This window comes from Narcine bancroftii, chromosome 1, assembly GCF_036971445.1.
Source record: "Narcine bancroftii isolate sNarBan1 chromosome 1, sNarBan1.hap1, whole genome shotgun sequence".
NCBI classification, from domain to species: Eukaryota; Metazoa; Chordata; class Chondrichthyes; order Torpediniformes; family Narcinidae; genus Narcine; species Narcine bancroftii.
Window position 1 is genome coordinate 438,304,829 of NC_091469.1, and position 238,949 is coordinate 438,543,777.

General features: G+C 40.8%; 2 protein-coding genes and 2 long non-coding RNA genes across 9 annotated transcripts; 2 read left to right on the forward strand and 2 right to left on the reverse strand.

Moving 5' to 3' along the window:
• Nucleotides 1-3,833: 3,833 nt before the first annotated feature.
• Nucleotides 3,834-35,439, reverse strand: LOC138751706 (uncharacterized). The gene is made up of 3 exons (XR_011350127.1): nt 34,992-35,439; nt 5,696-5,760; nt 3,834-4,176 (listed from the first exon to the last, which is right to left on the reverse strand). It is a non-coding gene; the product is annotated as an uncharacterized lncRNA (long non-coding RNA).
• LOC138751703 (metalloreductase STEAP4-like) lies at nt 6,457-45,199 on the forward strand. 3 transcript variants are annotated; one of them, XM_069914344.1, is made up of 6 exons: nt 6,457-6,473; nt 6,571-6,698; nt 16,231-16,703; nt 16,850-17,377; nt 39,615-39,779; nt 41,450-45,199. In XM_069914344.1, exons 3-6 carry the CDS (start codon nt 16,233-16,235, stop codon nt 41,696-41,698), a joined length of 1,413 nt encoding a protein of 470 aa, XP_069770445.1. In that variant the 5' UTR covers nt 6,457-6,473; nt 6,571-6,698; nt 16,231-16,232; the 3' UTR covers nt 41,699-45,199. The 3 variants fall into 3 exon arrangements, with proteins under 3 accessions (XP_069770445.1, XP_069770444.1, XP_069770446.1); XM_069914343.1 differs by lacking the exon at nt 6,457-6,473 and having other exon boundaries at nt 6,485-6,698; XM_069914345.1 differs by lacking the exons at nt 6,457-6,473; nt 6,571-6,698 and adding an exon at nt 10,761-10,921.
• Nucleotides 40,623-158,421, reverse strand: LOC138751707 (uncharacterized). Of its 2 annotated transcripts, none has more exons than XR_011350128.1 (3): nt 158,220-158,421; nt 60,383-60,562; nt 40,623-40,691 (listed from the first exon to the last, which is right to left on the reverse strand). It is a non-coding gene; the product is annotated as an uncharacterized lncRNA (long non-coding RNA). The 2 variants fall into 2 exon arrangements; XR_011350129.1 differs by lacking the exon at nt 158,220-158,421 and adding an exon at nt 156,369-156,428.
• Nucleotides 158,241-214,979, forward strand: LOC138751705 (sorcin-like). 3 transcript variants are annotated; one of them, XM_069914347.1, is made up of 9 exons: nt 158,288-158,365; nt 176,522-176,647; nt 196,658-196,822; nt 200,794-200,863; nt 202,419-202,462; nt 204,464-204,611; nt 211,017-211,130; nt 211,913-211,971; nt 214,283-214,979. In XM_069914347.1, the coding sequence occupies exons 2-9, from the start codon at nt 176,603-176,605 to the stop codon at nt 214,307-214,309; spliced, it is 672 nt and encodes a 223-aa protein (XP_069770448.1). In that variant the 5' UTR covers nt 158,288-158,365; nt 176,522-176,602; the 3' UTR covers nt 214,310-214,979. The 3 variants fall into 3 exon arrangements, with proteins under 3 accessions (XP_069770449.1, XP_069770448.1, XP_069770450.1); XM_069914348.1 differs by lacking the exon at nt 176,522-176,647 and having other exon boundaries at nt 158,241-158,365; XM_069914349.1 differs by lacking the exons at nt 158,288-158,365; nt 176,522-176,647 and adding an exon at nt 194,807-194,824.
• Nucleotides 214,980-238,949: the final 23,970 nt, after the last annotated feature.

The window sequence follows — 238,949 nt, forward strand, 5'->3', positions numbered from 1 at the left end:
TTTCAGGCTTGAGTCCTTTTTCAGGATTGCCAACAATCAGGAAGACTCCTGAATGAGAAGGTGGGGCAGTGGGGGGAGAGGGTGGAGGGAAAGGGAAGGGAGAGCTGCACAGGCCAGCAGGTAATAGGTGGGTACAGGTGGGAGGGAGAAAAAGATAAAGGAGCTAAGAAGTAATAGGAAGAGAAGGCAGACAGCTAAGAGATATAGGTCTCTGATAGGAGGTAGGGAATGGGCTGGGGTTTGGAGAAATGGAGACAGAGGGTTGAGGGAAAGAGAGAATGGGGAGAGGGGGGGTTCATGGAAATTGGGAGGTCATTATTGATTCCATCTGGTTAGAGAGTGCTAAGATGGGAGATAAAGAGTGATTCTTCCAACTTAATAATGGTCTCAACCTGGAAATGGGTGTGGAACTGAAGAGATTAGCCAGTGGTTACTAATTACTTATAATGGAGGATCACATAATGTTCAATTCCACTCATAGCTCCACAATACATGAAGTAGCTGCTGCCTGCATGCATCAAGATCGAGACAACATTTAGGCATAGCTTGAAACACAATAAGCAATGTCTATGCCTTAAAATGTGTCAGGCAAAGATCATATCTTGACTCTTAATGGCATTATCATAACCTAGAGACCAAAACCAGAATCAACATCCTGGCAGTCGACATTATCAGAAACTCAACTGGACTAGCCACGTTAGTTGTGACTCTGAGTACAGGTTTCCTGTGGTGAAAACATCACCTCTTGATATGCCAAAATACTTTACACCATCTACAATGTGAGAGAATCCACTTAATTTGCCTTGATGATGTGACAGATTATGTTGCATTTTATATTGTATATAGATATGTTTTAAAGGAGATAGATTGAGGCAGGTTTTTAGTGTAGGTCACATACAAACACTTCAAAACAGATCTCATTTAAAATACTGGAGCTCTGCTCAAGTCAGACAGGCCCGGCTCTGAATGCCTTTGCAAAAACTTTGAAGAGGGCCCAAGGGATTGTGGTTTTGAACGGCAACGGATGAAAGAACTCGGAGCATTAAGTTCAGAGCCGCAGGGTGTCTGAGTGCAGTTTGTCTGAGTGCAGTTTGCTGTTCTAAGAGGGTCATGGGGTTTTACAAGCAGAGTGAGTCAAACAAGTTTTTCTCTGAGAGGGGAAGAGAGAGAGACAGTTTTACAGTTCAGCAGCAGCAGCTGAGACTGGAACAGGACAAGCTGGCAAGCTTGAGGAGAACCCCATTTTGAAGACGGGTTATGAATTCTTAGTTCAGCCTGGTCAAAGCCCTTGTGGTCCGTTCAAGAGGAAAGGACTGGCTTACTAATGTTTCACTTGAAATAAGGGAAACAAAAAGGAACTCTGTGGTGACCTGAAAGAAAGAGATGATCATCCGGAAAACCCTGATGGGATAAGTTTCTTCAGCAAGACACTGAATGGCTGATTAAAAGGATTCAGTTTGTGTCCGGTAAACAACAAATCTTTTTCTGAAAACCGACAAGAACCTTCCTGAGCGATAACCATTTACCTTTCAAGCACCAAAGCCTAGTGAACTTTATAAATGTTAAATTCTGTGCACAGTATAAGAATTGTCTGCAATCAGTGAACTGAGAAGAATGAAAAGTGAGATTGGACTGTGAATTAAAGAACTTTTCTAAACTTACTCACACATTACATACACATGTGCTTAGAATTAGAAGGGGGTTAAGTTGGGTTAAGTAAGTTAATAGTAATAAGTTAGAGTTTGATCTTGTTTTCATGTTTAAAGATAACTAAAAGCAACTTTTGTTTAAGTAATCATTTGTCTTGGTGAACATCTCTTGCTGCTGGGTTTTGGGTCCTCTGGGCCCGTAACAATGAGCACAGCTATGACAACTCAAGAAGATCAACGTCATCTGAACTAATTAGCCAATTTGATTGGTACTCCTATATCATCTGAAACATTCATTTCCTATACATTGGTTGTTTTTTAAATTTTAAATTTAGACATACAGCACAGTAAAATAGGCCCTTCCAGCCCACGAGTCGATGCCACCAAAATATACCAATGAACCTACAACCCCTGTATGTTTCTGAAGGGGAGCCAACCCACAAAATGCACTGCAGTTACTCACACAGAAGACTGTGACAGAACCTCCTAAAGATGCAGCCTGCATCACCAAGAAAAACAAGGCAGCAGGCTCATGGAACTTCTTTGCCTGTCAAGGTGCATGCTAGTGTGCAGCATCTGCTCCCAGAAGGTCCTCTCCTTGCATTCACTATCATCATTCTATTCTCTTATACCTCTACTCCAATACTGACAGAATTACTAATAATGTTATCTCAGTATTTTTACTGTAACATTAAACTCTGCACTTTTGCTTTAACTTGTTCAACCTATTTTACTTTCGTATGCGTTGACTTGCCTGGACAGAGCATAAAACAGGTTTTCATGGACTTCATGACACATCACAATAAACAATTCAATTCAAGCATGAAAGTCTGTGGACACTGTGATGGTAGCAAAAACACAGAAATGCTGGAGGTACACAGCAGATCTCACAGCGTCCATAGAAGGTAAAGAAATACAACTGAAGTTTTGGGTCAGAGCCCTTTTTGAAGATATGAGTGAGAAGCAGACAGGCAGCCGAATTAAAAGGCTGAGGAGAAGGAAAGAGTGGGCAGTAACTGGATATGGATAGGAGGACGGAAGAGAGGAAGGGTGAGAATTGATTGTGGAGGGCGTGTTTGACTCTGTGAATGTGGAGCTGGCAAAAGGAGAGAGGGAAAAGGAAAGAGAGAGTGAGGGTAGAAAGGAGACATAAGAATAGATGGGGGAGGAACTAACAAAAACCGGAGAGATCGATGATAATGCCATCTGGTTGGTGGTTGCCTGTTCAGATTATGCGGTTTTATTCCTTCAATTTGCAGTGCATAAAACCACTGACAGACATGTCAGCAAGGGAATGGGGTAGGGTATGGGAATGGGAAATCCCCACTATTGCGGCAGATAGAGCCGCGGTGCTCAACATAGTCATCTCCCAGACTGCATTCAGTCCCTCCGCTGTAAAGACTACAATAGGATCTATGGCACAGTAGATGACCCCTTCAGATTCACAAGTAAAGTGTTGCTTCACTTGGAAGTACTGTTTGGGACCTTGAATAGTGATGAGGGAGGAGGTGTGAGCACGTGCACCACCTCCTGCAATCACAAGGGTAGATGCCAAGGGAGCAATTAGCAGGAAGGGACGAATGGACGGGGGAGCCACAGAGAGAGTAGTCCCTGCAGAAGGCGGCAAGAGGAGGAGAAAGGAAGACATGTCTGGAGGTGAGACTACACAGTAGGTGGCAAAAATGGCAGATGTTTAAATGAGGAGTCTGGTGAGCTGGTAGGCAAGGCTATAAGAAATCTTGTCCTTGTGTGTGGAGGTGGAGGATGCTAGGGCAGATGTGAGGGTAATGGAAGATATATGGGTAAGGGCTGAGGTGACAGCAGTAGAAGGGAAGGCACATTTTTTGAAAAACCAGGGCATCTCATTTGCTTGCATTTGATCCATTTTCTTCCATACCCTTGCTATTCATGTATCTGTCCAAATGTCTTTTAAATGTCATAATTGTGCCCACTTCCTCCTCTGGCAGCTCATTCCAGATACAGACCACCTCGAAGTGAAAAAGTTACCCCTTAGGTCCCTCTAAATTGCTTCCCCCTCAACCTCTTATTCTAGCTTTATAAAGACACCTTATAGTCTGAGTTTTTGATTTTTTTCCAGATTGCTGTTATCAGCAATCACTCTTAAATATAAAAATGAATCATATAAAAATTGAACAGTTACATATTTATATGCATCCAGTCTACACTAAGGACTATTTGCAGAGTTTTTTTAATTATTACAGATTGTGAATTAACAGGAAATGAAAGGCAAATTTTCATTTCCCACACAGAAAGTTACCACATTGCATCATCCACCAAAAATATTTATGATTGGTGCACTTTTTTATAATTTATTAAAAGATCCGTTCCAAAATTTGAGGGAATTTGCTTGGTATGCTTTGCTTTGTGGAATCTTGCTTAATCTTGGCAAAGCTGACTAATGGCATCTGCAGGACCACAAAAACAGATGAGTCTTTCAAAGACTGCAACAGAATTCCGGGCAGCAGCTTTCAGTTTCAAGAATTACGGTAATCAACACAAAATGACTCTGAAAAGAAAAATAAAGAATTGACTTTATACATGACTAACCTTTGCACAATGACAAGATAAAATAGATAATTCTTTATGTACAATGTGCTCTGATTTAAGATAATTTAATGGTCTTTATTGGCTTCTGTGTAGTCTGGGAATGCTGCCCTAAAACAAACAGTTAGCTTGTTCTTAGGCCAAGAACCTAATTCTTCATCCTCTGTGATGTAAACAAAATATATTTAAGTAATAGTTCAACTGGTTTACATTTTGATAGCTACTTAATTGGATCTCAGGAAAATAAGCCTGTTAGTGCATCTGTAAGTGGAGGTAAGAGCGTTGCTCTAATTCATTGCAGAATGTGAAAGGTTTCAGGAAATCTCATGAGTTGGAACCTCTAACCTTTAGTAGTCAGTGAGAATAAAAATCTTACGTTGTGCAAATTATTTTCCTGTGACCAAAGTATGTGCACACTAAATAGGAACATAGGAAGTAGGAACAGGAGTAGGCCAAAAATGGCCCATCGAGCCTGCTCCGCCATTCAATAAGATCATGGCTGATCTAATTTATGACCTAACTCCACCTACCTGCCTTCTCCCCGTATCCCCTAATTCCTCTATCGTGTAAAAATTTATCTAACCAAATTTTAAATATGTTTAATGAGGCAGCCTCAACCACTTCCCTGGTTAGAGAATTCCAAACATTCACTACTCTTGCGCTTGTGCAAATATAAACGTGAAATTGTTTCAAGATATCTCTTTTTTTATTTTCAATTAGTATAATTATTAATTACTACATTATTTTAGGAAACTAACCTTTTGTGTGTTACAATGGAATATATATTTGGGGTAATTTGGTAAGATTAGAGTAAGTGACATACATACACACACTTTAAAACAGATCTTATTTGAAATAGTGAAGAATTCATATTCAATGATTTTACCAAAACTATGTAGAATACTATGTACATTTCACAAGTAGGTGCTAATTGAAATGATGTCATGAAATAAATAGACCATTGTCTTGGAAGAACAAGCGGAGTCAGGTCGGCTGTGTTGGACATTTTTGCAAGACTTTTGACCTCTCTGCAAAGTGCTCACTCAAAGGGTAATGAGAGGTTTGTTTACCTAAAACAATGGATGGGAGCAGAAGACTGACTCCTATTGTTTGCTGGAGAAGGAGGGTGTTTTGCAAGTGGGAGAGAGAAGGATATGTGGCTGGCAATTTAAATCTCAGATGGAGAGAGAGACTGAACAGAGTCAGCCAGGAGAAGCTTGTTGGAACAGAAACAGAAGCTCCAGAGTGGCGGATGACTGGAAGTGCTATCTGTCTGATGTTTCTCTTGTAAAAAGTGGAACAGAAAGGAACTCTGTGTAGTCTGAAAGAAAGAGTTTATCAACTGGAGGACCCTGATGGGGCAAGTTTCATCAGCAAGACATTGAGGTGACTCATGGTCGTACCTCAGTTGTGGAAATCCTGCAACAACAAATCTCTCTCTGAAAACCCTACAAGAACCTTCTTGAGCGATAAACATTTACCTTTCGAGCACCAAAGCCTGGTGAACTTTATACATGTTAAATTCTGTACACAGAATAAGAATTGCCTGCAACCAGAAGGAAAAGTGAGATTTAACTGTGAACCAAAGAGCTTTTCTTAAATTTACACACACATCATACACGTACGCTTAGAATTAGAAGGGGGTTAATTTGGGTTAATTAAGTAAATAGAGATAAGTTAAAGTTTGATTCTATTTTCATGTTTAAAATTAATTAAAAATATTTTTTGTTTAAATAACCATTTGTCATGGTGAATATCTATTGCTGCTGGGTTTTGGGGTAACACTGTAACACTGTTCATTAATTTCCTTTATACACTGGTTGCAAAACATGTGTACATGCACACATGCGCACAGCTTAGTGGTTGGAATGTCCATTAAATATGGGATTATCTTATTTAGCACCTCTTAGAATTTGTTTTAAAGTTCAAATATTGATTCAGGAAAATCAATAAAGTGAATCTATATAATTTCTCTCCTGTCGTGAGCACATTCCAATTCAATGAAAAAATATGTTGGCAACCATTTAAACATTGAGAACACATTCTTCTCGTGGTTACTGTTCTGTAATAACTAAGCTGTGGAACAATGTTCACTTCACAGAGGAGCAACTTGGTCCAATATTAAAATCTAATTGCTGACAAACCATGTGACCACTTTTGGCCTGATGAATATTAATTTCCAGGGTTGGACACAGTCAAGTTAAAACACCATTTGGTCAGAGTTGTGGGAGAGGTTCCAGTTCTGGCAGATATAAAGAGGTGGAGCAAAAACAACATTGAAGACAGATCATTTTCTTTAAATATTGAGTTTGTTTGGAAAATAAATTCTAAGCTATGTGCATGTGTGCTTTTATAGCCTGCAGCTGACGTGGACATTTACCCCCTCCATAAATCTTCGTCCGCGAAGCCAAGCCAAAGTAGTTAGGGAAACTGCTTGTTCTTTGAACTGATTTTATTTACAATCAAGACCACCCGATAAAGAAGGTAAGAACATTTGATATTTTCAGAGCATTTTCCACAATTATTTCTATACTCTATAAACTATTTTTTAAACTTTATGCACCTTTAGTTTTACCTGTTATAACTGCTATTACAAAGCAAGAGTAGACTCACAAATAACGTTTTAAAGTTTTGAAATATACAATATTTAATAGAAATTCAATACTGTATTACATAATCCAGTCCATCTTGTCATAACCTTTGCATGTCATCAATTAGTTTTCATCTAGTGCAAATTGTTCATGGAGTTTTAATATTTATTTCAACTAATTCAGGTGTAATGGCCTTGGACATTTGACCATGCTAGCTTGCAGCACTTGGTCAAAGACAATGTCTTGCTTTGCCAACACCAATGAGTCTTTTAATGCATTCATAGTTTTCCAGTTACAGTTGATACTTGTTTCAATGTGTGTTCCTGAGAACAATCCTTACAGTATAGAATCTTGTGTTATGCAGCAGGTAAGTACAGACTCCGACATCTACCTTTGCAACTTCGTGGCAAAGTAGCTTCTCCAAAGAGATGGCCAATGGTTCATTTCCATTACTGCCATTATGGGGTCAGTGTGCAGTGTGGTCAGCGAGAGATTTGCTGAAGATGCCGTTTCTCACCACCAGCCAAATAATATCTGCAAAATCTCAGAATGAAATGCAAAACACAAACTCAAGGTTCTCCAGCACATTTCTGCATTGCAGATCTGGATGCTTGTTTGAAACAGATAAAATCAAATCACCTTTTATCTGTATTCTTATTTTTCATGTACCCTGTTACTGATTGCTGCAGCATCTTTAATTCAGTGCAGGTTGAAACATCACAAGGAAAAAAACACATGCTTTTCTTTTCTGTTGGTCTGATCTTCCTCTTTTATTATTCTTCTGACCATTTCCAAAAATTATTTGCATTTGATTCATGTTTTTGAAGTTTTACTCTGTTGAACAGATGAACTCACATTTCTCAAATTCCCAGTGTGATGCGCTATTGAGCAGAAAGCAGACACAAAACATAAAGTCTGTTCAACAGGCTTTATTCCACATAAACTTCCTCAGAGCTCGCTGTGAGAGTAGCTGTGCTGGCTCCGAGACTGACTGCGAGGGGCTGGATCTAGCTTATATCCTGGAGGGTGATTGGGAGCCGTCCAGGAGGGGCTTGGTCCATTCAGGTCGGTTGATTGACAGCCAGCCAGGTGTTGCCTTGTCCTCCAGTGCTCTTCCTGCAGGTACCCAGGATGCGTCCTGCAGTAGGCTAGTGCACCCCTTAAGGAGCAGTGTATCACAGAGTCACAGAATCATGGAATTATTATTGGCAGTGAGTGAGATCATTTGCCCTTCTGAAACCATGCCAGTCCCTCGAAGAGCAATCTTCTCCTTCTCTGTAGCTTAGTAATTTCCTGATCATTACCAGGCTCTGCATGAATTTTTTTTTCTACATTTTCCTGAAAATCACTCTTGCTCTAAATCTGAGTCCTCTAGCCGTTCGATCATCATCTAATGGGAACAGTTTTTTTTCACTTACCCTTTTTAAATTCATCATGAATGCGTGCACCTCCACAACCTTATTTGCTCCAAAGAAAACTACTCCAGTTTTTGACTAACAAAGCTAAAGTCCCTCGCACCTAGAACTATACCAGCAAATCCTCTTCCAGGACCTAAGGTTCTTCCTGAATGAGGTAACCAGAAATGAACACAGTGTTCCATTTGTGCTGTCAATTATGTTTTGTTTCTCAATTATGATAACATCCCAGATGCTTAACTAATTGCTGTCTCAACATATTCTCTCATTTTCAAATGATCCCAGGCCCCTCTTCTGATAAAGCATTTAAAATTATACCATTTCACCTCATGCTCATTGTTTCTTCAACTGAGCATGAAAGTTTAATTTCACTCTCTTCTCCATAAACGTCACCCATCGCTTTTATGTTCCTTCTGCAGATCCAGTAATTGCCTTTTGCTGTTGATTACTTTCCACCTCATTGTGTATCAAACACTCAAATGAAACCTTATCCAAAAACTGCAAAATTCCAGTCTTGTAATCACGTGTTGGCAGGGAACAAAACTGACATGCTCCTATCAAGATCAAGATTCAATTTATTGCCATGTAATAGTGCAGTATTACGTGAAATTGTTTTCATATGCCATAAGGCTGACAGATTCGCCATTGGCAGAAATTGCCTAAAGCGCCTCTTACAGTCAGAAAGAGTAGCAAAAAGAGTCCCCGACTGTCTGTGGATTCACCTCCAGTATTCCTGCACCCCCTGCAGACACAAAGAATCCAGAAAAAACCATCTCCAGCTTCCAAATCCAAACCTCCAACACGATCAGGAACCCTTCAGTGCCTTCGGCACCTCTCACATCCCATTTCCAATACCTGATACCCCTTCAGCCAGTCTTAAGCCAGTCTTCAGCAGTCTGCAGACCAGTCTGAATCACTCAACTGCTGTTGCCTGCAGCTCAAAGCCTGCATGGATTGCTCACTTCGATTCAGCCACAGCCCATCGTCTGAGTGTTCTTCAGCCTCAGAGCTCCGCCACCGGTCACCATCCTGTGGGTTGACTCCTTTGCTTCTCCTTCTCAGACGGGAGATGGTCTCCCTGTTTTCTGGTGCCCTGTGCTAGTCCTCCACTTCCCTGGAGTCTGCAACCCCTCGTGACTGCTGCCGATTATAGGCACCCCCATCTTAGGCACGGACCCCGCAGTAGCAGCATTTTAAATAAAATTACTGTTGGCTTCATTTACAGGCTGTACAGGACAGAAGCCAGACAGGCTGTGTAACTTGACCCTTTGTGAGCACTGTGTCTCTGCTCCTCACTCACTGCAGGTCCACACCAACAGCAGCGCTGCACTTCTGTAATTCTGCAGCTCCGGCAGCGCCACAATTTTTTTTCCACTCTGAACCAATCATTTTTCTTCATCCTGCCATTGACCCTCTATTAGAGAATTAGCATCAGAACAAATTTAATCAAGGGGCATTAGGGTAAGCGGAGGGAGGGGGAGGCACAGATATTTCGGTAGCGACAGACCGTGGGGGGTGGGGGGAGTTTGGCATGGCAGTGGCAGCGACAACGTCGGACCAGGGTGGGTGGTGGAAACATCATCGGACCTGGGGGGTTGGCAGCAGCAACATCGGACCTGGGGGGTGGAGTGTTGGAGGCAGCGTCAGACTTGGGGGGCGTAGGGTTGGGGAGTAGCGGCGGCAGCGTCAGACTAGAGGGTGGTGGGGTGGCAGTGGCAGCATTGGACTGGGTGAGTTGGGGGGCACAAAAACCTATTTTTGGAGGGGCATGGCTTGCTGATTCCCCCCACGATGCCAACCCTGGCACTTTATAATCGCAGACATGCTTGAATGGAACTTTGTCAAATGCCTTCTGAAATTCATAATGTTGACACAGCATTCCCATCATCAACCTTCTCTTTCAGCACATCGTGACAAAAATCAACCAGGCTGTCAAACACAATTTGCCTTTTACAAATCCATTCTGATTCTCCTTGAGAACTCAAACTTCTCCAAGTTTCTGAACATCAACTGCAGTTGCTAGACATCTGAAACAAAAACTGAAATTACTGAAAACATTCAACAGCTCAGGCAGCATTTGTGTAAAGATAAAACATTAACGCTTCTTGTGGGGGGGGGGGGGGCGAGTAGCATTCATTACTGGTCAGGGATCGTATCACAGCTATAGAAAGGAATGACAATGCAGATGGAGTGGAAGTCAGAAATAGGAAGAGAGCTATCACTGTGTTGGACGTAATCTATCGGCCTCAAAATAGCCCACGGGACACTGGGAACAGATAAGCAGGAAGAATTTGGAATGGGACAGTGTTACAAGCCACAAGAAGAATGTGTTCTTCTCTTTGGTTCACAGTTAAATCTCACTTTTCCTTCTTCCAAGTTCTCTGGTTGCAGGCAATTCTTATTCTGTGCATAAGACTGGGTCTGGAGCCCTGCAAGAAGGTCACGTCATTTTGCAAGGAGGGAGGGAGGGAGAGAGAGAGATAACTGGTTCCCGCAGCAATGGAAAGCGAGCAGCTTGGTTAAATCCCCATTTTGAAGACTGTGAGTTCTGAGTTCAGCCTATTGAGTCAATCCATGTGGTCCATACAAGAGGAAAAGGCTGGCTAGAGTGTTTCATCTGAAATAAGGGAATCAAAAAGGAACCCTGTGGAGACCAGCAGAAGAAGAGGTATAAAGTTCACCAGGCTTTGGTGCTCGAAAGGTAAATGTTTACCGCTCAAGAAAGTTCTTGTAGGGTTTTCAGAGAGAGATTTGTTGTTCCAAGATTTCCACAACTGAGGTACCACCATTAGTCACCTCAATGTCTCGCTGATGAAATTTGCCCCATCAGGGTTCTCCAGATGATCTCTTTCTTTCAGGTTATCACAGAGTTCCTTTCTGTTCCACTTATTCCAAGAGAAACATCAGACAGATAGCACTTCCAGTCATCCGCCACTCTGGAGCTTCTGTTTCTGTTCCAACAAGCTTCTCCTGGCTGACTCTGTTCAGTCTCTCTCTCCATCTGAGATTTAAACTGCCAGCCACATATCCTTCTCTCTCCCACTTGCAAAACACCCTCCTTCTCCAGCAAACAATAGGAGTCAGTCTTCTGCTCCCATCCATTGTTTTAGGTAAACAAACCTCTCATTACCCTTTGAGTGAGCACTTTGCAGAGAGGTCAAAAGTCTTGCAAAAATGTCCAACACAGCCGACCTGACTCCGCTTGTTCTTCCAAGACAATGGTCTATTTATTTCATGACATCATTTCAATTAGCACCTACTTGTGAAATGTACATAGTATTCTACATAGTTTTGGTAAAATCACTGAATATGAATTCTTCACTATTTCAAATAAGATCTGTTTTAAAGTGTGTGTGTGTATGTATGTAACTTACTCTAATTTTACCAATTTATCTCCCAAAAACATCTCCAAATATTCCATCACAGCAGGAAATACAGGGTTGTAGTTATGGGTGATTTCAATTTCTGTAATATTGACTGGCATCTCCTGGCTTCAAGAGGGATGGATGGGGCTAAATTTGTCAGGTGTGTTCAAGATGGATTCCTGACAGTATGTGGATAGTCCAATGAGAGGAGAGGCCATACTTGACCTCTTGGTGGGGAGCATTTCGGTGAGAGAGATCACAACTCCCTTAGCTTCAGCATAGCTATGGAAAAGTATAAAAATAGACAAAATGGGAAAGTGCTTAATTGTGGGAGGGCTAATTGTGAAGGGATGAGGCAGGAACTAGTGAACATAAATTAGAAACAGATGTTCAAGGGTGAAAGCACAGATCTAATGTGAAGGAAATTTAGGGACCCCTAAACTTGGTTAGGATAGGTTTGTCCCACTGGGATAAGGAAAAGATGGTAGGAAAGGGAACCGTGGTTGACGAAACAGGTGAGGAAACAAGACAAAAGGAAGAAGGAAGCATGCATTAGATATAGGAAGCAGGAAACAGGAAAGGCTCATGAGAGGTATATGGTAAGCCAGGAAAGAGCTTAAGAAAGGACTTAGGAGAGCTTGAAGCAGCCATGAGAAGTCCTTGGCATGTAAGATTAAGGAGAACCCCAAGGCATTCTATGCACGTGAAGAACAAAAGGATGATGTGAATGAAGGTGAGGTCACTAAAGGATAAAGGAGGCAACATGTGCCTGGAGGTGGAGGAGGCACTAAATGAATACTTTGCTTCAGTATTCACAAGAGAAAAGGACCTTGATCAGGGTGAGATTGGAATAGAACAGGTCTGTTGGACAATGTGGAGATTAAGGAATAATAAGTGTTGGAGCTTCTTAAAAAAATCAAGATTGATGTCCCCGAAACTAGATGTGACGTACACCAGATTGCTATGGGAAATGAGGGAAGAGATAACTGGGGCAGTAGCTATGATCTTCAAGTCCTCTTTGGCTGCAGGGGATGTGCCAGAGGATAGTAGAATGGCAAATGTGGTCCCCTTGTTTAAAAAAGGTAATAGGGAGAATCCCGGGAATTATAGACTGGTGAGTCTTGCTTCAGTGGTGTGCAAGCTATGGGAGAGGATTCTTAAGAATAAGATCTATGAACATTTGGAGAAATACAGACAACTCAAGAATAGTCAGCATGGCTTTGTGAAGAGAAGTTCATACCTCACGAGTTTAATTGAGTTTTTTGAGGAGGTAACAAAAAAATTGATGAGGGTAGGGTGGTATATGTGGTCTATATGAATTTTAGTAAAGTATTTGACAAGGTCCTCCATGAGAGGCTCATCTAGAAAGACATGAGGCATGGGATCCATGGAACCTTGGCTGTATGGATAAAATATTGGATTGTAGGAAGAAAGCAGAGAGTAGTCATGGAATGAAAGTATTCTGCCTGGAGGTCGATGACTAATGGAGTGCCACAAGGATCTGTTCTGCAACCCCTGCTCTTTGTGATTTTTATAAATGACCTGGATGAAGAGGCAGAAAGATGGGTCAGTAAGTTTGAGGATGGCACAAAGGTTGTGGATTGAGCTGAAGGTTGTTGAAGGTTACAAGAGAATATAGAAAGGATGTAAAATTGGGCAGAAAAGTGACAGATGGATATTAATCCAGGTAAGTGTGCGGTGACGCATTTTGGAAGGACAAACCAGAAAACTGAGTACAGGATTAATGGTCGGTTATTTAAGAGTGTGGATGAACAAAGGACCTTGAGGTTCAAATCCATACATCCCTCAAGGTTACCACACAGATTGATAGGATAGTTAAGAAGGCCTATGGAATACTTGGCTTCATTAATAGGGGGGATGAATTCAGGAGAAGAGAGGTCTTGTTGCAACTCTACAAATCCCATTTAGAGTATTGTGTTCAGTTCTGGTCACCTCATTATACGAAGGATGTCAAAGCTGCAGAGAGGGTGCAGAGGAGAATGACCTGGATTGGAAAACAAATCTTATGAGGCAAGGTTAGCAGTGCTGAGACTTTTTTCTTTGGACCATAAAACGATGAGAAGAGACTTAATAGAAGCCTACAAAATTATGAGAGTCATAAATAAGGTGGACAGCCAGCATCTGTTTCCCAGGAGAGGAATAGCAAAACACCAGAGGATATATGTACAAAAAGAAAGGAGGAAAGTTGAGGGGAGACATCAGGGGTAAGATTTTTTTATGCAGGGAGTTGAGGGTGCCTGGAATGCCTTGGCAGGGATGGTGATGGAAGCTGAAACATTAGGAGTACATTGGTGGAGGAAAAGTGGAGGGTTATGGGGTAGGAAGGGTTTAGTACTTTTTTTTAAGGAATATATGGGTCAGCACATCGAGGGCTGAAGGGCCTGTACTGTGCAGTCATGTTCTTTGTTTTATAATCATCTTTCATCTTATCATATCCAGTTAACACCACTTGGCTGTTATTCTGGACTCACCCCCTCTCATTCTTCCCCCTTAATATCTAGTCATTAATTAAGATGCCTACCTGCTTTTTGCTTGAAGAACTTTTTAAAAAACTGTTCCCAGACTGTAAAAATAGGCACTCATTATTCCACTACTTTCATGCTTAGCACTGGTTCCCTGCAGGGCTGTGTGTTGAGCAAAATGTTGTATTCTCTTTATACCTACTACTGTATTCCTCTAACACCATTATAAAATTAGTTGATAACACGACTGTGGTTGAGTTCATTTCAAGGTCTGATGAGTTAGCCTATAGGGACGAAGTCCACAGACTATCAGTGTGGTTCTCAGAAAACAATCTTGTTCTGGATTCTTTGAAGAAGAAAGAGCTCATAATGGATTTTAGGAGGAATACGTGAGGCCCCAGCTCCATTGTCCATTAATGGGGATTGTGTGGAAAGGGTTATGTCTTTCAAGTTTCTGGAATGTATTTGGCCGAGGATCTTTCTTGGACTATTGATACCACCACTCTAGTCAAGAAGGCTCAACAACATCTCCATTTCCTGAGAAACCTTAGGAAAATTAATCTACAGCAGAAGTTATTGATGTTCTTCTATTGTTTCCTGTTGAAAATGTGCTGACTTATTGCTGTCCAGCATGGTTTGTCAGCTGTACAGCAGCAGATAAGAGGGATCTTCAGAAGGCTATCAATACGGCCCAGAAGATCATGGGGTTTTCCTTGTCTTAGCTAATATTCTTGAGGATTCCACTCACCCGGACTATCATCTGTTTTGCTTATCGCCCTCAGGTAGAAGATAGAGATCCATTAAATCACGGATGAACAGTTTCTATCCCAGAGCCATTCGAGAATTAAACTCTGACAATTAGTGTATTTTTGTATTGTTTTAATGTTGCTTTTTTTCTTCTTGTTTTTATTGTTTTATATGCTCTTGTGTGTTGTATGGTACTCCGGTTGTTCTTTTTTAATTTTGTTGCATAATGACAATAAAGTACTTACTACTACAAAAGATGGGATCAGGCCCAAAATGTTGGTAATATTTTTATTATTTTAGTATATTTTTAAATTCCATGGACGCTGCAAGACCGGCTGAGTTCCTCTGACATTTCTTTGCATTTTTATTACAATCACAGCATCTGCAGACTTTTGTGTTGTGACACCTTCCCCCTCCCCTCTGCCCCACCCCACCACCCCCCCCCCACCCACCCCCCCACCCACAACAGTGCACACTATTCCCCATGTGTTCTCCACTGACATTTCAAACCATTCCACTCAAGTTCATTCCATGTTTCAGATGATGCAGAGTTGAAATCAAGAAGGGTGAAGATAACAGTGACCAAGCACCTGTGACTCAGGGTTAGTCAGAAGCTTCAATCCTAGTCCTTGAGCTGGAGCAGCACAGTGGCATCGCAGGTGGAGCTACTGATGAACAGTTCCAGTGATCTGAGTTTGATCCTGATCTCCAAAGCTGCTTGTGTTGAATTTGAGCATTCTCTCTGTGATTGTGCAGGTTTCCTGGGTGCTCAGGTTTCCGATGACATGCTGGTTGGTTGGGAGGTTAACTGGTCACCACAGATTACCCCTGTTGAAGTAGTTAATTGGAATTCTGCAGTAGTGGTAATAGGCAAATGAAAGAAAAAAGCAGGGGAAAGAGATTGCTCAGACAGCCAACCTAAACTCAAGGCTCAATGGCCTTCTAATATGTCATAATGAAGGACGGAAATATGCAAACGATGAAGAAGGAAAATAAATCGCAGCAGATCATTAAATCGACTCCATCCCCTCAAGAGCTTCTCAACGAGCAGGCTCACAGCTAGTCCTCCAGACTGCTCCACAATTCAGCAGCAGTGTGAAGGGTAATTTCCAGGACAAGAGCTTTGGTCAATTTATACTCTACATTGTCATCAGAACCTGACTGTTTGGATGCTATAAGTTCTCCTTGTGAATTCATAGGCTTTGAATTCTTCCCAGAAATGTGTGACTACAAATTGTTCCCATTGTAGGCAAGTGGAAAAAGAACTGAAAGTGATTTGAGGGTCGTGTGACAAAAAAAATCTCATAAATTTTAAAAATTACTTTAGGAAAGTTCATACCAAGAATAAAAGTACAAAATAAGACCACAGGATTGGTGCTTGACACAGATGAGAAAACATCTTCTTTGCTTTTCAGAGATGGACATCAGTACATCAAACATGATCCCACTTCACCAGACAGGCAGCAGAAAAAGGTTGGACCATCAGCAGGAATCAATTTGCATCTTTGGAACTGGAGACTTTGGCCGATCTTTGGGCATGAGGCTGCTCAAGTCAGGATATCCAGTGGTGTTTGGTAGTCGAAATCCACAGAAATCTGCCCTGCTGCCAAGTGGTTCTCAGGTCTTTACCCACGCTGAGGCCCTGAAAAAAGCCAAGATCATTTTCCTGGCAATTCATAGAGAGAACTATGACTTCCTCTCAGCTCTGTCCAGTTTGCTTGATGGAAAAGTGCTGGTGGATGTAAGCAACAACCTCAGAATGAATCAATATCCTGAATCCAATGCTCAGTACCTGTCTCAGCTGGTCCCCAAAGCTATTGTGGTGAAGGGATTTAACACAGTCTCAGCCTGGGCCCTTCAGTCAGGCAGCCTGGATGCCAACAAGCAGGTAAGATCACGAACAAGTCTACTTATTATGTGGATAGAGTCATCCTCACAGATCAACTAACTATATTTTCAAAATAATTTTCACCAGTTCCTCTAATTATATTGAATTGTAGCAGCCATAGTGAAAACAATTGTGCTTTGTTTCAGGTCTTTGTTTGTGGTGATGACCATAACTCCAAACAGCAAGTGATGGATGTTGCCAGGAGTCTAGGCCTCACTCCATTAGACCAGGGATCTCTTCTAGCAGCACAAGAGGTGGAAAACTATCCACTACTGCTCTTTCCAATGTGGAGACTCCCATTTATAATAACAGCCAGCCTCACAGTGTTCTTCTTCTTGTATTGTGTGGTGATAAAAGTGATCCACCCTTATGTAAAAAAGAATACCAATAATTCTTATCTGTTGATGCATTCCATTCCCAATACCATTTTTCCAATTGTCTCCCTCCTTCTACTTGGGTTAGTTTACCTGCCGGGTGTGATTGCTGCATTCCTCCAACTCTACAGAGGGACCAAGTACAAGAGATTCCCTGACTGGCTCGACAAGTGGATGCTGTGTCGTAAACAACTCGGACTTGTAGCATTTGCCTATGGTTTCCTTCATGTATTGTATTCATTGATTATACCACTAAGGTACTCATCTTACTGGAGAAGAGCTCGATACGTTGCAACACTGGTAAGTCTTTTTCCTTAACTGTTTTATCTTTCTGTTTTGAATATCATTCTGTCAGGGTGGTGTAGTATGCAGAATGTGCATAACTGTGGCATATATTCTGAAACACCCAAGGAGCATTGCAGTGGGGAGATCAGAAACACAGAGAGAAACTTCCAAGAGGCAGACATAGGTCTTTATAGACCTCCTGATCAAGATAACCTATAGCTTCAAAAAACTATCAAAAAAAGAGAAATTGTATGTAGGCAAGGTTTCAGTTAAATAAATATTCACAGGTATTTGCAGTTCATTATACCTTTTATCACTTGCTTTGTGTTATTCGTTGTCATTTGCTTATTGTTCTATGATACGTTGATGACATTTGCAAGAATTTAACAGAACCTCTGATGAGTACCTGGCTGCTTTTTTTATTTGATGGAGGATATTCTGAGGACCTTGATATAATTGGAAATGTGTTTTATGTTTTCTCACATCTTCAAGAGGAAATGAGTGTTTTTTATAATTTTTTTTTATTTTTCATATTGTGAACCATATCAACCAAAATATATACAAATGTTTCTCATTAAATATTTTTAATATTTAATGGTATTTTCTCCCTTTTTTCCCCTACCTTCCCCCCCTTCCCACCCCCCTCCAAAACCAATAAATATTCAACATATACAATACAATAAAACCATTAAACTGTCATCACACATTGAAAAATAAGCAAGAAAAATGTGTCATCTACTTTTACACACTGGATCAAATAGTTTTATCTTCTTATCATTTTAGGGGGTGGAGGTCCGCCGTAGACCTTCTCTGTTATCTTCCATGTACGGTTCCCAAATTTGTTCAAATAATGTGACTTTATTTTTTAAATTATATGTCATTTTTTTCCAATGGAATACATTTATTCATTTCCATTTACCATTGCTGTATTCTCATGCTCTCTTCCATTTTCCAAGTTGACATTATACATTTTTTTGCTACTGCTAAGGCTATCATAATAAATCTTTTTTTACGCTTTATCCAACTTGAGACCTAATATTACTTAGAAGAAAGATCTCTGGATTTTTTGGTATGTTGCTTTTTGTGATATTATTTAATATCTCATTTAGATCTTCCCAAAACATTTTCATTTTCTCACATGCCCAAATTGCATATACTGTTGTTCCCATTTCCTTCTTACAGGAAAAACATCTATCTGATAATGTTGGATCCCATTTTTTTAACTTTTGGGTCATGATATATGACCTGTGTAACCAATTATACTGTATCATGCGTAATCTTGTGTTTATTATATTCTTCATAGTTCCAGAACATAACTTTCCCATGTTTCATTTTTTATCTTTATGTTTAAATCCTTTTCCCACTTTTGTTTGGGTTTATAGCTTATTGCATCCTTTTCCTTATTTTGCAGCTTAATGTACATCTTCGTTATAAATCTTTTAATTATCATTGTGTCTGTAATCACATATTCAAAGCTGCTTCCTTCTGGTAATCTCAGTCTGTTTCCCAATTTATTCTTTAAATAAGCTTTCAGTTGATTATATGCAAACATGAGTTATTCCATATTTGTACTACAGCTGTTCAAATGTTAATAAATAATTTCCACAAAAAAATTCTATTCTTTTAATTCCTTTTCTCTCTCAATCACTAAAGGAAAGGTTATCTATTGTAAAAGGGATTAGTGGATTTTGCATCATTAGTAATTTTAGTATTTGGTAATTCGTTTTTATCCTTTCTAAGTGAATCTTCTTCCATATATTGAGTAAACAATGCAGTACTGGTGAACTTTTATATTGTACCAGCTTTTCATCCCACTTATAAAGTATATGTTCCGGTACTTTCTCCCCTATTTTATCTAGTTCTGTATTAGTCCAGTCTGGTTTTTCCCTTATCTGGTAAAAATCTGATAAATAACTTAATTGTGCTATTCTATAATAATTTTTAAAGTTTGGTAACTGCAAACTACCTTGGTTGCACCTCTCTGTTAATTTATCTAACACTATCCTCGGTTTTCCCCCCTTTCCACAAGAATTTCCTTATTATTCTCTTTCGTTCCTTAAAGAATTTCTCTGTTAAGGGAATTGGTAACAATTGAAATAAGTATTGTATCCTTGGGAACACATTCATTTTAATACAATTTACCCTCTTTATCAATGTTAGCGGTAATTCTTTCCAATGTTCTAAGTCTTCCTGCAATTTCTTTATTAGTGGCTGATAATTTAATTTGTACAGGTGGCGTAACCTAATTCCTAGGTATCGGATTGCTTGTGTTTGCCATTTAAATGGTGATTCTTTTTTAAATTCTGTATAATCCACATCGAGTTCACACTGCTTAAGATCCAGCTACGCTGGGTGGGTCATGTCTCCAGAATGGAGGACCATCGCCTTCCCAAGATCGTGTTATATGGCGAGCTCTCCACTGGCCACCATGACAGAGGTGCACCAAAGAAAAGGTACAAGGACTGCCTAAAGAAATCTCTTGGTGCCTGCCACATTGACCACCGCCAGTGGGCTGATATCGCCTCAAACCGTGCATCTTGGCGCCTCACAGTTTGGCGGGCAGCAACCTCCTTTGAAGAAGACCGCACAGCCCACCTCACTGACAAAAGGCAAAGGAGGAAAAACCCAACACCCAACCCCAACCAACCAATTTTCCCCTGCAACCGCTGCAACTGTGTCTGCCTGTCCCGCATCGGACTTGTCAGCCACAAACGAGCCTACAGCTGACGTGGACATTTACCCCCTCCATAAATATTTGTCCGCGAAGCCAAGCCAAAGAAGAATAATCCACGTTACTCATTGGCATCACTTCACTTTTACTTGCGTTGATCTTGTACCCCGATATTTCTCCATACTCCTTCAATTTCTTATGTAAATCTTTTATTGATATTTCTGGTTCTGTTAAGTATACAGACATAGTATAACTAATTTTATACTCCTTCTCCTTTATTTTTATTCCTTTTATTTTATTTTCTGTTCTTATCAGTTCTGCCAATGGTTCTATTGCTAAAGCGAACAGTGAGGAGGATAATGGACATCCCTGCCTAGTTGACCTATTTGATTTAAATTGGTTTGATACATATCCATTTACTGTTACCTTCACCAATGGTTCATTATATAATGCTTTAATCCAATTTAATATATTTTTCTGGTAGATTAAACCTCTGTAATACTTTGAATAAGTAATTCCATTCTACCCTGTCAAAGGCTTTTTCTGAGTCTAATGCAACAGCCACTGTTGGCTTCTTATTTCCTTGAACTGCATGAATTAGATTAATAAATTTATAGACATTAACCGCTATTTGTCTTTTCTTAATAAATCCAGTCTGATCTTGTTTTACTATTTTTGGTACACAATTGGCCAATCTGTTTGCTAATAATTTTGCTATTATCTTATAATCTGAATTAATTAGAGATATTGGTCTATATGATGCTGGTGTTAGTGGATCCTTCCCCATCTTTGGTATTACTATAATTATTGCTGTCTTACATGAATCTGGCAAGTTTTGTGTTTCTTCAATCTGGTTCATTACTTCCAGGAGAGGTGGAATTAATAACACTTTAAATGTTTTATAGAATTCCATTGGGAATCCATCCTCTCCAGGCATTTTATTGTTCAGCAGCTTTTTTAATATATCCTGTACTTCCTCTACTTCAAATGGTTTTATGGTTTTATCAGTTTGTTTTGTTCCACTTCTTGCAATTTTGGCAGTTCAATTTTAGCTAAAAACTCTTCTATTTTATCATCTTTCCCCTCATTCTCAGTTTGGTATAATTGTTCATAAAATTCCTTAAAGTTCTCATTAATCTCTACTGGGTTATATGTAATTTATTTGTCCTTTTTCCTTGATGCCTATACAGTTCTTTTAGCTTGTTCTGTTTAAAGTTGCCAGGCTAATATTTTATGTGTTTTTTTCTCCTTGTTTGTAATACTTTTGCTTTATTTTCATTATGTTCTTCTCCACCTTATACGTTTGTAATGTTTCGTATTTTATTTTTTTTGTCCGCCAATTCTCTCCTTTTTGTTATATCGTCCATTTTTACTCATTCCTTTTCTGTACTTACTATCTCCCTTTCCAACTGCTCTATTTCTCGATTGTAGTCTTTTTTCATCTTTGTTACATAACTTATTATCTTCCCCCTAATGAAGGCTTTCATTGCGTTTGATAATATAAATTTGTCTTTCACTGATTCCATATTTATTTCAAAATATGTTTTAATTTGGCATTCAATAAACCCTAACCCTAACCCTAACCCTAACCCTAACCCTAACCCTAACTCTCTAAATTCCTGTTTTTTAAGTAACATGGAGTTTAACCTCCATCTATATGTTCTTGGTGGGATGTCCTCCACCTCTATTGCTCATAACAGGGGTGAATTATCAGATAGTAATCTCACTTTATATTCAGTTTTCCTTAATCTCCCTTGATATGGGCCGACAACAAAAACATATCAATCCTTGAGTAAGTTTTGTGCCTACTTGAATAATATGAGTATTCCTTCTCTCTTGGGTGATGCCTCCTCTATATATCCATGAGTTTCATTTCCTCCATTGATTTAACCATAAATTTGCCCACTTTATTCTTTTTGCTTGTCTTTTGTCCAGTTTCATCCAACATTGGATCCAAGTTAAGGTTAAAATCCCCTCCTATCAATATATTTCCTTGCATATCTACAATCCTCAAAAAAATCTTGCATAAACTTTTGATCCTCTTCATTAGCTGCATATATATAGAGCAAATTCCAAAATTCTGAATCTATCTGACACTTTATCATTACATATCTCCCTGCTGGATCTATTATTTCCTCCTCTATTTTTGATTGGTACATTTTTATTAATTAATATAGCTACACCTCTAGCTTTTGAATTATATGATGCTGCCGCTACGTGCCCTACCCATTTTCTCTTTCATTTGTTATGTTCCACTTCAGTAGATGCCCTTCCTGCACAAATGCTATATCTATTTTTTTCTTTTTTTCAGTAAATTTAGTAGCCTATTCCTTTTAATTTGGCCATGTATTCCATTAATGTTTATAGTCATATAGTTCAACATGGCCATCTCATATCCTTTTTAAACCTCATTTCCACTTCCTCACCACCTTTTTCCCTATTTTCATCTCTCAGTTTTCCCTTTTTAAACTCAATGTATGACAACACATTTAAAACATAAAATACTCTAACAACTCCCATATCCAATATTCCCTTAACTCCAAATATCCCTCCCCTTATCCCTGGCCGGGCAACCACAACTCCCCTCTCCATTTGGATTGCGAACCTGCTTGCAAGTGTCAACTGATTTCACAGTGACAGTTATTCTCTCCCCCCAACCCCCCCAGAAAACACTTTTTTTTACACATATATCAAAGTTCTCCCTTTTTTCCCCTTATTTCCTTTCTTCCCTTCTCTTTCCCTTCTTTAGTTCTTTACTTATACATTGTTTTTACATCTTTAGATATATTTTATCACTGTTCTTCATTCTTGTTACATCTCTTCATCTCTCCTTCTTTCCTGCAAGCATTCTGCAAATTCTTGTGCTTCCTCCGGATCCAAGAACTGTTTTGCTCCCCAGGGATAAATATTTTAAGCACAACTGGATGTCTTAACATAAATTTATAACCTTTTTTCCATAGGAACTATTTTGTTGTATTAAACTCCTTCCACTTCTTTAAGAGTTCAAAACTTATGCCTGGGTAAAAAAATATTTTTTGACCCTTGTATTCCAATGGTTTATTGTCTTCTCTAATTTTATTCCTTGCTCACTCCAGTATAATTTCTCTTATCGAATATCTCAAAAATTTTACTAAAATGGATCTTGGTTTTTGATGTGTCTGTGGTTTCAGAGCTAGTGTTCTGTGTGCCCTTTCTATTTCCATTCCTTCCTGCATTTCTGTCATTCCCAGGACCTTTAGGATCCATTCTTTTATAAATTCCTTCATATCTGTGCCTTCCTTTAGGCCCACTAATTTTATGTTGTTTCGCCTACTATAATTTTCCAACATATCAATTTTCTGAGCGAACAACTCTTGTGACTCTTTAATTTTTTTATCACTTTCTTCCAATTTTCTTCTTAAGTCATTTACTTCCATTTCTACAGCCGTTTTTCATTCTTCCACATTTTCTACTCTTTTCCCTATTTCTGTCATGACTAGCTCTAATCTTTGCACTTTATCTTCTGTTCTTTTCATTTTTCTTTTAATTGCACTAAATCTCATGACAACCATTATTTTAATGCTCTCATTTGTTTTTGAAAAAAAGCTTTATATATATGTTCTGTCCATTTGTCTTACCTTCTATTTCTCTGTGAAGATCTTGGTCCTCTTCTTCTGTGTCTGTACCTGTGTTTGTGTCTTCTTCTTCTTCTCTTCTTTGTCTCTGTGTCTCTTCTAACTTTCTTGATGAGTTGCTTGTCTCACTTTGTCAGGCCTCTTCTTGCTTGGCCTCATGCTGTTGGTCCTCTTCTTCTTAGCTGCTCATCTGAGCCTCCTGCTGCTGCTCTTCTTTCAATTCACTCCCTCTCCTGCTGCTTTTCTCTTCTTCCAGCTGAAAGCCCTGGTGTCAGGTATCCCTCAGCTGGTCGCGCTGTGGTTGCCCGCTACTTGGCTGAGCCCCCCTCCCATTGGTGTTCTCCTTCTCCTTAGTTAGTGTACTGCGCATGCGCGGTTGCGCACTTATGTTTGGCTCAGAAAGCCATTTTTGCAGTCCAGCAGTTGGGTGGTCACGACTCCACAGGGCCGACACCAACCTCGGAGATCGAGTGCTCTTCTCCACCACACCTCCCTGTATCTTCATGGAGGTAAAGCCTTCTCCTTTCTTTTCTGGCGTCCTTTCTTCTTTTTTTTCCCCATTGTTTTTACTTGTTCCTTCTTGGGTGCCATTTTCTTTCTTTTCTCTACAACTTTATCTTTTATTTCTTATATTTTGTATTTATTGAACGTCTTTTCTTCACTTTTTTTCTTCTTTTCTGGAGAGGGCTGGTTTTACCCTATCTGCCACTATTCCATCACGTGACTCCTTTCTGAGTACATGGGTGTTTCATCTTGTATTCGTATGCGTGAGTTCTTAGACAACACATGGATGAAGGAAAAGGTTCTTTACTTTAAACTTGTTGTAAATAGCATCATGAGGCATGCCATGAGGCTGCAAGCCTCCATTAAAGATCTTGCATATTGTGTGTCAGCCCTTTGCTGGCAGCCATGTCTAATCAAACAGGAACTATAATCAAGGCTTGCTAGTGGCCATGCAAACATGATCACTATCATTACATCTCTCTTACTTAAAACAAAAGTAGCTTACTTTTAGCTAACATGTTTTCTTTATATAACTCTGCAATTTTAACTTTAACACCAGGAACTTACATTTTCATTATCATCAACATTGTTAACATTTTTTAAACTTGTTTTGTGTGTTTATATTTAAATACTCTAAAACTTGAAGAGCTAATAAGATAGCACTACTACATTCTATAACAGGAATCTTTAAATTTGCTCAATGAGTCTATTAGGAGGATTCACATGTTTTGACGATCTCCTGATTGATTGTCCTTGAATCTGAGTTGTTCCCTCAGATGATGTCTTCTCAGCTGTGTATTCAGGTTGTTCACCAGTATCCGTCTTTCGGATACTGTGGCTGGTCCTATTTGAAAATCTCAATGATTTCTTCGCAGAACAGCACCTTCATCTGTCTGAATTGTGTATGATCTTGTTTGGATTTCACTAAGGGCAGTTCCCTTCTGAGTCCATAATTTTGTTTTGTCTTTTAGCCTTATTTTCACCAGTGTAGAGTTCTGGTAGGTTTTTTGTTCTTCTGTCAAAGTAATACTTTTGCTTTTCTTTCTGTTGTTTTTTTAAATTTCTGATTTTCTCCACCTCTTTGGTTTTTAGGAGGTTCTCCTGAATGGGTAGGTTTGATCTTAGCCTATGTCCAATAAGGAGTTGTGCTGGTGGCATACCACACTCGAGCGGTGTTGTGAGGCATTTTAGCATGCTCTGGTAGAAGTCCGTTCCATTGTGTTTTATCTTGTTCATCAGTCTTTTCACTGTCTGCACTGATTTTTCCACTAGACCATTGGACTGTGGAAAATGAGGACTTGACGTGGTGTGTACAAAATCCCACTCTTTGGCAAACTGTCAGAACTTTAAAGTGCAAAACTGGAGTCCATTGTCTGTGAATACCTCGATTGTCATGCAATGTCTGGAGAATATGGCTTTCATACCTGTTATTACAGCATCTGCAGTCATGGTGTTCAGTTAACACACCTTTGGATAAAGGGAGTAATAATCCTTCCCTTGACATTCAAATAGGTCAGCACCCACCTTCTGGTAAGGTCTATATGGTGCTGGGTGTGGCTTTAGTGGTTCTGCAGGATTGCTTGCTTGATATTTCCGGCATATTTTACAGTTTGATACTTCATTTGTTATATCTTTTTTTGTTTCTTGGCCAGTACATCACCTCTTGTGCATTTTTCAGTTCAAAGATGTTCTCCATGGATTCTTTTTAGCATCTCTTTTCTCAGACTCTTTGGGATAAGGATTTTGCTTCCTTTGTAGATGATGTCTTCAACCAATGAGAGTTCTGCCCTGCAGTTTGAATACTCTGCAACATCAGGTAAGCAGTCCTTCGTTATGTTGGGCCATCCATCCAAGATGTTCCTTCTCAGTTGTCTCAATGTTTTATCTTTGTTTGTCTCTGACTTTATGAGCTCAATTTTTGCATCTGATATGGACAGTGCACTTGTTATCATGTCCACGAAGGCATTCACATCTTCATCCATTTTAGTGTTTGTGGGCTCTCTCATGTCAACAGCTCTAGACAACAAGTCTGCTGTGTACATTAGTTTACCCGAGTGTACGCTACATTCAGTGTATAGAGTTGCAGCCTAATCATCATTCTTTGTATTCTAACTGGACATTCATTTAATAATGCAATCAAGGGCTTATGGTCAGTCTCTACACTGATTGCTTATCCTGACGCAAACAGATGAAATTTTTCAAAGCCGTATGTGATGCTGAGCAGTTCCTTTTCAATGTGAGCGTATCACGAGTCCGCATCTGTCAATGAGCTTGGTGCATATGCATTGGGTTGCCTGTCATCATACTTTTGCAGAAGAACTGCACCAAGCCCACTATATGATGCATCTGATGATATCTTGATGGGTATCACTGGGTCGTAAAACCTCAGAACTGGTTCCTCTGTGAGCAGTTTCTTTAGTTCCCTCCATGACTTTTCGTGGTCGTGATCCCACTCCCATTCAATGTTCTTTTCTGTTCATCTTCTCAATGGAGCTGTCTTTTCTGAGAGGTTGGATATGAATTTACCTATATAGTTGACCATTCCATTAAACCTCTATACGTCCTTTTTGCATTGTGGCCTTGGCATGTTCCCAGTGGTGGACACCTTTCTGGGATCTGGACTGATGCCCTCGCTTCCAATAATATCTCCTACAAATGTTAGTTCTGTCATCCTGAGCTAGCATTTCTCTCTATTTCGCTTCAGGTTTGCTTTCCTTTTTACTTCCAGCACTTTCCTTAGTCTTTCATCATGCTCCATTCTCAAGGTTCCCCATACTATGATGTTATCCATCAAAGTATCAACTCTGTCCAGCTGCTCATGGACCACATGGATAGTTTTGTGATACACTTCAGGAGCTGAGACAATTCTGAATGTTGACTTTAGGAATCTGTATCTGCCAAATGGACTATAGAACATGCACACACTTGAACTTGCTTCATCCAATTTTAACTGCCAAAATCCTGCTGATGCACATAACTTGCTGAAAAACTTTGCATTTGCAAACTATGACAAGATTTCTTCATGTGTTGGAAGCTTAAAGTGATCTCTCTTTATTGCTCTGTTTAGATCTCTTGGATCCAGGCAAATTCTAAGCTTTCCATTCTTTTTGTCCACAGCGATGAATGAACTCACCCACTCTGTTGGCTCATCTATCTTCTGAATCATTTTCAGGCTTTCCATCCTGTCAACTCTGCTTTTAGTTGCTTTTGAAGTGTAAATTGAACTTTTCTGCATGAATGTATTATCGGTGACACACATTTATCTACTCTAGTCATGTGTTCTCCTGTAAGGCAGCCTAGACCCTGAAATGGGTAATTGTACTCTTTCATGAGCTCATCATAGAATGTCTCTCCTTCGCTTTCCACAATGAGAACTCTTTTTACCAGTTTCAGTTTCTCACAGGCTATTAAACCTTATATGTCCTGTACATCCTTTGGTACCAGGATGAATGCTAGCATCTGTCCTCTGTCCTTGTGTTTCACTTTGACCATGCATTCTCCTTGCACTCATATATCAGTACCTGAATATCCTGTCAGTTTCACTTTTGTTTCATACATCTCTGGTCTCAGTCTAATCTTCTTAAAATCAGTCTCTGATATTACATTAATTTGTGCTCCAGTATCCAATTTAACTGAAATGTATATGTCATTCACTTTTAATCTCAACATCCAGATTCTGTTTTCTTTCTTGTTTTCAGACATAACATCTACATAGAATTCCTCTATCTCCCTTTCATCTACTGCATGAACCTTGCTTTGTTGCACGGTTTCTACAGCAACAGGAATACTGATAGCTTTTGTTGCACATTTTGCATATTTTACCATATGCTGCATACTTTTTTGGTAGGTGTTGTGTCCGGATCGATCGTCTCTTTCATTTTTGTTCGCTGGCCACGCCTCCCTTTCTACATTGGTGCGCTTTTTGTTAAACGGTTATATGTCTGTTCTTGCTCACTGCATCCACATTGCAGCAAGTTTCACCGAAAAGTGCTTTTGCCTGCTATTTCCAGGTCAAGATTTTGCTCCCTTAGCTGTCTTTCCCTTAGACTATTATCTGGAATACCACACACAAGTCTGTCTTTTATCAGCGAGTCAGTCAGTCCAGCAAATTCACATGTTTTGCTTCTGTTTCTCAATTCAGTCACATACTGATCAACACTTTCTTCTGTTTTCTGTAAACATGTGAAAAATACATGCCTCTCAAATATCATGTTACGTTTAGGTATGCAGTATGCCTAATACTGTTCCATTATTTTTTCCAGTTTCATTTTGTCTCCTTTAGCAACAAATGTGAAGTTATTATACACCTCCAGGGCTTCATTACCCACAACATGTAAGAAAACTGATACTTCCACTTTATCACTTTTCTTGTCAGCTCCAATTGCCACTAAATACAATCTAAAATGCTGTTTAAATCTGTTCCAATTTTCAGCCACATTACCTGTCAGCTTAAAACATAGAAACATAGGAATATAGAAGATAGGACCAGGAGTAGGCCATTCGACCCTTCGAGCCTGCTACACCATTCAACGAGATCATGGCTGATCTTAAAGTTCAGTACCCCATCCCCGCCTTCTCTCCGTAACCTTTCATACCCTTATACTGAAGAAGTAGATCTAATTCCCTCTTAAATATATTTAATGAACCTGCCTCTACTGCCCTCTGTGGCAATGAATTCCACAGATTCACCACCCTCTGGGTAAAGAAATTCCTTCTCATCTCGGTCCTAAATGGTTTGCCTATTATCCTCAAACCATGGCCCCGGGTTCTGGATTTTCCCATCATTGGAAACATCCCATCTGCATCCATTCTGTCCAGTCCTGCCAGAATTTTATACGTCTCTGAGATCCCCTCTCAATCTTCAAACTCCAGCGAGTACAATCCCAATTTGAGCAATCTTTCCTCATAAGTTATTCCTGCCATTCCAGGTATCAGCCTGGTGAATCGCCTCTGCACTCCCTCCATTGCAAGAACATCCTTCCTTAGATAAGGTGACCAAAACTGCACACAATACTCCAGGTGGGGTCTCACCAAGGCCCTGTACAGCTGCAGTAAGGTATCCTTGTTCCTATACTCAAACCCTCTTGATATGAAGGCCAACATACCATTTGCCTTTTTAACCGCCTGCTGTACCTGCATGCTCACCTTCAGAGACTGGTGTACAAGTACCCCTAGGTCTCTCTGCACTTCCCCATCTCTTAATCTATTGCCATTCAAATAGTAATCTGCCCTCCGGTTTGTATTACCAAAGTGGATAACCTCACATTTATCCACATTGTAGTGCATTTGCCATGTATCTGCCCAGTCCCTCAATTTATCCAAATCACACTGGAGCTTCCTGACCCCCTCTTCCGTGCACACAACCCCTCCTAGCTTAGTGTCATCTGCAAATTTGGAGATATTACATCCAATCCCCTCATCCAGATCATTAATGTAAATTGTGAACAGCTGGGGTCCCAGTACAGATCCCTGTGGCACCCCACTGGTCACCGCCTGCCACTCAGAAAATGAGCCATTAGCCAGCTAGTTTTCAATCCACACCAATACTTTGCCCCCAATCCCATGAGCCTTGATTTTGGAAGCCAGTCGTTTATGCGGGACCTTATCGAAGGCCTTTTGGAAGTCCAGGTACACCACATCCACTGGCTCTCCCCCATCTATTTTACCTGTCACCCTCTCAAAGAATTCCAATAGATTTGTCAAGCACGATTTACCTTTTGTAAATCCATGTTGACTCTGTCCGATCCCTTCTCTGCTAGTCATATGCTCTGCTATTACATCCTTAATAATGGATTCCATCATTTTGCCCACTACTGATGTAAGGCTCACTGGCCTATAATTTCCCGCTTTTTCTCTACCCCCCTTTTTAAATAGTGGAGTTACATTAGCTACCCTCCAATCCATGGGTACTAATCCTGAGTCTATCGAGTTCTGGAAAATAATTCTTAAAGCATCTGCTATCCGAATGGCCACTTCCTTAAGTACTCTAGGATGTAGATTATCAGGCCCTTGGGATTTATCTGCCTTCAATCCCATAAATTTCCCCAAGACCATGTCCTTAGAGATATTGATTTCTTTCAATTACTCCCTTGCATTTGTCTCTATGTTTCCCAACATTCTTGGGAGGTTATTTGTATCCTCTCTTGTAAAAACAGAACTAAAGTAAGAATTTAATTGGTCTGCCATTTCCTTATTCCCCATTATATATTCCCCTGATTCCAATTGCAAAGGACCTACTCTGGATTTCACCAATCTTTTCCTCTTGACATATTTATAAAAGCTTTCGCAGTCGGTTTTTATATTTGCCGCAAGCTTACTTTCGTAATTTATTTTTGCTCTCTTGATTAATCCCTTTGTGCTCCTTTGGTGCATCTTGAACTGCTCCCAGTCTTCGGTTGTGATACTTTTTTTGGCCAATTAATATGCTCTCTCTTTGGACCCAATGCTGTCTCTAATTTCCATTGTTATCCACGGTTGTCACCTTTTTTGGTTTATTTTTATGCCACACCGGTATAAACGATTTTTGCAATTTCTCCATTAGATCTGTGAATGCTTTCCATTGTCTATCCACAGTCAACTCCCCCATAAACACCACCCAATCAATATTACTCAACTCCCGTCTCATACCATCATAATTCCCTTTATTTAAATTCAGGACCTTGGTCTCGGTTTTAATTTCATCACTCTCCATGTCGAGTGAGAATTTGATCATATTGTGATCGTTCCTACCCAAAGGGCCTCGTACAACAAGATTGTTGATTAGCCTCTTATCATTGTATAATACCCAATCTAAAATGGCCTGCTCCCGAGTTGGTTCCTCAACATATTGGTCTAGATAACCGTCCCGTAAACATTCAAGGAATTCCTCCTCCTCAATATTTTTACTAATTTGGCTAGTCCAATTTATATGCAAATTAAAGACTCCCATGATGACAGCTGTTCTCTTATTGCACGCTTTTCTAATTTCTCTTTTAATGCCTTCCCTCACCTCTACACTACTATTTGGAGGCCTATATACCACCCCCACTAACGTTTTCCGCCCCTTGCTATTCCTCAGTTCTATCCATATAGATTCCGCATCTTCTGAGTTGATATCCTTTCTGTCAATCGTGTCGGTCCCTTTTCTCACCATCAATACTACCCCACCCCCTTTTCTTTCTTGCCAATCCCTCCTAAATATCATATACCCCGGGATGTTAAGTTCCCAGGCTTGCCCACCCTGCAGCTATGTTTCTGTAATCCCAATCAAATCATATTTGTTTATCTCAATTTCCACAGCTAATTCATCTACCTTGTTCCGAATGCTTCTTGCATTAAGATATAAAGCCTTCAGATTTGCTTTTTTCACCCTCCTTGCTCTTTCTGATTTTTTACTTTCGCTGCCTAACCTAACTTTTCCTGTTTTATCTTTTCTGTCCTTTGCCCTATCATACAGGTTCCCACCCCCCTGCTAAATTACTTTAAACTGCACCTGACGGCTGTACCAAACCTAGCTGCCAATATATTGACCCCTTTTGGGTTTAGGTGTAACCCATCCTTCTTGTAGAGGTCATGCCTTCCCCAAAAGAGATCCCAATGATCCAAGAAGCCTGTCCTTTACTCCAGCCCCTCAACCACACATTCATTTTTCTTAACCTTCCATTTTTGTCCTCAGTTGCACTTGGCACAGATAGCAAGCCAGAGATCACCACCCTGGCTGTCCTATTTCTTAGTTTCTGTCCTAGCTCTCTGTAATCCTTTTTCAGTACTTCCTCCTTATTTTTATCTATGTCATTGGTACCCACATGTACCAAGACATCAGGCTGTTCGCCTTCCCCTTTTAGAATACCCTGGACCCGATTTGAGATATCCCGCACCCTTGCACCAGGGAGGCAGCACACCATGTGGGCATACCTATCTGGCTCACAGAATCTCCTGTCTGTGTTTCTGACAATGGAGTCCCCAATGACCACTGCATTCCTCTTTACCTTTTAGTCCGCCATGCCAGGCTCAATGCCAGTGACCTGGTCACTGCTGCCAGCTTCTGTCAGGTCATCTCCCTCAACAGCATCCAACAAAATATACCTGTTACTGAGAGGGATATTCACAAGTGTGTTCTCCATTTTCCTGGTATTTTTCTTCCCTCCCCTGACAGTTACCCACTTACCTGACACATCTGGTCTTGGGGTAACTATGTCCCTGAAAGTTGAATCTATCAACTCCTCACTCTCCCTTACCAGCTTAAGTTTCGCTGGTGGATGTAATCCTTCCATTTTTCTCTGTGTTATTTTCTCTTCACTGATCAGATGCTGACTTTAGATTTTATCTTTTAAAATATTTCCTTTTAATTCCCTTCAACTCACTTCTGACCCCATGTTTAATCTTGGCATTCATGCTGGCAGCCAAGTGCAATCCAACAGGAACTATAATCAAGGCCTTGCTAGTGACCATGCAAACATGATCACTATCATTACAATGGGTTCAGTGTCGAAGGTGCAGAGGGAACTTTTTCATGCAGAGAGTGGTGATAGTGTGGAATGAGCTGCCAGCAGAAGTGGTGAATGTGGGTTTAAATTTCACTTAAGAAAAATTTGGATAGGTGCATGAATGGGAGGGGTATGAAGAGCTATGATCCAGGTGCAGGTCAATGGATCTAGGCAGAACAATAGTTTGGCATGGACTAGATGGGCCAATGGACCTGTTTCTATGTTGCAGTATGCGATAGTGTTCTTTGGGTTCTATGGTATTAACTTATTGGTGAATGATGACGTTGATCCTGAACTTGTTTTTATCATCATGAGATTTTGATATACAATCCAAACCCAAGTATCCAGCACCTATGGGAATTTGTAGATGCCAGAGATGTGAATTTTCCAGTTCCTTGAGATTTACTCTTACAATGCCTAATACACCTGGATTAAGAACAAACAGATTAAAATACAAAAATATGACACTGTACTTACACTGAACTAACTTCACTTGCATGAATATATAAACCTTAAAGCATTTTACTTTATTTTCAATCTCATTCTTTGAAAAAACTAACTGCATCTGCAGGTTCCTCCCCCTCCATGTAGCCATCCAAAAGATAAGCAATAACATTGTAGATAATTAATCCCCCCTCCCCAAGTTTACAGATAAAGCCTCCGTCAAGGGTTTTTCTTACTAAACCAAAATAAGAAAACACTTTAAGAGAGTCACACCATCAGCAAACACATCCACCGACTCTTCATCCTGGGCGACATCATTGCAGTTTTACACCATAGCAGCTGCTATGAGCAAAGCATGACCAAGGCCCTCCATTAGCTGAATATATGATCACATCTTCACCAAAGCTTTATGTGCTATTTCAGAGAGCATTTACTTCATGAATTTTAAATGTTCATATTTTTTACCTTTTGTTTATTCTAATTAATCTTAATTTAAGAAAAAAACCTACAACGGTAATTTCCTTTACTTATTTTCCTCAATAATCTTGCTCTTTGCTTGAATTCCAGATGAAAGGGGGTTTTATTACATAATCATTTGATGCTTAAGCAATAGTTTTACCTTCCATTACCAAAAAAATTGTTGAAGAGGGAGCAAAGAATTACTGAACCTTTCTATATGCTAATATATTAGAATAGGCCAAGCACCAAAGACTCTGAAGGTACGTGATAAACTGCCCTTCAGTTTGCACCAAGTTTATGTAGCCACCTAAATTGATTTTGGCATGAGAGGCAAGAAGTGCAGAGAAAGAAGAGCTGAAGACAGGGGAATATCAGATTTTAGCAAGAGAGAGAAGGAAACAATTTATTGGTTCCATCTTCGATAAAGACCAAGTTGATGATCTTTCATCAAACGTTTCAAGAGATGAGTAGCTTTCAAGCAAAACCAAAACCAAGGAGACTTTGGAATGGATGTGTACTGATGAGGTTAAGATGCAAGGTAAAATCAGGAAGGTTACACTTGCAATAGAGGAAATGCAGTAAAGGTGACCATAGAAGAACCACAGTAGATTACATCACAGAAACAGGCCCTTCAGCTCTTCTAGACTGGGCCAAACTATTTCTCTGCCTAGTCCCACTGACCTCCCATCCATGTACATGTCCAAATTCTTCGTAAAGGTTAAAACTGATCCCGCATTTACCACTTTAGTCGTTCCACACTCCCACCACTCTCTGTGTGAAAAAGTTCCCCCTAAATGTTTCCCCTTTCACATTTAACCCATGATCTGGTTAGTATCTCACCTATCTTCAGTGGAAAAAAGTCTACCCACATTTACTCTGTCTCTACCCTTCATCATTTTAAATACTTCTATCAAATCTCCCCTCATTCTCCTAACCTTTCCCTGTAACTCAGTTCCTGAAGTCCAGACAACATCCTAGTAATTCTTCTCTGCACTCTTTCCATCTTATTGACATCTTTCCTGTAGTTAAGTGACCAAACCTGCACCCAATACACCAAATTTGATCTCACAAATGTCTTATATAACTTTACCATAACATTCCAACTCCAATACTTAACACTTTGATTTATGAAGGCCAATATGCCAAAAGCTCTCTTTACAATCCTATCTGCTTGTGATCCCACTTTCAGGGTATTATATATCTGTTTTCCCATTCCTGCACTTCTCAGTACCATGTATTTCCTTTCTTGGTTTGTCTTAATTTATTTATTTTTAAATAGTGTATTTACAGAAATGTCATTTATAACTATTTTTGCAGCTATAACACACAATACTGCTGCAAGCAACAAATTTTGTAACACATGTTCACAACAATAAAGATGATTGATTCTGTGACATGATAAATGGCTGTTTCGCTATCTGGATACACTGTTTCAGTGACAAATGTGTCTGCAAGTGATGTCCAATACTCACCCACATGCTTAGCCATATACCACCACTGATAGCAGATGATCATTTTCAGGTCAGCTCCCAGAAACCAGCAGTAAAACGTGATTCACTCTGGCCCACAAACTGCTCGGCCCATGCAAGCATCAGGAACGAGAATAGTTAGGAGTAAAACACAAAAGTCTGCAGACACCGTGGTTGAAGTAAAAACACAAAGCTGGAGAAACTCAGCAGGTCAAAGAGTTCGGCTGAATTCCTGGGATAGTGGATTAGTGGTATTGTAATTAAGTTTAAGTTGTCTTCACTCCAGAAGGCCATCTTATTAAACTGTACAACATTCTCATGTTCTAACTTTAAATGAAGACTTAAAGTTTATCCTGGCTGAGGTATCTAAATCTGGAGATCATAGTCAAAATAAGGGGTCAATCATTCAGAACAGAAAGATAAGAAACCTTTCATCTTTGGAAAAAATCCACAAAAGAGACTAAGTTTATTCAAGGAGGATTTTTTTTAGATATCAAGGGAATTGTGGGATATGGTGTTAAGCAAGAAAGTGGTGCTGTGGTAAATGATCAATGTGCAATGTTCTGTTTCAGTGAATAAAATTTAGTTCTCCTCTCAGCAGCATGAGGACATCAATCTTATGACAGGAGGAGCTGAATAGCCAACTTAATCCATTTCTTGCCTTCTGTAAAAATTCAGAAAGACAGTCCAGTATCACTTCCTCATGTAAAAATAAGTGCTTGATCCTGAGTTAACACTCATCCCAGTGAAGGTGCCACCTCTTGATAGCTACTTTCTGAATGTCTCAGCTCTTGCTTGAACAAGCACAAGAGACTGCAACTTGTACCATTTCAAAATATATACTTGCAGGTCCAAATACAGACCGAATTTCAATTCACTTCTGGGAACATTGTGGATATGTTGTGTCAGAAGATTGCAAAGCACCTCCCAAGGCATCTGTACCCCTACAATTTCCTTCTGTGAATTTGTTGCAATATCTTGGACAAAGCAATTTGGAAATTGTGAAAAATTTCTTGTAAGCATTTCAAGTATAATGCAGCCATTCCTTTATTGCATCAGCTCAAAGATCTTTGTAGAAACAATTTCAGTCATGGGACTCGTAAAATCTGATTGCCTCAGATAAAGATGCCAAAGACTTCTTTTGAAAGTCATAGTGAGTCAGTGTGATTTTCTTCCAGGTTCCCGAATACTCAGGGCTTTAAACTTCTTATAATGAATTAACAACCACCTCAAAAATGAATATTTGTCTGTTGGTTTAATTATCATATTATATCTAGTCCAATGAGAAGGGTTCTTCTGTATGCAATCCAACAGGTTACCTCTAACTTTCATAAAGCCATGAAAAAAAATAGCATATTTTATACTGTGTAGGATTGCATTGAAAAGAAAAGTCACTTCGCACAAGCAAAGGTAGCATGAAAGCATTGTTGTGGGGTTCATTCAGGAACCTGACGGCTCCGGGGTAGACACCACTTTTAAGCTTGCTTTGTGCATGCTTTCATGCTCTTAAACCTTCTCACTGATGGATGAGGGGAGAAGTGAATGTGTCTAGGGTGTGATGGATCATTCAATATACTGGACTGACTTTCTTAGGCAGTGTGAAATGTAGGGGTGGGAAATTTGCATGATGTCTGTGCTGCATTTATTACGTTCTGTAGCTTCATCTGTGCTGGAACAGATCATATGATGCATTCAATGGAACACCTGTAAAAGTTGTTGAGGAACAGGGGAACATCAGGAACACCTTAGTCTTCTAAGAAATTAGAGGCATTGGTGCACTTTCTTGACCTTCACATCAATGTGTTTACCCCAAGTCAGGTCACTGGAGATGTTAATTCCTAAGAATTTGAAGTTATCTACTGTTTCCACTTCATTGTGGACAGGGAGATGTACTCTGCCCCCTCTCTTGAAGTCAATGCTTATCTCCTTCATCTTATTGATGTTAATAAGAGAGACTGCTACTTTGGCACCATGCCACTAGACCTTCAATCTTTTTCTTGTATTCCAACTTATTGTTATTTGATACCCAGCCTTCTACTGCGGTGGTGTTGGAAAATTTGAAGATGGAGTTGAAATGGTGCTTGACTCTACAGTCTGAGCGAGGAGGAACTGAGTATACATCTTTGAGGCATGCTGGTGTTGAGAGTGATCTTGCAGGACCATTGTTATACATCAACTGATGTTGAGGGTGACTTAGGTGCTGAGAATGAGTCAAGGTTTTGGATCTCGATGTGACTGATTGAGTAGATAACTCCATACTTATGTTCTTAGGGACAAGAATAGTCCTTGTCATCTATTAGTAACCTGTGTCCTTTATCTAGATAACTTTACCATCAATGATTGTTTATATCAGTTTTTTATACTATCTAAGAAATTGTTTTCAGTGTATTTTGTTTCTTATGTTGCACTTATTGAAATTGCTTCAATAGAGTTGGGCAAAAAGACCAATAATGAACTGGTAAAGTACTTTTCAAGGAGTCTAACTTTATTTTACATTTTGTACACATATCTAAGAGCAAATCTAGTTCTCACAAGTGTAGCCGCATCATCAATTGGGTCCCCAACACTTTCTGTGCTATTGATCCTATATTCATTGTGCATTGTCCTCCTCGTCTAGGTTTTGCTCCATCCCATGTTTTCAATCCCCCTTTGTGCTCCAGTCACAAACATTGACTCCTCCCACAATTTCAACAGTTAATCTTAGACACAATGGCACCACAACACAATGTGCTTCCAAATTTCACAAAAGCTGAAAAAAATAATTTAAATAGCTGGCATTTTCAGGACCCCTGCCTTAATCTCAATGTTATTTTAGTTTCTTAGATATAAAAGTGTTCATTTTTTAATGTTTGGGTTTGTGATAGAAGACCATTCAATGTAAAAGCAAAAGTAGGCCATTTGGCTTATCGAGACTGCTCCGTCATTCAAATCCAGTATAATGTAGTTTTCCTCTCAGCTATTTCTTACTTGGCATAGTGAAAACCCCAGTGTTTTCAAGAACTTGAACAAACACACCCCTTACCAGTTTATTATAGAAATAAAAAGCCCTGAATGACACATCAGGTGTTTTAGGATGCCCTTCTCGATTGTGATGGTAGTAAAACAAAGTACTGATTGGAAGAAAGCGTACTTTTCAAGATTTTGCTAATTGTAAACAATGCTCCAGGACATCCCCCTTTCATTGGTGACCTCCACCCTAACATCAAAGTGGTGTTTCTCCAACCACCTCTTTAATACACCCAATGGACCATATTATCTGAGGGGGACCTTTGCTCAGGCTGATGCTGCAACTGACGACACTGGCAAGACACTGATGCAGTTCTGGAAGGAGTGCAACATTTTCCACTGCATAAAGAACTTGCTTGGTCCGAGGATGATGTGATCAAAGAGTGCATGAATGGCATATGGAAAAAATCCTGAAGCGGTATATGCATGACATTAAGGGATTTGAAAAAGATGATGAGATTGCAAGGATTGATAGAACTGATTTTGACATGGTAAACAACAACCTGAACCTAGACATAGAGGATGAGGTCAATGAAGAACTCTTAGAGGAGGTTCTTGAGGAACTAACAAATGAAGAGCTGCTGGAGCTGGCGCAATAGCGAATAGCCGAAGAGGAGACAAGGGAAAAGAAAATTGCAGAAGGAGAAGAAGAATAGGTGCAGAGAGGTTCACTGTTAAGTAGTTAGCCAAATTCTTTGCAGACCTTAACAGCTTGCTGAAGTGTGTTGAAGAGATGGACCCAAACAATGACCGCTTTTCACTGCTAGAGAGGAATGCTCATTCAGTCCTTGCTTCATATAAAGAAATTTATGAAGAAAAGCAAACAAGGCAAACAACGATGGACATATTCCTGAAGAAGGCAACACGTCCCCAGGAAGAGCCTCAGCCAGGTCCTACTGAGTGACAGTTCATCAATGGAAGTTATTCGATCTGAAACTCTTCCAGTGGAACTCTATGAGCAAGTTGATAACAGAGATGTGGACGATCCTGATCCTCTTTATTAAATTGTGTGTGATATTGGCTAAGAAAGTGTTTACATAAGTTTAAAAAGTGAAAAAAAATTAAACAGTTTAATTTATCATAAGTTCAGTATCCCATATAGCTTTGCTAAATATATACAGTAATACAGTGTTTACACATTGTCCACATCTCATAATGCCCACTTTCACAGAATGGACATTAAGCAGTGCATACTGTATTTTTTTAAATGGTCATTTTATTTTATACATTGATGGACAAAAACATCTGCTAAATGCTTCCCACATTGTGATCCAAGATGAGTTTGATGGAGTGGAATATGTTAAATGTATCTAAGAGAGCTTCCTAAGAACCCTAATAGGGAGAGCACATTAACAACTTTTAAAAGACATTTGGGCACCTTTATGGATAAGATACACTTAAAAGGATATGGACCATATGTAAAAGGATATATACCATATGCAGGCAAATGGAACTAGCCCAGAATGTCAACATGGATGAACTGGCCCAAAAAGCCTGTTCTGTGATGTATGATTCTACGAGTCTTTAAAATTCCAGCCTGTTAGAAGTTAATTTCTTTTCATCTGAGCATAAGATGTCAAACTATCCAACTGGCCTGTTTATTTCTTGATCACAACCCAGGTGAAAAGTAACTCAACCTCAGAGTTGAAGATGGTCTGGACATGGCGAAGTGATGCATTATACGCATCTGGAATCTTGGGTTTCTCAGTCTTCCTTTTGCTCGCAATAACTTCCCTTCCATCTGTGAGCAACACAATGAACTGGAGAGAATTCAGATTTGTTCAGGTAATACATTAGTTACAGCAGTGGTTTATTGATTTCTATGTTAATATTTTATAATAGCTAATCAAATAAAGCAGAACATAAATAAAAAACTGGCATTGGTGGGAAATGTTCCTATTTGTCAAATATATATTTTATCAGGTGTACCTGACTCACAGTTCCAGTGACTTAGGCTTGAGTCTGACCTCCTGTACTGTCTGGATGGAGTTTTCACATTCTCCATGTAACATTATGGGCTTTTCTAGTGCTCAAGTTGCCTCCCAAAATCCCAGCAATGTGCTGGATTGTAGGCTAATTGGCCATGGTATATTCCCACTGGTTGCAGGTAGGTGGTTAAAGAATCAAGCGTGTTCATGGGCATGCGCAGGGACAATAGGTTATTGAACAAGTGAGGTTTTAGGATTGATGGGGTTGCTTTAAAAGGGGGCACAGACAATGGGCTGAATGGCTTTTGATGTCATAAAGAAATACGAGAAATTGAGAAAGTAGTGCAAATTAGGCATTCTTTTCTTCAGTGGTTATTTGGTCAGATGAAGCTTTCAGATCTGAAATTAGCAGAACTTATCAGGCAAGAGTGCGAAAAGCCTAAAATTCAACAGTAATTAAACTGTTTGAAGTGTGTAACTGCCTGAATCGAAGAGCAGTTGGAAAGATACAGCAGGGTAAAAAAAACTCTTCAATCCATTAAGTCTGCACTAATGATCAGCCATCCATATATACTGATCTCATTTTAACTCTCCACATTTCCATCAACATGCTCACAAGTTTTCCCTCTCACATAGTGGCCATTTAGTAACTATTAACCAACAGTCTTTTTGGGATGTAGGAGGAAACAATGCAACTCACAGTCACGGTGAGAACATGAAACTCCACACAGACAGCAGCTGATGTCAGGATCCAGGTCAACAGAGGGTTCTGGGTGCAAAGTTGTAAAGGATTAGTGTTGTCAGCACAACATTGTGGGTCAAAGGGCCTGTACTGTGCTGTAATGTTCTATGTTCTATGCCTCTGGTGCAGTGAGGCAGAAATTCTATAAGCTGCATCACTTCACTGCCCAAAATTAATATTGGATCAAAAAAGGTAAAGTTAATTAGACATATTCTGACCCCAAAAACCATCGGTTAAAGAGTCATGCCAGAGGACATTGTAATGTTTGAGAAAGTAAAAGCCAAAATGAATCAAGAACTATTGCCTTGGTGTTACTAGGTTTTGCTCATGAAAATGGTCCCCACTGGGATTTACCTGCACCTCAGTTTTAAGGATCTGGCAACTATCTCCAGATAACTTTTATTTTTCATGATTTGGGAAGCTGGCCACCAATTGTTAATGAGATTACATCAAGAAAAACAACAATTCCTTCCCTCTGCAACTCCCAAACAGACTACATTCCTGACCCTTAAATTAATATTTAGTCTTCAAATGATAAACTTCATAATCCAAATTCTGAAATGTTGAGCATATCAATCAATGCTAGATGTCTTTGCAGGTCATCTCATTGTAATTTTAAAAGAACTTTACCAGGTAAATAGAACTTTCTTTTGCTGTACAGTGCTTTATGCTTTTGAAGTTATTTAAACTTATTATTATTGAGAAACATATGTGATCATAATATACAGTTAGCCTTAAACGTGAACTAGTAACTCTGTCTAAAGTATTTCTCCTTCTTCTTACAGTCGAAGCTGGGTCATGTCACACTGCTGCTGTGCACACTGCATACTGCTTTACTGGGATGGAACAAATTTCTCTTCCTTTCACGCTATAAATGGGGGCTTCCACCAGGATACATCCTGTCCATGGTAATCCCATGCATTGTGCTGGTTCTAAAGCTAATTCTGATAACTCCATGTATAGACAGAATGGTCACAAGAATCCGACAAGGATGGGAAAGAAAAGGAAAAGACTCAGACAGTCTCAATATTTAACCCAGATGTTGCACCAGAATACAGTTTTGTAAATACCTAATGCCCTTTTTGAGTGAATTTTCGAAAGATAGAACAGATATTTCAATTTTTTTTGAATAATGACAGTATTTGGTCATCCAAATCATTGATTTGTTTTTTTTTTTCCCCTGAGCTTGACCTACCCCTGTGTTCCATGTCCTCTTTCTACATTCCAAAAATATGGACTTCACTGGCCTGGGTGATCCATGACCACTCTCAAATTGCATACTGGAGTGATGTAGCCGGGCAAAAACAAACCCTGATCTAAAAGTCTACACACCCTCTCCCAGCGTTGTAATCTATCAGGGTTTTTTTCAAGAATGCTGATTGTTTATGACATTCAGATATTTTGACAATAATTAAAAATTAAACCACTTAAAATCCTTTCAAAAATTCCAAGAGTAAATGCTGGGAAATCTCAGCAAGATCTGCCTCATGCTGGGCTCCATTGGGAGTTGGGGAGACCAGTGTTGAGTGCAGCTGGGGAATGCTCGGACAGATTCCTCAGTACACATCTTGAATCTTAATGACATATTGAGTAATGACAGGAATTCTACATAACACAACACAGCAAAATTAAGGATATCTTGAAAAAGGTGTTTCTCCATCATCTGAGATCAGTGAACTGAGTGATCAAATTAGTCATCCCTAACGAGTTTGCTGGTTACATGGTAAAAGAGTTTGAGTTGTCATTAAATTGATTTTTTCTCCAACCAGGCAGCAGCCCAGGTGGAAAATGAGAAATGTTGCATGAGAGGACAAAATCCAGGATAAGGATAGGACTGAGAAAGAAATACGGGAGATTTGGAGGTGATGGGTGTGAAAGGTGGGGGAGATTCTAGTGATTGGTTGATCACAGGCTGGCAATGGAGCACATGGGAAGCTGGAGATTGGATCAGGAATCAGGAGGGTGAAGTAGTGATTTACAAATATGGGAAGTGAGTTAGGCTTTTGGGAGAGGCAGGCACAGAGTTGTTGATTGGTGAATTGGGAATGCCAATCAGTTCTGGATCCTTCTGGTCTACAAATGTAATGAGCGTGGCTGCTGGTTCAGACAGATCTCACTGACTGTTACAGAAGAAAACCTACAAATGCTGGGGTTGAATACAATGCACAAAAGTACTGGAGAAGCTCAGCAGGTCATGCAGCATCCACAGGAAGTAAAAGGCAGCTGCCATTTTGGCCTTGAAACATTTGTAAGGAATCTGTTGATTTCCATTTGCTTCCTATGGATGCTGTGTGACCTGCTGAGTTTCTCCAGCACTTTTATACTTTGTAGATTTCACTGCCTTTCAGCTTCTAGGTTTTCTGAACCTGATTAACCTGCTCACTGCTGGGAAATGCCAGCAATTCCACATAGAACTGTCTGCATAATGCATGTCAAGGTCATAGCTGGTAATTTACCAGGCTCCTAAAATCTGAAGGTCCCATACACATTTACTCCTCTCAAGCAGGCTATTCACCAATACCCATCAAAGCAAAGGTAGAATTTCTCTTAGCAACTGGAAATTTGGATCCTGCTTCTAGCATTTAACAATTACACCACTACATTTCTCCCATTCTTTCTGAAAGGATAAATTAATCTTCCCCCTCCCTTACTCCTTTTTGTCCTTGTTGTATGCTTTTGACCCAACCAAGATTCAAGATTTAATTTATTGTCATGTAATAAAAATAGTGCATTATGCAAAATTCATTTTTTCTGCTGAAAGGCAGATGGATTCACCAGCCATCAACAGAACTTGCCTGAAGCGCCTCTTATAGCCAGACAAAGAGCAGCAAATGAGATTCCCCTCAGAATCACCAAGTGTCTGTGAATTCATCTCCAGTACTTCTGCAGCTCCCGCAGCTACACAGAGACCAGTCCAAACCATCAGCAGCCCGAGCTCCAGGTCCGAACCTCCAACACAATCAGGAACCCTTCCGTACCCTTGGCACCCTCTCGCATACCAGTTCCAATTCGTGGTGTTCCTTTAGCCAGTCTTGAGCCAGCCTCCAGCCGTCCCCTGCATGGTGTAAAACCCTTGGCTGCAATTGCCAGCAGCCCGCAGCCTCTATCGGTTCCTCACCGCAATTCTCCAACAGTCCACAGCCTGTGTGTTTCTTCAATCGAAGATCCCCTCATTGGTCCGCTGCTGTGGTCACTGTTCTGTGGGTCTTCTCCTCTGCTTTTCCTTCCAAAATGGGGAGGGGGAGGAGGGTGGTCTCTCCATTTTCTGGTGTCCTGCACCAGTCCTCAACTCCCCCAGAGTCTGCAAACCCTCATGGCTGCTGGTGATCATGGGCACCGCCATCTTGGGTACAGACCCTGGAGACGAAGTATTTTTAAATAAAACCACTGTCAGCTCCATTTAAAGTCTGTAAAGAGCCAAAGACAGTGGGAATGGGTAGATGGACCTGGCGGGGAGTGAAGCGTGTGTCTTCACTCCCCGTTTTCCATGGGTCCAGACCAACAGCAGGGCCACTGTTCCAGCAGCTCCAGCAGCGCTGCCATCTCGATTAGTATCTTAATCATAGCATCATATCCACAGTTTAGTATAGATGTTATTTTAAATAATAAAATAATTAACTCTTATCATAATATAACTCTTATTATGTTGAAGGATCTCTAGATGGATAATTTGGTGTCAGCTTAGAACTGACAATGACATCTCATTGAAGTTGAATTCAGTAGAACAGGCAATGCATCTAATGTGTTTAAAAGACCAAAGACCATCAACTTTGTCTTTTGACATTTTAGAGGTTGCATGATTGATTGGTAATTGTTGCTTCATCATAGGGAACGTACCTTCACCAATTAGACTAAAATGTACTTCATAAGGGACTAACCTGCTTTTGCTAGCTTTACGTTATTGGGAAATGTTAAAATGATTGATCAAGTATTCACTGCAGTAAATCATCTACTAAAGGCCACAAAACCATTTTGATAACAGAACATAAACTTGGAAAACCAGTGGCACTGAAGAGAACCAAAGGGTTTGCAATGGCTAAAAGTGAAGGAGTTATTGCAGCCCACATGATCTTCCGCTACACCACACCATTTCACATCCTTCTATAATGACAAAACAAATACCAATTCTTTTCGGTGAGACCTCAGTTGAACTGCTCCGTCTGGATCATCAAGACAAATATTTAATTTTTTTATGCATTCTTTAAAAATACATAGCCTGTAAAATACAAATTGACATTCTCTGTACTGTGCACTGAAAGACTTGTAATGTCAAAGTTCTAAAATAATATGATATTTATCAGTATCATTTGTAGTTGTCTTTCATTCACAATTTGAAATGGACTTTCTATTGATTCATTAGAAGACCTGTGTACTCTACAGCTCAATGTGTTTAAGAGTGAACAGACTGGCAGATACTAGACACAGGTCTACAGCAAACACCACCTACAGATTTGAAATGTGCATTACAAAAAAGAATAAAGTTTGTAATATGTATTAAACTTGTGCATTATTACATTAAATATATATTTATATAACATTTGTCAGTTATTCTCACTGAAAATATTATGAAGATAAAAGACAAAAGACCATTAACTTTGCTTTCTGATATTATGCAAGTTGCATGTGTTACAGTCCCAGAGGACCCCAAAACCCAGCAGCAATAGAAATTCACCAAGGCAAATGGTTACTTAAACAAAAGTTGCTTTTAATTATCTTTAATCATGAAAACAGGCTCAAACTTTAACTTATTACTATTGACTTAACCTAACAACCCTCTTCTAATTCTAAGCGCACATGTATGTAATGTGTGTGTAAGTTCAGAAAAGTTCCTTGCTTCATAGTCCAGTCTCACTTCTCATTCGTCCAAGTTCATTGGTTGCAGGCAATTCTTATACTGTGCACAGAATTTAAATTTATGAATTTCACCAGGCTTTGGTGCTTGAAAGGTAAATGGTTGCCATTCAGGAAGGCTCTTGTCAGTTTTCAGAGAGAGATTTCTTGCTCGTTGGACACCCACAACTGATTCCTTTAGCCACTTCAGTGTCTTGCCGAAGAAACTTGCCCTGTCAAGATATTCCAGATGACCTCTTTCTTTCAGGTCATCACAGAGTTCCTTTTTTGTTTCCCTTATTTCAAGTGAAACATTATACAGTCAGCCATCTCCTCTTGTATGGATCACAAGGACTTTGAACAGGCTAAACTGAGAACCCACAACCCATCTTCAAAATGGGGTTTTCCACAAGTTTGCCAGCTGCTGATCTGTAGAACTGAATTCTCTCTCTCACTCTCTCCCTCCTTCTCTCTCACACTCAGAGAAAACCACATGACCCTCTTAGAACAGCCAACTGCACTCAGATAGACTGTGGCTCCAGACCTAACCTTCTGAGTTTGTTCATCTGTTGCTTAGAGCAAATAGTATTGGGGGGGTTAGGGTATCAACATGGATAGAAAATTGGTTGGCAGACTAAAAACAAAGAGTAAGGATTAACGGGTCCCTTTCAGAATGGCAGGCAGTGACTAGTGAGGAACCACAAGACTCGGTACTGGTACCACAGCTATTTATAGTCTTTCTTTCTTTGGCTTGCCTTCGCAGACAAAGATTTATAGAGGGGTAATATCCACGTCAGCTGCAGGCTCATTTGTGGCTGACAAGTCCGATGCAGGACAGGCAGACACGGTTGCAGCGGTTGCAGGGGAAAATTGGTTGGTTGGGGTTGGGTGTTGGGTTTTTCCTCCTTTGTCTTTTGTCAGTGAGGTGGGCTCTGCGGTCTTCTTCAAAGGAGGTTGCTGCCCGCCGAACTGTGAGGTGCCAAGATGCATGGTGGTCAATGTGGCAGGCACTAAGAGATTTCTTTAGGCAGTCCTTGTACCTCTTCTTTGGTGCACCTCTGTCTCGGTGGCCAGTGGAGAGCTCGCCATATAACACGATCTTGGGAAGGCGATGGTCCTCCATTCTGGAGACGTGACCTACCCAGCGCAGTTGTATCTTCAGCAGCGTGGATTTGATGCTGTCGGCCTCTGCCATCTAGAGAACTTCAATGTTGGAGATGAAGTCGCTCCAATGAATGTTGAGGATGGAGCGGAGACAATGCTGGTGGAAGCGTTCTAGGAGCCGTAGGTGATGCCGGTAGAGGACCCATGATTCAGAGCCGAACAGGAGTGTGGGTATGACAACGGCTCTGTATACGCTAATCTTTGTGAGGTTTTTCAGTTGGTTGTTTTTCCAGACTCTTTTGTGTAGTCTTCCAAAGGCGCTATTTGCCTTGGCGAGTTTGTTGTCTATCTCGTTGTCGATCCTTGCATCCGATGAAATGGTGCAGCCGAGATAGGTAAACTGGTTGACCGTTTTGAGTTTTGTGTCCCCAATGGAGTTGTGGGGGGGCTGGTTGTCATGGTGGGGAGCTGGCTGATGGAGGACCTCAGTTTTCTTCAGGCTGACTTCCAGGCCAAACATTTTGGCAGTTTCCGCAAAACAGGACGTCAAACGCTGAAGAACTGGCTCTGAATGGGCAACTAAAGCGGCATCATCTGCAAAGAGTAGTTCACGGACAAGTTGCACTTGTGTTTTGGTGTGAGCTTTCAGGCGCCTCAGATTGAAGAGACTGCCATCCGTGCGGTACCGGATGTAAACAGCGTCTTCATTGTTGAGGTCTTTCATGGCTTGTTTCAGCATCATGCTGAAGAAGATTGAAAAGAGGGTTGGTGCGAGAACGCAGCCTTACTTCACACCATTATTAATGGAGAAGGGTTCGGAGAGCTCATTGCTGTATCTGACCCAACCTTGTTGGTTTTCGTGCAGTTGGATAACCATGTTGAGGAACTTTGGGGGGCATCCGAGGCGCTCTAGAATTTGCCAAAGCCCTTTCCTACTCACGGTGTCGAAGGCTTTGGTGAGGTCAACAAAGATGATATAGAGTCCTTTGTTTTGTTCTCTGCACTTTTCTTGGAGCTGTCTGAGGGCAAAGACCATGTCAGTAGTTCCTCTGTTTGCGCGAAAGCCACACTGTGATTCTGGGAGAACATTTTCGGCGACACTAGGTATTATTCTATTTAGAAGAATCCTAGCGAAGATTTTGCTTGCAATGGAGAGCAGCGTGATTCCCCTGTAGTTTGAGCTGTCTGATTTCTCGCCTTTGTTTTTGTACAGGGTGATGATGATGGCATCACGAAGGTCCTGAGGCACCTTTCCTTGGTCCCAGCATAGCTTGAATATCTCATGCAGTTTGGCATGCAGAGTTTTGCCGCCAGCCTTCCAGACCTCTGGGGAATTCCATCCATACCTGCTGCTTTGCCACTTTTCAGTTGTTCAATTGCCTTATATGTCTCTTCCCGGGTGAGGACCTCATCCAGCTCTAGCCTTAAGGGCTGCTGAGGGAGCTGGAGCAGAGCGGATTCTTGGACTGTATTTCTATATACATCATATATATATATACATCATGATATATATATCATGTATATCTATATACATCATAAAATATAACATTTTGTCACATGTGATTCATCAATAATCAAGCTGTCGCTTTATCATAGAGACAATTCCCAACAGTTAGACTCACAGGATCAGAAATCAGGCAGGGAAATCACAAGATGTGCAAAAATTATTTTTCAAACTTTATTGAGATTTTGAAGTTATTTTACTTTCATTAGATTCACATTAATCTCTTTAGCTTTAATGAACTCTAATGTGCTTTAAATGGTGGGAGTTCCTTCCAAAATCTGTTTTTTTGAATGAACCTTCTTTAATGATTCATGATCTTGGTGATTATAGAGGGTAGGGTACTGTTAGGTCTGCTTTGTTCATGAATGAGTGAGACAAACACCAGGCTGAGTCGAAATCAGGGTTCTTTGTTCTTTATTACCGGATTGTAACACTTGCGACTAACAAAGTTAGTCGGAGAATGCATTCTGCCGTTATCAGCAAAATGGTGATTTTTTATACCCTTGGATACATGCTTAGAACATCATCATATCATTACTTGTCCAATGACTAAAACTGTTGCTATCCTTTCCCTGCTAGCTTCCTGCCTCTCAATCCATCAATGTCTCTCTTATCTTGTAAGTACAAGGATGCATTCTGTTACTCCTTAGTACTGGGTGACTCCTTCTCCGGTCCCATCTCATGATGTTTTACCTAACAGGAGTACAAGGACACCTCCCCTTCTTGTTACTGCCCTGTACAGGGTAACTCCCTACACATTCCCATCTCATGATGTTTTACCTTACAGTACACTGACTGGTTCTGTTGGTGCTGCTCTCATCTTTCACTACAATATACCTGACTTGAGAACCTGGGATCAGTAGGTGTATTGTAATAACAGTCACTTCTCAATTTTTCACCTCTTTAGAAATATCATTATGAAGAACTAGGATGTCTAATACCATATTTGGCACATTGGGCTTCATAAATCAAAGTATTATGTACAGAAGTTAGGATGTTATGTTTAAGTTATATAAGACATTGGTGAAGCCAAATTTGGAGTTCTATGTGCAGTTTTGGTCACCTAACCAGTGGCATCACTAGGGTTGGTGTCACCCAGTGTGGTAATTCATGATATCACACAACAACTCCCCCACCATGGACCTCCTCCCATAAAAGACCATTCAGAATCCTTAGTAATATTTTTTTGTACTAAATCGTAATTCCTGCATATCACTGAATGAAGTGGCAATAGTAGTGAGATGAGCAACTAGCAAATTAAAATTACACCTTTAAATTACAGTATAATATACACAGCCTAAATGTATTTATACTTATATAGTTTCATGTGGTCAAACTGAAAATTTGGTAAGAAAACATTATTAGTTGCAACATCATTAGTAACTGAGTGGAAGTCTTTTTTAATTTTTCTTCTTTTTCTTTAATTCTCAAAGAAGTTATTGATATAGGTTCACAAATAGTAATTACCACAATGTTGTAGCTAAAACACCAGAAAATTTGACTAAAGCAGCAATGAAAACAACAATATTTGCTTGTAGTGCGTGCAGATGAAAGCACATGACTTGATGCATCATTGTAATTGGGTAATAATGACAGCTTTGACCAGAGTCCATTAGAAGGTTCAAAAAGTAAATTAGCATAGATTTTTAGCTTTGTAGGTATATTGATAAATGTAAGCAGGTCTTACAAAAAAATATTTTCGTTGTCATAAATAACTACAGGGATATTTTCATAAAAAATAATAAACTTCTGCTGAAACACTGCACACAAATTTTATAGAGTCATTTTGGTGTCATCCCCTCTGATGGTGTCACCCTGTGCAGTATGCACCCCCTCAACCCACCCACCCCCAAACCCATGACTACAGGAAAGATATCAAAAAGTTTGAAAAGATTTAGAGAAAATTTACAAGGATGTTGCTGGGACACGAAGAGCTAAGCTGCATGGAAAGATTGAACAGGTTATGGCTTTATTCCCAAGAGCATCAGAGAATGAGAGATTTGATAAATTATGAGGGATATAGATAGGATAAATGCAAACAGGTTTTTCCATTGAGACTGGGTGAGACAAGAATGAGAGGACCCGGGTTAAGGCCGAAAGGTGTAATGTTTAAAGGGAACATTAGAGGGAACCTCTTCAGTCAGAGGGTGGTGAGAGTGTGGAATAAGCAGGCTGCGGAAATGATAGATGTGAATTTAAATTTGGCATTTAAGAGAAAATTGAATAGGTACATGGATGCGAGGGGTATGAAGAGCTAAGGTCCAGGTGCAGATTGATGGGACTAAGTAGAAAAAACAGTTCAGCAAGGACTCGATGGACCAAAGGGTCTATTTCTGTGCTGTAGTGTTTTGTTGTTCTATGGTCAGCAGATGAGTTACACTGAGCTCCTGTTAGGCCTCCCACTAGAGGTACAAGATCGTGCAGTTGTTTACAATGAAATTATTAATGTGATCAATACGTGAAAGTATATTGAAGGACTGCAATTCATGCATAACTTCTTTCTCATTGAACTGTAAGAAATTCACCTCCCTGCGATCCCAGGAGGATCTGCCTCCATTGTACTATGTGTTTCTTATGTTTTGTTTATTTAGAGAGAATCAGCGTCGTAACAGGGCTTTCTGGCTGACAAGCCAGCATGACCCAATTACACCCATGTGACCAATTAACCTATTAACCTTGCACATCATTTCTATCCAGATTCTCACAATCTGACTGCATCTTGACACTTACTATATTTTGTTTTGGGCATTCATGGTAATTAAACATAATGATGTCAGTGAACAAAAGAACAGATGCTGCACAAATTCATCTTTCATCACTGCAGTTTTGCTTGAGTTCATCGCCTGAAGTGGATGAATTCAGAGTGGAGAGGGTAAAGCTCATTAACTAATTTGGAAGCCTTATTAAAAAAACCAACATAAGTGAACACCAAAACCTCAAATTTTAATATGAATTTCCCCATCATTTAACACCCCTGCCATCCTACAATCACTTCTTCCCCTGGCATGAAACACAGCATAAATAGCCAAATAAGGCTTTTGTTTGAGATTTTAATTTATCATTACGTTTTACAGAGAGAGGGTGAGGGGTGAACAAAATGATTTGGGTTTGTTGATCTTGTTGATAAAAAGATTACAATAATTGGCTCGTCCAATTGATATAGTCAGCATCTTAATCAATCATAGAAACATAGAATTGTTACAGCACAGAAAGAGCCCATTTGAAATTCCATGACTGCACCTGACTCCTCACAGAGCATCACATCAGTTCTACCCTATCTCCATAGCCTTGTAAATTTATTTTCACCATATATTTATTTCATTCCATCTTGTAGGCCACAGTGGGATCTTTTGCAGATCATGCATATAGATTGCAAACATGTACTAGATTACATCATTTTAAAGGCAGGGCCCCAAATCTGTCAAAAGCTAAAATGATCAAAAAGGTAAGAGATGGCTGAAAGGTGGAATATGTAGGTGAGTGCATGTGTGAAAAAGAGAGGTAGAAAAATTTGCACTTGCACCTCAATCAGTGAAAGTAGAACATGCCACAACATCTGGAGATCCAGCACTGACCAACGTTCCAATATTGTCAACCGTGGTGGAGCTGATATCGGCACAGAGGACAGAAGACCAAAACCCTTTGGCATCAAGAGAGCTAATACTAGGAAAAAGAGCATGGAGATCAATGGAGAGAAGTGGTCCTATAGTCTGCACCATCTTGTCAATTGTCCTAATCTCCCATGAAGCTACAGAAAAAAATCCCAGACACAATTATCTCTGAAGATTTTGGGATGCTGTTTGAAGTATAACACAATTACACACTATTCAATATAGTATAAAAGACACAAAATTCACAAGATATTTCTGGTATGATTGTGGAAGCTGATAGGTACAAAATTCATCTTTATAAGCAGGCATTCTCTTGGAGATCCTGACAATAAAATCTCCCCATTCAAAATATACTCTGAAGAACAAAGAGAAAAGCTAGTGATTCAATATGATTTCTATAGCTACAATGATTTTGTTTACTTCAGTATTTAGAGTTTATTAAATTATTCCTTTGAAATAAATATGTACAATGGTAGCAGACCATAAATAATAAGACCACTTTCAATGTTCAAACACATTTTCTGGGACAAAGTGATTCATATAGGTAGTCTTAAAGTCTCTCATCACAGAGAAGTTAGCATTGTGAGAGCTGACTATCCGCATACACAAATAACAGTATCTCACTCATTGATAGATCAAACATGCTCTTTCCCCTTCCCTCTCCCCTCGCCATAGAGATCAGTCTCTCCGTGACTCCTTCATCCACTCATCCCTTCCCACCAATCTTCCCCTCTGTGACCATAAGAAATGCTACATTTGCCCTTACACCTACTCCCTGACCACTAATCAGGGTCTCAAACAGTCCTTCCAAGTGAAGCTGTACTTCACTTGTGAGTCTGTAGGAGTCATTTACTGCACTGAGTGTTTCTAATGAAGACTCTGCTACATTGGGGATACTGCACGCAAACTGGAGATTGTTTCATTGAGCATTTTCGCTCAGTCTTCTGTGGCCAACCATGCAAACTCCACACACCATTGAGACATCTATCAAATAGCCTCATCCACTGTCAAATTGATGCCAACTGCAAATTGTAGGAACTTAAAATTCCATCTTGACTGTCTCCAACTAGATGGCATCATAGAACAAAGAAAACTACATCACAGTACAGGCCCTTTGGCCCACAGTGTTGTGCCAACCTGATAACCTATTCTAACAACTGTCTAGAATCTTCCCACTGCCTAACCTTCCATTTTTGTCATTTCCATGTACCTATCTAACAGTTTCTTTCTTTTTAAAACTATTTTTATTGATATTTTACAATAAAAAGTTGAATAATACAATTATAAAGTGTGCAACAAGAACAGAAAAAAAGTTAAATAATGATCATAAGTTCAAGTTCTAAAGGACACTCAAGATAACAAAATAGTACATAACAAAAAATAAACAAAAAAAAAGAAATAAATTTCAAAATCCCTTTCCCTAGGCAAGGTTGCATTCATAAATCCAAGTGGCACAGTCTTAGAGAGGGGCAATGCAATGCCAAAATTCCAGATTAAAACTACATCTTAAGATTATAGTAGTAGTCCAAGAACAAACCCTATATAATTTGAAATTTAATTTTTTAGTTATTAACCGCATATCTATTTTTTTCCAATATCTGAATAAGACAATATCGCTTGGCAATTGTGAATATGGTGGGTGGAGTATTATCTTTCCACTTAATCAAAATTGCATGTCTGGCCATCAATAAAGTAAAAGATAAAAAGCAGCATTGAAATGGTTAGTAAATCATCATATTAAATGTTTTAAAGACCTTTTTATTGACAACAATTTTTCATCTTTTGAAAATTGGTTGTAAAATTTAACTTATCTGAAGCTTTTTTTTTAGATATTTACAAATTAGACATTTCATTCAATCTCATTTTCTGGGTCTCTCGAGGCACATATTCTTTTATTTTGAATATTTTATTTACATTTTTCACCACAGAAAAATTCCAGACAGAATTAATATAATAATACAGATTTCAAAAGAAACAAATCAAGTTACATGCATGATGACAGTCACACCCCCAAACTGACTTCCCTCAAAATAGTTAATATAAAATATATAATATAGCTATATAAACATAGAAAGAAAAGAAAGAAGAAGAAAGAAAATTTCAGGGTTGCATAGAGAGATGCCATCTAACACATGTATATAAAATTCTTCAATATAATTCAAAAAGAATCTCACAAGTATAGAGGACACTATTACAATTTTAAACCTAATTGCATATACAGGCACCAAAATTTTCAAATAAAGCATAGCATATGTATTTCTCAAGATATATGCAACTTTTTCCCAAAAGAATACAATTTTGAAATTCTGCATGTCATCTTGGGCATACCTAAAAATTTATCTGATTTCCAAGTAACTGCAATACATTTCTGCACCGCCGTTAATGCTATGTTAACAAGTTCCAATTGATATATTGATAGTTTTCCTTTGGAGCTTGTTACTTCAATATTTCCTAATTGAAATAAGTCCTGATTTTGTGGAAAAGTAACTCATGTAATTTGTTCTAAAAAATTCCGTAAATCTACCCAAATGGTCTTACATTAGGACAAGACCAAGTTGAATGCAAGGAAGTCCCTACATCTTCATCACACCTAAAGCATTGACCTGATAAATCTGATTTTATTCTATTCCATTTCTGTGGTGTAAGATAAAAATTTGTAAAAAATTATACTAAACCAATCTATATCTTGTAGCGGTCTATGGCCCACTCTATGGGCTGACACAGGCAATGGCCGTCGAAGGCAGTGATCAAGCAAGCAGCACATGGGATGGGAGACCCACTTCTATAGGCTGCAATAATAGTGGCCAAATCAACCAATTGCCATCAGTCAATCGAAGGGGGTCCAATCTGTGTCTGCAGATCCAAGGCAGCCCATCAGCAGCCAGCTCCGCTCAAGTCACACCCCAGTAGTGATGTGGCCAGCTGCCTATAAAAGGCAGAGCTGCATCTCAATAAACTCAGTGTTGACTAAACTCCCGTCATATGCGAGTCTTCCTTCTTGGTATAACCTCAAGCTATAATCACGCCATATCTCGAACTATAACCTTAGCGACCCGCTACATTGGTGACCTTGATTGGTCCAAATGGCGCTTTGGACCTGACAATGGAAGATCAACATAGTATTGTTGAAGCTGCTGGGCTTCTGGACTTCGCAACCATGGGTGTGGTTCCAGAAGGCCGAGGCATAGTTTGCCATTCGTCGGATCTCCATCGATGACACACACTACGTAGTCAGCACTCTTGATCAGGACACTGCAGCCCTCATCATTGACTTCCTCCAGCAGCCCCTGGAGCAAGGGAAGTATGTGACCATCAAGGAGTTATTAATCCACACTTCTGGGCTCTTGAATTGCGAGCGGGTAGCCTGACTGCTGCACATAGACAGTTTGGTGGCAGGGCCCCTTCCGCCCTCGTGCACAGCATGCTGGCTCTCAACGATGGCCACACCACTATTCCAGCAGATCTTCCTAGAGAGGTTGCTGAGGATATCCAGCTGCTCATTGCATAAGAAGACTTCAACGACCCCAGGAAGGTGGCTGCCCAAGCAGACGTGCTACAGACGCCGAAGAGGGACGCCTGCTCTATACTCGACTAGATGACAACACCTCATCAGCAATGCCCAACCAGAATGTCCGCCGACTGACCACCCGACCGACCACCTGAGAGATGAACCCCACTGGTGACCAGTACTGTTTCTATCACCAATGGTGGGATTCTGAAGCCTGTTGATGCCACTCCCCCTCTGCATTCCAGGGAAACATCAAGGCTGGCCGTCATTGATGGCTGCGATGACTGGTCAACTGCATAGCCTCCTTTACATCTAAGACTCCCTGACAGGCTGTCATTTCTTGGTGGACACCGTGGAACAGTACAGTATCCTTGCCCCGTCCAGCCTCGAGCCACTTAGCGGGAAGGTGGGCCGAGAAGCTTAAGCAGCAAACAGTTCCAACATTCAGACATTCAGCACCATACAATCCCCCTTCACTTTGGGAACAGACAGTTCACGGTGGCGGCCATACAACAACCATTATTGAGGCCCATTTCCTCAGGGCCAACTTGTTACTGGTGGACATTAAGGGGCATCAGCAAGTACATGCCCGGACTTTTCAAACCCTCTTGCTTAAGAGCACTGAACTTACTGACCCCCACCCGCACTTGGTGAGTACTGTCGACAATGGATTCAGTTGGGTCTTAGCGGATTTCTCCTCCATCACTATGCCTTATTTCAACTAGGCGGAGCCTAAACACGGGGTGAGACACCAAATCATTATGGAGGGCCATCTCCTCCTCACCAGGGCACGGCGACTTCCCCCTGAGAAACTCAAGTTAGCTAGAGAAGAGTTTTGAAGGATGGAGGAACTCAGAATTGTGCAGCGCTCTGATAACCCATGGGCCTCCCCCCTCCATATGCTACCAAAGGCAGCGGGAGGTTGGAGGCCTTGCTGATTCTACTGCTGCCTTAATGAGGCCACCACACATGACAGGTATCCTATGCCCCATATCCAGGACTTCACCACTATCCTGCAAGGGGTACGGATACTCTCTAAGGTGGACCTCATCAGAGGGTATCATCAGATCCCAGTCCACCCCGAGGACATACCCAAAACTTCCATCATAACCCACTTTGGATTGTTTGAATTCCTCCACATGCCATTTGGGCAGAAAAACGCAGCTCAGAGAAGAGAAAAAATAATAATTCTTATTATTTATTCCATCTTAGAAACTTACTCTTTTCCAATAATAATGAAATAGGGGAAAAAATAGTTCATCACATATAAGATATAGTATCTTCTTGGACCTGCAATCTTGGGAGACTGAGCAAATTCTTCTGCTTGAACAAAGTTAGAAAAGAATTTATTTTGGTCTCCAGGCACAAAAATCTACAAAGTCACAGAGTAATGAAAAACAAATCTATAACCTTTATCAAAAATAACTTTCTTAGCTGGATTGAATTCTTTCCTTCTCTTCAATAAATTTTCACTCAGATCGGGATGGAATAAAATTCTATCTCCTCTCCATTGTAACACATCATATTAAATATTTTAAAGACCTTATTATTGACAACAATTTTGCAACTTTTGAACAATTGGTTTTAAAATTTATCTTATCTAAAGCTCTTTTTTTAGATATTTACAAATTAGACATTTTGTTCAATCTCATATTCCTGATTTTCCTGGGACACATGAGACAAATATTCTTGATACATTTTTTGAATTATAACTTCCTCATAAAGGCTTAATATCTCTTATTTATGACAAATTCAGTGATTTAAGACAGGCACCATTCATTAAAATCAAGAATCCCTGGAAGCAGGATTTGAACCTTTCATTGTCCAGTGAAGTTCGGAATGCTATTTTTAAACCCTTTGTGCACAGCATTATCTGCTGCAGTTTAAAGTAGTTTAGCACATATGGCTAAACTAAAATTGTCTCATTTTTATTTGGACATAAATCCCTGATGTGATAAATGTAAAACAGGCGATGCTTCCTTAATTCATATGTTTTGGACCTGCCCTAGCATAGAAAATTTTTGTAAGTTTTTCAAACATTATCAGTGATTTTAAATTTAAAAATGGAACCCAGCCCTTTAATGGCCTTTTTTGGAACATTCTGAGAAAATTATATATTCTAATCGCTTTTTTTAAAAGATTCTATTGAACCTGCCTTCATCACCATTGCCAGCAGGACATTCCATGTACCCATCATTCATTGTGTGAGAAACTTACATTCCCCGTACTTACTCCCAAGCACTTTAAATTTATATTCCCTTGTGTCCGCCATTTCAGCCCTTTGGAAAAAAAACCACAGTCCATTAACACAATCAATACCTCTCATCATCTTATACACCTCTAGCAGGTTACCCTCATCCTCCGTCACTCCAAGGAGAAAAGACCAAGTTCCCTCAGCCTATCCTCATAAGGCATGCTCTTCAATCCAGATAGCATCCTTGTAAATCTCCTCAGCACCCTCTCTATAATATTCACATCCTTCTTGTAGTGAGGTGAGCAGATCCAAACATAATGTTCCAACTCCAATTTCTGTTAACTCCCTTCCCCAGGCTCTCTTGTTCCCTTAAGCCTCTGTCTCCAGCACTTTTGAGTTTGCACAAGGTACTAGTATCTGTAGATTTTCTTCTTTACCAAACACACCAATGCTAAATTTGTTCTGGAGAGTTTCTTAATCTTTCACTCAATGAAGGTTTAGATGCAGGACATAAAGGATAGGAAGAAAACATAGAACAATACAGCACAGTACAAGCTCTTCAGCCCACAATGCTATGCCATCCCATGTCAACCTAATCCACAGCAATCTAATTTGTCCCTACCTTACTTCCATAACCCTCTATTTTTCTTTTATTCATGTGCCTATCTAAGGGTCTTTTGAATTTCCCTGTTGTCCCTCCCAGAGAAAATGGACCCATGACATAGTTCCACTGATGATGCTATACCTTTATGCCTCCACTCCATTCTGGAGAAAAACACCTCAAACACCAGGGTGCTGTTTATTGACTTCAGCTTGGGATTCAACGTAGAAAACTGTGTTCAGTTCTGATCGCCCAGCAGCAGGAAAGATATCAATAAGATTGAAAGAGTGCAGAAAGATTACTAAGATATTGCTGGGTCTTCTGGCGTTGAGTAACAGGGAAAGAATCAACAGATTAGGACTATACTCCTTGGAACGAAGAAGAATGAGGTGAGACGTAATAGAGCTTTATAAGATTATGAGAGGTATTGGACAGAGTGGATGCGAATAGAATTTTTACACTTAGATTGGGGAGATAAATAGGAGAGATCATAGCTTTAGGCTGAAAGGGGAGAGGTATAAGGGGAACATTAGGGGAAGGTTTTTCACTCAGAGAGTGGTAGGAGTGTGGAATGAGCAGATTCAACCTTGAGTTTTAAAAATAAATTGGATAAATACATGGATAGGAGTGATCTGGAGGGTTATGGAATGAGAACAGGTCAGTGGGACTAGCTAGTTTAATTGGTCGGCACAGACCAGAAAAGTTGAATGGCCTATTTTCTGTGCTGAAATGTTCTATGGTTCTATGGTTCAATATCTATCTCTGTAACTGGATTCTGGACTTCCTAATGGAAAGCCACAGTCTGGTTTGGCAGCAGAACATTGAGCACCGACACACTCACCACTGGCACACCTCAGGCCTGTGTGTTCAGCCTATTCCTGTTCACACTACTGACCCACAACTGCAATGCCAGATTCAGCTCCATCAGTCATCAAGTTTGCAGATGACAATATTTGTCTCATCAGTAACAACGATGAGTCAAAATACAGAGAAGAGGTGGAAAATCTCGTGAAATGGTGCGAGTATAACAACCTGAGTTTGAACATGGACAAGCAAAAGAGATGACTGTGGACTTTAGGAGAACCAAGGACAACCATCCTCCACTACACATTAATAGCTCATCATTGGAGAGACACCAGGTTCATTGGAGTCCATTAAGAAGTGACCTATCCTCGACAGGTAACATCACCTTGCTTGTCAGAACATAAGAAATAGGAGGAGGAGTAGATCAACCAGCACATCAAACCTGCTCTACCATTTAATGAGATCATAGGTGATCTGATGATAGGCTTATCTCCACCTTCCTGCCTTTTCCCCATATCCCTTAAATCCCTTTCTGTGTGAAAAATCTATCCAACCTTGTCTTAAATATATTTACTGAGGTCACCTCCACTACTTCAATGGGCAGTGAATTTCACAAAAAAACACCACCCTCTAGGATAAGCAGTTCCTCTTCATCTTTCCTAAATCTACAATCCTGAATCTTGAAGCTATATCCTCTCGTTCTGGTCTTCCCTACCAATGAAAACAATTTATCTACCTTTATCTTATGTCTCTGGTGCATACAAGGCTGCACATCGCCCCCACCTTAGTTACTCAGATCACATATCTGTCTTGCTAACCCTAACTTGGTCAGTTCGTAAGAAGATCAGGATGTGGCCAGGTGGGTGGAGGGTTGGGGCGGGGGAGGTGGGAGAAACAGCATGGCTGCAAGACTGCTTTGTGACCATGCACAGGAAGGTGGCCACCTATAACTGTTTTGTAAACGTAGAGGAGTACAGAAGTTCAGTGACTGGCTACATCAGCAAGTGCATTGAGGATGTCGCAGAAATCAAATGTTTCACAACCAGGGCTAACCAGAAACCATGGTTGGATGCTGAGGTCTGGGCCCTTCTCAGAGCTCATAATGCTGCCTTCAGGAAAGGATTGAATTCTCCTGTGCAATCCAAAAGGCAGGTAGAGGGTACGCACATAAGATCCACAGACAGAGTCCAGAGAATATAGGTGAATTAATCCCAAAGCCTCCATGTTTCTTTTAGTACCCTGGGATGCATTCCACTAGAACCAGGGGGTTTATCTATCTTTAGACCTTCAAGTTTTCACTGGGGTCTCCCCTCCCCCTGTCTCTTTAGTGATAGCTATTACATCCAGGTCCTCATCTCCCATCATGTTCATAACATCTGTCTTTTGCATATTCCATGTGCCCTCCATCATAAGCATTGACACAAATAGCTATTCAAAGCCTCAATCATTTGTTCATTTCCTCCTTCTCATCTTCAAATGGACCAACCTTCACTTTAGCCACCCTTTTGCGCTTTATATAATTATAAAAACTTATACTATCTCTTTTTATATTTTATGCTTACCTTTTCTCATTGTCTACCTTCCATTTCTTTATTGCTCAGCTTGTGGTTCTTTGATGCTTCTAAAGTTTTCCAAATCTTCTAGTTTCCCACTGCTCTTCGTGACATTGTACGCATGATTTTAGTTTGCCTTCCTTGATTTCCTTAGTTATCCAAGACTGTCTGTTCCCATCCTTTCTGTCTCTGTGTTTAAATGGAATAAACCTTTGTTGAGCACCGTGAAGAATCTCTTTGAAAGTCCTTCATTGTTCTTCAACTGTCCCTCCACATAGCCCACATCCCCAATTCCTCTTTCATCCCCTTGTAGTTTCCTTGTTTAGGCATATTACATGGCTTTAGACCAAACTATTGGACTCTCCATTTGTTTGATAAGCTCAGTCACGCTGTGATCACTCTTTCGAAAGGATCCCTCACTACAAGATTGCTAATTTTACTTGTCTCATTGCACAGGAGGAGATCCAATGTGTTGCCTTGTAGGATCAGTAACTTGCTGTTCATGAAAGCCAACAGATATGCATTCTATAAAGTCCTCCTCAAGGTTTCCTTGATCAACCTGATTCACCCACTCTATGTGCACGTTAAAGTCCCCCATGATAACTGCTATTCCATCCTTATATGCCACCGATATTTGTTGGTTTATTACCTGTACCACTGCAATTTTATTTTTGTATAGCCTATAGACAACTCCCACTACTGATTTTTTTCCCTTTACTATTCCAAATCTCTACCCAAATGAATGCAACATTTTGCTCATTAGATCTTAAATCATCTTTCACCATTTCCCTGATTTCATCCTCAACTAAGAGCTCTACCCACCTTCCTTACCTTCCTGCCTCTCCTTTCTTATTACATGATGTCCTTGGATATTTAATTCCCAATCTTCTCCACCATCCAACCATGTTTCTGTTAGGTGCAACAGCAACTGCACTTCCTAAGAAAGCTGACGTGGGCTAAGCTACTGGCCACCATTCTGTCAAATTTCTAAAGGAGCTCTATTGAAAGTGACCTGGCAGACTGCAGAATCAGATCAGAGGTCAATTCACAGGAGTATAAAAGGGCCAGAGAGGATTATTGGGGTCTCCCCTCCCCCTACCCCTCCCTTATTAATGTGATTTACTGGGATCATTGTTTAAAGAAGGCTTGCAAAATCTGTGAGGAACCATACCACCCTGCACACAGCATCTTCCAGCTACTCCCATTGGGAAAGAGATACAGAAGTATTCAAGCCAGAACACCAGGCTGAGTGTTGTGCTGGGAAGAGTATTAGGTTCAGTGGGTTCACCAAGAGATGAGTCTGGACGCAAGTGCTACAATCACACATCATTTTAATTAACACACAGGAGGCAAACGGGGAGAACGTGATTACTATTTCATTTAAGCAACGATATAGACATTTACCTTGGACCTAAGATGGACTCCGACAATAGTGAACCTATACTCACACGATCACACAGTTGAGTACACACACTACAAACAAGGATGGGTGTGGCTCTCTGCAAGTATTGATCTATCGCAATACTATGGCTTAGCTTCAGTGTACTGCACACCTTACCTGTGACACTTCCAGCGATGTTCATGGAGTGATGTCTGGGGCTTGGATCATGAGGCAGAGAAAAAGAATGTGCTATACATCGATGTTTTATGCAGTGCTAATCAATGCTTCTAGCCAATAATGACCTTGGGCATTTAAATTAGCCAACAGCAAGGTGAGCACTAATGGCTGGCCTGAATCCAACCTTGATTGAGAGGTGATGTGACTTTTGTATAATTTTCAGACAGGGAAGACACATGATCACCCACAATATACACATTCCAGTCAGGCAGGGAGGCCATGTTTCCTCCACACACAATACTGAGGAACAGTTTCTTCCCATGGGCAGTGAAACTGCTGTATGACTGTTGAACTGCAAAAACAATTCCCCCTGATTCTACTATTTAATAATATTTATTTTAATATGTGTATATAAGTTCTGTGTATATGTTTTGTTTGTCTGTTTGTATTGTTTCCGCTGTTTTGCACTGTACACTACTAGTGCTGTTTTGTCAGGTGGTACTGATACAACTTGATTATAAATTAATTTGAACTTGTACCAGTCCCCAACACATGCTGCAATGCATTCTGGGTATACACCACTCTCTGTGTGAAAAAAAGTAACTTTGACATCTTCCTTAAACTTTCCTTCACTCAACTTAAATCAATAACTGCAGAGCTGAGACTTTTCTTTGTGGAGTGTAAAAGGGTAAGAGGAGACTTAATAGAGATCTACAAGATTATGAGAGGCACAGATTATTTTCTGTGGTCAGTGAGGACTCCATATAGCATTTTTACTATGAATTTTATAGAATCAAATTTAAAACATGTGAAGTTAAACAAACTCATAAAGATCATTTTAATACAAAATTGTCAATGAAATACATGTACAAGCATACAAAATCGAGCATGTGATATATCTGTGTATAATTAGAAATCAGTTCCCTCTTGTAGATTACAACATAGTTTATATTGACTTGCTTTATTTGCTTCTTTTTTATTTATTTCAGCAGCAAAAAGAATCTTAAAAGAATATTTTAATGAGAAATAATAGAGTCTGTTAAAGAAATTGTTTTATTTTACTAGCATAGCTACAAAATGTGAGAACCAAAGTCATGCTGTTCTTGAAACTCTTGCTAGATATTTTGGTGAAGTCTGCAGATTAGAGGTTATGTGAACTGTTACAAACAGGTTGTAAAAATGGGAAGCTAATTCTTCTCAAAAGTCTTGTCTGCCTTGGATATGGAAAGGCAGTTCAACCACATGTACTAGAGCAAGACTAAAGGGTTAGGTAAGATGAGTGGCAGCTGGGGAGAATCCTGGGAATCCTGAGAATCCTGGGAATCCTGAGAACCAGGGAGGTTCTCTACAATGTGCAGTTTGGATTGGACAGATGGACTAGACATGCCAACGAGATGCGACCAACTGAATGTAACCTCACTGAGACACCCAAACAACTCAGCTTGGATGCTCTGTTGGAGACTTTTGAACTGCAGAAACCAGTAACCAACCAAGCACAACCATCTCAAGAAAACAAGATTTTACCCGCTGCATCATGGGAACCTGTACGAACTCCACAAAGAGTTTTCAAACAAGTAAAGCCCTTCCAAGTGGACCCAAGTCTCCACACATATGAGTAAAACAACAGGTTGGGGTGGGGAGGGGGCGGTGCTACAGGTTAAGTTCAGATGCCAAGGTCTGAGGCTTCCACATCCTATCATCTTCCTGGCCGATGTACATTCCTTGGAGAATAAACTCAATGCACTCCAAGCCAGAATATAGCATTAGAGAGATATCAGGCAATGCTGTGTGATGTGCTTCACAGAAACATGGTTAAACAGGGTCATTCCGGATATGGCACTACAGCCTAAGAACTACTCCCTCCACTGCATTGACCAGTGTTAGGAAAATCAAGGGTAGGTGATGCTTGTGTCATCATTAATTCATCCTGGTGCACAAATGTGGCAGTTATGTCCCAGTCCTGCTCTCCTGACCAGGATCATCTGGCAAACAAGTATCGTTCATTCTACCTGTCAAGGGAGTTCACCATCATCTTCCTTGTAGCAGTATAAATTCAGCCACAGGCTAATATCAGGCTAGCACTGGAAGGACTAAGCATTCTGATTAGCAGCCACAAAGCAGCACATCCTGATGCCTTCCCGATCATTGTAGGGGACTTCAATCAGACTAACCTGAAGATATCTCTAACAAACTACCATCAGAGGAACCAACACATTTGACCATTGCTACACCACCATGAGCCATATCAAGTCTGATTGCCTGCCTCTACTTCTACTCCCGATGTACAAGCAGAGATTGAGGACTACAGTACCAGTGGTGAATACGGCAAAAATATGGTCGAAGGAAGCGGAGGAACGCCTGCAGGATTGCTTTGAATTAGTGGACTGGATCATATCCAGACTTATTTTCGGAACTGAATATACATCCAGCATCACCGACTTCATCAAGATCTGCATGGACGGGAGTGTGCCCACACACACATACCAGGAGTTCCCAAACCAGAAGCCTTGGATGAATCAGAGGATTCACAACTTGCTGAGGGTGAGATCAAAAGTGTTTAAGGCCGGGATCCAGATTTTTACAAAAACTCCAGGTACAACCTGCGAAAAGCTATCTCTGCAGTAAAGAAGCAATTCCGGAAGAAGCAAGAGATAGAGACAGATACATGCCAACTGTAGCAGGAATGCAGGTCATTACATCCTACAAAGTGAGGGCGAACAACATAGATGGCTGGGATGCTTCATTACTGAATGAGCTGAACACCTTCTATGCTCATTTTAAGAAGGAGAACTCAACAGTGTCTATGAGAATCCCTGCAAAGACTGAGGATCCTGTGATATTTGTCTCTGAGGCCAATGTCAGAACATCATTCAAGAGGCATCAGGTGCAGACTGCATACCTGGCAAGATACTGAAAATCTGTGCCAACTAATTAGACGAAGTGTTCACAGACATTTTCAATCTCTCACTGCTGCAGTTGGAGGTTCACACCTGCTTCTGAGTCAATCATCCCAGTACCCAAGAAGAGCAAAGTGAGCTGCCCAGTAACACTAATATCTACTATGATGAAATGCTTTGAGAGGTTGGTCATGGCCAGAATTAACACGCACCAAAGCAATGGGATCAACCCACTGCAATTCACCTATCTCCATGATCATTCCACAGCAGATGCAATATCATTGGTCTCCACTCAGCTCTGGATTACTTAGAAAACAACAACTCATACATGCTATTCATCGAATAAAGTTCAGCCTTCAACTCCATTATTCCCTCAATACTGGTCAACAAGTACCGAACGATTGGCCTTGGAACCCCCCCTCTGCAACTGGATTGATATCTCCTCATTGAAAGACTACAGTCAGTATGAATCGGAAACAAAATGTCCTCCTCACTGGCGATAACACAGGTGCACCTCAAGGATGCATGCTTAGCCCATTGCTCTAATATACGCTCATGACTGCATGGCCAGACACAATTCCAATGCTATCTATAAATTTGCCCATGGTACCACAGTTGTCAGCAGAATAACAAATGGCAATCAGGAAACATACAGGAGGGAGATGGATCAGCTTGTTGAGTGGTGTCACACCAGCAACATTGCACTCAATGTTAGCAAAACCAAGGAGATAATTGTGAACTTCAGGCGGAAGTCAGGAGAATATGAACCAAATTCCTGCATGTCAACATCTCTGAGGATATGTCCTGGAGCCTCCTTGTGGATGCAATCACGAAGAAGGCTCACCAGCGGCTACCACTTCGTGAGGAGTTTGAGGAGATTCAATATGCCACTGAAGACTCTTGAAGACATCTACAGGTGTACCATAGAGAGCATTCTGGCTTGTTGCATCTAGTATGGTGGTGCCAACACTCAGGACAAGTTAAAAACTCCAGAATGTTGTTAACTCGGTCTGTGACATCACATACACCAGTCTTCATTCCATTGAAGACATTGACAAGAGGCAGGTCTTCTGAAAGCAGCCTCTATCTTCAAAGACCTCCACCACCCAGGCCATGCCCTCTTCACTTTTCTACCATCGGGAAAAAGGTACAGGAGCCTGAAGACGAGCACTCAGCAGAACAAGGACAGCTTTTTCCCTGCTGCCATCAGATTCCTGAATGAAGAATGTACCACAGACACCGCCTTATATTGATGTTATCTTGCGCTATTTTTATTTATTTTCTTAGGTGGTTTACATAAATGTTTGGTCTGTGATGCTGCTGAAGAAATTTCATCACATGTTTATGACAATAAATTCTGATTCAAGCATTTACATATGGCATAAACAGATAAGTTTCAAAAAAGAGAAATATTTGTAAACAAAAAGGGGCTGTATCAACAGCACTTTGTTGGCAGTGAGTTAAGGGAATAAGTTATGCTTAACGATGAAATGCAATGATTCTGCCAAAAAATTCTATTCTGGTTAAGAAAGAGAGCATCATACCATGTTTTATGATGATCTTTTCTTTGTAGCAAACTCTGGGCAAAAAAAATTACACAAGATAAAGATCTCACTATGTATATCTGTTATGTTAGCGTGGTGGTTCACAAGCTTTTTCTTTCCACTCACAAAACAACTCTAAGTAATCCCTATGCCATTGGTGCTCTGTGATTAGTAAGGGATTGCTTAAGGTGGTATATGAGTGGGAAGGGAAGGTTAAGAATCACTGATCTAAACCCAATTGTTACCGAAATAATTTGCTTGAGAAAAATTGTTTTTGGCCCATTTCCTTTGGAGTTATAAAATTGCACATAATAACTCAATTAGGTGCAATTAAAACAGTGGTTTTCAACCTTTTTCTTTCCACCCACATATCATCTTTTGCAATCCCTTACTAATCACAGAGCACTTATGGCATAGGGATTACTTAAAATGGTATGTGAGTGGAAAGAAAAAGGTTGAGAACCACTGTGTTAGCAGATCTCTTATCTACTACAGAATGAACAGTAATTGATGTCTAAATTTTTCTGGTGACCTAAAACATCTGAAGACTCCTTTTTTGTAGTAAACTATTTTTCTTGCATCAGTATGTATTCAGGAAATTGGCATAGTGAATAACGAAGGAAGGAAAACAAGCAGTGAGGTCATGGCACCTATGCAGATTAAAGAAAAGGAAGTGCTTGCTGTCTTAAAGCAAATAAGGGTGGATAAATCCCCAGGGCCTGACAAGATATTCACTCGGACCTTGGGGGAAGTTAGTGTAGAAATCACAGTGGCTCTGACAGAAATAATTAAATTGTCCTTAGCCATAGGTGTGGTGCCGGAGGATTGAAGGGTAGCTCATAGTGGTGAAACCACTACTGTATGTAAATGGCATGACTTTTTAGGTTTGACTCTGCTCTCACTGGCCGACTCATGACTCTTCCCCTTTCTCCCCCATAAAGGCTGTCATGCCATAAGTCTTCCCCCAGTTCGAGTCCAGGTCAGTGTGAGCCAGCAACACAAGGGTAGCTGTCCATCTCTTGCTAATAAAAGCATTCAGTTTCCAATAACTTCAGTCTTTGTGTAATTGATCGTGCATCACTCATGTTGTTCCATTGTTTATAAAAGGCTCCAAAAGTAAACCAAGAAATTACAGGCCGGTGAGCCTGATGTCAGTAGTAGGTAATTATTGGAGGGTATACTGAGAGATCAGGTATGCAAGTATTTGGACAGCCAAGGGCTGATTAAGGATTGTCAGCATGGCTCTGTGTGTGGCAGGTCGTATTTAACGAATCCTATAGAGTATTTTGAGGAAGTTACCAAGAAACTAGATGAAGGAAGGCTGTGGATGTTGTCTACATTTATTTTAGTAAGGTCTTTGACAAGGTTCCACATGGGAAGCTGGTTCAGAAGGTTCAGACACTAAGTATCCATGGAGAGGTTGTAAACTGGATTTGAAATTGGCTGAATGGGAGAAGACAGAGAGTGGTAGTGGATGATTGCTTCTCAGACTGGAGGCCTGTGATTAGTGGTGTGCCTCAGGAATAACTGCTGGGACCATTGTTGTTTGTTGTCTGCATCATTGATCTGGATGAAAATATAGTAAATTGAATCAGCAAGTTTGCTGATGACACTAAGATTGGAGGCATTGTGGACAGCGAGGAAGACTTTCAAACCTTGCAGAGGGATCTGGATCAACTGGAAAAATGGGGCAGAAAATGGCAGATGGAAATTAATTTTGGAAGGACAAATCAAGGTAGGACATACACAGTAAATGGTAGGGCACTGAGGAGAGCGGGGGAACAAAGGATTTTGGAATTCAGTTACATAATTCCCTGGAAGTAGCGTCACAGTAGACAGGGTTGTAAAGAAAGCTTTAGGCATCATGGCCTTCATAAATCAAAGTATTGAGTACAGGAGTTGGAATGTTATGGTGAGGCCACGTTTGGAGTATTGTGTGCGGTTCTGGTCATCCAACTACAGGAAGGTGATCAGTAAAATTGAAAAGGTTTACTAGGATGTTGCCGGGTCTTCAGGAGTTGAGTTACAGGGAAAGATTAAACAGGTTAGGACTTTATTCCTTTGGAGCATAGAAGAATAAGGGGAAATGTGATAGAGGTTTACAAAATTATGAGAGGTACAGACAGAGCAAATGCGAGTAGGCTCTTTCCACTTAGATTAGAAGAAACAAATACAAGAGGACATGGCTTTAGGATGAAAGGAGAAAGGTTTGGGGGGGACATTAGGGGAAACTTCTTCACTCAGTGAGTGGTGTGAGTGTGGAATGAGCTGCCATCTGATGTGGTAAATGTGGCCTTACTCTTAAGTTTTAAAAATAAATTGGATAGATACATGGATGGGAATGGTCTGGAGGGGGCTATAGAATCAGTGCAGTTCAGTGGGACTAGCAGTGTGATGTTTCAGCCAAATGGTCTTTTCTGTGCTGTTGTAGGTTATGGTTCTAAAGTGTGGTCAGGCAATTTGGATGTATCAAAATCATCAAAATCATAGTGGCATTATTTATCCCATAATATAGAATTTTATCTGCCATTGCTTTATCGCTGTTGTTTATACTTTCTAAATATTTTGAAAACATTTCTAAGGGATTTTGTTCACTAAACAATTAAAAAATTTATGATTACTCCTTCACTACATTTAACAAGAGATTTATGAACCAGATTATATGTCTTGACTGGAAATGAGTGTGGACTCCGAAAACTCGCAGTCCATACTTCTAGCTTTTGGTGCTGCTAAGAGCTTATGCAGCCAATATTGTTAGTGGAAAACAAATATGCTACAAATGCTAAGAACCAGAAACAAAATCAGGGATTGAAGAGGTAATTCAACTGAAAAGTTAATTCTCTTTCTCTCTCTAGATACTACCTGACTATTGTCCTAGTTTAAGAAAATACGTTGTGACATTTTGCTGGACATGTCACATTTGTCTGGTTGCGGGTAAACCTAATCAATGGCTCCATTACAACCCTTTCCTGCTTTTTGATGAACCCTTTTCTAAAGTTAGTATGGATTATGTTGGCCCATTACCCAAGACAAAAGCTGGGAATCAGTATTTGTTAACAGTCATGTGTACAGCCTCCAGGTTTCCAGAAGCAGTTCCACTTAGATATATTAAAGCTAAAGTTGTGTCAAAAGCTTACAAAATGTTTCACTTTAGTCAGTTTAAAGAGATTCAATCAGACCGGGAAAGTAATTTCATGACAGGGCTGTTTCAGCATATAGTTTATAAATTAGGAGCTAACCAAATCATGCTATTTGCATATCATCCACAATCTCAAGGAGCCTTGGAGAAGTTCCATTCAACCCACAAAACATGACGAGGGCCAATTGTTTTGAGAATGAGAAAGACTGGGATGAGGGTGTCCATTTTCTTTTGTTTGTAGTGAGGGAGTCTGTACAAGATTAGCCCTTTTGAGCTGGTGTTTGGACACCAAGTTAAAGGAACGATGGGTAAATGAGGATGTCCAGTTGAATTTGTTAGATTATGTTTCAAAGTTTAAAGACCATTTTCAGAAAGTCTGAAAATTAGCTCAGGAGAATTTGAAAATGGCTCAAAGCAAAATTAAGGTCTGGTATGATAAAAAGCTAGGGTCAGAACTTTTAAACCAGGGTAAAGTGTTAACACTTTTCAAAACAAATTCCAATCTTCTTAGGGCTAAATTTTCAGGCCCATATGAAATAGATTCAAAGATTAATGAAGTCAGCTACATAGTTAGAACACCTGATCGGAGACATAAAACACAGAGTTGCCATGTCAACATATTAAAACCTTACTCTGAGTACTTGGCTTTTAGCAAGGAACAACCTTCACCACCAGTATTAGATGTTGATAGAACTAAGGAGTCTAGGGACAATGATATGGTACAAGTCGTCTCTTGTGAGGGTCACTTCAAACAAAGCATTGGCCGTGTTTCTACTGAGCGATGAAAATTCGGGGCAATGCGAGGTGATGCGAGGTAACACCTCGAATTTTTCCTCAGTAGAAACACATCAGGTAGTGGTCGATGCGCGGTGATGCGAGGAACGATTTTTCAGTATAAACACAGCGAGTAACTAATTCGCGGTGTACCGGAAGTCTCGATTTTTCGCCCATGCTTTTCAATTGATCATCGCATGCACGCACCGGCACAGCACATTATCTTATTGCGTATATATTCTGCACAAGCTACCTAGTAGCTAGCTATACTGCATTCATATTGCCTCCGCTGTTCCTTTGTGTATCATTAAATTAGAGTAATTTCCCTGGACAAATATCAAGCTTGTCTGTCGTTATAATAACTTTTTCATTTCTTCGTTGGAATATGCCGGACAGTATCAACTGGACATTTGATCTTCAGCGATTCTTGATCACAAAATGGCAGGAAATGATGGTGAAGGGCATTTGGATGGGAAAACAAAATGACCTGATATGTGACCTTAAAATACGCGACTTCCTGGTCACCTCGCATTGCCCCACATCACTTCGCATCGCCCCGCATTACCGCGTATTTATCGCTCAGTAGAAACATTTCGGGTAGTCGTAAAATACGAGGTGATGTGGGGGACAAAAATTTGTGGTGATGCGGGGTGATATGAGGTGTCCCAGTAGAAACACGCACATTGTCCCAGTTTGATTGTTTTGCAGCATTTGGATGCTAAGTTGGCTCAACATCAGCGCCAGGAAAAGGAGTAAATGAAACAGCTATTTTTAACATTTAGGAACCTGTTTCCAGACGTGCCTACGAGAACCCCAGTAACTTGTTATGATGCTGATGTAGGAGATGCAAAACCTAGCAAATGACATCCATATCGAATGAATTGTGGCGGCGCCCCACAGCCCCTTTGGGGTGCCTCACAAAATGAAGGATGAACACGAGGATCCAGCAAGCTGCATGAGGCCCGCAGTGCTGCCCTCCAATTGGCCACAACTAAAGGAGCCTAACTGGCCTATCAAGGAAAGCAAATCGCAAATGCACCAATCAGTACTGAGGGGGCTTTGAGCATGGCCCTCAGCTTGAGAATAAAAACAGGGCTCTGAGCCCAATTATCTACACTCAACTGGAGTTCGTGTCGTTCTTTCTGGAAACAGTGTGTTCTTTCTGAGCTAACCTGCATGTAGTTATAATCTCTCCTGAGCTATAGGCTCTGCAGAGCCATAGCTTGTAGCAGCTAACTACAGTGGTGACCCCGATGGTCCAGACATCACTCTGGTCCTCGCAATAGAGGCAAACTCTTCAATCAACATTATGTCATTGAAGCTGCCAAGCTTCTGGGCAGCGCAGCCCAAAGTATGGTTCCAGCTAATCGAGGCAGAGTCGCCATGAGGAAGATCATCTCCGATGACAACTGTTACTACCATGTGGTGGGTGCCCTCAATGAAGCTGCAGCTGCCATGATCACAGATTTCTTGAAAAATCCACCACAGCAGGGCAAGTACAACACCATCCGAGAGCTTTTAACCTGCACCTTCAGGCTGTCTGAGTGCAAGCGTGTAGACTGTCTGCTGCATAAGGACAGGTTGGGGGACAGGGCCCCATCCGACCTAATGGATCACATGCTGGCCCTACATGATTGCCATGCCCCCACTCATTTTTCAAGGAACAGTTCTTGGAGAGGCTGCCACAAAACGTCTAGATGATGGTCCAGGGAGACTACTTCAGCGACCCATGAAAGGTAGCAGAGAACGCGGACTCTCAGCTGGCCAAGAAGAAAACAGCCTTTGCACTCCATGAGATGTCCATGCTCATCATGCCCCAGTCCTGCTGCACGTGGGCAGGCAACGGCAGCAAAGACCCAAATGCTGACCAGCCACGAGGATAACGGACACCCCCGGTGAACAATACTGTCATTATCATCAACGGTGGGATGCAGAGGACCATCAATGTCTCTCCCCCTGCACATTCCCGGGAAACGCCAAAAGCCAGCCATCATTAATGGCTACGTCGGCCGGCCACTTTAACAGCCTCCATGTCCAAGACTCCCTATCTGGCCACTGTTTCTTAGTGGACACAGGGTTGGAAATCATTGTGTTGTCCCCAACTATAACTGATGTCCACAATGGCACAACAGCCCAGCAACTAAAGGCTGCCAACAATTCGAACATACGAACTTATGGCACTCGCACTATCCCCCTCCGCTTTGGGAACAACCATTTTAAATGGACCTTCATCCTAGCAGCAGTTTGACAGCCACTCCTTGGTGCAGATTTTCTATGAATCAACTCCCTGCTACTGGACGTTAAAGGGCACCAATTAGTGCATGCCACAACATTCCAGACCCTCAAACTAAAGGGGAAGGAACCTGCCACTTCCCATCTGCATTCGATGATGATGGCTGGTGAGTTGGTACGAATCATATTCAAACTTTCCACCACTATTTAAATCATCCACATTCCTACTACTGGTTCATCCCTTCATTCCAGGGCGCACTGCCTCCCCCAAGAAAATCTCAGCCTTGCGAAGGAGGAGTTCCATAAAATGGAGAAGCTGGGCATTGTACGCCACTCTAACAGCTCATGGCCCTCCCCACTCTATGCTCCCTAAAGCTATAGAAGGGTGGAGGCCATGCAGGGACTACAGATGCCTCAACGAGGCCACAACACGTGGCTGCTACCCTGTGCTCCACATTCAAGATTTCACTGTACATCTACAATGGGCACGGATCTTCTCCAAGATGGATTTAATTCAAGGCTACCACCAAATCCTGGTCCACCTAGAGGACATTGCGAAAACAGCCCTTATCAGCCCATTAGGCTTATTTGAATTTTTAAAGATGCCTTTTGGACTGAAAAATGCAGCCCAAACATTCCAACAATTAATGGATGCTGTGGTCCAGGACCTTGACTTCATTTTTGTCCACTAAGATGACATCTTAATTTCCAGCCACCACTGGGCTGAACATGCCACATAAGACTACTGTCCAATAGACTGAGTGTAATCAACTAACTATTAATCCAGCCAGTTTGGAAAAGAGGTAATCAACTTTCTGGGCCACCATATTGACAGGCACGGTACTAGTCCACTACCCAAGAAGGTGAAATCTTTCCCACAGCTTACAAACATTAAGGGCCTACAGGAATTCACCGGGATGATTACTTTCTACTACAGATTCATACCGGTCGCAGCCCACATCATGTGGCTCCTTTTCTCTCTAATGTCAGGCACCCAAAAAGATCTCAAATGGAATTCAGAAGCCTCAAGAGGCTTTCCAAAAGGCTAGCTTTAGCAAATGGCACTCTCCTGGCACACCCACAATCAGAAGCACCCACAGCCCTCACAGTTGATGCCTCCAATATAGCAGTTGGAGGAGTATTGGAACAATTAATTGATGGACACTGGACACCTCTAGCTTTCTTCAGTAAACACCTGTGGCCACCTGAACTTAAATACAGCGTGTTCAACAGAGAACTGCTGGCGCTGTACCCAGCCATGACATTTTCGTTACTTCCTGGAAGGAAGGAAATTCAAAGTGTTTACCGACCACAAACCACTAACTTATGCTTTCAGGAAGGTCTCGGACCCTTGGTCAGCCAGACAACAACGTCACCTTTCAGAATTTACCACGGACATTGAACATATTGCTGGCAAGCTGGCAAGCACAAACATATTGACTGTTCACACCACCTCTCCAGGCATCAATTATAAGGCACTGGCGAAGCACAATACGTTGCAGCCTACAGAATGGCTATCACCAGCCACCGTATCGAGGCTGTTCCCTTCGGTACAAGGAATACAACTTTACTCTGCGACACTTCAGCCAGTAAGCCCCATCCCATTATCCCCACCACATGGAGAAGGCAGATACTCGAATCTGTGCACAATTTAGCCCATCCTGCCATCAAGACCACAGTCAAGATGGTAGCTAACTGTTACATCTGGCAAGGCCTTCGTAAACAGGTCACTTATTGGACCAGAACATGCACACAGTGCCAAACTTTGAAAGTTCAGAGACTCATTAAAGCCCCATTCCAACATTTGAACCTCTGCAGTGAAGGTTTAGCCATGTTCACATTGATTTGGTGGGCCCCTTACCCTCTCCCGAGGTGCTGATTACTTACTCATTATGGTAGGCAGGTCTACCAGATGCCTGGAAGCCATTCCCCTATCCAAAATATCTACTGAAATGTGCCAAGGCACTCCTTAACACTTGGGAAGCACGTTTCAGGGTCCCTGAGAACCTTACCTCTGACCAGGGAGCCCAGTTCACCTCCAGGCTTTGGGCAGCCCTAGCAACAGCACTCAGGACACAGCTACACCGCACTACAGCTACCACCCCCAGGTGAACGGGCTAGTAGAAAGGTTCCACAGGCACCTAAAAACAGCCCTGATGGCTCGACTCACTGATCCCAACTGGGTTGATGAGTTATCCTTGGTACTTGTAGGCATCGACCTGTGCCGAAAGAGGATTTGGGTCTCAACTGCCAAAATGACCTCTTAGTCATCAAGGGTAAATTCCTGGCCACTAACAAGGAAACTGAAGAATCCCCCCAGGGAAGCCACAGCTCGTCTCCAGGAGCAGTTTGGAACTTTACCACCCAAAGCTCACGGCCAGAAGCACACATTTGTCCCCAAAATTTTCAGAACTTCACTCATTTTCATAAAACAAGGAGCACACAGACCTCCATTGCAGAGACCCTATCAGGGGCCATACAGCGTCATCCGACACAATGGTTCAACATGTGTAATTGACATCGGAGGCCGAGAGGAGACTTTCACCATTGACAGGTTGAAACCAGCCCATTTGGACATGACACAGCCGATTGACCACCCTCCCCACTCCCCCACAAAAGAGGCTAGCCTCCTAAGAATAACAGCATTACAATCACCAGTTCTTGGGGGGTGGTCATGTGGCAGTCCCTTGCAGCCCCCTTGGGGTGCCTCACAAAATTAAGGATGAACATGATGATCCAGCAGGCTGCATGGGACCCACAGCACTGCCCTCCAATTGGCCACAACTAAGGAGCCTAACTGGCCTATCAAGGACAGCAGATCACAAATGCACCAATCAGTGCTGAGGGAGCTTTGACCACGCCCCTCCGCTTGAGAATAAAAGCAGGGCTGTGAGCCCAATAAAGCTCAGTGTTAACTACGTTCAATTGGGGTTCGTGTCTGTCTTTCTGAGCTAACCTGCATACAGCTATAACCTTCCCTGTACTATAGGCTCCGCACAGTCATAGTTTGTAGCAGCTAGTTACAGAATGTTTAAAAGTGCAGATGGGTATATCAAGACATTGAATATATGTTAAAGAATGATATTATTAGACATTCTACCTCAGATTGGAGTTCACCTTGTATCCTTGTGCCTAAACCAAATGGACAGTTAGATTTTGCACTGATTATTGAAAAGTAAATGTGGTAACAAAGACAAATACTTATTCTATCCCTAGGGTGGATGATCATCAAAATGGATAAAACTAGTTCTAAACGACCAAGGCATATTTTGCTACATTGGTGACCCCAACGGTCCAAACGATATTTGGACCCCAACATGGAAAATGTTTCTTCAATGCATGCCTTGGTTCTAAAACTGCTAACGTTTTGGACATCACAACTACATGTATAGTCTGACCAAGCAGCCGCCCAATTCCAGTTGTGGCAGGTAACATCTGATTCCACGCACCACTACTATGTACTAAGTGCCCTGGATCAAGAGATGGCATGCAGAGTTTCCGATTTTCTGCAGTAGCCTCCAGAGGAGGGCAAGTATATGGCACTCAAGAATCTGCTCATCCATACCTTTGGACTTTCACGACATTCGCGAGCAAACCATTTACTTCATTTGGATGACTTGGGAGATAGGACCCCTTCTGTGCTCATGATGGGACAGTTAGATTTTGCTGGCACAAGTGGAAGGGCATAGGCCCTGCCTCATGTTCAAGCAAGCTTTCTTGGAGCAGTTTCCTGATGATATCCACATGCTGCTGACCATTGAGGATTTCAGTGATCCACAGAATGTCGCAGCCCGTGCTGATATTCTACAACAGGCTAAGCAAAAAAGCATGACATCAGTAGGACAGATCACCAGATCCCACTCACAGGTGCAGGACCATGCAACGCCAACATTAGACCAGCAGCATGGTCGATCAAATCTGTTGTCAGACCATCAGTTGGCCAGGAGACAATGGGACGAAGATAGCACCCATTGGTTTTTCTACCATCAGCGATGGAACACAGAAGCTTGTCACTGCCAACCTCCCTGTGCATTTCACGGAAACACCAGGGCCTGTTGTCGCTAATGGCTGTGGTGGCTGGCCATTGAGATAGCCTTTTAAATGTCTGGGATAGACATCCTGGCCAGTGTTTCTTGGTGGACACAGGGGCTGAGCTCAGCATGCTTCCCCCTTTGGGGTGTGACACACGTAACAGAAAACCTGGGCCATCACTGAAAGCCACAAACTGCAGTACTATCAAGACATTTGGCACGTGTAGGATCCCACTTCAGTTCAACGATACTAAGTTCACGTGGACGTTCACATTGGCTGTGGTCACACAACGGCTACCGGGAGATGATTTTCTCAGAGCACATGGCCTGCTGGTTCATCTCGACGAGCGAAGGCTCATTCATACCAACACTTTCCAGACCTTTGCCCTAGGTGAGGCCAAGCTGCATTTAGACTCCTTTACTCTTTCAGAGAATGAATTTGCCAAGTTGTTAGCGGAAATCCCCGCAATAATTACAAGACAACTCACCTCACTGAAATGTGAGGTACAGCACCACATCCCAACCGAAGGGCCACTGCTGCATAGCAGAGCTTGCAGGCTCCCTCCAGATAAACTTCATCTGGCCAAAGAGGAGTTTGAAAGGATGGAGGACATGGGTATTGTATAACGGTCCGATAGCTCCTGGGCCTCCCCGCTCCACATGCTACCCAAGGCCGCAGATGGATGGAGACGCTTCAGTGATTACTACAGGCTGAACGAGGTTATTGCACTGGATTGCTACCCGGTACTGCACTTACAGGACCACATCCAACCTACAGGGAGCCCACATCTTTTTCAAGGTGGACCTGGTCCACGGATAACATCAGACCCCGGTCCACCCGGATGGCATTCCAAAACAGGTATTATTACACCCTTTGGCCTTTCTGAATTCAGAAGGGTGCCTTTTGGGCTCATGAATGCCGTGCAGACTTTCCCTTGTATAATGGACAGAGTGGGATGCAATCTCGACTTGACCTTCATATACCTAGACGACATACTATCGTCAGCCACAGTCATCAGGAACATCTGTCCCACCTGCACAAGCTTTTCACTCGTTTGAATGAGTTTGGGCTGAACATCAACCCAGCCAATTTGTGTTAGCGACCATCGACTTTCTGGGCCATAGAATCACCAAGCACGGAGCAAAGCCACTACCGACAAAGGTCAAGATAATCCAGGCATTCACTAAGCCCAGCACAGTTAAAGGCCTCCAGGAGTTTGTTGGAATGGTGAAATTTTATCGCTGGTTTCTACCATCATCGGCTCGCATCATGCATCCCCCTCTTTTCCCTGGTGTCAGGAAAGGCAAGGGATGACACTTAGGAAAAAGAATCATCAGGCAGCATTTGAGAACGCCAAGGAAGCTCTGGCTAATACTGCATTGCTGGTCCACCCAAGAATGGTTATCCCGACAGCCCTTGACAGTGGCTGGGTCTAGTATGGCAGTCGGTGGGGTGCTTGAAAAGTACATCAGTGGACATTGGAAACCATTGGTTTTCTTTAGCAAGCACCTAAGACCACCAGAACTCAAGTACAGTGCTTTTGATCGAGAATTATTGGCACTGTACCTTGCTATCAGACATTTCAGGTACATTCTAGAAGGCAGGCATTTCACACTTTTACTGACCACGGCCACTTACATTTGCCTTCACAAAGGTATCAGATCCATTTATCAGAGACATTTATCATATATTTCTGAGTTCAAGATGGCAATCGACAGAAGGAGAAGACAACGAAATGAACTGACTCAGTATATAAAAGTAAAAGATAAAAATTTCTCATTTATTTTATTAAGTGACGACATTGTTTAATGGATTTAATGTATCTTATAGATTGAACTTTGAATAAATGGGAAGGGGGAGAGGGAGGGAGGGAAGGGAGGGGGGAAAAGGGGAGAAAATGACTGTATATATTCAAGAGAAAAATGTCTGTATGTATTTTGGTCAGTATGGTTTATTGTGTGAAAAATAAAAAAAATTTTTAAAAAGATGGCCATCGAACACATCTCAGGAAATGCCAACATAGTGACAGATGCACTGTCTTGCCCAGCCACACAATCCATGCAGACCTTAGTGAAAGGTTTGTTGCGCCCGGGGGAACTCAGCTCTATCTACAGCTTTACACAAGCTATCTAGAGCTATATTGATTATATGTCTGTGATATCAAGATAAAGAGATAATTTTAAGATTGGCATTCCAGAAAGCTAGGCAGAACATGGGACCTATGGTTATTGATGGAAATAAACTTTTATTCTATGTGGATTTAAGTAAAGCAGTGGCGGATAGAAGAAAACAAATCAATCCAGTGAATCTAATTCTTTGGAAGAAAGGCTATAAGTTCACTTTCAGATATCAAGCTATGTTGAAGGTGTTTTTGGTGAATGAATGACCAAAGTTCTTTATGGATGAAGAAGAAACACAAAGATTTGCAGAATCACTTCCTACTATTAAGGAAGTTGAGTTTAAATCGTCAAAGAGAAGTTCAAAAAGAGGTGCTGTGGATCCAAATGACACTGAAGAAAGTTGTGCCAAAGCAGATTGCAAGCTGGAGCCGGAAACTCAGAAGGAAACATATTAAGTTAATGTGATTAAGTTAATGTGGATCTTGAAGTGGCAGGCGATTTATTATTTCATAATCTGTAACTAATTAATTCTCCCTCCGGGTGGGGTTGGATGTTGGAATTATGGGAGAAGATTTTTAGATTGGCTAATACCTATTCAATATGTGCACATCATTCTTTGATTCAGCTTAAAGTGGTACATCTGGCTCATATGTTGAAAGACAAACTTTTTCTATGTTATACCTAATTGTGATAGATGTAAATCAGAAGTGGCTTTTCTAACTCATGTTTTGGACATGTCCTATGTTGGAGGGATATTGATAGATATTTTTAAGACTTTGTCAGCTATACTGAGATGTTGCTGCTCGTGTCCCAGATATCCTAAAGTGGGAGGGATAGGAGCCAGAGGTCGTGGTACATGTAGGTACCAATGACATAGGGAGAATTAGAGAAGAGGTCCTAAAAAGTGAGTACAGGCAGTTAGGTAGGGAGTTAAAAAGAAGGACCGCAAAGGGGGTAATCTCTGGATTACTCCCTGTGCCACGTGACAGTGTGAATAGAAATAGGATGAGGTGGAGGATTAACACGTGGCTGAAGGGGTGGAGTAAGAGGCAGGGTTTTAAGTTTCTGGATAACTGGGACCTTTTTTGGGGGAGATGTGACCTGTACAGTAAGGACGGGTTACACTTAAATCCCAGGGGGACCAGAATCCTGGCAGAGGTATTTGCTAGGGCTACTCAGGATCCTTTAAACTAGAATGGTTGGGGGGAGGGAACAAAATAGTACAGAGCAGTAAGGAGAAGGTTAGAATGCAAACAATGAAAGTTGTAGTAAGTATTTGAATATGGATGGGCAGGTGATAGAGAAGGGAAATGCTCTGGAAGAAGATGAAGGGCAATTGGCAGGAAAAGTAAATAATGTTGTTTTAAAGATGAGGGAAAACAGGGATTAAAAAATGGGAAATCCCTGAAATTCATATATTTTAATGCCAGGAGTATTGTTAAAAAGGTGGATGAGCTGAAGGTGTGGATTGATACTTGGAAGTATGATGTGGTAGCGATTAGTGAGACATGGTTGCAGGAGGGATGTGATTGGCAACTGAATATCCCTGGGTTTCGTTGTTTTAGGTGTGATAGAGTCGGAGGGGCAAGAGGAGGTGGGGTTGCATTGCTTGTCAGGGAAAATATTACAGCGGTGCCTAGGAAGGATAGATTAGAGGGCACATCCACGGAGGCTATTTGGGTGGAACTGAGGAGTAGGAAAGGACAGGTTACACTTGTAGGGGTGTATTATAGACCACCCGGAGGGGACCGAGACCTAGAGGAGCAAATCTGTAGGGAGATAGTAGATATTTGTGATAAGCACAGGGTTGTAATTATGGGAGATTTTAATTTTCCACATATAGATTGGGAAACACATTCTGTGAAAGGAATGGATGGGTTAGAGTTTGTGAAATGTGTGCAAGATAGTTTTTTACAACAATATGTAGAGGTGCCGACCAGAGAAGGAGCAGTGTTAGATCTACTGTTGGCAAATGGGATGGGTCAAGTGACGGAGGTTAGTGTTGGCGAGCACTTCGGGTCCAGTGATCATAATGCCATCAGCTTCAATGTCATTATGGAAAGAGAGAAATCAGGGCCAAGGATTGAGGTTTTTGATTGGGGAAAAGCTAGATTTGAGGAGATGCGAAAGGACTTGCAGGGTGTGCATTGGGACAATTTGTTTTATGGGCAGGATGTAGTAGAGAGATGGAAGTCTTTTAAAGATCAGATTTTGAGAGTGCAAAAGCTTTATGTTCCTGTTAGGTTAAAAGGAGGGGCAAAAGGTTTGAGAGAGCCGTGGTTTTCAAGGAATATTGGAAACTTGGTTCGAAGAAAAAGGGAGGCGTACATTAGATATAAGAAGCATGGAGTTAAGGAGATGTTTGAAAGATACATTGAATGTAAGAGGAATCTTAAGAGAGGAATTAGGAAAGCTAAAAGAAGGTACGAGAAAACTATGGCAAGCAGGGTGAAAACTAATCCAAAAGAGTTCTACAAATATGTTAATGGTAAGAGGAAAACTAGAGACAAAATTGGTCCCTTAGAAAATCAGAGTGGAAAATTGTGTGTGGAACCTAGAGAAATGGGGGAGATATTGAACAGTTTTTTTTCTTCGGTATTCACTAAGGAGAAGGATATTGGGAGATGTGGGATAAAAAAAGCAAATTGGGTAAATATGGGGAATATAGAGATTACAAAAGGTGTAGTTTTAAGGCTTTTGAAGAATATAAAGGTGGATAAGTCTCCGGGACCAGACGGGATCTTCCCCAGGACATTGAGAGAAGTGAAAGAGGAAATAGCAGAGGCTCTGGCGGTAATTTTTCGAATGTCATTAGATATGGGGATAGTGCTGGAGGATTGGCGCATTGCGCATGTGGTTCCGTTATTTAAAAAGGGTTCAAGGAGGAAGCCTGGCAACTATCGGCCTGTAAGTTTGACGTCTGTGGTAGGTAAATTAATGGAGAAAATTCTTAGAGATAGTACTTATAAACATCTGGATAGACAGGGTCTGATCAGGAGCACTCAACATGGATTTGTGGGAGGAAGGTCATGTTTGACCAATCTGATTGAATTTTTTGAAGAGGTGACTAGGAATGTGGATGAGGGTAGCGCAGTGGATGTTGTCTATATGGACTTCAGTAAGGCCTTCGATAAGGTACCACATGGAAGGTTAGTTAGGAAGGTGCAGTCTTTAGGTATAAATTTTGAGATAGTCAAATGGATTGAACATTGGCTGAAAGGGAGAGGCCAGAGAGTGGTAGTGGATAATTGTCTGTCAGGTTGGAGGCCGGTGACCAGTGGTGTGCCTCAAGGATCTGTATTGGGCCCATTGTTGTTCGTTATATACATTAATGATCTAGATGATGGGGTGGTGAATTGGATTAGTAAATATGCAGACGATACTAAGATAGGTGGAATAGTGGATAATGAAGAAGGTTTTCTAGGATTGCAGAGGGATTTGGGCTGCTTAGAAAAGTGGGCTGAAAAATGGCAGATGGAATTTAATGCTGATAAGTGTGAGGTGCTTCATTTTGGTAAGAAGAATCAGAATAGGACATATGTGGTAAATGGGAGAGCATTGAGGAATACAGAAGAGCAGTAAGATTTAGGAGTGACGGTACATCGTTTCCTGAAGGTAGAAACTCACGTGAATAGGGTGGTGAAGAAGGCTTTTAGTATGCTGGCCTTTATCAATCATTGCATGGAATATAGGAGTTGGGAGGTGATGTTGAGATTGTATAAGACGTTGGTGCGGCCTAATTTGGAGTTCTGTGTGCAGTTCTGGTCGCCTAATTATAGGAAGGATATAAACAGAGTGGAGAGAGTGCAGAGAAGGTTTACCAGAATGTTGCCTGGGTTTAAGCATCTGGAGTATGGGGAGAGATTGGACAGATTGGGTCTTTATTCTTTGGAGCGTAGAAGGTTGAGAGGGGATTTGATAGAAGTATTTAAGATTATGAAAGGGATAGACAGAGTGGATGTGGATAGACTATTTCCGTTAAGAGGAGGAAAGATTAAAACAAGAGGACATGAGTTAAGAATTAAGGGGCAGAGGTTTAGAGGTAACTTGAGGGGGAACTTCTTTACTCAGAGAGTGGTAGCTGTGTGGAATGATCTTCCGGGAGAAATAGTGGCGGCGGAGTCAATTGTATTATTTAAGAAAAGGTTGGACAGGTATATGGATGAGAGGAAGATGGAGGGTTATGGGCATTGTGCAGGGAGGTGGGACTAGAGAGGGGTGTTTGGTTCGGTGCGGACAAGAAGGGCCTAATGGCCTGTTTCCGTGCTGTAATTGTTATGTTATATATTATGTTATTAGAGGTTTTAGATGGAACTTGGGAGTTTCCCTGCTAGAAAACTGGCAAGGAGATGTTGACCTTCTTCAATGCTGTAATAATTCTATAATCTTGTTCCATGAAAATGAAAACCAAATGTTTTTTTCTTTCCCATGAGTTGACAATGATCTAGTTCTTTCAAAGAAGAATATTGTTTACCCAATCCATGGTCTGATGGATAACACTCCTTGTGAATAATGCTTCCACAAAAGTACACGATTGTGAAATAGCTCTACAGTGAAAGCTGAAATGGATGAATTTCTCTGCCATAGTTTATGAAGGTGGAACAGCAGTATTTTTACTTACAATACATGAAACATAGAAAGAGTAAACAATCATCTCCACCAGATATTTGAACAAATGAAAATTAATTTTAATTGAGACATACAGCAGGGTAACAGGGCCTTCTGGGCCATGAGCCCATGCCACCCAAATACACCCAATTAACCTACAACTGCTGTACATTTTGGGAGGTTGGAGGAAACTAGAGCACCCGGACAAAACCCACACTGGTCACGGGGAGAATGTACAAACTCCTTACAGACAGCGCCAAATTGGAACCTGGGTTGCTAGCGTTGTCATAGTGATGCCTAAAATGTAAATACATTACATCCAATTCCATGCCATCACATACAGGGTGTTGTTAAAAGGTCTTGATGTGTAAAGCTCCTCTTTTGCAGCTCACTTCAATCATGCATGCAAATTCCTAGTTTCTATAACTTGCCTTTCTGACAATTAAAAATGACAAAGCATGATTATAAAATATTATCAACTCATCAGCGACAATATCGAGTGCCAAGAATTAAAACTACATAAAGTTGCATCTACAAAGTTTGGTTTATTTGATTAATAAGATAGTCATTCAGAATATCATCCCCACATTTCCTTGAAGATGACACATTTTGAAATTAGGAAATACTGGAACCTGGAAAGTGTTGTCTATACTTTGATTCAAAGAAAATTATAATTGTGAACTTTGTTTGGAAGAGATTCGTAAAATTTTTCTGAAAGAACTCAAATTGTTAAAAGCAAAATGAGATTCTTGCTGTAATAACAGAATATTCCAAACCAGTAAAAAAAATGTCAGAGAATTGCACAGTTTAAAATTGAGCTAAAGTCTTGGAAGACACCTGTGACCTTGACAAGATAAGATACAGCTCTGGTTCACAGAATCAGGTAGGAAGCCCAGAAGAATGTTTTCTTAAAAGTTATAAACAACCAGCGATAAGGAAAGCTTGTTTGCATATTCATAGATTCAAGACAATTCAGAGAAATTCTCTTAAAGGGACCATGTAAGATACAAATTTGTTTACAGTTCCCAGGAACCAGGAGAAGCCAGATTGCAGGGTGAAGAATCCAAGATGGTTAAAAAGAAGTCTCGTTGGGCTAAAGACCTCAAGCAGACAGCTACTCTCAAAGAACTGCTTGGTTGTGAGTTGACCCAGCAAGGTAGACCGACAATGCTTAGCAGAATGTTGGAGCCAGCCACCAAAGAAGAAGCAGCTTCAACTACCAAGCAGAAAGAAGACTCCTTTAAGGCACTGCAGACCTCATTAGCTGACTTAAATATTAGTGGACTGGAACAGGTGAATGTATGTTGCAAAGCTCCATTGGTGCTGTACCAAGCGAAATGCAGAAGATAGAGACTCAATCAGTGGTACCTAAAGGTTCAGATGTGAATCCTAATTATAGTATTTCCATGGTTATAAGTGAAGGAAGATCTTCAAAGTCTTCAAAGGCATCTAGAGCAAGTACAGCTTTGCATGTTTCAAGCATATCAGGTTAAGGCTAAAATTAAAGCAAAAGGAAGAGCAAACAAGGAAGCAAAAATTACAGGAAAAACAGAGGTCTGGGAAACTTTTAAAAACTTACAGAAAGAGACAAGAAAGCCATTTGGAAAGAAAAGATGAATTATGAAAGGAAATTGTCAAATAACATATAAAAGGATACTAAGAATGTTTTTAAATATATAGAGAGTAAAAGAGAGACACGGTTAGATATAGGACCAATTGAAAATTATGCTAGAGAAATGGGTAACAAAGAAATGGCAGAGGAACTAAATGAGTATTTTGCGTCAGTCTTCACTGAGGAAGACAAGAGCAATATACCTGATGGTCAGAGGTGTCCGGGAATAGAATTAAGTACAGTCAAGATTACTTGAGAGATAGTGCTTAGTAAGCTAAATGGACTAAAGATAGATAATTCTCCTGGACCAGAAGAGGTGCACCCATGGGTTCTGAAAGAGGTGGCTTTAGAGATTGTGGAGACAGTGGAAATGATTTTCCAGAAATCAATAGTTCCGGAGGATTGGAAGGTCACAAATGTAGTTCCGCTGTTTAAAAAAGGAGACAGAAAAAAGGAAATTATAGGCATATTAATCTGACATCGGAAAATTATTGGAGTGAATCCTCAAGGGCGAGGTTATGAAATACCTTAAGGTGCATAATATGTTCTGGTTGGTTGCCATTTACTAGGGGGCAGTGTTGGGGCCACTTTTTTTTTACAATATATATTAATGATATTAATGATTTAGATTATGGATTGAATGGTTTTGTGGTTAATTTTGCAGATGAAACCAAGATAGGGGTGGAGTAGGAAATGTTGAAACTGAAAGGTTGCAGAGAGACTTGGACAGCTTGGCAGAGTGGGCAAAGAAATGGCAGATGAGATACAGTGTTGAGAAATGTACAATTGTACAGAGATGAGGAGAAATTTCTTTAGCTAGAGGATTGAGATTTGTGGAATTCACTGCTACATTCAGCTGTGAAGGCCCCATCGCAGGTGGGGATTTAAGGAGGAGATTGATAGGTATCTAATTAGTCAAGAGATATGGGGAAAAGGTCAGATTTTGAAACTAGATGTGAAAATTGTTTAGCCCAGAGTGGAGGTACGGAGTAGACTCGATGGTCCAAATAACCTACTTCTGTTCCTTTATCTTGTGATCTTGTGATGTTATGAACAATGGTCCCAGTACCAATCCATGAGGCACACCACATGTCACAAGCCTCCAATCTGATAAGCAATCATCCACCACTACTCTCTGGCTTCTCCCATCCAGCCATTGTTGAATCCATTCACTATTTCATCATGAATACCTAGCATCTGAACCTTCCTTTTTTTTGACTATTTTATTTTTGTCTTTTTCCATAAATATACATATCAAAATTTTCCATTTTCAATATATATATATATATATATATATATAAAACTCATCTTACAAAAAACAACCCTTCCCTCCACCCCTTCACAATATAAATATGTACACCATCAGAGCTTACAGTTGGATTTTTTAAAAAAGCCTTCACTGGGGAGGTCACTTATATTTTTATAATAGTAGCACCTCTTTTAAATTATTATATTTGGGCCCCTATATAATCCAAATATGCCTGCCATATTTTTATGTTTATCATATTTGTTCTTTAATGTGATTTTTTTCCATAGGTATACAACTGTTCATCTCTGTCTTTCATCGTAATATCTGTAGAGGGGAGTCAGATTTCCAAGTAATCGCAATGCATGTCTTAGCCACAGCTGAGCTATTTTAACAAATAAAATTTGGAATTTAGTGAGTTTATTACTTATTTCAATGAAATTGCCCAAAAGATAAAGCTCCAGGTTATCCATGAAGGCCACCTGTTATCCTTGTTAGTATTTCAGTAATATCCTGCCAGAAAGGCCTCACCTTCACACACAAGCACGTAGCATGTAAACGTTCCTATTTCTGTTCCACATCTAAAACACATCTCCAATATCTCCGATTTTGATCTATGTAGTTTCTGTGATGTGAGGTATAATTGGTGTAGAAAATTATATTGTACTAATCGGTATCTTGCATTTATAATTGACATCATACTATCCAATCAGACCAACATCTTTCCATTATTGCAACTCATAAATCCGACTCCCATCTCTCTCTCTCGATCTCTGTAAATCTGGTTTTGCACTTTTATTTTGGAGAGCAAAATGCATCTTAGTTATAAACTTAGGTGTGTTCCCTAGGCAAATCATACGTTCCAACTCATTAATTTCAGGTGGGGCCAAATTTGGCCTCCATCTATATCTTAAGAATGATCTTAAATGGAGAAAGCAAAAGAAAGTCCCTTTACCTACTCCATACTTATTTCTTTACTGTTTAAAAGACATAAGAGATCCTTCCATATAACAATTACCAACATAGCTTATTCCTTTGTCATACCATGTATTCAATATTTTGTTACCCAGATTCATAGGCAGTAGCACATTTTTACATAATGGTGTCTTCAATGATATACCTGCTTTTTTGCATTTGTATCTTCCTGACTAACCTCCCTTGCAGGACTTTGTCAATGGCCTTACTAAAGTCCACGTAGACAACATCCATAACCTTTCCTTCATCAACTTTCCTGGTAACCTCCACGAAAAACTCTATAAGATTGGCTAAAGACAATCTACCATGCATAAAGCCATGTTGACTATCCCTAATCAGTTCCTGGCTTTCCAAATAATTGAATATCAGATCTCTTAGAACACATTACAATAATTTACCTACTACTGATGTCAGGCTCACCGGCCTATAATTTCCTGGTTTACTTTTGGAGCCTTTTTTAAACAACATGAGTGATGCACGATCAATTACACAAAGACTGAAGTTATTGGAAACTGAATGCTTTTATTAGCAAGAGATGAACAGCTACCCTTGTGTGGCTAGCTCACACTGACCTGGAATCGAACTGGGGGCAGGCTTGTGGCAGGACAGCCTTTATGGGGGAGAAAGGGGAAGAGTCATGAGCTGGCCAGTGAGAGCAGAGTCAAACATAAAAGGTCATGCCATTTACATACAGTAGAGGTTTCACCACTATGAGATTCCCTCCAATCATCCGGCACCACATCCATGGATAAGGACAATTTAAATATTTCTGTCAGAGCCACTGTGATTTCTACACTAACTTCCCTCAAGGTCTGAGTGAATATCTTGTCAGGCCCTGGGGATTTATCCACCCTTATTTGCTTTAAGACATCAAGCAGTTCTTCCTCTTTAATCTGTATAGGTGCCATGACCTCACTGCTTGTTTTCCTTACTTCCAACGACTCTATGCCTGTTTCCTGAGTGAATACTGAGGAGAAAAAAAAATGTAAGATCTTCACCTTCTCTTTTGCATTCATGCAAAGTCCACCACTTTGATCTTCAAGGGGACCAATTTTGTCCCTTACTATCCTTTTGTGCTTAATATATCTGAAGCAACCCTTAGGATTTTCTTTCACGTTGTCTGCCAAAGCAACCTGATGTCCTCTTTTAGCCTTCCTGATTTCTTTCTTGAGATTTTTCTTGATTTTTTTTTATTCTCCTCAATTATCTCATTTTCTTCAAGCTGCCTACACCTGTTAAGCACCGCTCTCTTCTTCCAAACCAGATCCCCAATATCCCACAAAAACCAAGGTTCCCTTTAACCTTCAACCTTGCCTTTGATCATGATAGGAACATACAGACTCAATACTCTCAAAATTTCACCTTTGTAGGTCCTCCACTTGCCTCAGACACTTAGGTCAATACACAACACATAACTCTGTAACAATACTGAGAACTTGATCTGAAATATCTCCAACCCTGGCACTAGGGAGGCAACATACCATCTGGGACACCTGATCTCTTGTTTGGGAAAGTTAACTTGCACTATGCAGAACTGTTTAAACCAATTTGCCTGGAAAATAAATTAGAGAGGATAAGCAATCTAGTATTCAAAGTTACATTTCAATTCTTGAGTAAAAATGGTAAAAACAGAAGAGGCTAGATAGGAGAAAATGTCGACCTTTCCAGATGAGATTGCAGTTCATAAACATAAATGTACACAACAAGGTATGGTCGGTGAGCTGCAGGCACAAATGGAGTGTAAATAACAAACAGTCGGCTTAAAGAAGGCACATGTAAAAGTTGTGAAATGTAGCTCAGAACTGTTTTGGAAAACCAAATCCACAGGAGGATGTTCAGCAAATCAAAAAGTGTCTGCAGAGAGAAAAAAGAAAGTGGGCTTGGCAATACTGATCAATTAAATCAAAATATCACTGAAAAGGAATAAGGATAGATAAATAAGGTACAAATTTAGGAACTATAATTTTGTTGGTGCTACTGGATTGCGGATGGTCACGTGTCCTCTGTGTCTGAAACTTACTCAGAAGTCACATCACCTGCCAATCAAGGTTGAACTCCAGCCACCCATGAGTGCACACCTTATCATTGGTTCATATAAATGATTCAGTGTCATCATTGATTGGCCAGACGCCCAGCTCAGAGCAGTATAAAACATAGGTACACACCACATTTCTTTCTCTCTGCCTTGTCCTGGACATGGATCAACACAAGGTCGCTACTGTGGACATTGCTGGAAGAGTCGTGGGTAAGATGTGCACTGCCCTTAAGTTGAGCCATGGTACTGCAGAGAGCCACACAGAGAATCAGGAGTGTGTTTGAAAGTCTCTGTCTGTGAAGTGTATTCACATGCGGGACCGTGTAGAAGAAAGGTGGCAACCTTGGCCTGTACAGTTGTTTCTTTGGCTTGGCTTCGCGGACGAAGATTTATGGAGGGGGTAAAAAAGTCCACGTCAGCTGCAGGCTCGTTTGTGGCTGACCAGTCCGATGCGGGACAGGCAGACACGATTGCAGCGGTTGCAAGGGAAAATTGGTTGGTTGGGGTTGGGTGTTGGGTTTTTCCTCCTTTGCCTTTTGTCAGTGAGGTGGGCTCTGCGGTCTTCTTCAAAGGAGGCTGCTGCCCGCCAAACTGTGAGGCGCCAAGATGCACGGTTTGAGGCGTTATCAGCCCACTGGCGGTGGTCAATGTGGCAGGCACCAAGAGATTTCTTTAGGCAGTCCTTGTACCTTTTCTTTGGTGCACCTCTGTCACGGTGGCCAGTGGAGAGCTCGCCATATAATACGATCTTGGGAAGGCGATGGTCCTCCATTCTGGAGACGTGACCCATCCAGCGCAGCTGGATCTTCAGCAGCGTGGACTCGATGCTGTCGACCTCTGCCATCTCGAGTACCTCGACGTTAGGGGTGTGAGCGCTCCAATGGATGTTGAGGATGGAGCGGAGACAACGCTGGTGGAAGCGTTCTAGGAGCCGTAGGTGGTGCCGGTAGAGTACCCATGATTCGGAGCCGAACAGGAGTGTGGGTATGACAACGGCTCTGTATATGCTTATCTTTGTGAGGTATTTCAGTTGGTTGTTTTTCCAGACTCTTTTGTGTAGTCTTCCAAAGGCGCTATTTGCCTTGGCGAGTCTGTTGTCTATCTCATTGTCGATCCTTGCATCTGATGAAATGGTGCAGCCGAGATAGGTAAACTGGTTGACCGTTTTGAGTTTTGTGTGCCCGATGGAGATGTCGGGGGGCTGGTAGTCATGGTGGGGAGCTGGCTGATGGAGGACCTCAGTTTTCTTCAGGCTGACTTCCAGGCCAAACATTTTGGCAGTTTCCGCAAAGCAGGATGTCAAGCGCTGAAGAGCTGGCTCTGAATGGGCAACTAAAGCGGCATCATCTGCAAAGAGTAGTTCACGGACAAGTTTCTCTTGTGTCTTGGTGTGAGCTTGCAGGCGCCTAATTAGCATAATTTGATGTCTTGCCATTTGTCTCCCGTGTGTTCAATAAAATTACCTTTGATTGTAACACTTGTATCCAAACTCGTCTCTCTCTGAACCCACCGAACCTGATACTTACCAAACACAACACTGGGTTAATATTGCAGAAATTGAGAAAGAAGAGATTTCTAGAAAATCACAGAGAATACTGCAAAGTAACAAGGAAGTGTTTCAAAGGTAAAGAGGCTGAAATGAATCTCCAGATGAACAATGTTCTTCCACTTTACTGCTGAAAGATATCTTGAACTACAGTCATCTTCAGGTTTCTATTTTCATCAACCTCAATAATCTCCAAAAAACTGAGCACTTTCAAGCAAATATCTGGTGTAATGGAACAATATTTCTATGTTTAAGTCACAATAGCCTCACCAAAGAGCATTATTGACCTGATAATGGGACAAGTTGTAGTGGTCATGTCTCTGGCACCAAGACTGCACTGTCAGCTCAGAAAGGAAGGAGGGAAAAGAAGAGAGCAGGATTCAATAGTTAGGGATCAGATAGGAGGTTCTGAGGGAGAGATTGAGAACCCCAGATGGTCTGTTGCCTCCCCGTTGGCAGGGTCTGGGATATTTCGTGTTGAGTTCTCAGTATTCTCAGGAGAGAGGATGAGCAGCCAGATGTCGTGGTCCATGTAGGGACCAATGACATGGATAGGAAGAATAAGGAGGTCCTGCAAAAAAGGTTTAAATAGTTTGCTGCAAAATTGAAGGATAGGACCTCAGGGACTGGTGTTGGGACCATTGTTGTTTGTCATCTATATCAATGATCTGGATGATTAATGTGATAAATTGGATCAGCACGTTTGCTGATGACATTAAGATTGGAAGCATTGTGGGGAGTAAGGAAGGCTTTCATAGCTTGCAGAGGGTCCTGGGCCAACTGAAAAAATGGGCCAGAAAATCGCAGATGGAATTTAATGCAGACATATGTGAGGTGTTGCATTTTGGAAGGGCAAACCAGGGTAGGACATACACAGTAAATGGTAGGGCACTGAGGAGTGGAGAGGAACAAAGGGATCTGTGAATACAGATACATAATTCCCTGAAAGTGGTGTCACAGGTAGACAAGGTTGAAAAGAAAGGTTTTGGCATCTTGGCCTTCATAAATCAAAGTATTGAGTATAGGAGTTGGGATGTTATGGTGAGGTTGTATAAGACATTGGTGAGGCCAAATATGGAATATTGTGTGCAGTTCTGGTTGCCAAACTACAGGAAGGATATCAGTAAAATTTAAAGAATACAGAGAAGATTTACTATGATGTTGCCAGGTCTTCAAGAGTTGAATTACAGGGAAAGATTATACAGGTTAGGACTTTATTTCTTGGAGTGTAGAAGAATGAGGGGAGATTTAATAGACGTTTACACATTTATGAAGGGTATAGATTAAATGCTAGTAGGCTCTTTCCACTTAGATTAAGAGATAAATACAAGAGGATATGACTTTAGGATGAATGGGGAAAGGTTTGGGGGAACATTAGGAGTTGGAGTGTGGAATGAGGTGCCATCTAACATGCTAAATGCAGGCTCACTCTTAAGTTTTAAGAATAAATTGGATAAATACATGGATGGGAGCGGTCTGAAGGGCTATGGAATGGGTGCAGGTCAATGTGACTAGTGGAATAATGTTTTGGCACAAATTAGAAGGGCTTTATGGCCTGTTTTTTTTTTCGTGCTGTAGTGTTCTATGCTTCTCTATTGGCACTTTACCTTTGCGGAGCTTACAATACATTTTGGACTCATTGGCAGGGTACACCCAGAAAATAGCTAGCTAAAAGTTATAGCCTGGACTTTGAATCATGTGTGATTACTTGTTACAATTATAATTTACATGCAGAGTCTGATATAAAATTCATCAACTTTCCAGGATTTTGCTACATTGTCTGCATCATCAGATTTCTGAAATGACCTGGCACACATCACTCAATTTTCACATCATCGTTTACTGAACATGCCTTATCTTATTTCAAAAAATTCAACCAATGCTCATGGACAGATAGTAAACAGGTAATATCTCACTGTCAAAAGACAAAGGAGGAAAAACCCAACACCCAACCCCAACCAACCAATTTTCCCTTGCAACCGCTGCAACCGTGTCTGCCTGTCCCACATCGGACTTGTCAGCCACAAACGAGCCTGCAGCTGACGTGGACTTTACCCCTCCATAAATCTTCGTCTGTGAAGCCAAGCCAAAGAAGAAGAAAGAAGAATATGAGCAAAGAGTTCACATATTCAAGATCATTTTGTCATGAAATAAAATGGAAAATGTGTGTGTTACACGAAATTTCTTTTAGTCTACCACAAGGCAGATAAAGATTCTCTATCAGCAAAAATTGCCCAGCGGCTCTTGCAGCCAGAGAAAGAAAAGCAAAAGAGAGTCCCCCAGAGTCATTGAATGTCTATGGCTTTGCCTCCAGTGCTCCCGCAGCCTCCGTGGCCACACAGCCTTTCAGTCCAACCCGAGCAACCCAAGCTACAGATACACATCTCTAACGCCACAGCTGCCCTCTCCTACCCAGGCCCTGATCACCTACTCACCAGAGCTCCAGATCCCTCAACTGCCGACTCTTGACCCAGACTGCTACCTGCAGGAGAAGATGCTGGAGTCTCCCTTGTTGACTCACGTGGCTCCCAACACCGAGTGCTACTGGAGTCCTGATCTCGCTGCTGGATTCCACTTATTAATCCCCCTTATTACTCCTTCCCTATGCCCCTACACCTCTCCCTACTCCATCCCCATCTCCCCCTCTCTGCCCCTCCTCTCCTGAACCCCTCAACCTTCAAACCTCATTTCTTCATCCCCCCCCCTTCTTTGGCTACCTCCCCTACCTCCCCCACTTCCCACCTCCACAATCTTACCTCCCCCTCCTCTGACCTTTCCCCACCAACACCCCCTCCTTCTCCCTCCAATCTCCCTCACCTTCTTTCTCCACCCTTGGACCTCCCCAACCCTTATCCACTCCTCCCCCTAACACCTTCATCAAAGTCAATCCCCACTCTAACCCCTGCTTGGTTTTTTACTATCCCCTCTGACCTTCACCTCTCTGAGACAGTCCTGACCTTTCAAGCCTTCTTCCTCTTCCTGAACATCTTGCCCAGGCCTTTTTTATTTCCAGCTGCTGCTGAGGCATCAGCCAACTCAACTTCACCACCCTCCTCTTGTATTCTAATCTTACTTCCTCCAAACACTCTGCACTCCACCTTCTCAGCAAAAATCCTAACCTCACCATCAAACCCACAAAGGCAATGCGGTTGTTGGCTTTGTACTGACCTCTACCTTTCAGAGGCCAGTCGACACCTCTCAGACACCTACTCCTAACGACCACTCCCACAGAGCCCTGTCACTACATATCAAGCCACTGTCTCCAACACCACCTCCAACCTCATCACCTCTGATCACCTCCCATTCCAAGGCCATCAACCTCATTGTCTCCAACCCCCATACTGCCCATTTCTATCTACTACTCAAGATACACAAATCTAACCATCCGAGTAGACCCATTGTTTCTGCCTGCTCCTCCCCCACCAAACAAGTTTCATCCTACCATGACTCTATCCTTTCTTCCTTGGTCCAATCGTTCCCCAGCTACATCCACGTCACCTCACATGCCCTCCTTCATATTCCCCAAACCAGACCACATCATCTTCATGATGAATGTCCAATCTCTTTATATCTCTCTTCCCCCGCCCTCTGAAAGCTTCTTCCTGGACCAAAGACCTGACCAATCACCCTCTACCACCACCCTCCTCCACCTAGCAGAACATGTCCTCACTCTAAATAACTTCTCCTTCATCCCACTTTCTCCAAATCAAAAACGTAGCCATGGGTACCCGCATGGATCCTAGCTGCACCTGCCTGTGGGCTTTGTGGAGCAATCCATGCTGCAAGCCTACACAGGCAAGACCCCTCAACTCTTTCTCCAATATATTGACGATTACATCAGTGCAGCCTCATGCACCCATGATGAGCTTGTCAACTTCATCCACTTCACGGCCAATTTCCACCCTAATCTCAAACTCACCTAGTCCATCTCCGACAACACTCTCCCCTTCCTGGATCTCTCTGTCTCCATCTCAGGAGTCCAGCTTTCCACTGACATATACTACAAACCCTCCAACTCCCACAACTACCTGGACTACATTTTATCACACACTGCCTCCTGCAATTATTCCATCCCCTTCTCTCAATTTCTCTGACTCTACCGCAACTGTTCCTAAGATGAAGTCTTCCAGTCCAGATCTTCCAAAATATCTGCCTTCTTCCACAAATGTGACTTCCCATCCTCCACTATCAACTCAGCCCTCACCCACATTTCCTCCATTTCCCACTCATATGGCCTGGCACCATCTGCCCCCAGATGCAACAAACATAGAATCGCCCTCATTCTTACTTACCACCCCACCAGCTTCCGCATCCAACACATTTCCGGCACTTACTACAGGATCCCACCACCAGAAACATTTTTCCCTCTCCTCCCCTCTCGGCCTTCTGCAGGGACCACTCCCTCCACGATTCCCTCATACACTCATCCCTATCCACCCAACACACCCCTGGCACCTTCCCCTGTGCCCGCAGGAGGTGCAATACTTTCAACCACACATCCTCCATCACCACAGTCCAATGCCCCAATCAAGCCTTTCAAGTGAAGTAACACTTCATTTGTACATCCAGAAGACTTATATACTGTATCCGGTGCACCTTTTGTGGCATTCTCTTCATTGGAGAGACCGGTCACAGACTGGGAGATCGCTTCACTCAGCATCTCCGCTCCATTCACAGTAACAGCGACCTTCCAGTGGCCAACCATTTCACTCATGCGCTCACATATCTGTCCTTACGTACTATCCCTTACGTACTATCCCACCCAGACCACCTGCAATTTGGAGAAACAACAACTTATTTTCCATCTGGCTACTCTCCAGCCAGATGGCATTAACATTGACTTCACTGCTTTCCACTAAACCTGCTTCCATGTTCTTTACCCTCCCCCTTTCCTGTCTTTCCAATTTTTCTACCCACCCACCCATCCTTCCTCCCCCTCATTACTGCTGTCCCCTCCCTCCTTTCTCCACTTATCATCTCCTGCCTTTGCAAACCCCCACTCCTTTGTTCGGATGCCTGTCAGCATTTTCTTGTACTTTGTTGAAGGGCTCAAGCCCGACACGTCAGTTCTGCATTGTTACCTTTGCTACATAAAGGACACTATTCGACCTGCTGAGCTTCTCAAACATTTTGTGTTTTTATTTCAACCATGATGTCTACAGATTTTTGTGATTTACGTTTCATATCTCTGATTCAATCATCATCACCTCAAAATAATTGGCCAAAGAACCAGAGGTAGAAGTGAAGATGTTGTGGTGGAAATAGATTTAACAGCATTTAAAACTTAATAAATATTTAAAAGAGAAGAGAATTACATAACTATGTAAAGACCATGGGATTTGTCACTCAACATGACGTGAAAGATCAATTGCCACTGTATTATTCGTAAATGTTAATATCCAAGGTCTGTGTTTCTGTATGCTGGAGGCAACCTTTCCTATTCTTGTGAGTTTTTGTCTCCATTATTCAGAGTCAGGGATTAGCAACACTTTGAAAAAAGACTGGCCTTATTTGGTAAATGTGGAGGTGGGGTAAAGAGGGAGGAGTGGGGTGGGAAGTAAGGAGCTCATTCTGGATTTTAAACCACAATTATCAACTACGGTCCTAAATGATCAGGAAGTGAAAAACAGAAGCTTTTTTATATATAATGCATGTTGCTGTGGAATTCTGACTTTTCCACCAGAGCTGCAGCTATTGTTCCATTGCAGGTTATTTGATTGCTTCACTTCACGTACCCTTTTAATCCCAAAGCAGAATTCCATGAGTACTTTTGCCATTCCTGTGAAATAGGGAATGACATTCCCTCCAAATGCTCCTATGAAAGAGTTGGCAAAATGGTGTTATTTCCAAATTTTCCCATGCTGTTGCATCCCAGGAAAAGCCTGTCTCCTAAGAAGTAAAAGTTTAAAAAAAAAAGAGGGATTCTCATTTCATATTGTTGCATTTCTAACAGTATATTGAAAGTATATGAGAGTGGACCCTTCTGGGCCTTTACCTGTAGCATGAACAGAAACACTGCAGAACAGCTAACAGTTTGCATCAGACACACCAAGCCTCCTGAAGAAAGGCTCACTGGGTAGCCTCGCACTGGGAGACATGATTAAAACACAATGGTGCTGGGTGGCTGTAGATCATATCCGAGAGAAAGATCTGTGGCAATTCTGAAGCCAGCCAAATGAATGAAGGCTCATTTATTTAATGTTAAAGCATCTCTAGATGGCTCAGAGTCACTCATGCCTTTCACCTTATCATCAGCATGCAGAAGGCCAGAGTGTTGGAGACCTGAATGCTGCATTCAAATTGCTTCCTCCTCGCATCATTAGAAGTTGGCAATACTATCACCCTATCCTTTTTATTTCCCTTTCCTTGGAATGTTAATGGATGGTGCATACAATTGGAAGCACTCCAAAATAGTTGTGCACTCTGATTCATGCTTATCCCTTTCACTATGGCAGAGGACAGGGAGTGAGTCATAGAAAGAATGTTCGAGGACATTTTGTGCAGCCATTGTACAAGGAATAGAATTCAGTTGGGATTTTAACTTTATCATGAACACAAAAGAATTCATCTGACTTATCCAAAATAATCCAAAATGCTGGAATTCTGAATTAAAACAGAAATGTTGGATATGCTCACAGGTCAAGCAGCCTTTGGGGACAAGGGAAGATTGATGGTTTCACGTTAAAAATGACATTAATCAAATAAATCCTAATGAAAGGGCATTCACCTGAAAAGTTCAAATCTGATTCGCTCCATATACATTTAATCTGATCTCTTGGGCATTGTCAGCATCTGTTTCAAAACAATCGCAGTAAGTCAGAGGTGATGCAGAAAAGATTAGCAAAGATTTAAGAGGCATCTGGACAGGTAAATGAATGAGTAGGGCATAGAGGGATATGGAATTAATGCAGGCAAGTAGGATTAGTATAGATAGCCACAATCATCAGGAAAGGTGCAGTGGGCTGAAGGGTTTGTTTCTAAGCTGTATAGTGTCTTGAGAGATCCTATAACTTCAGACAATTAATTATTTTTTATTATCTTACCATATTGACGATTAAAACTAGTTGTTACAGTTGGGATGTTGTAATAAAAAGGAAACAATATTGGTGTAATTTTAACTGAAGTATTTTACTTCCCATAATGATATGACCGCAGATGTTACAGAACATTGATTTGAGAATTCCAGCAAAATGCAAGTGGCAAAGAGTTGAAAGTATCTCAGCCAAATTATTATTGATATTGTGTTTGAGCTTTACAGTTTACCCTTCAGTGCAACACGTTCATTGGTTATCTAGCATAAAGCAATCAGTGGGAGGAAATTAGCAGGTAAAGCAACACTAGTGGTGGAAAGGAATCAGCAATGTTTCAGGTCAAAACCCTTCATCAAAACTGATCCCAGAAAGTAGATATATCCAATAGGAGGAGGAGAAGTTTGGAGGGGTGAGACAGGGGTTAGATTGGTAACCAGGGAGTGGTGAAGGATGACAGACAGATGGGGAAGGTAAGGGGTGGAACTAAGAGGTGATTGATAGGTCCCAGATAAAGAGAGAGATAGAGGTAGAAGAATAAAAGGGGTAGTAGAGCAGGATGAACCAAGGGTGAGTAAATATGGAGTAAGCTTGTGGATGGTGATAGGTGGGAACAAAGGGCACCAGTGCAAGAATAATGATAAGAACACAGCAATGGGAATGAAATGGGGCCAGATGGAACCAGAGGCAGAGAAGATGTGGAGGATAAAATGTGCTAATGGAAGTGAATGGAATAAGGAGGGTAGTGGGAATTAAAAAGGGTGGTGGAGGAAAGACTGGTGGTGGATTTAAAAAAAGAGAGAACACAGAAAGTGAAAGTGGAATTGTAAAATTCATTGTTTATACCTTTGGACATATGTGAGGCATTGTACCTCCAGTTTGTGCTAGACTTCACCCTGGCGGTGGAGAAGACCGAAGATGGACAGGCTGGTGTGGGAATGGGAATCTGCTTCAAAATCTAGCATTTGCATTCCCTCATGTCAATGTACACACTTCACCATTTTAACTTTATATTCTCATAATTTACAGTGGGACTGAAGCAATGAGAATCACAATTCAAACCCACACAATTTGAGCAATGCTGGGGAAAATAAATTAAAATGGAATTACTTCAGGTCTGAACTAACCAGTCTGAAGACTGGTGCAAAGGAGCAAAACATCTCTGCCTGGTGACCTTTGATTTGAGAAAAGTCAGGTTTGAGCAGACAGTAGAATCCATAATTTACCCAGATGGTGTGGATTATAATGCATGTCGAAAGAACCAAAGACTTGTTGATCCAAACCAAGGCTTTTATTAACTAAAAGTCTGGAGCATATCAAAAGTAGGTCGACCAGTCCAGAATGACCTGGTCTGGCTAGGAGCAATCCTTTAAGACCTGCCAGTAGGTGTGGCTACACTCTCAGCCAATCACAGTCATCCTACACTACCATCTGTACATATGTACATATATACATTGGTGATAGAATCTGTACTATCACAGTGTGGCAGAGTATATAGATATGGTTTTGGGAGATAAATTGGGAAAGGTTTGTTAGAGTAGGTTACATACCAACACTTTAAAACAGATCTTATTTGAAATACTGGAGCTCTACCCATGCTAGACATAGCAGGTCCTCAACAGCTTCTGCAAGAGCTTTGAAGAGTGATCAAAAGACTTCACTAATGGATTGTAGTTTACCAAAGGTAACAGATGAAAGAGCAGGCTGGAGCCACTATTGTCTGAAGGAGAACTTGCTGTTGTAAGAGGGTAATGATGTTTTGCAAGCAGAGAGAGTCAAACAGGTTTTTTCTCTCTGAGAGAGTGAGAGAGAGAGAGAGAGAGAGTGGGGGAAAGAGAGGGAGAGAGAGTGTGACAGAGACAGAGATCACTTGTACAGTGTTACAGCCAGCAAGAGCATCTCAAACTGGAATAGGACAAACTGGCAAGAAGCCCCATTGTGGAAGACGGCCTGATCAAAGCCCTTCTGATTCATGCAAGAGGAAAGGACTGGCTGTCTAATGTTTCACTTGGAACTCTGTGGTGGCCTGAAAGAAAGAGGTTATCATCTGGAGAACCCTAACGGGGCAAGTTTCATCAGCAAGACACTGAGGTGACTGATGGAAGTACATCAGTTGTGGATGTCCTGGAACAACAAATCTCTCTCTGAAAACCGACAAGAACCTTTCTGAGCAGTAACCATTTATCTTTCGAGCACCAAAGCCTGGTGAACTTTATAAATGTTAAATTCTGTGCAATGTATAAGAATTGCCTGCAACCAGCAAACTTGGAGGACTGAGAAGTGAGATTGGGCTGTGAACCAAGGAACAATGTAAAATTAATGAGTTGCCTCCAAACACTTGGTCACATTGAAAGATGCAATTTAAGAGGCCACTGCACTGTATTTAATTAAAATGACTAAGACATGTCATCAAGAAAAAGAACAGAACAATCATGTAAACAATTGTTAATTAGAAATCATTTAGAACATTTCAGGGAAAGAGTTCACAATATGATTGAGATTAAATTAAAATAACAGAAATTTAGTTTATCTGGAAGCATTAAGTAAGTGTTTTTTTTAATGAATTTTATTATTGCTAATGTGAAATACAGAAACACAGGTGGAGAACAGACAGCTTATGCATTGTGTCCTTGCCAGGGTTTTTCTCCAAATGAGTCATCTAGCCCAATCCAAATTTTATGTTTATTTCTTAACACTTCCGACTGCTACTTTTTTAATAAATTCTCTGCTCCTCCCTTGAGATGAGACTATAAGATATAGGAACAAAAGTAGCTTATTCAGCCCATCTCATCTGCTCTGTCATTTAATCATAAGCTGATCCATTTTCCCACTCAGCCCCACTGCCCAGCTTCTTCCCCATAAGCTCTGATTTCCGGGCTAATCACAAACGATCAATCTATCTTAATACACCCAACAACTGGGACACCACAACCACCTGTGGCAATAAATTCCACAGATTCACCATCTTCTGGCAGACATCATTCAATCCTGAAGCTGTGCCCTCTTGTTCTAGACATGGGACATCCTTTCTACATTTATTTTTTTTTAAAACCAAATTGAATGACTGTACTCTTTCCAACATTGGATTTAATTCATTTGCCATATCTCTGCTCATTCTCCTCATCTGTCTAAACCCTTCTGCAGCTTCTCTGTTTCCTCTACACAACCTGCTCCTCCACCTATCTTTGCATCATCTGCAAACTTGGCCACAAAGCCATTCATTCTATAATCTTAATATACAGCATAAAAAAGTGTCCTCAACACTGACCTCTGTAGAACACCTCTAGCAATTGGCAGCCAACCAGAAAGTGATCCCTATATTCTGACTCTCTGTTTCCTGCCAATCAGCCAATGCTCTATCCACACTGTTTCCTGTTATACCACGGGGTCTTATCTTGTTACGTAACCTCATGTGCCGCACCCCATCAAAAGCCTTCTGAAAATTCAAATACTTCACATCCACTTCACCTTCCTTATCTAGCCTGCTTGTCAGTTCTTCAAAGAATTCTAATAGATTTGCAAAGCAAGAAACCATGCTGACTTTGGCCTATCTTATTTAAAAGTATCATTAATTATTTGTAGGATATCGTATCTGTCTTCAGTTGAACTCCATTGATCATCCTCCAGGTTTCTTCTTTCTTTAGCTGCCAAGACAAAACTTTATACACTCTTACTCCCAATTCTTAATATTTTTGTTCTGATCTCATTATGACTTTTTTCCATTTTGTATGTTTGTATTGCATTGTATTTAAGTTTTTTATTTATTAAAGTTTGGTATTTATCCTTTGAGCCAGATTTTGGACCCTCCCGTCTAGGGTCTCAATTTTATTAGCCAGTAACTGTAGAATGCCCATCACATCACCTATTGTTGACACTGGTCTACCCCTTGCCAGCCCCGTGCCCTCCGCCATAATGTTGGGCTCTTCCTGCATCCCGTCTCTCCCGTCCAGAGGCTCCGATGGGACCTTCTCCACCTGTTGGTCTCCTTCGTTTCCAGGAGGACTGCCCTATTTTTCTTACAAATGCTGTGTTGATTTTTGGGCTTTGTTTTCTCTTTTTCCAGTGTTTTTCAGTCAGTTTTCATGATTGTGCAGAGGAGGTCTTGTGGGGTCCATCCATTCAGCTCCTCCACATCACCTGATCTCCAACCCTGCAGTTCTTTCTGGTTCAGATGCAGCCTCAAGTAATCATACATTCCATAAGATCGTAAGATATAGAAGCAGAAATAGGCTATTCAACCCATCAAGTCTACCCAGCCATTTAATCATGTACTGATACATTTTTCCACTCAACCCCAATGCCCGCCCTTCTCCACATAAGCTTTGATGCTCTGGCTAATCAAGAAATACCTCCACATCTCCGTTCTAAGTGGACACCCATCAATCCTAATGTTGTACCTTCTTGTCCTTGACTCTCCCACTGTGGGAAACAACATTTCTACATCAAGGAAAATGACACCTCCCTTCTGGACAGACTGAACACTTTCTATGCACGATTTGATGAGAAGAATGGGATGACATCAAAGAAAGTTTTCCTGATGAACGGGCCCCCTACATAGCCATGCTGACCTGAGGAAAACCTATCCAAGGTGAACCCACACAGCATACTTGCTTGGTCACTGAAGGACTGCACAGAACAATTGACAGACGTCTTCAGACCTCAGTGCAGCAGTCTATCATTCCTATAGGATTCAAGTCAGCCACCATCATCCTGATGCCCAAGAAGGCGACAATTACAGGTCTCAATGACAGCCATCCTGTGGCATTGACACCCACCATTGTGAAATGCTTTGAGCGTCTGGTGATGAAACACATCAAAGCACACTTCCCAGAGAAGCTGAACTCATTTTAATTTGTCTATAGAAGAAAATGTTCCACAGACGATGCTATAGCCTTGTCACTCCATTCCATCCTGGCCCACCTGGAGAATGCCTCATACGCCAGGCTACTGTTCATTAACTTCAGCTCAGCATTTAATGCAATCATTCCCCTGAGGCTGGTGGAGAAGCTGGAACTCAAGACCCCTCTTTGTAATTGGATCCTGGACTTCCTAACAAAAAGACCACATTTTGTCCAGGTTGGTGATAGAATGTCAAGCATCATCACCCTGAGCACAGGCACACCTCAGGGCTGTGTCCTCAGCTCACTCCTGTCCACGCTACTGACCATTAACTATACCGCCCAATCCAGCTCCAACAATATCATCAAGTTTGCAGATGACACAACAGTAGTTGGACTCATCAGCAACAAGATGAGTCGCACTACAGAAAAGAGGTGGAAAATGGTAACAACCTGAGTCCCAATGTGGACGATTATGGACTTTAGGAGGACCTGAAATGACCACCCTGCATTACATATCAACAACTCTGTAGTAGAGAGAGTGGAGAGCATCAAGTTCCTTGGAGTTCATTTAATGAGTGGCCCATTGTGGACACTCAACATCTACTCACTTGTCAGGAATGAACAACAGTGACTGTACTTCCTAAGAAGACTGAAGCGGGCAAGGCTGCCGGCCACTATTATGTCAGCCTTCAGGCTGCATCACAGCGTGGTACAGTTGTTGCAGAGAAATGGATCAGAGGTCAATCCACAGGACCATAAGAGTGGCAGGGAGGATCACTGGAGTCTCCCTCACCCCATCAGCGTGATGGACCATGATCATTTTCTGAAGAGAGCACGCAAAATCATTGAGGACCCCTTCCACCCTGGACACAGCAACTTTCAGTTGCTCCTGTCAGGGAAGATGTAAAGGAGAGTAAGAGCCAGCACCACCAGGCTGAGGAACAGCTTCTTCACACAGGCATGCTGAGTGGCCAAAAGGACTGCTCACACTAACTGTCCAAGACACTCATGTGCACAAGTAAAATTTAATTATTGATTTATCTGTACTGATGAGATACTTGTCCTGCATGTGTAACGTCTGGTTGTGTGTCTGTCGGTTTTGAACCAAGGACCGGAGAACACTGTTTCGTTGGGTTGTACTTGTACATTCTGATGACAATAAACTTGACTTCTTCTAAGTTCCAATGAGTACAGTCCCAGATGTCTCTATATCTCCTCATAGGTTGACCCCCTCATCTCTGGAATTAACCTGGTGAATCTCGTCTACTTCGCCTCCAAAGCCAGCACATCATTTCACAAGTAAGGAGACCAGATTTGTATGCAGTACTCCAGATGCAGCCCCCAGTACCTTGTACAGTTACAGCCTAACTTCCCTGCACCTAATTTCAATCCCTCTAGCAATGAAGGCCAACATTCATTTGCCTTCTTGATAGCCAGCTGCAACAGAAGGGTGCAGATCATGGAATCTGAGAGGTAGAAAATGTGATGAGGAAGAGGGAGGGAGGATGGGCAAATGGAGCCAGTTGGGGGAGAGAATAGGAAACTCAATAAGTTATATGGGAGGCTAAATGGCAGATGGAACCAGGTTGGGGAGGAGAACAAGTAGTCTGAATACAGTCGGTTTAAGGCAAGAGGGGAATGATTTAAAAGGGACCTGAAAGGCAACATTTGCATTCAGAGGGAGTTGGGTATGTGGAAGGAACTGCTGGAAGAAGTGGTAGAGGTAAGTACAATTAGAACGTTTAGATGACATTTGGAGAGGTAAATGGTTAAAAAAGGTTTGGAGAGATATGGGCCAAATGCAGGCAAGTAGGGCTAAACAAGAGACAACATGGACTTAACATGGAAACAGTAACAGTGAAGGGACTTGTTTAAAAAAAAAAGGACACAAGAACCTGCAATGTGGATATTTAGTGTGTGCTTGCTTTCACCAATGTAAAGGAGGCCAGATCAAGACCAAGGTCTTTGAAAAGGTTTTACATCACACATGTCAAACCCAGGCCCGCGGGCCAAATTTGGCCCGTGATATAATTATATTTGGCCTGCAAGATCATATCAAATATGTATTAGAGCTGGCCCGCTGGCCGCCACGCCAGTATAGCCCATGCACAGCTAATACTACAAATCCCAGAATGCTTTGCAAATGCATTGGTGCCGGCCCGTCAGCCCGCTAATCGCCCCCACCTCCTCTCTTTACTTTCATTAGCATCTGCGACCTGTCGCCCAACTCACATGTAATAAACCCCTTACGATAAATGGCCAAACCAAAGACAGAAAACAGGACCTTTCAAGACAGGTGGGAGGCAAACTCTGACCCCACAGTTTGAACTTGCATCTAAGAAGAGATGACAAGTATCTGCTTTAGACCTAGGTGCATCAGAGTAAATCATAGTGTAGCAAGCTAAGCTTGGATTAATATTTTCTTTGGTTAACTTTGGACTGTTCATAGTTGAAAGATTGGATTTTCAATGAAGCAAGTTGTTATTTTTTGACTTGTTGGTTTGTGAAAAAAAAATACATTTAAAAGGAGCTTAAAGGCTATAGAGAAATATTATTTATTGAATATTTTATTTCTCATTTATTAATACTTCTTCTGGAAACAGTTTAACCAAAACTATTATTAAACATTTATTTTAATAAGAAAAAGTTTAACATTACATATGTTGAAAGAAGAGAAAACATGCAGATGTTGTTGAAGATTTTCAATAAATATTTAGTTTGGCCCACGACTTAGTCCAAGTTTTTAATTTTGGCCCTCTGTGAATTTGAGTTTGACAGCCCTGTTCTACATGGCAAGTTAGTCAGAAAAAAACAGATCTCATGGGACCCAAGGGGAACTGACCAATTGGATTTTTGACTAGGTTTTGAAGACATCAGAGGATTGGAGAGAAGGGTTGCTTTCCTGATTGGAGGCCTGTGACTAGTGGTGCTGTGTTGTGTTGCTGGTGCTGGGTCCATTACTATAAAACAACTAATTTCGTGACATGCTCATGACGATCATTTCTGATTCTGATTCTTTTGAAATCCATATTAATGATTTGAATAGAAATAGCAATATGATGAATAAATTTGTAGATTGCACCACAGTTGATGGTCAGGGACAGTGAGGAGAGTATTTAAGTGTACAACAGGATCAAGATCAGTTGGAATGGTGGGCCATGGAATGGAAAATAGAATTCAACTTCGACAAATTTGTGTGGGTAAATCAAACCAGGGGAGGACTTACACAGGAAACGGCAGGATCCCAGACAGAACTGTGGAAATGAGAGACTTAGGGGTGCAGATTCTTAGTTCCATGAAAATGGCAACTCAGGTAGACAGGATGTTGAGAAAAGCTTTTGTGATATTGTTATTTTATGGCCAGGGTATTGAGTACAAAAATTGGGATCTCATAATTTAGCTGTACCAGATATTGGTGAGACTGCACTGGACAGTTCTGGCTGCCCAGCTATAGGAAGGGCATCAATAAGTCGGAAGGGATGTGGAGGAAATTCAACTGGATGTTTCTAGGACTCAAGAACTTGAATTGTAGGGAGGAGCTTGATAAATTGGACCCTTATTCTCTGGAGGACTGGAAGTCGAGTGATGACTTTATAGAAGTTTATAAGATTACAAAGGGGAATGGATTATGTGCCCCATGATCTTTTTCCCAGGGTAGATAATTCTAGAACTAGAGGCTATAAGTTTAAGGTGAGCTGGGAGAGATTTAAGAGGGACCTGAAGGGTAATCTTTTAAATCAGAGGGTGATACCTATCCAGAGGAAGCTGTACAAGTGGATATAATTATGATGTTCAAAAGACATTTTCACAGATGTATGGAGAGGAAGGGTTTGGGATGATAGAGACCAAATGGAGGCCAATGAGACTAGACCAGAATGCTAACTTGATTGACATGGATGATTGGGTCAAAGGGCCTTTTCTGTCAGCCATCAATTGTAGGTAGAAGTAAGGACTCAGAAAAAAAATCAATGTCGGAAGGATGGTAAAACTTGTGAAGGATTTGGGGACTGAAGGAATTTTTAAAGGTAGTGAAGAAACTGATAAGACAGATTTGAACATAAGAATAAGAAGGAAGGAAGACAATTCAGATTAATGTGTGGGTGATGGACATCTAAGGTTTTAAGTGGCAGAGTGCTGAATGAGCTCATGTTTCACGAGAGAAGAATGTGAAAAGGCATCCAGAAAATAATCGTAGGTTAATCTGTAGGTTACAAAAGAATGAATGAGGATTTTAGCACAATTTGCCTGAAAGAAGAGTAAGGAAAGAAAACATTACATTGCCAGAAGCAGCAGTACTGTTGATGCAGAGGTTCTCTATAGGTAAGGTTATGAGAACAAAATTGTTTGATGGGAAACAGTGAAAAGAGAAGTGAACAAGATATAGCAGTTAATCCATAACCAGATGTAAGACAAGCATTTTAAAGTCAAAATTAAAAACAAATCAGAGGTTCAAGAAGAGTTTATTTCCAATGGTTCTTTTTTTAAAAAAGTATTTAAGATTAATCAATACAAACATAACAGTAATTACTACATCTAAATACATATTCTTTGGCTTGGCTTCGCGGACGAAGATTTATGGAGGGGGTAAATACATATATCACATGATTAATCATTTTTATATATATGAAAGAAAAACCCAACCCCCCCCCCCCCCCACTCCCCACCTCAACCTCCCAGCTACTATCTTCCCTCCTCCCTGCCCCAACTACAAAGAAAGAAAAAAAGAGAGGGGAGATCATTATTTAATCTTAAAGTTATAACTATGAAGCTTTTTGGCTACAGGAGTGAAGACATCCACTGGAGCGGATCGAGACCTCATACTTTAATATCAACAGCTTTCAAGTAAGGGCTCCAAACTTTAATAAACACAGAATATTTATCTCTCAAATTATTTGTAATTTTTTTTCTAAGGGAATACAGGCTTTCATTTCATTGTGCCATCTTTTCATCCCTAAATTTGAATCAGTTTTCCACGTAATAGCTAAGCATTTTTTTGAAACTGCTATTGATAAATGCAAAAACTCTATTTGATACATATTTGGCTTTAATTTTAATGCCATTGATTTAAAATCTCCCAACAAATATAACATTGGATCAAGAGGTAAATTTATTTTTAAAATCTGCTCTAAAAAAGATTTAATTTGCAACTAAAAACTTCTAACCTTAGGACAGGTCCATGTCGAATGTAAAAAAGTACCTACTTCTTGACCACATGTATCAGCTGGAATTTTTTTTTAACTTTAAATGGAGTCAAATATAATTGATGTAAAAAATTATACTGAACTAATCTATAACGTACATTTATTACTTTCATCATATTGTCTCTACATATATTTCTCCATACTTTTTCATCTATCTTTCTGTCTAAAACTTTCCATTTCATTCTAGATTTATGAAGATCAGGTTTAGGCAATTTATTTTGTAACAACTTATACATTTCTGAAATAAATTTTTTGAATCATCTTTAGTGAGCAATAATTCTAACGAGGTCTGTCAAAATAACTTTAAATCATGACCTAATTGTTCTAATAAAAAGTTTTTAACTTGATAATAACAAAAACAGGTGTTTGAAGGGATTTGAAATTTGTCTTTCATACGATTAAAAGTTAAAAATTTTCCAGCTTCAAAACAGTTCTCAACTCTTTTAATTCCCTTTTGATCCCACATTTTCAAAAATTGATTATCTCCAGTAAAAGGTTCTTGAACCTTCCCTTGATGAAGACATCTTCACACATCATTGCAGCAGTCAATTGACCCCCATAGGTTTCAAGACAGCCATTATCATCCTGGTACCAAAGAGGGCGACAGTAACAGGCTTCAATGATGACCGCCTTGTGGCACTGACCTCCACCATTATGAAATGCTTCAAGCATCTGGTAATGAAACATATCAAAGCGCACCTCACAGAGAGTCTGGACCCATTTAAATTCACCAACAGACAGAACCATTCCACTGATGACGCTATACCCTTGTCACTCCACTCCTTTCTGACCTACCTGGAGAACAACACCTCATTGACTTCAGCTCGGCATTTAACACGATCATTCCCTAGAGGCTGGTGGAGAAGCTGTCCTCACTGAGGCTCAACACCCCTCTCTATAACTGGATTCTGGACTTCTTACAGAAAGACCATAATCTGTCTGGGTCGATAGCACACCATCAAGCACTGTCACACTGAACAATGGCGTACCTTAGGGCTGCGTGCTCAGCCTGCTCTTATTCATGCAAATGATCCATGATTTCAATGCCTGATCCAGTGCCAACAGAGTCATCAAGTTTGCAAATGACACAACAGTTGATGGCCTCATCAATAACAACCATGAGATGCACTACAGAGAAGAGGTGGAAAATCTTGGGTAATGGTATGAGAATAACAACCTGAGCCTCAATATAGAAAAGACAAAGGAAATGATTGTGGACTTCAGGAGGACCAGGGAGAACCACCCTCCACTTTACGTTAATAACTCTCTAGTGGTGAGATAGAGATCACTTAACTAATGACCTATCCTGGACACATATCTCTTCCCTTGTCAGGAAGGTGCAACAGTCACTGCACTTCCTAAGAAGAATGAGGCAAGCAAGGCTACCAGCCACCATCCTGTCAACTTTCTACAGGAGCTCTATCGAGGAGTATATCACAGTATGGTTGCTGTAGAGTATTGGATTGGAGATCAATACACAGGGCCATAAGAGGAGTCTCCCTCCTCCACATCAAAATGATCTATCAGGATTGTTGTCTGAAGAGGGCTCAGAAAATTGTTAAGGACCCCTGCTATTTCACACAGAGCATCTTGCAGCTACTCCAATCAGGAAAGAGATGCAGAAGTATCATAGCCGGAAACACCAGGCTGAGAAACAGCTACTTACCACAGGCAGTGAAACTGCTGAATGACTGATGAATTGCTCATACAATCCCACAGAGATGCTACTATTTATTTAGCATTATTTATTTATTTATTTATAGAAATGAACTGAATATAAATCACTTGTAAATATGTATGCTATATCTGTGGATTATTTTTCATGAAGCACTTGTTTGGGTACACAATTAAGAGTTTTAGAGCATATGTACATTGTACAATGTATATGACAATAAACTTGGCATGATTAGCATAATGATTAGAGCAACGTTATTACAGCGCCAGTGACCCAGGTTCAAATCCATTGATGTCCATAAGGATTTTGTACTTTCTTTCAGTATCTGCATGGGTTTTCTCCTACCTTTCACAAAGACATACAGGCTTTGTAGGCTAATTTGGCAGCACAGGCTCATGTACTAGGAGGGCCTGTTACCATGTTGTTTTCTTTTTTTTTTATTTAAAAAAATGAAACAATAAAGTTAGATAGAGCCGGACATGATGCCACATTTTGCATGATATTACGAAAGAGCTGGATCTTTTGAAGACATGGGAAGCAACAGCCCAAGAGGAGGAGTCTCTCTGATTGCAACTGACTTGATAAGAGGGAACCAAGAAATAGCAGGTTCTCCCAATTAGATTGCAGAAAAGGAACATTAGAGAATGAAAGTGTGGTCAACTGTAACAAAAGTTGCAGGTAGCTCAAGAAGAGTTAAGGAGGTACTATTCATCAAATTTACAGTAAAACCCAAAAGACTGGATACACTGCAATTGTTGGAAAAACACAGAAATGCTGGAGATCACAAAGTCTACAGTGACTAAATCTGAATGAATCAAAGAGAAATAATACAGAAGTTGAAAATCTGAAATAAAAATAATTAGAATGAGCAATTCAGACATCTGTGCAGACTGAAACAGAGTTATCACTTTATCTGGTCATTTTAATTAAGGATATTTTAATGTTGTAACAGTGATCAAAACATTCATGCAGAGAGTTGCAGGCATTAATTTAGAAAATGACACTCAAAGACTAGAGAAGAAAGAGAGTTTGGAGATGTGGAGGTAATCTGGCGCACAACTGGATTGTGAGGAGGGAGAAGTCTTTACTAATGCAAAATGGAAATAAACTACCTGAGGAAGTTATTCATTTTATGATATGGGGGATAAGCAAGGGTAGTTGAGTAGTCAGGATTTTAGTGGGAATAGGGTCAAAGAGGAGTGTATCATAGATGGGAAAAGCTCATTGTGGGATTTTGGGAGAGATGAAGGAAAGATAAAAAATGGGAAAGAGAGAAAGTAATGGAGGCAGCTGAACTGGGTTCTTTCTTTGAGTGGCAAAGTTATTCCCAAATGTTTTTTTTTGCATTTGGTGATGAAATTAAAAGGTTCAGAATTCAAGTTCTTAGATGGTAGTAAAGATGTTGATGCTGACTTTGGTCTCTGGTGATATTGCCATTGGCAATTAGATGGTAGTAAAGATGCTGATGCTGACTTTGGTCTCTGGTGATATTGCCATTGGCAATTAGATGGTAGTAAAGATGTTGATGCTGACTTTGGTCTCTGGTGATATTGCCATTGGCGATTTTGGCATAGGAACACAGAAATCAACCGATATGGTTCAATGATGATGGTAAGATTGAAAGAAAATAAATTAGATCATTTGTATAATTCCAAATTCATAAAAATATCTAAAGCAGAATTCCTCAATGTCTGCCATTGGTTAGTAGGACCATTTTTGTAGATTTTGGACTTAAGAGTACATGAGCAGAGTGAAGAGGGTAAGGATCTTACTACACTGTACTGGCAAAAGCATAATTGATGAAGTTAAGAAAATGCATGAACATATTAAGAAGTGCAGAGATGCTTGATGAAAGCAGAGCCTAAGGCCAAAGTGTTGGGTATTTGAAAGTCAATGCAAATTTCTTAGGGAATAGTTCTTCTTTGGGTTGAATGATGGGTGAGTGCTGATGGAATTTAATTAATGACTAGACACGGCTTTGCTTAACAGTAAGCAAGAAACTGATTCAGTTTGTCATTTAAAACCATCCAAGAGTTATATTTTATGAATTCAATTTTCCAAATTTACTATGGTGGGATTTCAATTTGCAATCTCTGGGTTATGGGCTATTAGCCAGACAAATCGTTAAACTAACAAAACATAAAATTACAAAAATGTGATTACCAATTGTCAAGTGAAGAAATTACATCCTGCCTTTTGCGTGCAACGAATGATAAGAGATTGTGGCTAAAATTATTCTCCCTTGCAGATTTTTTTTTTATCCAAGTGAGGTCATCAGTGGGATACAGTTGGTATCCTTTGAGGTTGAGTTGGCTGTATTTCAGTTCAGTTCGCACACACTATCATGGCCTCAAGTGCAGAGGAAGTTCAGTATAACTGCTGAGACTTCTGCTAAATGAGATAACAGCATTTTTCCTCATTCTAGTCTGTTTTTTTCCCCCCACAAATTGTAAACAGCGTGGATTGGTCTGATTTATTTCACTTTTCAAAGTTGTGCTTAAACTTCCAGTAAGATAAAGCTCAATAAAATTCTTATTTTATCAAAATGGAACCTTTGATAAGTCGATGAAAAAGTTCAGTGAAATATATACTGCAGTTTCAACAAATATATGCTGAAAGTCTATTTATAAAAACTAAAAAAACTACAAGCTACAAAAAAAACCCTATTAACCGCCCCCCCAAAAAACTGATCTAGTCCCAAAATTAAAATACAAGATATTTCATTATAAAACGATTACAAATAATTAACTCAGATTGCATCAGTTGACCCTCAAAGACCTCAAAAGTATCATAAAGTTGTTATATTTTTAGGGAAAACTTCACTGATCAAGAAAGAAATTAATAAAATCATAATTTGAATTTCATTATTTTAGCATACGGACCCCAAATTTTCCAAAATAAAGAATATTTAATTATTATCCAAAAATTCTTGCTGAAAACATGAAGTAATTTAAGAGTAAAGAAAGGGTTGAATAACCTATTACAACCTCCAAATATGTTAAATAATCTGCTGGGAGGCAGTTAAATAGAGATACGTGGCACCATCTGTATTTTAATTAAAAATATCTGTTGCAATGTTATTTCATATCATTCCTTCAACTGTGAAACCAACACCCATCAGGAGCGTAGATCTTCTAGAGCACACATGACAAACTCTGGCCCGCGGGCCAAATTTGGCCCGCGATATAATTATATTTGGCCCCCAAGATCATTTCAAAAATGTATTAGAGGTGGCCCGCTGGCCGCCGCGCCAGTATAGCGCATGCACAGTAATAGAACAAATCCCAGAATGCATTGGCGTCAGCCCGCTAATCGCCCCCACCTCCTCTGTTTACGTTGCAGGGTATCACCGTGGACTCTGGTTTTTGGGCCTGGCCGGTGTCAGGGGAAGCCAAGGCCGCATCCCAGCACCCGGAACCAGAGGCCTTGGGCTTGACCTTGCCAGGACCGTTGCCCACTCCCCCACCCTGCCGCAGGCCGACCCGCAACTCACGGTGACGGGGCCGCTGATCCCCCGAGATGCCGCCCTGCAGCGAGAGCCGATGCCCCCGCACTGTCGTGTCCCCCCGCCCGCCCCCCCACCGCAGCACGGCCTGGCCGGTGTCAGGGGAAGCCAAGGCCGCTTCCCAGCGCCCGGAACCGGAGGCCTCGGGCCTGACCTCGCCAGGACCGTTGCCCACTCCCCCTCCCTGCCACAGGCCGACCCGCGACTCACGGTGATGGAGCCGCTGATCCGCCGAGATGCCGCCCTGTAGCGAGAGCCGATGTCCCTGCACTGTCGTTGTCCAACCCGATCGCCCGCAAACCCTGCCCTCCCGCACACAGGCCTGAGTAAGGATTATGAACTTTAATCTCAGGATAAAACGATCTTCCAATAGTTTCATGTCACAGTGATAAATATATTCCTGGTTAAAAATGGTCCTGCACCTGGATACAAGCTCATTAGGCATAAAACTTGAAAAGTGTGTAAATCAAAGGATATCTGTACCAATGGAAAAAGGGCATGGCAAATAACCCTGCTAGAGTTCATGCCCACAATCAGTCACCCATTTGATTGTTTCAGGAATCATGTTATTCTCCCACATTCTCAATAGCCCTCAGATTTTACTATTCGACAGCACACTAGCAACATTTGATAAATCCTCTATAGAGAAATATTATTTATTGAATATTTTATTTCTCATTTGTTAATGCTTCTGGAAAGAGTTTATCCAAAACGATTATTAAACATTTATTTTAATAAGAAAAAGTTTAACATTACATATGTTGAAAGAAGAGAAAACATGCAGATGTTGTTGAAAATTTTCAATAAATATTTAATTCGGCCCTTGACTTACTCCAAATTTTTAATTTTGGCCCTCTGTGAATTTGAGTTTGACACCCCTGTTCTAGAGTGAAGAGAAAGATGAAAGAACTGCAGGGTGAAAACTGAAAATCATTTATTTTCTGAAGTAGCTCGACGAGAGGTTGAATTTACAGTCAATATGTACTGTACCAGGTACTCTGAAACCGTACTTTAGTGGGGATTTTCCCACTTACCTTTTCTCTTTTAATATTTTTATTAGTTTTTGAATCGTGATAAACAAGTAAAACCCATTAAACAGAGTAAGCACGTAAAAAGGAATATACAGGTGTAATAATTATATTTAGAAAAAACTATTATATATCAACAAAATACTTTAACAAACAGTCTAAAAGAAAGACAAAAAGTATACTATGTACTTAAATAAACATAAAATGGCTAAGTAAAATAGACCAAAAAATGATATTACTATTCCACAAAATCTACCCCCTTCCCTTCCAATGTTGTTGGTAGTTGCATATAATTTACTACCATATAGAGAAGACTAAAATCACAAAACAATATCTAAATAATCTTATAAATTATGAGAGTAGTTGATAAAAGGACCCCATAAACTAAAAAAAATTAAAACCCGTCACATTGGTAGATCATCTGATTTTTTCCAAAGTTAAGCATGCCATCATATTGGATAGCCATTGAGTATGTGTAGGAAGGAGAGCATCTTTCCATTTCATCAGTATTGAAAATCTAGCAATAAGGGAAGCAAAGGATAGACTGTTAAATTCTAGTCAGTTATCTTAGTTAATCCAAATAGGGCAATTAAAAGATTTGGTCTTAAATTATAAGGTGAAAGGTACGAAAAATATCTTCCCACATATCTTTTCAACCCCTTTGGAAAGACTACAGTATATAAATATTGGACTAGAAAATGCATCATGCCTGAAATCCGAGGCTAAAATAACATCACTTGCCTAGAAAGGTGGGGGGGGGGGGGGGGGGGGGGGGGTTGCACTGCAGGAGTGCAAGAATTTTATATGTGCATCTCATGCAAACATCCGGTCTGGAGACACTAATTGTGATGTTTTACTTATTAATTTCAGATGGCCTGGAATATTTGCACAAACAGCCTGAAGCTAATTTTCCTTATCATGGATATGGTCAGCTCCAAGTCAACTCTCACAAACCAGTAATGGTGTGGCTGCCTGTGGCATCTGATAGAAACTTCTCAGCTCATATTGAAGTACATGTCACCCAAACCCAGGTAATATTCTCGTCTCCACCCTTCCCTCAAGCAGAAAATGCATCAGCTTGAAAACATGAACCTCCAGATTCAAGGAGTTTCTTTCCTGCTGTTATCAAACTCTTAAACACAACTTATCAGTAAAAGATAATGAGTTGGCTCTATTTTAACTGTACTTTGCTTTACATCCTGCACATTTGTAACATTCTTTGACTAACTGGAACACCACACCCTGTACTTCTGTTTTATTTTGCAGTACCTGCCATACTAACATCTGAATTGACTTGTCTTGATAACTTGTAAAACAAAGGTTTTCTCTGTATCCCAGTGTATGTGACAATAAACAAGAAACAAGCAAACAGGAAACAATACAAAAGAGATCAACTAACACCTGTGAAAAATCTGGTTCAAGGATGCCAATGTGTCCAAAGGGTATGTTACTTTTAACCTCTCTCAGGATAAGGACTCCTATCATTGCCCTTTCAGCATCCTGCCAGCATGTCAACCCAATCTGCTTTCCACAAATACTGCCTGACCCGTTGAGTTGCTTATGGTTTATCGTCACATGCACCAAAACACAATGAATAGCTCAAAATGCTATCCAAGCATTGTAATAAGTCACCTTGGTCCATTCCCATCATAGTAATTGCCAAGGTGAGTAATTGCAGAGCATTTTAGACCACAAGTTATAGAAGTAGAGATAGGCTATTCAGCCCATTGAGTCCTATCTGTTGATGCATTCTTCATCTTAGCCCCACTCCCTCCCTTCTCCCCATACCCTGAATATTCAGATACCTATCAACTTCTCCCTTAAATACACCCAATGACTTGGCCACCACAGCCACCCATGATAGCAAATTCTAGTTTCACCACTCTCTGACTGAAGAAATTCCTCCACACCTCTGTTTCACTGGACACCCTTCAATCATGAAATTGTGCCCTCTTGTCCTAGACTCTCCTACTATGGGAAAAAAAAATGTAGGCCCATCTACTCTGTCCAGACCTTTCAACATTCAAAATGCTTGAAAGGTCCTATGGTCGTTCTTCTGAATTCCAAGGATATAGTCCAAGAGCTGTCAAAATTATTCTCAAGTGCTAATCTCTTCATTCCACTAATCATTCTGTGAAATTTCTCTGAACATTCTCCAATGTAACATTTTATTGGTTAAATAAGGAGCTCTAAACTGTACTCCATACTCCATGAGGCCTCTCCAGTGTCATACAAAATATCAAAATCACATCCTCTTCCTCTAGATATGAATGCTGACAATGTCAATATTGCATTTGTCTTCTTCACCACCAGGAGGTTAACCTTAGGGTATCCTGCACGAGGACTCTCAAGTCCCTTTGCACCTCCGAATATTGAATTTTCTCCCCATCTGAATAATGGCCTACCCTTTTTATTCCTTCTACCAAAATGCATGTCTTTCCACTTTCCAAGATTGTATTTCTTTGCACTTCTTTTCCCATTCTCCAAATCTGTCTCTCTGGAACCTTTCTGTTTCCTCTTCACTATCTACCCCTCTACTTATCATGTATTATCTGAAGACTTAGCCACAAAGCCATTTATTCTGCAATCCAAATCATAAACATCAACATTAAAGTAGTAGCCCCAACAGCAAACATTGTAGAATACCACTGGTAACTGGTAGTCAACTGGAATAGGAACCTTTTATTCCCACTCTTTGTTTCCTGCCAATCAGCCAGTGCTCTACCTGTGCTAAAATATTTCCTGTAATTTCATGGGCTCTCATCTTATTAAGCAGCTTCATGCGAAGCGCCTTGACAAATGCCTCTTGAAAGTTCAAATATACAACATAACCATAACCATATAACCATATAACCATTTACGGAGTGGAAACAGGCCATGTTGGCCTTTCGAGTCCGCACCGGTTCATTGATTTTGTGCGCCCTCTTCAGGCAATGGTCCCGATGGGTTTGGCCCTCGAATTCCAACTTCAGTGGCTGAATTCTTCCGTTATTTCACCTTGGCAAACTCCAAGAGTCTCGTTTGCAAAACCTACAAATTGAGAAGATAAAGAGGTCCACGAGCTCCTTATCTTCCAAGCTTGAAGACTCAGCAAGTTAAACCCTTCATATTTATTGTTTTTTAAAAAACATGAAATGCCATCCAACTAAACCTTGGTGAATGGCTGCAGTGCATTTGGAAATGGGACACACTGCGCCAGTGCTGGAATGGGTAATATTTGGGATGAGGTTTCAATGCCAATTGAATGGGCTTCAATTCAAATTAAAAATACAACGTAGGGTAGATACTCCACAGGCCAGGCAGTATTAACTCATACACTGCATGCTTTTTGCCTAGCCTGCTTGTGATTTCCTCAAAACATTGCAGTAGGTTTGTTAAGTAAGATTTTCCCTAAAGGAAACCATGCTGACTTTGGCCTATCTCCAGGTACTTGGTAACCTCATCCTTGCCAGTCGACTCGTAACAACTTCCAAACCACTGATATTAGGCTAGCAACACTATAATTTCCTTTCTGCTAGCTCTGTCCATTTTTAAATAGCAGAGTGGCCTTTGCAACTTTTCAGCCCTCCAGAACCATGACATAATCTATTGATTCTTGGAAAATCACTACAAATGCCTCCATGACCTCTTTCAGAACCCATGGGTGCATTCCATCTGGTCTGGGAAATTTATCTACCCTTAGTCCATTCTGCTTCCCAAGCATCTTTCTGTGGTGATCATGACTGCACTCACCTCTCTTCCCTTCATTTTAACATATTTCAGCCAATGTGAACCACTGTTGAAAGATATAAATATTTCAAATGCTAGTTAAGCATCAAATAAATGAGTTGCTGTGTTCTGGATGGTGCAAGATCTTCTTGATGGTGTTGTACTCACCTAGTCAAATGGAGAGAATTCTATCACACTACAATTTACTTTGTAAATCATGTATAATAAATATAGGCAGGCAACCCAAACAACACGGTGGGGGTGAGGGGCAGAGGTAGGAGCACAGGCATGAGGCAATAGCTGGACAAGATAGGGAGGGAACACCAGCAGGAAAAAGGAGGAGGAATTACTTTGTGAATGGAGATGGAAGGGAATGGAGAAATGGAGGAAAGAAGACAGAGGGAATGGGAAGGGAGGCAGAAAAGGGGGTAGGCAAGCAGAAACCAGAGAAGTGTTGCTTCACTTGAAAGGTCTGTTTGGGACCATGAATAGTGGAGAGGGAGGAGGTGTTAGAGCAAATGAGGCACTTCTTGCAGCTGTGGGGAAGGAGCCAAGGATGTGATCAATGAGTAGACGAGGGAGTCACAGAGGGAGCGGTCCCTAAGGAAGGCGGAGAGGGGAAGATGTGTCTGGTGGTGGGATCATGTTGAAAGTTGTGGAAATTATGGAGGATAAGGTGTTGAATACAGAGGCTGATAGGGTCATAGTTGAGGACAAGGGGAATTATATTTTTGTCAGAGGTGCCAGGGCAGATGAGTGTAAATTGGAGATGCAGGTAAGGGCTGAGGAAGCCACATTTCAGCTGATCTGGACTGGAAAACCTCATCTTAAGAAGAGATACACCGTAGATGGAGAAATTAAGAGAAAAGAATAGAATACTTGCAGTGGGGGGATTGGTTGTGAAGAAGTGTTGTTGAGGTAATTGTGGGAGCTAGTAGGTTTATAAAAAATGTCTGTGGAAAGCTTGTCTCCTGAGATGGAGATAGAGAGATCAAGAAAGGGGACTGTTGGTGGAGATGGACCAAATGAAGTTGAGGTCGGGGTGAAAAGTTGGCAGCAAAGTGAATGAAGTTGGCAAGCTCATAACAAGAGCATGAGGCAGCACTGATATAGTCATCAATATAGCAGAGGAAGAGTTGAGGGGCCTGTGGTGTCAGGACTTAAGTCTCCTTAGGATATAATGCTCTGACCTGCACTTGTCACTCAAGTAAGATGGCTCTTTCAATTTCTGGTCAATAATGAACCTGAGGATGATGATGGTGAGGCAAGGTAATGCCACTGAATACAGAAGTGCGAAATTAGACTCTCTTGTGTTGAAATAAATCACAAAATTCTGTGGACACTGTGTTGAAGTAAAAACACAAAATGCTGGAGAAGTTCAGCAGGTCAAACCGTGTCCTTTATGGAGCAAAGACAAAGATACAGAACCAATGTTATGGGTTTGAACCCTTCATCAAAGTATGAGAAAATGCCAGCAAGTGTCTGAACAAAAGGGTAGGAGGGAGAAAGGGGAGGTGGGAGCCAAGGCAGGAGCTGATAAATGGAAAAAGGAGGGAGGGGACAGAAGCAGTGGGGTGGGGATGGTAGAGCTGTGTGGGTGAAAGAACTGGAAGTGGGAGGAGAAAGAAAAGTTAAGCAGGTTTAATGGAAAGCGCTAAAGTCAATGTTTATGCCATCCAGCTGGATAGTGTCCAAATGGAATATAAGGTGTTCTTCCTCCAATCTGTAGGTGGTCAGGATGGGACAACACATAAGGCCATGGACAGACATGTAAGCGCAGGAGTATGACCCAGAATTAAAGTGGTTGGCCACTGGGAGGTGGCTGTGGTTGCAGATGGAGCAGAGGTGCTGAGCTAAGCGATCTCCCAGTGGGCGACTGATGTAGAGAATGCCACAAAGGGTGCACCAGGTGCATTAGTTAAGTCCTCTGGATGAGCAGGTGAAGTGTTGTTTCATTTGAAAGGCCCATTTGGAGCCCAGGACCGTTGTGAGGGAGGAGGTATGAGTGCAAGTGTTGCATTCCTGAAACCACAGGGGAAGGTGCCAGGGGTATGATGGGTGTGGAGGGATGAATGCAAGAGGGAATCACAGAGGGAGTGGTCCCTGTGGAAGGCCAAGAGAGAAGGGGAGGGAAAAATGTGTCTGGCGGTGGGATCCTGCAGTAAGTGCTGGAAATTCCAGCAGATGATGTGTTGCATGGGTGGTTTTGGGTGAGGATAGGGGGATTCTATGTTGGTTGTGTCTGGGGGCAGAAGGGGCCAGGGCAGATGAGCGAGAAATGGAGGAGATGCGGTTGAAGGCTGATTTGATAGTGGAGGAGGGGAAGCCACGTTTGTGGAAGAAGACAGACATTTTGGAAGCTCTGGACAGGAAGACCTCATCTAGGGAAGAGATGCAGTGGAGATGGAGAAATTAAGAGAAGGGGATGAAATCCTTGTAGGGGGATGGTAGAGGAAGTGTAGTCCAGGTAGTTGTCGGAGTTAGAGGCTTTGTAGTATATATCAGTGGAAAGATTAACTCCTGAGATGGAGACAGAGAGAGATCCAGGCAAGGGAGAGAGTTATCGGAGATGGACCAGGTGAGTTTGAGATTGGGGTGGAAGTTGGCCGCAAAGTGCATGAAGCTGACAAGTTCATCGCGGGTACATGAGGCAGTCCCAATGTAGTCATCTATATACTGGAGGAAGAGTTAAGGGGTCATGCCTGTGTAGGCTTGCAGCATGGATTGCTCCACAAAGCCCACAAACAGTCAGGTGTAGCTAAGACCTATGTGGGTATCTATGGCTACTCCTTTGATGTGGTGGAAGTGGAATGAGTTGAAGGAGAGGTTATTTAGAGTGAGGTCATGTTCTGCCAAGAACTATGTTGAAATGGGCATTACTCATCTTTGACTCGAACTCCTGTAATGCAACTCTTGCTTATTTTAGCTAGTTGTTGCTACATGCTGGAGTGGATCCATTCTTTTGCAGATGTGTTTCAAGTGGTGAATATTATGCAGCCATTAAGTTAAGTCATCTGCAAATATCAGCCAAAACTTTGCACAATACTGAAGACCAGCAGCTCCAAGTTAAAGAACAGTTTCTTTACAACAATTATCAGGCTCTTTAACCTCTCCCTGTTACACTAGTCATGGATTCCTCTGAAAACACAAAAGGATTGTCTGCACTAAACCAAAGTCACTTTTTCTGCATGAGGATAATGGTGAATATTTATTACCGATCTGTTTTTTATCTATTATATCTTAATTTAACTAAGTACAATGTAGAATTGTACTTGATTTTATTTACAAAGTACCTTTTCAGATGAAGCAAGTACAATGTACATGACAATAAACTCATTCTCAATGCTCAAAGTGTGGCATCACCAATGTCTTTTATACAGGTATATCCCACTTTATGCTTATTCGCTTTATGCCAATTCCCTTATATGAAGAAACCTGCGCTTGCTTTTACAAAAATATTTTCACTTTTATGAAAAAGCGGCCAGCGGGGCTATCACAGAGAGGCCAGTGGGGCTGTCGACGCACAGCCGGTGGGGCTGTTAATGCGCGGCTGGCGGGGCTGTCACAGGGCGGCCGGCAGGGTGGTCACAGGGCGGTTGGCATCGCTGTCAGTGCACAGCCGGTGGGGCTGTCACAGAGAGGTCGGTGGGGCTGTTAATGCATGGCAGGGTGGTCACAGAGCGGCTGGCGGGGCTGTCACAGGGCAGCCGGTTGGGCTGTCAAAACTCGCTGTCTTCCCGATTCTGGTAAGTGAAACTACACTGTACATTATTTCTATTTTATATAAGCTGTGTATTTATCATATCATTCCTGCTTTTACTATATGTTAGTGTTATTTTAGGTTTTATGTGTTATTTGGTGTGATTTGGTGGGTTATTTTTTGGGTCTGGGAAGACCAAAATTTTCCCCATAGAAATCAATGGTAATCGCTTCTTTGCTTTACACCATTTTAGTTTACAAAAGGTTCCATAGGAACTCTCTAATTTAGTAAAGTGTTGTATACCTGTTGTTGTAATGTCATATACCTGATCCTTTACTCAAAACACTGAATGATAAAGGGAAGTGAACCTTTCTTCACCACTCACCAAATATGATGCCACCTTCATCCAATCATATACCTGTACCCATAGATCTCTCTATTCTACACACTTTTCAGGGCTCTACCATTTATTATGTATGTCCTGCCTTGGTTCATCCCAAAAATGAATAAAGCAGAAAGTCCTCTTTGGATATGATCTCAAGATGCCATTCAGTTGAATTTGATCTCAGTGTCACTTTGTCAATCTCCACTACACTTTGGTCACCTTATCACAATTTGTAATTATACTCTCCAGCACAATCAGGAGCCTTGACTTGACTGAGAAACTGAGGATGGAAGGCAAAGCCTGGAACCTCTAATCGGCCTCTGTCAGCTAAGATATATCATAGCTAAGATATGGCAGGCAGAGGAAACTGGTTAAGATTAAACATACCAGATATTGTTCCAAAAAACAAGGCATTGACCTTGAGGAAATTCTGCTGATAAACACAATTCAACTTTATGTTTAGATAATGAAATCCATTGTGTACAATGAAGAATTTCAGCTTTGTACGTGTAGGTCATAGTGCCATTGGACTGCAGTTTATCTCCCCTGAACCTTTGGGAGCACCATTCTCTTGGAAAATCTGTATTGCCTTCAAAGCTTCCAGTCTATATTCAAAGAGATGGAGAGGATTTCTTTTGCACGGTGCACCTGAGTGTCTATTACATTTTCACAATTGAACTTCAGCACAATTAATGTGAAATAGTATCATATCGGTCTCAGGATAATGTTAATGTTCAAGGAGACTGAGATGTTAGTGTATCTCTGAAAACCAACATGCAGGGACAACAAGGCAAATGACATAGTTGCTTTGAGAGCATTTATAAGCACTAGAATAAAGATATCTTACTGAAATTATGCAGATTTTTTGTGAAACCACATCTAGTATTGTATAAAGATTTTGACTTCTTATCATCAAAGGGATAAACCTGCCAGAAAGCATATGCTGCAGCTTTTTTTTAACTAGATGTGTCCCAGCAGATGATAGGTTGATTGCACGAGAGAAATTCACCCTGTGTTTTGCAATGTTTAGGAAAATTAAAGATTTAATTTCCTGCAATAGTTTCACAGGCTTCAAAGATCAGGAAGGATGCTTTCTATGGCTGAGAAGTCTTGAATCATAGTTCACAATCCAAAAATAAAAGGCAGGCCATTTAGGTCTAAGATGCGAAGAAAATTCTTTACCCAGAACACAATGAATTCTCAACACCACAGGCTCAGTCTCTGAGTTGATTCAAAACAGAGATCAAAAGATTTCAGGATATGAAAAGTGCTTCTAGGGATTGTGATCATGCGGGAAAATGACATTGAATCAAGGTCATAAAGTTGAACTGCACAGAAAGAGGTCCTTCAGCCAATCATCCATGTTACTAAATTGCATGGAGAACCTCAGGAGACTGCAGTTGCTGGAATCTGAAGCTAAACAAAACCTGCTGAAGGAACTCAGCGGATCGAGCAGTATCAGTAGGAGAACAAGAATGGTCAACGTTTCAAGGCAAAACTTTTATTGAGACTGTAAAAATGTAGAAAAGAAGCTAGTGTAAAGAGCACAGAAGGGCCCACATGGGATTGATGAACAGGTAGAGGTGAAACATGACCAACAAAGGGAGATGATTGGTAGATGCCTCAGGCAAATAGCACAATTGGCAGGTTGTGTTTATCTGATCAAATCCGAGCTAGTCCCATTTGATTGGGTTTGACCCATATCCCTCAAAATATTTCCTGTTCATGGTGGTAAAAAAAAATATTCAAGGTGAATGGCACAGGAAACTCAAAGGGCCAAGTAATTTTGAACCTTAGAACCAAAACATCACAGCACAGAAAACATGCCCTTCGGTCCTTGTAATCTGTACAAAACTATTATTCTATTAAACTAGTCCCGCTGATATGCACCCACTCCATATTCCTTCCATTCATGTACCTCTCCAAAACTTTACTGATGTTAAAATTGAGAACTCATTCATCAATTCAACTGGCAAACCGTTCCATATTCCACCATCCTCTGTGAAGAAATTCCCCCTCATGTTCATCCTAAACTTCTTCCCTTTCACCCTTAACCCATGCACTCTGGTTTGTATCTCACTTATCCTCTGTGGGAAAAAGCCTACTTAGATTTATTTCATCTATACACATCATTATTTTAAATACCTCTATCAAATCTCCAGGGAATAAAGGCCTCATTTGTTTCTTATTCCCCTTTCTTCTTTTTATGTTCTTATACTCACTCCACATGCACTGCATGTGGGTGCACCATGTGCATGGAAGTTGTGCATTAAAGTTACCATAATGTACGATAAATAGTTTTAGTTCCCATTCAGGCTTTGTCATCAACTTTGTACATAAAACCAATCTCTTTGTGATTATCATCCACAACAGTGAATTTCTACATCACCAGTTGTCTGGAATAATTTGCTACTCCATTGAATTGTTTGTTACCACATGAGAGAAACCCATATGGCAGTTCACTCGACCAGTTAAAATCTATCACTTCTCGGCCTTTTGGCTAAGATCAAGCATAGACCAGTTAAAATCTTATTGTGACAAGGTATGAAACTCTATTCAATGTGCTGTGATTCAATCATTTATGAACTTGCACCAAATAGGTAATAAAAGGAAGGGTGATATGTGTGTCATGGTGCTCTTCAATGAAGACCCATAACCCAGTGCTGGGTCAAGTGGTGGAGTAGGAGCTTAGATTCATCAGCATATGTGTTCCAGCTTGGGTGCTTCCCTTCCACACCTCAAAGCACAAGCATGGCAGTCAAGACTGTGCTGACCAAAAATTTGAACCTTGTTGGCAAAGGGGAAATTTCAGCTCAATAATTTCTGCTGGATGCACATGATGAGTATTTTGAGCATTTTGTGCTTTATTTTAGTAATCAAGGAAATGCACAAAAGAAAATATTTCTTGATAATCTGTTATATTTAGTAAGCAGAAAAAATTGACTGATTGCCAGGTGATGTCTTCCTTTTGCATGCCACATTGAATTTAATACAATTGAAAAGTTCACAGTTGCCATTGAACATCTTGCATTGTTTACTTGTCTTTCTTTAATCTCCCAAGGCACAATGTTGATTCTGATTTAGAAATTACTAAATATACATAGGTTATCTGAAGTTCATGTAAATGCAACTGTTTCCTATCAAAAGAGCATGAAGATCATTTATGTCCACAATCAAAGTAAAACAGTAGGGCCATTCTTGGAACACAATACAGTTCTTTATGTTTTTGCAAAGTACTTCATATTTTCAAGGGAGGGAGAAAAATATTTTTCATCTTGAAATTCTGTGGGGAATATGCCAGAAGAGTGAAACCAAACTAAAATATTTTTTTTTCTTTTTCTCTTGTTTTATATACTTTGAATATATTTTGGAATGGTACAAGTTGCAGTCTTTCCTGAGTGTGCTCGTTCGACCAAGAGCTGAGACATTCAGAAAGTAGCTATCAAGTGGTGGCATTTTCACTGGGATGAGTGTTAACTCAGGATCAAGCACTTATTTTTACATGAGGAAGTGATACTGGACTGTCTTACTGAATTTTTACAGACCTTGATAATCTTCACAAACCCTCTACTCTTAGAAGGCAAGAAGTGGATTAAGTTGGCTATTCAGCTCCTCCTGTCATAAGATTGATGTCCTCATGTTGCTGAGAGAAGAACTAACAAGTGGGAGGAATAAAAATGTTATTTGCTGGATTTTGGAGCTTTCTGGATTTTAGATGTCCGAATTAAGTATTGTGTACCTGTACTCATTCAGCATGAGCAACTTAGTGTCTGTGATAGTACAGATTCCATCACTGTCAATGGGAAGGTAATAAAATGCCTGTTTGATAGCGGTAATGCTGAGTGCTTTGTGCACCCTAATGTGATCCATACGCCAAAACTCAAAGTATAACCAGTGAACTTCACTGTCGCTTTCACGTCCCAGGACCACTCCATCACGTACTGGGGTACTGCTCAGTGAACTTGACAATGAGGGGGGGAGTCACACCAAGGGTTCAGGCTCCTGGTCATGCCCAGTTATCCTGGGACTCGACTTCCAATGTCATCTCTATAGCCTCACCCCTGCCTTCGGTGGCCCACTATCCCCACTCACCATCCACAGTACAAAGTCCAGCGACTGTCCCCAGTCCACCTGCGGGGTCTCCACCCTACGGGTACCCCTTCCATCCATCTTCAACTACCTCACACTGGACTGCAAGCCTATAGCAGCCAAGAGCAGGTGCAACTGTGCAGCTGACAAGGCCTTTATCAAGGCCGAAGTGAGATGGCTTCTGGCAGAAGAAGCTATAGAGCCCAGCAGCAGCCCCTGGAGAGCCTTGTCTTTGCCATAAAAGAGGGCAGCAAACCGAGGATGGTCATCAACTGTAGTCAGACCATCAACCAGCACACCCAGCTGGACGCCTACTCACTGTCCTGCATCGCCAACATGGTCAACGAGATAGATCAGTATAGGGTTTTCTCCACGATTGGCCTGAAGTCGGCCTGCCACCAGCTCCTCATCCATGCTCTGGATAAACTTTATACCGCCTTTGAGACAGACGGATGCCTCTACCATTTCCTCCGGGTCCCGTTTGGGTTCACAAATGGAGTTTCCATGTTTGAGTGGAAGATGGACCGCATGGTAGACTGGCACAACCTAAGAGCGACCTTCCCATACCTGGATCACCATCTGCAGCCACAACCAACAGGACCTGAAGAGATTGCTCTGGATGTCAGAGGCACTGAACCTCACTTACAAGGAGAAGTGCATGTTCAGCATCACCCACCTCGCTATCCTGGAGTGAGTCGTGGAACATGGTGTCATCAGTCCCGACCCTGAATGCATGTTCCCCCTAATGGAACTCTCTCTTCCCCACACGCTCAAGGCCCTCCACAGGTGCCTAGGGCTCCTCTCCTACTACTCTCAGTAGGTCCGCTGCTTCTCAGGTCCACCCACTGGCCAAGCCATCACCTTTCCCCTCCCCGCTGAGGCACAAGCGGCCATGATGCATGCTGTGGACGAGACCACCCCATTCCAGGTGGAGTGCAATGCCTCTGATGTTGCCCTCGCTGCCACCCTCAACCAAAGGGACAGACCCATGGCCTTTTTCTCCAGGACCCTCCAAGGTTCAGACCTCGGGCACTCCGCCATTGAAAAGGAGGCCCAGGCAATCGTGGAAGCAGTCCGTCACTGGTGCCACTACCTGGCAGACAGAAGGTTCACCCTTCTCACAGACCAGTGCGCAGTGGTATTCATGTTCAGCATCACCCACAGAGGCAAGATCAAAAATGATAAGGTCTTGCACTGGAGAGTTGAGCTGGCCACGTTCAGCTTTGACATCCAGTATAGGCTGGGGAAGCTCAACGACTCCCCCAATGCCCTGTCACAGACTTGCGCCAGTGTGCAGTCTGAACAGCTTCAGGTGCTGCACGAAACCCTTTACCGCCCGGGCATCACATGCCTGTACCACTGAACCTCCCCTTCACTGTCCAAGAAGTCCAGTCCATGACTGAGCCTGCAAGCTCTGTGCAGAGTGCAAATCGTGCTTCTTGCGCCCACCACAGACCAATGTAGTAAAGGCCACTTAGCCCTTTGAGCAACTTAGTGTCTGTGATAGTACAGATTCTATCACCAATGTGTATATGTACAGATTGTAGTGTAGGATGACTGTGATTGGCTGAGAGTGTAGCCATACCTACTGGCAGGTCTTAAGGGATTGCTCCTAGCCAGACCAGGTCATTCTGGACTGGTCGACCTACTTGTGATATGCTCCAGTCTTTTAGTTAATAAAAACCTTGGTTTGGATCAACAAGTCTTTGGTTCTTTCGACACGCTCTATAATTTCATTAAGTAAAAAGTTTTGAAGGGATGGAGCGTATGCTATGGCTATAATGCCTTGACATCGACCCACAGTCAGCTACAGCCTCGAATGACTTTAAGCAATGGGTGAGATGCTTCAAAACATACTTACAGCTCTCTGACCCTGCCGTGATAGAGGACAGCCATCCACTACTAATATTGATGACTATGGTGTCCCCGAGAGTCTACCAGAGCGTCCAGGACGTGACCACTTACGCCGCAGCCATGAAGGTGCTGAAAGGGTTCTATGAGCGACCGGTGAACAGGGTCTATGCTCGTTATAAACGTGCAACAAGGAGGCAACTAAGGGCAATGGGCAGGGACTGTGCCTGCACAGACAGAACTGCTGCGGAGACCACAGACGATCTCATTCGGGATGCCTATGTGGCCAGGGTTCGATCGAATGAGATGAGGCAGTGCCTGCTAGAGCACGGGGGAGAAAACCTAGAGGACATGATCCAGATTGCAGAGACGATGGAGGCTGCGGTCTTAAGTATAGACGTGTACTCTCGGTGCTGGACCCCACACTCTGATGTGAGAAGGATGCCCTCCCTCTACCCTATTATTCCCCGGCACACCAACGGCCTGTCAGCTGCCATTACGCTGCCCGATGCAACCCTAAAGTGTTATTTCTGTGGGAGGAACAAGCACATCAGGTCCCAGGGACCGGCGCTCCAAAATGGCCGCCATCAAACACAGTGCCTTGTGTGAAGCCCAATTGCCACCCTCCCATTCAAACATTTCTTCCTCAGAGCTCTCATCCAATGAGATTGAGGGCTCCATGGTGCGGCAGCGCCTGACGTCACGGGGCAGATGCCGAGCGTGGAAGGTACAACCCACCCTTGCCGCAATGACATTCACCCTACCTCATGAAGCAATGACCGACCAGGCCCCAGCCCCGAACTCAATGGCGGCCACCGCTGCTTACCAGGGACCCGCCGCCGCTACCGACTGGGGACCCGCCACCACCGAGGCAGCTGACCAGGTACCCACAACTACGATCGATGCTACCGACCCGGTACCCACCAACGCTGCCGACCAGAGACCCGCTGCCGCCGACCACCCCACCGCCAACAGCAAGCAGCAACCCCCAACACTTACCGTTGGTTGGCCGACATCCCCAGCAGGCTGCAGGAAGCAACACCAACTCCTCAATGCTGTCTCTTCAGGCCCAATTGTTTGTGTGACGTCATCACGTAGGTCTCCACTGTCCCTATTACAAATCTCTGCCTCAATAACCCTGACCAGGAATTCCCCCAACCCCTCACAAAAGCAATGGAACTGATTAAAGTGCATGGACACTATACCTATTGCTTATTTGACTCGGGGTCAACTGACAGTTTTATCTGCCCAGACCTGATCCACCGTTGCGGACTGGCTATTCTCCCCACTGCCCAGAGGATTTCATTGGTGACCAGATCGCACTCGACTGGAGTAAAGGGGTATTGCGTGGCGACCCTGAAAGTCCAGGGCATCACGTTCACAGACTTCAAACTATTAGTCCTTCCCCAATTGTGTGCCACTGCACTGCCGGGACTGGATTTTCAGTGCCAGTTTCAAACCATTTCCCTGCACTTTTGGGGGTCCTCACGCTCCACTCTCTGTAACCATTCCACCCTGGAAGCCTCCTGCCAGCAGCAGCCCGAGCCACCCGCCCCCGCACCCCGGGGCCTCACCTGTAGTCTCTCCACCCTCCGAGTTGCTCCGCCAGCGCTTTTTGCAAACCTCACCCCTGGCTGGAAGCCTGTGGCCACCAAAAGCCGGCAATATAGTTATGAACACAGGAAATTCATCACAAGTGAGGTGCGCAGACTGCTGGACGAGGGCATTATCGAACCTAGCTCGAGTCCCTGGAGGGCCCAGGTGGTGGTTGTTAAAAACAGGGAGAAGCCGCGAACAGTGGTTGACTACAGCCAGACAATCAACCACTTCACACTTCTGGATGCATACCCACTTCCACGGATCACGGATGTGGTGAATCAGATTGCCAAATACCGTGTATTTTCCAACAATGACTTACGTTCGGCCTATCATCAGCTCCCGATCCGTCAAGAAGACCGACTTTTCACGGCCTTCGAAGCAAATGGGTGGCTGTATCAATTCCTCAGGGTACCCTTTGGGGTCACAAATGGCATCGCGGTCTTCCAGCGGCAAATGGACCGGATGGTGGACCAGAACGGGCTGACTGCTACTTTCCCGTATCTGGACAATGTCACTATCTGCAGCCATGACACGGAGGATCATGATGCCAACCTTGAGAAATTTTTTCAGATGCAATTCGGCTGAACTTGACCTACAATTTTGACAAGTGTGTCTTCTGGACGATTCGGCTCGCAATTCTAGGTTGTGTGGTGGAGAATGTGGTGGTCATGCTGGATCCTGACCGCATGCATCCCCTCATGGACTTGCCCCCCACACCCAGAAGGCACTCAGACGCTGCCTGGGCTTTTTCTCCTACTATGCCCAATGAGTTCTACACTATACCGACAAGGCACAACCACTCATCAAGACAACCTCGTTCCCCCTGTCAACCGATGCCAGAGCGGCCTTTGACCCCATAAAATCGGACATCACTGCTGCAACGCTGCACGCCATCGACAAGTCCATCCCGTTCCAAGTCGAGAGCAATGCGTCTGACTTTGCACTGGCAGCCACTTTGAACCAGGCCAGCCGGCCAGCCGGTAGCCTTCTTCTCCAGAACCCTCCAGGGTCCTGAGAGCCGACACTCCTCTGTTGAGAAGGAGGCCCAGGCCATAGTCGAAGCAGTACATCGTTGGAGACACTACCTCACTGGCAGGCGCTTTACACTGCTGACCGACAAACGTGCGGTATCCTTCATGTTTAGCAATACCCAGCGAGGTAAGATCAAGAATGACAAAATCGCCAGGTGGAGAATCAAGCTCTCCACCTTTATGACATACTGTATTGGCCTGGTAAACTCAACGACCCGCCAGATGGGCTCTCCAGGGGGACAAACAACTGGACAGGCTGCAGAGACTCCACGAGGAGCTCTGTCATCCAGGGGTCACTAAGTTCGCGCACTTTGTCAAAGCTCCCTGCCCTATACGATCGAGGAGATTCACTCCATGACCCAAGCCTGCCTGGTGTCCGCTAAGTGCAAGCCCCACTTCTTCCGACCGGAGAACACCCACATCATCAAAGCCACCAGCCCCTTTGAGAGTCTCAGCGTAGACTTCATGGGACCCCTTCCGTCGACCAACCATAGCACCTATATCCTTACAGCCATCAGCGAGTACTCCCACTTTCTGTTCGCTGTGCCCTGCTCGGTCATGACTGCCTCCTCAGTCAAAGAGGACCTGCACAGCATCTTCGCCATCTTCGGGTACCCCAGTTACATCCACAGTGACAGGGGGTCCTCGTTTATGAGCACAGAGCTGCGGCAGTACCTTCTGGAGTGTGGTATTGCTTCAAGGACCACCAACTATAACCCACGTGGTAATGGGCAAGTCAAAAGAGAGAATGCCACCGTCTGGAAAGTGGATACACTTGCCCTCCGGTCCAAAGGTCTCCCCACCTCTCGCTGGCAAGACGTGCTCACTAGTGCCCTACACTCCATCCGCTCTCTCCTATGCACTGTGACCAATGCCACCCCCCATAAAAGGATGTTATCTTTCCCAAGGAAATCCGAATCGGGAACGACCATACCGGCATGGCTCACAGTTCCCGGTCCAGTCCTCTTATGATGCCACGTCCAGTACTCAAAGAACGACCCCTTGGTTGACCAAGTGACTCTGCTCCATGCGAACCCACATTATGCCTACGTTAAGTACCCGGACGGACGGGAGGACACAGTCTCGGTAAGGGACCTAGCCCAAACCAGAACAGGCGCAGCAGTGCCTTTAACCCAACTTCCCCCTATTCTTTCTCCCCCAGGTCATGTGCTTGAACAGAGGGACCAGCACCACCCCACCAGCTCAGGCCAGACTGTCGACAACGCCGTTGGGGAATTGAGCAAAGCAGTGGCCGCACCCTACCAGCCTGTAGGCGACACGACTCCAGTGACCCCAATCCCGGCACCATGGTGGTCACACCAGATGGTCAAGCCCCCTGATCGGTACAGCCCCTCACCTCCATCCACCCCGGGGTCAGTTCTCAAAGAAGGGGTGAATGTGAGAGTACAGATTCTATCACCAATGTGTATATGTACATATGTACAGATGGTAGTGTAGGATGACTGTGATTGGCTGAGAGTGTAGCCACACCTACTGGCAGATCTTAAAGGATTACTTCTAGCTAGACCAGGTCATTCTGGACTGGTCGACCTACTTGTGATATGCTCCAGACTTTTAGTCAATAAAAGCTTTGGTTTGGATCAACAAGTCTTTGGTTCTTTCGACACGCTCTACAGTGTCGATTTCAAGGGACCACTGCCTTCCACGAATAAGAATGTCTATTTCCTCTTGGTCAGAGACGAATACTCCCTTCGCCATCCCTTGCCCTGACACCTCTACCACCTCCATTATCAAGGCACTAGTGCAGATCTTCACCATGTTTGGATACCCGGCATTCATCCAGAGCAAATGGGCATCCAGCTTCATGAATGAGGAACTGCACCAGTACGTGGCGGTGTGAGGCATCGCGTCTAGTCGCACAACTAGCTACAGCCCCAAGGGCAATGGGCAGGTGGAACATGAGAACGAGGTAATCTGGAAGACAATCCTCGTGTCCCTCAGGTTGAAAGGCTGGTCCATCAACTATTGGCAAGAGGCCCTCCCCAAGGCACTCCATGCCATTCAGTTGCTCTTGTGCACAGCTACCAATCAGATCCTTCACAAATGCCTTTTCTCCTTTCCTAGGAAATTGATGACAAGCGTCTTCCTGCCAGCATGGCTTACATCTCCGGGACCAGAATTCCTCCGTAAACACGTGAGGACCCACAAATCTAACCCCCTGGTCAAGCAGGTGCACCTCCTTCATGGGAACCCAAATTACACCTATGTCAGGTACCCCAATGGACGTGAGGACACTGTCTCAACATGGCACCAGCAGGCGCCCGGTACCCCTCCCCCACCCCACCCACCCTGGGCACCTCTGACCCATCCAGAATCCCAGGGGAGACACCCTCTCCCCACCTCTCCAGAGGGCCCCACTCCCCACGGACCCACCCTACAACTACACCTTCACACTGGTAGACACCCCCACTCTGCTAGACACCATCCCCCCGACACCGTCAGCCGCTCCGGTCACCCCAGACCCAGCCGATCCTCAGGTGGCCCTGCCACTACTGACCATTGACCAGAAACCTGTCCTGTGACAGTCCCAGAGGCACAGATGACCGCCAGATTGCCTGAACTTGTAAATACTCGGTATCGAGAACACCACCCCCCACAGGACTCATTTAAAAGAAGGGGAGGATGTGGTGATACAACCACTACTCTGGGTGCTCTCCTACCTGCCTACTGCAAGGGGCAACCTGGGAGGCTGGCTCCACCTGCCTGCTGTTAATCACTGGCCCATATAAAGACTCAAGCCAGCCCTCTTTGGAGCAGTCAGACACGTGGAGCCAGGAGTGTAGCAGTATATTGAGACCTGGTGTGTACAAGTTTAAGCTAATTAAAGCCTGTTGGAAAAGTCTGTGGACTTTGCGTCAGAATTATTCGCGCAGCAGCGCTCACAAAGAGGTAGAACAGAAAGTAGTCTATTTGAAACTGGAGAGGTCGAAGTTAATGTCATCCAGTTGGAAAGTGCCCAGTCAGAAAGTTAAGTGCTACTCCTCCAAGTTATGGGTGGTCGCTGTAGGACAATACGAGGCCATGTACAGATATGTCAACATGGGAATGGGGCACAGAATTGAAATGGTTGGCTAATGGGAGATCCCTGTCACTGATGCAAACAGAGCAAAGGTGCTCAGTGAAATGATCTCCTAGTCTGTGTCCAGTCTCTCTGATGTAGAGAAGCCTACAACTGGAGCACCGGATGCAGTAAGTCAATCCTGCGGATACACAAGAGAAATGATGCTTCACTTGAAAGGACTATTTGGGACCCCAAATGGTGGTGAGGGTGAAGGTGAGGGGGCAAATGTGGCAATTTTCTGCAGCCGCAGGAGAATGTGCCAAGGGAGTGATAAATGGGAAGGGATGAGTGGGCGAGGGAGTCACAGAGGGAGCAATCCCTACGCAAGGCAGAAGGGAGAGGGAAAGGTAGTGGGATCATGTTGTAAGTGCCAGAAATTATGGAGGATAATGTGTTGGATGCGAAGGCTGGTAGGGTGGTAGGCAAGGACAAGGGGAATCCAGCTTTTGTTGCATCTGGAGGCAGAGGGTGCCAGCGCAGATGAGTGGGAAATGGAGGATATACGGGTAAGTGCTAAGTTGATGGTGGTGGTGGGGAAAGCACGTTTTTGGAAGAAGGAAGACATTTCAATTGATCTGGACTGGAAGACATCAACTTGGGAACAATTATACGTATACGAAGAAATTTAGAGAATGGAATGGAATCCTTGCAGGGGACTGGGTGTGAAGAAGTGTAACAAGGTAGTTGTGGGAGTAAAAGGGTTTGTAAAATATGTCAGTGGAAAGCCTGTCTCCCTAGATGAAGTCAGAGAGATCAAGAAAAGGGAGAATGTCACCAGAGATGGACCAGGTGAATTTGAGTTCAGGATAGAAGTTTGAAGCAAACTGAATGAAGTCGATGAGCTCGTCAAAGATGAATAAGGCAGCACCGATGAAGTTGTTAATATAGCAGAGGAAAAGTTGAGGAGCCTTGCCTGTGTAGGCTTGCAGCACGATTTGCTCCACAAAGCCCACAAACAGGCAGTCATAGTTGGGATTCGTGCAGATACACATCACTACTCTTTTGATTTGGAGAAAGTGGTAAGGGCTAAAGGAGAAGTTATTAAGAGTGAGAACAAGTTCTGCCAGGCAGAGCAGGGTGGTGGTGGAGGATGTCTGGTTAGATGTCTTGACAAGAAAGAAACAGCCCCGTATGAGGGATGGAGATGTAAAAGGATCGGACGTCCATAGTAAACATGAGGTGGTCAAGTTCAGGGGATAGAAAAATAATATCAATAGCTTTATCAAAGCATTAGATTTTGTGAATAATTTTATGGGATAAGACAGGATAGAGGTTTTTAGGTGATAACATATCAAAAGCTTCAATGTATCTCTTTTTTAACCTGATGTGGTATCAAGAACAGTTAATTCCAAATTCTCAAAACACAAATTTCTCCAATTTAAAATTCTCCTCTTTGTGTACATTCATCTCACTCAAGAGCATTATATCTGCTGAAGAATGATTGTGGAGCCACCTGCTGTTCATGTCCACACTAAATCCAATAGTTGTAATCTATTCAGGAAATATGCCATTAAGATTGAAAGAGTGCAGAGATTTATTACTATAATGTTGTCGGGACTTCAGGAACTGAGTTACAGGAAAAAGTTAAACTGGTTACGACTTTATTCTCAAGTGCAGAAGAATGAGTGGAGATTTGATAGAGGAATACTAAATTATGAAAGTGATAGACAGAGTGCAGTGAACTGGAATTCACTGTCTTTGTATTTTCCCGCCTTCACCTAAGGACTATAGTGTCTACTGCCATTGATTGTAAGCTATTAAAAGTGTGTTTGTACTCCTCACTTGTCTCTGAGGGCAATCAAATGCATTACAATTTTAATAGGTTAACTTTGAAGTGGGATGTGTGGTGATACGATCACCAGCCTACTGCAGGGGACAATCTCTGTACCTGCAGAAAGACCACCTAAGGGCTGACTCCACCTGGCAGGCTGTCAATCAGCCAACCCAAATATAAACCTGAGCCGGTCCCTCCTGAGCCAGTCACACGGGAGCCACGGAAGCATGAACTGGTTTTCAGACTTTTACCTGAATAAAGCCTATTGTACAGTCTTTTGAGTTTTATGCTTACTTGCTGCTACCTCAGCGCACCATAGGATGGAAGCCCTGTTGAACCTAGTCATGCTCCAGGTCGACCCTCTGTCTCCTGAAGCCCCAGAGGAATTTGCCTACTGGCTGGATGGCTTTCAGTCCTACCTGACAGCCACACAAGACATCTTCAACTCCGATAGTCTCCGAAGAACTGCACTTCTCTCTCGAGTCGTCCCCCATGGGTTCGCTGTCATCAGAGACTGTGCTACATATGAGTCAGCCATAGAAGGCTTGAAGGTTCACTACATGAGGCCCCAGAACGACATACTGGTGTGGCACCGACTCTCTCAATATTGGCAGAGTCCAGGTGAGTCATTGGACGATTATTTCTTGAACAGGCCTATCTTGAAGCAGACGACCTCATGGGCAAAAGCGGCACCTTTTCAGAGGGCCAGGTCATGGAGGCACCGGTGACCCCCACAGCCCTAGCGCCGACTGCTGCAGCCATGCACAACCAGGGTTGCAACTTCTGTGAACAAGCACCGCCCCTCCTGTGCTCGATTCCCCGCGAAGGATTCCGTGTGCTCAGGATGCGGTAAGCAAGGGCACTGAGTGAAGGGAACCCAAAGAAGGAGACCACATGTGCAACCCCTGAATCATCACTCAACCTGTCCCAAAGTGCCAGCCTCAGCCTCTCCTTGCTGCTCACTACCAGCATCTTGTTGCACCTTGTGCCAAGATCCACCACTGGAAGTAAAGCATCACGGGAATCTATGGTAGCTATCTTGCCACACCTTGAGGTTGAAGCCATCTAGTCCTTTGTCAGGTCAATATGGAAGGTGGCCATCTTGCCGTGCCTCATGGTCGATGCTATCTTGTCTACCATGGGCCAAGAGGAGAGAGTCAACTTCAGCATGGGGAGCAGAGTACTGACATCGGTTGTCCTGGATCAGGCAACACCTTACCAATTGAATAACTTGACAATGGAGGTGAGGGTAAACACACATTTGACATTGCTTGGTAGACACTGGCTCCACTGAGAGCTTTATAAACTCTGTGATGTCTCGGTGGTTCAACTTAAGGGTGTACCTGATGGATTGTCGTATTTTCCTAGCTTCGCACTCACACTCTGCGACGATCCAGGTGTACTGTAAAAGGGGATGAATTTTGTAAGTTCCAGTTGTATGTACTAAAGGATTTGTGTACTCCTGTGTTGCTGGGCCTGGACTTCCTGTGTCACCTTAAAAGTGTGACCATGGAATACTCTGGCCCACTTCCTCCAAACACGATGGAGAATGAAACATCCCAAAAGCTGGATGCCACATGCAGTCTCTCCACCCTAAATAAGGATCCCCCTCCACTGTTACCAAACTTGACTCCCAATTGTAAACCAATAGCTACAAAGAGTAGGCGATACAGTGCGGAGGATCAGGAATTTATTAGAGCCAAGAAACAGTGGCTGCTCAAAGAAACTATCATTGAGCCGAACAACAGGCCATGGAGAGCCCAAGTGGTAGTCATAAAAGGGGAAGAAAAGTCCAGACTAGTGATTGACAACAGCCAAACAATTAATCGTTTTGCACTCCTGAAAGCATACACCATCCCGAGAATTTCAGGCAAGGTAAATGAAATTGCATTGTATCAGGTCTATTGTATTGAACTGAAAGGTGCATACTTCCAAGGACGGCCCCTACACAGCATTTGAGGCAGATGGACAGTTCTATCAGTTCTGGAGGGTCCCTTTTGGCATCACCAATGGGTCTCGGTCCTCCAGGGACAGATGAACAAACTGGTCAAAGAGTACGGGTTGAAAGCCACCTTCCCTTTATCTTAACATCACTATTTGTAGATGCTCTCTGGCAGGCCATGATGTCAACCTCCAGAGGTTTCTCCACACGGCCAAGGCTCTGAACCTCACGTACAACTCCAGTAAGTGCACATTCCGAATGAAATGTCTGACGATCCTGGGCTATGTGGTTGAGAATGGCATCATTGGCTCTGACCCTGATTGAATGCGCTCCCTGTTAGACCTCTTGAACCCAAAGACCATGAAGTCCTTAAGGAGGTGGATAGGCTTCTCCTCCTCCTATGCCCAGTGAGTCCCTCACCACATGGATAAAGTCCCCCCCTCTTAAAATCCACATCCTTCCAATTATCAGCCGAAGCCCAGGTGGCTTTTGACTATGTTCAAAGCTACATCGCAAAGCCACCACGCATGCAGTGGATGTGACTACACTTTTCCAGGTCGAAAGTGATGCCTCTGATGTAGCTCTGGCTGCTACCCTTTATCAGGCGGGCAGGCCGGTTGCTTTTTTCTCCTGCACCTTACAAGGCCATGAGCTTCAGAATCCATCAGTGGAGAAAGAGGCTCAAGCCACTGTTGAGGCCATCAGGCACTGGAGGCATTACCTGGCCAGCAGAAAATTTATACTGCTCACCGACCAGCGATCAATGGCATTTATAATTAATTATGCAAAGAGAGGCAAAATAAAGAATGATAAGATCACTAGGTGGAGGATCGAACCAACTGTAATTATGATATAGCATACAGGCCAGGTATCCTCAACGAATCTCCAGATGCCCTGTCAAGAGGAAGCTGTGCCTCCGCACACATCAGCCAATTGTGGTCACTGCACGATGAGCTCTGCCACCCAGGCATCATTCGCATGGTTCATTTTGTCAAGACACACAACTTGCCCTACACCATTAAGGACATCAGGGAAATGACCAGGTTATGCCAGGTCTGCTTGGAGTGCAAACCACACTTCTACCACATCGACAAAGTGCACCTGATGAAGGCATCCCGCTCCTTTGAACAGCTCAGTGTTGACGTCAAGGGTCACCTCCCTTCCACCAACAGAAACATGTACTTTCTCAATGTCATCGATGAGTACTCACGTTTCCCATTCACCATTCCCACGGTCATCAGGACCTTGTTTAGGTATCCCAGCTATATCCATAGTGACCGGGGCTTATCATTTATGACCCAAGAGCTATGCCAGTACCTGCTTGTAAGAGGCATTACCTCAAGCAGGACAACTAGCTATAATCCCTGGGGGAATGGAAAAGTTGAAAAAGAGAACGCGACTGTATGGAAAGCCATGAAATTAGCTCTCCGGTCCAAAGGCCTTCCAGACTCATGCTGGTAAGAAGTCCAACCCACCACACTTCACTCCAAAAGGTCGCTCCTCTGCACAGTGACCAATGCAACTCTTCACGAGCTTATGTTTACGTTCCAGAGGAAATCCACATCTGAGACTACTCCCAGCTTGGCTGATGGCACCGGGGCCAGTCCTGCTGAGAAAGCATGTGAGGAGGAGCAAGACAGACCTTCTGATCGTAAGGGTGCACCTGCTGCAAGCCAACCCAACATATGCCTACGTGGCATACCCTGACAGCAGAGAGGACACTGTCTAATCAGAAACCTGGTACCCACCAGAACTGAGGATCCGATGCCTCAAGCGAGCCAGGAACTACTGAGTACTCCACAGGGTCCTGGCGGACAATTCTCAGGAAGTGGTCCAATCTACTCCACGACCAGAGCCAGAGCACTCAAGACCCACTGACTCTTTACCACAGGGGATCCAGTAAGTGCAGGAAGCTCAAAGTCCTCCAGTACTACAGCACTCAACCAGAATTACTAGACCCCCTCATTTGTAAATATTTGTAAACTATTAGTTTTTTTTAATGAATGGTCTCTGTTTTCATCCACAGGCTCTAATCTGAAGGAAGGGGTGAAAGCAATGAACTGGAATTCACTGCCTATGTGTTGTTCCAATGGCTGGCTCCTTCCTTGGCTCTACCCTCATCTACCCCAATATAAACCCTGGTTTTCCCACCTTCACCTGAGGCCTATTGTGTCTACTGGCCATTGATTATAAGCTATTAAAAATGTGTTTGTACTGCTCACTTGTCTCTGAGTGCAATCAGTCATGGTACACAGAGGATATGCAAGTAGGCTTTTTCCGCTGAGGTTAGGGGAGATACAAACAAAGGACATGGGTTAAAGGTGAAAGGAGAACAGTTCAGGGGGGAACATTAGAGGAGCCTTATTCGCACAGAGAGTGTTACGAGTGTGGAATGAGCTGCCATTTGAAGTGGTGAATCCAGGCTCAATTTTAACATTTAAGAAGAATATGGACAGGTACATGATGGGAGGGGCATGGAGGGCTATGGGCTTGGTGCAGGTCACTGGTACTAGATAGGGAAGAAGGGCCTGTTTCTGTGCTGTAATATTCTATGGTTCAATATTAAGTCATTAGTGGCCTCTAGTGGTTATTCAGTGCAAAAAAATCCAATTTAATTTAAACCAACTAAATGTTAATATTTAATAATTTTGCATAAAAAGAGTATTGCTTGCAAACTATTGTATTTATTTCCAGTCTCTAATTGTCCTTGGTGAGACATCTTCTTGAATCACTTGAATGAGATGGATACCTTTTTTGTCAAACAGTGCCCTGAATCCCTGAAAATGCTGAGGACCCTGTGATATCTGTCTCTAATGTTCTGATAGTAACATCATTTAAGAGGATGAACCCTCCCAAGGTGTCAGGCCCTGACAAAGTATCTGAAAGGGTCCTGAAAATCTGCTCCAACCAATTAGCCAGAGTGCTCACGGACATTTTCAAACTCTCCTTGTTGCTGTCAAAGGTTCCCACCTGCTTCAAAAATGCATCAATCACCCAAGAAGAGTAGTGTGAGCTGTTTAACAACTACCGCCCAACAGCACTAACTTCTACAGTGATTAAATTCTTTGAGAGGCTGGTCATGGTCAGAATTAACATGTACCTAAGCAAAGATCTGGACCGACTACAATTCAGCTATCATCACAATCGCTCCACAGAAGATGCAACATCGCTAACTCTCCACTTAGATCTGGATCACCTTGAATACAGCAATTCATGCATTAAGCTGCTCTTTATTGACTACAACTCAGCCTTCAGTACCATTATTCCCTTAGTGCTGGTCAAGAAGCTACAAACTCTAGGCCTCTTTACCCCACTCTGCAACTGGATCCTTGACCTTCTCATCAGAAGACCACAGTCAATATGAATTGGAAACACATCTCCTCCTCATTGATTATCAACACAAGCGCACCCCAAGGATGTGTGTTTAGTCCACTGCTCTGCTCATTATACACCCATGACTGTGTAGCCAGGCACAATTCCAAAGCTATCTACAAGTTTGCTGATGACACCACAGTCGTCAGCAGAATCACAAACACTAATGAGGAAGCGTACAGGAGGGAGATAGATCAACTCATTGAATGCTTTAAAGACAACAACCTTGTGCTCAATGTCAGCAAAACCAAGATGATTGTGGACTTTAGAAGTCAGGAGAACATGACACAATCCTCATTGAAGGCTCAGTGGTGGACAGGGTTAAGAACTTCAAATTCCTGGGTCTGTCCTGGAGCCTCCACCTTGATGCAATCACAAAGATGGCTTACCAGCAGCTATATATTGTGAGGTGTCTGAGGAGAATCGTTATGTCACCGAAGACTCTCATGAACTTCTACAGATGTACCATGAAGGGCATAATGGCTGGTTGCAGCACTGGCTGGTATGAAGGTGCCAATTCTCAGGACAAGAATAAACTCCAGAGGGTTGTTAACTCAGCCTGCAACATCACAGGCAGCAGACTTCACTCCATCGAGGATATCTACATGAGGCAGGGGGCACTACAACTCCCAGAAGGCATCGAACCGGCCATGTGACATCAGTGCTTGACGACATCAATGCATATTGGGTGAGTGATTCGGGCTTTTAAAAGGTCGCACGTGTTCTGAACAGTATATCAGTTTGATTCACTGAAAAAACGCCTTGTTTGGTTATTTCATCGTGTCCATTGCAATTCTATTGGCCACAAATGGTGACACCAATGAGTCCAAAAATGTATTTTTGGACAAATATGGACTCTGCAGCCGTCGCTGTGAAGCTGCCACCTTTCTGGACAGCTGAGCCTGAACTGTGGTTCCAGCAGGCTGGACTTTTCTTCATTTACCACAAAATCAAGGGGAGTAACTATACTCTTTAATAAAAACATGAGGTATAAACTAATATTGTCAGAAAAAGACAAAGGGAGATTTCTTTTTAAATTATTTTTATTCATTTTAAACAATACAAATTTTAAAATACAATGAAAATCTGTTATGAAATGTTATACATGGCTATTAAACAAGTATAGAAATTAAGACAAGTATAGAAATTTTAAAAAACAGACTGAGTAGTATATTATATTCAAACAAAAGAGAAAAAAGGGGAAAGAATAAAAGCAAAGAAAAAAGAAAAAATCACAACCCTTTCCCTTACCATTGTTGAATGATGTTATATATACTTAGCATTGAAATAAAAGCAAAGGAAGAAAAAAGGAATTAAAGAAAATATATAGGTCAGACAGTCAAATTATGGTGAAAAATTATGAAGTGGGAAAATCATCTGAAATCTTATACCTGAATTAATAATTGAATATCGAATCTTTTCCATATTCAGATGGGACATGATGTCCCCCAGCCATTGACCATGAGTGGGTGGGGCAGCATCCTTCCATTTAAGCAAAATAGCGCATCTCCCCAAAAGAAAAGCAAAGGAATGAGTACGACTCTTAAATGAAGACAAAAGTATACCATCCTTTGCTGTTGTACCAAACCAAAAGATTGGTTGCTAATTTTATATTAAGAATTAAAGGTATGATGTGGAAGATTTCTCTCCAGTACTTTTCCAGACTAGGACAGGTCAAAGAATATGAATTAAGGAAGCTTCTCCTCTCTTGTACCTATCACAACGAGAACTTATATCACAATATAAGCGAGACCATTTACCCTTAGATGTGCACTCTATGTACCACTTTGAATTGCAACAAACAATGATGAGCACAAAACAAAGAGCTATTAACCATCTTAAAAATAACATCCCAATCTTCATCTGGTATAGTCAAATTTTGGTTCCATTTCCTGGCATTTTTACTTTTAAGTAATGAGGTCTGTTTTGAATGTAATAGTTTCTCATAAATGATAGATATTAAACTTAAGGAAAGAAAAGAATTTAGTTGATATTTGGAGAAGATTGAATCCTAAGGAGAAGGATTATTCATTTTATTCTTTTTGATATGATTCTTATTTTAGAATTTTTTTTTAATTATCGGCTCAATTGCAAGGTGTTCTACTGAATATTCTTATATTCTGCTGAATATAAGAGTAGAACATTGTCAGATCATTCTCTCTTGATAATATCATGTATAGATTCTGAAAAAAAATAGATAATACCTATAAATAGAGATTTAATACTTCATTGTTGAGAAATGTTGAATTTTGTAATTTTATAAGAGATCAAATACAGCAGTATTTAAAAATAAATACAGAATCATTTGATAGTAAATTTATTTTGTGGGATGCTTTAAAGGCATATTTAAAAGGTCAAATTATTTGCTTTTTGACTAAAATTAAGAAAGAGTATTCTAGGGAAGGTGATAAATTAGAGAAGGAGATGGAGAATTTAGAGAAAGATATACAGAAGGATTCAAAAGAGACTAAAAAGATGCAATTAATAAATAAAAATATTATAATTAATTAGACATAAAACAGAGAAATTATTGCAAAGAACTGGACAAAAATATTATGAATTGCGGGAGAGAGCTCATAAAGTATTGGCATAGCAATTAAAGACAGAACAGGTTTCTCGAACAATTAATGCTATTAGAAAAGATTCAAAAATTATATATAAATCTTTCAAGATATAAATGAGGCTTTTAAGTAGTTTTATATGAAATTGTATACATCGGAGTCTGAAAATGATGTTAAAATTAATGATTTTTTTAGCTCAATTTCAATTACCTTTTTTGAATATTTGAGAAGGTGAAGAATTGGACTCTGTTTACATTTAGAGAAATTATTGATGCACTTAAATCTCTGCTGAATGGAAAGTTTCCTGGTGAAGATGGATTTACATTGGAATTTTATAAAAAGATTCAGGAATTTATTAATGCCTCTTTTAATGGATGTGTTGAAACAAGCAATGCAAATTCATCCGTTAAAAGCTGAATCTTAGAGACCTATTTCCTTATTAAATGTTGATTATAAAATTGTAGCTAAGGTTTTAGCAAACAGGTTGATGAATTATTTACCAAGTTTAATTCTTTTAGATCAGGCTGGATTTATTAAAGAACCATTATTCTGCAGATAATATTGCAAAATTAATTATCTTATTAATATTTCTCAGAAAAAATCCAACTTACCAATGAACTTATCATTAGATACTGAAAAGGGATTTGATAGGTTCAAATGAAGTTTATTTTATTTAAAGTATTGGAATAATTTAGGTTTGGACCAATCTTTATTAGTTGGATTATATCTTTATACAAAAACCCCTCTGCCAGAATGGTGACAAATGGCCAAGTATCTTCACCTTTTTTATTAAAGGGATCTACTAGACAAGATGCCCTTTGTCCCTGGCACTATTTGTATTAGCTATTGAACCTTTAGCACAATTGATAAAGACAGGATAGTAATATTAAGGGTATTAGAGTTAATTCTAAAGAATTTAAGATTAATTTATTTGTTGATTATGTTTTGATTTATTTAACAGAAACACAAAATTCATTAAGGTTATTATATGAGAGATTGAAACAATATGGACAAATATCAGGTAATGAAACAAATTGGGATAAAAGTGAGATTTTGCCATTAGTTGCTGGTGATTATATTCAATGTAAGAAAATTACTCAATTTAAATGGTCAGATCAAATTAAATATTAAAATTGATAATTAAATATTAAAATTGATAATGATTTTTAAAAATTATATATTAAATTATTTACCTTTACTTTATAAGATTTACCTATAACATTAATAGGTTGGGTTAATTGTATCATGATGAATGTTTTTCATAGAATTCAGTATCTTTTTCAATCTATTCCTTGAAAAGTTCCTCCAAAATTTTAAAAATATTTAAATTCTATAATTAAGAAGTTTTGTGGAAAGGTAAAATGGTTAGGGTGGGTATCTTTGCAAAAATTAAATTGGAAATATGAAATGGGAGGTTTACAACTCCCAAATTTTCAAAATTATTATAAAGCAGCACAATTGAGGTTTATTAATAGAATGTTTGATTTGGATAATCCATTAATATGGGCTAATATTGAGTTAACTAATATTGCTGAGAACAAAATGGCACAATTTATTTATAAATGGAATACTAAGTTATGAAACACTAATAATGATCCACCTATTTTGAGACATTTAATTGAATTATGGAATCGGATAGATGAGATAGGTTATCAAGGGAAATTTTCAGGTAAAACACTTTTATATCAGAAAAAAATTTTTCCTTTTATTTTTAATAATCAGTTTTTGAAAATATGGAATATGGAAGGAATTAAAACAGTACAAGATTGTTATGAAGCTGGTTATTTTATTTCTTTTCAAAGAAAGAAAAATATGAAATTCTAAATAATACTTTTTTGTTATTATCAAGTTAAGGCTTTATTATTGGATAATTTTGGACATACTTTAAAATTACTGACAATTAAATTTTGAATTTTTTCTTATGGAAGATGATTAAAAAATTATATCTGAAATATATAAATTATTACAAAGTAAGATGTCTAAATTAGATATTCATCAATCAAGATTAAAATGATTTAGGAATTACAATTGATTAAGATGATTGGAGATCTATACATAAGAATAGTATGACTAAGATTATTAATGTTCAATATAGATTAGTTCATTATAAAAAAATTTTTAACATCAATTGTATTTAACTTCAGAAATTAAAGAAATATAATTTAATTTCTTCAGATTTATGTTTTAGATGTTTCAAAGAAGTACGTTCTTTTTTACATTCAACTTGGTTGTGTGATGAGGTTACATTTTTTTGGATACAACTTAAGGAATTTTTAGACAAAGTTTTAAAGATTCAATTACCAATGGATCCAACATTATTTTCCTCAAACCAGGCCAGAAAAATTGTCTTAAAATCTTATTCATAGTTTTCTTTACACCAAAATGACCACCCAAAGGTGTACTGATTTAAAATTTAATTCTGGTAATTTCTAGGAACAATCACCTGATGAATCCCCCCCCATCCCCCACCCCACTCTTCATTAGCAGGTCTCACATTTTTCATCAACAATTCACCCTTCAAGTAATATTCACAAGCTATTTCTTTAATCTGTTCACTGCTTTGTCCCTTAAGTCAACAGAATCTGTATCTGTTTTCTGTTGATGAATTAACTCTTTCCTTGACAAAGAGAAATCCTTACTCTCACAATTACCCTGCTCTTTCAAAACTATTTCAGAAGCACTGGGAAAGTCTCTATCAACTGGATCTTCTTCAGTTGACATTATTTATCTCCCCTGTGTCAGTCTTCTGATCAAGAGTTAAAACACTTTCCAACAACAGTGACTGAGCAGCCCCAGCATCTCTAAGAATTTTAATTGGAACCTGTCATTCTCCCTCCTTTACTAAAACCAAACCCTCTGACACAAAAGATTTGAAAACATTCATGACATCCTTACCAGGTTTGGAACATCTGCTCTCCTTAAATTCAACTGTCTGAATACATGCTTCTGATAAAACTATTCGTACTAACATGGCCAGGTCTCTTATAAAAATGACATACAAATCCAGAAGTTCTGTCCTTTCCCACCTTACCTTCATTTTTTCTATTAACATTCTCTCCAGACTTAATTTCAGGTTTATTAGTCTGCTCCACATTAACCTTCTGAACAGGCTTATTCATCCATTCCACATTAACTCTCTGAAAATGCCTACTATTCTGGAATGTATTTTTGTGAATTAGGGCAATTCGTCCGCTAATCTAGCCATATGCCACCACATCCCCACATCTCTCTCATCCAGGTATAATTTAATCTCATTTGGAACACACCTTTTAATTTCCTCAATTAATATCAATTCTATCAGTCTGTCAAAATCATTATTTATTCCTTTTGCGATGCACCAACGGTCAAAACATACAGATTTTTTCAGAGCAAAATCCATATAAGAATGATTCCATGTTTTCACCAAACTAAATTTTTGTCTATATGCTTCTGAACCAACTCATAAGTTTTCAATACTGTTTGATTAACGGTATCATAATTTTATACTTGCTCTATAGTCAAACTAGAGTATGCAATTTGTGCTTTTCCTTTCAATACACTTTGGAGCATAAGAGACCATTTTTTCTTTTGGCCATCTTGAGCTCTCAGCAACTTTTTCAAAAAGCTGAAAATATGTGTCTATATCTCCCTCATCAAAAGGAAGAACTAGATATACCTTTCTACTAGTCAAAAACCTCTTCCGAGGAGTTACAGCCTCTCTTCTCTTACTTCCATCCATCTCAACTTTTAACTTCTCTAATTGAAACTGTCTGTCCCTTTCAATCTTTTCCAAGTCATATTTTCTTTGGCTTTCATCATCCTTCCTCCGTTTTTCAGCTACCTCTAACTCGTATTTCCTATGTTTTTCAGCTTCCTCTGCTTCATGTATCCTGTTTTTCAGCCTCTTCTCTTTGTTTTTCAGTTTGGTTTGCCTCATAGTGTTGTTTATGCAACTCAAAATTCTTTTTGTCTCTTTCCTCTTCGGCCCTCTGTTTTTCTCTTTCTTCTTTCACCCTCAGTTTCTCCAATTCCAATTGCAATTCAACAGAACTATCCTCTGGAAAATTTTCTAAGTCTTTCTCAACAAATTTTCCCTTACCTATATATTTCACTGTAATCCCCTGAATTTGTATTTTCCTCATCTAATGCTTGATTTCAGTCAGCTTTAATGCCTTAGAAATAACCACCAGTTCCTCTTTTCTCTTCCTCTGCAGGTGATGGTTGACAAAAAATATATCAACATCCATTGCTGCTGTTTTTCCACACACAAGCTTTAAATTAGGTTGGGAAAAAAACAATTAACTAATATATCAAAAAACTCCAATTTTCAATCCAAAAAGACAATCCCCATAAAAGGTTACGAGCCCAGAGGACCCCAAAACCCAGCAGCAATAGATATTCACCAATACAAATGGTTACTTAAACAAAAGTTGCTTTTACTTATCCTTAAATAAGAAAACAAAATCAAACTTTAACTTATCACTATTGACTTACTTAACCTAAATTAACCCTCTTCTAATTCTAAGTGCATGTGTATGTAATGTGTGTGTAAGTTCAGAAAAGTTCTTTGGTTCACAGTCCAATCTCACTTCTCACTCCTCCATGTTCACTGGTTGCATGCAATTCTTATACTGTGCACAGAATTTAACATTTATAAAGTTCACCAGGCTTTAATGATTGAAAGGGAAATGGACCTCTCAGAAAGGTTCTTGTCGATTTTCAGAGAGAGATTTGTTGTTCGAGGATAGCCACAACTGATTTACTTCCATCAGCCACTTCGGAGTCTTGTTGACGAAACTTGCCTCCATCAGGAATCTCCAGATGATAACCTCTTTCTTTCAGGTCACCACAGAGTGCTTTTTTGTTTCTCTTATTCCAAGTGAAACATTAGACAGCCAGTCCTCTCTTCTTGCATGAAGCACAAGGGCTTTGACCAGGCCCTCTTCCAAATGGGGCTTTCCATAAGCTTGCCCTGTTCCAGACCCAGCTGCTATTGCTGGCTGTAACAGTGTACAAGTGGGGTGTGTGTGTGTGTGTGTGTGTGTGTGTGTGTGTGTGTGTGTGACACACACAGAGAAAATCTGTTTGACTCTCTCTGCTTGCAAAACCACATGACCTTCTTAGAACAGCAAGCTCTACTCTAGACAGAAGGCAGCTCCGACAAGATCTTTCAACTGTTGCCTTTTGTAAACAACAATCCATTAGTGAAGTCTATTGGGCACTCTCCAAAGCTCTTGCAAAAGCTATGGAGTTGATATGTCTAGCATGAGAAGAGCTCCAGTATTTCAAATAAGATCTCTTTTAAAGTGTTTGTATCTAACTGTCTCTAACAAACCTTTCCTAATTTATCTCCCAAAAACTAAGCTATATACTCTATCACACTGTGCATGTGAGTGTGTGCCCTTTTGTGAACTGCCCTGTGCGTAAAGACCACTGTTTGATGATAACATTTTAGCCTTGATTATCTTTGAACCGTTAAATCTATTCGGAACATAATATTTGGGGCTGCGAACAGGGTTCATGAGTTTTGACTGAACCCATGTAGGCGCGATGTTTTTGCACAATACTAACCAATTTAGCCTTTCCTTGTAACCATCATGTGCATGTGGACTCCCTGTGGAGAGAGAGAGAGAGAGAGAGAGAGAGAGAGAGAGAGAGAGAGTGTGTGTGTGTGTGTGTGTGTGTGTGTGTGTGTGTGTGTGTGTGTGTGTGGTATTCCCTTACTGAGAGGTGGAGAGGCCTACGGGCAGGTGGACCTGTCAAAAACTCAGTGGTTTTTAAACTGCCCCTAAACTCACATTCCACCTTAGGCAATCCGTATGTGATTAGTAAGGGATTGCTTAAGCTGTATGTGAGTTGAAAAGAAAAGGTTCGAATATCACTGTTTTAATTGTACCTAATTGACTTGTTATGTACACGGTTTCATAACTCCAAATGTTATGGGCCAATCACAATTTTTCAGTAACAATTGGGTCTAAAGCAGTGGTTCTTAACCTTCCCTTCCCACTCACATACCACCTTAAGCAATCCCTGACTAATCACAGAGCATTTAGAGCCTAAGGAATACTATTTTTTGGTTTATTGCACCATGAACCATAATCAGTAACTATATATATATATATATATATATATACACACACACAAATATTCATCGTAAAATATACAAGGTGACACTTCCCTTTTTTCCTCTCATTGTATTTGTTTTCGTATCACTTTAAGAGATGGGGGTCTGAGGTCGGCATTTTTTAAACATATTTTATGTATGGTTCCCAAATTTGTTCGAATAAAGTATATTTATCCTCTAAGTTGTATGTAATTTATTTCTAATGGAATACACCTGTCCATTTCTGTGTGCCATTGTTGTATTTTTTAATTTGCTTCCATTTTCCAAAACACTATCATAATAAACTTTTTTGGGCTCTATCAAATTTTAGAACTAGTTTTTTGTCTTTTATGTAATTTAGCATAAAAATTTCTGGATCTTTTGGTATGTTTTTTTTTGTAATTTTATTTAATATTAGGTTTAAATCTTCTTCAGAAAGTTTTCACTTTTGCACATGTCCAGATTGCACGCAAAGTTGTCCCAGTCTCCTGTTTACAGTGGAAGCAACAATCCGATATTGTTGAGTCCCACTCTTTTAATTTCTGAGGATTTTTTTTTGTTTAATGAATTATTTTCTTTATTTTTTTTTATTTTTCACACCATAAACCACATTGACCAAGATACATACATTTTCCTTTTCAAATATATACAGTGTCGTTTTCTTCCCCCCCCCCTTTCCCATCCCACCATCACTACCTCCCAACCTCCCCTCCCATTCATTTAAAGTACAGAATCTAAGATACATTAAACCAGTCAAACAATGTTGTCATTCAATAAAAATAAACAAGAAAATCCACTGAGTTAATTCTTTTTATTTCCTTCTCCTTCTGTCATTTTAGGGGGTAGATGTCCCCGGTAGGTTTTCTCTATTGTGTTTCATGTATGGCTCCAATATATGTTCAAATATTGCAATATTATTTCTTAAATTATGTTATTTTTTCTAATGGAATACATTTATTCATTTCGATATACCATTGTTGTGTTCTCAAGTTATCTTCTAATTTCCAGGCTGACATAATACATTTTTTTTGCTACAGCTAGGGCTATCCTAACAAATCTTTTTTGTACACTATCCAAATCAAGTCCAAATTCTTTGTTTTTTATGTTACTTAGGAGGAAGATCTCTGGGTTTTTTTGGTATATTGCTTTCTGTGATTTTATTTAATATCTGGTTTAGATCTTTCCAAACTTTTTTCACTTTCTCACATGTCCAAATTGCATGTATTGTTGTTCCCATTTCTTTTTACAGCAAAAACATCTGTCTGATACTGTTGGGTCCCATTTATTTAACTTTTGAGGTGTAATGTATAGCCTGTGTATCCAGTTATATTGTATCATACGTAACCTCGTGTTTATTATATTTCTCATAGTTCCAGAGCATAACTTCTCCCATGTTTCCTTCTTTATCTTTATGTTTAAATCTTGTTCCCATTTTTGTTTAGTTTTACCATTTGTTTCCTCATTCTCCTTTTCTTGCAGTTTAATATACATATTTGTTATAAATTTTTTGATTATCATTGTATCTGTAATCACATATTCAAAATTACTTCCCTCTGGTAACCTCAGACTGCTTCCCAATTTGTCCTTCAAGTAGGATTTCAGTTGGTAGTATGCCAACACTGTATCTTGAGTTATAGTATATTTATCCTTCATTTGTTCAAAGGATAGTAATTTATTTCCTGAAAAACAATTTTCTATTCTTTTGATCCATTTTTTTTCCCATTCTCTAAAGGAAAGGTTATCTATTGTAAAAGGGATTAACTGATTTTGCGTCAGTATTAGTTTTGGTAATTGGTAATTTGTTTTATTCCTTTCTACATGAATCTTCTTCCAAATATTGAGCAGATGATGTAATACTGGAGAACTCCTACGTTGTACCAATTTTTCATCCCATTTATATAATATATGTTCAGGTATCTTCTCCCCTATTTTATCTAGTTCTAATCTAGTCCAATCTGGCTTTTCCCTTGTTTGATAAAAATCTGATAGGTATCTTAATTGTGCGGCTCTATAATAATTTTTAAAGTTTGGCAGTTGTAAGCCTCCTTGTTTATACCATTCTGTTAATTTATCTAGTGCTATCCTCGGTTTCCCCCCTTTCCATAAAAATTTCCTTATTATTTTCTTTAACTCCTTGAAGAATTTCTCCATCAAGTGTATTGGCAATGCCTGAAATAGGTATAGTATCCTTGGGAAAACGTTCATTTTAATACAGTTTATCCTTCCTATTAGTGTTAGTGGTAAATCTTTCCAGTGCTCTAAGTCGTCCTGTAATTTTTTTCATTAGTGGATAATAATTGAGTTTATATAGATGGCCGAGGTTTTTATTTATTTGTATACCTAGGTATCTTATTGCTTGCATTTGCCATCTGAATGGTGATCCTTGATTGGCATTGCTTCACTTTTATTTGCATTAATCTTGTAACCCAACACTTCTCCATATTCCTTCAATTTCTTATGTAATTCTTTTATTGATAATTCTGGTTCTGTTAAGTATACTATAACATCATCTGCAAATAAACTGATTTTATATTCCTTGTCTTTTATTTTTATCCCTTTTATTTTATTTTCTGTTCTTATCAATTCTGCTAGTGGTTCTATAGCTAACATGAACAATAAGGGTGATAGTGGGCATCGCTGCCTTGTTGATCTGCTCGAGTTAAATTGCTTTGATATATATCCATTTACTGTCACTTTCGCCAATGGCCCCTTATATAATGCTTTAATCCAATTAATATACTTCTCTGGTAAACTGAATTTTTGTAATACTTTGAATAAATAATTCCATTCTACTCTATCAAAGGCCTTCTCTGCGTCTAAAGCAACTGCTATTGTTGGAGCTTTATTCCCTTCTACTGCATGAATTAAGTTAATACATTTACAAATATTGTCTGTTGTTCATCTTTTTTAATAAATCCAGTTTGGTCTAGATTTACTATTTTAGGTACATAGTCGGCTAATCTGTTTGCTAATAGTTTAGCTATTATCTTATAATTTGTGTTAAGTAAAGATATTGGTCTATATGACACTGGTGCGAGTGGATCTTTCCCTGTCTTTGGTATTACTGTAATTATTGCTGTTTTGCATGAATCTGGTAAGCTTTGTGTTTTATCAATCTGGTTGATTACTTCCAGGAGGGGAGGAATTAATAAATATTTAAATGTTTTATAGAATTCTATTGGAAATCCATCCTCTCCTGGTGTTTTATTATTTGGTAGTTTTTTTATTATCTCTTGTATTTCTACTATTTCAAATGGTTCTGTTAATTTATTTTGTTCCTCTATTTGTAATTTTGGTAGTTCAATTTTACTTAAAAATTCATCTATTTTATCTTCTTTCCCTTCGTTTTCAGTTTGGTATAATTGTTCATAGAATTCTCTCAAGTTTTCATTAATCTCCATTGGATTATATGTAATTTGTTTGTCTTTTTTCCTTGACGCCAATACCATTTTCTTAGTTTGCTCTGTCTTAAGCTGCCATGCTAGAATTTTGTGCGTTTTTTTCTCCTAGTTCATAATATTTCTGTTTTGTCTTCATTATGTTCTTCTCCACTTTATATGTTTGTAGTGTTTCATATTTTATTTTTTTATCTGCCAATTCTCTTCTTTTAGTTGTGTCTTCCTTCATTGCTAATTCTTTTTCTATATTTACTATTTCCCTTTCCAACTGCTCTGTTTCCTGATTGTAGTCCTTCTTCATCTTGGTTACATAACTTATTATTTGCCCTCTGATGAACGCTTTCATTGCGTCCCATAGTATAAACTTATCTTTCACTGATTCCGTATTTATTTCAAAGTACATTTTAATTTGTCTTTCAATTAATTCTCTAAAATCCTGCCTTTTAAGTAGCATGGAATTTAATCTCCATCTATACATTCTTGGAGGGATGTCCTCTAACTCTATTGTCAATATCAGGGGTGAGTGGACCGATAATAGTCTAGCTTTATATTCCGTTTTCCTAACTCTCACTTGAATGTGGGCTGAAAACAGGAATAGGTCTATCCTTGAGTATGTTTTATGTCTACCCGAATAATATGAATATTCCTTTTCCTTTGTTTCCTCCATATATCCAAAAGTTGCATTTCTTGCATCGATTTAATTATAAATTTGGTTACTTTGTTCTTTCTGTTAATTTTTTTCCCAGTTTTATCCATGTCTGAATCCAAATTAAGGTTGAAATCCCCTCCTATTAGTATGTTCCCTTGCGTGTCTGCTATCTTCAAAAAAAATCTTGCATAAATTTTTGATCTTCTTCGTTAGGTGAATATACATTGAGTAAATTCCAAAACTCCGAATATATCTGACATTTTTTCATTACATATCTCCCTGCTGGATCTATTATTTCCTCTTCTATTTTAATTGGTACATTTTTACTGATTAATATAGCTACTCCTCTAGCTTTTGAATTATATGACGCTGCTGTTACATGTCCTACCCAATCTCTCTTTAATTTCTTGTGCTCCATTTCAGTTAAATGTGTTTCTTGCACGAATGCTATATCAATTTTTTTCTTTTTTCAGTAAATTTAGCAGTTTCTTCCTTTTGATTTAGTTATGTATTCCGTTACTATTTAAAGTCATATAGTTCAACGTAGCCATTTCATACTTTGTTTATCTTTCCTTTCTGTTTCCTCATCATCACCTTTCCTTCTTATCCATTTCTGCTTTCTTGTTTTGAACATTTTATAAGACAACATTTCTAAAACATCAAACATTTCCCTTATTCTCCTATCTAAAATTTCTTTAACCCCATTATCCCCTCCCCTTCCTGAGTTGTCCTTTATCCCTTGTCGGGCAACCACATCTCCCCTCTCCATTTGGATAATTTCTGAGGATTGATGTAACCAGTTATATTGTATCATACGTAATCTATTATTTATTGTGTTCCTCATAGTTCTGTACATAGCTGGAGTGTGAGTTTAGGGAGGCAGTTTGAAAACCACAAATGAACCACAGATAGCACATGAGGACATGGTGAAACCCCAGAAGGGTATTTTTGTCTGCATTACTAAGGACATTCAAGAGCTTGAAATATGCATCAAAGGACAAGAAAGTAAGATCAGTCAATATATGGTCAGGCATAAGACACTAGAAAATACATGCAATTTATAGACATATTACTACTGTTCTAATTGCTGACTGAGAGATTTTTTAAAAATTGTTTTAACATTCAAGTGAATATCGACAAAAGTCCCAATGTGGAGATGCCAATCAAACAAATCTAAGTTCAAGTTTACAGATCTAGTAATGGCAATATGCTCTTCATCCTCATACCCTCATCACATCAGAATCAGAATTCATTGTCAGGAACGTCACGAAATTCATTATTTTGCGGCAGCATCGCAGTGCAGACATTTATATAAACCACTTTACAAAATAAATAAAAACCGTGTACAAGAAAGAAGACAAAGTGGGATAGTGTCTGTGGTTCATTGATCATTCAGAAATCTGATGGCAGAGGGGAAGAAGCTGTCCACTCATCGTCAGTCTCTTTTACCTTTTTCCCCTGATGGTAAAAGAGAGAAGAGGGCATGGTCTGGGTGGTTGGAGTTCTTGTAGATGTCCTCGATGGAGTGAAGATTGGTTTCCATGATGTTTCAGGCAGAGGTAACAAACATCTAGAGTATTTTCCTGACGTGAGCTTTGGCACCTCCATACCAGCAATGCCAGACAAAATGGATTCCCCAGTCAGTTCAGCAGAAAACCTAAAGGTCATACAAGGATAACAGACCAGAAACCTGGAGGTCATATGGATGCAAAAAATGGGAGACTTGCCAGCAAGTCATCCAGCCTCAGATTCCATGTTCTGATTATTAGGAGGCAGGGGATATTGCATAGTTGTGTAAGTCCCTAAAAGAATAACTACTGTTAAAGATGAATTACACTGTCAAGGATTCTACTAGCGTACTATAGGCATGATGAAATGAGATAATTAGAAGGTGGAAATTGAAATGAAGAAGAGCATTTATTGGGTTAAAAGCAGTGTAGTTTTAAGCAACTAATTGATTGAGGAGATCCTCTGGCAAGTCTTTATATTATGGATTGTGGCACATGTCTATTATTAAGGAAGTGATGAGGTTACTCAAAAATATAAGTAGATTTGGATAAAGTCAGTATAGATTTATGAGAGGCAATCATGTTTACCAAACCAGTTTTTTTTTAGTTTGTACCTTGCTAAATAGAAAGTGAAACAAATGGACAAGGTGTCACACAAGAAGTTGCAAACCAAATTGGGAATTTAGTGGCATGGACTGAGAAGCCAGAAAATAGAGGAATGAACAAGTCATTTTGGGTCTGCAGGTTTGTTGTGTATGGAGGAAATGTGGCCTCCCTGCCTGCCTGCCTGGAATGTGTGTTTAGTAGGTAGTCTCGTGTCCTCCCTGTCTGAAACTTGTTTGGAAGTCCCATCACCTGTCAATCAAGGTTGGACTCTGGCCACCCATTAATGCACACCTTGCAGTTAGCTGATTTAAATCATCTTTGGTCATTATTGACTAGAAGCACAGATTAGCACTGTATAAAACATCAATGCATAGCACATTTTTTCTCTCTGCTTCATGGTCCAAGCCCTGGACATCATTCCATGCCATTTCACTACTGTGGACATTGCTGGAAGTGTCATGGGTAAGGTGTGCACTATACTGAAGCTGAGCTGTAGTATTGCAAAAGATCAATACTTGCAAAGAGCCACACCCCTGTTGGTACAGGGAACTGGGTGTGTGTGTGTGTGTGTGTGTGTGTGCAAGAGTCCCTGTTTGTAGTGTATGTACTCAAGTGCGTGAGCGTGTCGAGTATCGATTCACTATTGTTGGAGTCCAACCTAGGTTCAATGTAAATCTATATAATTGCTTAAATGAAATAGTAATTGAGTACTGTTTAACGTTCTCCTGTTTGTCTGCAGTGCATTAATTTAAATTACATGTCATTGTAACACTTGTGTCCAGATTCGTCTCTCTATGTGAACCTATTGAACCTGATACTCTTTTCAACCCAAGGCTATACCACAGGAGTCCATGCTGGATCCACAGATGGTCACAACCTGAGCATCTTCTGATATTGTCTGTTGCTGTTATGTGGCTCTGTGTCATTTGTAATAAGGAGAGTGCCATCAGCTATCAAAGGAGGTTTGAAAAGATGAAGTGAATTGATGATGCATCACATACAATAAGGTATGAGGTCATACTCTTCAATAAAGAAATAAACAGAAATGCAGAATAATTTTACCTGCAAAGTGACAGATTGAAATGTATTGGTATTCAGAGATCAGATTGGCTTTGGTCATTGAGTCACTGAAAGTTACTGTGTCTGCAAAGAATTAGAAAAGGAAATACTGTGGCCTTTATTATAAGACAAAGGAGTAGATATTGTGATATCATACTGGCTGTGTGGTTTGAAAGTTCGCTCTGTACATTTGCAATATCAGTCCCTGTGCAATTACTGAGCTCACCAGTATGTTCTTTCTTCTTCATGATGCTCCAAACAATTCATATTGGTAATCCTAAGGTTTGGGCAATGTCTCTTATTGTTTTATTCTTGTTTTTCAAACTCACAACAGCTTCTTTGACTTTCATTGGTATAACTCTGGTCCTCATGTTGAAAATGGCAACTACAGACTCCAAAGGTGATCAAAAGTTTAGAAGAAAGCTGAGCTCTCTTAGACCTGGACCAATGAAGCAATTAAACACACCTGAGTAATCGTAAACACCTGTTAAGCCAATGTCTCAAATATTGTGGTGCCCTGAATTGGCAGAATTATGTATAAAAAGTGCTGTAATTTCCACATAGTCAAACCAAAATATATACAAATAATGTTTAATAATTTCTGGAATATGCACTTTAATCACATGTGAATTGTTTGATTACAAATTTAAAACTGGGCACAGGGGCAAATAAAGGAAAAAAAAGTCTGTCCCTAACATCATGGAGAGCACTGCATATTACATTTCGACTTCATTCTCCTGCCTTCTCCCCCTAACTTTTGATGCCCTTACTAATCAAGAATTTATCAATCTCTGCTTTAACTAAACCCAATGACAGACTATGCAATCATATGTTGCAACAAATTCCACAGATTCATAACCCTCTGAAGGGAGAAGGGGGGGGGGAGGAGAAGGGGGGGGGGGAGAAGGGGGGGGGGGGGAGAAGGGGGGGGGGGAGAAGGGGGGGGGGGGGAGAAGGGGGGGGGGGGAGAAGGGGGGGGGGGAGAAGGGGGGGGGGGAGAAGGGGGGGGGGGAGAAGGGGGGGGGGGAGAAGGGGGGGGGGGGAGAAGGGGGGGGGGGGAGAAGGGGGGGGGGGAGAAGGGGGGGGGGGGAGAAGGGGGGGGGGGGAGAAGGGGGGGGGGGGAGAAGGGGGGGGGGGAGAAGGGGGGGGGGGAGAAGGGGGGGGGGGAGAAGGGGGGGGGGGAGAAGGGGGGTGGGGGAGAAGGGGGGTGGGGGAGAAGGGGGGTGGGGGAGAAGGGGGGTGGGGGAGAAGGGGGGTGGGGGAGAAGGGGGGTGGGGGAGAAGGGGGGTGGGGGAGAAGGGGGGTGGGGGAGAAGGGGGGTGGGGGGGGTGGGGGAGAAGGGGGGTGGGGGAGAAGGGGGGTGGGGGAGAAGGGGGGTGGGGGAGAAGGGGGGTGGGGGAGAAGGGGGGTGGGGGAGAAGGGGGGTGGGGGAGAAGGGGGGTGGGGGAGAAGGGGGGTGGGGGAGAAGGGGGGTGGGGGAGAAGGGGGGGGGGGAAATACTGAGCGGACCAGCCAACAGAACGAAGAAACAGGCGAAGAAACAACGCTGACTCTTCCAGCTTGAATTTAAACTCACGACGCGGCCTCCCCCCCTCTAATGGAATAAAACGACCGTATATAATAAGACAAGTCGGCCAAATTTTACCCAAACAATACCCTGGCCATGAGAATCCAGGGGCTGCAGTGCACGGCCACGCCCCACACAGCTCCCGCTTGATTGGCCGGGAGACGGGGAGAGAAGGAAGTCTTTTTTTAAATCAATGGAAATCAAATAGCGACGGTTTCCAAAGTCTTTCCACTGAAACAGACTGTGCAGAAAGTGTTTTTTTTTTAAATAATGAGGTGAATTTAAACCTGCGTGGCTGTTCCTGACGTCAGCGTGTTCAGGCCGGCCTCCCCTGGTGACGGGGGCCTGGTTCGAAGCTCCGCTTCCGCGTGGGGAATCCTGGGTGGAAGCGAGCGGGACCGTGGCAGTCATGGCTTATCCTGGATACGGGGCGGTAGGTACCGGCGCCGGGAGGGGACAAACAGTCGCGCCTGGAAGCTCATGGTGTCCTTGTGCTTTCTGGAAGAGCTGGGTTGAACGATTGTGGCTTCCCTAACATAGTTTGTCTCAGTCAAGTGGGGGGCGGGAAGGAGCAATTTCCAATCGAGTTAACGCATCGCGTTTTTTGTTTGGATCTGTGGGTCTATTTAAATCTGTTTTCTACACCTCCAAATTGATGCAAGTAATTTTCGGGTTGCTCGGTGGCCCCTTTGCATTACTCATTCCCCTTGAGGGAACCACCTTAACTTGTGAGGTATAATGGCTGCAAGACCATCTCAGGAGACCTCTGCAGTCAAGTTAAGCCAGTGAGGCAGATTTCTTCCTCACTAGAGCATTGAAGCGAATTTTCACTGGCAAGGTGAGATTTGAGAAGGCCAATGTGGATTGTAGGTACAAACCCATAATAATTATACCGCCAGTATGTTCATTGCTATTGGGTGAGAAGGAAGAAACCTCAAGGTGTTTTTGTGTTTGGCCATGTAATTCTGATAAGGCCAATGTCAAGCTTAAAGGTTCTGCCACAGGTAAAGCAGGAAGTGTTTCATGGTGGACGGACAGGATTGGAAATGTTACAACCCTTCTGTTTGTGCTGGGTTTCTAGATGCACCTGACATAGGACGTCAAGGTTCTCAATGCGATCTTGAATTTTTCTTCACTTTGAACAGAAACAAAAATTAGTGGGAATGGTTCACTTTATCTAGTCGTGGTTATTTCTTGCTGTGACCGAGCTTGGAGCATAATACTTGTTTATTTGCCTGAGGTTTAAAACAATGGAGCAGGGAGTGAGGTGCATTCCACCTCAGCTCTTAGTGTTGCTCTGGGCTCCCCTTTAATGTTTTGTTTACAACAGCAGCTTGCCCTCATTTCTCCTTGGTCTCATTTGGAAGACTTGGCTGAACTACTTATGGTACCCAACCTGAACTTTTGTGGCCTCAGGATTCCTTTACCAAGTGGCAAAAAGAACCTTCATACTTCTCTAAAGATCTCCTCTTTACACCCCTCCTCCTATGTCTTACAACTGAAGAACATTTTCAGGGGGTTTAATTTCACCGTCACTGGTGGGGTTTTTTTTTAATTAACATCTTTAATTTCTTTCCTATCATATGAACCTGGGATATTTTGACTCACACTGTCTTAGGGCTTTGAAGGAGTACATTGAATTGTATTTGGTATCCTGTTGAGAAATCTGGAGCACAGCTGATTAAAAAGGTTCAAACCTGAAATGTTGACTGACCATTTTTAATCATAGATGTTATCTGACCTGCTGAGACAACTGAGGCAGTTTAATTGTAGATTGACTTTTGGGGTTATTTCTTTAATACTCTAAAACAGGACCTACAAATTGACAAAAATAAGCCAAGTATTAGAAGTTGGAGGCTATTATAAAAGACCTAATAGCAGAACACTTGGATAGCATTAACAAGATCACACAAGTCAGCATGAGTTTATTAAAGTGAAATTATGCTTAATGTATACTCTAGATTTTTTTTTTTGAGTATGAAACTAGTTCCTAGAGCTGAAGGAGTTTTGGAGATCTTTTGATAACGTTCCACAAGATTCTGCAAATTTAAGGCATAGGGGATATGCTGGCATGGAATCAAAAGTTAGTTGATGAACAGGAAGAACAAAGTAGAAATGGATGTTTTTTTTCCCATCCCCCCAGGTTGCAGGCTGTGACTAGTGAGTTTCTGCAGGGAACTGGTCTTGGATTCCAGCTATTCACTTGGGTACAAAAGAAGAAATTTGTGCTTGGAGTCAGAGGAAGTGAGTGAGGGATTAAGTTAATTCTTTGCATCATTAATTACTATAAGCCATAGGAGTAGAATTAGGTTATTTGGCCCATCTACTCCACTATGCCATTACATCATTGTTGATTTAATATCTTTTTCAACCCCATTCTCCTACCTTCTTCCTGTAACCTGGTTTCCCCAATCAAGAATATATATTTCGCTCTCTTAAATACACCCAATGACTTGGCCTCTACAGTTATTCGTGGCAACAAATTCCATAGATTTACCACCCTTTAACATAACATAACAATTACAGCACGGAAACAGGCCATTAGGCCCTTCTTGTCCTCACCGAACCAAACACCCCTTTCTAATCCCACCTCCCTGCACAATGCCTATAACCCTCCATCTTCTTCTCATCCATATACCTGTCCAACCTTTTCTTAAATAATACAATTGACTCTGCCGCCACTATTTCTCCCGGAAGATCATTCCACACAGCTACCACTCTCTGAGTAAAGAAGTTCCCCCTCATGTTACCTCTAAACCTCTGCCCCTTAATTCTTAACTCATGTCCTCTTGTTTTAAACTTTCCTCCTCTTAACGGAAATAGTCTATCCACATCCATTCTGTCTATCCCTTTCATAATCTTAAATACTTCTATCAAATCCCCTCTCAACCTTCTACGCTCCAAAGAATAAAGACCCAATCTGTCCAATCTCTCCCCATACTCCAGATGCTTAAACCCAGGCAACATTCTGGTAAACCTTCTCTGCACTCTCTCCACTCTGTTTATATCCTTCCTATAATTAGGCGACCAGAACTGCACACAGAACTCCAAATTAGGCCGCACCAGCGTCTTATACAATCTCAACATCACCTCCCAACTCCTATATTCCATGCAATGATTGATAAAGGCCAGCATACTAAAAGCCTTCTTCACCACCCTATTCACGTGAGTTTCTACCTTCAGGGAACGATGTACCGTCACTCCTAAATCTTTCTGCTCTTCTGTATTCCTCAATGCTCTCCCATTTACCACATATGTCCTATTCTGATTCTTCTTACCAAAATGAAGCACCTCACACTTATCAGCATTAAATTCCATCTGCCATTTTTCAGCCCACTTTTCTAAGCAGCCCAAATCCCTCTGCAATCCTTGAAAACCTTCTTCATTATCCACTATTCCACCTATCTTAGTATCGTCTGCATATTTACTAATCCAATTCACCACCCCATCATCTAGATCATTAATGTATATAACGAACAACAATGGGCCCAATAGAGATCCTTGAGGCACACCACTGGTCACCGGCCTCCAACCTGACAGACAATTATCCACTACCACTCTCTGGCCTCTCCCTTTCAGCCAATGTTCAATCCATTTGACTATCTCAAAATTTATACCTAAAGACTGCACCTTCCTAACTAACCTTCCATGTGGTACCTTATCGAAGGCCTTACTGAAGTCCATATAGACAACATCCACTGCGCTACCCTCATCCACGTTCCTAGTCACCTCTTCAAAAAATTCAATCAGATTGGTCAAACATGACCTTCCTCCCACAAATCCATGTAGAGTGCTCCTGATCAGACCCTGTCTATCCAGATGTTTATAAGTACTATCTCTAAGAATTTTCTCCATTAATTTACCTACCACAGACGTCAAACTTACAGGCCGATAGTTGCCAGGCTTCCTCCTTGAACCCTTTTTAAATAACAGAACCACATGCGCAATGCGCCAATCCTCCGGCACTATCCCCATATCTAATGACATTTGAAAAATTACCGCCAGAGCCTCTGCTATTTCCTCCTTCACTTCTCTCAATGTCCTGGGGAAGATCCCGTCTGGTCCCGGAGACTTATCCACCTTTATATTCTTCAAAAGCCTTAAAACTACACCTTTTGTAATCTCTATATTCCCCATATTTACCCAATTTGCTTTTTTTATCCCACATCTCCCAATATCCTTCTCCTTAGTGAATACCGAAGAAAAGAAACTGTTCAATATCTCCCCCATTTCTCTAGGTTCCACACACAGTTTTCCACTCTGATTTTTTAAGGGACCAATTTTGTCTCTAGCTTTCCTCTTACCATTAACATATTTGTAGAACTCTTTTGGATTAGTTTTCACCCTGCTTGCCATAGTTTTCTCGTACCTTCTTTGGGTAAAGAAATTCTTCCTCATTTTTACTAAAAGGACTTTTTGTCTTCTAAGACTGCCCTCTAGTCCTCCACTCCCCCAAATAGGAAATATGCTCTTCATATCCACTTTATCCAGTACTTTCAGTATTTAATAGATTTCAGTGAGATCCCCTCATTCTTCTAAACAGTACAGACCCCTAAAACTTTCAATGTAAGGATAATTTTTGTGAACCTCTTTTGGACCCTCTCTAAAGCTAATACATTCTTCCTTGGATAAGCAGCCTAAAACCATTCATAATACACCATGCTATCTGTAAAGTCTCAACATTATATCTCTGTGTTTATTTTCTGTCCTTCTCAAAGGGAATGCAAGTATTGCATTTGCTTTCCTTACCACTAACTCTACCTGCAAGTTATCCTTTAGTGAATCTTGCATGAGAACTCCCAAGTCCCTCTGTATCTCTGATTTATGAACTCCTGTTGAGAAAGTAGTCTGTGCCTTTATTCCTTCCACAAAAGTGCATGACCATACATTTCTATGCCCTGCATTTCATCTGCTATTTTCTTGTCCAATCTCCTATCCTGCTTAAGTTCTTCTGCAGACTCGTTACTTCCTCAACATTACCTGCCCCTCCTATATTTGCATCATCTGCAAACTTGGCCACAGAGCAATCAATTCCATCATCCAAATCATTGACATTGAATGTGAAATAGGCAGTACTAGCACTGAGCCCTGTTCACCAGCAGCCAACCAGGAAAAGCCCCTTTTATCCCAACTATTTACTTTCTACCAGATAGCCAATCTTCTATCCATGCTAATATATTTATTTTAAAGCTCTGGGTTCTTGTTAAAAGTCTTCTGAAAATCCAGGTAAATTGTATTCACTGAATCTCTTGTCTGTCCTTCCTGTTAACATCTCTGGATTTGTGAAGCAAGATTTTCTGTTCCACTAGATCACTACCAAAGCTTTCATAATCTCCTCAGCTACCTCTTGGAGAACCCTGGGATGCAGTCCATCCAGTCCACATGTTTTTTTTCCACCTTCAGACTTTTCAACTTTCTCATCACCCATTTCTACCCCTTGACACTCTTGAACATCTGGTCTACTGATGGAATCTTCCACAGTGAAAACTGGTGCAAAGTTTTTAAAGAGTTTGTTCGTCATTAGTGGCCATCACAGAAACATGGTTGCAAGGTGGGCATGATTGGAAATTAAATATTCAAGGGTATCAGGTAATCTAAAAAGATAAACAGGAAGTGGGGTGGCGCTCTTAATTAAGGATGAGATCGGAGAAATCGTGAGAGATGATATAAGATCTAAGGAGCAGAATGTTGAGTCCATCTGGATAGAAATTAAGAATAGTAAAAGGAAAAAAAAAATCACTGGTTGGAGTTGTCTATCGCCCACCAAATAACAATAGCACAGTGGCACAGGCAGTTAACCGAGAGATAACTGAAGCATGTAAGAACTGAACGGCAGTTGTTGTGGGGGACTTTAACTTCCACGTAGATTGGAAAAATCAAGTTGATTGAGATAGTCTGGAGGATGACTTTGTAGAATGCATCGTGATAGCTTTCTTGAACAGCATGTTAGGGAACCAACGAGAGAGAATGCTATTTTAGATCTAGTATTGTGCAATGAGTTAGGTAAAGTTAACGGTCTAGTAGTTAGGGACCCTCTTGGAAAAAGCAATCCTAGTATGATTGAATTCCTCACACAGATGGAGGGTGCAATTGTTAAATCTAAAACTAGTGTCTTATGCTTGAACGGGGGAGACTATAACAGGATGAGGGAGGAATTGGTCAGCGTGGACTGGGAACACAGGCTAATTGGCAGAACAATTGAGGAACAATTTCAAAGATTTTTCAATGCCCAACAAAAATATATTCCTCTTTTTTTAAAAGGAAAATAAGGGCATTAAGAAAGGGAAGAGTCAACCAGAACTATCAATAAAAGAATTATATAAGAAATTGAAGGAATATGGAGAAGTGTCAGGTTACAAGATTAACGTAAATAAAAGTGAAGCAATGCCAATGAATAATGTGGATTTCTCAAAATTTAAGAAGGAATCACCATTCAGATGGCAAATGCAAGCAATAAGATACCTAGGTATACAAATAAATAAAAATCTCGACCAGCTATATAAACTCAATTATTATCCACTAATGAAAAAATTACAGGGCGATTTAAAGCATTGGAAAGATTTACCACTAACACTAATAGGAAGGATAAACTGTATTAAAATGAACGTTTTCCCAAGGATACTATACCTATTTCAGGCATTGCCAATACACTTGATGGAGAAATTCTTCAAGGAGTTAAAGAAAATAATAAGGAAATTTTTATGGAAAGGAGGGAAACCGAGGATAGCACTAGATAAATTAACAGAATGGTATAAACAAGGAGGCTTACAACTGCCAAACTTTAAAAATTATTATAGAGCCGCACAATTAAGATACCTATCAGATTTTTATCAAACAAGGGAAAAGCCAGATTGGACTAGATTAGAACTAGATAAAATAAGGGAAAAGATACCTGAACACATATTATATAAATGGGATGAAAAATTGGTACAACGTAGGAGTTCTCCAGTATTACATCATCTGCTCATTATATGGAAGAAGATTCGTGTAGAAAGAAATAAAACAAATTACCAATTACCAAAACTAATACTGACGCAAAATCAGTTAATCCCTTTTACAATAGATAACCTTTCCTTTAGAGAATGGGAGAAAAAAGGGATCAAAAGAATAGAAAATTGTTTTTCAGGAAATAGATTATTATCCTTTGAACAAATGAAAGATAAATATAATATAACTCAAGATACAGTGTTGGCATATTACCAATTGAGATCCTACTTGAAGGACAAATTAAGAAGCAGTCTGAGGTTTCTAGAGGGAAGTAACTTTGAATATGTGATTACAGATACAATGATAATCAAAAGATTTATAACAAATATGTATATTAAACTGCAAGAAAAGGAGAATGAGGAAACAAATGGTAAAACTAAACAAAAATGGGAACAAGATTTAAATATAAAGATAAAGAAGGAAACATGGGAGAAGTTATGCTCTGGTATGATGAGAAATACAATAAATACGAGGTTATGTATGATACAATATAACTGGATACACAGGCTATACATTACACCACAAAAATTAAATAAATGGGACCCAACAGTATCTGACAGATGTTTTTGTTGTAAAAAAGAAATGGGAACAACAATTCATGCAATCTGGACATGTGAGAAAGTAGAAAAATTTTGGGAAGATCTAAACCAGATATTAAATAAAATTACAGAAAACAATATACCAAAAAAACCCAGAGATCTTCCTCCTAAGTAACATAAAAAACAAAGAATTTGGACTTGATTTGAATGGTGCACAAAAAAGATTTGTTAAGATAGCTCTAGCCGTAGCAAAAAAATGTATTATGTCAACCTGGAAATTGGAAGATAATTTGAGAATACAACAATGGTATATAGAAATGAATAAATGTATTCCATTAGAAAAAATAACATATAGTTTAAAATATAATATTGAAATATTTGAACAAATATGGGAGCCATACATGAAACACAACAGAGAAAACCTACCGGGGACATTTACCACCTAAATTAACGAAAGGAGGAGGAAATGAAAAGATTTGACTCAGTGGAATTTCTTGTTTATTTTTATTGAATGACAACATTGTTTGACTGGTTTAATGTATCTTAGATTTTGTACTTTAAATGAATGGGGGGGAGGGAGGGAGGGGGGGAGAAAATGACACTATATATTTGAAAAGGAAAATGTATGTATCTTGGTCAATGTGGTTTATGGTGTGAAAAATAAAAAAATTTTAAAAAAAAGAAAGGGAAGAGTCAGGCTTGGTTACCCAAGGAAATAAAGGAAAGTATAAAATTAAAAGTTCATGTATACAAAGTAGCCAAGAGTAATGGGAAACTGAAGGATTGGGAAAACTTTAAAAGGCAACAAAGGACAAGAAAACGAGAAATAAGGAAAGGGAAGAAAGATTATGAAGGTAAATTAGCACAAAATATAAAAACAGATGGCAAAAAACAATTATAAAGATATAAAACAGAAGAGGATCCCTTGGAAGATGAGAAAGGGAAATTGATATTAAGTAATCAGGAAACGGCCGAGCCATTGAACAGATTTTTTTTGTTAGTCTTCACGGTGGAAGACACGTCCAGCATGCCAAAGAGTGGTGATAGGGATGTGAAGCGAGGCGAGGGCTTTGATAAAATAATTGTTAAAAAAGAAATAGTGGGGGAGGAGTCACGTGATGTAGTAGTGGCCGGTAGGGTAATACCAGCCCTCTCCAGAAATGAAGAAAAGACAAAGTTCAATAAATACAAAATATAAGAAATAAAAGATAAAGTCGTAGAGAAAAGAAAGAAAATGGCACCCAACAAGGAAAAAGTAAAAACAATGAGAAAAAAAGAAAAGATGCCGGAAAAGAAAGGAGAAGGCCTTACCTGCACAAAGAAACAGGGAGACGTGGTGGAGAAGAGTGCCTGATCTCCAAGGTTGGTGACAGTCCTGCGGAGTTGCAACCCTCCAACTGCTGGACTGCATAAATAGCTTTCTGAGCCAAACAAAAGTGCACAACCATGCATGCGTGAGGAGTCGCGCAGTGCACAAACTAAGGAAAAAGAAAACCCCGTTGGGAGGAGGGCTCAGCTGAGGAGCGGTCAACCACAGCGCGACCAGCTGAGGGATGCCCGACACCAGGGCTCTCAGCTGGAAGAGGAAAGCGGGAGGAGAGGGAGTGAAAGAAAAGAAGAGCAGCAGCAGGAGGCTCAGATGAGCAGCTCAGAAGAAAGGACCAATGGCAAGAGGCCAAGCAAGAAGAGGTCCGACAAAGTGAGTCAAGCAACTCGGCAGGAAAGTCGGTCAGATACCAAGAAGAGAAGAAGACACAAATACAGGTACAGACACTGAAGAAGAGGAAGAAGAAGACTAAGATCTTCACAGAGAAATAGAAGGTAAAACAGATGGACAGAATATAGATAAAGCTTTTTTTCAAGAACAAATTAGAACATTAAAAGAATGGTTGTCATTAGAATTTAGTGCAATTAAAAGACAAATGAAAAGAACAGAAGATAAAATGCAAAGATTAGAGCTGGTCATGACAGAAATAGGGAAAATAGAAAATGTGGAAGAATGAGAAATGGCTGTAGAAATGGAAATAAATTACTTCCATTGAATTCCATTGGAAAATTGGAATAAAATGATTTAAAAAAAAAAAAATTAAAGGGTCACAAGAGTTGTTAGCTCAGAAAATTGATCTGTTGGAAAATTATAGTAGGCGAAACATAAAAAGAGTGGGCCTAAAGGAAGATGAAGAAGGCACAGATATGAAGGAATTTATAAAAGAATGAATCCCAAAGGTCCTGGGAATGACAGAAATGCAGGAAGGAATGGAAATAGAAAGGGCATACAGAACACTAGCTCCGAAACCACAGACACATCAAAAACCAAGATCCATTTTAGTAAAATTTTTGAGATATACGACAAGAGAAAATATACTGGAGCGGGCAAGGAATAAAATTAGAGAAGACAATAAACCACTGGAATACAAGGGTCAAAAAAATATTTTTTTATCCAGACATAAGTTTTGACCTCTGAAAGAGGAAGGAGTTTAATACAGCAAAATCGATCCTATGGACAAAAGGTTATAAATTTATGTTAAGACATCCAGCTGTGCTTAAAATATTTATCCCTGGGGAGCAAAACAGACTGTTCTTGGATCCGAAGGAAACACAAGAATTTGCAGAACACTTGCAGGACAGAAGGAGAAATGATGTAACAAGAATGAAGAATGGTGATAAAATATATATATAAAGATGTAAAAACAATGTATAAGTAAAGAACTAAAGAAGGGAAAGAGAAGGGAAGAAAGGAAATAAGGGGGGAAAGGGAGAACTTTGTTATATGTGTTTATATTAAAAAAAGGTTTTCTGGGGAGTTGGGGGGTAGAGAATAACCATCACTATGAAATCAGTTGACGCTTGCAAGCAGGTTCGCAATCCTAATGGAAAGGGGCGTTGTGGTTGCCATCAAGGGATAAGGGGCAACTCTTATTTGGATATTTGGAGTTAAGGGAATATTGGATATGGGAGTTGTTAGAGTATTTTATGTTTTAAATGTGTCGTCATACATTGAGTTTAAAAAGGGAAAACTGAGAAATGAAAAAGGGGAATAGTGGTGGTGAGGAAGCGGAAGTGAGGTATAAACAGGATATGAGATGGCCATGTTATCAGACTATAAACATTAATGGAATACATAACCAAATTAAAAGGAAGAGGGTATTAAATTTACTGAAAAAAGAAAAAAATAGATATAGCATTTGTGTAGGAAACGCATCTAACTGAAGTGGAACATAACAAATTAAAGAGAAAATGGGTGTGGCACGTAGCGGCAGCATCATATAATTCAAAAGCTAGAGGTGCAGCTATATTAATTAATAAAAATGTACCAATCAAAATAGAGGAGGAAATAATAGATCCAGCAGGGAGGTATGAAATGATAAAGTGTCAGATATATTCAGAATTTTGGAATTTGCTCAATATATATGCACTTAATGAAGAGGATCAAAAGTTTATGCAAGAATTTTTTTTGAAGATTGTAGATAAACAAGGAAATATATTGATAGGAGGGGATTTTAACCTTAATTTGGATCCAATATAACCATATAACCATTTACGGAGCGGAAACAGGCCATGTTGGCCTTTCGAGTCCGTACCGATTCACTGATTTTGTGCGCCCTCTTCAGGCATTGGTCCCGGTAGATCTTCATTCAATAATGATGGATGAATTCAATGCAGGTGGAATCAGTCGTAGAAATGTTTGTGAAACGTGCAGTTCAATACTTCATAGCTACTCTTCGAAAATTGAATATTCTGGTCCTTCACCCATTTCACCCTCCACCTGGCCCCCCCAACCCTGACATACCTCTAGAAGTCTGCATCCTCTTACACCTATCATTCATTTTAAGGAGAGGCCGAGGAACCACGCACCTCTCTGTATTGATGGACAGAGTTGCAAGGGGCCAGAACCTTCAAGGCTCAGGGTGCAAGCACATAAAGGCGACCATGAAGGAGGCACACCAATGTCTATAATTTCCAAAGTCTGAAGAGATTTGGTAATATCATCAAATATTCTATCAAACTTTGACAGGGATACTGTGAAAAGTACACCAGCTGGCTGCATCACAGCCTGGTTTGGTTATTCCAACTGTCCAGAAATGCAGAAGGTAACAAATATAGCCAGGTCCATCGCTGACTCCAACCTCCCATCCATTGCAGCCAACGTAGAAGAATGTTGAATAAAACTGGACAAAAGACTAGCAAAAAGAATAAAGTGGCCAAATTTATGGTTAGATCAATGGAGGAAATGAAACTTGTGGATATATGGAGGAGGCATCACCCAAGAGAGAAGGAATACTCATATTATTCAAATAGGCATAAAACATACTCAAGGATTGATATGTTTTTGTTGTCAGCCCATATTCAAGGGAGAGTTAGGAAAACTGAATATAAACCTAGATTACTATCTAATCATTCACCTCTGTAATTAGCAATAGAACTGGAGGACACCCCACCAAGAACATATAGATGGAGGTTAAACTCCATGCTACTTAAAAGGCAGGAATTTAGAAAGTTTATTGAACACCAAATTAAAACATATTTTGAAATAAACAGAATTAGTGAAAGACAAATTTATATTATGGGACGCAATGAAAGCCTTCATTAGAGGACAGATAATAAGTTATGTAACTAAGATGAAAAAGAACTACAATTGGGAAATAGAGCAGTTGGAAAGGGAGATAGTAAGTTCAGAAAGGGAACTCGTAAAAAGGGATGATATAACGAAAAAGAGAGAATTGGCGGACAAAAAAATAAAATACAAAATATTACAAATGTACAAGGTGGAGAAGAACATAATGAAAATAAAGCAAAAGTATTATGAACTAGGAGAAAAAACACATAAAATATTAACCTGGCAACTTAAAATGGAACAAGCTAAAATAACTGTATTGGCATCAAGGAAAAATGATAAATAAATTACATATAATCTGATAGAGATTAATGAGAAATTTAAGGAATTTTATGAACAATTATATCAAACTGAGAACAAGGGGAAAGATGATAAAGTAGAAGAGTGTTTAGCTAAAATTGAACTGCAAGAAGAGGAACAAAACAAACTGATAAAACCATTTGAAATACAGGAAGTACAGGATATATTAAAAAAGCTGCCGAACAATAAAATGCCTGGAGAGGATGGATTCCCAGTAGAATTCTATAAAACATTGAAAGCATTATTAATTCCTCCTCTCCTAGAAGTAATGTATCAGATAAAAGAAACACAAAACTTGCCAGATTCATGTAAGACACCAATAATTACAGTAATACCAAAGACGGGGAAGGATCCACTAACACTAGCATCATATAGACCAATATCTCTACTTAATTCATATTATAAGATAATAGCAAAATTATTAGCAAACAGATTGGCCAATTGTGTACCAAAAATAGTAAAACAAGATCAGACTGGATTTATTAAGAAAAGACAAACAGCTGATAATGTCAGTAAATTTATTAATCTAATTCATGCTGTTCAAGGAAATAAGAAGCCAACAGTGACTGTTGCATTAGACTCAGAAAAAGCCTTTGACAGGGTAGAATGGAATTATTTTATTCAAAGTATTACAGAGATTCAATCTACCAGAAAAATAGATTAATTGGATTAAAGGATTATATAATGGACCATTGGCGAAGGTAACAGTTAATGGATATGTATCGAACCAATTTAAATTAAGTAGGTCAACTAGGCAGGGATGTCCATTATCCCTCTTACTGTTCACTTTAGCAATAGAACCATTGGCAGAACTGATAAGAACAGAAAATAAAATAAAAGGGATAAAAATAAAGGAGTATAAAATCAGTTTATTTACAGATGACATCATAGTATACTTAACAGAACCAGAAATATCAATAAAAGAATTACATAAGAAATTGAAGGAATATGGAGAAATATCGGGGTACAAGATCAACGCAAATAAAAGTGAAGTGATGCCAATGAGTAATGTGGATTATACAGAATTTTAAAAAGAATCACCATTTAAATGGCAAACACAAGCAATCTGATACCTAGGTATTAGGTTAGATAATAACTTAAGCCACCTGTACAAATTAAATTATCAACCACTAATAAAGAAATCGCAGGAAGACTTAGAAAATTGGAAGGAATTACCACTAACATTGATAGGGAGGGTAAATTGCATTAAAATGAATGTCTTCCCAAGGATACAATACTTATTTTAATTGTTACCTATTCCCTTAACAGAGAAAATCTTTAATGAACTAAAGAGAATAATAAGGAAATTCTTGTGGAAAGGGGGCGGGGGGGGGGGAACCGAGGATAGTGTTAGATAAATTAACAGAGAGGTACAACCAAGGTAGTTTGCAGTTACCAAACTTTAAAAATTATTATAGAATAGCACAATTAAGTTATTTATCAGATTTTTACCAGACAAGGGAAAAACCAGACTGGACTAATATAGAACTAGATAGAATAGGGGAGAAAGTACCGGAACATATACTTTATAAATGGGATGAAAAGTTGCTACAATATAAAAGTTCACCAGTACTGCATCATTTACTCAATATATGGAAGAAGATTCATTTAGAAAGGAAAAAAACAAATTACCAAATACCAAAATTACTATTGACGTAAAATCCGCGAATCCCTTTTACAATCGATAACCTTTCCTTTAAAGAATGGGAGAGAAAAATAATTAAAAGAATAGAATTTTTTGGGGGAGAAATAATTTATTAACATTTGAACAGCTGAAGTACAAATATGGAATAACTCATGGTACAATGTTTGCATATCATCAACTGAAAGCTTACTTAAAGGATAAATTGGGAAACAGATTGAGATTACCAGAAGGAAGCAGCTTTGAGTATGTGATTACAGACAATGATAATTAAAAGATTTATAACGAACATGTACATTAAGATGCAAGATAAGGAAAAGGATGCAATAAGCTATAAACCCAAACAAAAGTGGGAAAAGGATTTAAACATAAAAATAAAAAATGAAACATGGGAAAAGTTATGTTCTGGAATGATGAAGAATATAATAAACACAAGGTTACACATGATGCAGTATAATTGGTTACACAGGTTATATATCGCGCCCCAAAAGTTTTAAAAAATGGGATCCTACATTATCAGATAGATGTTTTCGCTGTAAGAAGGAAATGGGAACAACAGTATATGCAATTTGGGCATGTGAGAAAGTGAAAATGTTTTGGGAAGATCTAAATCAGTTATTAAATAAAATCACAAAAAGTAATATACCAAAAAATACACAGATCTTTCTTCTAAGTAATCTAAGAAGTAAGGAATTAGGCCTCAAATTGGATAAAGTGCAAAAAAGATTTATTATAATAGCCTTAACAGTAGCAAAAAAATGTATAATGTCAACTTGGAAAATGGAAGAGAGCCTGAGAGTACAGCAATGGTACATGGAAATGAATAAATGTATTCCATTGGAAAAAATGACATATAATTTAAAAAATAAAGTCACATTATTTGAACAAATGTGGGAACCGTACATGGAAGATAACAGAGAGGGTCTACAGCAGACCTCCACCCCCTAAAATGATAAGAAGATAAAACTATTTGATCCAGTGTGTAAAAGTAGATGACACATTTTTCTTGTTTATTTTTCATTGTGTTATGACATTGTTTAATGGTTTTATTGTATATGTTGAATATTGGTTTTGGAGGGGGCTGGGAAGGGGGGGGGAAGGGGAGAAAATGCCACTATATTCAATGAGAAACATTTGTATATATTTTGGTTGATATGGTTCATAGTATGAAAAATAAAAAATTATATAAAAAAAAAAGATAGTGAAGAGCAAACTAATGGGATTGAAAGTGAACAAATCCCTTGGTCCTGATGGGATGAATCCCAGGGTACTGAAGGAAATGGTCATTTACCAAAATTCTCTGGACTCTGAGCAGGTCCCACAGATTGGAGGACAGCAAATGTCATACCACATTTTAAGAAACGATGTAGGCAGAAGACAGGTAACTATCGGCCAGTTAGCTTAATGTCTGCAGTCGGGAAAATGCTTGAAGCTGTCATTGAGGATGAAATAGCAAAGCATTTAGAACGAAGTGGTTCCATCAGGCAGATACAGCATGGATTCAGAAAGGGCAGATCTTGTTTAACAAACTTGCTGGAGTTCTTTGAGGATATAATGGATGTGGTAGATAGAGGTGAACAGGAGGCATTTGATAAGGTGCCGTACAAGAGACTTATCAAGAAGATACAGGTGAATAGAGTCAGGGGGAGTATATTGGCATGGATTGGTTAACTGATAGAAGGCAGAGAGTTGGGATAAATGGGTGTTTTTCTGATAGGCAGACATTGGTAAGTAGGGTGCCTCAGGGGTCAGTGGTGGGCCCGCAGCTGTTCACCAGTTACATTGATAATTTGGAAGAGGGGGACAGAGAGTAGTGTAGCCAAGTTTGCAGATGATATTAAATTGAGTGGAAAAGTAAATTGTACAGAAGATGTGGAGAGGCTGCAGAAGGAAATAGTTAAGTTAGGTGAGTGGGCAAAGGTCTGGCAGATGGAGTACAACTTCAGTAAATTCAAGGTTGTCTAGTAGGAAAAATAGAAGAGCAGATTATTATGTAAATGTTGAAAACCTGCAGCATGCTGTAGTGCAGAAGGTCTTGGGAGTGCTTGTGCATGAATTGCAAAAAGTTGGGTTGCAGGTACAACAGGTTATTAAGAGGACAATTGGAACGTTCGCCTTCATCACTAGAGGAATTGAATTCCAGATCAGGGAGGTCATGCTGCAACTATACAGGGTACTGGTGAGGTCGCACCTGGAGAAGTGTGTGCAGTTCTGGTCTCCATACTTGAAGAAGGAGATACTGGCCTTGGAGGCAGTCCAGAGGAGGTTCACCAGGTTTATCCTGGAGATGAGGGGGTTGACCTACGAGGTGAGACTAAATTCCTAATGATTATACTCATTCAAATTCAGAAAAATGAGAGGAGATCTTATAGAAACATAAAATTATGAAAGGGGTAGATAAGATAGAGGCAGGAAAATTGTTTTCACTGGTAGTGAGTCCAGAACTAGGGGAGGAAGCCCCAAGATTCAAGGGAATAGGTTTAAACATTTTTCCCCCAGCTCGTAGTGAATCTCTGGGAATTCTCTGCCCAGGGAAGCAGTTGAAGCAACTTCATGAACATATTTAAGGTTCAGTTAGATAATATTTTTACATTTTAAAAAAAAGGAATTAAGGGATATGGGGAAAAGCCAGGTAGGTGATCGGATCAGCCATGATCTTATTGAATGGCGGACCAGATTCAATGGGCTGGATGGCCTATACTCCTGCTATTATTTATGTTCTTGTCCCCCATTTCTATTTTCCTATCATTTTTTTCCAGCAGTCCAATGTTCACATCACCACCTCTCATATTATTTTTGTATATCTGGGTGGGTAAAAAACCTTTATTACATTCTCTTTTTGTGTTGCTAGCTAACTTGCCTTCATATTTCATTGTTTCTCTCCTTATTCCTTTTTTGATTACTTTCTGATGGCTTTTTTTTAAGTGCGCTAATACGCTAACTTCCCACTAATTTTTGCTCTTATGTTGTCTTTGATTTTCCTTGTCAGCACCTTAAACTCCCTTCTGAAATGTTCATAACACAACACCTAATTCAGAATTGCCTTTTTCCCCAGTCAGCTCAGCCACAAGCTGTTCTTAAAATGTATTCTAGCAGGCATTCTAGAAATCTTCTTCTTGGGATCCAGCACCATACTGATTTACCCAATCAATTCTGGTTACCAATGAGAAGGACATGGAGAATAGTGATAGGGAATGTAATGTGGAGACACGAGCATTTTAATTTTAATATAGTGAGATACTGCTGGGTCTTATCAAGATCATTAAAATGGCTTGATAGGATGTATCCCAGGTTACTGAAAGAGACCAAGTGAAGTGATAGCTGGAGCCTTGATGTTTGCATTCTCACAAGAGAGGTCCCAGATAACTAGGGAGTAGATGGTGTTGTACCTTTTTTCGATAAGGGGAAAATATAGGCCTCTCATCAGTGGTAGAGAAACTTGATAAAGATACTTGGGGATGGGATTTACACACATTTGTAGAGGTGTGATAAGATTCAGAACAGTCAACATGGTTTTGAGAGAGGCAGGTGATGTCTTGTGAATTTGATTGTGTTTATTAAGGTGTTTAATGAGGGTAGGTCAGTGGAAGTTGTCTTTGTGGTCTTTAGTGAGGCATTTGACAAGGTCCCTCATGGTAGGCTGTTCCACAAGTTATATGTGTGTTTGATCCTGGTGAGTTTATAATTTGGATATGGAAGTAACTATCCCATAGTGGAACTGGGCTATTCTGGCTGGAGGCCCATGACTAGTGGTGTTCTGCAAGGATCGGTAACAGGAGCTCTGTTTATGATTTACATAAATAACCTTAATGAAAAAGTAGATGGTGGATTAGTAACTTTGTGGATCACACAAAGTTTAGAGCTGTGGACAGTGCAAAGGGCTATCAAATAATACAATTGCATTTAAATATCTAGGCTAAGAAATGGCAGATAGGTAATACTACATTTTGGAAAATAAATGCAAGGGGAATGTATACAGTTAATGGCAGGACTCTTTAATGCTTTGGACTTGTGTCCCTGTTTTCCAAGACTACCAACAAGTGCATATACACCTTAGTTCATACTGTACTTTATGTAAGAGCCAAAGGCTCTTTGTTTATTATTTGGCTGTGGGCATCGGCAGTGTCCCGGGGTCCAGAGGCTTCGCTTGTTTGGTATCTTCAAATGCGCATATGCTATTGACTTGGGTGCCGCATGTGTGAGGGTTGCGCGTGGTTGGAGCAATTTGTTACCCCTTGTTGACTATGATGGTGGAATAGACGGTGGGTGAATGAGGCTCTGATATTTTCTGTTAACGAAATGTAGCAACTACTATCCATAAAAATAGCCACTTGGATGCTAAGTGGGCTCTTTTCTTTGACGTGCTCAAGAAGTCCAGATGAGTTTTTAAAAAAGATTTATTAATTAACACAAAAAGACTTGTAACATCTGTGGTAACGTTCTTGGTAACATCTTGGTAATGGTCAATGTCTAACGTGTAACGATCAATCTCTGTTACGTCGACAGAAAATATTGGATCTTGAAAATATTGGATCTCCAAACCTGCCAAGCCTCCACGCATGTGACAACAACCCCAGTCAATAGCGCATGCGCACTGGAAGACATAGAACGCTCGCAGCCAAACCAACAACAGTATGCAATGAGCTTTTGGCTCTTTTTCTGGCTCCTAATTATTAGGTTTCAAATAATAATTGCACAATTGTAAATTACAATCCAAAACAGTAAATTCCAATATTATGTAGATCTTCATTCTTCATAGGCCAGATATTACCAGTTTATAGCCTTGAAAAGAGTGATCTTTACCACTACTCTAGACCAGTAATGGGCAAGGTCCAAAAAACAACAAATATAGTCAATTTTGTGCTTGTGAAAGTTTCTCTGTCTCATGTAGAAGGCAGAATTTGTTGATTGTTCTGTTTAGAAACCCAGTTTTGGTCTTGATCCGAACATGACCTACAAGTCCCCTTGGACTTTCTAGTAATATAACACCATCTTGCCTTTTTTCCATCCACAGAAATCTTGGCATGACAGATGCACAGATTGAGCCTAAAAGTGAAGCACCAGCATCTGAGGTGCCTTTCACAAGAGTCAAATCAAGTTTCAAACCTTTCAACTATATTCTTTCTTGTATAATCACTTCAGCAGAATTTGTTATAGGATAGGGCTTCAGATAGGCTTCTACTGTTCCCAAGATAAAATCAGTGCGATTCTTGATAACGTTATCTAAATAAGCTCCTGTTGGTTGGGAACTATATTAAATCATGATCTCATCTGAGGGCTCGAGCTTTTTCATAGCTTTTGGATACAATTTATCACCTATTAATCTTGTATTGATTGGTCAGGTGTGACATCTAAAAGAACCAAAGCTTGGACATCAGAATGGGCTTCATACTGAGCACTTTTGTTTGTATTTGCATCAAGACGCAGATCTTTCTCATGAAGTTCATGTCCCTCCATAATGATGGTGTCTGTTTTTTGGAACTCCTCCAACTGGAAACTCTGAAGTCCGTTGAGAGCTGCAGTAACGGACTTAAATGCTCCCATTAGGTGCTTTCCCAACACCATGTGATCTGGTTCTGCCCTAAACCGAATACATACTTGTCTGTCTATGGTTGATGTCAGCTGACAAACATTTCATTCTTCCAGAATATATTTTTCCAGGGATCTAATTTCTTTCAGTGCTTCTGAATCCTGGTGAATAACTACAACTTCTTTCAAAGGTACTTAACTCACTGAAAGATAGTGAATACTTTGTATATCCTTATTTTCTCCAGAGGATGGACACATTTGACTAATCTGGGCACCAAAGTACTTCCATTTCTGCTTTGAAAAATTGGATTAGGAATATCGTGTAAGTGAAAGCATCCATTTATCCATGATGTTACTGTCCTCAACTTTACTTTCATTGAAATAAATTGAACACCCTCTTCCTTCTGTAATCTCTGAATAAGTTGACTGTATGAATTGTGCCAAGGTAGGGAGACATCCTTGAGAACATCTCTCACTCGTTCTTTAAACTGTAAATTTTCTGCTCTGACATTAGGGAAATTAACAGGTACAGCCTTGATGCATCTGCACCATAGGTGTTAACAATGTGAATTGGATCTGGGTAATTCTTCTTCCATTTGCTTATTTTCTGACCATGGTTATTATGCAGTAACAAGTAACCAACAGTTCCATAACCGTCCTCCCACACATAAGCAAAATGAGACAGTTGGGCAGATGTCACCCTTCCAAAGTTTGGGTTTAAAACATCTATCAATCGTCCAGCTTATGAAAATCCTGAATCCAACACATTCATACTTTTTGTTTCTCGATTGTTTGAGCAACTCAGAAAACAATGTTTCAATTGAATTCATCTCCTTTAAGACTTGCTGTTTTTCTTTTGTTACTTTCTCTAGGTCTACCTTGACTTCTTACTTCTTCATTCTTTTTGTCATAGGCTTCCATCATTTGAAAACTTATTTTTGGCATGTTCATCAACAATTTTTTTTCTTCTCTGCACTGTGCAAGACTTTCCTCCTGCCTCTGTTTCCATTCCAAACTTATTACCTTCCTGGACAGCGAGCTCTTGTTTTACAGCTCACATTGCAGCATCCTTGTTTTTCTGGTTGTATTTTAAAACTTCAGTAATAGCACCTCAGCAGGAACAGTAGATATAAAATCGGCTATTGGATCATTGAGAATAGATTGTGAATCAGGGATTAAGGAAGCCACATCCACCATTTCGTGATTAGGATGAGGAAGAACAGATCCTGCTTCAAGATCCATAATGCTTCTAGTTGTTAGCACTTCCACATCAGACTTTGTGTCCAAGGGATTAACCAACACCTTCATAGGACTTTCCTTTTAAAGGTAATCCAATGCAATAATGGCCATTGACTATCTTGGCAGATTTTGAGACTAAATCCAAGAACTACTTATCTTCTCTTGAAGGTTCCTGGTTGTCATTGAGGCATTCAGGAAAGTTGGTACTGAACTGCTGTCCCACAGCTCATCAAGTTTCACAACTGATATCCTGTTGACACCTGTCGCTGACTGCTCCTGGGCATTGTCATTTTTTTCCTCCTAATGGTCCATTAATCCTAATGCTCTTTTTTTTCCTTCTAATTGTCCAACCAAGTTTTGACAGCGCAAGGTTAAATCTCCCACACTCCGTATTGCATTAGTGGTTCCAAAGCCAATCAGCAATTCTATCTCGGAACCAATTTCAGATGGATGAACCTTCCTTGGATGAGACCACTGATTGTATATTGTTTTGATGTGGAATGTTCCCTTTGTGCACAGATATAGTCTTTTGTGTGTATATACTTGGGAGATCACAAAAATTGCTGCTGTCCAGTCCAGTGACCTCTAGGCCTGAAACAATACTGGTTTCAATGACCTTCTTGTATCCATAGTTGCCAATAGAATCCTTGACGTTCTTCCCTGAAGTTCCACTGTGCAAAATGACACAGTGCTACCTGGGTCAAGAAATGAATAAGTATACACTAGGCCCATACTACCATGTAAAATGAGGTTAACCAGGCAATTTGCCCAGTTAGCTTCCCAGTTACACAGCAGTTAGAAAGTGTCCAATCCAGTCAACCCCGCCAGAATCCAGCTGGGTCCCTGGCCTACCTCAGAGGTAGTTAAACTTACCTAGGTCGCATCCACAGGCGATTTGAAAATTAAAACAGCCGACCTGCTTCTTCCGGTGACGTCAGCATGTGTCACCAGGCAGCCAGCATCCGAACATCTGGCAGTACTTCTGGTGAGTACAGGACACGTTATTGTGGGGTAGGGATCCCCCTTAAATCACTGGGTTTCCAATTTAATGAGTAGATCCCTCTGCAATTTAAAAGGTGCTTCCAGTACCCTTGCCCCAGTAATCACACCTGGGTCCCAAGAGGGCTACCCAGGTGCTGCAGTTTAAAAGAGGCAGCTGTTGCATTCCCTTTCTTGGCCTTGTACAGGCACTATTGAGAGTTTGCAATTATCTTCAGCAGCCCGAGTAAGCATTAAATCTACCATATCCTTAAAGGTAGCTCTTTGATTGTTTTCTGCCTGTGTTATGAGACCAGAGGACCCTTAAACCCAGCAGCAGTAGATATTCACCAAGACAAATGGTTACTTAAACTAAAGTTGCTTTTACTTATTTTTAAGCATTGAAAACAAAATCAAACTTTAACTTATCTATTATTAACTTAACCCCCTTCTAATTCTAAGCACACGTGTATGTAATTTGTGTGAAAGTTCAGAAAAGTTCCTTGGCTCACTTTTCATTCTTCCAAGTTCACTGGTTGCAGGCAATTCTTATTCTGTGCACAGAATTTAACATGTATAAAGTTCACCAGGCTTTGGTACTCGAAAGGTAAATGGTTACCACTCAGGAAGGTTCTTGTCAGTTTTCAGAGAGAGATTTGTTGTTCCAGGACATCCATAACTCCATTCCTGTATCTTGCTGATGAAACTTTCCCCTTCAGGGATCTCCATATGATAACCTCTTTCTTTCAGGTCACCACAGAGTTTCTTTTTGTTTCACTTATTCCAAGTGAAACATTAGACAGCCAATCCTCTCTTCTTGCACGAACCACAAGGGCTGTGACTAGGCCATCTTCCACACTGGGGCTTCTTGCCAGCTTTTCTTGTTTCAGTTCCAGCTGCACTTGCTGGCTGAAACACATTCAGAATGATCTCTGTATCTCTCTCTCTCTCTCTCTCTGTCTCTCTCTGTCTCTCTCTCTGACCGAGAGCCTGTTTGGCTCTCTCTGCTTGCAATACCACATGACCCTCTTACAACAGCAGGTTCTCCTTTCAGACAGCAGCAGCTCCAGTCTACTCTTTCATCTGTTGCCTTTGATAAGAAATAATCCATTCGTGACGTATCTTGAACACTCTTCAAAGTTCTTGCAAAAAGGTGTGAGAAGCTCCAGTATTTATGTCTCCAGTATTTCAAATAAGATCTGTTTTGAAGTGTTTGCATGTGACCTACTCTAACCAACCTTTCCCAATTTATCTCCCAAAAACATTTCTATGTACTTTGTCACACCTGGAACTTGCAGGTCATGGTTCTCCATATATCCCAGACTCCGTGGAAAGTAAAAACACAAAATGCTGGAGAAACTCAGGAACTTAGTGCTCTCTACTCTCTCCATTGCCAAGATATTAATGTGTAGTGGAGGGTGGTCATTCTTGATCCTCCTAAAGTCCACAGTCACCTTTGTCTTCTCCATGTTTAGACTCTGGTTCGTATCCTCACACCATATCATGATAAATTTCCACCTCTATAGTGCGATTCATCATTGATGTTGATAAGGCCAACTATTGTATAATCTGCGAACTTGATAACTCTGGAGTTGGATCTGGCGTTGCAGTTGTGGGTCAGTAGTGTGGAGAGGAAGCAGGCTGAGGACATAGCCCTGAGTTACATCAGTGCTCAGAGTGGCACTGCTCGACCTGTAGATTGTGGTCTTTCTGTTAGGAAATCTAGAAGCCAGTTACAGAGAGGGGTGTAAAGACACAACGAGGACCACTTATCCACCAGGCTCTGGGGAATGATCATCTTAAATGCTGAGTAGGTCGATGAACAAACTCGATCAGAGACTCGTGTAAAGATTCCTACTTCTTTCATTATTTATTATTGATTTTTTTTAATTGCATTTCAGTCAATTTGTTTACATATACGTATATTTTCTTGAGTACTTTTTTTTGCCCTACCGATAAATAGAAATTTTGCCTATCCTACAGGATCTTTTTTTTGTAAGTGGGCTTTTTTTTTCTTATATATAATATTGTTCTCTTTATTAACTCTTCACTCATGAGGAAATTTTTCTAAAATAACCGCCATTTCTACCTTTGCCCAGCTGGGCGGATCATCCATATTCATTAATGCACTAAGAAATTTAAATTGAGCTGCTTCATAATAATGCTGAAAATTCGGTAATCTTAAACCTCCAAATTGGAAATCCCACATCAACTTTCTCATTGCTACCCTCGGAAATTTTCCCTTCCATAAGAAGTCTCTAATTGCTTTATATAAATCCTTAAAAAAACTTTTGTTTAAAAAATAAGGAATTGATTGAAACAAATATTGTATTCGAGGAAAGATATTCATTTTTATAGTATTAATCCTCCCTAATAAACCCAAAGGTAAATCCTTCCACCTAATCAAATCTAATTTAATCCTTTTTATTAAAGGAAGATAATTAATTGAATATAAATCTTGAAATTCCGTATTAACATTAATTCCTAAATATTTAATTTGTGTAGTCCACTTCAAATTGGTAGTACTTTTATATATTGAATAATCATCTTTGCAAATTGATAGAATTTCACTTTTGCCCCAATTTACTTTATAACCAGATAATTGACCATAATTTTCTAAACATTCTTGAATTGCTGGTAAAGAAATACCCGGATCCACCAAGTATAATAAAACATCATCAGCAAATAAATTAATCTTATATTCCTCATTCAAAACTCTCATATCATTAACATTTTCGTTTTGGTGTATTCATTGTGCCAAAGGTTCAATAACTATAGCGAATAAAGCAGGCGACAATGGGCATTCTTGTCTAGTAGACCTTGTTAAATTAAAAGATTCTGAAATCCGCCCATTGACAGCAATTCTAGCCTTCGGACTATTATATAAAGCCTTTATCAATCCAATAAATGAAGAACCAAAACAAAATTTCTCAAGTACTTTAAACAAAAACTTCCATTCCACTCTATCAAAAGCCTTCTCTGCATCCAATGAAACCACTATTGGATAATTCATCTGAGATTTAGATTTGTTTATCAAAGTTATTAAACACAAAATGTTATCTGACGCATATCTATTTTTTATAAATCCCGTTTGGTCACTATGTATTAGGCAAATATTGAGCTAATCGATTAGCCATAACTTTAGCTACAATTTTATAAACTACATTTAACAGCGATATTGGTCTATAAGAAGAAACCTGTAAAGGATCTTTATCTTTTGGTATAACTGTAATTATTGCAATAGAGCAAGACTCAGGTCATTGAAAAGTATTATAAATTTATTGTAATACATCCTTATAAATAAGAGATATATCAAAGTTTTATAAAACTCTATAGAAAACCCATCTTCACCAGGTGCCTTTCCATTTGGCATATCGCCATTTCTATTTCATTTTCTGTAAAGGATTTATCTAACTCTTGTCTGTCTTGATTCAATTGTGGCAATTTAATATTTTTCAAAAAAGAATCTATAACATCTTCAGTTACATCTTTACATTCTGAAGTACATAATTTTTTATAGAAATTAAAAAAATTCCTCATTAATTTCCTTTTGGCTAAAAGTAATACCCGATTTCTTTCTAATTGCTGGTATAATCTTGGATAATTGTTCCTTTTTTAACTGCCATGACAAAACTTTATGGGCTTTTTCACCCCATTCATAAAACTTATGTTTATTTCGGTTCATTAAACATTCAATCCGATAAGTTTGTAATTCATTATATTTAAATTTTAAATTAGTTAACCGATTCTTTTGCATTTCAGTAGCACTTTTTTGAAATTCTTTTTCAGTAGCAGTTATCTTTTTCTCTAAATCTTCAATCTCTTTAATTCTCTCTCTCTTTACTTTAGAAGCATAACTAATAATTTGACCTCGTAAAAAAGCTTTCATTGCATCCCATAAAACAAAATGACTAGAAACAGAATTAGTATTATTACTAATAAAAACTTCAACTTGTTGTTTTAAATAACTAATAAATTCTGTTTTTTGTAATAACATAGTATTAAATCTCCATCTTGGAGCTCTCTGAACATCTTGTGAACTCTGATATTCTAATAATAATAAAGAATGGTCCGAAACCAGTCTTGCCTTATAATCCACCGATATAACCCTATCCTGCAAATGTGTTGAAATTAAAAAATAATCAATTCTAGAAAAAGAATTATGGCGCGAAGAATAAAAAGAAAAATCTTTCTCTGTAGGATTAAATCTTTGCCAAATATCAACTAAATTCAAATCTGACATCATATTAGTTACTTGAACTGCCATCTTAGATTTCTTAATTATTCTTGGATACTTGTCCAATAAAGGCTCCAATACCACGTTTAAATCTCCCCCAATCATCACATTAGAATTTGATTGTCCAAGTAATAAAGACATATCCACAACAAAAGCTGTATCCTCAACATTCGGAGCATAAACATCAAGCAAAGTCCAAGCTTCATTAAAAATTGTACAGTTCAATTTTAATAATCTTCCACCATTTTTCTCTTCATTCTGTAACTGAAATGGTAAATTCTTGTGCACCAAAATTGCCACTCCTTTTGCCTTTCAATTAAATGAAGAATAAAAAAACTTGTCCAACCTATTCACGTTTGAGTTTCAAATGTTCCTTATCTGTTAAATGAGTTTCCTGCAAAAAAGCCACATCAACTTTTATTTTTTTAAGTAAGCAGTACTTTCTTATGCTTAATAGGATTATTTAAACCCTGGACATTAAAAGAAGCAAACTTCAATTTAGGCATTCCTTACAACAACTCAACGAAAAAAAAGAAAAAAGAAAAAGAGAAAAAAAAAGAACCCCCCCAAAACAAAAGAAAAAAAAAGGAAAACCCCTCCCCTTATTCCCTCTTAAAACTACAATCAAAAACAAAAAAAAAAGAAAAGAATAAAAAATTTATTTAAAAAAAAGTAATAGAAAAAAAAACTTCACTCCTTAACCCAAAAATTAAGGAAAACAAAACAGGCAAGAGGTCAACTACCTCCACCTGTTTAAACCGCACGATGCAGTAACTCCCACAGAGTACTGGGTGTGAGATAACTCACATGTAGCTGATGACTTCTGGAAAATAGTGCCCACCCAGTTCCCTCTCCCAACTCCCATTTCGTATTAAACTATCATCATTATCTGAAATCTTCTCAAAAAAAAAGTAAAAGATTTGTTTTTTTTTTAATCAACTTTGCCACTTCGACCACCATTGCTTCAATTTCTTCTTGAAATCTGATTCCCATCTTGTATCTCCACTCTCTTTGGAGACCGTGGAGGACTACGTCGTTCCTGAAATTGCGTAATTGGTAAAGATTGAGCAAAGTCCATAGCTTCTTTAGGATTATCAAAAAACTTTGGCTGATATCCATCCTGAAAAATCTTCAATACCACAGGATACCTAAATGTTGCCTTATATCCTTTTTTCCACAACAACTCTTTCACGGAATTAAATTCACGTCGTTGAAACATAATTTCATGACTCAGATCCGGTTTAAAAAAAAAACACGATTGTTCTGAACCATCAAAGGAGATCTATTTTGCTGTGAGTTTCTAATAGCCACACGTAAAATTGTCTCTCTATCACAGTAGTTTAAACAACGGACCAGAACAGGTCTTGGATTCTGTCCTGAAAAAGGTTTCCTTCTCAAAGCTCTATGAGCACGTTCCAATATTAAACCTTCGGGGAACTTGTCTTGTCCTAACACTCGTGGAATCCATTCAGTAAAAAATTTTCTTGGATCTGGCCCTTCTATGTCTTCTGGCAAACCAACAATTTTTACGTTGTTCCGTCTAGATTGATTCTCCAAATAATCAACCTTTTTTGCTAAATTTTTATTCTGAATCTGCAATGTTTCAATTGTTTTGTTTACATCTTGCAATTGATCTTGTACGTCGACTAAACCTTGATCACATATATCAAGTCTTTCATTAGTTTCAAGTTTAAAAGCTCCATAGTCAGCCATCTGTTGAGTGTTAATATCCACCAATGTATTAAGCTTGGAATAGACCTGGGTCATAGAATTACCTTGCTGTTTCATTGAAGAATATAACTTAAATTCAAGATTCTTGATAAGCATATCAGCAAAAGTAGATTCAGACATAGTAGGATCCTGCTGTTTCTGAGAGACCAAAGGATCTTCTGTCTCTTCCCTTGGTTTAGCAGCTTTTCTTGCAGTCTGGCTCCGTGTAGAAACCTCTGCCACAGCCCCCTCAGCAATATCAAGAGGCTGATAGTCAGGGTTATCTTTAAGCCATATCTCATCAAAAGCCTTCATTATATCTAAACCTGGGGAAACCGTCATAACTGGTGGTGCATTTCGCAGCGCCACCACTATATCAATCGGAGGTCGGCTCTTTAACTCTCCAGCTGGTGGCGTCCCAGCTGATTCAGCTGTCAAACTCTCAGTGACAGCGCTCACAGCGGGCGTTATTTGAAATACACGTGCCCGGCCAGCCCTTTGTTCCAAAGGCTGCCGGGCGTCATCTTTAAAGAGCCCTACCGGTACAGAACGAAATTCCAATGCCGAATCCTGCACTTCTTCTCCTGGATCCATTCAACGCTGAGTCCTGGCTCAGATAATTTCGGGAAATGTAATTTTTTAACGATCTGTTGGCATTTTCTTTAACTTTTTTTTAAGCAAATGTACCATTAGATATTAATTCAGCACCTTTTACTATTTATAGACTTCTTAAAGAATTTTAACGGGCACTTATAAACAAAACAATAACTCAGTCAGGAGTGGACTGGATGGCACGTCTGTTCCTTACGCCATCTTGCCACGCCCCCCAAATGCAGAACTGTATGAGACAATGTAAACAAATCTGTTCCGAGTTTGAACTACTGTACACCAGCGACAGACAATGCTAAGTCTCCTTTCATAAAAAGAAAGGCCCTGCTACAATGAGTGATCTTTTTTATTTGTTATTGGGCACTGAATGATCTTCATTTCCAAATTAATTTTCAAATATGTGGAAGGCAGGAAGTTCAGTTTGTTGAATATGCTACATTTTGTAACTTCAACGCAGGTAGCTCCAGTTGTATCTCAGTGAGGAATGCACTCGATGCCTCATTGCCTTTGGCAATGTTTTCTCCCTGCATGGTTGAATGTAAAATATCCCTCCAATATAATTACAATAATTCAGAATATGCAAGGATATATTAATTAGTAATCTTAGACTAGTGATCCATGAATCAATTACATAGTTGATTTTTAGCATTCAATATATAATCTGCAGCCTCTAAAGCCTGAGCCTCTAAAGCCTGTAAATGAATTGGCTGATGTTTATCGGCTTTGTTAATTTTTTTCTGTCTTGAAAGCATTGTTTCTCTACTAAGGTTCAAGTTCCAATGAGAAAGGGAAGTCAAACAGCCCTGTGCTGCATCTCTCTGTTGGCCAGTCAGACATGGAGATTTTGTGAACGAATCCTTCCCTTTCAATTTGGGAGTGCTGATGTATTTTAAATCCCGGATATTTTTGTTGAATTAGCACCCACAGAGGTTAAATGTGGGACCTTGTTGATCTGCATTACTAGCTAATCGTGATTTCCATCAATCAGGCAATTGTCAGAATTTCTACCAAGTCAGGACTAGATTAATTAGAACTGTCTGACTATCGATGTGTGAATTAAAATGGCTCCATTCTTTGATTCATCAAGAAATTTTTTTCATGTTTATAATTGGATGAAAGCAATTCTTGTTAAAGGGCATATGTTGAAAACAAAATAACAAACATGGTAGCTTTTTAATCTGATTTTCAAAAATGCTTCAGCAGATGAGAACAAGTATTTTTTTCAGGAAAAAAATTGTGAATATCGCGGGATCCTAGGTTTTGATACAGTCTTGACTAACTTCTTGGAAGTCTTTAAGGATTCTATAAAGAAAAAGCATAATGGTAATTTTCAGTGGCCAGAATCCCTCTGCACTAAATTTGTGGACCTGAATGGGAAGTAAACTACAATATGGTATTCAATATTTGTTGCTCCCTTGATGTTTGTTGTTACATCGAATAACCAGACAACACAAAGTGGCAACCTCTGATGAATGCTTTACTGTTAAATTCAACAATACAATGTATAATGGGAGCCCCTGGAAATGGCATCTGCTCTGGGGTTTTTTTAAACTAGCATGCTTTGCAAGGACTCGCATGTGCACAATAGTGTTGTGGCGAGTACAGTGGCTGCAGCGGGTGCAGACAGCCAATAGGTGCAGCTGTCTACATCCCCTTTCTTGGGCAATCCCCTTTACATTCCACAATCTATATAGGTGTCATACATTACAATAATTATAGTTCAGCAGTGAACAGTCAGCTCAGTTTAAACCTGATGTTTTGGGTGGGGCTTACAAGTGTGTGTTACGTAGCAGCCATTGGTGAAGGTGGATACTTGGGTGCTTCAGCTTGAAAGGATGTGCCATCCGTGGTCTCGAGGTTGTGACCATTTGTTTCATGGGTTGTTACTACTCTGGGTTCTTGTTCCAGATCCTGGTTTATAATCTCATCAGGAATGGTTTGTGATGGGGGTGGCTGGTTTGTAGTTTCATCAGGAATGGTTCAGGATGGGGGTGGCTCCCTTACGTTCAAGATGTGCCAATTGTTTCTCTGATACACCTTTCCTTCTGATCTTACTAGGTATAACCTGGGTTCCTGGCAGTTCCTTTTGACTATGCCCATACGGACGTAGCCCTGTGGAGTCTGCAATCTTATGACTTGACCCTTCTGCTAATGGCACGAGTGACTGGCTATTTCTGTCTTAGCACCTTTTCTGCGTTAGCCCCCTGTTCAGCAGTTGGGATTTAATTTCTTGTGGGTTCTTTAGCTGAGGCTCAAAGAGTCTTCTTGCCACTGGCAGAGTCGTCCGTGTCTGCCTGGACATGAGTCATTGCACCAGACAGCCCAATATGGCGTTGCTGGGGGATGTTCCTTAGGTTTAGCAGGTTTAGGAACATATCCATATTATCCCTGTGGGACTTCTCCATGAGTTGCTTCACGCTCTTCTTTCAGCCAACCCATTTGACTGTGGATCCTCTGGGCTGCTAGTGATGTGGTTGAAATCCCATGTTGTTGCAAAGTGTCTGAATTTTTACTGGTGAACTGCTGCCATTGTCCAACAGCAGAGTGTGGGGTGCCCCATGCACTGAAAAGTGTCTCTTTAATTTGATAATGACTGCCGATGAGGTGATGTTAGGTAAAGGGTCTATCTCAATTCATCTAGAGTATGAATTGACAAGAGCCAAATACAGTTGACCGTGCCATTCAAAGATATCTCTTGCCACGGTTGACCAAGGTAGGTCCGGCACCGCGTGAAACTGCAACGGCACTTTCTGTAAGCTTGTACCTCCTGGTCTATGTTCTCGGATGTCCCTGGCCAAAAAACTATGTCTCTAGCCCTGCGTTTGATTGCTTCTGCACCTGGGTGCCCTCTGTGCAGGATGTTGACATAGATGTTTCGCAGTGAACTCGGAACTACTGCTCTCAGGCCTTTCATTACAAATTCCATCATCAGTGAGTAATTTATCCCGGAATGGGAAGTAGGGTTGCTCTACTTGTTGAGCCGGCCACTCTTGATAAAAGGGTCCTCAAAGTTGTATCTTCACCTGTGTGCTGTCTCAGTTCCTCTAACCGGGAGGAGGAAATGAGTATTACTGTCATATCAAATGTGCCCTCTTACTCATCTTATTGGATCATGCATTTCCTGGGAGTACAAGATAGCGCATCGGTTAAGTGCATTTCTTTTCTGCACTTGTAAGTTAAAGTCATGTTGTATTTCTGAAGCCTGAGCATCATTCTCTGTAATCGTGCAGGGGCTGCATGGATTGGCTTTTACAGAATTGTGACCAGAGGTAAGTGGCCAGTCTCTGGTCATGGTCTCCCATAAATCATTGAATTTTGAGCAGGCGAAACCACTGTCAACAACTCCTTCTCTATTTGGGCGTATCTGATCTCTTTGGTGGTGTGACCTGGATGTGTAGGCCACTGTTTTTCCATCCTGCAGGCATGCTGCACTCAGACCGTATTGTGATGCATCACAGGTTAGCATGACTGGTCTTTGTACGTCATAGTACGATACAACAGGTGGACGTGACATATGCCTTTTTAATGCATGAAATGCAGTTTGTTGTTGCTCTTGCCAGGACCAAACCACATCTTTGTGCATCAATTGCCTTAGCGGGGTGGTAAGATCACTGATGTTCGGAATGAATTTGCTCAGGTAGTTGACCATGCCCAGGAAACGTTGTAGCACTGTAACGTTTGTCAGTACCGGCATTTCACTGATTGCTCTAGTCTTTGAAGGTCTGCCTTCAGGCCTTCTGTGAAAACACTGCCTACGTAACCAACCTGGTTCAGTCAAAATCTGCACTTCCTGGGGCATGAGTTTAAGATTAACATTCCAGGCTCTTGTCTGGTACCTTTTTTAAATTTGCATTGTGCTCTTCTAAGTCTTTGCCACCTACAAGTATGTCATCAACAATGAAAGCACAGGGATATCCTGCAAAGTTTTGCACTATTGATCTTTGAAATACTTCCCTGGCTGAATTGATTCCAAATGGCATTCGCAGGAATCTGTATCAGCCAAAACTCATGCTGAATGTGGTCAGCAGTGATGACTTGTAGTCGAGTTTGATTTGCAAGAAGGAATTCTTTGTATTGAAAACCAAAAAACCGGTCGCATCGGCCATCTGCACAGTAACTTCCTTCACAATACGCATTGGATGGTGTGGTCGTTTTAAAGCTGTATTGTGGTCTGTCGGGTTGATGCAGATCTGGATCTCCTGTCTATCTTTTTTCTTAGCAGCCACCATGGAGGATGGCCAAAGTCACAGATCCTTGCCTTGATTTTAGGTCACTGACATACGAGTGAATCGACTTGCCAGGCCTCTGGTTTCTGGTATGAAATCTGTGCCTTTCCATTGTTGAGGATTGCACATTTCTCAAAATTTTCTTTTTAAATACTCGAGGTCCTCTCTTGACTCAGCCGGGCTGATAATGATACTCCTTTCATGCACCTCATTTGCATATATGAATGACCTTTCCCTTTCGATGACCTCAGAACCCGCCAAATTTAGTAAAATGTATGCTTTGACTCGGGCAGACTTATCATTATGCGGTGCCGCGACGAAAATGTTGTATTCTTGTTCAAATAAGTGCCAATTCTCGGCCACATTGCCACCAAACACGAGCGTGTCAGGCCTTATGAATCCGTCTGCCATTATGTCTTGCAAATGTGGCGTTGGTTACTCACTTTTCACTTGAATGCTTCGGGTTCAGACTTCTGACACCATGTTTGCTGTTGCATTGAATAACCAGACCACACAAAGTGGCGCCCTCTCACGAATGCTTTACTGTTAAATTCAACAATACAATGTATAACGAGAGCCCTGGAAATGGCGTCCGCTTTGTTTTTTTTTAAGGTGTTGGGAAATACTGGACTGGGTAGATTGTCAATTTTATATCCTGCCTTATTTTAACACTTCCTTGAGTTCAATGAAGACCAAAATCAGTCATTGTACAAATAAACATTATTAGTTTCCTATTTGATGGATTGCTATAACATTTCCCAATGCAAGGGCACTCTCCTTTGAACAAATCTACATTTGTATGCAATGTCATTTAATTTTTCTGTTCTTTCTGACTAGAAAGAAGTCTAAAATGTTATCAGTACTCCTCACTGCAATTAGCCATCAAATTGGGGCACATTTCTGGTCATTCTCGGACAAGAATTCTATGGATGCTGGTGACAAAAGGCAGACCAAAAGTAGAAATTGGGGCTGCCACAGACCTAGTTGAACCAGGAGCACATAAACTGCCTTAGTCAAATCTAGTCATGCCAATCTTATTGAAATAAGTAATAAATTAGCTAAATTTCAAATTTATTTTGTCAAAGTTGCTTTAGCAGGAGCTAAGTTTATTGCAACTACATGGAAGTCTGATCCTACCTTACTCATAGCATGTGGGACTACAGAGATGAATACCTATGGAGAAAATTATTTAAATCTAAAAACAAATATGACATATCTGTCAAGATATGGCAGCCATTTTTGGATTATATAGAGGCCAAATTATAATAATAACAGATGTTGTTACAATATCAGCAGATGTGATTCCCCACATAGCTTTTTTTAAGGATCATATAAATATGAGCTCTGACAGAGTGTGATTTTAGATTTTGTAGGAAGGGGGTGAAAGGGTTTTTCTTTGTTTTTCGTATGAAAAAGTTTAATATTGTTAAATTGAAGATTTCACTATGTAGATTTATTTAAAAAATGAAAAATAAAATATTTAAAAAATCTAGTCATGCCATTAGAAATATCAAATATACTTATCTAGGAAGGCCATCTAATAAGACTGGATATTCTGCCTCCCCTTGAACTCAGAAGGGAAAAAAACAATTATTTTTGTCAACCCATGGAACATATTGACTATGGGTTTATTTGTTCTGAATTTGGGAAGAGACTGAGATCAGAAAACAAAAATTCTGGATGGATGTTGGGTGGCCCAGTATATTGGCAGCTGATCTTTGTTTGTGGACCTCACCAGAAGGATCCTGTGTTTTTATTTTAAAAAAAAATTGTTTAACCACTTTCAAACATTTCCTGCTAAATATAATCCAATGCATAATAATAGCCCATCACACTCGAAGACTTAACAGAATTTGAGGGACGCTTGCTTGCTAAAAGTGCTCAATTTTGCATGTGACACTGGAGAGCACGTGCAAGGAGGGTCCTGGCAACTTTCCATCAACTACAATTGTGAAGGATGAGCCCATTTGCTGGAAGAACTCCAATGGCCAAACAGTACCCGTCCACCATCAGACTCATTAACAATAAACTCAACCAGGGACTCATTTAAGAACTCTTACTTTTGCACTTTGTTTTTTCTCCCTCCCTTCTCTGAAGAATTAGTTTGTTTACATTTTTATTTCCGAATCAGAATTTATTCTCATGATCAAGTCATGAAATTTGTTGTTTTGTGGCAACATCATGGTGCAAACGTTCATATTATAACCATCTTGCGCCATTATAATTTTTTTTTTAAAGTAAAATAATGGTGCATGAAAAGTAAGGCAATGTCTTTGGATCATTGATTATTCAGGAATCTGATGACAGCAGGTAAGAAGCTGTCCTTGTGCCATTGAGTGTTCATCTTTAGGCTCCTGTACCTTTTTCCCCAATGATAGCAGAGTGAAGAGGACATGGCCTGGGTGGTGGGTTTTTTTGAGGATAGAGGCTGCTTTTTTTAAGACATCACCCCGTGTAAATGTCCTCGATGGAGTTAAGTCTGGTGCCTGTGATGTTGCAGGATGAGTTAACAACCTTCTGGAATTTATTCTTGTTCTGAGAGCTGGTGCCTCCATGCCAGGCAGTAATGCAATCAGCCAGAATGCTCTCCACGGTACACCTGTAGAAGTTTACAAGAGTCTTCAGTGACATACCAAATCTCCTAAGACCTCTCAAAGTATAGTCGCTCGCGAGCCTTATTTGTGGTTGCATCAATGTGGAGGCTCCAGGAAATATTGACACCCAGGAATTTGAAGTTCTTGACCCTCTCCATTACTGACTGCTCAATGAGGACTGGGTCGTGTTCCCCTGACTTCCACCTGAAGTTCACAATCATCCCTTTGGTTTTGCTGATATTGAGCGCAAGGTTGTTGTCGTTACACCACTCAACGAGCTGATCCATCTCCCTCCTGTACATTTCCTCATTGCTGTTCGTGATTCTGCCGACAACTGTGGTGTCATCAGCAAACTTGTAGATGGCATTAGAATTGTGCCTGGCCACACAATCATGGTGTATGATGAGTAGAGCAGTGGGTTAAGCACGCATCTTTGGAGTCTGACTGTGTTGATAATCAGTGAGGAGGAGATGTTGTTTCCAATTTGTACTGACTGTGGTCTTTTGATGAGAAAGTCAAGTATCCAGTTGCAGAGTGGGGTACAGAAGCCTAGAGTTTGTAGCTTCTTGACCAGCACTGAAGGATTAATAGTATTGAAGGCCAAGCTGCAGTCATTGAAAAGCAGCCATATGTATGAATTGCTGTTTTCAAGGTGATCCAGAGCTGAGTGGAGAGCCAGTGACATTGCATCTGCTGTGGAGCGATTGTGATGTTAGGGGAACTGCAGTGGGTCCAGATCTTTGCTTAGGAACATGTTAATTCTGGCCATGACCAGCCTGTCAAGGCATTTCATCACAGTAAAAGTTAGTGTTCCTGGGTGGTAGTTGTTGAGGCAGGTCACACTACTCTTCTTGGGTCTGGGATGGGTCTTTTGAAGCCGGTGGAATCTCTGACGGCAGCAATGAGAGGTTGAAAATGTCCGTGAGCACTGCGGTTAGTTGGTTGGTGCAGATTTTCAATACCCTGCCAGTTGCACCATCGGGGCCTGGCGCCTTGTTTACATGTGTACGTTGTGTACAGTGGGGTTTCTTTTTTTTTTTGCACTGTAATTCTGCTTCATCTGGAGGAAAATCTCACGGTTACATATGACGTCACGTATGTACTGACAATAAATTTGAAACCTGAATCGGAGTTGCTGAAGAAAGAAATCAGTTGGCATTTTAGATTGAATTATAAATTGCACAGTAATGCTTGAATTAATAAATATGGTGTATAGCTTGTTTCGTAGTTGTAATTTCATAATTGTGTGAGAGCTGTTGGATATCGCCATACATTTAATCTGTCATAATATGCTGTGCAGAATTGTTCATGTGCATTCCCTGGTTTCATAGATGAACAGAGTTCTCATTGTGATTGTACTGCTTTTTCTTTAAATTGCTACTGATATGGTTGAAAGTATTTCATGAAATGAAATACAAAGTAGGAGAGAAAATAGAATACAAAACATAATAGCACATTACGATCTTCTGACCTATGCAAATCCTTCCCTCCCCCTTTATCTTATGTCCATAATGATTAAACAAAAAAAATGCACCACAGATGAATCCATGCTATAAATAAATCTCTGCAGATTATTTTTTATCTTGTTTTCAACTTTTTTTTTTTAAGTACAGTAATCATTTGCTTGATACCGACAAATGTGGGAAGATAGAGGACTGAAGTCACAGGCTTGCAGGCTGATGAAATGGTGGTCAGCTCTTTTTTTCAGTTAGATATTGTGAAGAACGTGGTGTGTAGTTAAGCAAGTTTCAAAGAAAATGAGAAGCTGAGGCAGAATGAGGCCTTCTGATCACCAAGAATAAGGCTGATCTGATCTTGGCCTCAACTCCACTCATATCTGTTTCTTGGAACTGTTGACTTGAATTGTCTTTGCCTTAAATAATTTAGTAATTCAACAACTGCTCTCTGGGGTGTGAATTCCAAAAGATTTATGACTCCTAGAAATGAAATGTTTCATCCTTGTTGTAAATAAATGTTCTGAATATGTTTTGGTACTCAGTTTCCTGGAGAACAGGGAAAATTCTCTCAAACTCTACCAACTTAAGTCCTCTCAGAATCTTTCAGTAAGATTATAGAATTAGATAGGTTCTCCTGATGTTCTGTATTTTGTATGTTTGTTGATTGTTAAATATATTTAAAATGATAAATAAATTATTAAAAATATACAGAATTATTGAATGATTGTAATATGGAAGAGAACATTTGGCTCAATAAGTTCTTAATACCTCTGAAAGACCAGTCCAGAGAGTCTCAGACCCTGGTCTTCAACATGGAGCAAACAAATTCTTTCGAATTCCCTTTTGAAATTAATCTGTATTCCCACTGTGAAAGCCATGGTAGCTTTGGTGAGGGTGCAGAAATGGTTCCCCAGGATGTTCCCTGGATTGGAGTGAATTAACTATATGGAGGTATTAGGCAAGCTTGGATTTTTTTTTCTCTCTGCTGAGAATCAGAGGGTAGTGACCTGATAAAAATGTATAAAATTATGAGAGGCACAAAAGAAGTTGTTTTTCCAGGATGGCAATGTCAAATACTAGAGTAAGACCAAACACAATTAGGGGCTTGTTTTGCTGAGCACTTTCACCTTGTCTGCCTCAGGATCAAAGGATTTCCCAGTGGACAGCCACTTTAATTCCACTTTCCATTCTCGTAAAGACATGATTGCCCATGGTCTATTGAACTGCCAGGTTGAAGTTGCATGCAAATTGGTGGGACAGCAGCTTGTATTCCATCTTGTCATTTTCATTCCAGATGGCATCAGCATCAACCTCCAATTTCTGGTAATCTTTCCCCCCCCCTCCCCAACCTGTCATATTTTCTCAAAACCTACAACCTTGCTTTCCCTCCTAGCCTTGTTCCTCTTTTCTTTCTCCTTTCCCAGCCTCTTCATCTGTTCATCATCTTTCCTCCAGGTGTCCACTACCATCTCTCCTTTCCTCCTGTCAGAATGCACTATCCTTGATCCCTTCCTTTCACCTAGCTTTTTTCCCCTCTTCCCTCCCCCTCCCCAATTGTATTCCTCTATCAACTGCAGGTTTTGCTCCCCCACCCTCCCCAACCCTTCTATTTGGGTTTCTGTCCACTTCTTGTTATTCCTGATGAAGACTTATGGTGTATTGCTTTCCATGGCTGATGCCTGACCCGTTGAACATTTTGTGCATTGGTTCAGTCTTCCAGCAACTGCACTCTTGTTTACCAGAGGGGACAAGTTTTAGGTGATAAGGAGAAAGTTGGGGCTGATAGCATTTGATTTCTGGTGCCAGGGCCTGGCTTACCAGAATGTTGAACAGTAACATTTCCTGACCTTTCTGAAGAGTGTCTGAAAGCATGAAGGATCAAGTTTGTGAGGGTACCAAGATGGGATTTGTGTATTCCAATGGTCCTGGAACGCTCAATAATTCCCACTTAAGTCGCTCACACTACTGTTTTACACTATTACTCATGTTTAACATTAACAGTGAATTAATTTGGTTTCATGTTGACTAATGTGTTGCAACCTTGTTTTTGCTTTTCTATTCAGCAATTTCCTCAATATGGTGGTGCACCAGGAGGTCCTGGTGGTGCAGGATTTCCAGGAGCTGGCGGTGCAGGGTACCCAGGAGCTCCTGGAGCTGGAGGCTATGGACAATTCCCAGGCCAACAGCAGGATCCACTTTATGGATACTTTGCTGCAGTGGCTGGTCAGGTAATATCTCTTCTGTTAAGTGCACTGCTTACTAAAGTAAATGGTACAAATGGAAGTACATTCACTCACATTATTTGAAATAAGACTTGCATGCTTTTGAAAGCATCCCTAAATTGTGTAAACCATTGACCTCACATCTTTTTAAAAACTAGAACACTACATGTGTTATTAAGGCAATCTGATCCATGTACCTTTCTTGAAAAGATTATAGAACAATACAGCATAGTACAGGCCTTTCGGCTCTCAATGTTGTACCGACCCATATATTCCTTCCACACAAAAAATACTATGCCCCCCCCCCCACCCCATAACCCTCTTTTTTTTTTCATCCATGTGTCTGTGTAAGAGTCTATTAAATGCCCCTAATGTTGCAGCCTCCACCACCACCCCTGGCAAGGCATTCCAGGCACCCACAATTCTGTGTATTTTTTTTAAACTCGCCCCTGATGTCTCCCCGAAATTTCCCTCCCTTTGTACTTGTGTTCTCTGGTGTTTGCTGATCCTGCCCTGGGAAATAGGTGCTGGCTGTCTGCGTATGCCTCTCATAATTTTGTAAACCTCTATTAAGTCTCCTCTCATCCTTCTATGCTCCAAAGTGAAAAGTCCCAGCTCTGCTAACCTTGCCTCATAAGACTTGTTTCCCAATCAACACCCTGATAAATTTCCTCTGCACCTTCTCCATAGCTTCCACATCCTTCCTTTAATGAGGTGACCAGAAAGGAACACAGTACTCTAGGTGTGGTCTTACCAGAGATTTGTCGAGTTGCAACATGACCTATCTACTCCTGAATTCAATCCCTCTATTAATAAATACCAGCATCCTATAGGCTTTCTTAACTATCTTATCAACCTGTGAGACGACCATGAGGGATGTATGGATTTGCACTCCAAGTTCCCGCTGTTCATCCACACTTTTTAAGTAACCATTAACCTTGTACTCAGCCTTTTGGTTTGTCCTTCCAAAATGCATCACCTTGCACTTCTCCAGATTAATATCTATCTGCCACTTTGCTGCTCAACTCTGCGTACTGTCTATATTCTCTAGTAACCTGTATTAGAATCATTAGAAATTTAGAGCATGGAGGGGAGGATGTTGGGTTCATTGCTGTTCTGCTGGAAAAAATGCAAGACATTTTGGAAAATCTCACTTCCAAACTTTCTCTGTGTAGATCACAGAATACAGCATATCAAATTGAGATGCTGGATGTGAGACTATAAAAGTACAAGAAGAAAATGGTAAATTTATTTGGTTAATACCTTTTAATCCAGTCATCTTTATTTGCAGTGAAAAGAAGAAAACTACCCTGGGTTCACATAAATGAAAAATAAATAGTGCAATTTAACGATGCATTGACTTTGACCTTCAGAGAAAATAATAGGATCCATGATTCATATCTGCATGCCCCCAATGGACCAACTCAGGAAATGGGAAAGAAGCTACTGATTGTTTAATTATAATTTTTTAAACTTTCAGATTCAGAAATATTTCTTGGTTATTAGAACAGTGCAAATGATTCTCTGTTAGTTAAATCAGAGGAATGGGAGTGGCAGGAGAACCAGGTGGTTCTCTCATCAGGTGTGTGAAAGTTACTGGGCATTTTGAGAGCAATGGGCAGTTGGTGAGAGTTGATGATAATTTTTTTAAGTAGAAAGTTGTAGAAATGGACAGTTATATATGTAACTGTACAGGCAAGACTAAATTAGAAGGCATATTTGTGTGGGTTGGAGCAAATGTTGCAATTCCCAATGGGAATTTATTTTTAATTTTTGATGTATGAGAAGTCTAATTTGGAGATGCAGAGAGTTCTTGTGCACATGGGGTTGTGAAGGGATTTGTAAGCAAAGGTTAGAATGTTACGACCGAGATGTGTTCGTAATGGATTTGTTGTGGTCAATGAATACAGAGATGGGGAAGCACAACAAAGAGAAATGTATTGGATGCTAATTTTTGAATGAGAAGTTCAAAAATGTGACTTTAAGCTGCCAGGCTTTGAAGCAATGAACCTGGAGGTAGTATGGACAACGCACCAGGTCAAATACCGTACTTTATATCACAAAGGTACAGAACCAACGTTTCAGGCCTGAGCCCTTCATCAAGGTATCTTTATCTTTGCTATATAAAATACCTGTATGCTGTTTGACCTGAATTTCCCCAGCATTGTGTTTTTACTTTGATCATGGCGTCTGCAGACTTCTGTGTTTAATTGGAGGTAGAAATAGGTGGTATTGGAATCTCAGTCCCAGTTCTGACAGGAAACTGATGGTGAACAGATGTGTTTGGATTTGTGTGGAATGAAGGATGAAGAGAATTGAGTGGAGGTGCAGCTGATGGCTGGGGGAAAGAATTGATGCCTGGGACTGAAGACATGCGTGAATCTTTTAATATTGGCAGAAATTTGTGCAATAGGACAGACACTTCAGGATTCCCAAATGAAGATGGAGCTTGAAAGTGCATGGACTTTGCATCATTCCAAATCTGTTCTGCAGATTTGTTGATGGCAATGGCTAGCAAGTCCACTTATTTCCTTGTGGTTTGGGCTTGTGGTCAGTGCAATTTTGAGTAAAAATAGTTTCCTGTATGGTGGTTTATGATGAAATTCACCCAGCAGTCAAAATCTGTGTTGCTTGGACAGGGAGTCCCCGGGTTACGACCGAGATTTGTTCCTATATCTGTCTTTAAGTTGAATTTGTAGATAAGGGAACAGGAACATAAGGTTCTTATTTAGCATCAGTCAGTCAAATGTTTGTCTTAGTACTGTTTTAAAAAAAAAATTAAACAGTTCGTTTAGATAGGAAAAAATATCATGATTAAAAGTTAACACAATCTCGACCCATCGATATCTTGCATATCAAACGGAAGGGGCATTGGTGAGGTAACATTATGTACATACGCGAATTGAGGGCACAATTTGTTCGTAAGTACAAGTTGCCTGCAAGTCGATGTTCGTAACCCAGGGACTCTCTGTAAACAATTTTTCCATTATGTTACTATGTTTTATCGTTGTTGTGGAGACTGAAACTGATAAATTAGTAAAAGATCTTTATTTCACACAACAAACAGGCATTCTGTTTGGAGACTCTCTCAGTAGAATCCTCAAACACAAGTACTTCAAATTTTTCTAATTCTAAGAACAAGTTATAACACCAGGTGATTCAATACAAATCCAATAACTACAGTGGTTTAACAAATGGTTCCTTTGAATTACGCATTTGCAAAGGAAGCACTCCAACGAACAAGACACCTCTGAATGTTCGGACACTTTTGTTGGGACACAGTAATTTTCACGGTTGGTTTAAAAGCTTCTAAAGTCAGAAAGAATCCAGTCACCCAAAAGCATTATTGTGATGGCTGTCTTCGGGTATATGGACATTTAATTATTGTTAGATAAAACTAATGGGCTCATGACCATGTTTGATGTGATAAATGACAAAACGAATTCTTGTCTGGCAACTTCCTTGATTTTGGTTGCAAAAGAGCAAAGTAACTGAACTAAAGGTGTCTAAAACCTGGTTTGATGTAAACCAATTAACACAGTCCCATTGTCGTACGCTAAGTAGATCGCCCTTCTGTGGCCAGCAGCCTGAATTCTGTGGACAGTACAGTTTGTTACAAAGCTGTCATTTTAATTTCAAAATTGATTACTGCTTGAAATATGCATTAGAACACACAATGATGAACACTGGTTCATAATGCCTTGAATATCTATGTAATTCCTTAACTCTTAAATCATTAACACATTGTTTTTCTGATGTACTTGATCAACCTGTGACTGCATTATGAATTTGTGTTCAATGGACTATACCCTCTACTGTAGTTTTTCTTTGTTGCTTCTTCAGGACAATAATTTTGTCTTGAATAAAGGATATTAAATTCAGTTTGTGTGCTCTCCTGATGTATTAAACTTCTGTCAGCAAATCCTGTGCCAACCATCGTCATTTTTGCATCCTGATCTGTCATTTTAACTTTTAAGGATGGTCATATAGATGCTGAAGAACTTCAGAGATGTCTTACTCAATCTGGCATCAGTGGAAGCTACAAACGTGAGTTGTAATTGTTTATGAAATGCACTGATAAGATGAAACTTACAATGCATTTGATGTAATTACGAGCATGCAGTTGTACAGTTGGTAAGAAAAATAAATAGGGTGCATTGAGGTCAGTGTTTCATCTATAGTACTGATTTGGTATATATTGTATTTAGTCCTGTTCCTTGGCAACTGTGGCTGTTTGGTCAGAAACGTGCTAAGCTAAGACTCCATTACACTATGAGGCATTAAACAGAGGCCTTGTGTGCTGTTGTAATGCATTCTGCTAGCAAAAGAAAATCTAACACTATAAAATGAAAAGCTTTTTTTTTTTTGCAAATGGCCTAACAATTTTGTATTTACTGTAGTTTAAATTTGGGATGCCAACTTGCTATGTAACCCAAGTCTCATTTGTCATCTTACTTTGTGACAACTCATCTGAGACAGGAAGAGTTGAACAACTGATCAGGGATGACTTTAGCTTGTATGTTGCTTGATTTCGCGTGATAAAATTGAACATGGGAACAGGCCTACATGTCGGCATTGAACATGATGCCAAAGTGAATCTAAAACTCAGCTGCTTGCATGTGATCCATATCTCTCTATTCCCTGCACATTTGTATGTCTCTCTAGAAGCCTCTAGAATCAGTTGTTTTCAAACTGCCCCCACCCCAACTAATATTCCTTCTTAAGCAATCCCTATGCCATAAGTTCTCTCTGATTAGTCAGGGATTACTTAAGGTGGTATGCGAGTGGAAAGAAAAAGTTTGAAAAAACACTGCTTTCATCATATCTAATTGACTCGTTATGTGGACGGTTTCATAACTCCGAAGGAATGGGCCAATGACAATTTTTCTCAGCAAAATATTTCAGTAACAATTTGGTCTAGAGCAGGGGTTCTCAACCTTCCCTTCCCACTCATAGACCACCTGAAGCAATCCCTAACTAATCACAAAGCACATGGCTTAGGGATTAATTGAGGCAGAATGTGAATTTAGGGGTGCAGTTTGAAAACCACTGCTCTAGATGGTATCTGCTTCATCCATGATTCCCGAAAGCCTATTCCATGCACCTGTTATTCTTTAGGTTTTTTTTTGTCCCATTACACTTCCATCCCTCATCTTAAAGTGCATAACTGCTAATATGTTCAGTTTTGGTTTTATGAAAATGGCACACTTTTACATAGCATGTATTGACTTGTAACCCAAGGTCCCTTTGTTCTTCAATGTTCAGCATGGTACTGTCATTTGCTACATTTATCTTAACTTTATTTGATCTTCCAAAATATTTCATTTCATGCCTGTTGGGATTCAATTCCATCTTCCAATGCTCCATTCAATTTTTTTAATATATAGCTGATCAGTAATGTGCTGCAGCCTAAAACAGTCCTACAACGCCATAGCTGCCCAGTGCAAGAAAGTGATGAATTTGTAAAATAAATTACTAATTGACTAATTACTAATATGATCATTAAATCTAGTACTGAAGGATACATAATCTGTATTGCAGAAGATCATTTCAAAAGGTTTCAATTTTATGTGGTGTTGTAAACTATGTTTTTGTTCTACAGCATTCAGCTTGGAGACTTGCAAAATAATGATTTCCATGTTAGATGTATCCTTTCATTACAACAATTTTATTAATGGCAGAGTATTATAAAATGTACATGAAAAGAATTGATTTTCCATGCATTTTGAATTTGATATTATGGCATTAATGCATCAGGCTAACTGCAATGGTTCAAATGTAGAAGGATGGAAGAAGAAATGGAATGCTGAAGCTACAATGCATTGTATTGTTGGCCCATATACTACAGTAGTAACATTTTAGTAGCTAAATAGTCTGAAGGGGGTGTATCACAAGGACATACAGTCAGGCTCTTATTGGCATGTTGACAAACAATGCTTGTGTGCCAACTAAAAGTCCATTTTTATTGTGGATTTAAAATTCCAAGTTTTTGTTTCAACTTGCATTTTTTGAGTAAAATCCAGATTGAAATAAATGGAGAGAAGTGATTGTGAAAATTATCTAAATATTTAAAACCTTGTTTATTTGAAGGATACTTTAACTCACAAAGAAAGATTGTTTTTAGAGTTTGACGTTAGAATCCAAGTTCGCTCTTGATGAAAACTGTGTGAAATAAAGGAATCTAAGTTGTCACTCTGGCCACACAAAGAAACCTTGATAGGATTACACCTGAACCAGGGCAGAAGAGAGCACACCTGGATCACGAGCCATGACTTAAAGAAGATTGACAGCACCTTTTTTTTGGATGTTTGGCAAAGTGGGAGGAATAAAGGACTGCAATTTCTGAACTTGCTAGCATGCAATTGTGAAATCAGTGGAGCTCATTCAACACAATGAAATGACAATGTACTGTGTTACTGTTGATCTCTTGATCCAAGGGAGATGGCAATGACCTTCACAGGATGTGCCCACCACAATATTGGAGCACAAACCAAGGCAGTGATGTGCAAGGTCATGCAATTGTGATCAAAACTGCAGCTCTCATTTCATCTGAGGAGAGTGGTTTGAAACAAAACTGTTCAGAAAGGGCAGAACAGTTAACACATTGCTATTACAGTGCCAGCAACCTAAGATTGATTTCGGCACTGTCTGTGAGGAGTTTGTACATTCTCCCCATATCTGCATGGGTTTCTTCCCACCATTCCAAACATACGGGGGTTGTAGGTCAATTGGGTATAATTGGACGGGATAAGCTTGTGGGCCGAAAGGGCCTGTCACCATGCTGTATGTTTACATTTATGATAAATTCACACGAGAGAAGACCAGCCAGTTGCTGAGGTGTGCACCATTTTGGCACCAGTGCACAATGTGTATCATGAGACCAAAAAATCCAAAATCCCAAGCACTTGAGTGAAAATGCGTACTAAATTTTGCAGGAATATTTCACTTTAAGCTTAATTGATACACTTGCATGGCAACAACCTATTGATAGGGTAATTACTGATGATCCATTGAAAAAGGGGAGTTTGATGGTGCAGCTCCTGATGTTACTGCCTCATTTTCCCCAGGTTCAATCCTAACCTCTGGTGCTGTCTGAGGGGTGTTTACATATTGTCGACATGACTCTATTTCTGCTGGGTGTTGTGTTTTCCTGTCATATTCTAAACATACTGGTAGGTTAATGGGCCACTGTAGACTACTTGATGTCAGTGGCAAAAGCATCATAAGGGCATATGAGAAAGAGTAAGTTCCCAGCACTACAAGGCAATAAGGAGGGAAATGTAATTGATGGGTGTGCCCTGCTGGGAGTGCAGAAGATGGCACTCTGTATTTTGATAACCGTAATTTACTCAGTTTGTAGATGTAAATGCTCCATAACATGTATGTTTTTGAAGTCAAATGTAATCATGTATAATCATGTCTGACATGGTCACCTTTTGACCAGGATTGGATTATTAGAATTGGATCCTGTTGAGTTCTTCACAGTTGGACTGCGTGGCTGCTTTGCTGTCTCACAGACTCAATTTGAAGTTACTACTTCAAAACATATTCATTGACCTGTAACATCTTGTAGTCAGATGTTTACTTCAGAATTTATATAGTTAAAAATAGTCAGTAATTATTTTGTTCCTTAATGTACATTGCCAGCGAGATATGTCTGCCACCATGGGCTTTAGCGAGTTCAAAGAACTCTGGACAGTGCTAAGTAGCTGGCGGCAGAACTTTGCTGCTTTTGACAGGGACCGGAGTGGAACAGTGGAACCCCAGGAGCTACAGCAAGCTATTGCTGCCATGGGTAAGTCATTGATTTGATTTATTTATTTGTTAGTTGGATAATTTCTCCACTAACTTTCACGTTGTCACAATAATTGTTTCTTTGTACTAAAACAATGGAATATTTAAAATCTTCTTGGCCACTCAGTTTATGATCATCTATATTATAATCCAGTTTCTGTATGATAGTGATCTCAAGTACAATATTATCACGTGGCAGCAGTTTGCTGAATGGAGAATAAGAAAGTCTGGGGTCCTTGTAACTTGATGAGTTTGCAGTACAATATGCAATTTTGATCAACTAATTGTACACTAATTGGCCTCACTGACTTGCTTCAGTAAAGGAAATCTGTCCCAGTCTGCACATAATTTGTTTCCCTTATTTAATAAAGGAATAATAAAGGGGGCAGTTCAACAGGTGAATTCCCAAGAGTGCCCAAGGAGAGTAGAGTGAGCTTCCTCGATGACTATGGCCCAGTAGCAATCATATCTACTGTGATGAAATACTTTGAGATGTTGGTCATGGCCAGAGTTAACATGTACCCAAGTAAAGATATGGACCCATTGCAATTCGCCTACCGTCACAATTGCTCCACAGTCGATGCAATATCACTGGATCTTCACTCGGCTGTGGATCACCTCAACAACAACATCACATATTCTTCATAGACTGCAGCTCAGCCTTCAATGCTATTATTCCCTCCATGCTGGTCAACAACCTCCAAAACCTAGGCCTCTGTAACTGGATCCTTGACTTCCTCATTGGAAGACCACAGTCAGTGTGAATTGGAAACAACGGCTCCTCCTCACTGATGATCAACACAGGCTCATCTGAAGGATGCATGCTTAGCCCACTGCTCTACTCACTCTACACCCATGACTGTGTGGCTAGGTACCATTCAAATGCCATCTACAAATTTGCTATTGACTTCATGGTTGTTGGCAGAATCATAGGAATCTTACAAGAAGGAGATAAATCAACTAGTTGAGTGGTGACACAAAACCTTGCACTCAACATGGGCCAAACCAAGGAGCTGAATATAGTGTATCTGCCACAGTCGAGGGTGGACCCAGGTGTGGTTGTGGCTTTGGACACAAGGAAGGCTTTTGCACACTGGAGTGGGGCTTTCTGTTCAAAGTACTGGAAAAACTTGGATTAGGACAACCATTTATTAATTGGGTAAAACGCTCTAGCATAAACCCCAAGCTGTCTCCAGTGTTCCTGCTGGGTAGATCCAGTAGGCAGAGTTGCCCACAGTCCCCAGTGTTGTTTATACTAGCTATTAAACCAGTAGCCATCCAAAGGGATCCAGAAATAAAGGGATTCAAGGTAGCCCAGGAGGAGCACAAAATAAATTTATTTGCGGATGATGTGCTAGTATATTTGACCCAAGGGGATAACTGGCCAGGCTGAAGACCACACTGGAAGATTATGGCAAGGTCTCTGGGTATAAGATAAATTTGGATAAAAGTGAAATGCCCTTGGCAAAGGGGGGATTACAGACATTACCAACAAGGGAGCCAGTTTAAATGGGCACAAGAGAGCATTAAATTTTTGGGGATAAAAGCAGATAAGAATTTGAGTAATTTATATAAACTCAATTATCTCCCTTTGCTCCGGAAGATTGAGGAGGATTTGGATAGATGGAAAACCCTGCCTATAACTTTGATGGGCAGAGTTAACTGTGTTAAAATGAAGGTGATGCCAAGACTGCAATATCTATTTCAATCATTGCCCATTCCTTTGTTCCAGGGCTTCTTTAAGATGTTCATGGATGTGTCAGAAAGTTCCTTTGGAATTGTAAAGTGGCTAGAATCTCCATGGAAAAGTTGACTTGGGATTATAAACTGGAGGGTTTGAATTGCCAAATTTCAAAAAATATTATTGGGTGGCCCAGGTGAGGTTTATCACCTCACTCTTTGAGGGAGGGGGTCCCTCTCATGGGCACAAATTGGACTACATGCAGTAGGTGAAAAGATAGCAGGAGAGTTTCTGTATAAATGGGACACTAAATTAATTCCTAAGAAAACAGATAACTCCATACTAAAGCATGTACTTCAGACATGGCAAAGAATAAATCAATGTATTGACTGAAGGTGGGGATATCTCCCCAAGTGCCCTCGACTCAGAACAACTTAATACCCATGACTTTGAACAATAAGATCTTGGACACCTGGTGTCAGAAAGGGGTCAAGTGTATTGAGGATTGTTACAAGCGAAGGTAGCTCATGACATTCGAGCAATTGAGAAATAAATATTATTTATCTAATAGATCATTCTTCTGCTATCTGCAACTAAGATCATTTTTAAGAGACAAATTTGGACCATCTATGACCCTGTCTGTGTGTGGTGACATGGAGATTCTAATTTGGAGGAGGAATGTGTGTAAGTTTATCTCTATAATGTATTTCATATTCCAATGTGAGGGCCCAAAGCCGAGCTTACACAGGTCAAGGGAAAGGTGGGAGTTGGACTTCGGCACAACAATTTATAAGTGGTGCTGGTCAGACCTGTGACTGGACAACAGTTACTAATGCCAGGTACAGGTTGGTGCAATACAATTTCCTGCATCAACAGTACCTCACACCACAAAAATTACATAAATCCAAACCAGAAATTTCATTAATTTGTTTTAGGTGTGGAGATTGGAACCTTAACCTAGCTGTATGCAAAGGTAAGATCCTTCTAGGAGAACCTGAAAAAAAAATACAAAAATGGATTTCCACAGAATCTGAAATTGTACCTTCTGGGACACATTATGGACATGGGTTTTAAACTGTCTAGGTTCCAAATTCAGTCTGTGAAAGTCACCTTGTCAGTAACCAGGAAATGTATAACAGTCACGTGGAAATCAACTCCCAACTAACTATTGCACGATGGAATATGGAAATGCAGAGTTGTATTCCCCTGGAGAATATCACATACAATTTAAGGAGGAAATATGACACATTCATAGGACACATTCCCTTGACTTGTGTAAGCCCGGCTTTGGGCCCTCACATTGGAATATGAAATACATTATAGAGATAAACTTACACACATTCCCCCTCCAAATTAGAATCTCCATGTCACCACACACAGACAGGGTCATAGATGGTCCAAATTTGTCTCTTAAAAATGATCTTAGTTGCAGATAGCATAAGAATGATCTATTAGAGTGTGGCAACTTTATCTGAAACACATGGGTACACAGAATTTCACCCTTTTGGAATAAAGGAAATGAAACAATCCATCCCAGCAGCTAAACTATTGGGATCAAAGAAGTGGGACTTGGCCCAGATGACGTGCATTTTTTTTGTCCCTTACCCCCTTTTTATTTAAGTAGCTGGGAGGGGTGGGGTTTCAGTTTTTCACAGGGGTCATTGACCTCACCAGTATTTGTTTTTTTTTGTATTTGTATAATTTCTATAACTTTATTCTTGGTTTTATTGGGGCATAAGAGGGTAGGGAGGGGGAAAACAGACTCTGAATGTTATACACAAGTGTTGAAATAAAGTTTATTGTTGTCTGAATCTGAGTCTTTGGAAATCAAAAATAAAATATTCAAAAAAAAATTCAAGATGTTGATTGTAGACTTCAGGAGGAGTTCATGAGAACACGAACCACCCCTCATCAAAGGGGTCAGCAGAGGAGAGGGACAAGAACTTCAAATTCCTGGGTGACCTCATCTCTACAGGATCTGCTCTGGGTTCCTCCATGTTGATGCAATCACGATGAAGGCTTGCCAACAATGTGAGGAGTTTGAGGAGATTTGGTATGTCACCAAAGACTCAAAAATGTCTACTGAGAGCATTCACTATCTGGTATGGAGATGCCAATGCACAGGACAGGAAAAAACTCTAGAGAGTTGTTAACTTAGCCAGAGACATCACAGGCACCAGACTTCACTCCACTGAGGACATCTACAAGAGATCAGTGCCTTAAGAAAGCAGCCTCTATCCTCCAGGGCCCCACTACCCATGCCATGCCCTCTTCAGTCTGCTACCATCAGGAAAAAGGTACAGGAGCCTGAAGATGAGCACTCAGCAGCAGAAGGACAGCTTCTTCCCCTCTGACATCCGTTTTCTGAATGGTCAGTGAACCACAGACACTATCTCACTTTCTCCTATTGTGCAACATTTTATTTTTGAAATGTAATTTATAGCAATATTTGAACTGTGATGCTAATGTAAAACAACAAATTTTGTGATATGATCATGGCAATGAACTCTGGTTCCTGGGATGAGTGGATGGTTCTTAATTATCACCAACATGAGTGGTGCTGTAGGTAGAGACCCTGCTTTATACACCAGAACTTTGGGTCCAGTCTTGACCTTGGGTGCTGTCTGTCTGGAGTTTGCATGCGACCACATGAATTTCTCCTTGTGCTGATGTAGGTTAATTGGCAACCCCTTGAGTGTCTGGATGAGTGGTAGAATCATATGTTGAGATTTAAGAAGTGGGGAGAATTGAAAAAAAAACAAGTGCTATTAATATCCTTCCTTTGGCTCGGCTTCGCGGACGAAGATTTATGGAGGGGTATATTCACGTCTGCTGCAGGCTCGTTGGTGACTGACAAGCACGGTTGCAAGGGAAAATTGGTTGGTTGGGGTTGGGTGTTGGGTTTTTCCTCCTTTGTCTTTTGTCAGTGAGGTGGGCTCTGCGGTCTTCTTCAAAGGAGGTTGCTGCCCGCCAAACTGTGAAGCGCCAAGATTCACGGTTGGAGGCGGGATCAACCCACTGGCGGTGGTCAATGTGGCAGGCACCAAGACATTTCTTTAAGCAGTCCTTGTACCTCTTTGGTGCACCTCTGTCTCGGTGGCCAGTGGAGAGCTCGCCTTAGAACACAATCTTGGGAAGGCGATGGTCCTCCATTCTGAAGACGTGACCTACCCAGCGCAGTTGGGTCTTCAGCAGCATGGATTCGATGCTTGCAGACTCTGCCAGTTCGAGTACTTCGATGTTGGTGATGAAGTCATTCCAATGAATGTTGAGGATGGAGCGGAGATGGCGCTGATGGAAACGTTCTAGGAGCCGTAGGTGATGCCGATAGAGGACCCATGATTCGGAGCCGAACAGGAGCATGGGTATGACAACGGCTCTGTACACGCTGATCTTTGTGTGTTACTTCAGGTGGTTGTTTTTCAAGACTCTTTTGTGTAGTCTTCCAAAGGCGCTATTTGCCTTGGCGAGTGTTGACTATCTCTTTGTCGATCCTTGCATCAGATGAAATGGTCCAGCCGAGGTAGGTAAACTGGTTGACCGTTTTGAGTTCAGTGTGCCTGATGGAGATGTGGTTGGTCATGGTGGGGAGCTGGCTGATGGAGGACCTCAGTTTTCTTCAGCCTGACTTCCAGGCCAAACATTTTGGCAGTTTCTGCAAAACAGGACATCATGCGCTGGAGAGCTGGCTCTGAATGGGCAACTAAAGCGGCATCGTCTGCAAAGAGTAGTTCACGGACAAGTTGCTCTTGTGACTTGGTGTGAGCTTGCAGGCGCCTCAGATTGAAGAGACTGTCATCCATGTGGTACCGGATGTAAACAACGTCTTCATCGTTGAGGTCTTTATTGGCTTGTTTCAGCATCATGCTGAAGAAGATAGTAAAGAGGGTTGGTGCGAGGACGCAGCCTTGCTTCACACTATTGTCAATGGAGAAGGGTTCGGAGAGCTCATTGCTGTATCTGACTCGACCTTGTTGGTTTTCATGCAGTTGGATTACCATGTTGAGGAACTTGGCGGGGGGGTGGGGGCATCCGAGGCGCTCTAGTATTTGCCAAAGCCCTTTCCTGCTCATGGTGTCGAAGCCTTTGGTGAGGTCAACAAAGGTGATGTAGAGTCCTTTGTTTTGTTCTCTGCACTTTTCTTGGAGCTGTCTGAGGGCAAAGACCATGTCAGTAGTTCCTCTGTTTGCGCGAAAGCCGCACTGTGATTCTGGGAGGACATTTTCGGCAACACTAGGTATTAGTGCTATTATATAGTATGAGAGTAAAAGGATGGTTGGTGCTGATATTCGGTTGCTGAGGGGCCTGCTTTTGTGCTGTAACTATGAGTATAATGTTTTACTGGATGAAACAGAATATGATTGGGGAAGAGTCTCTGAAATATTTTTGAATCTAAAATAAGTACTATAATATCCTAAATGCCATCAGCAGTTGCATTTATGGAATCATGGAATGCTAAAAATGGAGCTGTGCAAAAGTTGACTGTAGCTTGAAATTTGTTAATTGTCAAGCTTGTTATTTGTCTAATATTCCAATTTACCATGAAGTATTTAATTATTTTTTCTCTTTCACTTTAAGCCATACCCCTATCAAATTGAATTTGAATTGTCTAGCTCTTGTGTAAACAGTTAAAGCAAATGGTACTGCCTCCAGAACAATTATCCTCAGATGTGCAAAGAAATTATAACATTAGAACGGTTATTTTTTTTCCATTGCATTGACTAGGTTACAGAATATCTCCACAAGGTTTGAATGGAATAGTTAAGAGATATAGCACCCATGGGAAGATTTCATTTGATGATTATGTGGCCTGTTGTGTGAGACTCAGGGCACTGACTGGTATGTATTTCCACCTTTTGTTAATTCCAGTCCTTTGTAGAGCATACTGAATAACTTTGGAGATATCATTCTCCCTAATAAAGAAACCTCTGTATGTTGGATAATTGTTTTATACAAGAGTTTTTGAATTGCTTTTGATTTTGTACAATGGATCAGAAATTGCATTTTTCATTTTCCTGCATTGATGTCACATATTGTTCAGACATTTTAACCCAGTAGCTCTAGTTTTCAGATTTTAGATAATGAAATATGCCAGCTTGATCTCTTTTATGCTGATATTTGTAATTTAAAAAAATACATAAACAGATGCGCAGTACAGCTTTCCCCCTTGTACTTGCCTACCTTATTCATTGTCTGTACCCAACAATGATGCAAAGGCCAAGGAAGGGCACATCATATTCTTTGGTTGGTGCTTTGAATAATGCACTTTTGTTTGAGAAAACTAAAGTGCAAAAAAGGTTGCTTCGTGTTGAGAGGCACATTGCAGAGAACGTGCTTCTAAAGAAAGTGCTGTACATGTTAGATACTGTATCAATAATGTCTGGGATCATGGTTCTCGCATATAGAACATAAGAAATTAGAGCAGGAGTTGGTCATTTGCCCTGACGAGCCTGCTCCACCCTTCAGTAAGATTAAAGTTGGTCTGGCTGTAAACTCGGCTCCATTCATCTTCTTGTTCCCTAACTAACATGTGAAATACATCTTCCTTGTGCATTTTGTGAATTCCATATTTTCTTTGGTATTGATAATTGTAATCTTTGTTTTACATTTTTCTTCATCAGATGCCTTCAGAAGAAGAGACGCTTCTCAGCAAGGAGTTGTTAATTTTGCTTATGATGATGTGAGTGAAGATCATTTCTTTGAAATTTTGCTTTAATTTGAATAACTGAATCCATGCATGAAAACAGTGGGGAAGTAGAACTTGATTTTTAAGCTACAATGCTTATGGTAAAAGTACGGTAATTTTCAGGAAAATAAAAGGAAAGAGATGGAGCACCCATGGGAACTTGCTGAGATGATGCAGTGTATCTTTGAGAACATTTACCTCTTCAACACAAATACATACTAAAGCATACAAAGAGTTATCTGTTGGGCAGATCATGCTAAATTCCTAGTTCGTCCCAGGCCACACTGTATCCAGATACACCTACCAGGAGCCTTGCAAAGTGGAGCAAGCTCTGGTAGACTTGCAATCTTTCAATTTAGAAAAAAAAAAATCTAATATTAAAGGATTAAACCTTTAAATAAAACACAGGGTTAGCAAGCTCATTCAATTGTCTGGGCTGCCTTTCAAACGACAGCTCTCTGTGCTGAAGTCGAATCACAGAAACAAAGTGATCATGACCTTATTAGGGAGCTGATAGCTCACTTGGTGAGTCCAGCAGTGGAGTTAAAACATGTACCAGCATCTAAACTTGAACTTTTAAATCTTTGTTGGACTCAAGTTGGAGATATCCTGAAGCATCAATGGTCTCTGAATGGATAATTTTCTTTAGAACATGCAGCTGTCAGTCAGCAGGATTTGGCTCAGACTTTTATATTTAGTGTTGGTTTATAGTTGTCCTGATTTTTTTTTACAAAATAAATGTCACATTAAAATATTCATCTTAAATTTCAATCAAGTCTGCAAAGTCATTTCCCAAATGTGAGGAAGACTGACAGAAAATTTACCAGTGTGTGTGTGTGTGTGTGTGTGTGTGTGTGTGTGTGTGTGTGTGTGTGTGTGTGTGTGTGTGTGTGTGTGTGTGTGTGTGTATATGTTTTCTTCATACATTACATTCACATGGCAAAAGGGTGAGGTGTCTAATTAAGCACCCTTTATCATATTAAAATAATGAGGCCCAGATCTTGACCATGGCTTGACCAGTATACCTTGCACTTCCAGTAATTATCCACAAGCTGTAGGTTATTGTAGAAACAGAATTTGTTCACTTCAGGAGCTGGGCCTTGGGAGACTATAATGGATGTGTTTGCATCCATTATAGGATGCTGATTCCTAATTGTTTGTGAAGTGTCCTATCATGTTGAATAATTGCCAGGAGTAACCAAATAAATGTTACCATGACAAACTCCAAGTTGTAAATAACAAGAGGATTGATTTAGCATTGAGGGGAGCACTGGGCCTCAATTGTCAGGCTTTGTAGTTCCCTCAAAGCACTGTGGGAGAGAGTGGGCGACTGGAGGGAGAGAGTGGCTGGACCCCCAAACAAATTGAATGAGGGGCGGGTGGTAGTGGCACTCGCCCCCCCCCCCCCCCCCCATGCCTCATTCAATCTGTTCGGGAGCTGTTCTGATCGAACAAAGCCTGATCATCGAGGCACAGTGCTTCCCCGCAAGAGGGGGAAAGAGCTGACGGGCAGGATGGAGTGAGCCTTCTCAGAGGAAGTGAGCGCCGGCAACTCCAGAAAGCACAGGTGAGTAGTTTGAGCGCTTTCCTCCTGAAGCCATCTTGCAAAATGGCGGCACCAAGATGTCATTTTGGACAGCACATAGGATCTAGGGTGGTTTTTGAGGCTTTTGGGGTGGGGAGGGGAAAGGTGGGTCCTATATGCTGTCAAAAACAGTGATTGAAATCAAAGTAAATAGGAGAGGTTATTGATTTTATTGTAGCAAAGATCTCGAATTGGTTTCTCACTGTAATAAACCAATTTATTTTAATAATAGGTGATCTTTGACTATTTCGGATTTGTTCATTTTTTTTTAATGAGACTAAGGGGGTGTTTTTCACTCGTTAAGATCCCAATTCTACTTTAAGGAAGCAACTTAAAGCTTCTCTTCTACCTGAAGTTCTTCACCTAATATATTCTTCACAGTCTTATTCTCCATTTGTTTTGTTTTTTGTGCTATCTTTCGTCAAGTCACTTTGTTGTTTGATCTTTCACTTTATCCCGAATATTGAAATTTGCCAATTTTTCTGGCCCTGTTTGTGAATCAACAACCCTTGCTGGAGTTGTGCATTGAATTGGACTCCTATATTTTTGTCCAAATTGTAATTATGAAGCAGATACCCACACCCAGGCTTGGTCACTTGTATGAGATGCTTGAATGCAGCACAAAAATTAGTGAACATCTTTGTGAGATGGATTATTTTTTTGTTTATTGGCAAATGAGAGGTGAAGGGTTATTTCAATATTTCACCATTTATTTTCCAGTTCATGATGTGCACCATGTGTATTTAGCTGAACCAAGTCTGCAAGAAAATTAAACTTCACAAATGGACCTGACCTCCACTTGAGTGCCCAGTCTAAAAGACAGTCGCCATGTTATGCAATGATATACAGAATATTAAAAAGTGCATGCAAATATAATGTATGTGTAAGCGAATTATATAATGCTGCACCAGGTAACTGCTGTGAAATTGGTTATGTTTTAAGTATGAACATTGAATTTTGTACTGAACTCTGCCAAATAATGCTTGATTTGATATAAACATTTTGCAAGCTTATAAAACTATTAACAAATGTAGATTCCACGATGAAAATAATCCATTAAAAATAATTAAATTGTAAAAATTATGTGTACGTTTTTTTTAAACTTTATTTATAGGATTTAAAATACATACAGAAAATAAAACCAACTCCTTACTAAATACTAATACCCCTACTAATCACCACCCTTCCCCCTACATCCCACCCCAAACTATCCCTATAATAAGAGCCAAAAACATATAACGGTTAATTATCCATTGCTGTGGAGTGTGCCAACCCTTAACATTTTTTTTTTTAAAGCCATTTAAGATCTATCCAAACCCATACATTTCAGATATGGAGTACACATTTTAACAAAAAAAAATTATTATTCTGTAAATTATATGTTGTCTTCTCTAAATTAATAAAAGATCTCAATTCATTATGCCATCTGTGTATATTCAATTCAATATCATTCTTCCATGTAATTGCAATATGTTTCCTAGCTACAGCCAACGCCAGACGAATAAATGCAATTTGAAATTTATCCAAGCTTAAACCCATTGTTAATGTTGTGATCTAACCCATTTAAAAAAAAGTAATGAATCAAGTGTTAATTCAATCTTAAATAAATCTTCCAAAAACTTCATAATTCTTTCCCAAAAGGGTTTAACTTTTTCACAAATCCAGACTGAATGTAAAAAAAAAAGTACCTGTCTGTATTCCACAGCGAAAACACAAATCTGAAGAACTAAAACCATATCTTAACTTCTCAGGAGTTAAATACAGCTGATGCAAAAAATTATAGCTGACTAAACTATATCTTACATTAATTAACTTAGTTACACTGTCTTCACACATAGTCATCCATTCCTCCTGAGATAATAAAATAGATAAATCCTTCTCCCACTTATTCTTCATTTAAGAACTTGGCAATATCCCAAATTTTTCTTTAAGTCTAGTAAAAGAAAGAAAGAAACATACCTGCCTCAAAACAATCCTCCACCAATTTAATACCCTTCAAATCCCAAGTTTTCAAATAAAAATTATTCACAGAAAAAGGAATTGTTTTATTCTAATATAATGGAGTCTTAGCTGAAATTTTACCTTTAGTTCCTATATGATTTCTTTTATACCAAATGTCTCAATACTGGTAACTTATAATTTTGTAAAAGATAAGGATTCCATTAGTATATAAATGTATGTATATTAAATTCAGAAATTTGTGCTAATTCAACTTTAGCCCATATCGGAAGTTGATCAATATCAAACATCCTATTAATAAATTTTAATTGAACAGCTTCATAATAATTTTGAAAATACGGTAATTGGAGTCCTCCTAACGCACATTTCCATGTCAATTTTTGTAAAGATACTCTAGATAATTTACCTTTCCATAAAAACAGCCGCACTGATGCATTTAATTCTTTTTTTTTAAAACACTTTTGGAATTGAACAAGGAATAGATTGGAAAGGGTATTGAATATGTGGAAATATATTCATTTTAATACAATTTACATGCCCTATTATAGTTAAAAGTAAATCTTTTCATCTATTCAAATCAAACTTAATTTTATTTAAGTTATATAAATTTTGATAATTAACATCAACTGTTACACTTGAATATTTAATTTAAAAATGAAATTGCATAATCAGTTTACAATTTGAATAATCCTTATCTGAAATTGATAGTATTTCACTTTTAACCGTTTACAGCACGGAAACAGGCCATGTCGGCCCTTCAAGTCTGTAACCAGACATTTCTCCATTCTGTTTCAAACGATTTTGAAGTTGCCCCAAACATTCTTTGGGATGTGCTAAATATATTAACAAATTAATTTGTTAATGGAAACAAATTAATTTTATACTCTTCTTCACCAACTTTAATATTAACATCCTGTCTAATAGCTTGAGCTAATGGTTCTATAACCATGTTTGATTAGTTCAAGTGAAGAGTATTAAAAACAATTCAACAAGCAGCTCCTGCTTGGATCTGTATTTGGAATTTAGAACAGGATGATCTTATTAAGACAGAAGATTCTGAGGAGACACAAGAGACTAGTCAGTGATTTTCAAACTGCCCCCCCTCCCCCACACTCCACCTGAAACAATCCGTATGCCGTAAGGGATTGCTTAAGGTGGTATGTGAGTTTAGGGGGGCAGTTTGAAAACCACTGTTGTAGATGCTGGAATCTGGAGCAAAAAACTAAATATAGTATTATGGAATAAGTTAATATAATTATGAAATAAAATATATCTTAAGGGTAAGGTTAAATTTTGGGGGGTTTAGGTATTAGTTTACATTCTACAAGAGACAATAACATTTCACAAAAGACATTTCATTTAAAATGCAAGAGCTATGCCTAAGTATGGATTCCAGAAACCATGAAGAGTGCCTGTGAAGACTTCACAAGTAGGTGTTAATTGACTGATGTTGTAGAATTGAAATGGTCTATGTCTTTAAATGAATAGCATGTTTGATGAGATGCCCAGGCTCAGAAAGTGATTAATCTTTAGGTGCTTTCATGTCGAACCTCCACCTAGAGACCGGCTAAATTCGTGAAGAAAATTTCAAACTTACCGTTTTATGGAGCAGCCCTAAAAGGCTGCTCTTGCGCTGCTGTCATAAAGAGTGGCCCTCGTATTGTCCTCCAGAGCCGATAGAGATGGTGCAACTGGTGCCATAACTCCGCCCACTGAGTTGATGTCATTCACATGTGCTGAGCACGGAAAAAGCCCGTGGAGAATGGCGACCCCAGAGCAGGTAGGAAAGTTGATTGGGAAGTTTGCAGCCAGTCTCAATGCCCAGGCTGAAATATTCCCTGCAGTGCATGCTCTCTGCGTTTTTTAAAATTCCGCTCCTGCATCTCAGGCTGACAACATCGCTGCCATGTCATTAGCCCGCCACTAGCCAGCCGCTTATGCTACCTCGGAGATAGATTGTAGTCGGCACCTTGGATCGGTCAGGGAAACATTCGCGAAGGTCAATTTTCTGACACGAGGGCAGAGAATCTCTGCCTTTACATTTGGATTTTTTTGCTTGATGAAAGGACTTTTTTTTATTGCTGAACTGGTGTCAGCAATCCAAATTTCTGGTTGAAGTCTGCTGTTTTAACAGGGGTCAAGTGGTTTTGCAAACAAAGAGAAAAAAATCATGCCATTCTTTGAGGAGAGAGAGACAGTCAGGTTTATTGCAGCAATTGGTGTTGAAGTCTGCAAGTTTTGAGACCTGTGCAAGACCCCATTTGAAGATGGGTTTTGAGTTCTGAATTCAGCCTGTTCTAAACCCTTGTAGTCAATTACAAGAGGCTTTGACTGGTTATTGTGTTTCTCCTGTAATAAGGGAAAAAGAAGAACTCCTCTGTGGTAACCTGGAAGAAGAGATTTTTTGGAAAAAACCCCCGAGGGGGGGGCAAGTTTCTTTGGCAACACACTGAAGTGGTTGATTGAAGAAGATCAATTTTGTGTGTCCAACAAACAATGAATATCTCTTTGAAACCAACAATGACCTTCCTTTGCAGTAACAATTTAAGTTAAAGCACCAGAGCCTGGTGAAGATCTGAAATGGTGCATTCACTGCCCAGTCTGGAAAATTGCCTGATACCATTGAACTTGGAGAAGTGAAAAGTGAACAGAGAAACAAAGAACTTTCCTGAACGCATAGACGTGCACTGAGAATTAGAAGGGGGTTAATTTGGGTTAAGTTGATAATAATAAGATCAATACTTATTACTATGCATGAAGTAAATTAAAAATAATTTTTTGTTTAAATAACTATTGTCTTGGTGAATTTCTATTCCTATTGATTTTTGGAGTCCTCTGGGGTCATAACAATAGTAAGGATATTATTGGAGGTAATTTCAACTTCCCTGATATTGATTGGGAATGCCAAATTATTAGGGGTTTGGATGGGGTGAACTTTTAAGTGTCCAGGAGAACTTTCTACAGCAATATGTCAAGTCAGTTTTACTGTCATCTGAATGCACAAGTACAACCAGATGTAACAGCATTCTCTACACCAGACATAACACACACACAGACAAACATTACATATGCAGAAGTATTCATATATATAAATAATAAATATTGTTTCACTAATAGGAGTCTCATGGTTGGTGTGAGTAGTTCTTTGATCGTCCAGCATTCTCACTGCTGAATATGTGGATAGGCCTACAAGATAAAGGGACCTTGTACTGGGGGATGATGCTGGTCAGGTAACTTTGGGACCAGTGACCACAATTCTGACAACTAAAATAGTTATGGAAAAGCAGAGTTAGAAAACTAAATTTGGGAATAATCAATTTTGAAATGATTAGGCAGGAGTTACCAATAGTTAACTGGACACCAATGTTGTTGAGTAAAACCATGACTGCCATACAGGAGGTGTTTAAGAGTGATACGGATGTCCAGTATGGATGTGTTCCCGATAAAGGGCAGGAATAGCAAGATAAAGAAACCCTGGTTAACAAGAAATAAAAAGGCAAAGATCAGAATGAAAAAGGAGACGCATCAGAAGCAGGCAGTCTTGTGCACTAGAAGGAAGGGCTTCTGAAAGGCCTTGGGTGCCAAACATCTTTGTATCATAGGTTTGGAAGTGAGAGCTCTGATCCGCTAATAGAGGAGACAGGAGGTTGTGTGACTACAGAGGTTGTGGGAGTGCTGGAGGTGAAGACATCAGAAAGCCATCTGGGTGAAAATTGGCTTAGTCAAGAGAGTGGTGGTAGAGGGTTATTTTTTTCTAGTCTGGATGATCGTGACAGTGGAGTGCCTCGTGTTTCAGTACTAAACTATTTGGACATTTTTGTGATGTACATAAATGATTTGTACAAGAATGCCTGCAACAAGGTGAATAAATTTGCTGGTGACACGTACGTGCTAGAGTGGATAGTGAAGAAGTTTAACTGGCTTTGTGACAGGATCTAGGTCAGATGAGGAACTGGGGTAAGGAATGGCAGATGCTGTTTGACATGGAGTAATGCAAGGAGATCTATTTTGATAATTCAACCCGGAGCAGTAGCTGTGTCCTAAAGAGTGTTATGGAGCAGAAGGACCTATGGTTGCAGGTACATAGCTCTTCAAAGATAACAGCACAGGTAGACAGTAATGAAGAGATCATTTGGGCTAAGTAAAAACTCAGCAGATAAAGATACATAACCAGTGTTTTGCGCTTGATCCCTTCATCAAGGTATGGAAAAATGGCACGCGTCTGAATTAAAAAGGTGAGGGAATCGTGGGAGGAGGAGCGTGGTAGCGAAAGTAGGAAGTAATGGTGGCAAAGGGAGGGCACAGGAGTAAGTAGGGGGGAGAGATGGTTAGGTGAATAGAGGGAAGGGGTGGAGAGGGAAAGAAGACAAAGGGAAGGGAATGGAGAGTCAGTTAACAGAAACCAGAGAAATCAACGTTAATACCTCTGGCTGGAGAGTGCCCAGACAAAAAATCAGGTGTTGTTCCCGATTATGGAAAGCCTTGCTGGAATAATACATGAGGCTATGGGCAGATATGAGTATGGGAGTGGGTCGCAGAATTAAAATGGTTGGCTGCTGGGAGATCCCTGTCACTGATTTGGACAGTGCAAAGGTGCTCAGCAAAGTGATTTCCAAGTCTGCTCTTCACTTGAATAGTAGACAGGGGAGCTTGTTGCTTCACTTGAAAGGCCTGTTTGGGCCCTCGAACTGTGGTGAAGGAGAAGGGGTGGGTGCAAATGTGGTACTTTCAGCAAGCAGAGGGGAAGGTACCAGTGAGTGTGTGGGGGGGGGGGTGGGTGGAGGATGAGATTGATGGGGAGGGATGAGTGCACAAGGGAGTCGTGGAGGGAACCGACCCTACAGAAGGAAGAGAGGGGAAGATGTGTCTGGTAGTGGGAGTATGTTGTAAGTGATGGAAATCACAGAATTATGTGTTGGATATAGAGGCTTGTGGGGTGGTAGGTAAGGACAAGGGGAATCCTGTGTTTGTTGTGTCTGGGGCAGAAGGGACCAAGGCAGATATGAGAAATGGAGGAGATGCGGGTGAGGGCTGAATTGATGGTGGTGGAGGGGAAGCCACGTAGGTCAAAGAAGGTGGACATTTCAGTTGATATGGGCTTGAAGACCTAATCTTGGGAACAGATGAGGTGGAGATGGAGAAATTGTGAGAAGGGAATAGAATCATTGCAGGGGACTGGGTGTGAGGAATCGTAGTTGAGGTAAAATATGTTGATGGAAAGCTTGTCTCCTGAGATGGAGACAGATCCAGAAAGGAGAAAGTGTCATTGGAGATAGACAAGGTGAATTTGATATCAGGTGGAAGTTGGTAGCAAAGTGTATTAAGTTGACAAGCTCATCATGGGTGCATAAAGCAGCCCTGATGTCGTAGTCAATAGAGTGGAGGAAGAGTTGAGGGGCCTTGCTCCACAAATCTCATAAACAGGCAGGTGTAGCTGGAACCCATGTGGCTACCCACGGCTACTCCTTTGAATGAAATGAAATTAGTCACTGGTGATTGGTTGAGTCTCTTGTCCAGAAAGAATCAAAGTGTTGTGAGATCTTCTGTATGGGGGATGAAGATGTAAAGGGTTTGGTCATTCATAGTAAAAATAAGACTATCCAGTTCAGGGAATTTGAAGCCATTGAAGAAATGAAAGGCATGTGAGGTACTGTGGATGGAGGTTGGAGGGCCTGGACCAGGGGAGAAAAGGTACATTCAAGGTAAGACTAAACTAGTTCAGTGGGTCAAGAGCAAGTGGAAAGAATAGGTCTATCCAGATTATTGGGTTTGTATATCTTGGGTAAAAGGTAGATCATTTGGGCTTCTTGCCTTCATTGGTTCAGGCATTAAATACAGGTGTTGGGACATCATTTAACAAGATGTTGGTGAGGCCATAATTGGAATGCAGTACGTATCTGAAACGCTCGGGACCAGGCGTGTATTCCAATTTCAGATAACTGAGAAATGGCTTTAAGCAGCCCAGTAGCATCAGCAGAATATTGTATTGGCCACTGCCAATCCCTGACACCTCCACACCACCATTGCCTAACCTGCCTGGGAGCCTGAGATGCCCGCTCTGGTCCCAGACACCTCCCCACTGCTGTCGCCAATCCTGCCCAGGAGCCTGAGGTCCCCATTCCTGCCTCTGTCACCGATCCCCAACACTCCTCCGCCATCACTGAACCTGCCTGGGGGCCCAATGTCCCCATTCCTGCCATTATATCTGATCCCTGACACCTTCCCACCACCCAGAGGCCTGATGGCCCCACTCAGATCCCCAAGAGCTCCCCACCACCGTCACCAAACCTGCTCAGGTGCTTGAGGTCCCCACTTCGATTCCCGAGACCTCCCCATCGCCGTCTCCAATCCTGCCCAGGAGCCCAAGGTCCCCACTCCAATCCAAACACAGTACCATCAACATGAAACAACAAAGAACGAGGGGTTTTCAAACATGAAATAAACGTTCATTCTTACTTTGAGTACACAAGAGCTCTGTTGGATTCAAAATGGCACTAATAGCATGTCAGAGTCCCATTTGTGCACAGTGGGTTTTAAAAAATCAATTTGTGACATCATGTCACCACCGGAAAAAAAAAAGTTTGATAACAGAATTTCAGTAAAATTGTTTTTGGATAATCTGAAATGTATGGTATTATGTGCAGTTTTGGTGATCTAGCTATAGGAAGGATGCTACAATGTTGGATTGGGTACAGAAGAGATTTATGAACTTGCTTCCACTATTTGGGAAGTTATCGTGAGAGACTGATGTTACGAGCCCAGAGGACCCCAAAACCCAGCAGCAATAGAAATTCACCAAGACAATGATTACTCAAACAAAAGTTGCTTTTAATTTTCTTTAAACATAATGATAGGATCAATCTTTAACTTAATGCTATTAACTTAGCCTAAATTAACCCCTTTCTAATTCTAAGTGCATGTGTATGTGATGTGTGTATGTTCAGGAAATATCTCTGTTTCACTGTCCAATTATTCACTTTTCACTTCTCCAAGTTCACTGGTATCAGGCAATTCTCATACTGTGCACAGAATTCAACATGTATAATCTCCACCAGGCTCTGGTGCTTAAAGTTAAATGGTTACCACTCAGGAAGGTTCTTGTTGGTTTCAGAGAGAAATTTGTTGCTCATTGGACACACACAAACTGATTTCCTCTAATCAGTCACTTCAGTGTCTTGCTGAATAAACTTGCCCCATCATGGGTTTTCCAACTGATTACCTGTTCTTTCAGGTCACCACAGAGTTCCTCTTCCCTTATTTTAGGAGAAACACTCTAGTCAGCCATTTTTCTTGTAAGGACTACAAGGATTTTGAACAGGCTGCTCTCTCAACTCACAACCTGTCTTCAAAATGGGGTTTTTCAACAAGCCTGCCAACTTGTATTTTGCAGCCTCAACTGATGATGTTAAACTGACTCTCTCTCTCTCTCTCTCTCTCTCTCTCTCTCTCTCTCTCTCTCTCTTCCCTAAGGAGTTTTTTTCCCCCCTCTGCTTGTAAAAACCAAAAAACCTCTCCCAAGCCTCCAAACCCAATTTTTGAAAGATCTTATCAGTATTTGAGCCTGGACATGATCAATATTATGTTTCATTTGCGCCCCTTTTTGAAGTCCTTTCCAAAGCAGTTCCATTGTCTTTGCAAAGTCACTAGTGACACAATGTCTCACTTCAGCAAAGCTCTTGCATTTCAAATGAGATGTCTTTTGTGAAGTGTTACTCTGTTTATGTAACCTAAACTAATACCCCACAATCTATCACTTTTAAAGACATATTTTGCCCATAACTATTCTAACATATCCTGTAACACTGGAAAAATTAGGCCTATTTTTCTTAGAGCATAGGAAATTGAGAGGGGAACTTGGAGGTCTATAAAATCATGATGGGTGAATAGTATCAGTCTGTTTCCTGGAGTAGGAAAATTAAGATGAGAGGGCATCACTTTAAGGGTAGTATTTTGGAAGGGACATGAGACAGTGCTTCACTCAAAGGGTGGTGAGTGACCAAAGGGCTCAAGACAGGTACACTAATTTTCTCCAAGATAATGTATGGATAGTTTCATGGATGGGAGGCACTTGGAGGAGTACAGATAAGTGAGACGAAAGCAGAAGATTTTGCTATGGGTTTGTGAGGCCTGCTTCTGCGCCGTAGAACTCTGTAACTCTTTTCTGGAGGAACTCAGGAGATTGGACAACATCAGTGAGAGAAAAATAACTGCTGACTCTTTGGGCTAGTTCCCTTTGAGACCAGTCTTGACAGTGTAGATGACTTCACCAATATGGGAGTCTCAAACAAGAGGACATTGTTGCAGCATAAGCATGTGTTTAAAACTGAGGTGCGTAGTCATTTCTCTCTGAGGATGGTGAATCTCTGGAATTCTCTACCCCCAAAGATTATGGAGGCTACATCACTGGAGGTGTTTAAAGAGACTTTTTTTATTTGAAAATTCCTTGAAATTGAAGGGTGGAGCATCTGGCAGATAATATTGGCAGGACAGAATTGAAGGGTTGGGTGTTTATGATCTGTTATTGACAATTCCTTTTGTTTAAGTAGATAAAAATACACAGGTTTATTTATCAGTGTACCTTGAGTGGCAGCATAGCAATGATGGGCAGTTGCATCCTTGGGCTATCTTTCAAATGTAATTTAATCAAGACATTAATGTAGAAATTAGTATCATAAACAAAAGGTGATACTACTGGTGCAGCAGATATTGCGCAAACCAGTTGGTGATGCAGTCACAGTACCTTACATCGCAGGTCAAGTTGTAATTTTAGATTACAGTCATCATTGAGTAATTTAATCTACACAGAATAAGAGAAAATAAATAAAAGCATTGTTTTCAAGTAAATTTAATGTGTTTTCAAATAGCAGCTCTCTTTAGAGATTGATGTTTTTGTAACTAACAGCATCATCTGTGGTAATTCTCAAACAAATTCTGCAGATACCTGTGTTACAAGCCAAGAGAACCCCAAACCCAGCAGCAATAGATATTCACCAAGACAAATGGTTACTTAAACAAAAGTTGCTTTTATTTATCTTTAAACATGAAAACAGAATCACACTTTAACTTATCACTTTTGACTTAACTAACCTAACTAATCAACTTCTAATTCTAAGCGCACATATACATAATATGTGTGTGTGTATGTTCAGAAAAGTTATTTGGTTCACAGTCCAATCTCACTTCTCATTCCTCCAAGTTCACTGTTTGCAGGCAATTCTTATACTGTGCACAGAATTTAACATTTATAAAGTTCACCAGGCTTTGGTGCTTGAAAGTTAAATGGTTACCAATCAGGAAGGTTCTTGTCGGTTTTCAGAGAGAGATTTGTTGTTCCAGGACATCCACAACTGATGTACTTCCATCAGTCACTTCAGTGTCTTGCTGATGAAACTTGCACTGTCAGGGTTCTCCAGGTGATAACCTCTTTCTTTCAGGTCACACAGAGTTCCTTTTTTTTTTTTCGCTTATTCTAAATGAAACATTAGACAGCTGGTCCTCTCCTCTTGCATGAACCACAAGGGCTTTGACCAGGCTGTCTTCCAAAAGGCTTTCCACAATCTTGCCAGCTTGTCCTGTTCCAGTCCCAGCTATTTCTGCTGGCTGTAACACTACAAGTGATCTCTCTCTCTCTCTCTCTCTCTCTCTCTCTGAGACAGAGAGGAAAGCCTGTTTGACTGTCTCTGCTTGCAAAACCACATGATCCTCCTAGAACAACACGTTCTCTTCCAGACAATCTGCGGCTCCAGCAAGATCTTTCTTTCATTTGTTGCCTTTTGTAAACAACAATCCATTAGTGAAGTCTCTTGAGCACTCTTCAAAGCCCTTGCAAAGGTTCTGAGGCCCCGATCTGTCTAGCATAGGGCAGAGCTCCAGTATTTTAAATAAGATCTGTTTTAAAGTGTTTGTATGTAACCTAATCTAACAACCTTTCCCAATTTATCTCCCAAAAACATATGTATATACTCTGTCACACCTGACAAAGCTAATCTACCTCTTACTGCCTTACTAGTGTGGCAAAGAAGGGAACTGTGAAAGCTGATTTTGAAGAGCATCTTTTTGTATCAGTCCCTGACCTCCAGGTTTTTCAAAAGATTTATATTATCTTCTAGCAGACTGAACTGTGCTAAACAATGAACTGGCTCACGGAGGTCTGAGTCGGCAAGAACAAGAATCCCTAGTAACAGGCTTGCTGACAATTATCAAAGATTATATCATTTCTGGGCCGAGCATAGCGAAGGCTGGCAAGAGTGTGGGTGCTTTAAAAAACGCTTATTAGAGTTGAGTAAGGCAATTGGTCTTACTCAACTCTGATGACTGGAGAGTTTAGTTCACCACTAAATGACTACAGTGATGACCCTTACGGGCTCAAACAGCGGCTTGGACCCAAGATAACCCAAAAAAAAATTCAGAATGCAGTAGCACTTAAATTGCCTACCTTTTGTACGTCATAGCTTGTGGTCTGGTTTCAGCAGGCAGAAACCCAGTTTCACATTCATAAGATCACAATGGACTCCAGCAAGTTCTATTACATGGTTGGTTCATTTGACCAGGACATGGCAAGAAGGTTTTTCATTTTCCTGAGTCAACCCCTTGAGAATAACAGGTACGATGCCATGAAGGCACTACTGATTCACATATTTGGGCTCTCCCACCATGAATGAGCAGCAAGGCTGTTAGGAATGGATGGCCTGGATGACTGAACACCTACTGCCCTTATGAATGAAATGCTAGACAGGCCCTATTTACTTTTTGAGCAGTTGTTCCTGGAGCACATGCCGGAGGACATTCACCTGCTCTTGGTGAATGACAATTTTGACAACCCCCGTGAACTGGTTCCCCATCCTGATATCCTCTGGCACAGACAACAATGTGGCGGAGCCACCATAGATATAGTTGCTACACCACACCAGAGCTCTTGATGGGTCAGTGCTCCAGGACATAGGGCAGTGACAACAATTGTAGATGATAGTCCAAATAAGGACCACTGGTGTTACTATCATCATTCTTGGTGTTGTGTGGCCTGCTGTTGCTGCCTGCCTTGCTCATACCAGGGAAACAACCCATCGAAAAAATCTCCTCTACCCGTGGGACCAGCATTCAGGTCAGTGTTTCCAGGTCAACCCAGGAGCAAGCATAGGTCAGTATTTTGCCTCCTACAGGCTGAGACACCCGTAATGGAAAGTCTGGATGATCCTTTTCATCTGCCAACAGCAATATTAGAACATATGGGGTGCAGACTATTACACTTGAATTCAGCCCTCGCCGATTTGTATGGACATTCATGTTGGCTGATGTAACACAACCTCTGCTAGGTGCAGATTTCTCCCGAGCTAACTCTATTAGTGGTCCGAACTCCAGAACATTCGAATTGCTTGTCTAAAGTCAGGCAACTCTGTGGTGCCACATTTGGAATTGGTTACGTTCTCCTCGAACGAGTATGCCAAGATTTTGGCAGAGTTTCCATAGTCACCCTCTAGTTCTCCGTTGTAATGCCCAAGCACAGGGTCCAGCATTATATCCCCATGAGAGGAGTACTGCTGCACGCCAGGGCATGCAGACTACTTCCAGACAAGCTACGAATCATGAAAGAGGAATTCCATAAAATGGAGGACATGGGCATAGTTGGTCATTCGGACAGTCCATGGGGATTTCCCTTGCACATGGTGCTGAAAGCTACTGGAGGATGGAGACCATGTGGAGATTATTGCCGGTTAAACAACGTCATGACAACTGATCAGTACCCTGTCCCGCACATCCAGGATTTCTCTGCTAACCTGGACAGTGCCAGGATAGTCTCCAAAATCAAGCTGGTGAGGGGATATCATCAAATTCCAGTCCACCCTAACAACATCCCAAAGACCGTGATCATCATGTCATTTTGGACTTTTTGAATTTCTGCGTATGCCTTTCGGGTTGAGAAATGCTGCACAGACTTTCCTGCGACTTATGGACTCTGTGGGTCATGACCTCTATTTTGTACTTATTTACCTTGACAATATACTGATCGCCAGCTGCTCACATCAAGAGCATGGCACTCACATGTCAACTATGCTAACGACTAAGTGACTATCAATCCATCTAAATGTCCCCCATCAATTTTCTCAGCCACTGAATTGATCAGCACAGAGCAGTGGCACTCCCCGCCAAGGTAGAGGCTATAAGAAACTTCTCCAGGCCAAACATGGTGAAAGGACTGCAAGAGTTCATTGGCAAAGTAAATTCTTACCATCAGTTTTTGCCAACAGCGGCCCAAATAATGCGACCCCCTTTTCTGACTTTTTTTCAGTCAACCCAAAGACCTGAACAGGGACAAGGAAACAACAGCTGCTTTCGACAAAGCCAAGGAAGTGCTGGCCATGTTGATGCCCACAGCACTCACAGTTGATGCATCTAGCACGGCCGTCGGAGGTGTGCTGGAACAACCGATCAAGGGCATTTCAAAGCCGATGGCCTTTATCAGAAAGCACTCGAGACCCCCCCCCCCCCCGCTGAGCAAAAGTACAGTGCATTTGATAGGGAGCTTTTGGCCCTTTACTTGTCCATCTGCTATTTCGGGTACTTTCTGGAAGGAAAAGATTTTGTCGTATTCACAGACCACAAGCCCCTGACGTTCGCCTTTGCTAAGGTTTTCAACCCACATTTGGCAAGGCAACAGAGGCATCTCTCTTTATTTCAGAATATACCACATCCATTCGGCTTATTGTGGGGGAAAAAATCAGGTAGCAGATGCGCTATAGCGCATATCAGTCCATTCAGTTCACGCAAGGTCTCCACGTATAGATTTTGCACCTCTCATGGCAGCACAGCAGGAGGACAATGACATATCAGCCTATCATACTGCAGTATCCAGTCTTAAGCCGGAGGACTTGAGATTCAGACCTTCAATGGCTACAATCCTATACGACATGTCCTCGGGGCACCCCAACCAATTATTTCTGTTGCTTGGAAACGCAGAGTATTTGATGTGATTCATGGCCTGGTGCACCCTTCCATTCGAGCCACTACACAGTGTAAGGTAAAACATCATGAGATGGGAATGTGTAGGGAGTTACCCTGTACAGGGCAGTAACAAGAAGGGGAGGTGTCCTTGTACTCCTGTTAGGTAAAACATCATGAGATGGGACCGGAGAAGGAGTCACCCAGTACTAAGGAGTAACAGAATGCATCCTTGTACTTACAAGATAAGAGAGACATTGATGGATTGAGAGGCAGGAAGCTAGCAGGGAAAGGATAGCAACAGTTTTAGTCATTGGACAAGTAATGATATGATGATGTTCTAAGCATGTATCCAAGGGTATAAAAAATCACCATTTTGCTGATAACGGCAGAATGCATTCTCCGGCTAACTTTGTTAGTCGCAAGTGTTACAATCCGGTAATAAAGAACAAAGAACCCTGATTTCGACTCAGTCTGGTGTTTGTCTCACTCATTCATGAACAAAGCAGACCTAACAATTTGGTGACCCCGACGTGATGGGTGAGTGAACACTGGACGACGGTTTCTGTTTTTTCTGACAATCATCTCAGCCGGCTGATAAAAAGGTCCAGAGAAGCCTGTTTTAACAAAATTCTCTTTTTTTTTTTAAAAATCTTTATGATTGTCAGTAAGAACTGGAGATCGGACAAATTAGACGACCACAATTGAAGGTCGCATGCCAGGATTGTAACATGTAAGTGATTACAGACAAGATAAAAGTCCTTAAGGTGTTTGAATGACATTTATTAAGTGCTTCGCAAGAAACTACTAGAGTTTAAAAGTCTTTATTGTGTCGTTGCAAAGTCCAATAGAGTGAGAAGGTGGTCTATAAACAATTGAGGACCTGAGTTTTCTGCCCTAAACTGGTTATTAAGAGGAGAAATCTCCCACGTGAAGGTTGGGCTTTGAAAGAAAACAAAGGTTCAGGCTTATTGGCCTCAATTGTATCTGAGAGACTGACTTATAAATGTCCGGTAGGTATGATAATGTCTGTACACTTGAGAAGTTAAGAATTTATTTCCCCAATTCGCCGTGGTGGAATACCACAGCAGACACTAGAGACCTTGAGACAACAAAAAAAGTACTCAGGGACGCCTGCCTGGTGAACAAGAACGACGACAGAAGGCTGCGACAGCTGTGTCCGGATCAGGTAGGAGATATTAATGAAAAAGTTGACAAACTCCTAAGAGACACCGGTTTATTCGAAATACTTTTGATAAGTTAAATGAGGGTATTCCCAACATCACCAAGGAGATAAAGTTACGTAAATTCATAGATTGGTACAGGGAAACAGGACAAAAGTATAGCCCAAATATTTGGTTTTCTAGTTGTAATTTAACTTTCAGACCCCTTTGGGAAAACTGAGAGTGGAAAACGAGCAATCAGAGTATACAGGACAATCTGAAGTCAATTGGAGGACAAGACTTCGAGACTGTTCTTTTAAAAGATATTAGTCATCCAGCTTGCAAGGGGACATTTTTAAAAGCAATTTTCGTTGACATAGATCCCCTAAACAGACAAAAACCTAAATTAAAACAGGCATTAGAAAGCGGTCCCGCAGCTATGGCTGTACAGTTGCCTGCTAAGACTTTTGACCAAGTTATTAAGGAAATTAATCAGGAATTAGAGGAGCGAAATACCAGTAATGCGGCATTGGAAAAACAAAAAATGCTCCGAAAATGTGTAGACCGCTGGAGGAAGAGGGGTTGGTTACCCGGGGGCACTGAGATGTTCCTGACAGGTGAGAGAAAAAAAAAAATTTTAAAACGTAGTGTCTTAGATAAGCTGGAAGAAACAAAACACAGAAGGGAAAGGAAAAGTGCCTGTTTCCAGTTTCCAGCCACGAAGTGTCCGGGTTTGCTCTCTCCCTCCCTCCTTTCACCCTCCCCCCTCTCTCTTCTCTCCCCCTCTCTCTCTTCTCCCCCCCCTCCTCTCTCACCCACTCCCCCTCCCAATCCCAATCTGTGGCGGTGCTGCCCTGAAATCCCCAGGTTGGGCAGGGCAGAGAAATACAATTTGGTTTTAATTTTGTGCCCACAATTCCAGCTCCGCATCAAATGGGATCCTGTTTTATCCTCTCTCCCTCCCTTTTTCCCGCACCCCCACCATTGCGGGATCAGGGCAGACATTGTGGGCTGACGTGTAGCTCACTCGAGGTGGGAGGGAAGGAAGGAGTGATAGTTCCCAGTGGTGGGAGACCCAATCTGATCCAGACCAGTGATCACAGGATGAGAACCTTTTAAAACCTTTGAAACGAAAGTGTTAATCTGAAGACTTTTCTCCCAGTGGGGCCAGTGCAAGGCATTTTCTCTCTCTATCTCTTGTGCTCTGTGTATCTGCCTCTCTATCTCTTTCTCTCGCTATGCTCTCTCTCTCTCTCTCTCTCTCTCTCTCTCTCTCTCTCTCTGGCACCCCAGATGGGACACTGGAGTCACGTCCCTTATATTCAGATATTGAGACACTGGGGTGTGACAAGAACCACGGGAATAGGGACACATCAGACGAGGTACAGGCCCCTTTAATAAAAATAGAAGAGGGAGTAATAGATGTAGAGACCCCTCTGGAGTCTAAGAAAATAGAAAAGGAGTTAGAGATACAGAAATGGAACATGAAAAAGGTTCAGGATAACATTAAAAACTTAAACAGAGATATTAATGTGCTGGGGCAGATCAGTGAGGATCAAAAAGATTTAATGGTAGGTGTATTGAAGGAAGTGGAAAAGATAACTACAACACTGTCAGGAGAAATTAAAGCTGAAGGAATGGTAATAGGAGTAAAGGACGAAAAGTGTAGTACAGAAGAGGAAACGAGATACGATCCACCATGGGAGGAAAGTAGAAGGAAAAGACTCGGGAGGGAGAAAAATAGACATGCCTACCTGGACATAGTTAGAACAAAAGAGAAAGATGTGAAACAACTAAACTATGGCCGAAAAGATTATCTTAGAGATGAACGTGACCAATATACCTTTGACCCTGAGACATTGGAAGCTGATAGGGACAGTGACAGTGACGAAGAAGAGTCAGAACAAGGTGGGATAAATAAATGCATTACAAGAGTAAAGAAGGAGCAGAAATCCCCAAAATTGAGATATCAATGCCCATTACTGATCACGGGACGGGGAACTCAAAAATATGTACCCTGGTCACGAATGGACTTAGAGAGTTTAATGAAAAAACTACCTCCGTTGAGTAATGGGGCTAGTCCATGGATTTCTTGTTTTGAGCGAGAAACCTGCCAAGAACAATTAGCACTCGCAGATGTCAGAACTATCATGATAAAATTAAAGGCAGAAGGGGCCCTGAAGCAAATAGAGAAAATTGTAAGAAGCAGTAAATTGGGGGATGAAATAGAATTTAACCCACTTCGGAATAAATTTTGGGAAGCACTTAGAGAAACATTTCCTACACCCTATAGTTTGGATGCCTTGGTAACCCTTCAACTAAAGGAAGGAGAGACTGCACACGAGTATTTCACTTGAGCATGGGACTTATGGGAAACAGGGACTGGAGAAAGACCCGACCACAGCCCCTTAGGAAGGGCTCACTTTCGTAATGGGATAATAAACGGACTACCTGCTACGGTTCAAGCAAAATTAAGGGACATTGTGGGATTAGAGACAATGTCAGAGGATTTGTGGAAAAGACACCTGACACATGCAATCAAACGACATCGTCAATCAGAGCATGCTAAGTCAGAAAGTGCGTCCCAGAAGGAGGTGGACAAGACAACCGATAAATTGGTGAGAGCCATAGAACATATAGGGGTTAAATTAGCGGCCCAACAGATAGTCCCACAGGTCATGGGGCCAGTGATAAATCCGGGACACCAAGTAAGAAATGGTTGGGAAAGACAGCTAGGTACAATGTATAGAGGGGAACATGCAGTATGCTGGTACTGCCAAAATCCTGGACACTACCAGCGGAACTGTCCGGAGGCTGGGAGAGCAAGGGGAAAAAGATTACCCTCTATGAGAGGCTATCGGGGAAGAGGAGGAAACTTAAGAGGACAAGCAAGGGGTAGGGGTGGACACATTGATGGGCCCCAGAGAATCGGGGGGTGGCAGAGTGATCAACAAGTCCAGGCACCTCAGTGTAATGACTATATTGAGGAAGGTGCTGAATTTGATTCTTGAAGGTGCCCTGGAGAATCAAAAATCACGCCTCCCTGGGAGCCACCAAAAATTTGGGGGACGGTAAATGGAGAAAAAATTGAATTTATGGTTGACACAGGGGCAGCAGTTACGACAGTGATTAAAAAACCCCCAGGGAGCACATTTTCGGGCAAAACATTATCTACAATAGGATTCTCCGGGATAAGGGAAACACAGCCCTATACAGATAACATCGACATGACATTTGGACGACAAAGGGTTAAAACGCCTGTCCTGGTTGTGCCAAGTTGCCCCATTAATTTATTAGCAAGGGACATTCTTACCAAACTAGGAATAACCATACAATGTTCTGAGAAGGGCCTTCGGTTAACATACCCAGGGGATACAATAAGAAGGGGAGGACAGTTTATAGTAATGACCCCATCTAACGCTTCAGAAGACTCTGTGGAGGTTAGTATTTTCTGGAGTCGGCTACTGTATGATGAACCAGGCCCAGGGCTGATTAAACAGTTTTTTGAGTGGAGGGCCAGTATTCCTCGGTATGGGGATTACCATTATCCACTAGATCCTATGCATGTTACATTAAACTACACCATCCACCCGGACCAGGAATATGAGGAGAGGTGGGACTCTCTAAAAGAAGGGAAGACAGAAACGATACATTGTCCATTTATCTTTGTAGGTAAGGAGGGAATAGCTGCTATGGTTGTCATGACAGAAGAACAAATGGAGTGGTTCTGCTTAGGAGTAGAAAGTGTGCCTCATGTGACCTTGGGTATTGACAAAGATCATCACGCTCGACAGCTGGGTCCGATGGTAAAGGAAGCGATAGGGTGTGAATACAGGCAGACAGAAATCCCGGGATATTCCACCTCGGAGGGAGGAAAATTTGTCAGACTGAATATTGAAGCATGGGACCAGGTAGTGAATGAGAAAGTAGAAAGAGACCGAGCCATAGAAGGAGAAAATATTGATCACAGAGACTCAGACAAATATCTTTCTAATCTGAGTCCACATATATGGACAACGGGGCCCTATGATGTGGGAGTAATAAAAGGAGAGGTATTTCTAGAATTGGCCAACCCCGGGCAGAAACCAATATGGAGAAAACAATACCGCTTGTCGCCCAGTCAGGAGGAGGGTATTAAAGGAACGATAGAAGGGTTAATGGAGTCAGGGGTTTTAAGGGCGGCACCTGACAGTATGTGGAACACGCCCATCATGCCTGTTCCCAAACAGGGTAGAAAAGACTGGAGGATGGTACACGACCTCCGGGAGATTAACTTGGCTACCAAGACTATCGGGAGACCAGTCCCAGACCCATATGTAGCACTTAGGGCTCTGAGTCCGGAGCACGAATACTATACTGTCATTGATCTGGCAAACGCATTCTTCTGCTTGAATTTAGCTGAGGAATGGCAAGACTGGTTAACTTTCACTTACCAAGCACATCGGTACACATACACTAGATTACCTCAGGGTTATAAGGACAGTCCAGGACTGTTCAATCAGGCCCTTAGCGAAATCCTAATGAAATTAAAGCTCCCGGAAGATGTTACACTGATTCAGTATGTAGACGACCTACTATTAGCAGGGAAAACGCCACATGGGTGCCTGACAGGGCAGCCAAACAGGTTACTGGTTATCATGAACATATACAGGGGATGATTTTGAGGTCCCATAACAAAAAAAATGAATCTGAAACTAAGGAGACTTGTAGCAGATTGAATGACTACACAGATGAGTTTTGTGGAGGAAGAGTGCTGTACAACTGGCTCCCCGCTAACTGGGATGGTCGGTGTGCTCTAGTAACCCTTAATGCGCCAGTGCTGATTGTCAAAAGGCAGGAGGGAGACGAGGATTCCCTAGAATTGTGCCACACAGAGAGTTGGCTGTGGAGAAAAAGGAGGAGTGTTGGACTCTTGGGGCCGGGAGGAAGGAACCCTGATGGGGTATAGATTGATGCCATTGGCCAAGCCCGGAATATTCCGGATGAATTTAAATTAGCCGATGAGATTGCAGCTGGGTTTGAAAGCTTTCCTGTTTTTAGTGCAATATTTCCCATCACTGTAAATAAGAATGTTAATAGGATCAACCTTATTCACTATAATGTCCAGCGCCTTGCAAATTTGACCAGGGACGTTGTTGAGGCAATACATCAACAACTGTCAGAAACTTCCCTTATGACACTTCAGAATAGGATAGCGATTGATATGGTCCTGGCAGAGAAAGGTGGAGTGTGTGCTATGTTTGGAGATCTATGCTGCACTTCTATCTCTAATAACACAGGGCCAGATGGATCACTCACTAAGGGGTTAACGAAACTTAGGGCATTGGCGAAAGAATTAAAAGCCCAGTCTGGAGTCTCCAATCCTGTTTTATCCTGGTTACAGGGAGTGTTTGGGAGATGGAGCACATTGTTAGGACAACTTTTGCTGGGTTTGTTCATTTCTGTATCAATTTTTATCAATTGTGGCTGTTGTTGTATTCCATGCATTCGAACGCTGGTCACGAGGACCATAGAGAAAGCCTTTGCTGACCGTGATGAACTGCCTCCGAAATATCAAGCTGTGCAGGCTGTGGAGCAAGACTATCTCACATTACAGGAGGCGGAGAAAGTTGCTGAGATCGATCTGGAGTCTGAAGGGGAATGTGATGGGAAGGAGGGATTGTGAATTAGATTGTTACACATATAATTTTAACCTTGCTTGTAACCCAAATATTATAACATTGATTGTAACACAAACATTATTAATCAGATTGTAGAACAAGTATTATGAATTAGATTGTAGACCATATGTTAACTTGGGAATTTACTAATGTACGGGGGGTTAGCTAGTTTTTTGCTTGGGGGCAAATGGGATGAAACTTGTAAACGGGCAATGGGATCGGGGTGACGGATGGGGGGTGTACGCAAAGGAGGGTTGGGGGAGCCCTCGCCCACCAGCCGAACTACCCTGTGAACAGAACCCGTATAGAGCTTGGCAATAATAGGCGAACTAATGTAACGCGGTGGTAGCATAGTCAGGGCGAGATTGTCCTCTAAAGAGGACAAAGGAGGGATTGTAAGGTAAAACATCATGAGATGGGAATGTGTAGGGAGTTACCCTGTACAGGGCAGTAACAAGAAGGGGAGGTGTCCTTGTACTCCTGTTAGGTAAAACATCATGAGATGGGACCGGAGAAGGAGTCACCCAGTACTAAGGAGTAACAGAATGCATCCTTGTACTTACAAGATAAGAGAGACATTGATGGATTGAGAGGCAGGAAGCTAGCAGGGAAAGGATAGCAACAGTTTTAGTCATTGGACAAGTAATGATATGATGATGTTCTAAGCATGTATCCAAGGGTATAAAAAAATCACCATTTTGCTGATAACGGCAGAATGCATTCTCCGGCTAACTTTGTTAGTCGCAAGTGTTACAATCCGGTAATAAAGAACAAAGAACCCTGATTTCGACTCAGTCTGGTGTTTGTCTCACTCATTCATGAACAAAGCAGACCTAACAACAGCTAGTAGCAGGAAAATTTGTATGGCATAGCGTACGGAAACAGGTTGCACACTGGGCCAGGACTTGTGTACGATGCCAGACCTCAAAAACACACTGGAATTTTGACACGTACGTATAGACATTGTGGGACCACTGCTACTATCACGAGATACCAGGTACCTTCAGACAATGGTCAATAGGTTTATGAGGTGGCCGCAAATTATCCCACTCTCAGACACCTCCACCATGTTGTGCGCCAGAGCATTTATCATGAACAGGGTGGCTCATTTTAGACAGGGGGGCACATTTCACATCAACATTGTGGATGACACGAGCCTGGCTACTCCACATGTAGTTGCATCACACCACGGCATACCATCCACAATCCAACGGCCTTATGGAGAGATTCTACTGCCATTTGAAGTCGGCCCTCATGGCATGCCTCAAAGGCCCTGATTGGATGGATGAGTTGCCTTGGGTAATGCTGGGCATTCATATGGCACCAAAAGAGGAACTGGCCAAGTCTTCTGATGAATTGGTGTATGGCGTGCCACTCACTGTTCCAGGGGAGTTCATGCCAGCGGCAAGAGGATGGATGGATTCACCCACGGCAATCCTAACATGGCTGTGTGAGAAAATCATCACATTGGCACCAGTTCCTACCTCAAGGTATAGTTCAACCACTTAATATATCCAAAAAGTCCTCAAGGACTGTGAATATGTATTCAAACTCCTCTTCAGTGCATCCGTTCAGAGTGATTCAGCACAATGGTGTAAGAGTAGTGGACATTGGAGGCCGGTAAGTGTCAATCATGATTGACCACCTCAAGCCAGCATACGTGGACTTGCAGCCACCAGTGACGGTTGCATGCCCACCATGGAGAGGTCGCCCACCTAAGCAGGTAGGTGGGGTATATACAATGGGAACATCACCTCCTAATACCAGATCTGGGGGGGGGTGGGATGGGGGGGGTGAGTCCTGTAACAGGCTGAACCACACTAAACAATGAACTGGCTCATGAAGGTTTGAGTCAGCAAGAACAGGAAGTACCAGGCTTGTTGCCAATTGTCAGAGATGAAATCATTTATGGGCCAAGCGTTGCGAAGGTCATCGGGAGCGTGGGCACTTTAAAAATGCACATCAGAGTAGAGTAAGGCAGTTGGTCTTGCTCATCTGACGACTGGAGAGTTTAGTTCATCACTAAACAACTATCATCTCCTCTTTATATTACCATCAGTGATCTAATTTCCAGAACTGTCTGCCCCTTGATGCTACTCCTTTGATTATAGAATCCAGCATTTTGCTGATAACAAATTTTAAACCAACAGGGCTGTGGTTACCTGCTTTTTGCCTTTCTCCCTCTGTGAACATGTGAGTGACATTTGCAGTTTTCAAACCCATTGATATCCTCCTGGAACATTGAATTGTGGAAAACATCAACCAAAGGCTTTCTGCAGCCATTTTTTTCTAATACCCTTGGGTTTGGGTGATTTGTCTCTTTTAACTTGTCCCTGTGATAGGGATGACAAGTTCTTCCATCCTATTTGAAACTAGCCCATCTGTTCTCTTCAGAAGCTGCATGGCTCTCCACTGCAGGGCCTGTGAGGTTGGGTGGGGGGCGAGGGGGTAAGTGTAGGAGTACATCGTGCCTGGGGCCCAAAAAGTGGGGCCGGGAATTTCCTGAAAACTCAGAAAGTGTTTGCATATATTTTGTGAAGACTAGCATTCTCATTTTGTGAGGCCGAGTTTTAGACAGGTACACAATCCTTTATCCAGAACCCTTGGGGGACAGTGTGTTCCGAATTTCAGATTTTTCTGGATTTCGGAAAGCCCACCCAAATTGTGCTGCTGTATCCACCCCCACCCCCTTCCAGTCGCCCGAATGTCTCCCCCAACCACTGGTCCCTTGGCCGCCCGGCCATCTCCCCCAAAGCACCGGCCGCCTCTTTCCCCACTTACCGGATTTTGGAGCTTTCCGGATTTTAGATGTCTGGATAAAGGATCATGTACCTGTATATCATATATACATATCATATATACCTGTACATGTACCTGTATATCATAATTCATAGAAATTATGATCCATAATATGTAGTGTTGGGAAATATGGAGGTATAATGAATAATATTATTTGCTTTCATCACAGTAGCACTGCATCAGTATGAGGATTTAATGGGGAAGCCATGGAGCCATGCTGCTCCGCCTGCCCGCATCACTTTTGCTTGATTTTGTCCAGAATGTTCACTAAGTATTCATGCATGCACACATATATATCAAAAACTACATTATGTGCTTTTTTAAATCCATTAAAGAAAAAAATTTGCCTTTGAAAATAAATCTGAAGGGTTTTTACAAATATGTAAATAGCAAAAGGAGAGTGAAGGATAAAATCAGTCCCTTAGAGAATCAGAGCGGACAATTGTGTGCGGAGCCAAATAAGATGGGGTGATATTGAACAAGTTCTTTTCTTCGGTTTTCACTAGGGAAAAGGATATTGAATTGTGCAGGATAAGGGAAGCAAAAGGGGTAATTATAGAAAATGTAGGGATCTGGAATGAGGGGATATTGGAGCTTTCGAAGCATATAAAGGTGGATAAGTCTCCAGGTCCCGATAGGGTTTTCCCCAGGACCTTGTGGGAAAAGAAATAGCGGAGGCTCTGACAGTGATTTTTCAAAAGTCATTAGAGAGGGGCATAGTGCCGGAGGATTGGGGTTTTGCACATGTGGTTCCTTGGTTTAAAAAGGGTTAGAGGAATAAGCCTAGCAATTATAGTTTGATGTCGGTGATCAGTAAGCTAATGGAAAGTATTCTTAGAGATAATATATATGTATCTAAAGAGACAGGAT

What these genes read in the sequence shown, in the direction of transcription:
- LOC138751703 (XM_069914344.1), top strand. Translation starts at nt 16,233, where the DNA reads ATGGACATCAGTACATCAAACATGATCCCACTTCACCAGACAGGCAGC. An exon ending in GCCTGGATGCCAACAAGCAG is followed by an intron (nt 16,704 to 16,849) that starts GTAAGATCACGA and finishes GCTTTGTTTCAG; the next exon opens with GTCTTTGTTTGTGGTGATGA. An exon ending in CTCGATACGTTGCAACACTG is followed by an intron (nt 17,378 to 39,614) that starts GTAAGTCTTTTT and finishes ATCACAACCCAG; the next exon opens with GTGAAAAGTAACTCAACCTC.
- LOC138751705 (XM_069914347.1), top strand. Translation starts at nt 176,603, where the DNA reads ATGCGCACTGGAAGACATAGAACGCTCGCAGCCAAACCAACAACA. An exon ending in TCGCAGCCAAACCAACAACA is followed by an intron (nt 176,648 to 196,657) that starts GTATGCAATGAG and finishes TTTTCTATTCAG; the next exon opens with CAATTTCCTCAATATGGTGG. An exon ending in TAATGATTTCCATGTTAGAT is followed by an intron (nt 202,463 to 204,463) that starts GTATCCTTTCAT and finishes GTACATTGCCAG; the next exon opens with CGAGATATGTCTGCCACCAT.